Source organism: Centroberyx affinis, unplaced genomic scaffold (assembly GCF_046629955.1).
Source record: "Centroberyx affinis isolate AG114_WGS23_722 - 3 ecotype Tasmania unplaced genomic scaffold, CSIRO-AGI_Caff_v1 ptg002475l_1, whole genome shotgun sequence".
Taxonomy (NCBI): domain Eukaryota; kingdom Metazoa; phylum Chordata; class Actinopteri; order Beryciformes; family Berycidae; genus Centroberyx; species Centroberyx affinis.
This window is the reverse complement of record NW_027280707.1, coordinates 296,380-528,354: the sequence shown is the minus strand read 5'-3', so window position 1 is coordinate 528,354 and position 231,975 is coordinate 296,380. Positions and strand designations below refer to the sequence as shown.

Here is a 231,975-nt window from a genome sequence, read left to right as displayed (position 1 = left end):
CAGAAGAAATGCCATCTCACCTAAGTGATCTTTTTTTTTCTCTATCTCCTTCGGATTGTTTTTTCCTCATAAGCTCGGATCGCCTTGCCTTGTATTCCCTTGAACATTAATTGAATGGCTGTCATGACTTAGGAATATAAACCTGCAAAACCAGGATGCAAATTCCTCGTATGTTGTTTACGCGTCCTTTCAACCTCTGTAATTAGACTCCGTAATTAGGCTGGGATTCTGGTTGAAAATCCATATCGGTAAAACAATGGAAAGACCTTCAAGTGTTCAGGACCTCGGCATAAAGGGTAAGATGATTTTATTCGGTTTTAGTTTTCCCGGCATGCTACAGATCAGTGCAATGACAGACAATAACCATTAATTTGATGAACAAAGCCTAATTAATACCTGCACATACTGTTACCAAACAGCCTGTATAAACTTGAGATTGTGGATGCTAGACTATAGACGATATAGGCTATACACATTTGCTTGAATTTGGTCTTTCATCTACATCCCACTTCATTTGGACTGTTTGCTCTTGAGGGGGTGTATGATGAATGAACGGGGTGATTTGATTGCTACCAAATACTCAAATGCTAATCCCTAGTGGCATTGCATGAATGAAGCAGCTGCAATGCCCTTGCACGCATTTTACTTCTAGACTAAGCAAAAAAATCAACAGTGATTATCATTGATTCCGGTTAATCATGTTAAATTTTATCTGGCATCGGTGCATATCAGATATTGGTGATGCTTCCCTCTTTTTACAAGGGGCATAGACTACCATAGAGTGCACACATTTTAGTTATTGTTAATTTTAAAGAGCAGCATTCCAATTTGATTTTAAACAGTCCTTTCACATCATGTGGGACATTCTTCCAGGTGTCAAAATAAAGACAGCTGTACTGTAAGTGCCACTCAGGTGCCAGCTTCAGCTGCACCGCTCACTGGAATAGAGCCCAGTGTTTTCCACTCCTAAGTTATGTTATCAGATAGGGTATTTATTGTAATGCACACCCACTCCTGACGTGTGTGATGAATGTTCAGGGGTCGAGCTCATTGATGGATTACACAAACTGTCAGGCAGGGCACTTGACTAGCCTCATCAATGATTAGATAGCTGTCCAATGATATTGTAGTGCACAGAACAAGGGAAGTGTAATGAGTTCACTTACCTTGTTTTTTCTCTTTGTGTGCATCTAAAAAAACCTCTCTGTAACAGCTGTTATGTATCGTCTTTTTCAGAGGAAGGTGTTTTCACACCGTGAATCTTGCACTCGATTTAGTTAAACATTGCCATGGGGAATAGTCTCGGCTGAAACACAGGGAGAAAAGATAAAAGAGCGGAAGCGAGAGAGAGAGAGTAGCCTTGAGGTGAAGACATGGTCATCACTGATAGGAACTCCAGCACTCCTGTACCTAAAAAGGAGCCAACGAAGAAGAAGAGGAGGAAGTCTCGCCCTCATGGCCTGCCCTCTCCGGCGCTGTGCTGTGCCTGCGGCCTGTGCATCATGCTGGCTGGGATCAACATCACCCTGGTGGGGGCGTTCGCCTTCAGCACACTGTTGCCTTCTGCCAATCCCCCCATCATCATCGGACCTATCCTGCTGCTGGTGGCCTTTTCCTTTTTCGGGGCCTGTTGCGTGTGCAGCCGCCTTCCCCCTGCCCAGAGCTCACGCAGGTCAAAGGTGGGCGGCAGGGGCACGGGGTTGATGGGACACGGCGGTTTGGCCGGGGGAGCGGCCTTCGAAATAGAGACCAGTGAGCACACGCTGCAGGACACTACAGCTGTGCAGCTCAGCCCCACTCCCTCCCCTGGATCATCCCGGGAATCCAGCCCAGAGAGGGGGGCTCCGGACGCTGCCCCGCCGGGGACATGCAAGCTCTTCACCATGGAGACCAACGGCCCTTCTTCTATTTCTGCCACCGCAATCTACTCAGCCTCCACAGCAGCGGGAGGGGAGGTGAGGCTCAACCTGCCACGTGAAGAAGTGGTCACCTAGCAGGGCTGAGCACGTCACGTCCCTGTACGAGGCTCCAAGGCTGAAAGGAGTGCTAGAAATGTAAATATCATCCTGGGCGGAGGGCTCGCTGAGAGTGATTGTGTCCGCCGGTTTACATAGTGCCATTTTTCTGGTTGTGACAAGTTCTCAACAGTATGCTTTTGATATTGTTGCTGTGCAGCCGACCAGTAATTAGCATGCAATGTTGATGAAACGTCTAAATTATTTGTGGATCATAGTTTTTGGAATTCAAATTCCTACCTCCCTTGTGCTGTTTTCCTACAGGTCTTTCTGTTTAACTTTGGGCATTATGAGCAGTCAAAAGAAGTCAAATGAAGTGTCCGAAACCATAATCTGCCTCTCTCACATTTGCTCTGGCGAAATCCGGAAAATCTAAACAAAGTGTCACCTAACCTCTCAGCAGTGGTCCGAGAGCATTCAGCTGAAAAATGTGGTTGTTGATTTGTTCTGAGAACTCAAAGATTAAATGTAAAAGGGCAATGGTGAAAACCAGAGCTGAAATGTATGTAGTGACATTTGGCATTTTGTGTGCCATTCTCAGTGCTGAACTTGTTTTGGGGGCAGAGAACATAATAGGTCATGGGGGCCCAAAGCAATATTATCTCACCTGGTGTACTACTGAGGTTAAACTCTTGGCATTTACAGTTCTTATGAAGTAATCATAGATGAGTGATGAAACAATGTACTTGGCTTCAGCCGATACATTTGTAATGAATGATGGTATGTATACTGAGTTATATTTACATGTGACTGTGTACAATGTAGGATCCTGGAAGAATCACTGTGGTTTGATAAGCTTAAGCTTTTGCAAACTTATCACACCAACATTAGCACTGTGAATAGTATGTTTTGCCCCCCATGCTAGAAAGCCTTATTTTAATTTTATATGTACATGTTCAATGACAAGGCACTTACAAATCACAGTTTTAAAGGTCACTTTAAGTGTATTTTTTCCTGATGCTATAGATATTTAATAATTCCATTGGATTGTAATGCAGTGTAGCGATTTTTGTTGTAATCCAAGTGGAACAGGGACTTACCTCACTGTAAGGTATTTAATTGTGGGGAATACGTTTTGTTACAGTGTGACTTCACAGAGGAAGAGCATGTTGTACAAACGTGACCATCCGAATTTAACAGTATTCAGCACCACTGTCAGAAGATACATCAAATCTCTGTGTTTGCATGGTGTGTATCTCAATACTACCACGTTGATGTACTGTATTTGAATGACAGACAAAAAACTTCTTTTAAAACTTACTTTTCATGTTTGATATGGCATGGCAAGCCGGAGGATTTTAAGAGGAGAGATTTTGACTTAGTGTGCTGAAGTCCCTAATAAGCAAAAGATATATTCAGCCTCCACTGGAGATTGTAGCATATGGGCCGCCAAGATGTTTGACGTAGTTTATGTGTTCAGATTCTGGCAATGACTGCATATGTAGTATCTGTTCCCCATCACTGTGATGTTTCCTCATCAGTTATGAACTTGATTGGCCAAGAAAAGACATTCAAACCCTGATTTCCTTTGAAAGGAACCGTTGCCTTAGACTGAGATATCAGGATCAAACTAATGAGGGCTATATGAAGTGCACAAGGGCATTTTCTGCAGAAAGCCTTTGTTGGGCTCTGGTTTTCTATTCCATATTGTTAGGGAAGCTCCAACTAGATTTATTTGTGGATACCCATCACAGACTTTGTATAAGAACATACTGCTTGGTGATAAATGCATCATGCAAATGGATTACATTTTCTATCTCACAAACTGGCAGTAGGCAATTTGCTGATCTCCTATTTAGAGTGAATATCTGCCAATACAGATTATCAGCCATTGACTGGAGCATTCCCATATATTATCCTTCATTACTTGAGACACATACAGCTTTTCCTCAAAAGGGCCAGTTTCACTGTCAAACCTCACTCTTAAATGAAAAAAAGACCACGCCAGTTTTTAAGTACTGAGGTTATTTTACATTTTCAGACAACTGTTTTGTCATGGAAATGCAACACCCTGATGTGAACTATTGGCATTACCCATGTATTCTAATTTATAGAGCACTTATAAAGCATCTGAAAAATGGAAAAGGATTGAATATTTTTGTGAAGATTATAATTTGTGTATTTCAAAAGTGACCGCTCCAAATGTGAATATTTCAAAAGAAAAATAAAAAGGCTCTTTCAGTAGCACACAAAGCTGCTCATTATATTTGCATGGCATGACAGCGTGTTCTTGCTACATTGCGTTTTGTGTCATCATGAAATGAATAAAAATGTCCAGCTGGATTTGTCATACATTAAACATTCAAATAAGTTCAGTGTGATCGTGAAGTAGCAATCTTTTGCTCTGGGCATGATCACCTTCAAAAGGACTAGGCCGACATATTACAAGACGGAGTGGATAAAGATTATTTCACAGCAGTTTGTACGAAACAACAAGGCATAACACATACATGTTTTCCCAGATGAGTGACGGAAGGTGTTGGCCTCAGCACATTTGGTGACTCTACTTATGCTCCAGTGATTCTTACCATGCTGAACCAGACTCCTATATGTCTTTTCTCACCTGTGTCACATCAGCTCTGCACCACAACCCTCTGCCCTGATTACGTGCTGCTGCTTTACAGTCACTCTCAGGCAAATCTGTAGAAATGCTCTCCCATCCCTTAACACTTCATGTCAAGGTGCCCTTCTACCCTATGGTCCCTCATGCAGGACCGTCATTACAAACACATGTTTCACGGCCAAGCTTTGTTCAAACCCACAGAACTTTATTTTAAATTCTAGTCAAGATCCTAAGGTTTCCAAAGATACCAAATAGGTCATGATTAATTACAGGGTCATGTGTAGACCTATAAAATGGTGCACAAACATCTAGATTTTTTTTCCTCATTTGATGTAATGATGCAGCCATAAAGAAATGGCATCTTGGATTTGAATATTTCACTCAATATAAGCATGCTATAGCTTCAATGAAGCGTCAGAACAAGCAGGTACAGAATGTGTTTGACATTGTTGTACGGTTTGGTAAAAAAAAACAAAAAAACTTCTAACTTTGAAGCTACTTAAGAGGAAATTTAAGGGGAAACTCGGGGTGCGTGGTCAGTGGTATCATGAGCACCTTCTGATTCTGCTAAATGTGTTGGGTCTAGGTCTAAGGTCAACGTCAGTGCCACTAGAGGACGCTAGTGCCACATGTATGACTTTCAGTGATGTTATGTAAACAGTGGCTGTCATTTTAGATAGAGCCAGTAGATGTCAGCAGATCATAACAAGCTGCTGTTGGCTATTGTCAAGGCTGTCAGAGAACAAACCGTGTGATAGAAAAATAGATCATATTTAAATTAATTCCATAGAATTTGAAAGTGCATATAGCTAAATGTCATTTACAATGATTACAACTTGTTTTCAGTTCTCTGAAAGGCATTTCAAAGGCATTCAATGCATTGTTTTGATTTGTGCACCAGGTAATCTAGCTGTATTTTAACCCACTGGAATAGATTCAGCAGCCTACAACACATGTATATGTATATATGTATATGCAAAATACTGGTCCTATATTACTAGCTGGGAGTGACTATGCCGTAAGTCACAAAATAAATTATATCTTGTCAAACATGTATAATGCCAACATTTATGGAGTGACGGCATGTTTCTAAAAGCATGCTTATAGCTGTGTAAAAACACGATGGACTGTTCTGATTGGCAATCTCAGCTGATAGCACAAATTGCATCAATAATATGAGAGTGTCATTTTGAGATATACGTGATGCTGATAAAGCACCCTTGTGTTTCAGAGATGATGAAGGCTCAGATCTGGAGTGTCCTACTTTCTGTGGCTGCTCACTACTGATAAAGTGGACTGAGGATCTCTTTCTATCAGAGAGGCTTCAAAAACTACTTACTTTCAATTTCACAGTTCAATTTTTGATAAAGGATTATATTTAAAGTTGTACTATGGGTTCTAAAATCAACTGTGACTTGGTGGGTGAGCAATGATCCAAAAAGGGAAAGGCTACCAGGATTGGACATTTCAAACACAGTTCGACCTCAACTATACATTCATTTATAAAGGGCTAGGGACTATAATGAGTAGAGTATCGCTGCCTTGTGAAGATACTCTGATATTATATGTACTGTTTACTTTGTTTTCGTAATCTAATGGCAAACCAACAAGAACAAGATACTGTTTGTGTCAGACCCAGTTCTCTATTCAAACCCTTCATCATGCCAGATTAAATTTTGTTTACAGTAATGATGTGATAGCAAGAGTTTGAAGCACCAGATGGTGGTTTGAGGCTGGTTGCTGTCACTAGGTGAGCCAGGTAGGGAACTCAGCCAAGTCACGGAGGCTGTCACATGTAGTCTGGAGATAATGAGATTTTCAGTGATGCAGATTGAAATACTTTAAGAAAGAACACCACTGCTCACCTGGCCAAAGAATTTCCCTTAGGTGGTTTCACTGGAAGTATTGAGAGTGTCCGTAAAGGGGAAAAAGATATCCGCACACTAAGAGTTCATGCAAACTTCACTTTAATACAACAAGCTTTCAAAAACTAGTTTCGTTGCAGATCTGGCCAAGGTCTTATGACCGATAGCTTGCTATATTAAAGTGAAATTTGCATGAACTCTTTGTGTGCGGATATCTTTCTCCCATTTGTGATTCAGGTTGTGATACCAGAACAGTTAATATTTTGGAAAAAAACATGAGAATTACTGATGATGGAATTTACATTCCACTCACACACTTCCCACCTTCCTGCATTTTCTGCCTGTTGGCCTTGAGTGACGAGGCTCATAAACCACATTAAATGTTCAGCCAGCTGGAGGGTCATATAGCACAGAATTTACAGCCCATTTAGAGGTGAACAGGTTTGTAGGTAAGCTGTGTCCTGAAGAGAATATTTGCATGTTTATGCTCCATTCATGGCTTGGTGAGCAAAGGTCAGGGTGAAGGGTCATTGGTTTACTACTGTAGTTTACCTTACTCATCGTTAAAGAAACACTGACATGTGAATGACAAGGGCCCAAAGTGAACCCGCCCTCTGCCCTTTGGACCTTGGATGCATCTCAGTGTGTCCTCAAAATGTTTTTTTTTACTTTTCATATAAAATTATATAATCGTTTAAATTGAAAAAGGATGCAGTGTCCACAAAAAACAGACATCTAATGCCTTCCATACATTGGAATACCGTCAAAAGATCACTTTCTCTTGGCCTTTCCATGCTTGTAATGCTCCAGAAGCTGTTTTCGCCATCTCACAGTACAAGAATGCAGATTTCCTTATTGATAAAATCAAGTTAGTTTGATACCATCAGAAGTCCTTGGATAGCTCGACGACTGTGCTGGGAAAACTCTGACTGTTTCATGCCAAAGGATGGTCGATGACGAACATATGCTCTGAGCAGACACTGACTAAGCCTTTGCCCTGGATTTATCACAGTAGCCATCAAAATTGCTCTGTGACTGCAAAGAACACGGTACACGGTTGCTACACGGTAAGGACAATGCAGAGCAATACATTTAATGACTGTCAGAAGATCTTAAAGGGAAAAAGTATGTAATTGGGCACAGACACGCCGTAAACTTTGTTTCATAAGAGCAGCAATAAGCATTGACCCCTACCACTGTGTGAGTGTGGGTCTCTTTCATAATATTTGCATGCTGCATCCCAAATTCATTACATGCAGGAGCATCAGCAGGCTTATTTCAGCATCATTGTGTGGTCCTTCAGAACCACAGACAACACTGTTGGTACATCAACAGTATCACAGCATTGTCACATTGTCTGCAACAATGCTTCAGAAAACAAGCATCAATAACGACTGAGACTGATGGGATGTTAGTTATAGGATGATGAATAAGTGCAGAAAAGAGCTCAAAGGTCTGGAAATTGGAGGTGCAAGGATGTTTGACACAAAAAGGAAGGGGAACATGCTCAGCTAAACTCAGATACAACCATCACAAAGCTTCTTGTATGTCACTGTGATATATCGCACTCTGACAAGGCACTGCTGCACCCACACGCACACACACACACACCTGCAATGACAAGCATCCCATCCGCTCTAAACCGGAGCATAGCGGATTCTGATGCTCTGTGCACGCGTGCGTGTGGACGTGCATGTGCATGATTGTGTGTGAGAGCGCTCTCAGTTGAATGAGTCGGGGAGAGGAGGGGGATGGAGAGAGTAATCAAGCTGAAAAGATTAGGGGAAGACGAGCTGCTGAGGATCTATGGGAGCAGACACTGGTTACGTAAACCCTAACCCAGTTCGCTCTGCTTTATAAGACAGACTGGGTGGGAGGAGAGGGATTTACAGGACTGGGATGAATTCTTGAACCAGGCCATTGGTTATCTACCTTCATTGTGTACCATCATGATGTATTGATTCAGTTCAACAATGGGTGTCAAATTATTCATTGGTTGTCTATCACATTGTTTTTCAGCGTCAAGAAGAATGGTACAGATTGTTTTCTCAAAGTAAACTTATCAACTCATTTAGTGTGGGAGACAAATCTATATCATTCTCCTAACCTCTCATAGAAAATGCTAATCATTTTGTTATCAAGTAAGTGGTCATCTTTGGTAATTGCTTCACTGGTGGTATTGTGGTATTGCTGAGTGGAATGACAGACTACATATCATGTATCTGGCCCAGCCCATGCAACCCTGAAAGTGTTTACCTAAGATTGGTTTCCAGGTCTCTTTGAAAACTGTCACACTTTTGATCAGAAAACATCAGATATCAGATATACTGGACTGCATTCAAGTCAAAATACACAGCTTTGATAGGGGTGTTTTGGTTTTCCATGTGCCAGGCATGGGTGAGCCTCGTGACTGCTGCACTGCTTCTGCTGGTCTCTATGACAGGAGCAGTTCGGGGGCGACATGGAGAAGAAAGCTCCTTACAGATCTGGATGCTAAAGATACAGGGGGAGTTTGATCAAAACCAACAAGGGTCCAAATAGTAATGCCACAGTGCTCTGAATACCAATGACCACCGACAATGGTTCCCTCGCCACTCTTAGCCCCTCCATTCACTCCTATTAAATGGCAGTTTATTCAAGTGGCCAGGCTGTTGCATAACCTCCCTTTGCAAGTCTATATGTGGGCCCTGGGAGAAGAAAACATACACAGTTGTGTAGGGGGAGAGCAACGGAGTGGAGTTCCGGAAAAAAAAAAAAAAATCGCCTCCCTCTGACACTGCAAAATAATGGCGTGACCATGGACACTGGGACTTAGTTTGCTGGTCGTATGAATCGCATTAATGCTGTGGCAGTCAGATCAATCAGTCTTTCCTATATCCCACCATTAACAAAGCCGATCAATCTTGCTTTCAGTTGCTTCAGTAACACTCAGCTCCCATGCACCCGGGGAATGGTTATGCATGGTGCTCTCCAAATCAACTTGGTGTCTTTGACCTGTACTCGGTTGTCTGTTATCCTTTCCATGTGGCCCACTGTTTATTCAAACAAATCAATACACACACCAAAAATAGAACAGTATTGTGCTAATTTTAAGAATGACTGCTGTTCAAATACACAACATGGAATTCCAGGAAGAGACTATCACAGTATACATATTCTTACAGGGTGAGTGAGCTGTGTATTGTGAGCCTTGGTGTCGGTGACTTACACATGAACTGTAGAGCCTTGTGAATACTTTATCCTAATGTTATGACGTGATACTGTACAATGCATAACAGGAGATGTGTTACGCATTGTGTTTGATGTGACAACTGCGTGCTACGATGATAGAACAAAATGTGCCAATTGAATATCTTGTATAGGGATGTCCTAGGGTGCACAAGGGTTGGTAAACAACATGCTGTACCGCTTGATTCCAGCAGAGGCCTCCGTCCTTCAGAGAACTTCAGGGACAATGAATGAAAAACATTTTGTCCCCCAAAGCAGACCGCTTCAGACCAGTTTCTGCTTTGTGTTCCACAGAGAAGTAAGGTTGTCATACTCTCTGAAATTCAAGATTAGATTGCTGTCAACTATGTCTGCCGTTGCCGACGCTGACTGGCTGCAACACTCTGATCATGACAAATTAAAATTTCACTTGGCAATAATTTATTGAATGGCAAGTAAATCCATTCTGATTGTTTTATGATTGAGCCGTTTAAACAGCACACACAGGCAACTCCCATAGTGTGTTTTCCCTGTAAAGGCAATCTTCCCTCATTGCAATACAGTAAATAGCTACTTATTGTACCTTTGTCCCTGTACTGCTGTTGCGTCTGCTTTTGTGGCTTTGTAATGCTATGATGATAGGCTGCTATATGGGTCATATCAGTGGAGAAAAGACCAAAGGTAGTTTTGTACTTATCTGTGTACTGTACAATATACCGCTTAAATATATATTGCTTAGAATAATAGCAATATGATCAGTAACAGGAGACTCTTGCGGAATGACCCTTGATTAAATTAAAGACCTCCTCTCAGCATCACTAAGCACCTTGTGTCGTATATCAGGTTCTTCCTAAGTCTCCTTTAAATAAATAATGACAGGCTGATCTTTGGTGGACTCAGTGTGCCATGACAGAATACCCACCACACAACAGACTACCAACTGCCTCACCACCAAACACAACACTGACTGAAAGTCCTTTTCCTGCTGGAAGAAAAGGCCTGATTTAGTAGGTTGCTGGTGGACACTGGCCACCTGTGGAAGAGAGGAAGTCCTTCTCGCTGTGCGTCCGACAGGCCGATTTTTAGTGGAGAAGCGGTTTGCCATGGCAGCGGCGATCGGCACACACGGCACTGTGGGGGTGGCCAGTCTGTGTCAGCACTCATTACCATCCACAACCTCACTGGATCCCTCTTCCAGGAGTCCCTTAGAAAGGAATAAAAGGGAGATGCTTTACACTTTAATGACTTTCCCACAGTGGCTCTCTAAAACAACAGCTCCCCTTAAATTGCTGTGCCCTGGCTGAGGCTGGAGGAGAGTCCCCACTGCTCAACAGAGGAAGGGAAATACAGAGTCCACTGTCTGTCCACTCTGCTAGGCCAGCCAACAGGGGGGAATAATCAGGCCTTTATGTGGCATGGGGCCTGCAGGGGACAGCCTCAGTATTGTCCCCAGAGTCCCCCCTCCCTCACCCTGGCTTGATTGTTCCTCTGTATCCAGCTCATGGTCACGTTGTGACACCCCCACACCCCGACCTAGGGTTTATGCATCTACTTCCCCCCATTCCCCCAAGCCGCTCTGCAAGAGAACAGCTAATGAACCTGAAGTTTAGAGACTGGAGCAAACGGATGAGGCAACCCAGTCTGTTATATCTCATTCTTCAAGGAACATGAGACAGGCTTGTTTAATATCCTTCCTTGGGCAGGTTTAAAAAAGCTCTATTTCCAGAGCTATAATTTCAGTGGCTGACTATAATCACATGGCCACTATCCCACCAAAGAAATTTTATAGTGGGAGTCACAGTTCCATGGAACCAGCTATCATAATTGTACTTTATATCCTGAATAGAAGCTGAAATCTTGCATCATCTTGCATGATGATACAAGTTTATTAATGCAGGACACCGCCAACCTTATGGTGCAAATGGACTGATAGCTGCATTTCTACTATTTCTCTTGGGAATAGGAAAGTAATGTTGATCAAGTCTCGTTAAATCTTAACACAGAAGGCCGGTTTCAAACACACATTCCACATGACAGCTTCAGTGCACAACAAGGCAGTTTTCAGCTTTGAAGATAAATTTTCATCTCAATGCCTGTTACATAATGACCGAGATGTATGTTTTTATAGTAAGTAGCCTACTGTACAAGGCTGGATCCTTTCTCCAACTTTAATCTCCAGGGACTTTCTAAGAATAGATTACCTTTTTGTTAACCTAAACAATTTGTTTAAGGTTGTATAATAAAAAAAATAAAAAATGCAATGAACCTATTGCTATATACATAAGATGCCATATGTTAGGTGGATATTATCATTATTGTGAAATTCTTCAAAAGATTGCCTCTGAAAATGTTACACATGTCAATTTTGAAACAGAATTGTACAAACCATTGTGTAAAAAAAGATTCAGAAACATTCATAAAAACAAAACAGGACAAAAAAAGAAAATTATGAATGATTTATTGCAAACAATTCCACCAAATCCTCTAATCAAATGGGATGAGAGTGGGAAGTCAGTGGGAAAACAGACCTGTTGGAGCACAAAACTGAATTCTGTATTTACCTACACTTTGTTTATCTAGGCTTTGTCGTCAAGTTCTGTCAAGTGTCCTGGTTTAAGATGACGTCTGTTCCTCGCCTTTCCCTGGCAATGAGTCAGCCGTAAAACGTACAATACTGCCACCACTGCATCATCATGGCTGATGCAATGGCCGACTGGTCGCAAGCTAAGCATGCTAATTTTACTGTTGACTTTCAGACTTTAAAGCTTTGAATAATTCTGTGTTTCAGCTGGATGTCATATCTGCAAGATGCTGGCTAACGAGGTCCGGTTAAAATGGATTACAGCTAGTGATGGTGTATGTAATAAAACATAATCCCCTCTGTAGTTGTCAACACTGTAAATCCCTGCTGAGCCAGTTATGCCAGTTGCATGTGTGTATATGTGTGTGTGTGTGTGTGTGTGTGTGTGTGTGCGTGAAGGTGTGTGTGTGTGTGCGTGTGTGGGTGTGTGTGTGTGTGTGTGTGTATTTATGTATGCTATCACCAATCATGGGCGTGTGTGTGCTGTGTGGGTGTCTCCCTTCATACGCTGACCTTTCCTTTGAAACTTTATTGACATACACACTGTTACTGAGAATATTGACAAACTTGACTTAGTTACTTACTTACTTTTTGTTCGGTGTAAATTAGCATTTCCGCTTCATGGCAGGCTAAAGTCACTCTCAGTATGACAGTCACAGTTATCCCAGGACTGTTCTCACCGGCAACAATATGGAGTGCCGCACCAGCAATAGGTACCAATAGACAGAGTGGCTTTGTTAACCCTGTTCCCAGGAGCTCGACCATTGCCTTAGACCGTATGGTGTTACACTGCATACAAAGAATTAAAGCTTACATGGGACTATTCCCTTTCTGTGTAAACCAACTAAAATAGTGCAATCAGTGAGTTGATAGGTTCGCCTCTGAACAATAGGCTGTTGAACTCAAGGCCCTTACAAGACCGGTCACAGCATCGCTCCTGTTGGAATTTGTTTTGAATAGACGTTACCTGGCAGTCGCCCACCTCAAGTTGAACCAACACCAGACCATAATCCTCCTCCCCTCTTTCCGATCTGATTACATTTAGTCACCTCTTGGTGTACAAGCCATAGAAAGAATGAGGGAGTGAAGGAGAGAAAGAAACTCATGAAACTGGACACCAGACATTATGCTATGTAATGGAGATGGTGGAAGAAAACAAGGGTCAAGATCCGGACAGACAACCTAAATAGACCATTGTTATAACACCTGTTCATTCAAAGGTCACAGCAAGTCGTAACTATTTTTTGCGTGTCTGAATGCTTCTTAACGATGTATAGTATGATCTGTGGAAATTAGCTGACGTTTTATTTGCACATACGTACATATCATAGGGATTTCAATATCACCATCACTCACGTTTGGAAACAGGTTTGTGGAAAAGTCTGTGTACTAGTTTCACAACTGGCACCACCAGACAGACTAGACGCCTGCTGCTGGGTGACAAGAAAGGCAAAAGTCAGGCAACACAAGGAAGCAGCTGTTTCCTCTACTTACCCTGATTCATGACATTCCCACAGCTGACTCAGAAGAAAGTCGGCCCTCTTACATCATGCTCACATACTGCTTACATAGTAGTTTGACACAGTTACGTCTTTATTATAGCCAAGATAGTGCTTTTTTCTCTTACTTATTCATAGACATCCGTTGCTTTAAAAAAGTAGGTCTGCAGACAGAGAAGAGATGGGGTTGGGACAGCTTTGAGTTTGGCAATATTGAAAATTGCATGGAAATGTGAATTTTGAATTAGTGACCGCAATGGTCCGATATGATGGTCCAGCAGACTCAATTGGTAGGGACACATTCTGTTATCAAACGAGAGTCAGAAAGCGAAAGAAGGGGATTGAGGAGGAAATAAGGCTAGAGAAATAAAAATGTAAACTGGACCAGGCTGAAACCAGTTTATGCTTGCTGCATAGTTTGGACCTTCAACTCCGATTCATTTTTACATCCGTTTCATTTACAACTCAAACCAGGAAGTCACACAAGAAAAGACAGTTTGATCACGCTGAAGACACCTCATGCAGCTGGCAAGTAACATCTGTTCAAGGCAATTAGTATGTCATTATTTACATAACACATTGATTTAGCTGTATAGAGCATTTTGCAGTTGTGCATAATCTCTTCATTTAACACTGAGCACTTTCCTCTGCAGTAGAGTTCAAAGGCCGTGTTAGATGCCAGGAAAACCGTGCCCAGTGTCAGTGTCGCTGGCCCTGTGATTGGCGTATGGCTCGCCGTGTGACAGCCAGCGTGATAGTGAGGTCAGCGTAATCAAGATGCCATAAAGAGACGCTGCATTCACATAAACAGACAATGGATGGCTCCTCTCCTGAAAACATATTCCCCATGTCAATGATAAGCACATGCTCCAGGCCAATAAAGTCACTTCAAGCTCCAACGATCATGAATTCACCCTGGAACTGCTGATCATATGACTTTGTTGATTATACCTCAAAGTAAATATGATTACAGCCAATATTGTAGCACAGTTTTCATTTTATATCCAAATCAACTGACAGTTTAATTAGTTTTTTCTGCTTTGCTTCAACTGCTTCTCTGGTAACTAATCTGATCTGTCTGATCATGTGAGTGAAAGAAATGTATACAACCAGGACATCATCGCAGAAATGACATTACATAATGTACCGGCAATAAAGACAACTTGATGAGGAGGGTGGATAAAGAGGGATTCACACATCTGCTGCCAGAGCTTTATCTTCTTATTCTCAGCAAGAAAATCAAACAGTTAGAACAAAGAGATTATTGAGCAGATCAGTGTATGAGGATTACGGTCTTTTTTTGCCGTTTGGTTGGCTATAGCGTGAATCTGTGCAAAGACATATCGAGTGGAACCGGCTGTGGAGGAGAGGAGTGTGCAGAAGGAGACGAGAAGAAGAAGAAGAGCAATTATTGTTCTATTTCTGAAATTCCTCTAGGAGCTGGTCAATGAGCTAATCCCTCAGCAGCTTTCATCTCTATCAATGGTGGAAAGGAATTGGCCTCTTCATGCACAGCTTGACAATAAAGCTTATATATTGATCTGGTGTCGGACTATTTTGTGCCACAGATTTCAGTCATATCCAAACAGAATAGTTGGTCCCAAATTCAAAGGGTATTTTTTTCCATAGAGACATGCAGTTTCCTTAAACCGGGATTTAAACATGCATTTTTTTTTTTCTATTTCAACTTCCGGTGCGTGGCCGCTGTGCTCTACCTGGTTTAGTGTCCACTGGTGCAGAGAGCACCGTCAAAGAGGCTTACAGCCATCAGCTCTTAATGAGGCTTTGCACACTCTAGGCCCCCTGTCAGGAACAATGACCCAGCTGTGTGCGGTCCTTTTCTCTGCGCTAACACCTGAGTGAACTTTTGTGTCGTAGAACATACCGGAAACCTCAGCTCTGCTAACAGGTCACTGGAAATGTAATGAGTCCTCAGCCACTTGCCTGTAGCGTTCTGCGGTGTTATGGCCACAGATGAATCACAGCTGCTGCAGCCCTTATTTACTGCATGGGCTGCACCAGGAACATAAGAGAACTCAGGTGTTTCCCAGATTGTTCATCAGAAGCGAATGAGAACGCAGGTTGTCGGGACCCAGTAGTACAGAATCGGCCTCATACACTTCAATATACTGCATATTTTCTCACTCTGCAGCACATTTTCGCACATACAGAGTGATTGAATTTCACAATTTTTTGCAGACCACCAGGCCAGTGTGCCCGAACAGGCGAGGCTTCTTATGTTTGAAGTTTGAAAGAGGCTTTAACCAGTTGCCTAATAATGAAGCCATTGAGCTGCGATGGGGCTTTTGCACAAACTGAAAACACTGTGAATAAACAAGCCCCTCTTACATAAACAGCTAGCAAGGCCGGTTCTAATTATCATACAGCTATTAACAATGGGCTTCCGACTTGCATTTCATGGTGTCAGAATTGGTTTGGATTTTTTCTTATGATGGCTTTGGCTATTTAGTGTCATATCCCCGTCACCCTACCTTTCACAGCGGCATATTACAGTCATTAAATCACAGGATATCTCCCTGCTAGGACGTTAATTCACTCCACGCTTAACTTGCAATGTTAAAAAGCATTAACGGGATTAAGGAGTCTTAATCTGATAGGGATTTCAAGGCACAAAATAGCACTGCTTTGTTGCAAATCATCATTACAAGGACCACTAGGTCATTCATTATTTGTCCTGAGTCCAGGTCCAGGTCATCCATCATTCTTTCCTTCAGCAGGAAACCCTGGGTAACGTCCTAAAGCGGGGTTATTGATTAGGTTTCCTATACCACTATCACCTCTTTATCGCACTGTTTATGTTAACTCCAACCTCTCCTTGACCCTATGACAAGTCAACCATGGTGCACAGTTCGCTTTTGACAAAGATAGATACAGAATGAGGCTCTAGCTGGCTTGATTATTTTACACAGAAATACAACCTAATAGATCAAAATCTATGGAGTTTCCCACTTAACAAATTTGATTGGGAGATATAGTGATCTAGATGAAGCAGATGAAAACTAATTGACTGTGACTGTTGTAACTGGAGTAATTTGGAATCTGTTGTGCCCATCATCGTACATCCTACTATAAAATTAGGAAAACTCTGTCCTGTCTGTCTGTCTGTCTGCATCCATTTTGCTCCTCAATGGGTTGGCCAATCAATCTGAAACTGCACATGGACATTGAGCATTGGCATAGGCAGGGACTGACGATTTTTCCATTTTCCCAAATTTACGCTGTTTATGCGCATTTCTGGCAAGTCTGTGCAGAGTTGTGGCGGGCACATCCCTGAGTATGGACTAGTTTGGTACAGATTTACCTTCTCTTGAAAGAGGCTGCCCAGGTACAATCAAACATTTTGTAACTGATCACAAGGTTGAAAGGTGCAGGTTCAAAGTCATTTTCCATAAAGTTAATCATCATCATCATAATGTGCTGAGTATGGTTAGCTGACAATGGACAAGGAGACAGAGAACAAGACTGGTTTTGCAGACATGAATTAAGCCTTGTCCTCAAAATGCTCCTTTCTGTGGAGATTCCCATCTAAATAAGTGTTCTAGTGTAGGACAAGACTTAATCCATGTTTGTGAAAACACTGGCAGCAGCCCATATCATGCCTTAGTGTCAGTACAGTCAGAGTCACTTTAGCCCTTAACCTGATCATGGCTCCTGTTCAAGAGTTTTTCACTCTCAGCTCTGGGAACATAAAGAGCCCGTTTGTTGGCTTTGTGTTCAACTTTTAATTAAGATGGCTCCGCTAAATGTCTTTGTCAGTGTGTGCGTGCACTGTACTGTAGCTGGGTAGGCTGAATAATAGCGCCTTCAGTCCCTACTCAGCGCTGTACCCCTGAGGGGAACGATTGGAGGCTTCTAGCCTGGCTCGGTTCGGTCAAGCCGGGTGATGTTACACGGAACATGCCGCTGTGTGCCAGCTAAATGAATTGGGTCCGCGATGAAGGACAATTCCTGTTTTATCCTGCTGTCCCTCTTGACAGCTCCTTTACCACAATTCACTGCTCTGAACAGATAGAGTTCCCACGGTGCAGTGGGACACACTGTGTGTTTATTGGTGTAAGAGAGCACCAGTGTGTGCTTACCTGGCTGTCTGTTTAGTAGGGAAGCAAGCAAGGGAACTGACTGAATGACTCCAAGAGAACAGGGATATGGAAGCAACACAATAACAACACAATAACACCTTTTATGAAATGCTACTGTGAGGGTTCAAAGGCTGGTCAAGCTTTTTAGGATAGAAAACAATAACTCTTTTGGTGGGCTGTTGTTATAGTTGTCTTAGGGGAATTCAAATGACAAAGAAGATGTGAAAAAGCCACAGAAGGCAAGGAGAAAGAGGCACAATGTATTGAGGTCAAGGTTTGTGTTTTTCCAGGAAACTGAGACTGGCATATGGTTCCTATGAAGAAAGCGCTTTGGGTTCTGCACACAAAGAATTTCATGTTCCTTAGTCTGGGCAAGTTTATTCTGGCAATATTCATTGACGCTTTAGGCAGAAACTTGAAACAAGTATTATGAAACTGAGACGAATCAACTAACATTTATGAAATCTAATTAAATGCAACCCTAGTTCCCAAAGTCAGATTCCTTTGATTGGGTTCCTGTCTCATTTTTTCATCTTAAAATGAGTTACATAAGAATCTGAAGGGACATTTTGTATCATGCATACTACAGAAATGTTTCAGATGTGTTACAAGTGATACATTAATGGTGTTTTAAATACAAAACAGACAAAGGCTCAGATAATAGCAGGTAGATTATCTATCTTATTTCCCTTGGTCCTTCAGGCTCGCAGTGATATGTGGGTTTAATTTACATCCCAGACTAAGCTACATATCTGGTATTTCAGTGATAATGCCAAACATAACTGCAACATTTCATAAGACGACTTATACCAAACAATGAAATAAGGGTTATGAAATACACTGTGACCATACATTTTCACAAGTTTTCCTTACTATGCTTTTTTGCTGCCTATCCTTTTATCATTTTGTTTCTGTTATTGCGGCCTGGAGGTTGTGCCCCCTTTCTGCAAAATCCTCTTTCCTCTGGCCACTGGAGGGCAATCCCTAGCTTCACAGTTAGGAATGGTTTAACTGGGTTTCAACTTTTGAGACCCTGAAGTTGTGGAGCTCAGAGGACGGTGTTGAACCAGACCAACATCAAGTGTAAGGAGTGGAATGAGTAACTTATTGGAACATTTTGTGCACGTGTTGTTGCAAAGAAATAACTCCTCAGAATAAGAAAGTAGAGCCAGCAAAAGACATTTTTACTTTGCAAGGGATGTTTGTCAGGTGATACAAAACATGTATGCTGGCAGGTGTTTTAAAGGTGTTAAGGATGATTGCCCCACCCCTCAATGTCAACACATCTTGATAATCAGTCAGTCACTGCACGTAAATACGTTTTTTTGTTGCCTAAGGCTGGGAGAACTCTTTGTAACAAATGATTCAGAAGGGTCCCAATCTTCTACCACCACTAATACTAGTTTGAGAAAAATTCAAGGCAAATCCACTTTCATGCCAGCAAAGAACAGGAATTCTTCCAGTGATACATATTGCAGATTGGTAGAGAGAGATGTAAAGGAAAAGGACTTTATAAAGTAATCTACCAAAACCAGAGAGAGGCACTCACAGCCTATACTTCAGTGTTAGTTCACAATGCAGATGAAGGGGGTGCTGTAGTCGTCCAGAACAGGAGTGACTTTAACAAATTAAAGGGAGATCCCACTTCTACATTTCAGAAAGAAATACAGCAGCAAAATCTTCTGTATGATGGCCTGATTGCCAAGAAGGAATGGGAATGTATGAAAGCGGACTGCCAAAGATCCACAAGGAGCCAATTAGACCTAAGGTAGACCCAACGTATCAGCAATTTGGTCACTAACGGAACACTTCTCTGCATTTATTGACTATTCATTGCAACCTATTGTTCAATCCCTCCGTTCTGGACCCAACATCAGTGACCTACCTGATAACTCTGGACATTGAGGCTCTATATACATCGGTGCCACACACACAGGTTCTACTCCTGAGACACACTCTCTCAAACACAAACTCTACTGACACACAACTGCCTTCGGTTTCCTTACCTGAAGTTTACAAACGTTTCAGAGATGATATTCTGATTCTGTGGACCTCTGATGAAACGACCCTGCATGAATTCTACAATTTCCTCATCATCTCTCAAAAGGAGCATCTCGAATTCACTCTAAACTGTGACCAGCAATCAATCAGCTTCCTGGTTATCCTAATAACAAAGGAAAATAAGAGCTTACAAACAGATCTGTATAGAAAATAGCTGCCATAAGATTTCACTACTCAGAGGAGACTGCTTCCATCCCTCCCATCTGAAAAACTTCTTGTTCACAAAGAAATAACTCAATGAATCACCTTATACTAGACCCACAGCAACTAAGGTCTTATAGTTCTGCCAAGTAAATATCATCCAAACCAAACAAGTCAGTCATTGTTTTTGAGATTAAGGTTATCTCTTATAACCCGTGAGAACTCATGAAGAACAAATGTGCACTCCCTCCCTAAAAACAAGCCACAAGTCCCAAAATCAGAGATTCTTTGAAACTAGAGGCCTTTACAAGTTTTCAAGGTCCAGCTAAAAGGATTGTTTCAAACGCAGCACATGAATTGTTATATAACCAGCTGGGAAGCCATAGTGAAAGGATGCAGGCGCCTGTATTGTTGTGGGATTATCAAATTCCAAGTGTCTTTATCATCAAAAGATGTGACAACTCTGACATTTTATGCTCCAGTGCCTAAAATCAGGTTGAACTTGGTTTGTGGAAACTTCACCGGCCTCTGCATAACGGTTCACCTCTACCTCTTTATTAACATCTGCATAACTATGAAAAGTTAAAGTGTTTTAATTTGAATTCTGGAGCATATTTGAGGGAGGAGCTCAGATGTCACTTTAGGTAATCTTTAAGCCGACTCAGTCTACCTCTCCTTTCTATTCTCACCTAAACCAGGTGTTTTTTTCTGGGCTCCAGGTGACATCTAAAAACACTTTGTTTGGTGTAATTCTCCCAAGACCCTAAAATTGAACTCCATGGAGTATAGCACTGTGTCAGGTGCTTTGGGGCCTTGAAGGATGATTTATTGAAAACACCACTCTACTCATAGTGTCTTAAAATAAAATATATTATCACATCTAGAATTATATACTGCTGTACTCCAATTCCTGAATTGGCCTTTAACACGTAATAACTACAAATTATATAATACATAAAACCTTAAGAAACAACCTAAGGATTGTATCGCAAAAACCGATAAGATTTCTTTATCTAAAAGCTGCAGTGCATGTCCACATCTACTTGTTTTAGCTGGTAAAAGTCAAACATCTGTGAGAATGTTTACGGTCCGTCTACCAGCCTGTAATCTCAGTTGTTTCACCTTGTTGCTGACGTAGGTTGTCCAGCAGAGACAGCTGCTCTCTCAGGCTTTTCATGAGAGTGATTATCAATGTGGTATGTACTTTCTTTATTTGCTTTGCAAAGACTCGCTGTCATTCTGTACAGCATGTCCAGAGCGGCTCTCAAGGTTAATGCTTTACTCTGAGAAGTGAAGTGAAGTAGAGACCAACTGGTTCAACCCAAGACACTCTTTGTGGTGTGAAGACAGTCCAAGAGATGAAAGGTCAAAGTCTGCCTCACATGTGTTGTGTATGATGATGATGATGATGATGATAACGGCGATGATGATTCAGATTCAAATTCAGAGAAAGCTTTACTGGCATGAATCCGATAGTACTGAGTGTTGCCAAAGCATATTACAATAGTACAGGATAAAATAAGGTACAACACAGATTACTATTGTACAATAAAGGATATACAAATTCAGTTATTACAGGAGCTCCTTTTTTGTTCATATGATAAATATGGTTATATGCAATGCTATGAACAATACATAGATTCATATGCAATGCATCCTAGACAGTATATTCAGTAATGATCATCCCTGAGATTATAACACAATGAAACATCATTTCATCTGGCAGCAAGATTCTTTACAACTGTTGATGTAATAACTTCAGTTAATGTAGTGAACCATTAACATAATAAAAACTTGCACTTAATAGAGTAATAAACCTGTAAATGTGATACATGTCTCATTAATGTCATAAAATGTGCCTTAACATTAATGCAGTAACTATTTTCCTGTTATCAGAATAATTATTATTGGGTTTTATTACATTACTGAGAAGGCTGAAATTTTCATTTTAATAACAATCAATAATCAAAATTCAATACACAACTGTCCTCCATTAATGAATATGATGAATATGTATGGAAGAGGTCTTTTTTTAATCAGCAAAAATTTCAAACTTCCTGTTAATGTAATAATTATTGGGAAACATTATAACAGTAGGTAACTTTTATTACATTGATGGAGTATTTATTATACTAATTGGATTATTACTCTATTAACTGCAGATTGTTACATTGTTACATTATTGGTTTATTGCATTAATAGGAAGTTATTACATGATATCGACACCAATCTTCACTAGGGGAGTCCTCCCCCGGTGTTCATCCTCTCTACACATGCCTGGACGCATGTTTTCCTTGAGTTTAGCTTCAAAGAGGACTAGACACACATCTGTCCAATCTCTGGTCTGAGAGGGTTTAACAGTCAGAGGCCAGTTCTTCCCCTGCTGCACCCCCACTGTTCCATGACCTCCCTATAAAACCTCTGCCCTGCTCTGCAGTGATCCTATTACTCTGAACAGGCCGCAGACGGTCACCAACAACAGAGCCTTACGGGAAAATGCGTCATTCCCGCCTGGTGTGCATCATTCTATTTTGATTACTAGGCGTGGATTAAAGGAACATTGATTCACAGTGATGAAGTTTTGAGCAGTTTTTCTTCTTTCCCCGCCTCTTCACTACTTCACCCAAGTTGTTGTGCCCCGTTCAGGGTGGCAGTGTGCGTGTTGGACGTAAATCCGACTACTCTGTACTGAGGAAAATAAAGGATTTGGTGGGATTAGGCCCTTGCAACAGACTAATGGCAGTAGTAAACTTGCTGTGGCACCATCAGATACATGATCAGGCCTTAATCTTACTGCAGCTCAAGGGGGTGTGGGGGGTGGAAAGGGGCATTTCTTTCGTGTAATCATTTTTAAATCTCTGGGTTAGTGGGAGGCCTTATGTGTTCAGTCGAGTGATTTATCCATTGTTGGTTGTAATCTTTACATTTTCAGAGAATGTTGACCTATTTCACTGAAATAAATACTGTAACCAAACAGATTTTACGAGCTGAGAAAAGTCTTCAAAATTTGCCCGAATGTATAGGCATGCAGACATGTATGGAAGCGTGTGTGTGCGTGTTTGTCTGTGTGTTTTTGTGTTTGGCTGTTGTCTGTCTAAGATGGCTTACTAATCCTGACACGTTGTTGGCAATTATGCAACAGCAGACCAGTCTGTTTCTGTGATCTGAATCAGCATAATTATATGGTAGAGCAACACAAGTGAACACAAACAATCGGCAGTTGATAGGAACATAGGTTAGCGGCTGTTCCTGGTTTATTTGTGTGAAAACACAGAGTCCATTATTGTAATACAATACAATATCATTTTAAGCAATATCATATTAAGCAGTGTTTATTTTTCTTAGTGTTTTCTATTATTCCCCTTTATTTAATCAGTGAAGACCCACACACGCATACATACATGCTCTGTTATTTGTAACAGTAATATAACAGATTGAATTTGATTTTATTCATAAATGACTTGGGATAACATGAAGTAGATTTGTTCAAGTTCAAGACTTAAATTGGCCCAAACTTGGGGTGCAGCTAGGTATAAAGCACACAACACATATTCACAACAGAAAAAATACAGACAACATATAAGCAAACAAACACAATGAGCAATGAGCAATGAGCAATAGCTGTAAAGAACTAATTGTGAGGGTGTGCACATAAATTGTTTTCAAAATGTAATCATTATGTAATGATCATATTATAATGTCATATGAGCTCCATTTTCACATGTGATCTCAGTCATGAGTAATTGCAGAATGCTTGATGTTTTTGCATTATGTAAAGGTTTAAGGTTTGGGGCACGATTATGCGAATAAATACGAAATCTAACAACTTTACACAAAGGGTCAATGTGTTTTACATATCAAAGCATATGTGGAAAATCTGCTCATGTGCTGGAACACTGTAAAGTTGTAGAAAACACACACACATGCACACACAAACAAACCATACATCAGATTATGTAATCCCGGTGTAGGTCACCATCACTCGTGGAAGATAATACGTGAATGCAGTTGGTGCTTGGGGTATAAACGACCACTTCCTGCCACATTAACCCCGTATCGTTACAGTGACTAAATTTAGTTGGGATCTCTGTGTACCAGTGGTGAAGACTGCAGGTGCAAAGCAGAACAGGATGTCAAATATCAGATTTTCTTTTACTGTTGGGGTAAACATTACTGATCTTTTACTTAACCTTACTGATTCCACTTTATCATCAGGTTATCTCAGGTCCTGATCCTTAGCCCTTTAACTGTATGTTGTCCCCATATGACCTGTGTTGCTCAGCCTTATTTAGTGGTGGTTGACATGACTCAGATACAGGATTGGTTTCTGTTCATGCAAAGCCTAGCCTGGCATGACTAATTGGATAGGGACCTGGGGAGTCTCCAGCCATAGCTTGTGTTCCTTTACTAGTCAACAATGCGTTACCACAGCCTGTATGTTTATCACAACAAGGATTAACTTTTGGGCATCCTGTCTAAATGTTAAGTCTTATGTTCCATACATTGAAAGAAAGGCCTTACCCAATCTCATAAACTGAGGTGTATCTCTCTATCCTCAGAAAAAAACAACAAAAAAACCTTCTCCCTCCACACACACATAACACAAACATACAGAATTTATTGTGTCATTTTGGCGAAGGTGGACTCCCTTTAACAATACAACGCCACGTCACCTGGCACTCCACCTCACCCAGTCACCTGGTCACCCTACTTATGTAACACAACCTGAAATATCTTGAAATATCTATGTTTTCCATCTAACTGATATGCGCCTTATCGTGATTCAGGTTGGGGATATAATGATGATGATAATGTTAAATGATGAAGAAACACTTTGACATTGCGGTTTGTCCCTGGTTTTGAGATAGGGTCCCTTAACGAGCTTACTTTAGTGTGTAGATATCGCTCCAAACTCAGCCTGGTATAGCCAGGCTTTATGTGGCCAGACGTGTGTGCATTGTAGCTTAGAAATACTCATGTATGAGTGTGTGCATGCGTGTGTGTATGCTTTAAGGGAGGTGATACACAGGTGTGTGACACATGACAACATGTATCCTGGAGGAATAAGCATTCCCTTTGTCAGGTGAATGGACAATAGTTGAACGTGCTCAATAGGAAAATGACAAACATGCTTCTCCTGTCTTAGCTGGTCAGGACTAGAAGCATGATGATGATGTTGATGGTTGAACAAAGAAAGACAACACAGCTGCACTTTTACTCTGTGCCGCACTGCCATTGTCTGGGCCTCAGGAGGCGCCTATTCAAAGTAACCAACAAATGATTTTGCCTGGGTTATTTGCCTTAAACAGAATTCAGCCCTGTCTTGATTTCAAGGCTCCAAACAAAACGAGCACCCAGTGGTACAGTGTAAGTGGATGATTAACAAAAATCTGCAAAAGTAAGACTGGAGCTGATGGTGTCTAAAGATACAACAGTAAGAAGTGCAGCGCCCACTCTGGCGGCCGGATGGAAATGGGCTACAGAAGCAGTTCAGCAAACACAAGCAGTACTTAGACAAAGGAATGGAGGGTAAGTGCATCAGTGTCATGGTGGCTTTGGTCTTGACACATGCAAACCTGTATAGAACAAAGCAACGGCCTTAGTTGAAAAGTTTAAATTGCTGGTGGAGCAAATACAGTCGGAAGCAAAGCAGGGTCAATGGATAGAAAGTGTTGAAAGTGCTGGCATCACAAAATATCAACCAGAGGCTAGGTGAAGACTCCATATGTCCTCTGTGTTCAGACACAGCATCACTTTACATTATGTTGTCAGGATGCAAAGTCAGTCTTTCCTAAGATCAGTACACATGGTGCACAAGCAAGTGAGGACCGAATGCATCACATTGGCTTTGAACATGAAGAGGAACAAGGAAAGAACTCCTGCTGATTAGGCACAAGACAGAGCAGCTCAGCAGGTTTGAGGTTGGGAAATATGTACAGACAGATGTCACCAAATTACATTTATGTCACAGATGGTCAAAAAGACCTGATTAGTCAGTAAATGAGAAATATGAAAGTAGTAGAATACCCTGAAGTAGCATCTTAGGCTGAACACTGAACAGTAGAACTGGAAATCCAAGAGCAATTTATATAGGTATAGGTAGGTAGACACACACACAACCAGGTTACTCAGGGTTTAAATCATAACTCATTTTCAACCTGGACCCTATTTTCCATCATTTTCCATCATACCAATCGATTCTGACCAAATTACTACACTACAGTGCCTCTTACCTCTTACTTGCCTGGGTGTGCAGCTCTCCAGTACAGCCCTATAGGACCAGTGTAGGCACAAAAGTCTACCCCAAAAGCACCCAAGTCTTTTTCAACATGTTGATACTCACTGTAAGGAGATGTATACATTTAATTTTCAGTATAGCCATGAACCTGACTACTGTTACTATTTATTTTGCACTTCTTTATACAGTAGCACATGTAGACAGGCAGCCGCAGCCGGCCAGCAAAGAGTGAACAAGGAAGTGCAAAAGCAAAGTCAAGTCAAGTCAAGTTTATCTTTATTATCCCTCAAGAGGGAAATTCATTTGGTCAGTAAAAAAAAAATGACACAAAACATATTAAAACTTTAAGAACAACAACACCAGCCACAACAGCAACAACAAAACAATAACAACACAGTATAAACATTTTCCCTGAGTGCAAGAGCAGGTAAATGAGGTTGGGGTAAAAAGTGCTAGTGCAGGTGTGGAAAACACTAGCTCCTTAGATGTTCATTGTAAAGTCTAATAGCAGCGGGGATAAAGGAACTACTCAAGCACTTTGTGCGTGTGCGGTGCTGCATCAGGCGCCTGCTCCCCCTCCTGCTGTATGTGTTCAGCACCCTGTATAAGGGGTGGCTGTGATTTGACATGATTTGTCTGATTTTGTTTGCCATCAGACCATTGTACAAACCTGCCACAGACTGTTGGCTAATGCCTATGATGTTGCATGCCTGTTTGACTATCCTCTCCAATTTCCGTTGGTCTTGGCTATGCGTGCAGACCAGGCAAAAGGAGAGGACACTCTGCAGAACTGTCTGGTAGAAGAGTGACAGGAAGGATTTGTCAATGTGAAAAAACTTCAATTTCCTTAGGAAATGAAGGTGCTGTTGCAGCTTGCTGTACCTGGCTGTGGTGCATATGTCAAACTTCACCTTATTGTCAATTTCCATCCCAGAAATTGGCCAGGGTAGCATCAAACCTGTATGAGAAAAGCATGACTTTAGAGCAATCTCATTTAGGGTCTTTTAACCATTACATACTCATTACAGAGCGAGCAATCAACATGTTGAAAAAGACATGATTCGGTGCTTTTGGGCTTGATTTTTGGAGTGTCCATTTGGTTTATGGGACTGTAATGGAGAGCCACATGCAAAGGCAAGGCAAGGCAAGGCAGCTTTATTTGTATAGCACATTTCATACACTGGGGCAAATCAAAGTGCTTTACAGAGTGATAAAAATACAGTAAAGGTAAAAAATGTACAATTAAAAAGTGCAAAAGTACAGACAAGAGATACAAAAGATAAAAGACTTAAAAAGTAAACTAGTGCAGTTCAAATCAAATGAGATAGAAAGATGAAAGAACACAACAAATACTCCCACTTTTAGATGCACATTGTGAGTGAACCCATATGTTTTTCTGTAATTTTCTTTTCCCCTGTCCTTCCTGATTCTACTCTTGATCTGATATTTACGTCAGATCTCACTGCCTAAGGCAGACGAGAATCATAGATTCTCCTCTTGGTCAAAAACCTCACCATCCAGAGATGGATGAGAATCATACAGGGTAAAGCTCTGTCCCCCCCACATATAGTGTTCACTCATGCGCAAGTAAGCATTACCTGGACAAGACGAATGAAAATTCGTACTTGCCCGTGTCAGCTCTGTTGGGATCCTGAACAGAAACAGTTAAAACTATTGTTATTTAATAGCTAAGCTGAAAAGATACGTTTTTAGCCATTACAGGGTAGAGTAGGCAGTGTAAAATAAGAAAGTTTTTAGCTTTGACTTAAAGTCGGGGCTTGTCTAATATCATCTGGGAGGTTATTCCAGGTCTGTGTTGCATGATAACAAAACGCTGCTTCACCGTGTTTTGTTCTAACTCTTGGGACAGCCAGTAGGCCGGCCCCAGATGTCCTAAGGGTCCTAGAAGGTTCATATGGCACAAGCATGTCAGAGATGTATTTGGGCCCAGAGCCACAGAGTGATTTGTAGACAAGCAGCAAGATTTTGAAATCAATTCTCTGAGTGACTGGTAGCCAGTGTAAGGATTTTAGAACTGGTGTAATGTGGTCGTATTTCTTAGTTTTTGTCAGGACCCTGGCAGCGGCGTTCTGAATAAGTTGGAGTTGCCGAAGAGCTTTTTTTGAAAGCCCTGTGAACAGACCATTGCAGTAATCCAATCTACTGGAAATAAAGGCGTGGGTAAGCCTTACTAGGTCTTGTTTGGACATTATTCCTCTGACTCTTGCAATATTTTTTAGATGGTAGTAAGCTGACGAAGTTACCGATTTGATGTGGCTATTGAAATTTAAATCTGAGTCCAGGATAACGCCAAGATTTCTGGCTTGACTCTTAGTTATGAGGGACAGGGAGTCAAGGTGAGAGCAGACATTCTGTCTTTCTTTCTGTGCTCCAAAGACAATTATCTCAGTCTTATCTCTGTTTAGTTGGAGAAACTTTTGCCGCATCCAGTCATTGATTTGTTCGATGCAGTGACACAGAGTTTCAACAGGTCCATAGTCAAGTGATATGTAGATTTGCGTGTCATCTGCATAATTATGGTAGGCTACTTTATTATTTTGTAGGATTTGGCCTAACGGAAGCATATAGAGATTGAACAGGAGAGGTCCCAAAATGGACCCCTGTGGAACCCCGCAGGTCATGGCTATCTGCTCAGACACACAGTTTCCAATGGAGACAAAGTACTTTCTGTCATGAAGATATGACTTGAACCACTTAAGGACAGTTCCAGAGAGTCCCACCCAGTTTTCTAATCTTTGTAATAGAATTGTAAGGTCCACAGTGTCAAAGGCAGCACTAAGATCCAACAGTACTAAAACAGAGACTTTGCCAGAGTCATTGTTCAGGCGAATGTCATTAAGTAACTTTATGAGTGCAGTGTCAGTGCTGTAATGGGGCCGAAATCCTGATTGAAAGTTATCGAAGCAATTGTTCAGCATTAAAAAGTTACTAAGTTGTTGGTGAACAACTTTTTCAATAACTTTACCTAAAAACGGTAAGTTTGATATCGGTCGATAGTTATCCAGTACAGTAGCATCAAGACTGCTCTTCTTTAGGAGAGACTTAATGACTGCAGTTTTCAAAGCCTTTGGAAAAATGCCAGATTGGAGAGAATTGTTAACTACAAGTATTAGTTCTTTTGCCAGGCTGCTCAAAGCTAGTGGGTAAAACATCAAGGCAACAGGTGGATGATTTGAGATTGGAGACAGTTTCTTCGAGTGTTTTGTCGTCAATGGGATTAAATTGTGTCATACCTACCAAGTTACTTCTGGAAGACTGCAGTGATGATGCTTTTTTGTTTGGCATTGAGGAGTTAATAGCATGTCTGATGCCTTGAATCTTGTCATTAAAAAAGGATGCAAACTCACTACATTTGCTGGTAGAAACTAGTTCTGGGGATATTGGAACCAGAGGGTTAGTTAACCTGTCAACGGTAGCAAATAAGATGCGTGAATTGTTACTGAAAGAGGGAAAAATAGCATCCAGGTCAAAAATGGCCAGAGTTATGGTTTAAGTCGGGCCATTAAGGCTCCTGAAGTGGCTAAAAAGAGCAACCAGTGGTTGTGGCTGAAAAGAAAGGACACCAATTTGGTTTAAAAGTACAGAAATCCAACTGATGACTAATATAGGAGTGTATTCATCATATGATGGCATAGTTCTGGTAGCAGAAGTGGTTAGTTATTTGCCATCCTCCGTTACTGGTTGTTTCTGCTGAGCAGGCTGTTTCGTGCCAGTAGGGTCAGTGGTCTCATTAGTCTCTAATTGTTGGTACAATGCAGTTTCTGAATTGCTGAGCAGATGGTTTCAAGCCAGAAGTGTCAGTCTTCCCAGCAGCCCATTGTTGTTGAGAATGAGGGCAGAGTTAGAAACTTCAGAAGTGGCACAATGGGTGGAGTGTAGCCTAAGGGCCGGTGCAGTGCCAGTCTAGTGTTGGTTAAGTGTAGGTGTGTACAGATGTGATTAATGACAGTGGGTGTGAAGTAGCGTGCTTCGGGGCCGCCAGAATTTATGGGTGAGTCTCCTTCAGGTGTTGTTGGCCTGAACAAAACAGTTGTCTAGATAATTTCAGTGACGCATGCTCCCTGCTTCCTCTAACATCCGAGCTAAGTTTCTACATAGGCGCTCACCCTACATAGCACAAGGGATTGGGTGGCAGGGTGGCCCAGGGGTTAGACTGGCCCTCCAGTAGACCCAGGTCCAGGCCCCCCATGTTGACAAGCATCCATCCTGCAGAAGTGTTCTTGTTCTTATTCTTATTCTTATTCTTATTCAGGGTGTTTCCCTGCCTTCCGCCCAATGTATGCTGGGATAGGATCCAACCCCATGTGACCCTGAATTAGGACAAGCGGGTAAAGAATGAAAACAATGAATTAATTCTTTTTCTTTTTCTTCTTCTTCTTCTTCTTCTTCTTCTTCTTCTTCTTCTTCTTCGTCTTCTTCTTCTTCTTCTGCCTTGTGAAATAAATAGCACTAAAATAGCACTGTCAGCCATGTCTTCTCTGAATCTTTCCATGATAATAGTCAATAATCCCACATTCAAATTTGACTTCTTGTGTTTAAGAATCTGTGCCTCCAATTCATATGAGTCAGTGCATATTTCAATTCAATTCAATTTCAATTTCACATTTGGCAGACGCTTTTATCCAAAGCGACTTACACATGAGATTTGCATACAACACAAGCAAGTTTCTAGATAGGAGAGAACAACGAGAGTAAGTGCTATAGAGCTAAGTTCTGGTCCAACAGGACAAAGGTGCTACGAGACAGTGCAACAAGCTAAGTTCTGGTCCAACAGGACATAGGTGCTACGAGGGAGTGCTACAAGGCAGTGCTATGAGGTAATGCATAGAGTGCATCAATTTTTTTTTATTTTTTTTTTTTTTATGAAAGGAGGTATTCAAAGAGCTGGGTCTTTAGCCTTTTCTTAAGGATAGAGAGGGATATTTCTGGAAACATTTCTGCATATTTGCTATTTCCAGCTGTAAATGTGTCCTGATAATGGCAACAGATTATGATGCACATGCACCCTTGCAAATTGCCTCTTTATCTATACATGTGCCTTCCGTCTGCTCCTGTACACGTTATCTACATATAGTAGTTTCTATGACTAGTTTTTACCATGGTCTGCAAGCCTGTACATATGTATGGCATTCTGCAGACCTGGTAATGTAAATACGATGCACATCCTGTATATATGCTGTAGATTCACATATTTGTTCATATCACTGATTTTTCTTTCTCTATACCCACATTGTTTTCATTTTCATATCATACATATTTTTCATTCATTTCTTTTTTCTTCGTCTATCTCAGTGTGCTCTACTGCTGCACTGCTGCATGCACACTGTTATTCATTCTTATTCATATATGTCATACTTTTCATTCTTATAGTTCTACTTAATGCGTCCTAGTGTTATGATTGTTACTTGTTAATTTTCTTTGCTGTATCCTATTTACTATCGGCTGCTGCAATGAGCCAGTTTCCCAACAGGGAGCAATAAAGTTTCATCAATTAATAAAAAAAAATGACTGGAAACTTTCACCGGATGGACACAAGAAGACAGTGCTCTAAGCTCTTGTGTGGTTCACAATGTCCAAGACATCAGTTATAATGGCACAAGATCTAAAAACTCCTCGGAGCACATGCATGTTTTGTTGCCTGTCCCTCATGCCTGTCATTAAAGGATGGAAAGTTCCGCTGAACTAGACTTTGGGGGTTGGGAGGTCATTCATTGTTTTGTGTGTGAGCGAAAGCAAACCCCCTGCAGATAAATCAGCAGGACACTGACGGGGGAGGGGAGAACTCCTTCAGAATTTCCAATGCCTTGCAGTACTTCCCAATTGAAACTGGAACTGGGCCATCACCGAGGCATCTGGCAGTTCACTCTGGAAACTCAGTATTCCATCATGGAAGTGCAAACTGTTTGAACTTTGGTGAAATGAGAAGTGAGAAGGACTGTTTGTGACCGGACATGCTCATGCTAGTCAACAACACAGCATGTGCACCACCTGTGTGTTGGCAATATAGGGTCTTAGCAAACTAGAGCACAAATGTCAAAGTTAAGCTTGCTTAATCATAAATTGACTGCTTGTTGTGCTCCTAACAGCACAACAGTAGATAATCAATCCTCTGAACAACAGCAACTTTAGAATAAACAATTATTAACTTGTAGACACATATACCCACACACACACACGCACACAGGATCATTTTAAAGTATTACCCTGCTGGATGCTTGTGGAAAATAAATGTTTACTCAAGTGCAAAGAATTTAGTCTTGAATTCTGCCAGGCAGTCCAAGTAGGTCAAGAGTGACTGGGGCAACACATGGTGGCACCTTCTGCAGCCTTTGGGTTATAAGCCAAAATAAATCTGTTTGTAAATCACTTATAAATAGGCTAACAAGTCAGGTGTTTGTGGTTTATGCCAGCATGTATTCTTATCAGTGAAAGCAGGCAGTAAACACGTTTCAGAGACTGAATCGTTATGTCTTATCAGTGTTATCCCTTTTACTACACCCTTTACTACCCCACTGCACTGTAAAATGCAAGACACTTACAGCTGTTCTGGCGATATTGTGTGCTGTCTGCAAGAAACAAAGGCAGCCTCTCTGTCTGTACTGCAGCAGCACAGTCAAAACTGTGTCACTGTGTCATACATAATGCTGCGACCAATCACGGTGCAGGTAAGCATGAGTGGCTGTAGAGGATCTAGCATCAGTCCAATCACCCCAGACTGCTCAACCAATCAGGCTTCTAGTCAAGGTATAGCCTCAGCCTGTGTGTAAACAGTCAACGTGTGAATGTGTGGCTGCGCTTTGGATGTAAACATGTAGCCTTGTTATTCTTTGCCTCTGTGGGTGTGGGTGTGTTAGCACATGTGTTTCTGAGAGCTAATGTGAGCATGTGCGCCAGCTTTCCCTTTTATGCAAACACACGTGAGTGTGAATATTGTGTTTGTGACTGTGTGTGTGTGTGTGGGAGGGGGTGTGCAAGAAAGGTCAACGCTCCTCTCACGACACAAAACAAGATTCAGGTGTTGGTCAAAACACAGGCACATAGAGAGCAAAATTATTGTCACTGAGGATGTTTAAAAAATTCAAAACTCTACTTCAAATACCCTAAAATTCATCCTGTTTTCTGGGTTTTTTCCTCTAATAGGATTATGGGAACTCCTTGCCAAGATATAAGCCTTGAGACAACTTTTGTCCTCCTCTCACACTTCCTCCTCATCTCCTGCATTTTCTTATGCAGTCGTTTTGTGCATATCAATGTGCTATTCCTATCTAAACTGCTTCACAAATTTGACCCTTTCCTCATCTTTTCTATAATATGGCATTAATGCAGAGTTCCCTTCTTCTGTTGTACATTGTACAGAACGAGAGCCAGTACTGGTTTGAACTGGTATAATGTGAGTTACACAACTACAGAGCCTGAGCGAGGCGTGCACTGGATGGCAAAGTCCCGACGTTCCTGAATGATGGCTGCTTCATGCACATGCTGTTTTTTGTTGCTCTTCCACATGCTGTTTTTACAATTAAATTACACAAATGTCAGTCATTATTCTGTTTTGACAATATGAACATGTAAAATTGTGGGGAGGATTTGAATTGACTGATTTCATAGTGTGAGTGCATGGCTAACCCACTAACATCTTAAAGCTGTGTTTTAGCCAGGGGGTTATTGTGCAGCTCCATTTATAAGACCTGATTTCATGTTTTTTCCCTCCTTACATAACATGGATGTGTCCCCCCCCCCCCCCCCCCCCTCCCCCCACTGTTCTCCCACTCTATACAAGAACCACCTCGGTCGAGCCTGTACATTCCGGTGGTTGTCATAGCAACAGAGCAGCATCCCTCCCCGTCCTTTGTCCAGTGTCTATCCCATCATTTGAGATTCCCAGGCAGACGGTTATTTGGATTCTGCATGCAAGTTTCAGTCCTACAATGAATCGGGAGAAGAAATGGTCTAGATACTGAATAAATGTCATTAAATGCCTTTTATGGATCGTGCCGATGTAGTAAACAGAGTCCCTGCCTCCTCTCTTTTGTTATAAACACATCTTGAACACTCACGCTGTTAAGTAACAGGAAGGGAAAAACAGCTAGATAACACCCAGGCAAGGATTAAATACAATAGATCCTCACCATATAGGTATCAAATATCAACAGTGGAAACCTAGATAGAGGGATTGATTGAGATTAAATGGAACTGACCTAATTCCACATTTCTCCTTTTAAAAAAAGGATAGGCAGAGTAGGAAGGGGTTCTGGGAATTTGGTTCTAGGAATCGCATCCACTGGCATGACAGCACACCGTGGGCCAATGTTTTCCCCTGGAATTGTTTGTAGCAGTGTAGATTGGGATTGTTTTGGTTGTTTTGGTTGTTTTGGTTTCGATCCATGTTTTGGTCTCAGCTTTGGCTCCAGTACCTAAATGCTAAAGTCCATGTGTCTAATTTTGCATTTTCTGTAGCAGTTGTTAATATTTTCTTGCTGCTGTATGAATGTAGGGAGACACTGCTGTAAACCTACAGACCAAGAGCATTTATGCCAGGACAGAAAATCCTCATTGTAATTATTTGCCTTCATTCCACATGCAGCAAAACATTAAGAGAATTCTCACTTCATGAAAACATTTGTGAAGTTGTTTTGTCACCAGTCCTGCATTTTCTGCCCTCAATTTTTAACTTAAAATCCAAAGCAAACACTCAGGCACTTGCAAAGGAACAAAACTAAGTTTAGGGGAGGGGTTATTTTTAGATTTGGGCAAACCCCAACAAGGGAAAGTTAGAGTACATGTCTTGGCTTTATGCCAGCCAGGACAGAACCTGCCCTCCACATTATGATTGGCTAACTTGATCCTCACAAAGCCAATCAGGGTGCAAAGTAACTTTTGTTGTGAAGGCAGCTGGGATGTAGGTAAAAGGTCTCACAGCAAACTTGAAGCCCTTCTCCGTAAGGTACGGGGACACCAAAAGTAAATATTTATGTCCAGTGAAATGTGGCTGTACTGTGCTTCTTATTAAGTGTGGTTGAAATGTCTCTCTGTTCCCTTAGAAGGCAAACAAACAACTCTTTCGCCATGGCCATGTCTGTTAAAATCTGTTGCTAGATAGCTTTGACTAGGATAATGCTGAATTGGCACATTTGGTTCGGAAGAGGCCGCAAAGCTCAGTTACACACACACACACACACACACACACACACACACAATATAGATAAACTGGAGTACAAGGGGATCTTTAGAGCAGCATTTTTAAAGTTGCCATTTGCCTGTTATTGGAGGGGAGGCCTTGCTTTGCTTCAGTGTGTTTGTGTGACACGGCACTTCCTGTAATGTCACCCTCAGGCTAGTGCAGTAAGAGTGTAGCGGTAATCTCGTGAGTACACCGTGTGCAGTCTGCTCTCTAATGACTTCCCTGCTGAAAACAGGAGCCACAACAAAGCCGTCTTTCACCTCATGCCAAGACGTCTGCAACACTGAGACATCAGCTCCACCCTTACTGTTCAGACTAGTTAATTTATCTGTGGGCACATTAGGTATTCCCATGTAACAGTTAAAATGCTATGTAACAGCATTCATCAATCAAAGCTTGTTGATCTGCAGTTTCAGGGTGGATACCGGCCTCAACTGTTTCAGTCACAGGAGCCAACTAGAGCAGTGATTCTCAACCTTTTTCATATCAAGGACCCTTAATTTAGTCCACATTTGGGCCACGGACCCCCATTTCATGAGATTTTGTCTCTCAGACCCAAATCTGAGAATAATTTTATTGTTAGATATGATTTTGTTCAGAATTCCATGACTATCTGTATTGTAGGTAGAGAGATAACAGAGAAACTGATCAAAACAGTCATTCTTCTACATTCTCTAATCGTGTTAACGTCTTGTAAATGAAATAATGTTGAAGTTTAACAATTCATCAATTTGCTGGGGACCCACTGGAACCCCCTCAAGGACCCCTGGTGGTCCCCAGACCCCACGTTGAGAACCACTGAACTAGAGAACTTAATGTTCTATTGATGGATTTAATTATGACACCAACAAGCCAGCTGAGATAGATTAGTGTACTTGTGACCTGCTGCTTCCCACAGTCCTCACATGACTCTGCTGCCAGTTGCATAAAGATAGACCTAGTCTGACTTAAAAGTGACTTTCAAACTTGCTATAGACACTTTATTTACCCGTTCCTACTACTTCTTGATTGTTGTAGATCTCTAATGTGTTGTTTCTGTCTCTAAAGACTCTTCTTCAGGCTCTTTCCAAAAAAACAAAGATTGGCCATCTTGTATGAAATAGCTACAGTATTTAAACTTCCCACTCTGACAGTTAGGCAGATTGCTAAAAAAAAAAAAAAAAAAAAAAAATTCTCAACATTAGCCGGGGGAAGGCGGCCAACTTTCCTACCTCAATGAGTCAGTCATAATATGTAACAGTCTTAATTAGTTTAGTCCAACCTGAGAATCTAAGACCAGTCTAAGGCTTAGACTATTCTTAACTAGCTTTATGCAACTCGCCAGGCTTCCTTTCAGATAGACCAAGTTGTGAAATGGAGTGAAAAAGTGCCAGGGTTGAATGTTGTGTGCTATATAAACTTCTTACTAAATAAAAGTGAAGAATCATAAACAAGTCATGTTGTGGTAAAAATAAAAGTTTTAAATGTTTCAATAAAAAACACCAGGTTCAGTAAACTGATGTTTTACCAAAACAGGTGCATTACAATATAGCAGTTGACAAAAGGATAAAACTCCTTCATGAGTTGTACAGGAACTCTACAAATGGCATATGGACAGATCACCACATTTAGACAACAAAAGTCTGAGTACAGACATCTACAGAGTGTACCATACAACATGACTCAGTGTGTCAAAATCTGAAGACATTAAAACGTTGCCATTTAAAAAATATAGACACTTCTTAATCAAAGAATTAGTAACATTGAAGACTGAAATAGTTGAAAAGGCAGGTCAACATATTAACAGTACACAAACTAGTCAGAGATTTAAGTTACACATGCTGTCCAGCTTTAGCTGCTCTACTCTTCAGTGTCCATGTGCTTTAGTTCATTTTAGTCATCAGACGAAGGGAAGGGTATATCATGAAATGGGCTTTAAAAACAATGTTACAAAAGCCAATCCCTTCTAAACATGAGGGGAAAGACAGACCCTGCCATTACCATGTCTGCAACTACCAAGGATACGACCGCCTTGCCATGGTTAAGTTGACCAGCCAACTTTAAGCTATTTTAAAAATGCAGGTTAAAATCATTTCAGTGGGAAGAAGAAAAACAGTACTAGTTTTGACTTTTCAGCCGTTTAAAGAAAAAAAAAAAAAAAAGGAAAGGAGGGCAGTGGGAACTCAGTCCAGAGAGATGCGGATCTAATAATCCGTTGGTTCATCTCCCTCCTCGCTGAGCAAACAGGTGCGAATCAGGGCCTCGGTCACAGCGTAGGGATCGCAGTTGGCGGACGGGCGGCGGTCCTCAAAGTAGCCCTTCTTCTCCTGGCCGACGTTACGAGGAATGCGGATGCTGGCACCGCGGTTGGCCACGCCCGCGGAGAACTCATGGATGTTGGAGGTTTCGTGGTGGCCGGTGAGACGGCGGGCGTTGTCCAGCCCCCCCTTGGGGTCGTAGGCACGAATGTGGTAATGGTGCCTCTTCCCAAGCTTCTCAATGGACTCCTCAATGGCTCTGCAGGGAAAAATTATAGCATTAGCACATGGAACATTTGAATTATTAAATTGTGTAATAACAAAGCTACATTAGCAAAGTTGCCAACCGAATGCCATAAGTTTTAAACTCACTTTAATCCACCATCTTCCCTCATCTCTTTCGTGCTGAAGTTTGTGTGGCAGCCGGCACCGTTCCAGTTACCAGGGATTGGCTTGGGGTCAAATGAGGCAACCACTCCAAAGTCCTCACAGACTCGGTGCAGGATGAAGCGGGCCACCCAGAGATGGTCACCCATGCTGATGCCCTCACAAGGTCCGACCTGAAACTCCCACTGAACACAAAACCAAGGTTCAAGTCCACAGTCGAGTTGGATCTCTAAATGTTAAAAGCCACAAAAACATATGTACAGGCCAAAACATTCATCTGGTATTTAATTACCTGAGCAGGCATCACTTCCGCATTTGTGCCACAAATCTGCACTCCAGCATACAGGCAGGCTCTGTAATGGGCCTCCACTACATCTCTGCCATAGGCTTTATCTGCTCCCACTCCACAGTAGTATGGACCTGTAAATAAGGAGTCATTAAACAAACTGTCCAGAATTTGATCTAAAATGTTCCCATGCATGGATCACAACACTTATTTGTACTTTACTAGCTCCTTGCCTTGTGGTCCAGGGAAGCCATTAGATGGCCAGCCGAAAGGGTGTCCGTCTGTGCCAAGGATGGTGTACTCCTGCTCCATGCCAAACCACGGCTGCTGATCCTCCACCATCTCCATGATCTTCTTGCATGTGATTCGCAGGTTGGTTTCTGTGTGGGGGAATTTTTCAGATTAGACAAAAACCCAAGATCCATAGCTTTAAAAAAAAAAAGAAAAAAAAAAAAGATTCAGAACTTCCATGTTACCTGCAGGCTTGTGGTTGTACTTCAGCACTTCACACAGGACCAGCTTGTTGGGGTCTTTACGGAATGGATCACGAAACATTGCAGAAGGCACCAGATACATGTCACTGTTGGACCCCTCTGACTGGTAGGTGCTGGAACCATCGAAGTTCCACTCAGGCAGATCTACAGATGGAGGGAGACTGCCATTAATTTTACACATCCCATTTAGGCATCATCTTTAGCAATATGTTAGAACGTGTCTTAGAAAGCATTCAGGAAGGAGAGAGAAGTAAAGGGGATTACAAAACCATTAATTGAAGGATATTTACCCTCGATGCTTTTGGGCTCAGAATCCAGCGTCCTGGTTTTGCACCGGAGTCCCTCTCCGGTTCCGTCGATCCAAATATACATGGCTTGCACTTTCTCCCCCTGAGGCAGCTCCATGTACTGCTGTTTAACAGCTTTACTCAAAGTGGCGCTGGCGGACGTGGCCATCTTATTTCCTACTATAACACACCTGGGGACGAGAAGAGAGCAGGTATGAGCTCGCGCTGTATCCAGCCACAACGAGGCACATGTTGCGTAACCCGGTGCGTGGTGGAAACGGCATCATTGTTCCGTCTTCCAGAAGGAAAAGATGCTATGCAGTGAGGTTATATATCGTACTTCAGCTTCTTTTCTCTCCATTTTGGAAACAAAACAAAAAGAAGCCACTCTCCACCACACATACATCCCACGATAAGCCTAAATTTAGAGAAATTATCATAAAGGCTGGCTTTTTGTGTGGACCACAATATGCCAGCCAGCCCAATTTCCCCGACAAAGAAGAAATAATGTGAAACAACTTCCATGATGCATCTCTATCCGGTTGCGAATCCACCCGTTGTAGCCATGGTTACAATTTACTAGAATGGGGCAATATTACATCATAGGCTTCCTCATTGAAAACCGGCGCCTAATAAATGCAGCTGAAGCCCTCGTGCTCAGGACTACACACAAATACATGCTGAAACGGACTTCACACGTTTTCCAAGCCATTGAAGTAAAACATATGTTTAAGTTAAGTAATTGTTCATTGTCTAAAGTATACTACAATGAAAACTCTGTTACAATGAACGCGGAAGCAGGATGTCACCATTATTACTACAGGCTGTAGGCTATAAGAAGGAAAGAAAAGAAAATTACCTGGAATAACGAGGAAATTGAAATAAAAACTAAAGGACTGGCAGGTCCAGTGTCTTGTTGTGTGAAGTCTCGACAGTAGCTCTCTCATTCTCCGGTACCACGACTCCGGGTCCAGGCAAATTTATAACGACAGGAACTGGGACGTCGCGTCTTTGATTGGCCAGAGAAACCCCGTGTATTTACTCCAAGGTGATTGAAGGCACATGCAGCTCAATCATTGGACGGGCAGAAAGCTGAGGCGCGACGCCCTCTACCAGGGACAGCGCCGCGTGTCGTTTAGCGTGACTCTTATACATCTTCAACCTTCCGTGTCAAAATGTAATGAACAATTACAGCTCTACATATCATACTGTACGATGGATACAGTAGAGTTGTTAGTACCGAGGCTGTGATGGAGGCTCATTTGTTCACTTTTTGATCATTTTGTCTCATTGCAGAATAAAGACACATCCATGCGGAACACACACACACACACACACACACACACACACACATTACCTACTCAGCACAAACTCGAGAGGTAGGCTATAGTTTCCAGTCCAGAACGCCACCATGTGGTAGAAATAAGTCAGTAGGGTGCACTGGTTTTAGTGGGGCAGGTTATGTAATTCTACCAAGAAAATCAGGTTTTGCATAGGATGACCACGTGAGCAATATGTCTTAAATTCATCCATGCAGACGTTATAATCATTGCCACCATGGAAACAACGAATAGCAATGCAGATTTTCGGTGTATAGCAGGGCCTCCCAGTTTTGTTTTCTTTTGGTGATGGTCAAGTTTTTTGTTGTTGTTTGTTTTGCATTTTTCAAAACAGAAAACAGTAAGCTGCAAACAGTCAAACGTGTGGGTAGAAGGAGTGGTGTGACAATATGGGGCGACAGACATTGTGCAGTCAAATATAGCACGGGGATACTGGGCTATTTATAACATAATCACAACACTTAATTGGTCTAATATAACTGCCTTATTGACTTCGTTTTATTTAGCTTTTACGTTATTTATTGACATGCAGAGAAAGGGGCATTCTATTTTCATTTGACAGTTTTAAAACACTGAGAACTAAAGTATGAATTAAGTCACAATGAGTATCCAAGTCAACAAGTGGCAACATTTTGGTTGATGTTTGAAAATCGCTATTAACTGATGGTCCCATAGCATCATGTATTAGGCTCACTGTCCATTAAAATGTTGAGATATGAGTTACATCCCTGAGATGGCTCCCAGATTAGGTGAGTGCATCCGTTTTATCAGGCAGATTTACACCCTTGGTGTTTGAAATGCCTTTTTATTCATCTGGAAAATAACCTGTTTATTTGTTATTTTTATCCTTAGGAGGAAAATGTAATAAAATGCTGGCAGACTTTTTCGCAGATGATGTGTTTGTGGATTTCTTCAACACCTTCATGAATTTACCTGTATGTGTTCATTCAAAATAACAACCTATTCTGTTGACATGAATTATTTAGTATCTCTTTTTATTTGTGTTCTCTGTAACAGTCCTAAATTCACTATCCTAGGTGTTTGGACAAACGCCCCTTTATGTGCAGTTGGAAAACAGGTGGTATCTGTGTCCTGAAATTCCAGGGGGCAAGGTAATCATGATTTCAATTTGTGACATATCACTAGCTACTTATTTCTTTTGTTTTGTTTTGCTCAAAACAAACAAGACATGGAGACCCAAATGCTTACTGGTCTACCACTTTTCATATAGACTGCAAGTGAAACTGGGTTTTATCAGTGGATGAGATACCATCGCTTCCTGTATTTCAAACAAAGTGAGCTTTATAACTGTTACGTCCTCTGCAAAGATTTGCTTGGGTCCTCAACGTGTCAAACAAAAGGTAAACTCTCCAATTATACACTTTCTGGATATGAAAGATACTGTACTTAATGTCACAGGTGAAACGGGTTCACAATGTAGGCAAATGCTGCCAGTGACCATTGAAAAACAACAACACAGCCACTGGTACTGTGTATTACAAAGTAAAATGTTCTCAATAAACATGTTTTCCCATATATCATTGGTGAAATCTTATAGCCGGTCTCTTGACGGTGTTGAGACTGTTGAGAGAGGAATGTTTTTGACCCATGCTTTTATTTTCTTCCCTTGGATATCCTTGATGGTGTGATCAGAGTCGACTTCGGCAGACCAGTGGTTGCTCAAAAGATGTTTGGGCACTGTGCGAGGAATGAGACGCTTCTGCTCTTTTGTCAAGGGCAGTAATGGTGGGTCCTTCTGTCTCTCGGATGTCGCTTTCGATCATACATTAGGCATTAGTAAAATGGCTACATGCTATTTGGTAAAGTCATGGTTTCTCTGTATGTGTGTATGCATGTGAAGGAGAGGAGCTTGTGACATTCTGTGTGAGAGTAGACAGGCTGCTCCATATTGAGTGGAGTAAGAATGTGAGCCAGAAGAAGCGCTACGAGGCGCTGTTCACTGTCATCAGGACCATCCACCTCTCTGACGGCTCCAATATTATGAGAACCTGTCGCCTCACTTCGGGTACATGTGAAACAAAAGCATACATTGTTTTGTTTCTTGTTCTTGTTTGTTTTACAGTACAATGAGCTAACCACAGTCCTTATGTGCATACATTGTTTTGTTCAGGGAGGTTGGTGGAATTAGCTGGTAGCCATCCTGATGAAATGAAGGAGCAGATGTTGGCCCAGATGAGATCTAAAGCTCTAAGCAGGCTCCAGTCCTATTGGCTACCTCAGTACCTCCGTGTCTGCAAAGCAGCAGTCACCAGCCTGGATGAGTGTTCGTCCATTGCCAAAGAGTATGAAGATGTCGCCTCTGGCTTCACTCCTCAACAGACCCACAAACCTTGTGATCCATCAAGCTGGCATTTGAACTTTGAATCATCAAATGGCCGAACAGTTATCCAGACCTACTGCTCCAAAATGAGAAAGAGAGTTCTGTTCAGGTCCCATCAAAGGCCCGGTACTGGAGTAAGGGTGGGTGCTGCAGGGAAACATGATGGCCCTGGTCTGTGGAAATGGTTACCCTTTGAAGAGGAGGGGGGTAAGCGTGGGTGCAACAACATAGTGCACATCAGGAGCAGATGCAAAGAGGAAATCATTGACAGTGGCAACATCAAAGCATCCAGCGAACTAAGCGGTAATAAGAGAATGAAGAGCAACAAGGCCAAAAGAAACACTCCTTTCTTCCCACCCATTATCAAATCCAAAATCCTGCCCAGCCTGGAGGAAGACACAGAGATCACTCCTCACGTCTGCATGCAGACACCCATATGTCATTTTCCATCCATCATCACCACCAATCCCCTGCCTCCTCGTCCTCCTCATCTCAGCCCCAAACCAGCCTCTGTCCCGCCTTACGATGAACACCTCTCCCTAGGTTTGTCTGCCGATGTGCTGGCTGGTGCACCATATGAGGATTTCCTGAGGGCCCAGGGCCAAAACACCATGCTGCACCACCTGGGACTGTGGCAGGAGCTGGACAACTTTTTGAACCTGCTTCTTAAGACAGAGGACGGCCCTTCCAAAGCTCTGCGGCAGGTTCTGGCCAAGAAGATAGTTACACTGTATCTTAGCGAGGTTGTTAGTCATCAGGGGCGAAAGTGCACCGCCATTCTCTGTAAAGACACAACCGCCCATCTTATCAGCCTCCTGCCCTCTGGGAATGTGATGCCCTGGATTCACACTGCTAAGCAGGAACTGTGCCAGGTGAAGATTTGTAGCACAATATTACTAAACTATTAATGAACTCTGAACTATATGAAAGAGTGTTGACATGGAATTTAATTAACATTTACTTTCTTTGGCATCCATTTTGAATACATTCTTTGCTGTGCATTCAAAGCTTTCTTTCCTTATGTCTGAACAGATTCTGGCTCCCACCTACTATGCATTTTTAGATGAAGAAGATAAATGTTTTCTCACATATCTGGTAATTAAACCTGCATTAATATGCTTGATCAGTGATACACTGAAATCGCATATTGCATCCAAAAAAAACCTCCTTTATAACCTCCTGCCTTTGTTTTGCTTTTCAGTTCGGTTTGTCTGAGATGAAAGGGAAAGTCAGCTGTGGGTCTACAGCACCACCCGATGGACCGAGAGCTCCAGAGCAGCAGGTGAAGAGGATGAGGGAGGCTGTGGCTCTGTGTCAGGCCTACTGTGGCTACACTGACGCAGAACCCCTTACCGAGGAGACCTGGGCTTTGTTACCACTGGAGGACGTGAGGAGGGGCGGTTCTGTCCACCTGTACTACAGAAAGACCAGTAAGACTGAAGTTAATTGGAATGCTTCCTTTTTCTGAAATGATGCATGGCGTTTACAGATATAGTGTTTATCCTGCATCTTTTTAGATTTGTGTGACCTTCCCTTTGAAACTCTGGCTCTGAAGTACCCTAAGGTTGCTGTAGAGGAGGTCAGTAAAACACTACAACTGTGCAGTGCCAGCCGTGGCTTGCAACAAGAAGAGCAGGGTAAGACAAGTCTGCCGATCACAGACGTAATTCACACATCTTATCTGGGGGAAAACTTGGTGAAATATGTTACAATGTCTCCAAAATGTAGCGTGACTGTTCACCATGAAGAATAGCTTTTTGACATTAACATGGCATTCTCCTTGTAATGATTCACCAGTGGTTAAGCCTCCAGAAGAAACTCAGATGGAGAAAAAAAGTTTTGTTCCACAGTCATCTGTGAGACCAAGGTACATCCATTGGAGCATATTTTCCTCCCAAGTTGCTGTCATGTCATTGAATGGACTGTAATGAAAGCCAAGTTTGAGATGTATGTGGTTTCATAACAGGAATTTCAAGGATGTCTTGAAGAACACTACCAGCCAGGACTATTTTGCAAGTTACCTGAGGCAGTTCAATGCCCACAGAGCTATGAAATTCTACCAGGTGGTGGAAAAGCTACGCAATGTGAACAATATCGGCCTCCAGTGGGCCAAGATCAACAACATTGTAAATCGGTTCTTCAAACACAGAGATGCTGGTGAAGTCACTGTTTTATCACTGCTTGGGCATTTTCATATGTACACTCTATCTTAATGCTATAATATAGATTGTTTTGGGTAAATATTCCAGATAAATGTGATTTATATTATATATATTTCATGTTGTGCATTTTGGAATGACTCTCTGATTCCATTTATGTAGTGGAGTACCTCCAGTGCAATGCCCCTATCATATCCAAGATCCCCAAAATGACTCATGTTACCACAGATGTGCTCTATTCTGCCCAGGAGATGGTTGCCAAATCTCTGGAGATCAGTTGGTAAGAAATGATGATAAGTGATCACATTATGAACTGATGGTTAGGATTATGTGGTGCTGGTATCCCTCTGTTGGCATCATACTAGATACTAAACACTTCTGATAATCTGCTTCATAGTGTTGTCTCTGTATTGACTTGTGGTTTGGATTAATTTAAACTTGCATCTTTTGACATTGTCCTCAGGGTCTAGGATAGTATGTTGTTCAGTCATAGATTTTACCCATAAAGCATAGTATTTCCTAACAGATGTTTTACAAGATTGCTTCAAAGCATAAGTTTAATCTTCACAGATGTTCCTTTGTTAGGCTGTCTTTCTGGACATTTTGTGCTCAGGAAAAGAGAAAGCTATGCACATTCAATACTTTATAATCATTCACAAGGTTTGGCAATGAATTGTACAAATACCTGTTGTGGGTCTATAGGTTCTCAAGGTATCAGGACACTTTCCCGGTGAATGATGAAGACGCACACCCACTAAAACGACTTGTCGTTCTCAACGAAAAACTGGTGAGTTGTCACCACTTACTTACTGTCACATTTGCCTCGGGCAGCATGCAAGCTGCTTCGCCAATCTGTTGTGAATTTTCTGTGAGCTGGGACCTAATGCTCAGAGACACGAACTCTCTAGTAACCAAAAGGGATATGACTCTCTGTCTGCCATACAGAAACATGCATGGGGCGCCCTCACCGGTTTCATCAGAAGTGTCTGTATGTTCCGTAAGGCCATAAGGGATTCAGACGCAAAGAGAAAATTTGAGGCCTACCTCAAAAACCACTGGACTCATTTCTCCACAAGTATGTTGATGTTTAAGTAATATGTATTGTCTTGTTTGTATTCTGAAGCAGGCGTTGCCATAGTGGTTCTATTGGCACCATTCACATGTGCTAATAGAAGTGGGTTTCCTCAAATCAGGATACATCCCGACACCTGAGAACAAGCAGATGGAAGCTGTTGGCTTGTGTGCAGATGATGGCAACTTCTCCCAGTTGAAAAGACGTGTGGTCAACAACAAAGCGATAACAGTTGACTTCCTAGTCAATGACCTGGCCTTCTATCTCGAAACAGAGAGGTGCGGCCATGCCTAAGCTGATCAATGTGATTTTCTTTCATGAATTTTCGTGGGGTCCGGGGACCACCAGGGGTCCTTGAGGGGCTTCCAGGGGATCCCCAACAAATTGATGAATTGTTAAAATTCACCATTATTTAATTTACAAGAAGTTAACACAATTAGAAAATGTAGAAGAATGACTGTTTTGGTCATATTTTCACTGTTATCTCTCCACCTACAATAGAGATAGCCATGGAATTCTGGACAAAATCATATCTAACAATAAAGATATTCTCAGATTTGGATCTGAGAGACAAAATATCATCAAATGGGGGTCCATGGCTCTAATGTGTACTAAATTAGGGGTCCTTGTTATGACAAGGGTTGAGAATCACTGATTTAGGGGGTCCCTGGATTCAGCCTTTATTAATATCATTGCCCCTCTTGTTGATGATATCACCTCACTTGTGCCAAGTTTGAAGAGAATGTGCCGCAATAGTAAGACAATAACTTAGCATCTGTGTGCTGTGGCTGGTTAGTTACAGGAACATGGCAGACTCAGACAACACCATGGCATCAGCGGGACTGTTTGTTAAGAATAACCAGGTGTTGCTTCATCAGAAAGCTGAGATGATCATCAATCTCTTCTTCAATTCCGAAATAGCTCCCCAACTCCGGGTAATGTAATTTTGCTGTGCTCAAGGCGTTTCAACCAGTATATGTCAGTGCAGAGTGTAGACTTGCTGATACAGTTGGAATCTGATGTAACTGTTGATACGAGCCTTATCAGTCAGTCTGATACGACACACTCATGTCATGATAGAATTGACGTGGATTGAAAGACTTTTCCCAGGTTTACATTTTATGAATTTTGTCCTCACCTCCCCATATCTTTTTGATCATCTCAATACAGATAAACATATCAAAGCGCACCAGTGAATCCATCAGACAGTCTTTCTCAGTGGGCAAAGTGGATGGAGGACTCTTCTCTGATGCCATGGTTGCTGTGATTCCCAATCTCATCTACTGCTGGAAAAGGTGAGCATGCACAGAGTCCCACTTCAGGCCTCTCAATGCCACATTGTGCTGTAATTTAAGGAGGAATCTATGTGACCAGCCTTGACATTCTATTTCTTAACATACACTACCAGTCAAAAGTTTGGACACAACAGATTTTTCTTTATTTTCACTATTTTCCACACTAATGAATAAAATGAAAAAACACAAATGGAACTATGCGGTGACCAAAAAAAGCGTTAAACAAATCAAAACTATGTTATATTTTAGATTCTTTAAAGTAGCCACCCTTTGCCTTGATGGAAAGGCAAAGGCTTTGGAAAGAAATTCATACATAGGCATCAACTTCACTATTTATATTTGTCTAAGAAACTAATTTCAAGCTTTTGAGCATAAGCCTTTAGATCAAAATGGCTTTAAGATAATGAAAAACATTCAATCAGGTGTGTCCAGAGTTTTGACTGGTAGTGTATATTGCTTGATAAAAGCTCTTAAAGATATGCCAGATCCTTACAGTTATATGTTTGTGGCTCAAAAGAAATGTTTGTGAACTTTGTCAAGTGCACTCTCTGATATGCTCTTTTTTTCTCTTTATGGCTTCAGGTTCTGTTACCATAACGTGAGAAAGGATTTGGTCAATGGAGACTCAGAGACTGTGCAGGAGAAGATGGTCCTTCCTGATTACCTCTATCCCTTCAGCTCCGCACCTGAAGGTGACTGGTACAGGAAGGTCCGCACCACAAGGGCGATGACAGGTACTGTACATCCTGTTCTCGCCACGCCTGAAGGATTTGTTATTCTATGTCATCGGCTCACACTCCCACGAGCATTGATCATGTTGTCTTGTTTTCGGAAGGTGAGGATGCCACCCTCCGCTTCAGTTTCCACAACGGTCTCAGGATGGTTCTCCCCAAGACCCAATGGAATAAGAAAGGTGAAACATACTTCTCTCCATATTGTAACAGTTCAGTCAATCACACAACTCCATCAACTCATATCAGTGTGAAAATTACAGGACCTCCCCATGATCTGAATACTAGAGGGTCCAGGACAAGACAGATGCCTGACATCGCGTCTAGCTCTCTCTCTTTCTCATCTAAGTAAGAAGATACCACAGTTTACAGCTTTATACAAGCTTAGTTTACAGCTTATACATATATGTAAGACTGTCTGTAAGAAGATGTGTAAGACTTATTTTTATGTAAAGTTTAATATATTTATACTTTTTTGATATGATTGATTTTCTATGTATTTATTTACTTTACTAACTTTTCTTTTCTACTAACATACTTGATTTTTTTTATTTAAATTGATAGTATTATGATTGTAGTATTACTGTAGCATTTTTGTTGTAAATAGTTTGCATGAAGCATTTTTTTTAAATGTCCTATGAAAATACAGTTTTTACAATTACAATTACAGATATTATTAGTAGTGGTGTTAGTGGTTGTAGTAGTTTCTGTGAACAGTTGGCAGCAGTTGCAATCGTTACCTGCTGCATTAATCATTGCATTGCACAATACTGACACATGTAATGTCTTGTCATGGCAGTTCACCACTGGAGGAAAGCAAGATGGGGAGTGTCTGCCAGGTATGAATGCAGATTGTATCAGTATTAAAGTGTTGTTTGTTGTAAAACATGTTAGGCTTTATCATAATAGATTGTGACTGACTTGTCATTCACTAATGGTATTGATCCGTTTCACAACACAGTTCTGAAGCTTCACCTTGCTCCGACGTGAGACAATTTTCTCTGGGTTCTTCACTATTACCCATCGAGGAGGGAGATCAGCATATAGATTCATAATGCATAAAAAATAAAGACAATGCCATATATTCTGAAAACATTGGTAAAGTGTGCTGAGTAGTGTGTTAAAACAGCTTTCTGTTCTGTGAGAGCAATGCCTCTTATTCCAGCAGAGGGCAGCAGCTACCAGCGCAGGAATTAATTTGGTGTATCTGGGCATCATGGCTTTAATGCTGAGCCAATGAGCACCCAAGGTGACATTTTCCCCTTAACCTGTAGATTTGTCTTTATTGCATGACCCATGCATCCAACGGAGAATATAAGTACTAAACAAATTTTGAAACACAAATCTGTCACAGCGTTGTTCTGTGAATTGATGTCATTATGTAAAGCCTTCATACAGTGTCACCTCGTTCACTTTGACGAAAATTATAACATGTCAAAATTCATTCAAATCTTGTACGATGTAATGTAAACTGGCTTGTCAAAATATAATTACGGACCTCCATACAGAAGATTGAAATGACAGACGAGACGGAGGAGAATGCCGCTATTTTTAGCAGTGTTATCAACATAATTTATCGGAAAGAGTTTTTCAAAATAATAGAGACACAAATTAAGGGTTTTTTTGAGTGACAGGGGAATGTAAATTTATGCTAGGATAAACACAACATAGTTATGTGTAGGTGAGAGTGTCACTCTTTCAGCGGAGCTTTATTGTGTGACAGTGTGCTCAGAGAAAGGGATTGTGACATTAAACGGGTAAAGGGCACAACAAACTTTCACTGCAGAGTTTATAACTCACCTTCTGGTGCCCAGCTCGCTCCTTCAGCACAGAGCGATGGATAGCTCTCCACACAACTTACCCCCTCACCCCACTCAACCTTCCAACAATTAGGGCCTAACCCCTGCTATCCCCTGGTCCTCGTATATCATTGTGTCCTCTGGTCTCAACAATCCACAGGACAGCTGTCTACCTTTAAAATTAATAAGGCTGACAACGTTTCATCACTATGCCAATGACCAGCACGTCCTGTGTGACTCATCTGTCCAGCTGTAAATCAGGCCAGGAGGGGCCTTAAGGGATGCTGTTCCTCTAAAGCTCCTTCAAAACACTTTATTTGGAGCATCAATAACCAAAGGCTTTCCAATTACACTTGTTGAAATGGCAGCATGAAATACTGTTGATTGTTCAAATGAAAATCAGCAGGACCGGCATCCACCTGGGTTGTTGCCTTTTTCTCAGAGTTCATGACTTTTACTTCAGCAAACCTGTTTTCTGTGCCGATTCTGCAGTGTGTGCTGTTGTTGTGCAGGAACCAAAAGAATTTGCCTTTGTGTGATTTTGTGTATACTCGCTTGCCAATATCAGCGGAGGTGATGGCAGTGCAGTGTGAGGCATCATGGGTTATATTTAATCCAGCCTTGCTCTTCTTTGGGATAATAACTTTTTTGCTCCATTCCAGGACTTGTCTGTCATCTTGACATGGCAATATCTCCCAACTCCACTGTTTCATAGTCGGTTTCATTTATTTCCAAATACCATTTCACACCCTGCTGGCTTTAACTAGGTATTATACAGCGTGTGGGGAGTGTGCTGTAGATTGAATCGTGACAGAGACAACAATGTTTCTGGTGAAAAATAAGTGAATATTGTAAATGGCAGACTATATAAAATGATTTTTTGCTCCATTTTCTTGGCATGAATTTTTTTGTGTTTGTCGTCCTGGTCTCTCATATTAATATGGGATGTCTAAACTTGATAAAATCTGCTCCCTCAATTGCTAATACTCAGTTTTTTGTTTTTTTTCAGTTTTTATAGTTATGTTTCAGCAATGCATCAAAACCAGAGAACAGTAAACACAGAGTTTATGCTCCTGTGCGCTGTAATTTTATTGTTCACAAGATTAAAGAGGAAATGGTGATATTATGCTATATTATGATATATAATCAGTTGGTTTATTGCATCTGGTAATTTACATAATTTTTTTGTCCATGACTTTGTCCACTCTCTTTTCAATTTTCTAATATACACTTGCCTTTCAACAGAAACCCATCCACCGCATAAAGTCACATAATATGCTTACGGATTCTGCATTTTCCAGTTTCTCTTCATAATGAGACTAATGTCCCTTAAGCATTGTTTCTATTGGACAATTTTGAGAAAAACACATTGTTTTTTTTATCAGATTTCCTGGAAGAACAGCTGTTGTCTTTTCTGGCACAAAAGAAAACATGTTAGGTTGGATGATATGTGCTGTAATTGTGGAAATGAAACAGTTGAAGCTGTTTGATGCTCACACTTCTTTTCTCAAGAATGATTTGATTGAGATTGATTGAGATGTTTTGCTCGGTTGTCCATTTTCTAGTGTATTCATAAAGTTCAATGTCACAAAATGCTACTTGGTAATATCACACAGATAAACTCAACCACAGCAACACCAGGATAAACTGTGATGTTATTCACGGAGAGTATTGCATCATTTAACCTAAACTGTCATGTGATATTCAATCTTTCTTGTATAACAATTAAATCAGAAGACAGGGATGTTTTTGTCTCTGATTTATTCCTCTCCTGGTACCACCCTGCCAACGCCCAGAGGGGCCTCCATATGGAGAGAGCCCCCAAGTATCCGGGTGCTGTTTTGCCAGTAGGTGGTCCTGCCCGTGGCTTGGTGGGTGAGTCTGGTGTAGTCCCCGCTGCCACTGCTGCTGACATATCAGAGCTGTTTATTAAGAGGATGACAAGTCTATCAAGCCCCATAAGCGGGCCCTCGTGCACAGGAGTTCTTTTGTTACTTTCGGGGAGGGTGTCATCAATCTTGCTGCCATGCTACTCTCTTGAGCTGTTGATGGCAAACACGATTCCTCCCGTTTCTGCCTGGCCTCTCCCGCCTCGCAGTCTGGAATCAGGCGTGGCGAGGGGGATCGGGGAGATAGGAGGACTTTTCTCGAGAGTGCCTTTTCTTGACAAGCGACGGAGCGGACCGTTTGGACACCAGGGGTGAATATATGGGACCATGTAATGAAAAGACGTTGACAGGACCTGCTTGCTCTGTAATGAAGGTCCTCTGGAGCTGTGAATGGACACACACATCTTTCACGCCTTTGTCTCCCTGTCTCTCCCACAGAATCTATCTCATCCATTTTAACCAAAAAAAAAAAAAAAGGTGTAGGAACCATTCCAGCGAACAAGCTCACAGTGTTACGAACACAAGTTTAAAATTTACATGTTGGGATGTGGTGTGAATTTTTAATGAAACAACACCCATGTTGATTTACACCCACAACTTGTAGCTAAATCCCTTCTGCATCAGCCCATGAAGGCGCGGTTGAATGTTCCAGCACTTTCCTCTCTGTCACTGCTGCCCAAGACTCAGTGTAGCTTACAGAGATGGACTATGATGTATGTACTCCACTTTCGCATTGGCTGAGGTCACAGACTCCATAAATGTCTTAGACAAGTCTGATATTTTAATCTCTTTTTAGTGAGGGGATGTTGGGCCTTTGCCCAATCAATACACAGGGCAATAGCCTTGCCAAGATATCTCATGGTAGATTTTCATTGTTCTGTCTGGAAGCTGAAATGTCAAGCAAAGTAGCACTGCTCAAAGTGGAGCTGAAATATGGATGTCTGTAGTCAAAAACAGCATTTTTCACAATTTAGATGCCTGCGAAAATAATGAGCACAGAAACAGCAATCGCATTCTGAAGATGACTCTCGGCTGAGGAAGAGGGAGCAGACTGACACTGGAAATTTCCATTTGATTCTCAAATCAAGTCCAAGCTGTTTAATTCATCAGTCAACAATAGGCCATAACTAGAGAGTGGGGGCTGTGCTGCTGCCTTTGTAAGCACACACAGCCAAAAATATCAAGACGCTCTCTCACATTAACATTGCTAATTTGTTTGCCAATGGTTTCCAAGGCGCTGAATAATTGGCTGTGAGATATTGTTTGTTCAGGTGTTCCGCATAATTGAATTCTGTATTGAAAATATTGTGGATGAATGTTGGAAGAATATTGAAAAGAATCATGTACTTTGTAATACATTTTCTTTGAAATGGACCGATTGCTGTAGATTAATTTTCATCCCCGTAGTGACTGGTGATAATTATTGTACATTAATTATCCGGCTAATGTATAAAGCATACACATTTTGAATTTTAAAACAACTTACTTGTGTCATCCATTTTGAATTAGTCTCCTTTTGTGTGGAGCCTTTTTAGCCGATATGGTTTCCTCATGTTATTTCAGGAGCTATCACATTGCACATGATGCCCTTTTGAAACTCGCAGATTGATTTCATGCATCCATTATTCCGGCGAAACACCGCTTTTGTCAGTTTTCTGCTGTGAGCTGTGTGCTGATATGCACATTTATGCGTGTAGCGGTGCAGCTCTGTCCATACGCACATGTGTTAGTGATATACGTATTGCATCCAGCTGGACAGATGTGTTGACAGAGCCAGATGATATATTTGATCATAGTTGGGGGGGGGAGAGAGCCTTGGCTGAGTTTGATTCAGCTGCCCAGCATTGACCTAATGCCTCTGCTCAATCAGTCACCTTGTCCTCCCTTTGACTCCTCACCCCCTGATCCTTCTCTCCCACCCGAAGGACTCAAGGAAAACAACCCAAGAGCTCGCCTGTGAACCCTCCACTGCCCCCCCCCCCCCCCCCTGACTGCTAAAGCACTCTTGTCCCGCTCAAACCCCTGTCTGGCCGGAAATAAATTAGATATGGAATCAATGTGAAAGTCCTTGGTTGTTTTCTCGGAACGGGAGAAACCGCAGCGCTCTGCATGATGTTTATGAGGTTCAGTGCCTTGATCAAGACAGCCTATTTAATTTCCAAATCTCTGCTATCCAGTACCTTAAATGTTATTAGAGCTCAACTGTTTTGGATCCTCCTATTGTGCTTCTGTCTATCAGGCAGACTGTGTGTGTCTGCGTGTGTGTGTGTGTGTATGACTCTCCGGTCTGATAATCAGTGACAGAGATGTTACAGGACTGTGACAGAGTTCTATTTGCCATAACTGACATCTTCATCCTATCACTTTCCTTGTTTTCGCAACTTACCAAGTGCTGGCATCTGTGGTGTTTCCAGGCGGATACACTGCAGTGGACTGGGAATTCAGAGGATTCAGACAAGGCCACAGCAGCTTAGGCAGGTGGAGAGGAGAGCTGTGCACACGAGCACTACAGAAAGAGAGTCAGAGAGAGAGAGAGGGGGGGAGGGAGGAGGAGAGGGAGGGAGAGAGGGAGAGAAGGAAAAAACTGGCTTGCCTCTTGCCTCTTTTACGTGAACTGTTTGGCAGACATGTTGTCGAACTCAGGGGTCATAGGGGATGATTATATTGATGGTTTTTATTTGCTGTGAGCCATAAGTGAAAAAGAGACAGAAAGCAGATAAAAAATTATTGGAGGGCTAGAATAGCAAAAAGCTCTTGGTGCAGAATAGCATTGTAAATCACCACTGTATCTGCAGAATGAAAACCAAATCAAAGTGGGGGGAAAGCTGTTGAATATGAAAGGCCAGTTTTCAGACTAGCCTCAATAAATTCCAGCATATCTGCACCCTCAGCTAGCATATTCAATTTAATTAGGTCCCCACAGTTTTGAATTTGATTTACACATGGAAATATGATCAACAGGCAAAAACAGCAGCCATAATTTCAAGCATTTGTAAATGCATTTTATGATTGGCATTTCTAGACTGCATGAAGCACTTAACTCTAGCATCCCAGCAAGAAAAATATAATTATTGACTGTACATGAAATCTGACATTTTGAGACACTGCACCTTTCTTAATAATTAAGGCCAACGTCTGTCTGGTCAGCCGTGTTCACGTTGGTGTGTATTATGCACATTGCACTCTAATTGCAATTGCATGATGTTATGCCACTGAATAGACAATGAAACAGTTTTAGTCCTGGGGTTTACTTGGGGTTGTAAAAATGTGGGCTTTCTTAATTTATTGATCTGAATTTACAGTATTCAAATCAACATTCACTGAATGTACTGAGAAAAACACACTAATTCTTCTGTGTGTACACGTACGTGTGTGCACACTTTAACGACCCACTTTCATCTTCTTTCTTCATTAATGCGCTTTTTTTTGTCTACAACATACTGCATGTTATTTTACAAAGGATAGTAGGTAACTCAAATCCTTGGTTAACAAAATGATAACACCACTGACTGGATACTCTGTATTGTACAGATGTTGAATGATGAACTAAGGTCATAACCCCCCCCCAAAATAAAAAAAATAAAAAAATGATATGTTGTGTTTCGTAAATAACTCCTCATTTGTTTTTGTTTTTTTTACCTAATCAGAAACATCACTGATGTCTTTTTAGCTAATTAATTGCAAATGCAAAATGGTTCCTTTGCTGAGTTGTTGGTAATGACAAACCTTACATGTCACTGACTGAATAACTTCAGTATGTTGTGCATGTGACAGAGAGTAAAAAGCATGTTTAGCTTTGCTCTGAGGGCTTCCTCTGGGTAGTTTGTGGAGGCTTTTCAGTTGCCAGTGGCCCGTGGTGCTTGACCCTTCCCTTTCTTTGTCGCCACTGGCACTGTGCTCTGTTTTCTTCCATCTCCGTGGCAACCGGTGTTGCATGCTATTGTGTCGGTGTTTGTCCACAGCTAAGGTGTCGCCTATGTGTTTAATGGACCTCCCAGTCCGCTTCAGTGTCCGCTTCAGAGTCCCCCGGCAAAGCTGAACGGCCGGGCGCTGCCACTGTTTGTCCCTGGGTGTCAGTGAGTTGAGGCAGGGTGGGGAAGAGATAGGGCTGATAATGCCTGCTTTGTTCTTCTGCTCGATGTGTTGAAGCTGTGCTCCTGTGGACCAGGAGACGCCTGGTCAAACAGAGACACACAAAGGCTCTGGAAACGGCCGGCCATGGCCCATTCTCCACAGTCTGCCATGCTGCCAACATACACTACCTTCTGCAGCCCTGCTGAATTACTACCCTCACAACCTTTCACACATATAAAAGCACTCTTTCACTCAGTGGGAACACTGACATTTGCCTTTTGTTGAATACAAAGGATTTGTTAATACTAAGTTTTTTTTAGGTGATTACTCTGAGGTCACTTGCACCGTTAGAATCAGTATGGGGGCTTTCTATTGAAGGGCATTCAATTTATTCACTCATAAAAGCCACACAGGCATTACATGATTCAGTCGAGCTGAAGTCAAGACTGATGCCTTTCCATTGCGTTTGATGTGCCAGTGATGCATTTTGCTTTTAAGATATTATTTTCAATTGATTGATTGACAAAGTAGGTGCAAAGCAGCTGTGTTATTCTCACCACTTTGTTAGAAATTGAGAAGAAATTACTCTCCATTATTGTGCTTTTAACATTTGCAGAAAGGATATATGGCTGCACAGAGAAAAGCCATGTTTTGTACTTCTGGGGAGATAATGGTGAATTTAGCAATCAATAACACTGAGAGCCTTTGGAATGGCAAGAAATAATCTCTGGAGCTAATGTGCCACAAATTCTCATCTACAGCCCGGTGTTTTAACCTCTTTAGCATAGCCCCTTGAGGAAATGGGGGATATGATTAGGAATTCGTTAGCAGGCTTCTATTTTTATGCTGATGACACACTTTCTTCTCCCAGGCTCTCGATGTTGCTGGCTCTTGACTTTCTCACTGTCTTTCTAAACTAGATCAGCTGTTTACCACCATGTAGAAACGTGACATGAAGTTCACTGACTAAAGCACCTCCAAGGAGAGGACTGATATGGCAGGAAAAACTCCCCTGTCATCTGAAATCCAGTCACATGTCTTGACACCATTCACAAGCTTCTTTAAATCCCTTCTGCTTTAAAGAAATTCCTGCAGCTCAGAATGCTTTTTTTTTCACAGCAGCCTCATTTCTGTTTCATCAATTGGACCTGCAGCCCTGCCACCTGCCTCAACTATTGACTGTGTAATACAAAAAGGATACACAAAACCAATAAAGGGTGCTATACAATTTTGTTGAAATCCAGCGTTTTTGTTCATGCCATCATGTTTGGAGTAGATTACAGTGTGTCCGCACATCCTGCCTCCCTGGGGTCCCCTCTCTGTAGTTCAGGTATTGTGGCCAGGCGAGCGGGCTGGCGGCCCTGGGCCCTGGGTGCTGCGGAGAGGAGAGGACAGTGGCTGCATTTGTTTCCCATTGAAAGGGATTACAGGTCCTGACGGCCATGATTAATCACCCAGAGGCAGACATCTGAATACGGCCAGGGAAAGGTTCAACTTTTTAATTCATCCCACACACAATCTATTCAAACCAGCTGTTGGCGCTCCCTTCCCTCATCTCCCCGCTCTTTCTTCTCAGTGACCATTGCCTTCTACTGTCTTTCTCTCCCCATTTATGGCTCACATAATTATCTGGGGAAGCGCAGTTGTTGTAATTGTGGGGGTGTTTGGATGCCGTTTGGCGCTCTATTTTTATTGGAGATGGGCTCCTTTCTTCTTTGTATGAGAATGGTTAATTGACTTTGTTAATGCATTTGGGGATCAGTGATTTCTCCACAACAAATGACCTTTATGGAGCTCAGCATCACATAGTGTTTATCGTGTGTGTGTGTGTGTGCGCGCGCGCATGTTTGCATGTGTGCATTCATGTGTGTGTGTATGTGTGTCTATGCAAGTGTGTGAGCATGTGCTGTGTGTATGCATCAGTACGTGCACACACTTGTGCGTGTGTGCGTGTGTGTGTGTGTGTGTGTGTGTGTGCTGTGGTTGATCCATTGTGACCTTTTCTTGTGTCAGGTGTGTTTGGGAAGAAAAAGAAAAATATTTGCCTCAAAGCTTCTTTCCAAACGCCTGAAATTCATAAACATTTCCAGGCCACCACATTGATGGACAGTTGAATTCCTGTGTTTTGAATGAATTTCACATATCAGCGTGTTCATATCCACTCATATGAGCAGGCCTTCTCATTAAGACTCAGCAGGTTATATGATGGTATTGCTGGAATCCCTGGAGCAAAATGAACAGGGACAGCTACACTGCTTAATGCAAGGTAGCCTAGCAACAGATAGTGGGATGGCGGTGGAAACATACCCTCATATTTATGTTTACATGAGAGAATGATTTGTCTGTCAGGCTGATGGATCCTAATGTTCTCCTCTCCCCAGGGCTTTTCGTGTGCCGCACGCAGGCCTGACACTTACCCTGAAGGACAGGCACCACCTTCACCAATATGCATGAATACTTAATACTCTTAGACTGCATTTATGCAAAGAATAGAAATGGCACTAGAGGAGGAGAGGGGGCTGAAATGCATCAAAACCACAACATAGTATGCATCACGAACATGTGAGGAATGCATAGGAAATGACAGCAGACATGGGGGGGGGGGGGGGGGGGGGGCATGCTGACAAGATCCATGGACAAACTAGTGTGTGGTTTCTACTGTCATCTGGTTTCACAATTATCCTTTATTTCTCACAAGGTGCTAACCTTCGTAACAGCACACAGATAAGCATTTTGTAGTTTCTATAAACCAGTAGTTTTATGTGCATAGCGCATAGCAACCACTGTGACAATATAAAGGCGAGTCATTTCCAGTAACTACAGTATATGAGCTATATGACTTGATAGAGTCTGTCTTTATGTCCAGCTCCTCCAGGGACAGACTACATCAACTCAATTAGCTGGGCACAGCCTGAGTATCAGCACCATAGATTAGATTTCACTCTGCCTTGTTTACCAGAGAGGGGCCCGCAGAATAATATCTATACAATTTGTGCTTTCAGAAAAATGATGATGGTATCATAGTGGGGAACAATAGATATAAGCCGCTCCTGTGCTGTGGTATAGGGTAACTGGCTGGGAGAGATATAAAAAAGCCTTTTGTCAGAAGATAGGCATATCCCTGTTCATCTTGGGAACTTGTTTCCATAGTTACATCAATGTTGTTGAAGTGAGAAGATCAGGTATTCCAGTGAGTGATCCTTTACATGAGCTTTGCCTCCTCGTCTATTGATTTTCATCCCACACTGAAAAAACGCTATTGCAAACTGTCTCAGAGATATTGTGCAAGTAATGAAAGGGCGAAATGTGTCGGAAATGTGTCGGGCGAAAGAATAAGCCTCTGAAGAAGCCTTGAGAGATTTAGAGATGTCATGTGCCACAGCACTGAGGGTCAGGTAATGCTGTCAGTATTGCCACAAGGAAACTGACAGCACCGCAGCGGCTGGGACTAAAAACTAATTGCTGTCTCCGACAGTCGATCATTGCCATGTTGTTAGCCACATGCTAATGTGTTTATATGAATTCTCCTCAACAGCGTGCTGTTAGCTATATGCTAATGGCTTTAAAAGAGAGTTAATCACTGCTGCGCGGTTAGCCACATGCTCTCCTATTGCTACATAGCGGTGTGTTCCAGGGGTTAGCAAAACACTGGCGTAACACATGATCGCTCTTTATGAGGCTGGGGCCTGGAAGAGAGAGAGGGCCCACAGACGATGCTAAAAAGACGGTAATGACAGCCATTCACCGCAATCCAATTATGCAAAAGGGAGTCTAAACAATTCCATCATCCCCTAAATTAGATTGTCCTAACGAGATAAAGGCACCAATTAATCCTGAATTAATTTCTACAGCTCATTTTCCCCAGAAAACACTCTAATATGCAAATGCCAATGAGAGACAGAGAGGCATCCTTCTGCAAGGGGTTTACACCACTTCTGGTTGTTGGGGTTTCTCTCTAAATGAAGTTATAGAATACAAAGATATTGAATATAAATATTCTGAGGATAAAATTTAAAAAGATAATACATATAACAGCTTAGGTGTGGGACTAAACAGAAATTGTTTAAAAGTTAAGGCAAATTTAACCGGATTCAATGCAGAATTCAGTGTTCGCTTCAGTGAACTGCATCGTCTTATTGACATGGGACGATGCAATTCAATACACTCTTTATAGTACTGCAACTAGTGTAATGGAATGCAAACAGAAGCCAAAGCAGAAGTCAATAGAAGTAATTTGGCAGTATTTCTGTCTTGTCTGTCGGCTGATAAACGGGAAGAAACTCAAAAGAATCACAAGATGTCCAACACGACTATTCTTGGTACCTGTGTGAAGATGTGAGTGAATTTTGTCATTTTATGTTTAATTCACTGCGGTCTTTGAGCTGCACATGGTGTTAAATTTACTTCAGTTAAGGGCAGACATTGGGACCAAGACTGAAATTCAATTTAGCCAGGAGCAGTGCAGTCTATGTTGGGCACTAGCCTGTAAATCTGTGCTTGCTTTGAAAACAAAGCAATTAAGAATTTTGTTCATCATAATCATCATTATCATTTTCACAGTCCTAATTGTCTTGCTGCCAGCTGTCGAGACTTGTGATAATTGAGTGATCTGACAGATTTCCTCAATAGTGCCTGAGATACAACCTCCACCTCTAGAGCAAATGTATGTTTACAGAAATGGTTGCACAGAATTAATGTAAAGCAATAACTTTCATTGTTGGATAGGATTCTCTCGTTATTTATCATTCACGACTGAATTGCTTTGATCGTTTGACTGCTGAGGGGAGCAAAAATCTTTCACATCAAAATGATTTTATCATCCATAGCCTAAAAATGTAGAAATACCTCTCTAATACATATTTTATCATGGAAGCCGTCTTCATGATCCTTATGGCTTTTGAAGCACAGTATTGTATAGATTGGGTCTGAGCTAATACCACCTGTGTACCCCCCCCCAAGTGATGACAGAAACAACCAGGCTGTCAGTTGCCAGGCAATATTCACAACCACTGGCCCACATCAGCTAATTACCAGCAGAAATCACGTATTGACAGATGGGCCCATGCATATTGATCGGCCAGCGCTGCCACGTTCTAAATCACCAAACGCTAATGAATCATTTCCCATTTGGGAGAGAGGGGGAAAAAACATTAGTCTTCTGTTTGACATCATACCTGTATTGCACATAGCATATGACGCGAGTACACACAAATCACAGCCACAGCCAACTCTCCCAAGACTTCAGCTGCTCGCATATACAGCAGCAGTCTCTCTCTCTCTCTCTCTCTCACTCTGTGTCTTTCTGTCTGTCTGTCTGTCTTATCTATCTGTCTCTCTCTCTCTCTGGCCGTTGCTCTCCGCGTTGCGTGGCAGTTATTTTTCATTGCGGCGAGCTGGCCTGGGCAGTAAATACCACGCTCCTCAGACTGCGGACCCACAGTGACCCTGCACCCTCCGTGTCTCCGACGCCTCTCCCAAGGTCTCTCATTCCAAGGCCCCTGTGATGCAGCGCTCCGGTTGCGGCGCAGAACCCTGTAATTCACCAGCCTGCTAGATCGCCTGCCAGGAGCTATTGATTTTTGTTTCCCCAATCTCCAGGAGAGAGGGAAAGAAAAGATTAAAAACACTTTGTCAGTTTGGTAGGGAATAAGAATTCTGCGCAGGGGGATACCTAGGAGGGCACAGGGTCAGGGCTGAGGTACTGTATGTCTTTATGGCTTTAACTGTTTCCCCACCACCGACATCTCTCTCTCTCTCTCTCTCTCTCTCTCTCTCTCTCACTCCCTCTCTCTCTCTCTCTCTCTCTCCTTCTCTCTCTTTCTTTCTGTAAAGAGAAAAGGCTGGAGTGTAAGAGAAGGAGAGGTGTTTGAGGCCTTGTTACTCAGGCTTGACCACCCCTGCTCATGGCTCTGTCTATATCAGTGGTTCTCAACCTGGGGGTCGGGACCCCCCGTGGGGGTCGCAAGATAATTTTGTGGGGGTCGCGAGATGATTTATGGGATAGGAGAAATGCATATTTCTACTATACAAATATATTATCGTGTCTATTTTATTTCTGATGTTTCTCTAATTTTTGCTTTTTTTTCTTGTGAAATACTGAATAGATTTCAGCCTCTCAGCCTCTCTGATGATGAATCAAATGAAACCACCTGAAAATGGAAAATCATTCTTTGGTTTTGTTTTGTTTATTTATTTGGATCCCCATCCAAAGAACCACTGGTCTATATGACATTTGCACTTAAGGGAGTCACTGTGTGTGTTCATAAACATAAACAACATTTTTGACTTCTTTTCACCTATTCGAGTGATTCATGAGAAGATCAGTTGAAACACATGTCAACTGAGTCCCACAGCTTCTGATTTTAGTAATTTTGGGGAAAAGGCTATACACACATGCAGTCAAATAAAGTCATCCTAATGTGATGCCAATGCATTACCCCATCAGATTGTGTTACGCTCCGGTGACTCTTATCATTTCGCCGCTAACTTTCAACCAAATGTGGAGCCAAGAATGTTCTTCCCCTGACATTAGGTTTGGTAATGGTGCCTTTCAGGGCCACTCTATTTTCTGAAATGAAATATTCATTCATTGGGGAGGACAGTCTTGGAGGAAGTCTGCCTGAAATGTGAATTCATGGTTCCACCAGACATTTCTTCAATATTTGATGGGTCATCAGAGCCCTGTGTTTAATAACGCACAGTTCTCCCAGATATTAATTCCCTCATTTTTGTTTTGCCTCTCTTTGTTCAGTTTGTTAAATCTTCTCACAGTTAACCAACTCAGACCCAACAAATGTACAAAACTCATTCTACGATAATAGTCGTATGTAAATTGGCAGCCTTTTTTGAAATTTATTTTGCTCTTCTGAAAGTGTGTTTTTTTTCTCAACAGGTTAACGTCCCTTAAGTCTAATCCATTGTGTGAAAGCATCAGCCAGCGCACACTAAATCAGCTTGATTGCGTGCCAACAAGAAGATAAAAGGCTCGGAGGTGGGTACAGTAATCCTAAGAGAGCGGGTGGTCTGCTTGAAGGCATATCGTTTTATTCTCTCATGCATATTCACTTCTAAGCCTCTGAGTATGCAGATTAGTCTTGTCTGAACAGTGGACTCTCCAACCACATCCTACTTTTGCTTTCTCTTTCTTTTTTTTTTTTAACTGCACCCTACTGTGTGCGAGTGCGGGCACAATGAATGTAGTGTGCATGCATGTGTATGTGTGGGGGGATTTTTTTTGCTTGTTTGCTAGTGGGGGGCAGGCGTGTTTGAGCATGCATGCATGAATAAATGTTTGTGTGTGTGTGTGTGTGCGGGTGTATGTGTGTGTGTGTGTGTGTAGGTATGTGTTTGCCAGACACATGGCTTTGTCTTGTCCTGGCACCATGCTCAGCTCACCAGATGTTCTCCTTTTTTTTTTATCATGCTCCTTTTGCACCATGTTCTTTGAGGTTTAGGGACTCTGATATTCAACTTGCACCATGTTTCCATTGTTTTGTGGAAAAATGAACACCTCTTCAAAGTAAAGTTAAGCCCATATAGCTGTTTCCGTGAAGTGATTGCCTCGGGTGTACCAGTGGCAGCACTTTGGCTGTCGAATGGTTTGGTTTTCAGAGGAAATATTACAGGCCGGCTATCAGCGTGACGCGTTGTAAGTGATCCTTATTGTTGTCTGCACTTGAAATTCAGTAACATGTTACATCTGGAACCAACCACACTACTGAGGTTTAATGTTTTATCCTCAGGCAGAGGCTTAAGAAATGATCACAGGTGGATCTTGTGTGTAGGAGTACTGCCATGTTAAAAATGAAGAGGAAACACACACACACACACACACACACACCAAAACACATATGATTGAACCTGGGTTTTCACCTACAGTATTGCTGGTTTTCTATCTGACCAGCTAGTTAATTGCAGTTAACTGTATTCACCTTGTGTCCCAGTTGTAAAACAGTCCCCGATTGGCCAGAATGAAAACCAGCAGGATTCTGGGTAACGAGGACCAGGACTGAAGGCCACTGCGCTACACACCGCCATGATATCCAGGTGGAATTGAATCAAGCTGTCTCCTGGTCAATCCCACCGCCCACACACACACACACACACACACCAACAAACACAGAAAACTGTCAAATAAAGCAACACTTGTTATGGGAGGAGGGGGAAATTCAGATTTATTTATTCCAAAATGAAGCATGCCGATCGACGGAGGGACAGCTCTCCTCCATCTGTCATCGTTGAAGCCGCACGCGTCTGACACAGGGATTCATTCGTCTTGTCGTCTTTGACAGTCGGATTTTCCCGGCGCACTCCCACCAGGAGTCGCACGGGATTTTTGGAGGCAGACTAAAAAAGAAAACACTCTGTGACAAGGAGTAGGCTCTTTATGAATGCAAATGAGTCTGGGAAAATTCACAGAGCAGCTAGCGGGCTCCGAGGCTCCGGCATCCGTCACATCTCCCCCCACCAGGCACATCCCACGCTTTGCCAAGAGGTCTAAGGGCTTACAGGGGCCCTACAGCAAGAACAGACACACTCATGGAAAAGGGCATGGAAATCCTCTGGCTGACACACACTGCGAGTGCCACCGGTGTCTGTTTTTCTCTGCTTTACAGAAATGATAAGCTTACTGTCTTTACATGCCAACAATAGAATGGCTGGTGGGTTTTGGGGGTTTTATTATAAAACATAAGCCTCCCCACCCCTCTGTGTGTGTGTGTGTGTGTGTGTGTTTGTGCGTGTGCGTGCGCGTGCGTGTTTGTATGCGTCAGTTGTATCACTTGACATTTGGCTCCCCTTTTATCCTGTTTCAAGGATAGTAAGTCAAATGCTATGTGACAGGTCAGCCCCTTCATATCACTCATCCTTCACCCCGACGCAGCCCCAGCTGCACTCAGAGGGAACCAGCTATTCTACACTAGATTGGGGAATAAAATGGTCGTTACCTGCATGCTACAGGCGAGTCCTGCTGCTGGGTTAAAGACAGAAGTCTGCTTTATATCTGTAACTCAAGCTAACTAACAAGACAGAAAAGACGAGAGATCATTGCGGGAAATATATTAATGTGATTATGTATATATTGCATAATCGCATTAATGGCAGAGCTGCTGTGCAGGTTTAAAGGCAGTGCGACTTATCTTGTTTGCTGCCTTAGGTTTGTGTCATGCAACTCTTCTGCATACAAGCTAATCTAGAGACTGGAAGGAAGCTGGAACTTCTGGGTGCTGGTCTCCGGTCGTAGTTCAAGAGAGGATGGTCAACGGAGGCAGGGCAAGGGCTTGGAAATGCTGAGTCGACTCCTATCGCTTAATCTACTTGAGGCTTGATTAAAGTTTAATTCGTGCCCATCTCCTAATGCCGGCCAGTGTGTGTGTGTGTGTGTGTGTGTGTGTGTGGCTGTGTGTTCCTCGGCAGCGGTCGGTGAGTAGTTTGAAGCTGAGCCCAGGTCTTTTCTCTCTGTCTGGGCCCCACTTTATTCATGCCTGAGGGACGCTAGGAGCTGCAAACAACTGAATTTTTCATCAAGGTTACTTCCTGGAGAGATGTGCCATGCAGTTGCTGCTTTCTCCCTCTGTGTGTTTCCTAGCTCATACATAACTTACCCTGCCCCGACCCTCAGCGCTCTGTGTAAGGAGTTGTTTGACCCTGGCCCTGTTAGAGGAACATGTGCTGTGGAGTCAGCACACATTCGTTATGGAGCTTGAAATGTTTGTGGTTTGGTTTGCACAGTCTATATCTATATCTACATCTACATTTACATCTACATCTACATCTATGTATATCTATATCTATATCTATGTAGATCTATTTGGTAGACATTCTTATCCAAAACACCTTACATTGCCGTGAGATCCTACATTTTTAATATGGGTGACCCGTGTAGGAAATCAACACCTAAACCTGACAGTGTGAGTGGACAATAATGATTTCCCATCACAAAATCCATTATAATCTATGGTGCATTCTGTCCTCTTCCATATTCATCAGAAAGGCCTCACTGGATGAAGGTAATATTAGGCAACTAGTTCACATCTCTAGAGGAAATATAGAAATGCTCGACATTAACATTTTTAGTCTTAGAAAAACAACTCCCCAATTTATGTAAGAAACCACACAAACATCTACTATTTATAAGAATGTTTTTTTGGTGTTTTTTTTTTTTTTTTTTTTACATCAGATTCATTTGCAATTGTAATCAAATCCCACTTATTCTTTTTTTTTTGCGGCATTATAAATGCTGCAACAACACATTTGGTTTTAATGGAGGCGAATATGCAATGTCAGATGATTTTTTCTTTCATTAAGGCTGAAATGCTGTTTTTCTGAATATTGCAATCAGAGCCACAAACAAGGTCTTATTTATTCTATTCAGATTTACTTTCCCAAAAGCATCCAAGCACTAAGGTCATATCTGTCTACAGGCTTACAATGGCACAGATTTGAATTTAGAACCAAAAGAATAAGCAATTTGGATTTGATTTCATCCAAATCGACCCAGCTTTGATTTTAACATCAGTCTTCAGAAGATATGAGACTTGTGTGGGAAGGCCAGCTGCTAACGAACATTTCAGGAATAAAACCAAACATGATAGTGTTGTATTGTATACTAATTACTTAAAACTTACTTCAGTATGCTGTAAACTGTTGGATAACCATTATGCAATAAGAAAAAAAAAATATAGACAAAAACTTGATATTTGGTTTGCCTGAGACAAAATGTCATGTCTGCCAATCTGATAAACATTTTCCCCCAATAAACAGTGAGCAGGCTTACAATGGGATGACACCAGCACCAACTTCTTTGCAAGATCTACAAGACAAAGATAAGCGTCCATCACAATGCGATTCTTTCAAACAGGAAATAAAAGGAGAATGCCTCCTCAAGTGCAGACTTTCATTTCGGGGCTACTGTGTAGTCCTGCAGTGCCTGATAGTCAGACTGCTATCACCACCCTCACCCTCACCCACAGCCCCAGCCCCAGCCTGCCCCTTGTGACAATTACTGCCTTCCCTATTCATCACCTAATGAGAAAACTGACTGATCGATTTCACACCGGCCATTAAAAGAAGGGAAGGAAGCATTTGGATACGGCACAGATCAAGCTTTGAGGTACCACACACAATTGCAGAATATCTGTATTGTGATTTTTTTTTTAAAGGAGTGTGGATGGGAGGTGATTGGCATCTGATTATAGCAAAAAAGAAAGACCATATCTTTGATGCCATGTGTCCCAGGATGTTAACATGGTGCAGGTTAGATGGGGAATATGAGCTGCCATTCATGGTACACTTGGGGAATCAATACATTGTTATAACAATTGCTCTAGTATATGACATAAACCTAATAAAAATGTTACTCACATCTACCCACGAGATGCTGTACATTATAATATCTTCGTTTTGATTTACTATTTCTTTGATTGGTTATATGGATGTAAATATTAAGCAGGGAAATATATTGTCTCGGTGACAGAGTGTATTTTCCAAGCACCACCGTGCTGTCCTGTTGGGTCAGAGCTTCACTGCCAGTCACAATTATTTATTAGGCTACATATTCACTCTCTATCCATCACTGTATTGCCACCCGGTCCGGTCACATCTCTTTATGTTTATTACAGTGTCCCACCTTCCCGAGGAAGATGATTGACGTTTTCAGAGAGGAGCGAGGTGGGACTTGCGCGCTCCTTCTTCTCCAATCGTCGCTTGAGGGGCGGAGGCTTTTTATCCATACTCTGGTTATGAGTCAGTTACCAGACATAAGCGAAACAATAACAGTTGGTGTTACTTTGTATCCAAACCTTCAAAGGCGAGTGACTCTTAGCGCGTTTGGCGCATCAAGCTTTAAGTACATTGGAGATTTCCTAGCTGGGGCAGAACGCGCTCCACTTTTAATCAGATTAGGACCCTTTAATGTTGAATCCTGTTTTTTTTTCCTCCCTACAGTAGCGGTGCAGGAGTGGCCAAAGCCAAAAGCAGCTATTCAGATCAGATTTCACCTAAACCAGCTGGGAGAGAGAACGAGAGAGAGAGAGAGGGAGAGAGAGAGAGAGAGAGAGAGAGAGAGAGAGAGAGAGGGTTTGTCAGTCGCCCTCCTCCCAAATCCAGAAAAGCTTACCAAGGAAAAAGGAGGAGAGTGTCGGGCGGTGAGAGTGGTGTGAGAGACGCATAGGAATCCAAAGGAATTTCCAAGGATATTCTCTTGTTTTTTTCTATTAAAAATAAAAAAAAGTGTTTGTCAGTTGGAGGCGAGGCAGCAGAGACCGTGGTCAAGGATGGACGAGCAGCCTCGGTTGATGCACTCCCACGGGGTAGGCATGGCCGGACACCCCGGCCTGGCGCAGCATATGCAGGATGGCACGGCGGGGACGGACGGAGAGGGAAGAAAGCAGGACATCGGAGATATATTACAGCAAATAATGACCATCACAGACCAAAGCCTAGACGAAGCACAGGCGAGGTGAGCCTACTAAAGAGTTGTATTAATCAGAGAGCGGAAACATTAGGCAGTGTTGGAGGGGGGGTAAAGGTATAATAACATTGTGGTTTGTATCAAGACTGCCTCTAAATCAAAGCAATTACGCCCACCGAAGTGCCATGACTGCGCGAGGAGGATAAAGACCTTACAAACTTGTCACGATCATATTTCATTTTGTGAAGCAACTTTTGGATTAAGATTGTTATCAAAACAGTGAATTATTGCACTATTATTGGAGATAATAATTGTCTGTTGCAAGGCTTTTTAAACTGTGGAGCAGCTTGCCACTTCAGTTTCTAATAGACTCTTACCTTTGCTTGTTACAAAGGAGCTTACATAGTAATCCTGTGCTATACATGTTGCAGAGCCTCTTCGATAGTTTTGATCTAAGACACTCTTTATGATCATAAAATTAATACCAAAATAGTGCAAAAGACACGTGCCTATTACGCTATAAATCGGTGATTATTCTAAATATAGCCTACTAATTGCTGCATATTTATTATGCTGTAAGTATAACAAACACCGTGGCTATCTTAAGGTTTAAAGACACTATGTAGTTGTGAGGCAAAAATAATTTAATTCAAGAATGTGGACCAAGTCTGAATATTATTAACCTTCTCCTTAGGCTATCAAAGGGGTCCTGAAGTGTTTTATAAATTGCTTCTTACATTAGAAACAGTTTTAATGGCACTGGGTGAGGGAGGATATTTAATCTTGATGATATCTTTTGATTTGAGCTAGCTCTACTCATTTAAGTAGCTTTGCTGCTATTGCCACTTGTTTGAATATTATTGATTTGGATCTTTTTAGGAAACATGCACTGAATTGCCACAGAATGAAACCTGCTCTCTTCAATGTCTTGTGTGAAATAAAGGAGAAAACAGGTAAGATCCCTACTATAGTTCCTTTTGTTTGCAGGAGACTAGCTTGTTTTTATACTTTTGTTGCTTGCACTTTATACTGACTGAAATTGTAAGGAAATTATATCAGTAATGCAATCCAACAATCCTGCCAAATGAGAAATAGCATATTCTTAGTATCTTAGTTTCACTCACTTTTGCATCTTTATTTCATTATTTTAGGATTTTTTACATGTGGATTTATTTGGGCTCAAAAATTCCTTATTTGTGCCATTGTAAATTTATTTGGCATAAAACTGAGTCTCTGTCATTTTGTCTGACAAAGGTCACACACCACACACCACACACCACCCGTTTGAATAGGACTGGCCCCAGATGAGGTGCTGTCATTGGACAGGAGTGTTTTCATGCTGACATTTGGGCCTTTCTGGGTTGGGCTTTCTCACCCCTCTCTCTGTTTTCCTTGGCCAAGTTTGATGGTGTTTGCTAAGTGAGCTGTTTTACATGCAGAGGCAGGTCAGAGGGGTTTTCTGTTTATGTTTGCAACGAGGGTCAAAGTCATGAAAAGGAATGTGTGAATTATTACTCACTTAACAGCAGATTAGAAGAAGAACAGCTCACATGATGAAAGCCTGTGGATATTCTCTGAGGGATACACAAGATCCCTGTTTAGGAGATTGCTTTTCAAGATAAGAAATAAAACAAAATCTCTAATATAACCTTATCTGTGAACACAACTTTGAAGTTGCCTCTTAGATTACTGAGAGAGCCTTGTCACTTTGTCTGCTGGTGTGAAGGTTTTTTTTTTGTTGTTGTTGTTGCTGCATTCCCAGCTATGCTACAATCTACCAGTAGACAGTTGAAAATAAACACACGGCTGCTAAGGAGACAATACCATCTTCCTTAATTTGCCATGAACTGTTATTCGCTGACATTTTATTCCTATGAGTCAGAGTCTGGCACAGCTTTCCCAAAAAGCATAAGGAAGTAGCAGACACTTTGGGTTTTTCACCAGATTTATAAAGGTCCAGCCTGTGAGAAGGAAGCTACAGAAGGTTGGGGCCCTATTCTAAATCTTAGGCTCAGGAAAGTGAGAGAGTAATGCCTGGCTCTTTGTAAACTGTCTGGCGTCTCTCTGGGTTCAAACAGAGTTCGTTTCCAAAAAGAAGAACAAAGTGACTTGGACCTTTTCCTGGCTTTTCCCCCTGCCTCTCCTCTCTTCCCACCGTTCTTGGCAACCAGGAATCGGAGAGCTTCTGACTAGAGAGGCTCCCCTTGGCCTGCAAACACTCTTCCTCTCTGTTTAGGACCAAGTTTGGCAATGAACATCATTTCTACATAGTTTGTATTTTCTTTTATTTTATTTTTTTTTACAAACATAATGAACAAGGTCTTTTTATTCAAAGCTTGGACTATCAACAAATTCCAACCTGTGATTTATGAAGCTGTAAATAATAACATTGTTATAATGAAGACATAATAGTATTTAAATGTTAAGGATGACCGATAATATTTAGTGAGGGAATCAAGACTTAATGGCTATCTGACTGTTTCCCCCGTCTAAATTTGAAGTGTTGAGCTCCGGCTCATCTTCGCCCATAGGAGGTTTGTGCAGACGAAACTGAAAATCCTTTCACTGCAGTGACAGTGAAAATGACTCAAACCTTCACCATGGCATTTACAGCCAAATGTGCTGAGTGCAGTGTATGCGAGCGGAGTACAGCCTGTAATTTGTCAGGTCTTTTTTATATTCTTTATAAAGAGTCAGCTTCTCCCTGCTTTTACATTGTTGCAGCCAGGGTGTCTCTCAGAAGAACTGCAAGCAGGGGAAGACTAGTACAAGAGTTCAGAGATTCACCAGCCCATCTCCTAGACCCCATGCCTTTTGAACTGAACATAGGCAAAGTTATGCTTATAATATAGAATACTACATTGTATATGTGTCTGCATGTCAGTTGTTGTGCAATGTATGTTCCCTGGTTTCTCCTCTTCATGGTATGTTGGTGGTGGGTGTGTGTTGACAGCAGCAATATGGGACGTTGCAGCAATGAGGCTTCCATTGGCAAGCAGCTGACAAACAAGGCAGGAGTGCATGCCAATAGCGGACAGAGCATGCCTTAACTCCTGACCCCACTCCCCCACCCCACCCCATATATTTGTAGCCTACTGGGGTCGGGCCGTGTCATAGGGAGAGTATTTAGCAAGCTTAAACAAGCAGAGGTTTGCACATGGGCTCTGGAAACCCAACGGTGGAGGCTTATGTTACCACTTACAGCCGTTTTTTTTTTTTTGGCCACTCGTGTTATATTTCACAAAAACGCTTGCCGCTTGCCCCGTCTACCGGCCCCACTCGTCTTTTTGTAATTTCGCAGGACTATCATCATTGTTTCTAAAGTTCCTGAGAGCACTTAGAGTTGTGTTTTCCTGTGCTTGCTTCACATCCTGCGAAGAGAGTTGGAGAGCGTCTTTGTTTGTGTGGAACCATTACGGCAAGTGGAGCTGGCACGTACAGGTTGACTGAGTAAGAGAAGCCAGACACCAAGTCAATGTTTCTGGGTGTCAGATTTCAGGCCCAGTCTCTCTCTCTCTCTCTCTCTCTCTCTCTCTCTCTCTCTCTCTCTCTCGCGCGCGCTCTCTGTGGGCCTGGGACTGTTTCGTCAGGCCGGTCTGTGTCAACAGCCTCACATTACTCCCATGCAGGCTTGGGTCAGATGGAGAGCTCCTGCATGACTAATGTGATCAGACGGATAATGTATTACACCGCTTGAACTTATCAAAGCTTCAGACCTACTGAATCTGTTGGTCCCACTAACCCCAACCCTCCGGCCTGCGCTGATAATTTGACATGTACACTGCATTTTAGATATTCAGCAAAATACAGCTGTGCAGATTCTAAGACTGAGGCATGCAGAGAGGAGCAGCCTCCTTTCATTAGCGCAAAGCAATGAAATTTGCTTTGATAACTGTGCTGAAAATGATCTGTTGGTGTACTTGAAGTAAATACTGAGGTGCATGGTGATACAGTGTCAAAATTCTATTTATGGTATTTTCTCTAGCATCAACATCAAACAGTGACGGAGGTAGTTGAGCTCCCACGAAGCAGTGGATAGACCGGCCACTATGGCTCCCAGTGCTGCTGTTTTTCAGTGTTTAATTGACATGGCTGTCCATGATGAGTTCAGGGGTTAGTGTTGCCTCTCTTTGTTACTCTCCTCTCATCTCCAGTGACAGATGGAGGCATTAGTCTCCAATGTGGCGCTGTCCTGAAACTAATGGCTATGTCCTTGGTTTCCCCGCGCTAGCTGGGAGACTGTATATCTGTCCCTGGCTTGGAAGTGCCGAAGCAGCAGTTTATCCCCCCATGTTTTAGTTTCCACGGAAATAAGACTGAACAGGACTCAGTCTGTTCTCTCATAAATAACTTCAAATAAATAACTTCAAAACATGTGTGAAGTTTTCCTGAGAAAACGTTGCTGTGCTTTGATTGCGAGTTCAGAGGAAAGTCTTCCACCACTCACTAAAAATGTTTATCTAGGCGAATTATAATGAACATGTGATATATTTTTATAACTACTATGAGCAGGGGTGTGCTGATTAGAAGTTTATTTTTATATGTAAAGTGAAATCTATACATAAATAGACTGGACTCCCTTTTTTTCCATGTAGGAGATTTTCCTCTTCTCTACTACATTTTTAACACGTCACCACACTGACAGTGCAAACAGACACACTTCAGAAACAACACGATGCAGCTAGTGTTTTCTGTTCCCTGTCCTCTGATATAAACTCACTTGCAATTAGGACAGCTAATATATTATGCAAATGTTGAGTGGCTTAATTGAGACATGTTAATCATGTTTTAAGAGGCTAATTACAGCCCTGTATATCTGAGGTGGGAGTTGTAATTAGCTGTGATAACAGGTCTGGGTGTAGAATGGTCATATTCTGTGTGTATATGTATGATGTGTGTGGGTGTGTGGGTAAGTTGTGTGTGGGTAACTTGCAAACACACACAAACACACACTTGGTGTGTGTTTGTGTGTGCTTGTTTTTATGCATGTTTCTTTTGTACAATTGTAGGAACCATTTATCATCTCTTTTATCATTTGTCTTCAACAGAAACAAAAAGTCAAAGTTTGACGCTTTTATTTCAGGTGGGGTTGGTGTGTTTACATGCATACGTGTGAGTGTGTGTGTGTGTGTGTGTGCGTGCATGCTTGTTTCATTTATCAAACGAAATGTGAACCTTTCACCTCTAAGGAACGACGGAAACAAAAAGTAGGACAGAGACAAAGAGCGATCTTTCAATTCACCTATTCAACAAAAATATGAATGTATTGCGTCTCTATCTATAGTTTGTTTACCGCACTTCTCAATTTGGTTATCTGATGCAGCAGCACTGGCCATTCTGCAAACTGGGCTTTTATAAAAGGCTTTGTTCTTAGTTTTCTGACAGAGATCATATTCAGATCCATTACGCTAAGAATGCCTTCCCACTTATCGAATATAAAATTGCTTTAGAGAGGAAATTTGCTCTACGGCGGAGTGGAGTTTCTTTTTTATCAGATGTTTGTCTCTGGAGCAGCTTTTAGTGTCTACAAAACAGCTCCAGTGACATTATTGCAGTCGCAATTGCCTCAGCCATTGTTTTTCTTATTGGTGCTGTTTGGATTTGATTGGATTTTCCGCAGTCTTGCGGAATTGCCTCACGCTGTAGGACCAGTGGATGCGTATATCCTCATATTGTTGGAGTTGAAACACCTGCAGATCTTATTACTGATATGTTTCATGGGGTACAAACTGTATACAACAACCGTCTCCGAATTGTACACATTCTTTTTCTATTTTTCATGGAATTGAATCTTGGTTGGTTAAATGCTTATGCACACTTTACATCAGCTTTGTCTTTTTTTCCCCGTTTGATTTGAGAGACTCGCTTTTTCTTAAGCATCAAGAACGCAACCTACGCATTCAGATTTCCTTGGACACGTTGATGATGGTGGTTGCCCTGGCAGTTGATAACCTTTAATTCAGGGTGTGGGATCTCATTTCTCTGGCACCCTGCTAGTGCGATGTAAGTGGTGTGTTGGCAGCATGCTGGGGCCGCACAAAGGAACCCCCCCGACTACGATGAACAGTCAAACATAAAATGGCAAGAGCCCTTCCCTGGCTGACTTAGTAAAAATGACATAAATTAATACATGCTGCTTAAACAGGACCAAGATTAATGGTTGCCTTTCGCAGCGGCTTAGATCCACTGTCAGTTGCTGCTCGCTGCCCAGACGGAATCAACACCAATCAATGAGGCTACCCGACTCTCCCTGGATATCTGCTTAGGATGTGGAGAGGAATACACACACACAGACACACACACACAGGCAGACACATACACATTTAGAGACATACATTGTGCAAAAAAAAAAATGCATGAACTGCACAGTCATTGATGCAGTATTCTTGTTTGTCTCCTCAGAATCGGCAGTGTTTCCCCATATAAACTAGAAGGCATATATTGTATTACTTCCATACAGAGGAATGTTCAATCAGGTGCCACAAAGTCAGATGGAGAAGAGCAGTGAGGCTGATGGCTCAGTAGTGATTGGATGTTTCAATTACTGATAGTAATGCCATGGTGTAGTGAGTCATGCAGTGCAGATAGCACCATTTATTTTAATCAGGACAGGGGAGAGATGGGTGTGGATGTGTCTCCCTCATTGCAGAGTAGTTTCACATTTAGATGCAGGGGAGTGTGCTCTCTCTTTCTTTCTCTCTCTCCCTCCCTCCCTCCCTCTCTCTCTCTCTCTCTCTCTCTCACACACACACAGACATACACACACAAAATCACACGTGCACGCAGACACACACATACACACACTCAGGTGGATTGAGAGTGGAGGAGAGGTTGCCGTGGGTAACGCATAGCGACAAGGTACTCTCTCGGTGAGCTATTCTAATTTATGTTAATAAACCTTGCCGTTGCCGTGAGAGACAAAGGGGCCACAGATGAGCCTTGGTAACCCCGGCACCTTCACTGGAAGGAAAGGCTCAGACAAAGAACAATGCAGACACACACACATAGAAAAAGAGAAGAGATATTGAACTGTAGAGAAGGAGACAAACACTGTGGCAGAGAGAGATGATAAATTTAGCCACACAAAGAGTTGTTTTTGTGGCTGCAAAATCAAACAGCCTCATGCTGGCAATCTTCAGTGTGGTGTGTGGTGTCTACTATTTCTGTACGTGTGTCTGTGTGTGTTGGGGGTGCAAAAATAGGCAGGCAGTCTCTCGGGATTGTTGCTACTAATTCCGTGGGGCCCATAGGGACACGGGGTGCTGCGGTTTTGGATCACTTCCCGGGGCAGATGTGACACCACAGGTAGCATTTAGCACAGTGGGGCGAGAGCATGAGCGTTAGCAGAGGTCAGCACTTGGCCTGGCTGCCTGGCAGCAGAAAGACCAGCTCAGGCTGCCAGATAAGGCCCTTAAATCTGCCCTCTGAAGTAATGTCAGCTCTTTCAGGCAGGGGAAACCCATAGCATCTATGAATCAAGGGAATAACCATGAAATACATTACAGTGTATATTAAAACACGTTTTGTGTGTATTGCCTGCTGTGTTACACTAGTGTGCTGCAAAAAATATCCACTTTTACAAGTCAAATCTGCCAATGGGGTGAGATAATTTCACTTGTTTCCAATGTAAATCAACTTGTGTTGAAAAAATTCTTGAATCAATTAAAATCTTGTTACAAGGGGAGTTATCTGCCGTATTTCAAGATATACAGTATGTCACTTGTTTCAAAAATTCTCATAAAAGGTGAAATTGCATCAAAAACAAGAGAGATTTTCTCACCCCAATGGCAGTTTTGACTTATTTGACTTATTTTAAAGAAATTAAGTGAAAATTTAATTTAAGACTCAGTACTAGACTAAATAAGTTGTTAAGACAGAATGTTTTGCACTGTGGAAACTAGCCAAAAGATCAAATTAATAGTCTCATATTTTAATGTTTGATAAGGTAAAATACATACACTATTTTTCAGAGTAATGACAATGAGGATGTAAATTAATACAGTGAGGCCTTGCTGGTTGTCTCTCTGTAGATATCTGTAGCCTAACCCAAAGACTGAAAGCTGTTGGTTTCCTCTGTGCCTTCTGTCTGCCAGCTTGCCTTTGGCAGTGTTAGTTCTGGACAGTTAACTCCCACTGAAATTATGTTAATTGCTGTCATTTTCTTTTTTCTACTTGAGCATAATCAGCAAATTATGTACTTCTGTTCATTTATTACTAGGCCACTTCTAACGGAGTCTTTACCCTTCAAAGATCAAAAGTTAGGAAATAGTCATGTGGTAGTTTTCTGTTAGGGGTTTACATGTGAGTGCATGTGATGTGGACAAATGAGTGAATATGAGGTTTGTAATTATTCGTCATCACACACCACCAATATCGTGCTACAAAAAAGTCTCAGAATTCATTGTTGGGTGGACAGATCTGTCATAATATCAGTTACAGCAGAAATGTGATGACTAAGTACAACTTCATATCATAATTCATGTATCAATATCCTGATTTCATGCCAAAGTGATTGTCTTCCATATTTATTTAAATCACGTACAATATACATTACAGTGTATATCAAAACATGTTGTTGTATTGTCTGCTGTGATACACTAGTAGGCTACACTGTAAAAAACAAAATCCATTTTAAACAAGTCAAATCTGCCAGTGGGGTGAGATCATTTTATTTGTTTCCAATGCAATTCAACTTGTTTTGAAAATTTGCTGGAATCAATTAATATTATCTCCACTGATCTGCCTTATTTCAAGATTAAGGAAGAGGCAGGTAGCCTGTAACCAAAGCTTATTGTGCTAGAGGTAATTGTTGCTTAATTTCATTTTCACCTCTGACGTTATACCATGTTGTATTGTGAAGCCGGTTTAGTTTACTGTATGGAAACCTATTGTGAGCCGATCACATAGATACACCCTGAGTGTGCATGCATACTTGCCTGGGTGTGTGTGTCTGTATGTGTGTGTGTGTGTGTGTGTGTGTGTGTGTGTGTGTGTCAGATAATAGCACAACTTCCTCATTCAAAAAGGAAGAGCGAGAGGTGTGGCTTACATTTTCCATGAGACGTGGAAATAGTACATTTTAAGGTTGACATTTGCTGGAGGTTTTCCATCTCTTTGTAATCTCAACATTTGAACATCTGTGACTCACCAACACACACTTGCACATGCACACACACATACACACACATACACTCACAAACACAAGCATACACACTGTTGCTGTCTCTACTCTGATGGTTGTGTACATGGCTGTTTTATGACGGAGAAACACACATAGGTCAAATTGAGGCCTGTCCAACTACTGCATTTTACTGTAATCACAATAGGAAGGAAAGTGTCTATTTAGACTGAGAGAGAGAGAAGATCACTCTCATTTTAAATGAAGCTACACCATACGATAGTCCATTATTAATTTAAAGGAATTACACATGTAGCCATTACTCCTCAGAAAATAGTAGGATGGATGCAAATTAAATCTGTGGTGACTAATTTACTTTTTTTTTTTAATGAGCTTTGTTTTAAAGATTTTCTTTTTCTGAGTTTTCCTTTTGGTTACATCAGGCTGTATTTTATTACCATTGTGCATTGTACACATGTTTTTATTTATTTATTTATTGCCTTTTTATTTACCTTTATTTATTATTAGTTATACACCAGTCTTCTACTTTTTGCCACTTGCGGTGCCTTGCTCAAGGGCACTTTGACCGTAGTCGTTAAGGGAGAGCCGACGACCCTCTGACCCCGAACATACTTCTCTTGCCTCTAGGCTGCCGCCGGCCAACCGACACTTCACACTTCTTTTATGATATTTTATTTGCACTTGGCTCCCTTGCACCACCTTGTAGCCTATTTTATTTGATGTGTCCTTCGACACCATGTTTAGCAGTCTCCTCCCCTAAACACATAAACTTCCTTTATGCTCCCATTACTTCAGTTTATGGAGAGCGTCTTCACCCCTCCCTGCCGATAAGATCATATTGATAGATTGATATTGGGAGAGCCATAGTGTGATAAAGGCACGGGGGTTAAGAGCTTCTTGGATAGTTTAACCTTGATAAAACAGTTGTTTCAGTGAGGCTGATTTTGCCCCATCCGTCTTCATCCGTCAGGGCCCCGCTGAAGTATGCAAATGAAGGCAGTAGAGGGAAGCGCCGTGTGCGGTTAAATGGGGCGTTGCGAATGTGCGGTGTACCGCGCCGACGGGGTGATACTACTTACTGTCCAAATTTAGTGTGTCTCTTCTGAAACATCCTCCCCCCTCTTCCTTTTTGTCTGCATTTCAAGAATATATACAGCCCGAACGGAGGAGCGGAGGCCTCTCGTAAAATGATTACTGCCGCAGCAGTGGCAGGGCGGTTTACGCTTACATGTCCTTGTATTACAGATTTTAATGTTTTTCAACTGGAATTTAGTGACTGCAGAACAGTGTGTTGTCTATTTATATGTGTGCACTGTTTGTGTCTATGTGTTTTGCATTTACATGTTGCGGTGGATTTTATTGCATGCTTCAGCCATCCATTTTAGAATATGGCTGTTTATTGAGTTAATTGGTGAGTCTGGGGGTGTAAGGGTAATAATCTTTATGTTAATAACTGTTTATGCCTTAACACTGTTCTCCATTCACGTTTTACGTTGCTCGGGTAGCTTCATTTGCCTGATTAGTTTTGTACCTACTCAGCAGCATTAGGGGTGTTTTTGTGTGTGTTTGATTCTCTCATTTATCTCATGTGTCGGCATATTGATTGATTCCCCCGCTCACTCGTTATTTTGTTCTGTTCTTCACAACTCATTTTCAGAAAGGGGGCCAGCACTAAGGCCAGAAACAGAAACCACATCTTCTCTCTACCGTCTGACTAGCCACCACACACATAAAGCTGTCAATCAAAAGCTTTCCTGCCTGCCCTTTGTTATGGAACGCCAGCTCTGTGGGTGGGTCCTCTGGGTGATAGATGGCTCAGAGAGCCTATCGGGCTGCAAGAAGCATCCATCTCTGTCTGGAGCCTGTTAAACAAGCTTGGGAAAGCAGCCATGTAGTCCTAACCACCACTGGCCTCCACTAAAAAACCCCATTAACATTAATGAAGGATAGCTTTAAAAGTTCTTCAGTAATAGGCTTGAATTGGATTTATGAGTCAGATAGTTTGCCAGAGAGTACGTCATGAAAAATGTCACTGGTGGATAAATGGAAATGAGCATTTGAAAGGTCTTGGGACAGTTTTCAGAGGAGGTTTCGGTTCAGCTTGGAAACAGACTTTTTTTCTGCAACATGTCCCTCAATCATTTTCCTTCTACCTCTGAAATCCAGCAGCAACTTCGGAGTGGCTCTGAAGCAAAGTGTTTGATGTTTTAAGTGGCTACTAAAATAAAGCTGCTTGTCTTACACACAGTGCTGCTGCTTCAAGGAAAAAATAATTTCTTAATACTTTTTGTAAAGGCGTTTGTTCCGGGTGGCACTGGTCATTTCAATATCTTGTAACTACCACTTTACCTGTCTGGCAGGTCCCTATAGATAGTTGATGTGGAGCTGCCATTAGCCAGCCAATTCCTCGGCCACAGATTACTGTGCCAGCGTGTGGTAATCACAATGTTCACAATGTTGAAAAAGGTCTGATTGCACACCATCCAACCTACAAAGTGTGGCATAAATGGGTTTTTCAAAGGTCTGCAGTAGGTTGTTGGTATGTCATCACAGTGCATTAGGACTGTCAGAGGCAAAATGGCAGTTTTTGCAAGCTCTTTCAAATCATGTGAATGCTAAGAGGATGCAGAAATACACTTGGACCAAACCAGGCAAACTAGGCCTCGGTGGTCTTGCTCAGTCAAAGCGACTCATATATGAATGCTATTTCTGAGCTGCACCATATCATGTTATCCCCCTTTTGTTAGGTTCCTTTGAAAAGATGAGTTAATTTTCATATTTCTCATTTACTGTGTCTTCCCTCTCTCTCTTGGTTTCTCCTCTCCTCTTTCTTCTTTCCCCTCTCCTCCCATCTCTCGGTTAGTCTGCTCTCTCTTAACCTCTGATGTCATTAGCGTTGGAAGGAGGCTGAGGGCAGAGAGGGGGTGCTATACTTAATGAATTCCGCTGTGTCTTTGCACTCCCCCACCTAGTTAACCCTACCCCCTCCAATGCTGAAGGTGTCAAATTAGAGCAGCTGGAAGAGGAGAGAACAAGGAGATGGGCAAGGTACATCTCACCCCACCTCATTCTTCAGAATCTCCTTCAAATCACCTAATACAACATGATATTCATGAATAGTATCCATGTAGCAGCTATGTAAAAATGGTTGCATGTAATTTATGCCGTGTCATATGCAAACTCTCAACACCCACTCACTTTAATGACTGGGGAACTGGATATGTCTCCTCATACTTGGAAAAAATAATTACCAATTAATAAAATGAATACAGTGGTGTGCAGTGACACTTACAGTTAAAGGATAAATCCACCCTCTTAGATACTCTTACACTGTCAGATCTCATTAATCTGTGATGTTCAATGCATTCCAGGAGTTATTTTGTGATGAAGTGTTGTAATTTACTTTTTTGCTGTACCCACTTTCCCTCAACCTGCCTCCTCTACTTCAGTTAGTGATTTCCTACATTTCCTAGAATTACTTTCAACAACCTCTGGAGAACGGGCTTGAACTTGTTGCATCCAGTATGTGTAAAAGTGGAGAGAGCCACAGAGGTAGTGATAGCGATAGCATAGTACGTTTTTTCCAGTCAAGAAAAAGCGAAAGTTGCACTCCTTACTGAAAACACAACATGTGTTTTGGCTGCATTGCATTCTGGTCTATTGAGGCTAACTGTCTGCAGAGTATTTGGTATTTCTGCTTCTTCTACTGTGGATTTCTCATTGTGTGATTGTTAAACATCAATGTAGAAAGAAGCCCTTGCTCTTTGATTCTGAGGGTTTACACTTGACGTTTATCATTGATAATTTAGATACTGGAAATATGTCGACGTGACATCACATCATCTACGTTTGGCCAGTTATCTACGAGAATAAGAAAAATACACCACCAAACAACAAAATACGTCCAGGAATGCAAGATACATCGCCAGCAGCAGTTTTTAACAGTGTTAAAGTGTTTCAGGGTGGATGTTTGCTTTAAGCCAAGCTGAGTGGTTGTTGTCTACTTCGACCCAGCTTTAACAGCTGATAGTCCTGACTCAACACAGAGCAGGCATTCCCCATGGCTGTGCTTACTCACTCCTGAGCCCAGCGTTTAGTTTTCCTTGGCAGACCCAGGCCACAGCTCATTAGACTAAGAGAATGTGCCTGCCTTAATTAATGATATGTAAATATCCTTGAATTGGCCACATTTGCATATTAAGAGAGATTTGTGGAATCTGTGGAGTAATATATTTTAATTAGGGATTAATTAAAAATAATGGGAATTTCATTTCGCCTGGCAGGTTGTGTTTGGTGTGAAGCGTGCGTCTGGCCCAATCTTTGAACACCGAGGCAGCTACCAAAATGTGAAGAAAGCGCTGCTCTCGCACTCGCTATCTCTGCTGCATACAAACATGCGCGCGTGTGTGCACTCGCACATACACCCACAGAAACACGCACACACACACACTCTCTGGCATCACATTCCTTGAGATGCCAGAGCCTTCCCAGGGGGTCTTCACAACAAAGCATTCTAGCTTTGAAAGGGGGTAGGGGATCCAGCATGAACACCCACAATATGTTTTTGGGGATGGTCCCAGTTTGGCTTAATTTCATCTCTTCTCGTCTCTGTGTTTTTTCCTTGTGGATGGGGAACGGCTCTCAGACACGGAACACTAGTTATGTTGGCAATTATGTTAATGGAATGCCATTAGGCCATGATTCTGTATGAGCGATTGGGGAGAGAGGGCACGTTTTCAGAGACCCAAGTCAATGCAAACGCCGTGTCTGCTTGATCCGTCTCTGAGAGAGTATTTACCTAAGCATTTTCCACTTCCTCCGTCTATTTTTCTCCGGCAGACCTTGCCCATTCATAAGCAGCACGGCAAACGCTTTCACTGTCATGTCAGGGGCTATATCTTTTCAGGCTATTTTTAGGGGGTGATGATGTACTCAATATGCTTTTCTGACAGCTCTGAAAATAAATCTGAATAGAGAGAAGAGAAGAGACCATCCGTCATCACCATCACTAATAACACTGATAGCATGGCTACTATCATGGCATCTTCTAGGTGGAAATCATCCCCATTACCCAGCATCAAGGCTGCTTCCTGCTTCCTGCTGCTCCTCTACTGTAGATAGGCGACATCACACACACAGACGCACACTCAACACATTGCACCATTTCACTGAATCTGCAAAAGATCATTTTTGATGTACCATTTCTGTCTAGTATGTGATCTCCGTTCAAAGAGCTTTTTTTTTTTTTCTTCTGTAATTTACGCTGTTAACATTGTAGAGGAGAAACATGCAGTAAAGGTCTGTTTTTCTTTGGGCTAGACTCAGAGCGGAGAGCTCCTTTGGCATTTGTGATGTGTCGTCAGCGCGCTGATGTTATTGATCCAGGACCTTCCGAATTCATTAGGAGATCCAGCCCAACTGCACCGCATCTTTATTTATGTTGCTGCCCCCTCCCTGGCCTGCCTCTCTCTCTCTCTCTCTCTCTCTCTCTCCCTCTCTCTCTCTCCCTCTCCCTGTCTGCCCTCCTCTTTCATCCTCCATGCATTATTCTTTTATTATTCTTTTACAGCTGCCTTATCGTCCGCATTTTGGTGAGGATAAGACCTGTCATCTTTGGGTCTTGTCTGGGGAGTTGATGGGAGACTTCAAGGGGGAGGAGGAGGTGGGAGGGGAGAGGGAGGGGGGGGTGGGTGTAAAGAATGCCTGCTGTCCCCCTTTTTTTCCTCTCTGAAATGGACCTCTCTTTTCTTTTTTTCCCTTTACCTTGCTCTCTCCCTTTCACTCTCGCTCACTCTCTCTCTCTCTTTGTAATGAGAATCCCTCTCTAATTGAGGGAGCTGCGGTGAGCTGGCCGAGGGCGGCAGGGTTAGATTGTGATACTGGGTACGTGACCGTTATGCTGATGGAGGTGGCAGATCAATAATTTAGGCCCTGACCTTAATGGTGGTGTTAAAACGCTCATTCCTCTGGAGTCTGGAGGCCTTAAAGGTGCAGAGTTGGATAAACCCAAGGAGCTAGCAGGATCCGGAGGTGGAGTGGGGGATGGTGGGAAAGCAGATAAGAGGAGAGGAGAGGTGGAGAGAGAGAGAGTGTATTTGTAGTCAACGCCTCAGTCTGTGAAAGGAGGGATCATGAGTGATGTTTTCTCTGCTTCTACATTCATACACTCACATTGTCACCAGCATTCATCCTCTTAGTATCTATATGAATGCCATAAGCTTTTTCTTGCCTGTATTTGATATCTGGTTGTAATCCGTTTTCATAAGAAATCCTCCACCCATTCTCACTGATGTACAGAATGCATCATGGGCAGCCCAGACACCAGAAGTGAACAAAGACTGTGGTAACGAGTGGGTTTAATCTGGTTCTGGGCTCGTCTTCTGCTCCTAGCTTAAGGCCATGCACATTGAGAATTCGGACAGCCATCGATTTGATTCTGAGGGACATTAACGTCAAGGCCTCATGCGTCTCTCTGGATCCCCGAGCCCGGACGAGCTCTCATTCCCTGCTGGCAGGATGCGACCATCTCAGCTCTCCCTGCTCCTCCCCACCCACCCACCCTTAGGGGATGATATATTAGATATAACCAATTCAATTTTATGCAGCCAGGACAGACGCCCTGGGGACATAAACACACACATTTTTAATACACTCCTCACCAGGAAGCCCAATGCGCCAGAGCCTGCGGCTGCCCCGGGTCTCCTCTCACACTCAATTATTAATGTAACGGCCGTAGTGGCTTAATTAAATAATAAAGACAAGCTCCCTGCGAAGGAATGGGCCAAGGACAAGTCAGAAGGGAAGGTGGCTTCACTAAACGTCTCATTCTGTCATGTGAGAATGCAATGCAGTAAATATGTTGAATTGCAATAACATTTGCTGATGCAAAATATTTTTTTCTTCTTCAAAGATACATTGATGGTTACGTCACTAGGTATTTGTGGCTCTATTTCTAGTTATTGGGTCACCTTCTGTAAAGTGCGTATGTATGTATATGTTATTATAGAGGTTAACTATTAAATGAGGGGTCATATTGCATTCTGGGAATTTATGGGAAAAGAAGAGGGCATATTACACCTAAAATCCTTTTTGACAATGGCCAGTCTCACGATAATTTTTCCAGAAATCCTCTTCTGAAAAATAAATCATTTGGGGGAGAGGTGGAGACTTTTTGGCTTTAAGTCTGAAATCTGCTCATAAATCAGCTGTCTTGAGAGTCGGGTCAGACAGGGGGTTGCGATACCTCAACTACATAAAAAGAATGATTTCCTCAGATTATGGATTCCTGCCACCCCAAGGGCAAGCCAGAGGAAGCACTCTGTCTCCGATGTGATGAAATGTGGCGTTATCTTTTACTTTGTTTCATTAGATTCACTGGAGATTACACACACTATCCTCAAAGACTAGATTTCCTAGCTTGCTAAGATGAGAGATCTTCTGGCCCGGGGGCAAATATATTTCCAGCTCCCATCCCCAGCTCATTTCTTGAGTTCATGTCTGTTTTAACTTGTAATTAATTATTCAAATTCATTTTGAAACGCACGTTACATTTTGAGTGGCTTGTTCAAAGGCGAAAGCAGTTTTTCCACTAATGGCAAGTAAGCCCCACCATTAGATTGAAAAATAGGCCCATTGTGTGTGTTGACTTGGTGGCGTACTGCGATGAAGGATTGCGACAAACTCGAGTGTTTAAATCGGCGAATTGAAATTAATGCCCTCTCAAAGCCAGGCTTGCTGACGATACATTAAAGCTAATACTCCGCCGAGGTCGAACAAATGTTTGTTTATATACATGAAATACACTTGGAGAGAATGAAATGATTGGATTTTGCCCAAGTAAACACTTATATTACAGAGAGAAACAAAAGAAACAAATTGTAATGCAATGAGGTGTGGGTGCTTTCTATATGTATATATATTTTTTTGAGTGGTGTAATCCTTTGTGACATGTTTTATTTATAGGCTTATTATAATGTGCTTTTATTTACTCTCTCTTTTTCTACAATGCAGCACGCACTGGGTCATTTCACATCTTTTTTTTGTCACATATTAAATGTGCGCCCCCCTCTCTTTCGGTGGCGCTACTGACACATTGAGACACTTTCAAAGGTCAGGCCTCAACTCTGTCTTGTCACATCACTTATTCAGGCGAGTTTTATTTATTCATGCCACTTTTTGTTTTTAATAATTTAATGCAGTGAAATATTTCTTTTACACTGCTATAAAGTGCTCACGAGGAGTGTTGACGTCTCAGAAATGTGGTTATATGGCTTCTTTATATGGCCCGGACAATCCTCTATGTAAGTGTGAGCTGTTGCTGTCAGTCGGAGCTGTTATGTGTATCGATTGAAATTATCCCTCATTTCCACTGCAGCCAAGGAGCTCTCAGATGCCAGGCGGAGAGGCAGAGTATATAAGAGGCTCTTTTTGTACTTTTCTTTTTCCTTTAGAATTTACTGCCGACGGCTGAGAGTGGTATTTATTTTCCTCAGACTCTGCTCTGCTATCCCGGAGTTGGCAGAGTGATTTTGTAGAATAGAAACATTATAGACTGTTAGTGTCAAAGTGTTAAATGTGATGTATAGAGCTGGGGGTTTCAGAGGGAGGAGGGTGGACGGGCGGAGGAGGAGGTGGCGAGGAGGTGAGCACCGCCAGCCATGACTGGAGCAAGGTGCTCGCGGGAGAGAGGAGCCATCCACCATGTGAGGGATGGCAGGGTAATGTGGCGGGAGGTAATGGCTTTTCTCAGTCCGCTGAAACAGAGGGGAGATCATTAGGGGCTGCCGCGCCGCACCGCGCCGTCCGTTTACCCCGTCTCTGCCAGCGTCTCCTGTCAGGCCGGGGATGTGGAGACACACATTGTGTTTGTGTACCGGCCTACCATGGCAGAGGAGCGTTGGCAGCGGCGGGCCATACAGGCGAGAGCGATCTATTACGATTTGGGACCTCCCTTGCTGGGATGGATAGACAGGGATTTGGCTTAGCAACACTCAAATGTGTCCTTACCAAAGCTTTTCCAGCTGGTTGTGTGGTGGTTATGTGGAAATCAGAAAGCTAGTCTAGACATGATGACAAGAACAAGACTATGCAATTCTGCCACAGTTGTACCTGACTTCTCCGTCACTGTTATTTGACTGTATATTTCTTTGACTTCCCAGAAGCAATTCAATGACAAACACCGGGCACAAAAGGGTTGTTGTCATTTTGGGAAAAAAAGACCTTCAGATCTCAAAGTGATTGTCTATAGCAAAGTAAATAGACTACTTTTTTATTTTCTTCAAGGTTATCTTTGATGTACTGTGTTCATTTGGTTATTTAAAAAAGATTACAATGGCAGACATAAATTTTATGTCCTGTGAGCTACAATGTAACACATAACTTTATAGTTCAAAAGCTCAAGTCTTAATCAAAAGAGAAATTGACTTCAGACAAAGCATTCTAGCTTGAAAAGCCTGTGGACAAAAGACTTTCAGATCTCAAAGTGATTGTCTACACAAAATAAATAGACTGCTTCTTTATTTTCTTCAGGGTTATCATTGGCTGTATACTGTGTTTAATTGTTTATTAAAACACAGTCAAAACACATAACTTTATATAAAAAAAAATAAAGACTTAATCAAAAGAGAAATTGACTTCAGACAAAACATCCCAGATTTAAAAGCCTGTGTTACGGGCTGCAGACCTTTGTATGGGTGAACACTGGGAATCCGCATTTCTTTTCCTATATAAAAATGGAGGATGAATCTGAAAAACGTTAATTGCGGGGAAAAGAGTGATGGCATGCTTTTTGTGACCTATGTTAGAAATAAAGGTGTGCTGTGTGCATCAGTGAGGAATCCTCAAGACCGGTTAACAGCACTTTGAGCTGTCGGTCGATTTTTGCCCTGGTGAGCCTCCAGCCCTGCGTGACAGAGAAGATTGGACGTCATTAAGGCCTACACTCTTTCCGCTGTCTGGGGGTGTGTGAAATGGGTTCTGCTGCTGCCAAAAGCATGGACTGTTATTGTGTATCTCCATTGTTCATCTGAAACCTCAAAGCAGGGCCAGCACCGCAGACACAGAGACACTGCATATTGTAATGTGTCCTTTCCCTACGTTGCATTGTATTTTTTTTTTTCCCACCTCAGTTTTTTATGTATCCCACCGTGTTAGTTGAAGGTTGGGGAAGTCATATCCCCGCCATGAAGATTCTCCTCGCGCCCCTGTCAAGACTGATTCCCTCTGTATAAAGAAAAGGCTGCGAGAAATATGATCACTCCTATAAAACAGACCAATTACTCCCCATTGACAACCTTCAAAGCCCATTTTTATTGGCCGATTCAGCCAAATAAAACTTTATTGCATGAGTGGAAAGGGACGCTGTCATTTTTGCATAGCTTTTCCAAGCCCAGCGTTTATATGATCCCCGTTATTACACCTCTGTGACATTTTAAACTTTATTGAACAAGACTTTAAAATCTGTAGGCAGTATATAAAGATTGAGGAATTTATTTCTTTCAGATGGGATGAGTGTCACCAACAGTTGAGACCTGACTGGAACAGATTGACTTGGTTTTGTGAGAGCAAATCGTTTTGTTAAAGAAAGTGAGTTATTTGATAGATATCTGTGTTTTTCTCAGTTGTTTGTTTTTCTTTACTTTTTTATTTTAAATGTGAAATATTTCAAATGTGGATATGATACGAGGTCGTCCAGGTTTAGTGTTATGATGCAATGGAAGTAAGCTGTAGATGAGCTTCCTTCTTAAAAAAAAAAAATCTTTCCCAGACAGACAGAGACAGAGAAACCAAAAGAGAAAAAGGGAGAGCACGGAGAGAAAGGTCCTGCCCCCCCTCTCTGTGTAATTAAAAGGGGGTGTCTGTCAGGGGCGGCTGCTGCTTTGTGTGGCCCCATATGTTTGGGCGCTGATACAGGGAGGATTATTCTGTTTGGAAGCCTGATAACAGCCTGTTTATAACCTTGGCACAGACTGCAGCCTAATCTGGCAGCGGCACATCTCTCCCCACCTCCACCCCCAAATTTTCACAGAAAACCATATTGGCTATTTTTTCACAACTGGGGGAATAGTCATGACCCAAAAAGACTGCAGTGTTTCACCTATATCTCTCTCTTCTGGATGTATGCTTCAATACTTTGTGAATGCTGTGCGAAACGTTGACGTTTAACTGTCGCTGTCACATCGGATCGAGGCGCCAGGATGCGATGAGCGTTAACAGGCGGGGAATTTGTCCACCTTGTTTTGCTACTTGGATTGCTGAACTAAGTTATCACCTTACAGTCGATGCTGAGCACTTTTTTTTTTTTTCTCTCTGCTAAATGTATTCCATTTTCCTCTTTCAAGGTTTCATTTTGTCAAGTCGTATGGAATCGGTTATATGTTTACCTTTTCTTTCACCGGACTTCAGTGTTTCTTTTGTTGCAAATTCCATTTCCATTTTTCATTTCGCCGGCTGATTAGTTTAGTCTTTTGTTCTCGGAGCATATTGTCATCATAGTTTCTTTCACATGACTGAGTGAATGATTTAAATTCTGCTACTGCAAACTGCTTTGTGATTTTAAGTCCTTTGTGCTTTTCAAATAAGAGCTCCAAATAGTTTCTTTTGAATATCTAAATTATACCTTTCTTTGACTAATTGCTTCATGATTGATTTTATAAAATTAATTGAACAATAAGGAACTGCAATATTAACAATGGTTCCCCAGGAGGCAAATCATTTTCTTAAGACACGTAAAAAAAAATAAAAAATCCTGCTGCCACATACTGGATCATTCATCAAGTCTAGAAGTTTAAATAGAACTTTTAAATCTAACTTATACTGTATTGTCATACACTTTAACATGACTCTCTAATAACATGACTCAGTATGAACCTTTTTCAGTGTGACAGTGAATGTGAGCACTTTGGTGATATTACAGTCAGAGATGGGTCAGTTCCATTTGGCAAGATATACTGAAATTCAACCTCACAAGTCTATATATCCATACGTTGCTGTGAAAAACCACACAATTCTCTCTACGATTCGTTCACGTTAATGAGAGGGAACCTTTGCTGATTAGTTTCCAGCGCGCTGAATAAAAGTCACTCTCGGTAATGCACTGTTCTATAGCGAGGACCCTTAACCAGCACACTGCGGGGAGAGGGAGCGCTCGGAGTGGCAGGCAAAGAGAACTGTCAACCTGTCACATTTCTCCCTCCTCTTCCCCCTGATAAATTAAAGTTACACAGTGTGCGTGTTGTAGCAGCGGAAGGCTGTGCAGAAAGCCTGGCTCCTCAGGTCTCAGGAGATAGCTGGCAACTAGGTCAGACTGATAATGTAATCCGCTGACTGGATCCTCAACCCACTACATCCAGAGAGAAAAGCATGACAGGAAAAAAACGGAAATGTGGGAGGAAGAAAATAGGAACTTTTATGTGTTGTTGCACTTACTTAGCATTGGAGTCGCTGGTTCTAGTTAAATGGGTTTGGAAAGGTAAAGCGCTAATGTCCATCCAATCTATTTTTTCCATCTATTAATAAATTGACAACGCATCCAGTTAGTGCGTGTGCATGTGTGTGTGTGATTTTTCAAAAAGTGTAATCCATGTCAATCCACCTCACACACCTCACAGGGGAATCGTATTTGCATGGATTCCTTTTTGCGTGTTATCTTTCCACCACATACCGCACTGCACATCCACAACAAAATAGTATCATGCCAGTCCGCGGGGAGAGAGAGTGACTAGAATAAGTTCCTGCATCAGCAAAGTGCATTTTCATTCCCATGCAGTATTCCAGAGAGGGTCCGTGGGCCCACTGTGACAACTCTGCCTCCCTGCAGGTGTGGAAATCAAACAGGGCCTATAAATAGCCCAGGCAGCTGGGAGTAGAGCACTGTAGAGCGAGGGGGAGGGAGAGGAGCGGGGGGGGGCTAGGGGTCCAGCTGGGGAGGCAGGTGTGTAGAGGCTGACCGACAGAATACGACTGCTATCTCACCCAGGGGGCCGGGGGGAGGCGTGTCTTCGAAGCCGGATCTCGATCCAGTGGGGGAATGTTGCAGCAGTGGAGGATTTTGACTTTGATACCATACTAAGTTTAATACCTAAACAAATTGATAATACTACGATATCACAGCAAACAAGAAAAAAAACACCACATTTGACTTGGACAGCTTTGTAGCAACTTTAGCACATTTGATCTGTCGTCTGCGTGTCAACTCAGTACGCAAAATAGTTCCATTAAGGCCGCACATGTAATTGTAGATAATTGTATATTGCGATTTTATGTTCCCATGATTAATAATCATGTAATTTGGAGATATTAAGTGTTTGTTATATTTTCAATTACCCTGAAAGTCCCAGTGTCCCAGTATATCAAGCACTTTCATTGTGCGTGACCAATCACAGTTTTTGAATGCGCAGCATGCACCCATGTGATAAAATGGAGTAAAATGGAGAAGCAGGCAGAGGAACCTTACATACAGTAGACTATCTTTGGAAAGACGTATCGATGAGCCCAATGTTAGAGAGGAAAATCCTCCTCCTGTTTTAGTGCCGCCACATTTGTCGACCAGTTTAGATGAACTGGGATTCAGTTCAAGATGTGTTGGACTGTTTGACGCTGTTGCCATAGTTTCACCTGTTTGACTCTGTTGAATGTTGAGCAGACAGCAACTGTGTCTGTTCCAGTCCTTCTTCTTTTAACTATTCCAATCCACGTGCCATCTGCACAGGTACGCCACCTGCAGGTGACATGGAAATGGAATTACAGCTTGCAGAACACATTTGTTAAAAATATTGAACATTTATAAAATTCAATATTAAATTAAATGTTTTTTGAGCAGATGATAACACACACTGACGGAAATCAAATTCTGGTAAAAGCACAACTTAGTGAGTTAATCAGCTACATATAGACATATGAATAGATATATTTTAGTCTAATTTGGTGATTTAGTGATTTGATCCTATTTGGGGTTTTACATTAAATTGTCTCATTTCAATAATAAAATGGTTCAAAATGGTTATGGCAGTAGATCATAATGCAGTGGTGTGCCAATATATTGGGTCAGGCAAGAGCTGACTATAGGCTGACTATAGGCTTTAGTGTTACATGTCTTCTGAATGGTAGAACTGACCACAGGCTCACGACTTGTAAAATGTCCCTGATGTGGTGGGAACAGGCTCCGGTAGATTGGTGAACATGGAAGAAGTAATGAAACCTGGCTTCAGGTTACGCTTTAAGGGGAAACAACAGAGGCTGCATCTCTGCATTTCTTATATATATCAGTGATCTCACCGCCTCCGAAAGACACCTTGAAAGATAGTCGGAGCTCGGTGTGCTTGATGACCTTGCTCGAGTTGTGGTTGTTGTGGCAGTGTTAGGTTTTGTGTTTTTAAGAGTGCATGCAAGTTTTCTGACTTCTCTTTTTTCAGAGACTTAGTGTGGTAACTGTTGTGATGACAGTTCCATGTGCTGCTGATGCTGTCTGTACAGTATATGTTAACATTGGTTCTCTCTCATACAGGTTTTGAGTTTATTTTTTCAGTTTTATCAGTTTTAGATTTTTTATCATTTTTTTAGCTATTGGTGCAGAAAATGTTGTTTGTTTTCCCAATGGATGAGTTGATATGCTTTTTATGTAAATGATGTCTAGCACTTACATTGGTGTTTGCATTAATGCATTAATTCCACAGTGCTATATGCTCTTTGTAGCCAGAGGCAAAATGACACATTCTCATCAAAAACACACATACCCCCTGTGTACCCACTCCACTTTGCTCACTCAGACACACACACGTTTCACTGCTGATTGACAGCAGGAGCTCCCTCTGACCCAGTATTCTGCTACAGTGGGACGATCCCAGAGGCCTATGATTAATGACTAGGCTTTATCCGCTAGTGGTGTGGTAGGCCTGCCAGCCAGGCCACTTAGACTGCCTGGGCCACTACCTCTGCTGTAAACGCTCTCTCTCTCTCTCTCTCTCTCTCTCTCTCTCACGCTCTCTGCCTGCAGGCATGGCATTGTCATATTCATTGCTACAGCTCTAAACCTTTGTCCTAAGTTGACCCCCCCCCACCCCCGCTCCTTCCCCACCAACACACAAATGCATTCACACACACACACACACACACACACACACACACACATCTATGGATCCATGCAACTAATTACTGTGATTAGACTAATTGCTAATCTGCTATTGAAAGCAATGTCCATGAAGAGGACACATGAGAATGAATTCTTAGAATATGAATCAATAAGGATCGTTCATCCAACTCCAGTATAATTTGCAAAAGTATATATATGTTATAATGTTTCACAAGTTTTCTGTGCTGTAAATGTTGAGAAAGATACTCAGCTGAAATTGAATCAAAAACAATTTCACAGTGAATTGAGCCTGTAGATTATTTGCCCTTGTTGCGGCTGCTCCTCTGAGCAGACATGGGTCAAATAGTATTTGCATCATTGCTGCGTTAAGACAGCTCAGATACTGCAAGTTAAGTTGTCATGCACAGAAAAGTATCTTCATTTGTCTTTTAAATACTCTGTACTACTGTGATTGTGCTACATTTCTGGCACTCACACTCATTTTTTGTCGTATAAATCTCACCCATCTGGTACTCCAAGCAGGTTAAAAGCAAATGTTAAAAGCAAATGTTAAGAATTATTTGCTAACCCAGTACTGTCTCTGAGTGTGTGAAATGGAGCTGGCCTCGCTAATGGACTGTGATCCCTCACGTTGTTTTTCTCCCATGACGGCTCGGGGCAGACTTAGCACCGCTAGTGTTTAGTACACCAGGCCTGGCAAAACAGTAAACCTCACAGGGATTTCTGTAGTTGTGACAGTCTCCAAACAAACTGCACACACTGCAAAAAAAGCCTGTCTGACTTATTCTGCCTTGATGGGAAGCTCCCTGATAAATGCAGAGAGAGACAATATTTCCTGCTGGAGCGACTCGCTCAAGCGTTGCAATATTAATGGCACCTCATACCGTATCAAACATATGGACTGCATCAGTCGACCTGTCAGATTCTAGGCTGCACTTTTAGGCTGAAATCAGAGCTACATGCGACTGGTTTGATGACCAGTAGATGACTAGTGCATTGTCAATTTTCTGCAGTTATAGATTTTAAAAAAAAAATCCAGCAGTGTATGTCTGTGCCTCTTGCATAAGTGGAGGCCAACATATTTCAGTCCTGGGATGTCACCCTCTAGACCTACCACATTGAGAGTATATCGATATTTTTATCTCTGCCGTGGCAGGGCAGTTTGTCACAGGGGAACAAAAATGTCCTCTGAAGTTCTGTGGATATGGGATCCTAACTCTGTGGACAGTCATGTGGGGGGCTCCAGGGCTTCTGCTGTATGACAGCTAAGCAATGGACTAAGCTGGAGAGATTGCCAGTGATCTAACCCATAAAATTGTTCTCTGAGTTGCTCTCCAAATGGAGGAGGCAAAGCCTAAAGCATTACAGCTCAGTCAGAATAGCATCGCTCAGCCAACAAAACTCCTGTACAGCTGAGAAGAGCACAAGATCAACACTTACCACTGCCAACCTTGCCCATCAATTCAGATTGTTTATTTGGATCCTCCATTTACCAATATGTAGGATCTAATGTAACTCTCTCTCTTGACATAAGAAGCATAGATACATAGATGCTCAATTTCATGCTCATATCTATATATAGAGAAGGCACTAGAATCATATCTATTTACAGAGGCATTGGCATATGGCTAACATAATTATCATGCCATTCAAAGCACTCGCTGACCACTTGTGCTTTATGGATAGGAGCATTGTCATCCTGGAAGATATTGTTCCCATTGGAGATGAAATGCATCATGGGATAATGTGGGTGACCACTCAAAAATGTTTTTATAGTCAGGAATAGTGCAGAATTACCAGTGTAACCATGTCAGGAAATACACCAGCCAGTCCCACCAGCACCTCTCCCTGTGAGTGAGGCTTTACTTTGGTTTCTGTTTTTATATTTTACCCTGTAAATAGTGGTGCAATGATGTTCTTCCAGAGAAGCAAACTGTGAGTAATTTTTTCTCTCTAGCGACATTGTGCAACATGCGTGTTCACGTGTTGTCAAGTGAAGCAGTGCACAGCGAAGCAGAACCACAAGCACTATTGTCTATGTTTATGAGTGGCCATATGGTGGGTGTCCTTGCCTTGGTAGCTTGAGGGAGCCTTTCCCCCTGAGATGAAACAGTGTTGTTCACAAATGAACCTCCTTTCTCAGCCCTCCCTGTTCATCAGGCCCTTCTCCATCACCCAGGTCTTCCTCTTAGAGGCACACAGTGCAACACAGGTTCCACCAAACCGCCTGGAGCAGGAATGGCAACCAGGGCATCCCAGGTAGACCCAACCAACTGCTGTCAGATGGGCTCAGCATCTCCCCCTTGTCAAAAAGCCCGCCCCCACTTGTCTAGCCCTGTTCCGTGCCTCCAGATGTGGCTTAATTTACTGCGACTCTGCTAATTGCTGTAATTAAGGATTAATTACTGTTAATTACCTTCGCATAAACTCATCACCAGTCAAAGAGCGGAGCCTTATGAAATGTGCCATGCACAGGAACACACACCACGGAGACCTCAGGAGGAGTGTGTTATTGGACCTCTTGTTTCATGTCTTGTCCTGTTGCATAGGGGGGGCTTGTAGGGCAACAGTTAGGGCAGGGCACTAACTGTCATGGACCATCTCCTCCTGGCTCCGAATGCTCTACGCACACCCTCACCAACTGCTGCCTGGGACAGGATCACTATGCTGGCTGTCATTTGATTCGAAGCTGGCAGTCTAGTGCCCCCAAATAGTCAGGATGGTCCATACTGGCGCTGACATAATCAGGCTAGGTGGAGCAAGAATGGAAGATTACTAGTAGCGGCATCCTTAATGAAGGTAATGAAGACGCCCCCTGTTGTGTCTCATCCGGTGAATGGAGATTAAGGTGCAATGACCCACTTTCTTGGATAAATTAGCACCACACACTCAATTGATTACAAACCCTGATAGGATCATAACAGGTAGGCAAGGTCTATTTAAACTTACTGACATAGCAGAATATAGTGTGGATAGATTACTGTTGGCTTCCTCTGCGGACGATGTAAAAAACATTGACAGTAGTAAACCAAGCTCTATCAAACAGTTAATGTTATCAGTCATTCCTCTGCTTTGTTGTATGTTTTTCTGTGGATGTTCCACCGACAGTGAGCCTTAGGGTGCTCTCCATAGAGACGTCTTTGTTTCTCTGCTAGCAGGCTGACTGTGCTGCTCCCTGCTCCACAGGCTCGTGACTTCTCTTCAGCTATTCAGCCACCGTGGTTTCCAGTGCAGCCTGGAGCTATTAAAACTGCATGGGTTGAGCATGAGTTTGATTCAATCAAGAAGATATATATTTTAAGACACCTTAAGAAAGACTGACAGCCAGGGGGCTAATGTATTGCCTATTTTGAATAATGAATTATTTTAATGAAGGCTTTTAAATGGGAGTGCTGTGCATTGGTGGCAGGGCGGTGCTCTGAATGGTCTTCTCCTCTGGCGCTGGCTGCCTCATTATCAGGCCAGCCCCTCAGGCCTCAGCCTGGCCTGCTTAAGCCTCAGATGATGACGATAATTACCGTTATTAGGAGTAGCTGCAGGGGGAACTTGTTCTGAAAAACACCAAGCTGAGTTCTTGCCTCGCTTGCTGCCGCCACTACTGCCGCATGAGAAACTACCGATCGCCAGTGGAGAAAGCCAGGCGAGGGAGAGAGACAGAGAGAGAGAAAAAAAAAAGGAGGGGATGAGGGGAGCGGCCACCAAATCCGCCTAATGTGACGCCTGTCAGCTCGTCTCCCACCAGCTGTCACCTCCCAAATGCACTGGGGTTCATTTTTTTAATTGACACCTCGCTTTCCTATTCCATTTCTATTTTTCGCCTTTCATTCTCCCTCCATCACTCTCTCCCTCCTTGCCCGTACCATCCACATCTCCTTGTCCCTCCCTGTCCCTCCAGTATTTCTTTGGTGTTTTTCCTTGTCCTTGTTATCCCCCATCCCCCCACCCAGTATCAGATAGAACACTCCAGCTCTGCCCTTCTGCACATGATACTCGAGATGGCTGATAAAACATAAAGCTGTTTTAGAGGTGCTTTATGACTATGCCCTTGTGTACTGAGGCTGTACAGCTTCCCATTATCTGGTGATGGAGCGAACATTTTGGGCCTGAGAAAGTTTCCCATGAGCTCACGAACAGAGCACAAATCTAGCCTTCGAGTTACAGTACAGAGCGTCTTAAGACCATTTGAGTTATAAACATACAAAATTTTTAGAATATAATAATAGTCGGCTCTGCATAGACTTTATTGTGTGCTATAATTAGTAATTTCACAATGATTGTCCTTTCTGTTTTAAAGCCTTGATTCAATTTAGGCAGCAGTGGGAAGCAGAAATTGCTACGTATACAGTAAAGTGGATATAATGTAACATAATGTTCATTTAGTGTTCTCAGTAATGATAATAGCATTGCTTAGCACTGTAGTTTACCTCTACTGTGTGGGTCAATGTGAAAAAATGGAACAGTATTGTGTCCTATGAAGACTGGTTTATTGGACTTCTATCACATGCAGATGAGAGCAGGAGGTTGAACTCCGTCAAGGAATGGGAGGGGAGGATTTGTATTAGTGATACTTGTCATGTCTGCTGTAAATCACACTGCTTTTTTTCAGGTTCCTAGGTTGTTGTTGTTTTGTCCCAGAATGCCGTGTGGCAGGGATGAATGGTGGTGATGTTACATTATCATGTGGCTGTCGCTTTCACTCCTGCTGACTGGTCTGTGACAGGCCCACACACACACACACACACATGTATACACACACACACGGCTGTGTCAGGAGCAGGCCTGATTTATTAACTGCTGAAACCCTAGATGACGTGTGCCCACACAATCAATAGAGAGCACAGCCACTGCCTGGCCTTTTCTGGACCATGTGACGTGGACAAGAGCTAGGCAGGGAAGGACACACACATGCGCACACACACACACACACACACACATATATACACTACAGCGCTGCGGAGTGTATCGCATTACTGTATTGACGGGAAATGGATCCAGTCCAGCATTGGCTGCTAGCTGCCAGTCAGGGGCAAGGAGGGTAAACTTTCATCATGGCTGTCAGGGACATCACTGCCAGCTTGTTTGACCGTACATCTTCCTAATTGTGACAGAATACTTCAACGTCATTAATTAAACATGTTTTCATTTAAAGGCACTCGCAGGGCGCCAGGCTGGGTGCTTGGGGTAGCCTGCCAATATGCGTAGTCGTGTATTTATCCTGTGTATGTGTGTGTAGTTGTGGATGTGTATGTGCATGCATGCGTGAGTGCATGCACTTGTGTATGCGTGCGTGCGCGTGTGTGCACGTGCAGTGTGTGTGCTTGCGTGTGCACCTTGATTCTCCCTGTGTGAGTGGGTGGCTTAATCGTCATGTTTATTTACACTCTCGTTGTCTGCAAACAGCAAGTACGGCAACGATGGGCATGAGCCAGCTCTTAAGTAAGTAAAACAGTAAAATTAATTTTGTCAATAACAAAAACAAAGGCTTAGTCTTAGATTTCCATTCATTATTCAGGAAATGGCTCAAGTAATGCTTATGATACATATTCATTTTTTATGTGTTGCCTTTTTGGGTTTAGTGTCCTACATCTCAGGGAAAGCATTATACAAGAGCACGCACAAAGGGAAGGAGAGAGAGAGGGAAGGAGGGGGGGAGGGGGGAGGAAGTGAGGGAGAGGGGAATTGTGTCCTCTCATTGTTCAATTAAGTCTGTCGGTAATGATCAAGATGAGATGATGGCCATCTTCCTTTTATAGATACCACTCTGCGATTGTCCATGGGATAAGAGAATCGCAGAACAGTATGATCTCCATGCTTTTGTTGCAAGAATAGACCGGAGAGTGTGTATGAAAGGGTTTTGGTGTTATTATGAAAGTGTCGGGAGCACATGATATATTGTAATGGGGGCCACTTCCTACTGTCAGGTGATTATGTTAATGTATAGTCCACAGTGGCAGAGTTCACAATGAGAAGTCTGACTGGCATTGAGGTCTAATCGATTTCATTGCTATTACTGAACAGAAATAAATAAAGCTGATGGCTATGGTTAGGGTAATTATGCCACAGCACAGTGAATTGTTTGATTATCCTTATTAATTGTATTTATTTAATCCATTTCATGCTTTTAGTTGTGCACTCGGGGACTTGGAGGGAATGAATAAATCACTCTTAGGCTCATTAGATTCCCCCTCTGGTTGGGATGTGCCACTATTTTGTCAGAATCAAATTGGCGAGTGTTATAATTTCCCGCTGGTGTGATTCACATGAAAAATATCCACATATTCATCTGGCACACGCCCTACCAACATACTCACACATGCGCATGCGCCCACACACACACACACACACACACACACACAAACACGCCTGCTCCCCATCTGAACTCCTGACCTTTTCCAGCCGTCTGATAGCCATTGACATTTGCCTCTTGAGCTGAGCTTGCTCACGTGTTGGAGCTGATGGGAACTGATGATGTTAGTGCTGGAGGAGGAAAGGAAAGGAAAGGAAAGGAAAGGAAAGGAAATGAAAGGAAAGGAAAGGAAAGGAAAGGGGGTGAAAAGAGAAGAGGATCATGGTAGACAAGCTCCCCACGAGGCACTGGGAATCCATCTGGACCCCGACTCACCAGAAAGGTCACAGGGCGACTCAACCTTACATCCTCATTACAAAAGAGCCGTCCCTATAACCAGTCTCTTCGGGGTACAATATGGCCTCCAGCACTAACACTGACACACAGCCTGCCCAAGCCCCCTCTGCCATTTACCGTCATTGTCTGCAGTCACATACATAGTATTAGACAGTCCTCCCAGAAGCATTTTGATAGCTGCATAGATAAAAGTGTGTATAAAAAAATGTGCTGGCAGCGTGAGCTTGTCTTTGTCCTTGAAGACAGTGGATGGAATGGAGGGCTGCACCTGGTTGGCTGTTTTCAGTATCTCCGAGGAAAGCAGCAGCTCTGCTCCTTTACCTAGGGAGCCTTCTAGTGGCAGACAGAGGAAGGGCAACATGACTGACACTCAGCTTTAATAAATCACCACTCATGGAAAAATGAGTGCATGTTTTATGTACTAGAATATGTTTAGAAAGCTCACTAACGAGTCTGGTCATCACTGAAAGAGTCAGCAGTATAGTTCTTGTGCAAGTCCTTGTCTGTTTTCTCACATACAGTATATTTCTCCATATGTGTGGATGGCAAGCTGATATGGTATGTGCTGTATGTTGCGTGTGCGTGTCCGTCTCTGCATGCCTGTCTTGATTGTGTTTACACCACACCATGGGAGCTGAGGGGAAAGTGGAGAGCTGAGCGCCTGTAGGAGTGTGAAGGCTGAGTCCAGGTTCAAACTGTGGCCACTCTCTCACCCAAACAAGTGTGTGAACACAGCAGAGCTCGTGGTGGTGTTAAAGCAGTCTCGCTAAATGGGGATGACAGCATTGTTAGAACTGCACTAGGGTTTAGGGTTTGGCAGTAGTGCATTTATTTAATAGTCCTTTGTACCATATAAAGTGCTGCTTGTTTGCTGTTTATTTAACAACTTAAAGAGAGACAATTCAAAATACTATATACCCAGTTAGGGAAAATATGTTACCTGATTGCGCAATATTTCAATAATGCAGGTGATTGCATTCTCTCAAATTTCATTGTAAGCAAGCATTTTAAGATTGCTAATGACTTTATGACGGATTTTTTTTTTTTTTTTTTTGCAGCAATATTTTTGAATAAGAATAAGAATAGTCAAAAGTCAAATTTTTCAACTTTTGTATTCTCACTGAGGAATGAAGCTATTTGAATGCTCTTATCTCCTTATACTGGGCGCCATTATTACTTTATCATCTTTATTTCAGCCAGGTGTCTTGACATGAAATGATAATATCTCACTTGCGGTATTATTTTGTTTTGCCTTTAAGATACCATCTGACAAGGTGATATTGTTTTAAGCCAGAGAGTAAACACCATAGCCTGAGCATAAGGAGAGCAATGAAAAATGAACTCTGGTGGAAGGCTGTGTTAATTATTTACATGAAATGATATTCAAAATCGATGAAATGATAGTTTTATTATCTTGCCTAGCTGCCAGACTCAGTGAGGCTGCATGTTTTTATGGCACAGACTTGAGCTATTAAAACGATGGCCATATTTCAGTTCACTTGGTAGACAGGAGCAAGAGCAATAGTTGAGACTCTTTCTTGGTCATATTAAAATACCTCTGCCTCACTATTGCGAACCCTAATTTTTTTAGTTCAACTATTATTTGCTATATTGCAAGATATAACTCTGAGATGTTAGTCACTTGCTTTACCCTAAAAGTGATTTGAACATACATAAGACTGTGTAGTATCATCGTTGTAATGCCTTCCTCTCCTGTCCTCCACAGTGCTCAGTATCCGTGGCGCCCAGGAGGAGGAGCCTCCAGACGCCCAGCTGATGCGATTGGACAACATGCTGCTGGCGGAGGGTGTCTCTGGGCCAGAGAAAGGAGGCGGGTCAGCAGCCGCAGCAGCTGCCGCAGCCGCCGCGGGGGGTGTGGGCCCCGACAACTCAGCAGAACACTCCGACTACCGGGCCAAGCTGTCTCAGATCAGACAAATTTACCACACAGAGCTCGAGAAGTATGAACAGGTAAAGGTAAACTAGTTTTCTATCTCCAAAATACATGCAGCAATTTCTCAGACATTTCCCCTGACTATTAAGCCCAGAATCTGTTGACATTGTGTTTGAAATAATTCTATTTTTTTACTAAATGTACTAGTGCATTGGCGGTTCAGGGGTAGAATTCTCATCTGACACAGTTTTTTTCCTGATTAATGCATGTGAGAATTTTCTGGCAGCAGGTTGGCATTGTGAGCAGGAAGACCAACCTTCAAAAGGAAGGCCTGCGTATAGGCTCCCATGATAGGAAGCATCTGCCCTGTTAATATGTCCATGAGCAAAACACTGAATCCCTATGAATCCCTACTACTTCCACTGTGCTGTTCTGTAGCTGAATCTGACCTCTGACCTCCCTGTGGAGGGCGGCATGTGAAGAGACAATTCTGTCTTCAAAAAATAGATGATTAAATCCAAGAAAAATTAACTACTGAAATGGAAACTTTTCCCAAAGATTTTTTAACGATATATGTATAATGCTGTTGAAGTAAGCTCTCACATGCCAGCTCATGACAAGCCAAGCTTTCTGAGATGTTATCTTCAGCAGGCAAGCAGCCATTATATCAGTCACACACCAGCTCTTTTCCAAAGACTGTAACATCTTGTCATTCCCACTGAAGTCAAAGCATTCTGGGTTTGTCATCTTCTCCAAGCAAGGCTAGTCATCGCTAACTGTCACAGCGAATATACACCTGAGCATTTTTGTGTCACCACGCTACATACACCTTGTGAGTGTATGAGTGAGTGCTGTCTGGCATGTGTGTGCAAGCAGAACGGCTGCTCCGTGCATCACTTTGACTGACGTAACCCTGGTGGTGACAAGCAACAGACACCTTGACTCTGAATGCAGTCATATCCAGTGACTGATTCAGACAGAGAGGGAACGAGGTAGACTGAAAGATGGAGTGAAAAGAGAGCGAGAGAGAGAGACAGTTTAAACCTCTTGAACGTGAACGGGACTGAAAGCCTCCTGTCATTTTAGATTTCTCTTCACTTGTCACATTTTCTCTCCCATTGAAGAAAAGTCTTTTTAATATTCAGAGCACTGAGAGTCTTGCTACCTCCACTGTATGACTCCGCTGCCACTTTGTTTGGCGTGAAACATCGCACTGTCTGCTACTTTAATTCAGACTATTCTTATTACTACTGACACAACTTCTGTAACACTGTCAGCACTACCGCTAAAGGTGCAGCTACTTGAGAATCCAATTTCGCTCTGTTGTTCTTCCCGTAGTGTGGAGTCTGAAGCTGTCGAACCCCTATGATGGTTATTCTTTTTTACGAATCCTGTCTGTCTGTGCATCCAGGCGTGCAATGAGTTCACCACCCATGTGATGAACCTGCTGAGGGAGCAGTCTCGAACACGACCCATCTCGCCCAAAGAGATCGAGCGCATGGTCAGCATCATCCACCGCAAGTTCAGCTCCATCCAGATGCAGCTGAAACAGAGCACCTGCGAGGCCGTCATGATCCTGCGCTCACGCTTTCTTGATGCCAGGTCTGTGTGTGTGTGTGTGTGTGTGTGTGTGTGTGTGTGTTTGTGTGGATGGGGGGGGGGGGGTGAGAGCAGGGTTGTGAAACATGCTCCCCCCTCATCAAGACCAGCTGTCAGTCAGGTAGCTTATAAACACAGCATTAGTTTCCATACAGGTGAAGTGTCTCTCTATTTCTATTCTCTACTCCTTTAAAAAATATATTTTTATTCCCCTGATCCAGCTGAGTCTTTGCCTTTCATGTTGAATTTTTGGTTTCTTTCTTTTGTTTGTTTTGAAGTCTATTTTTTTTTCTTCCCTGCACAAATTAGTAATTTGGATCTCTTCTCTCTGTTTTTTCTAACTGTATTTCATTGTAGTTTTTTAATCATTTTGCTTCCGTGTTTTAGTGCTGTGCAAATAAACTAAACTGAACTCTATCTTGGTGAAATGGAATTGGAACAGAGGACCCTATTCATTTCTTTTTTTCTCTCCTTCTCCCTGCTGCTGTCTGTCCAGACGAAAGAGGAGGAACTTCAACAAACAGGCGACAGAGATCCTAAATGAGTACTTCTACTCCCATCTCAGTAACCCCTACCCCAGTGAGGAGGCCAAAGAAGAGCTGGCCAAGAAGTGCAGCATCACAGTGTCACAGGTACCAGCAAGAACTAATTAGCCTACTTAGACTTTACACTTTTCCACTCTGTGGTAAATCAGTCTGTCAGAAGTGCTCCAAAAATCAGTGGCAATCTGCTCTCTTTGTCTCAAGCAAGGCCTTGTAGAATTGTAATTTTCATTGCATAGATATCAGCTTTAATTAATAAAGGGTCGATATCTGAGCGGCTATCATATGACTGCTGTTTTCGCAGGTATCAAACTGGTTTGGGAACAAGAGAATCCGATACAAGAAAAACATTGGCAAGTTCCAAGAAGAGGCCAACATGTATGCAGCGAAGACCGCAGTCAACGCGACCAGCGTGTCGGCTCACGGCAGCCAGGCAAACTCCCCGTCCACCCCCAACTCAGCAGGTGAGCTTCAGTTGGACGCTGTAGACATTAAAAGAATCAGCAATCCAAGGATGAGGGATTCTTTTAATTCTGGGCAGTGATATACCAGAGCAGAAAGATAGCAGAGAGAAAAAATAGAGCACAACCCCACCTCAAGAATTCAGTCTCTGCTGTTTCATTTGACTAACAGAACACCCCACCCTTCCCTAACTAACCCAGTAATATGGTATGGCTTTCTCTTTTCTTGTTGCTGCCTTTCTTCTCTTTCTCTCTGCCTGTTTGCCTCTCTCTCTGTCGCTCTCACTTGGTTATTCTCTCTCTCTCTCTCTCTCTCTCTCTCTCTCTCTCTCTCGCTCTCTCTCTCTCTCCCCCTCTCTCTCTGGTATTGACCTCTTGGTCTTGTGGACGTTAATTTATCCTGTCTCTTGTCCGGTTGACCTTGTGCATGCCATTAAGCTGTTCAGAGGGCAAGCCGAGTCTTCTGTCATATAGAGACTTCTCAACTGTATTGGATTAGGACCGGGTGTTGAAATCAAGTTACGCGATGGTCTCTTTACATCTGGGGAGTTGGGGTCCATTAAAGGACAAAGAGGATTCTTTGGGTCTTCCTGCGGATCAATTAGTACTTCCTTAATGAAACACCGGCAGCATGGAGCTTTAACAACAAAACAATCCATAAGGCTTATTTTAACTGGATTTTAACAATTTTATGGTGATTATCCATTTCATGGTTCTTATTGGTTGATACTTTTTTTAAATTATGGTTCAGTTATATTTTGATGTGTAACTACTGTATCTGCAGCTTGCAGTTTTGTAGAGAGTGGACACATGTTGCCTGCTGCCCTCCCCAACTAACCCACTTAATGCATTTTTGCTTTTGCATGATCATTTTAACTCCTTTTCCCTTTCTCCTCTCCTTCCCTTTTCCCCTTTTTCTCTCTTCTCTACAATCTTTGTCCTACTCTCTTGCTGTTTTTCTCTCTCTCTCTCTCTCTCCTTGTCTGACTCTGTGTATTCTCAGGTTCTGCTGGCTCTTTTAACATGTCAAACTCCGGAGACTTGTTCATGAGTGTGCAGTCCCTCAATGGGGACTCGTACCAAGGGGGGCAGGTTGGGGCCAACATACAATCCCAGGTAGGCGCCTCTCCAAGCTTAGTGTCTGACATGACCAAAAGATCACAAGCTCTTGCAGATCACTTGTGAAGTTGTCGAGCTGCTGACCAGTCTGGGAGCGTAAATGCATATAATGACGGAGTCTCTTGACCTAGTCGGCGAGACAGAGGTTATACTCAGCCTTAAGCTTTACACTTAATGTAGAAGCCATTGTCAACCCACAAGTGAGTCGACGACTGCAGACAGTTTTGGAAATGGTGCAACACTCATCAGCACTCCTGACAAGGGTTCGCATAGCCACTGGTGCACTCCAGCACTCTGACCTTGCCCCGGTGGACAATGATGACCAACACAGAGTTTCTGAGTGTTACAACTCTCACCATAGATTGGAGAGTCACCACCCGTGGTGATATTCTCATTTGGTTTCAGCGCTTTTGGCATCATTTCTCCATCCCTCCACCCCGCCTTTCTGTTCAAATCAGCTCTCCAAATGCTTTAGGTCATTCATGAATATGCAAAGCGATGACCCCCGCAGGAGATGAAGAGGTCCTGTGGGTCGGTCTTTAATTGAAACTCATGTTCCTCCAAAAGGTCATTTTCCTGAACGTTTCAAAATGGCCTCACTACCGGGGTTGCAAATGAAACCAGAAAAAGAAATCTCAACTTTGACCAAATTGGCCTCCTGAATGAAGTATTCTGACGCTGTGTGAAATCCATATGGCAGGTGCGCCTCCTCGCATAACCTGGCGGGCTGCGCTGCCAAAAATTACAAAGTGGCTTCCAACGAAGCCATGAAGAACATGGGAATGGCAGCATTCCAAAACAAAAAAAAATGTATTCAAAAATAATACGACACTTGACCTCAATTATACCGTGTTTTTATTGATGGCCACATCAGGCTAACACGTTTCGACATAAGCCTTCATCAGAGCATTTGCTGGAGTGCTGTGTGTGAAATCCTTGTTCCATAACTGAAGTTGTTCCTCCCCCCCTTCACCCCCCCCACCCTCCCCACCCCCACTCCTCCATACACACACACACACATACACATGCAAATAGACACCCTTTTTCAAGTGTTGAGAAAGAAATTGATTTGAAAAATAGCCTGCATCTCTACATATACAGGAATTAATATAGCAAATAAAATATTTGTTCTTTGTCAATAGTCTAGATCTATAAAATTAGAAATCATGACTTGAGGATCATTGTATTTTAATGTCTCTGAGTTTATTGTAGCATTTAGCAACAACTAAAAATATATTCCTAATGAGTTGTTCTTTGTCACGGTTCGTGTATTTTTGTCCTTTTGCGATGTCTGTTATCAAGCTTGTAATAGCAGCCAAATCATTCTAATTCACAGTTTGTAACCTTTTCCTGTTTACGGTACCCTTTTACTATCAGACTGACCTTTCCTTGCGCACGGCAGTCTTTGTTATCCGCAGCTTTTGTCTGACCAGGCCTTTTGTCTCTCTGTGTCCTCGCTGTTCCAGGTGGATACCCTTCGCCATGTTATCAGCCAGACCGGAGGATACAGTGACAGCCTCGCAGCCAGCCAGATGTACAGTCCACAGGGCATCAACGTAAGACCTGTAAACAATCTCCTTCTGTCCTTCCCAACGTTTCCCCGCTGTCTTACTTTCTGAAATATTCCCCAGTTACAGGGTGTGTATAATTCAGTGTGTATATTGGGATGCCACTTAGCAGGGTGTGCTGGGGTTGGGCTGTTGTCCAGGCGTTTGCCCCCCTGCTCCAGTCATGCCCTGGGTGGCAGGCAATGAGGCAGCGGCCAGGCTGAGTGGCTGGACACGCTCCTAGTCTGTCGGAGGATATTAGCGTTAGCAAGGCACCTGCAGCCGACAGGAACAAGGACACAGGTGTCATCCTGCCCCCCCGACGCCGCTCTCACATTGGCACCCTAGGACAAGCCATACCTCCCTTCCGTTCCAAGGTTGGCTTCAAGAAAAAAGTTCCCAGTTGCTCCTTCTTAAAATAACTCTAAGTAGCCTGTGAAAGACTGGGCCAGTTTTCTAGGTCTTCGTCTTGCCGGGCTGGGCAGGACAGGCAACACTGGAGGCGGTGTGTTAGCATGTAGATCCATAGCGACAGGCTGCGCGGGACTGAACAGAATCAATACGACAGTCACATAGACAGAACGAGCGGGGCTTTGGGCTAACAGTCCAAGCACATTGGTCAGATCATTCATCCACAGCCACAGTGACACTGACAGCCAAGCCTGCAACACCCCTCATGCTAAAATAAGAACGTGGACGCACCCAAGCCATCAGCTTCCAGTGCGGTCCACGCTGCAACAAAACGCAACAGGCTCCGGTGTAAATAGGTGTCATTCAAAACCCTGTCCCGGTGTGTTAGACAATGGGAATAAGGAACTACGCTCAAAACGGAAATACTTCTACCTTCACAGCAAAGAAAAACTAACCTACAACCCCAAATGTGTCGTGTTATGGTGACATGTTGGGTGATGTAAGAGTTATTTTTCTCTTTATTTGGGATGTGCTAAAAATAATGATAATAACAATAATAATAATAGTGATGATGATTAGGTAGGCAATTCTTCAAAACAAAAATTGCAGAGACATTTATTTTACTAAAAGTATTTCAAAGTGAGTTCTGAATGAGGAGTGGGCGCTTTGTTATTTCGCCAGACAATATCTTCTGGTTCTGAGCTGTGAGTGAACATTCATGTGGCACACCTCTCCTTCTCTATCCTTGAACAGCAATTACACCCCTTAAATTGCTGGTGGGTGTTGCCTCTCCCAAAGATTGGAAATGCTTTTTTTTTTCACTCTTTCTTTTTTTTCTCTTGGTGCTGAATAGGATGACAGATAGTCTTTATGTGAAATAACAGGGTTTGGAAATAAGAGGCTGCCAAAGCACATTTTCAGCATTCACTAATAGCACGGAAATTGCTATTAATGTCCTTAATGGTCTTTAGTCAACCTTTTTTCGTGATTGTAGAAGGCTTCCATTTTACAGAGCCATTTTATTATTTTTTTTCCCCAATAGCTAGTGTGATAATTTGGTATATTTGATTCTTTTATCAACCATCTCAGGGGTATATTGGGAGGCACATGAAAGGTCTGTGTATTCTGTGTAACATCCCCTCTGTTTAGCTCACATTATGTCAGCCATTTTGGAAGGGAAACAGAGGGAAGTGATCCTATCCTTTAATGAAGATTGTGAATCTCTTGTGACCCAGTCAAACCCAGTATTTGTCAGTTTTTTAGTGTCGGTTCTGAGAGTAGCAGTTGGACATACACTCACCGAGCACTTTATTAGGAACACCTTACTACTACTGGGTAGGTATCAGCTTTCAGCTCAGTGTCAACCGGTTACCAAAGTGACATCCACCTCAAGGTTCATCGTGTTGCATTCTGAGGAGCTTTTCTGCTTAGCACAGTTGTAAAGAGGTTATCTGAGTTACTGAAGCCTTTCTGTCAGCTCCAACCAGTCTGGCCATTCTCCTCTGACCTCTCTCATCAACAAGGCATTTCTGTCCGCAGAACCGCCACTCACTGGATGTTTTTTGTTTTTCACACGATTCTGTGTAAACTCTACAGACTGTTGTGCGTGAAAATCCCAGGAGATCAGCATTTTCAGAAATACTCAAACCAGCCCGTCTGGCACCAACAACCATGCCACGGTCAAAGTCACTGACATTACATTTTTTCCCCATTCTGATGCTTGATGTGAACATTAACTGAAGCTGCTGACCTGTATCTGCATGATCTTATGCATTGCACTGCTGCCACATGATTGGCTGAATGGATAATTGCATGAATAAGCAGGTGTACAGGTGTTCCTAATAAAGTTCTCGGTGAGTGTATGTCACTGCTGTTGCAGAAAAACTTTTTAACTCCAATTTTGGTGATTTTCGTATTTTATCATATTTGAACTGGAGATTTACTTTTATAGTTTGAGCAGGTTTCATGACCTTAGGGCCCAGGAAACCCACTCAAAACTAATTGTAAGATTTCAAAAAAGCATCTGAAACTCATCAATCTGAAAATAAGGCAGTTTTGTCTACAGTTGCAATAGCGATATACACAGCAATATATTACAGCAGCAATATATACCTTTTAATTCATTTTAATCAAGATATTAATACACTTAACAAGTTCTTCCCCACGCTCTATCATCATTAGCTAACTTTCTCCGGTCTTATCTCCACAGACAAATGGTGGCTGGCAAGATGCTCCAACTCCTTCATCAGTGACATCACCCACAGAAGGACCCGGAAGTGTTCATTCGGATACCTCCAACTGAATACGTCGATCTCCGCGCCTCGTCCACAAAAACAAACTGACCTTGCTATTCACAGTATTAAAGATATAGGAATTCACTGTCCCGGAGTTTGGAGAGGTACTGTGAAATCCTAACTAGAAAAAAACAAACTTTCCTCTGCTATAATGTTGGACATTTGGGATACAAAGTAAAAATTTCACAATGAAAATCAAAACAATACTGCAATGAATGGAGATGTTTGTACAGATTTCACATTATATTCAGAGGGCTGGGGTTACTTATTCACTTGTGATGTTTTCACTCATAATGATGAAATGATGTGATAAGATAAATAAATCAAACCATTGGTTTTGACTGAAAATACTTCATTCTACCTCTCAGCCACTAAAAAAAGTAGAAAAAAATGTCAGTGACCATTATTTGTTTTGTAAAAATGAAAAATTTTGTCTTTGCAAGCAAGAGGCACATCTTCTTACTTACGTTTTGTTGTCTCTCACCTATTCTATGGTACGCCATTTAGACTTAAATATTGCTCAGTTGTTTACAATGTGTGCTTGATAAAGTATGTTCATCTTCCCCTCTGTCTCCGACAAGTCAAAACAGAGTTCTGTCAGGAGATATTACCTCTAAGGTAACCCTGTGAAGTATGTTATCTGTAAAACAATAAATAAATACTTGTCATCAACTCAGACAAGCTTGATTGACATCATTCATTAAAATGAGGATATATTAACTCAAAACCAAGTCATTTTCCTTCTGTATTCGTTTTGGTACTACAGCACATGGGTAGAGTGACAGTAAAGTCGCAGGCTTCACTGACACAATAAGGAAAAACAGGAATTTTCTCTTCTGTTCTATCCTGGACATTGAGAAAAACCTTTTTAAATTACTGAAATCCTCCATGATATTTTTATTGACCCCACCTTTACATTTGGTGTCCTACAGATGTGAGATAAGTTTTTGATATTGCCAAAATGCTGCTGTTAACCAAAACAATTGTCGAGAAAAGTGTCGCCCATCAAGCCACTGTTAATATATTCTTTCAGCAGACTATGACTATATACATCCATCCTGAAAATGTTGCATCATTTGTTTTCTAACCATTACTTTGAGTCTGTATCTCCTGTCACCTGTTTAACAGTGGTGCTACAATCAAACATGAGGAAAAAGAAAGCCAAGTGAATAATGCTGTCCCAGTGAAAGAGAAAAAAAACTGTTCAAAAGTCCAATAACGATTTCTACAGCAAAAAAAAAAAAAAAAAATCTGTCAAGGATGTCTATAACTGAGTTTGTTTTTGAGTACATTGAATCAGAATCCACTTAAACAGGGAAGTCATTATGTTAATAGAGTTTTACATGCTTGCAGTGGATCCTTGCTCTGGTGGAGCAGGTAACGAAGGGCCTGAATCCACACCACAGCACAGTAGACAAGCACAGGTCAAGAGATGCTTGTACCATGGAGCAACTGGACATGAAACAAGCATCCGGACACACCTGAACTGTCGCTCAGTCCCATCTTTTACATGCTGCTGAGGACGTTTTTTGATATAGAACTAATACTTTCCACACCTTGTTGAATAGTCTCCTCTTCCAGGCGTTTATTTAGATCTATAAAGCATTTTCAATATGCAGTCGATATATTATTCTGCTGTTACTGCTTTAGTAACCCTAGAATTGACACCAAAACAAATGTAGACATTTGAGTTTATGCTTGTCAATACTATCAAACTGATTTGTTTCAGTGTTAAAAGTTCACGGACATTGTAAATGTTAACCATTAATATCTAAAGAAGGGACAACTCATTATGTCAAATAATGTGTTTTCTGAGCATTCTAACCTTGTTTATATACATTTTTATGTTGTGTGGGCTATATGTTTGCTCTTTTGTATTTTGTTCATTTTTATGGTATGCTTAATGTAGGCTATTACTTTTTTGCTTTCCTACTCTCGTGAATTAGCTCATGAACTTTCAACATGTGTTTATGTGCACCATTGTGCTTGACTTGCTTTGTTGAAAAGGGTTTTCAACACATTAAAATGATATGTAATACAGCAAGATCATACATCAGCATTTTTATTATGGAGTTTATGAGAGAGCAAATAATTTTCATTTTGCTCACCATCATTTGAAGGCATCAGTGGCACAATGGTAATCGCAGTCACTCTTGCGATAACTGAAAGTCAACCAAGGTTAGTAATTGCCAGCAGACATCTCCCTTTTTATGGCCTCCCATCTCCCTGCCTTCCATAATGGCTCCTATCCAATGTATTAGTGTACAGGCACTCAGTGGCATACAAACACACATACACACACACTATACCACTATCAGATGTAGCTAACAGTGGAGGGACATGTCTTTTTCACCACCAATATGGTGATGTTCTCTATTTGGAGTCAGTGTGGGACCCCAACGACTAAAAGTGTTAAAGATGAGATTTGGACTGCGGCGTCTCACAAGTCATATCTTGTGTGAGACAGATTAATCAGAAATGCTGGATGAGAAAGACACATGACAAATGGCCACAGATCCAATATAGGGTTGACTGCGCTGTATGTGTATGTGTGGATGTTTGTGTGAGTGTGTATGCGTGTACGTGCATTAAAGAAAGAAAGAAAGCAAGAAAGAAAGCAAGAAAGGAGAGAAAGAAAGAAAGAAAGAAAAAAGAAAGAAAGTCAGTACTACTTATTTAGGTCATCTTGAGGATTGACTGTGCTCTGTTTGTGTAAGTTTATGTGAGTGTGTATGTGCATTAGAGAAAGAAAGAGGGAAAGAAAGCAAGAAAGAAGGACAGAAAGAAAGAAAGACGGGAAGGGAAGAAAGCAAGCAAGAAGGAAAGAAAGAAAAAAATAAAGATAGAAAGCAAGCAAGAAAGAAGGGAAGAAAGAAAGAAAGCAAGCAAGAAAGAAGGGAAGAAAGAAAGAAAGAAAGAAAGAATTAAAGAAAGAAAAGAAAGAGGGAAAGAAAGAAAGAAAGAAAGAAAGAAAGAAAGAAAGAAAAATAAAGAGTCGGTGCTGCTTATTATTTAGGTCATCTTGAGGATGGCCAGTCATTCCTTTTCGTTGTCACACATATCAGAATCTGATTGGAAGGGAGAGGAATGGCCGCGTCCTTGTGAGATTCTCCCCTCAAATGCTACAAACAACAACACTGACATTATCTGGCCGGACAGTTGCATGTCTGACAGAATTACTTTCATAGCGAGCTGAATATTCATAATTGGCCGAGCACAGGGGGCGAGGGTAAGGGAACAGTTGGCGGTAAAGTCTGTGGACGGTCACAGGTCTTGACTGCTGAGTGAGTGTGAAATGCCGGAGCCAGACTGCTCTCTGGCCCCGGGGCGGAGGAGGACCAGGCCCGCTCGCACGAACAGCGCGGGCATCAAAACAATTTGACGAGACTTGATCAATGGCCCAAACCTTCATCTGGCTTGTGCAAACATTGAGGACGGCGTCACACAATGCAACATGCATCATGAGCTCGGGTTTCACATGCACGGGCTATTTGTGATCGCTTGGTAATTTGCCAGTGTCACCGCATCGCGCCTGGCTCTATTGCCGAGACTCAGATTTGATAAAGACTTGGAAAGACATATTTTCATTTGAAGTAAAATGAGTTCGGCAGACCATCTTACTCGTCTGAACTCTTCCTGACCAACGCTTTTCAATCATTTTGAGAGATTCTGCAACGCAGTGTCGTGGTTATACACCCCTCCGTTATTCCTCAGCGGTGGCACTCTGCTGGCTGATTGAAATCTAATGTTCCTGTTGACATCTGGCTCCCCAGCTGTCAATGTACCACTGTTTAATTACAGCTGCTGTGGATGTGCATGGGTGGGTAGCCCAGACACCTTGTCTCACCCTCTTAACGGACCCCCAGCAGACAGCTCTAATGTGGAATGACACAGCCGTCCAGTCTTAACAGCCCAAACCCTGCTGCTGCCGAAGAAGCTGACCAGAGGAATCCCAGGGTTCACGGCTTGCAAAAAGCTCAAAATTTGGACTATTGTTCTCAATGGCATAGGTGAGAGCGTTTGGCCTCTTGTTCTTCTTGTGAAAGTTTTTCCTTACAGTACGTTCACTTCTACTTAAGTAAAATATCAGCAACATAACAATATTTCTATTTGAGTAGGATGTTTTAGTACTCCCTCCACCACTGAGTCCACTCTGCCCAGTCCAGTCTGTTGTAGTTATGCACCCATGGTACTTTAAATAAAGGTAAGGTAAATTAAGTAAACAAGACACATTAGGTAGAAAGGTAAATTGAAATACAGAGGAATTTTACAAAGTGAGTCTTAGGATATTTATTTGGATTTTTATGAAGGCAAAGAAGGAGAGATTTGAGTCTCATCACCACAAGAGCAGCCTCTGGTCTGACTGCGGCACTGTTTCAGCATTTTCATTCCCTTACCACAAGATGGCGGTGTTAACACATTTGCACATACAGTACATTCAAATCATTGGTATTTGAATATTATAATAGATCTGTTCGTCTTAAATACGTTATTCAAATAATAAGAGTGTTGTTTTTTCTAACTGAAAGGTACACTATAGCCTACTGGCAATTCTATGTTTACAATAAGCAAGAAACTTATGTGAAACTGCACACTTATCTTTATTTTAATATTCAAAATCTGTTACAATACATTCAAGATGTCACATGCATCTGTCTTTTGTTTGTTTTCTTGTTTTCTAAAGTCATATTCCTCTGAAGGCTCAATCACAAGTAATTTGGGCTTCTATGATAACCAGCCAGCCCCCCAAGTGTCACTCAACAAGAGTCACATCCCGACACGAATTATCAAACAACACGGCACGCTAACTTTGTGTGCAAATCGGGCAATTTGCAGCTGTTTCATCCACCTATTAACCTGGTTACCAGTGTGTGAGTGCTTGTGTCTGTGCGCCTTTGGCTGTGTTGAACCCAAGTCCTGATCTGCTCTTCCCCCATCCGCCCAGTGAGCAGATGAGAGGGGGTCAGTGCTGCCGAAGGGCCTCTGGGCCAGACATAAACTAAAAGTACGGGGCGCCTGAGTCCAATCATCCAAGTCATGGGGGGAACCGTCCCATGTCGCCCCCTGGTGTCTGTGGTCTGTCCCACCGCCCGCCACAACAAGTGTGCAAACATTAGTGGTTGGATGTGAACTGGGAACATTCTTTCACACCGATGCTCCTCCTCTCTCCTCAGTGACAACCCCCGATAGCTGCTATAGTGCCACTTTATTAACGACAAACCAGCGCACTTAAGAACCTTTGTATCGTGAAAAAACAACATGGCAGACGGCGCCGTCCAAACTGAGGGAAGAAGCGGCGGAATTGTGGTAATTAAATAAGAAAACTAGACCGGGATACGGACGAGTGTGCTAGTGTCCAACATGCAGGGGAACTTTACTCATTCATGGATGCACATGCTTGCCACGGCGCAGATCGCAAAAGTTTGCGCACGTTGTAGATCAGAGTTTTTATTTACTTCTATGCAACATTCAGTCTCTCTCTGGCTGGCTTGACGCAGTTTATACTGATAATAAGTATGCAACTTTGTAACATGAGTCCGATCGTTTCCCTCTGTTTTTACTACACTATGCAATCAATAGTGCTGCACACAGTGTAATGTTTGCGTTTACATCAGTGTATCTTTTCCCTCCCAGATCAAAGATGATTGGCCAGGCTACAGTTTAGACCTCTTCAGCTATCCAGCTCACTATGCAGGGGATTTAGACTGTGTCTACATCCCACATGGCGTGATCATGGACAGGTACAACACTAAAAAAGATGGTTCTTTGGAGGTTCTCTGTGGACATAATAGTGCCATGTATAACCATTAGGCTAGTTTTTAAAGAGCTTCTTATTAGGAGTTTATTCAAATACCAGAGATTATACGGCTACAGAACCATTAAAAAGTTGCAAAACCATAAGGGGACACCATTTTTTACTCTATGGTTCTGTATAAAACTGTCAGTGTTTCTTCATGATATCTTATATTAAATGATGATCTTGAAAATAAAAAAAACAAAAACAAATCAAGAATGACTATCATATTTTGGCCTAAGTATTGTTATAATGACGGATTAGGAGCTCTCTTGTGATTCTCACCCAACCGGATCCCCAGCAGTTGGTGCTGGAGGGCAACTTTGCATTGAGTGTAATGATCATCTATTACACTGGCATTAGTTCCAGCATGCTCATGTCTTTATGTGAAGCAAACATGCTGAGCTATGAAAGATAAAGTTCACTTTTCATGTTGTTGTCTAACCCTACAGGACAGAGCGTCTTGCTCGAAACATCATGGACGACCTGGGGGACCATGCCATCGTGGTGCTGTGTGTGCTGAAGGGAGGCTACCAGTTCTCCGCCGACCTGGTGGATCGGATCAAAGCTCTCAGCCGCAACTCCAACCACACAATCCCCATGAGGGTTCACTTCATACGTCTGAAGAGCTACCTGGTGAGACTCTGCCCGCTTTAATACAGAACGCACACAGACATTGGCACTAGGATAAGTGGCGTGTGAAAAAAATGGATACTCCCTTTATGCTTAAGATGATCAGCCATGATGGTTGAGTCTCATGACTTAGTCAGAAGATGTATGAGTTATGTTTTAGATAATGTTATGACAGTCGTATCTTTGTGTAACTTGGCCTTGGATGTGCTGTATCATGTGGCCTCCATAGCCCATGCAAAGGAGAAAAATACAGCAGATTTGCATGCAGATGATGCTATATGCTTATTTTGTAAAATACATATTTACCTGAAGTGTTTCCAGTATAGAGATGATTTCCTTCCATACAATGTAGCCATTTTATGAAGGGAAAATACTGTAACAGTATCAAATAATGTGCTTTACTTCCATGCCAGGAATTATTTTATTAGAGTAGGAATCACTTTTTTTTTAAATGGTGAATGTGTTGATATTTGTTTAATAGGTTATACCAGAGCAATTTCTAACACATCTGAACAACAGTAAGAGAAAACTATGTTGCTCTCGTTTCTGTTTATTGTAGAATGACCAGTCGACAGAGGATCTCCACATTCTGGGAGCTGAGGACCTTTCTTTTTTATCCGGAAAGGTAATTATTATCAACATCAAGCAAAGTAGCATCATAAAGAAGGAGAGTGCATCTGACTCCCATGAAACTCTGATATTGTTATGAGCCCCACACAGTGAAATGAACTGGGATGGCAGGTAATGTTTGACAGCAGCCTCAAGAGGGCAGCCTGTCCTATAATCTGCTATCTCCCCCCATCACTGAGGAAATGGTTCAGTGCTTCCGCAAAGGAGATCAAAGATGGCAGTTAACTGACAAACCAACGATGACCAAAAGGCATCATTTTTCCTCTGGGAATCACACATGATTGTTTAAAGCATCCTATAATTTAATCCCATCAGAACCAAAATATAAAATCCACTACCAGAGGTGTGTGTGTGTGTGTGTGTGTGTGTGTGTGTGTGTGTGTGTGTGTATCTGTAGTTTAATTCTAAAAGCCAGCAGACTTAAATACTATAACTATTTACTTTAGCGTTGGCTTCTAATAAGTCTCCTAATTAAATACTCCTCATAATTAAAATACCAAACAATTGTTGCAAGGTGTCTTGCCAGCTGCTTTGTCCTTACCAAGCCCTGAAGACTGTATACTATTTACTATAGGGTCTTGTCGAGACAATATAGGCAATTCATACCTCTACATTGCTGCCTACAGCAGTTCATAATCACCTTGAACACTGAAAGTGTCAAAACAAAAATCTCCATTTTCAGGACCTTATAGTAAATATTATTATATGGTCTATCTGGGTGAGGTCTGCAGAAGACAAGGGCCAAGCAGCTGGCAAGATACTGTTCAGTGTTGGCTGCTATTGGTAGAAAAACAATGTAGAGAAGGCATTGCATTTGTATCCTTGCATTTAATTGTTTTGTATGAACACACTGTGGCTACAAATTGAGCATATATGAAACTGCCATGGCTTGCACAATAGCTAATTCTATCTTTGTTGTTTCTGTCCCTGTATTTCTTGAATTGAGGTAGACATGAAAAAATTATGTAAAAGTGTGTGTCTTGTGTGTGTGTGTGTGTGTGTGAGTGTGTGTGTGAGTGTGTGTGTGTGTGTGTGTGTGTGTGTGTGTGTGTGTGCGTGTGAAGGGCTTGTTTGTTTGTGTGTTTGTGTGCTCAACCACTACTAATGGACTCATAGGTCAACAAGAGGTAGTTTTTTACATAATATAAATCAGCTGATCTGAAACTCACGCTCACATACACTCATAAACGTCACACACACACACACACCCCCACACACACACACATTGATACACTCTGTAGTCAGGCGTGGCATAGCTGCCTGAAACATGAATGAGATATGAGGTGGTGAGCTTGACTCATTGCCTGTTGCTTTGCTCACGCAGTATTTTAAGGCTGCTTGTGAAATCCCTGAGCTCTCCGTGATGTACAACTCAATTTAGTCACCCCATTGGTAACTGAATGCTGCTGTGTTTTGCTGGAAGAAGTGATCTAATTGCTGTGTGACACGGAGCACATAACACAGTTTATGTTAGGCCTACGCCCAATGCAGTTTTTCGCATACTGTAGTTTGCCCTTTCTGTGTGGAGTTTAATAATATAGTTTATTCTTTTATATTTCTGCCGGGCCACTGTACTCTAATTCAATCTCAGTATGGATAATGAGGCAGAGACAAAGCATGACTACGTGGTTGGATGAATCCTTTGTTTGAAAAGAAGTGGCAGCGTACGGCTACATCTATTTGGCAGTTTACGAGAAGATAAGTTTGTGAAACTTATCCAATCTAAAAACTACCCAATTGTCTCCAATTGAGTAGACAAACATTTGCAGAATCTCAGCTATTTCAGTGTGACATGAAAAAAAGGAATGAGCATAGATTTCCTATCTGGATGAGGTTGGCATTTTTCAGGTGCCCTCATTTCCTTGAGTAATCACTGGTGTCATAACATGTAATAAAACTTTATTGCTACACCGCTTGCTTTAATCATTGTGATTGGATATGACACAGCTGACAGACCTTGTCTCAACACTTTCCTCATCTCTAAATTAAGATGTGGAGAGATTATAATTTTCTCTTTCTGTGGCTTTCTGTTGCTGTGTGGGACAAAACACTGATAGAGGGAGAGGCAGCTCTGATTGACACGGCTTGTCTTAAAAAAGCATTTGTCATTTGTCAGAGTTTCCTGTTTGACCGTATAATTTGTTGCTGTATATATTTCAGATCATAAGAATGCACAACTGTTTAGTGTAGTTATGAAATCGCTGTAGTACAGTACATAGCGTTTGCACACCAGCCTTTGTGAGTGTTATCTTGGAATGTGTGTGTGGTTGATCAGAGATAGCTTGTTACCTATTCCTAACCATATATAATTGTTTTCTCTCCTCCCTCTCTTCTCTCTCTTTCTAGAATGTACTCATTGTGGAGGTGAGTCAACCATGTTTATACTTCTCTATTTTTCCCCTGACTTCATGAAATGGACCCATTGTGTTCCTCGCTCCAGATGTTTATCCAGGTCAAGAGAAGACATCTTAAAGTTGTTTTTTTTCTACAGGACCTGAGTTCAACATGAGCAAACTTTTTAATTAGCTGCCCTATATCTGGGAAATTCGAGAGCTGTTTTTCCAAGATGACCCAAGAAACTTTCTTGTTAGCACAATAATTGTGTTCTGCAAGGGGAATTAGTGCACTGGGAAGGAACGTCATTTACAAGAAAGAAATCAATTCTTGTCATACAGTGGGGGGTTACTTGAGTAGATATCGCATGAAAGGGCATATTGATACTGCAATCATTAGCCAGTGCTCAAACATCAGTGAATAGGCCCTTACCAATAGTGGTTTCAATGACTTCTATTTCAGAGGGATATATTGCGAAGTATAAGAATTTCTGTCTTGCGATCTTTTGAAATGAACCCTCTCCAAAGGTTATTCTGTGATTCTTTATTCAGTGTTGCATGTGTTTTTTATATATTGCAAATTTTACTCTTACTTACTATTAAAGTATATGCTCACATGCAGTCAGTCTGGAAAAAAATGATTTTATGTGTAATATATAATATAATCCATTCCTATATTAAGCTGTGTTGACATTTATACATTTCGAACAATGAGCAATGATGATGGGTAGCTCTGTGTTACATATTAATGAGGGCTGAGAAACACACACACACACACACACACACACACACACAAACACACAATAGATGCATAATCAGCCAGCAGAAGAACTGAAGCAGCAAAACATACTGCTATGGCTTAAGTTCCACTGCTACTTCTCCCTCTTCCTGAGGCTGACGACACTTCTCAATGTGTGGAGTCAGATGTGTTTTTGCGTGAAACACCACATGCTGGTCAGACCTTCCCTTTTTCAGTGGAAACCAAGTCATTTCAGAGAAAATGCACATAAAGAGTTTGCGGAATTGGAGTACAGTGTGACCAAGTTCTCCCTTTCACTTTTGCTCCAATATTTTACAACAATTTTTTTTAGCTTGTTTTACATTTGGGGTGTTGGCAATTTCCTCCTGTCTCAACTCATCTTTCTGTCCCTCGCAGGCTATTGTAGACACAGGGAAGACAATGAAGACTCTCCTGAAGCATGTTGGCGCCTTCAGGCCCAAAATGATCAAAGTAGCAGGGTAAGTCTTGGCTGAAAAGTCTTCAAAACACAACCAGCCTAGCTGACCTGCTCCCCGAGACACTCAATTTCCTCTTTCTAGTCTATACAGACAGAGAGGGAGAGAGAGAGAGAGAGAGAGAGAATGAGGGACACAAGTTTCAGATACTACTATTAAAAGGAACACTGTTACCATGACGTCCTATGCGACAGGTGGGGATATCATATTATACCGTCTGCTTTTATCTTCCTCAGATTGCTGGTGAAGAGAGGGCCACATAGCTCAGCATGTCTCCCTGACTGTATGTACCTGACCAACCCTTTTCATGTTTTTATGACTCATTTTTTCATTGCCGTTGAAACAATGGTTGCTGCTCATTAGTCGTCAGTGAGTCAGCGGACTATGGAACTGCTTCCAAATTACTTTCCTCCCGTCTTTGGTTTCAGATGTTGGCTTTGAGATACCCAATCGTTTTGTGGTTGGATATGCCTTAGACTACAATGAGTATTTTAGAGACCTCAATGTAAGTCACTTTAATTTGTCTTTTCTGACTTGAGTCACAATGATTCTGCTTCAGAGGAATGGCTCCTGATGTTAATAACACTGAATGTCATGGCAGGCATCATATCACAAAAATATACAGGAATTGCTGTAATGAATTTTGTTGAACTCACTTTTCTTCTCCATTTTGACTTTTCTCTTCTTCTTTTTTTTGTAGCATATCTGTGTGATCAGTGAAAGCGGGAAGATGAAATATAAGATTTAAACGGAGGACTGCAAAAGAGGTTACTGTCATAGAGATGCCTGAACATTTTCCATGAGAGCGCATTCACTTCCAACTGCTATCAAGACATTTAATCTCAAGCATCCCTGTTCCTTCATGACATTCCTTCTAATTCCTTCTGTCAGACGTGTCTCTCCTTTAGCAATAAACACAGACATTTAAAGGTAGTTTTAGCAAAGCATTTACATATTTGACCATGTTTTAATATTGCAACTACATTCTTTATGTTTACAAAGTCGAATTAGCTGAAAGTTAGCTGCTAGGGTGGTTCTGTCTTGCTTTATGTAGTTTTATTCTAATGCAAAAGTCATCTCAATTTTACTGCTTATTATATGCAATGTAAAGGACTTGATAATCATGACCTGTATGAATGTGATAGATTTTGTCAGATTGGTGAATGATACAATAACTGAGAGTAAACTCAATGTGAGCTGCTTTTAAGACAAAAAAGGGAGTTGCTCTGTTGTATTAGGAAATTACTGCGCTTTTGGTAATAGAATGATAGATCTTCACCTCTACTTTGCCTTTTTAATGTTCCATTAGTCATTTGTCTTGCTGTCATCTTTGCTGCTCAGGGGCAAACAAAAGGGTTTTGTAAAAACACTAAGTACACTAACTACCTCTTTTTGGTCTTTCAATATTTGAGATGTAGTGGGGTACTTTTGTCATTCCTGTATTTTCTTTTTTGTATTTAACACACAGTAAAGTATTTGATTTTGAACATTTCTGAGTTCTAATTATGTGTCACTTGTCTGCACTATTCATAATATCCAATGACATTAGAAGCACATTTTCTAATGTTGATAATATTTAGTTTAAACTGGTGTCCTGGTGGAGCTCACATGATAGAGAAACCCAGTGTGCCTCACATGTTTTTCTTAGGCTGATGGTATACAAAGGAGGTTTCTGCCTCTCCAAACAGTATGTTGAATATTTAGTTTTGATCGTTTTATTATATAATCCTTACCTGCCTTATGGTATTAAGATGCTGGGATTTTGTATTTGTGATTGTCCTGTAAGAGGAAAGTAATCCAAAATCAAGGACTCTTTCATTCATTAATTTCCCCTCCAAACACCTGATCTGTCTTTTTGTTAACTGGTGCGAGATTCACATCTATTCAATAGTGAGACTGGCCAAAATGGCATACGGTTGGAAACCTGAAACACTTTAACCTTGTAAACATTCTCGGGTGAAAAAATAGGTTAGCTGCCAATGAACTACAGATAGTAAATGGAACAAAAGAGCGTCCGTTGTGAGAGCTGCTGGGCTCTTTGTGTACACCTGACATACGACTCCTAGTGTTGGAGCAGGGGACAAGAAGTGCTATAAAAACAAAACCGTTTTTCCTTAGTAGTGAGGTCTGTTGGGGATTACAGTGAATTGACATTGTGACCTTTCAATAGAAATTAGCACTGCGGATAAAGTCTTGTGACCAAGAAATCCAAGAGTATAACAGTAACCTTCCTATTCCAGATACTGTATACTTTGGGGGGGGGGGGGGGGGTAGTTCAGCAAGATATGTTGCATCTGAAGTACCACTGAAATTGGTTTAACACTGAAAGGTTATTTTCAAGGCTTACTACACCCAATAGCCACAGCAGAGCCACTGGAAGTAGAACTGGCTGGACAGGACAGCTTTGTGAAAGTTTCCCTCCTAGATTGACCTCTGCAACAAAAGCCGCCAATCCCAGGAACAGGTGGTCCCTTATGTTGGAGAGGAATAAAAGGGACATTTGTCAAGGCCCTGAGGATCAGAGCACTTTTAGTCTCCAATTCCAATCTCAGATTTTGTGTGTGGGGTGGGTCAGTGTTGTTAAAAATTGCATTTGAAATCTGTGCTTTGGTGATGATATAACAGCTACATGATGAGACTGATTGGGAACTCTGGTGTGCTCTCTGAAACGCCCAGTGGGAATTCACATTCCACATCCACTGCCATGCACATGCCAGCCCTCCTCGACCCCACTTTGAACCAGGACATGTGACTCTTGTTGCCTTGTTGTGTATAGGTAACGAAAGCGGACAGACTTACAATTGTAAAACTTGGATTGAAAAGTTAAACTTGAGACAATGCACAAGTTCTCTGGGTTCGTTATTATTTTTTTCCCCCACTGATTGCTGTCGAACGATTGAACTCAATTTGAAATAGTAAAAAACACCACCTTTGAGCAGGGCAGCGGCCAGGTTTTGTAAAGTCGCACTGGATTGGTCGAGTCAAATACAACGCCTGTTGTGATTGGCTGAGAGTGTCCTGTGGCCAGAAGGTGGGCTCCCAGAGAGTCGGGAACGCTGGAAGCAAATTCCAGCTACAAACTGCACCATGCGCCTCCCCGGAGTGGGTTTGGAGTAACCATTGAGAAGCCGCTTGTACTCCAAATATATGAAATTATGACAACGTTTGACCATTTTGGAACTTTCGAGCTAGGATTTTACTGTATCTACTCGCTTTTATGGACAATTACTGCCGCTGCACCCCGCCTGTACCGACACTTCTGAACTACACAGGTAACTTTGTTTAAACTCCAGCCGTTAGCTTGTATGCTAACACCAGCGTTAGCAGCAGCCTGTTGCTACTACAGTTGACTTGGCTGTTGCTCTTTACTAGCAAGTCTCAAAGATAGCGTTCACAAAGTACTAACGTGGAAAATAGCTACAGTTTATGTTATTGTCCCTACTTCGTCTACTTTCTCGTATTATTTTTTAATATCCCCCCGAAAGTAACAAAGGAAAAGGTATTTACTAATGCCTTACTACTTTGACCATTGTCGATCGGCTGAGAACAACAGCTCGACACGCTCTGTTCGTGGTTCAGATGCATCGAAAACATTGTTTCATCCCCTCTCGATATCAGTCACGAAATCGGTGTTTTCATTTTTCAGGTACTAAAAGAATGAAAAAGTAACATGACTTATAATTTATAACACAGGTTTCATAGATTTGATGTGATTTCATTTCCCAGTCTGACGGACATTTATTATGCCCTCCCTCCCCAGTACTCCACTTGTTGCAGGCCATTCATTACGGTGTTGACCGTTCACGTTGTTGTGCTTAAACTCAATGACATCCAATCTGTCTTGTGTTGCTTGAATAATCTGGTGATGATGATGTGGACTACCACATCATCGCCCTCAGTTTCCACACACAGCTTTAGGTGCTATTCACAATCCTGGATTTTTCTTTTACTGGTTAGCAAATTTGTAAATTGAATTGTAGTCACATTTGTATTTACAGTGTTCCATATCACTTCAGGTCATTCTGTTTCACAGTATTATCAGAATTTAAGGCGCTGCAAAGTTAAAGCACAAAAACAACATAGGTTACTGCACATAATGGAGTTAAGTTAGAAATGTGACACAAAACTGATTGCCCAAAAAGTAACGAAGCATTGTCTACCATCATGTGCACTTAACAATTAAGTTATAGGTTCATGTTATTTTGACAGACACTCAACAGGTGGGAGATGCCATATTTGAGCAGGTCACTCAAAAAGCTGTCATGATTTCAATAACATATCAAGCTCAATTATAACATAATTCTCTCTCTCTCTGTAAAACAGCTGGACAAAGAACACAAGCAAGAATGGAGTGGTGAAGTGGATAGAGCACTTGAAGTGTTTTCTTGCCTCCTGCTGGAGCTAACTTTTCGATGTGGGCGTTCACGGATAACAGCATTTTAAGTGAAGTTGAATGATGGCATCACGTTGGGTTCATTCTTGTGGTGACGATGATGAGAGACAACCAACAAGATCTTCTTTCTGTGAGGTAAACACCACTCAAACCTCAGACTCTGTATCCCAGGCTGTGCTATTTATGAAGTGGCGATCATCATGATTTTGGGGCAACTAGTGTCATGGTTTCACTGCCTTACCTCTTTCAGTATGGTTGTGGGGGAAGTAACTGGTTTGACACTTTGGCCCAGCTGTTAGTGCATGTAACAACCCTCCTCTGTTTGTTTTGCTCTGTTTCTCCCACCAGTGCTTCACTGTTTTTTTGTTTTGTTTTTTGATAATTACAGCCATAGGGTTGGTGTCAAAAGTTTTTTGTCTTGTAGCAGCTAGAGTTGATCATTGTAGATGAAAAGAGCCACAGAAAGGTTTGAGTTACTCAACAGTGTTTTAATTGCATTTGGAAATTTAATTAAAACTTATCATTGATGTTAGAAGTGGGAGGAGACAATGGGATGGAGGCCATTATTCAAACCCCCTCTTTAAGATTTTTAAGCTGTAACCCCTGTAATACCAGACAGGACACCATCTGCTCCTCTGGAGGCTTGTCGTCTGAAAGAAGACCTTTGTGGTAAACTAGGTAGCCCATACTCCTTTTGAAAGGAAGGTCACCTATTTATAGAATCTGCAGGTTTTTTTTTTTCATTTCTTCCATCCCCTTTAATCTAATATTCAGCTCTTCCCTGCTTCTGTGTGAATAGAGCCTGAATGAGGGATGTAAAGCTCCTTGTGTTTTCACTGCTGACAGTCTAGAAGTGCTGAATATAATTTTAGATCATTGCGCACAACACAGGGAAGAGAAGGATCACTTGACATTAAACAAGACATTAGGTAAATTAGCCAGTGGTAGGGCCATTGTTTTTATTTGGCCAATTAAGTACTGATTATATTTCATGGATTGATAGCCATTGGTTTCTTTTCTAGGCCGTTGAGAATGATATTTTGAGAAGACTATTTAAGAGCGTAAAACACCTTCTTAATAAAACAAGCACAATAATATTTGAACACCGCAGTTAACCCTGTGCAAACAACACACACTGCTAGAGGTCATTCAGAAGCCATACGCAAGGAACATTTATATTGCATCCCAGTTTTCCTAACTACTACTGCAAAAAAACAACTAAAAATCACGTATCTATGTTGTTATCAAGCAAGACTATCTGGAAATACCCCATTGGCAATCTTTGCTCATAGAAACTGACATATCTGGAGTCATATATTGTATTTTAACGTCGAAATGAGGTTAATGTAATAGTACCACAAACAGTTCTGAAGCTGAAACTTTTCCCATATCCCCAGAAAATAACCACTGGCATTGTACTGGTGTCATTCATTTCTTAAGTGTCGCTTGATGACTTGACATATCACCACAATGACATTAGTCTTGGTTCTCTTGCTCTGTTGTCCAAAATCTTTGGAAAAATACATGGGAAATCTATTTCAGGGTGTATTTTTGCTTCTAGCTTTAGTACGGTGTGAGGCCAACCACTGCTTCAATCCCTCTCTTAGCAGTTTGTATCCTTCTAATCAGCCTACCACACACACTAATTCATGTGCTAATTTTGAGCTGGAAACCCCCTGGAGTTTCTGGTGCTGGGATTTTCTGGAAATGATGGCACTGAGGATTTGATGACTTAAGAGGTTTTTGGGAGGTTGTTTTTTCAAGTTGGGCACAGTTCACTCTGAAGGTCTTTTGGTGCATTTATAACAAATCACAGAGTCTCAGTTGAAGGAGACAGGTCACTGAAAGATTTTTCATGACATTGGGTGTGTCTTTGTTTTTATTCAGAAAGCCTGACTCTGATAATGATGTAAGCATGCAGTCTTTCCCTCCCTCTGGCCACTTCACAATCATCATGAACCTTTGGCCAGCTAGATCGTCATTTTATATGATAACTGAAATTGGGGACGGAAATTGATCCATCAATATGGCAAATTGAGTTAGAAAAATGATTTGTCATCTGATCCAAGATATTGTCTTTGGCTTTTGCAAGTTGTTTGATTTTTCTTCCCTTTTACATTGGAGGGTTTGTCTACTAGCATCAGCTGAAAATTACATGGAATCCGAACACTGCAGCTGAATACTGAATCCCAATGGCAGACAGTTAGACAGTGTTGGCTTCATGTCCGCTCCCTCTGGCTGGATTCCTCTGTTAGGAGTTTGAGTTTGCAACACCCACTGTGTGCTACTCAGTATGCTCTTGTCTATTATGTTTGTATTTTTTATTTTGGCGTAAGCTCATTTTTTAATAGTGAGAAATCATGTCATATGATTAATTCAGACTTTCTGTGTGATAGGTAGACTTGTGTGTTTTTTTTCGTTTTTCATATTGCCTGCTTTTCAACTTGTTTTTGCTCCAGTAATACAATAGACATAAGAGCAGGGTGAAATGGATTATTATTTTGGATGATGAAGCACGAGCCATATTTAGTACTATCAGGAGCTATAGACAAACAGATCCCCCTTTCCCCACAATCTTGCACTCATTAAAGCTCAGTGTTTAACTCACTTAGGCTGGCTGCCATTTACAGAACCCTCTGCACAAGCATCACATGGCTAACTGATGGAAATCGGAAGGGAAAATTGATCTTCAATTGGATAGAAGATGGCTGTTACTTCCTGTTGCCTTATGGTTGTGTCTGCGATGTCTCAGGGGAAATACAGAAATGTGATTCTGTTTTTCCTCATTGCACAATTTTGTGCAGCACTTGCTGTAAAGATCCTTGCCATCATACACAGAAAGGCCTTGACATGTTGTCTATGTCCCTGTTTAAATGTTTCGCCTATCTTTTTTACCTTCAACCCTGAATTATTGGAGCTGCAAAAAACAGGAGGTGATATTCTAGAGAGCTAACAACTGTTTTCCTTTTTGTCAGGACAACTGCTCACTAAATCCATTCCTTACTAGTAAGACAACAGGGTAGAGCTGAGTGTTATTAGCAAAACAATAACCCCAATGTTTTTGGCCAAATATCTGTCAGTATTAACAATATTTTTTTTTACAGGCAAACAAAAACACCGTACTAAAATATTAATACAGGCTAATACAGCTTTGGCAAAGATTTGTGAAAGAAATAGGCCGTTTTTATCATCAATTGCACTCACTGTGTTTTTGAAACCCCATTCACATGCAAAGGCATCAGTGACTTCATCCCACAGGCGAGAGTGGGTGCATGAGGAGTAAATGCTGCTGTGGACAGTTGCCTTGTCACTACATCACTGATGCTCTTTGAAAAGGCATGGTTGTTGGCCTCTGCCTGTTTTTCTGGTCTCGGGCTCCTCATATTCTCTAAACTGTTGGTTTCACAGGTGGCTAAACAAATTGCTGGTGTTTACCTTCCAAGTAACTTTGTGATAATGCTTACAGATAGTGTGCTGTAACTGGGTATGGCCAGACAACTGACACAGCATCTGTTTTTGGCTATTAAGTAGCCTCCTCACAAAACAATGTGAAAATTTCAAAACAAGTCTTGTAAGCAAATGCTTGGTTTACAATGCAAAGTAGACTGATGAGCAACTGATTCTTGCCAGTTGACAAAGGCACAGTGAAACACATCTGCCTTGATTTATCTGCTATCCACCGGAACCTCATTTTGACTTGTGGCGTTGTGAATTTGGAATATATTTACCCAGACCCTTTTTATTTATTTTTACATCACCCAACCCCACAATCTTTAACATTAGAAGTGCAATCCAGCCTCCTATGTGTTCTTATAGGCTACTTGACTTTTTTTTTCAGAGAAGCTTTTAAATTTAAATGGAAATGCCACTTCAGGAGGCCGTTAATAGTTTGGTTTTGTTTTTGCTCATACTGATTGCTTATTTTCTTTTCTGAAGCCAGTTGTCTGCTCAAAGTAAAGCAGCATCCTTCAGTGGGTAGTAGTGGCTATTAATGGGACAAGACGTATAGGGCTAGCTATTATTTAGTCTACCGAAAGAACCAACATTTATGAAATGCATATGATGAATGAAAATGTCAGTTTTGGTATGAAATTCGGTTATTACCCAGCTCTAGAAGACATGTCAGGTTCTCAGCTGTGATGGAACCACAAAATGTGGTTCTGTGCAATTCCTGTTTTCTTTTTTAAAATTTGCTTGGTAATGATATTGTCGGATAAAGTCGCCAGATGGAAAAAGTGGCAGCATTTTAGAATGGCATCTTGCATTCAACAATAGCCGGCAGGACTATTGTGTGTTATAACATTTGTGCGTTACAACTAGATGTGTAGCGTGCACAAAACGGAGCACATGTGTACGTAGCCTGACTAATGATACTTTTACCTTCTCCCGCACTACAAGGCTGAAACGCCCAAGGCTCACCACTGGCCGTCTGTATCATTATCTTAGGCCTTTCACAGATAAGTGCTTGGTTTGGACTGGATGTGGTGTAGAATTTAGCGGCCCACAGAGAACTAGGTTTTTTCACAGTTTAAGAAGGCTGTGTACATGTCTGATTTTAGGGCTGATGTCATGTGGTGCATGTAATGTGTCATTTGGTGATGTCAGCAGAGGTTTTTAAACACAAAAAGAACATAATGGAAATTCCTTCAGTTTCTTATGCAGTTTGTAGCTAGGCTCCAGATATCAACCTTTTGTGGTATGTGTTTGTGTAAGCAGTTGCGTACGTAGTCATGCTGCAGCCCTTCTGAAAATGACCACATGTACCCTGTCTTTAGCATGCTGCCTTTAATACACTGGCACAAACAATACAGTGTGCGTTAAACCAGAATGTGTTTCGAAGAACATTCCACACTTACCTTATTTTAACAGTCATAACATGTTGGCTTGCATAACTTTGGAAATTTTTCAGACCAAATACAACATGTTGGCTGGAACCCCATGGAGGGCAACAGTCTGAGCTTAAAAGGCTGAGAATGGGTCTGGCTGGGAGCCATGGCTCAGTGAATGTTGCTGTACTATGAAATAGGGCTGCAACTAACGATTATTTTCGTTATCGATTTAATCTATTGATTTTTTTTCCGGAATAATAGATTGATCATTTTGTATATAAAATGTAAAAAATAATGACAAATGCCCGTTACAAGTTACCAGAGCTCAAAGTGATTCTTAAAATGGCTTACTTAGTCTAACCAGCAGCCTAAAAAACCCAAATTAGATTAATCTTATAATGATATGTAACAGAGAAAAGCAGCAAGTCTTAGCATTTGTGAAGCTGTATTTTTACTTGATTAATTGACTAAAACGATGAATCGATTATCAAAATTATAATCGATTAATTTTCTGTCGACCGACTAATCAATTAATCGACTAATCTTTAAGCACTACTATGAAACAGTAGTAATAAAACGTCTTCCATAGTTTTGCAAGGTTCTTCATACCCTCTTGTATAGTAGCCATGCGTTTAGGACAGCAGAAATTGTAAGAAAATATCAGCCTTGGATAATGTTTCAATACTGCAGCTACTCCATGCTGAACATTTGTTCAATATTTCAGGCCATATTCAACAGAGATCTGGTGGTTGTGATCACTGTTCCTGCTCTGAGAGGCCTGGTGCCGCTGTTCTACTCCCAGTGATCCACCCGAACAAATGCTTATTGAAAACACACTCCTGGGTGCCTCACCCAGTGCAAATATCAGTCTGGCATTCTGGTGATTCATAAATGGCTGAGAGGCATTCATTTGTAAGCTGGGGAGGATAGGTGTGTATTTTGGGGTGGGCGTGTCTTTCATATGCTTTTCTTTATAGACTTATTTTCCATAGATTTTTTTTTTCAAAAGAAGGGGCTGCTTTTTCTTTGTATGGGCAATCTCATCATTTTCTCTTTTTTCTGGATTACCCCTCACTACAGTTATCTATTATTGATCTGCCCTATCAGGTTTACATTGGAGTCTGTTCTACATTTGGTCCCTTCTCTTTAATAATAGCGTTTCATAGTGTAATATAGTAGTAATAGTGTTTCATTTGACGGGCCGTTCCTCTGCCGTTGATGGTCTGGTCATGCAGTTCTTGACATGCCTATGACTGGCACAGTGGCTCAGCAATGTCTGGGATTTATAAAGGAAGGGAAAGGGGAGGGCCGTCGGGGGAATGCCGGTCTGGAATTTATTGGTCCGGTATGTCACCGCAGTATTAACTATGCAAGTGGCAATGATAACCCTGCTTGGCATGTATCTGTCTGGAGCGGCCCACACCCCCTTCTGTCGTCCACATATAAAGATCAGAGGGTTGCAAATAGCCCTGTGGACTGGCTGCTAAATCAGATCCAGTGGACTGGGATTGGCTTGCCCTGGGGACCCGAGGGAAGCCAGGCAGGCATTTGAAACATCCATTTGATCTATTGTCATTTCACCACAAGCGCTTCTCCGGTTATGGATTTAAATATTTTCGAATGGAGCGAGGGCACTCAGGGCTCAGACACAGACTTCAACATGGAAGCGCCGGTGCCGTGGAAGAAGCCAAAGCTGGGTTAGACAGAGAGAAACCTGTTTTGCTAGTTCCATCAAAATACATGGGTGTCAGCTGCACCTGCAGCTCTGTTTCCCAGAGAGCTACACTAATGCTGTTGGTCCTTATTCTCTATGCAAATTTGAACTCCTCATATCCCCCCCAGCAGCTCTGGTTAACACACTAAATACATTTTGATGCCAGTGGTTTATGTTGATGGCACTGTGAGAAAGTTTAGAAATAGTAAAACATTCTACAGAGATGATAGTGAAACATGCTTTAACTTGGTGCACACCTCTAGGCACACAACATATTTCTAATGAGCCATTGAGTGTGACGCCAAGTACTGAAGATTTTTCCTATGACATACTAAGAGCAATTGATGGGCTGTTGGTGGTTATAAGTTAGTGTGAACAAACTGTTGCTCATGTTTGTTTTTAAAATGTGGTTTGGCTTTTCCCTACTCTCTCCAGCAGCTGTATTGAGTGGGAGTGCGACCAAGTGTCTTTGTCTTTTGACCAGAACAGTTATTACTCAGAGGTGCACATTTTTATTTTTAGCTTTGAAATTGCACCAGTCATATGTAGACAAACCTCTTTTCACAGTCTGTTAATTTAGTCTTGTATTTGTTATGAAGTTGTGCACCGTAAATTCTGTGTGTTTATCTCAGTTTAGCCCACTGGTTGTGTTAGCATGCAGGTAACTCATTCCGATTTTCTGACATTTTACTCAACACATCTCCCCAGGCAGGGATAGTGTGAATGCAAGCTCATCAAATTCCTCACATTGTGGGTGAAACTCTGGACTGGGGGTGGGAGAGGGGGAGGAGTGTTTGGCTGAGAAGGGGTGAGGAAAATACTTTTATCACTCATGTGGAAGTACAAGACTATTTGAACAGAGACTTTACTGAAAGTGGTACTGGAACCAGGAATATGAGATGGGGAGAATGAGTAATCGGGGGATGTTGCTGCACACACGATACCACAAAGGTGTGAGGCTATAAATAGCCAGTAAACAGAGGGGTGGGTGTCAAAAGCCCAGAGGCCTGCCATGCTCTACTCTCAAACTGTGGAAATGGGACACCATGGCTTGACTGTTAACACTGGAGCCATTAATGTTTTTTAAGAACCCATTCTCTTCTAGAGCAGGCCCAACATTTATGAATGGCTCAGTGTTAATGTCGCTCCACTGAATAATATTTTGTTGAAACATGCAAATTAGAGATTGAGTAAGGGTTTTTACATATGGTGTAATTTTTGGATCATTGTTTTTGGATTCAGGCCCAGTAGCTTTCCAACTTTTCGTAATAGTTTGCGCTTTCAGTTTCAACATTTCATAGCTACATTCTTCAGCAGATATGTATTGGATCACTTTCTGAGTGTAAAAGTAAGAATACAGCACTAAACATTTGGTCATTGCTCATGTTTATATTATTATTATTTTTAATTCTCCCTCTACCACTCTCTGTCTCTCTCTCCATCTGTAGAATGACTCTCCAGACTGGGACGACATGGCTGATTCTCCCACAGGGTTGTACCCGGGAGAGGAGGAGTCCTTCTCATGGCCGGGACCTAAAACTGTGCTTTTGCGCCGCACCTCCCAAGGCTTTGGCTTCACCTTGCGCCACTTCATTGTGTACCCACCGGAGTCGACCGTGCACTTCCCCTTCCCGGTAATTTTTATGATCATTATCACATGAGGAAACATTTCAGGAACAGAAACTCTTTCATTATTTTCATTCACCTAAATATTGTTCAGTCAACAAAAGCATGATACCCAAGTGTTAAATTCCATGATCCTGGGCAACAAAGTCACTTGAGCATCTCTGTCTTTTTACAGGAGGAAGATCATGGCCGCAGAGGTAAGCAAAATAACTCAGCTGTGCCTCTTCATGCCTGCCCTTCAGCACTGCTGAGTCAGTGCAGTGCCTCTGACTTATAATGACTCTTAATCCATCCGCTCTTTGGTTCTTTTTACTTCCTTACGCGGGGGGAACAATGTACCTCCTGTGTGTCGATGACCTTTGTGGAGGCATGAAAGGTTTGGTCAGTGCCACCTGTTTCTGTCCTGCACTGACCTACCTCTTCATATTGTTTCACTTTGTTTTGTTGCTGCTTTTCTCCATGACCATAGAAAGGTTGTCAGAAAGAGATGGTTTCAGTTTTTACTGGGTTGTGTGTGTGTGTGTGTGTGTGTGTGTGTGTGTGTGTGTGTGTTTGAGCCTCTCCCCCCATGTTAGTCCCGATATACACAGTTATGTTTTTCTCTCGTTGTAAGGCACAGAACCTCACATCAACCTTGTGCCATAAGTTTGCAGTTTAATGTTTTTGTTTATCCACTTGAATACCTTGTAAAACATGACTTAAAGACTTGTCCCAAATCATTAGGGTCCACATTACAATTTGGCATACGTCTCATCCACCAAGCAACACTTATTTCAATTAAATTTTGTTTATGTTGCCTGTTCTTGAGCTGGCTATACACATACTACTGTGGTACTGTGGTTGAACAAGTGATTTTCCTGTAGCGTGTAGAGTCGAAAATATCAAGTTTGGAATTAAGTAAAGGTATGGAAATATGAAACTTTGATCAAGATATCAAATTACACTCGTAGGGACACCACCTTCATAGATGAAGGAAAAACAGAGCTTTACTTGGGTATACTAATGAGTCATCAGTCTGAAGATCATGAGATCTTTTCAGTTCTGGGATTACTTTTCTCTGCAGAGAAGGAAATACAGAACAACCAACTTTATAGTGAATGAATATATTTATTAACTACCTACTAGACAAACAAACAAACCATGTAATACATGAAACGGGTGAAATGTGTGACAAATGGACAGATGATAAACCGGAATAAAACACTAAAATATAGGTTGAATGATGAAATGAGAATGAAATACAATAAAATGAGAATTAAATGAAAATAAAATGAGAAGGAAAGGAATATTGGAATGAAAATGAAAAGAGAATTAGGGATAATTATAGGCAACAGTAAATAGTGTTATCTCAATTTAGATCAATAAACCGAAGAAACGAGGTGGGTCGCTCTAAGGGATCAATCCGACTATACTAACTTTCTTGATTGGATTAAGTGATAATTTTAGTAAAGCTTTTGCATCAACTCTCAGCAGAAAGACATGGGAAATGTTTCAGCCTACTTGCCGGGTCCATCAGGAGGTTTTGACCGTGTAGAAGCTGGTTTCCCGAAGATCAGGGAGTCTGGTAAGATCAGCAATAGTCGGGTCGCCTGGCAACGGCAAACGATGGATTTGGAACAGGTCTTTTGCAAAAGACGCTCTTTCAGGTGGATGTCCTTGCGACTGGCTTTCCGCTGTCGACCGGACTCCAGGCAGGATGGAGCAGGAGGCTTTGGCAGGCTGGTCGGTGGTCAGCTGAGAGAGTTGACTGGAGCTTCAGGCTTCTCTAACTTTTACTAATTAACGGATTAACAACTCCTTCTTAAAATAACTTTGTAACAGTCTTTGCGGTTCTGGTGATGATATCTATTAAAAAGTGAGGCTCAACTTCATAGTATGAACGGCTTGTAAAAAGGCAGGATCACATTAGTGACAAAGAGTAGCTACATGGCAGCGAGATCTGAGTCTTGCTTGCTGGTCTTGGAGTTGGTGTCGGCGTTCGTGGCCTCCGGCATAGAGCTCAGGGCGTGAAGCACTTAGTTCTCTAAGTTTGGATCGGCATCGTAGCTTCTGGCATCAAGCTCAGGGCATTAAGCGCACAAGGTGACAAAGAACACAGAGTTTTATCGTTTTTCCAAATTCCAAGGTGGGGTTTTGCAGTGTAGAAAGATACTTTGAGCCGTTTTGGAGATTGCGCCTACATTTCTTTGTTCTGGAGACAGGCAACGCCCGTGATAAGACAGAGAGACACATGAGGATATCTCTCTCAACTACTTTAGTAACTAGCCTATGTAATGATAAAGTTTTAGAATAAGGAGTTTGGATTTTTCATACTCAACCAATTACTGTTGTCAATCGGTGAACATTATGAAACCTGTAAACAAACACTTTTGCATAAAACCATTACATGAAACATGATTAGACAATACAACTTTCACTGTTCAAACTTTGCTGTGAACTGAGTTGTTTTATTTATATATATATATATATATATATATATATATATATATATATATATATAGAATAGCCTAGATACATACTTTATAATAATGGAACATAATTATCGATGTGGGGGCCAAGAATGGGTAAATATAGTCTGACCTTAGGTAGCAGTGTGGTCCCAGGGGAATAACTGGGTCCAACTATAGGGAGGATAATTAAAACACTTAAGCATATATGATTAACCAATTCAGTATATAATTCACACTATTCTATAAACTCATTGGAGACATTAGGAAATACAAAGTAGAGAAGAGGACTAAACCAAGAATGAAAAGAATTTATGGATTTACGACTTTTATGGCTCTAGAAAGAAAGGTGGGGGTTTCCTACAGAACTAAAAAGAGAAGGGAGAAAGCAATTCCTGATCCTTTTGGTAACATGATACAAAATGTATTTAATTATCTAATGTGACTAATTGTCCAACATCAATAGAACTCAGTCTTCTGGTCCAGATAAAAAAGAAATCTTATTTTAATTTGTGTGAGTCTGTGTGTGTGAGGGAGATCCTGGGGCCCGTATCACAAAGCAAGTTCAACAAAGTCAGGGTATCTTTGAGTTAGCCGGCTTCACTAAACCTAACATTGGTGATCCTGGATAACCGGTCTCACGTAGCTGGTTATCAACTGGCTCTGTCAACCCAGGATTTACCTATCCATGAGCGCGTTCACATGAAAGAGGCGGGGTTTGTAACAAATAGCCAATCACATGCAACATGGACAGATCCAGATCAGACAATTCGGATAAGATGAAACTATTGATCCCTGTGGGGAAATTAGATTGTTGTGCAGCAAAAGTAATATGATTCAGTGGGGTAAAGCGCAAAACTATAAAAATAAGTAATAGCCTAAAAATAGGCGAAAATAATAGAATAGGCTAATCAAACAAAAGCCATAGACAATAGACCTGATTATAGGATGATATAAGCCCTAATATTTCCTGCTGACATTTTCAACACATGGGTATTGAAAAGAAAGTTGTTTCTGTTTTCAGTTTTTTATTGTGATTCCCATTTGTATATTTGTCCATATCGGGATCCTGTAGGAATGGTGACTCCTTGTTTCCAGAGCGCTGATTGGTCAGAAGGCGGGCCTTTCATACGTTTTGATCCGATACCCTGAACTGAACCTGCTCCGGAGCAGGTTAGCCGTGCAACATAAGTTAACATGGTGATCTACCCTGGTTAAAAGTAACCCTAACCCAAAGTTAGCTCATGATACGGGCCTCTGGTCTGCAGTCTGATGTGGCTTGTAGATAAAACTTGTACATTTCAGAAGAGTTGTCTGATTGGTGACACTTAAGTAACTTTAAAGGTGAAGGGTAATTTTTGTTCCTGGGAAAGAATGTTACTCAGAATGTTGTTAAAGGCGAAATGTGTGTCAAAATACCATTTTAAATTAAATATCGTCGTGCTGCAGAGATGTCCTGGCCTACACATCGTATTCTACAGACTTAAGAAAACATCTTTGTTTGGTACAGATCCCTGCAAAAATCACACCATAATCATTTTAATACGTTTTTCAATGAAAATGAGAATAATGATGTAAAAATGATCATTCCTTCTAATATTGCAAACGTATCGCAGTTGCAATATATATATATATCAGTCAAAATAATCTCAATTAGATATTTTTTCAAAATCGTTTAGCCCTAGTAGCTACTAGCTCTGTGCTCCGTGACAACCCTAGTACCCTGCATGTCTGTTTGAATTAAGAAATGTTATCTTACTGTATCACAGTTATTTCAAGCCTTCACTCTTGGGGAATCTGTAAAATGCTGTATAATTGATTACAGTTCGGTGAACCGTTTTTATCACGGAGAGCCAGCCAGTGGATCGAAAACGGCACTGTGGCGTAAAGCACTGTGGAAATTGTAGTCCTTTACCGAGCTAAGGCTGTTATGTACATAGTCTTGTAACTATGTTTTTCCTTGTTTTTCTCAAATTTTAAGATGCAAATCCAATTTAGTCACTACAATTACTCGTTTGAATGAGTGGGACTTATTGAACCCAGCTATTTTGAAATCTGGGTACTGTAAATGAATGACCAAAAAGCTTCCAGAACCCTAATGACGTTGGGATACCACATGACTAACCAGCTCTATTCCTTATTCGTCGTCTTCTTATTCCACCAAAAGCACAGGTGGAGGCAGTAGTGAGCAGTGTATGTCTTTTTTTTTTTTTTAAAAGCTGACATTTTATTGAAACGAGCACTGTTGGCCGTATTGGAAGTATGCTGAACTGAAGACGTGGGAACTACCGGTCCCAAGTCATGTTCCACAAGATATGTATGTTTGCCAATCGGTAAGACAACATTAAACAAATTTTGTTAGTTTGATGTGAAATTCTTTCCCATGCAAGGAAAGATTGGGCACATATTGTGGCGATCCCCAGGTAAGACAGCTGTTGCAGTCATTATCTACTGATGGATGTTTCATTTAGATTTCTCGGATAGGAATTCTCTTTAAGTGGGTTAGCCCTGCTACAGCCTGCCCCGTCCTAATGTGAACACAGTGAGGCGATCTCCCTGTGGCTTGTTTGTGGGCTTAACTGTTTGTTTGGTCTGAGCTGCCTTTTGTTGACTGTAGGGGGGATGCTGTCACTGGAACTCTTCCAGCTGGATGCAAGTAATTCTCCCAGACATTTATTTTCCTGGGAGAGGAAAACTGTTGTACAGGAAAGAGGCAGTGCAACTGAACTCGCTCTGTACATGTTGGGGAAGTAAATAATTTGTGTGAACAAATAATCTTTTTGTTTTTACTACGGAAGGGGGAACTCCGTAAGTCATTGATCTTGGAAGACTTAGAGGCACACGTGGTAGATGTAATAATTGACTCTTTCAAGATGTGGGGGTGTGTGTGTCTGTGTCTCCACAGTCCACTGGTCCTTCCCAAATTTTGTTTCTCGTTTTAATATTTTGTTTATAGTTTGTTCCCAGATTCTGGATTTGACATTATTAAATGTCTTTACACTCAGTGCTGTCTGTAATCCCGATATTCTTGTCCTAGTCAAAATACCTATGCTACAGTGATCATTGTGCACACTGCCATTGCGTGACTAATAGTGATTTAAATTATTTTTGGTTAATCTAAACCTAGGTCAAAACATGGACATGCATAACTATGATTAGAGGCATCATTAGTCTTTACCCCGAAGGTGACGGTTGATGAAGGTGCTGTTGATGACCTGGTCTCGGAGTCGGACAGTTATGAAAGTACACTCTGAAGTATTTTGGAATAATATATGTGCAGATGATTGTTGCCCAGATTTCAATGGTTTGTGCTATCGTAGATTACTGAAGTGTATGACATGTGAAACGGATTATGTGAGCTATTGTGGAGGGTGGAGTGGAGACACCACCCCTCCATGTGAAAGCAGAACGTAAGTAGTCACATGCTTATCTGCACATACTCGCTGACATGTGCTTGAATTCGCTTACAGGCCTATACTGACGGTAATTGTTGCTCTCATCCCATTACAAACCCCTGTGGATTTTCTGATGTGCACATACAGTTCCATTTTTAAACTCACATTCTGTGATTCTGTCTGTTATTTCTGCAACAAAAGGGAAATGCTGGGCACCAAGTACAGAGCTTGCATTTGGTCGTTGACTAAACTAAAACTTCATGTAATAGTACAGAAGAGTCTGTTCCCATTATAGCAGTCATGATTTATGGTTCACCCAAAAACTAAAACGCTGCAGAAGACAATAAGACATCGACTTTTTGGCCTGGAGCTGCACCGCCTGGGCCTGAGTAAGGCAGGGAATATTAAAGAATCCTGATGGTTGCATAATGCTGGACAGAGGGACTTGTTGGCAGCAAGCCAAGCAAGAGTTGAGGAAAAAAACAACCTGAGATGGTCCCAGTCCAAACTGGCCTGGCCTGGTCACAGCGCAGCACTGCCATAAATTATCTTATTGCATTAGAGTCTGCAGCTTCCTAAGACAAAGCTCTTTTATCACAACTCTTGGGTGAAGTGTGGATGCACTTGTGATTTAGTTTGCTGTTGTCACCTCTTCACTTTTTCCCTTTTCATCCTTAAAGGCTCACATTTACCACGTACCTGAATCACAGCTATCATTTGATATAGTCTTTGGCGTAAGCGTTCATTGTGTGCATGAGTTGTTGGTCCATTTTTATAAGTTTGCTGACATGAGCGACTCCCTCAACAACATGGATGGAAGGGAGTCTCTTTGTTTATCATGTGGGGGTTGTGGTGGTTTTCACACCTAGCCAATATTTTATGAAGGCTTTGTACTGTGTTGGCTGATGTAACTTGAAGATTAGATTTAGTTTTCACCCACAAATCATTCTGTGATGATTTCGGTGAAGTAGTCTGCAAGAGGTTTTCAGTGAATGAGCATAAACATGAGCCAGTGTAGATGTAGACGTCAGACATCTTTCCCATCTTTCTTTCTCCCTCTAGTGGCTGCTACAAAGGCAGGACAGTAAAAACAGTGCAAATGAACCCTACCTTTGTTTAAGCTACACCGTTATCCTCAGACCTCTCTTACTGTTCAGAAATTGGCTACTTTTTCATTAATTTGGACAGGAGTTTCCCTGGCTTTTAAAAAGGGTTAGGTGCCAGCAACAATAGTGGGGTGGGTTGTACATGAGAATGTGAGGACTCAAGACAGAACAACCTGTCGAGCAGCACTCCCGGCAAACTGGAGGTACATAAAGCTCTACAGTGAAGTAGGTGACAAAATTTTGAACACAGTCAATCGTCATGATGGCAAAAACTAGGAAAATAAGGTTGCCAATAGCCACAATTATCCTTAAATACGTGGGAAGAATACAAAACATTTTTCTACAAAAGCTGGTAGACAAAAACATAAAGTGAGTTAAATAGGCAGGGGGTCAGCTAAAAGTTCACAGTACATTTAAATGTTGATGGTGCCTCATGCAATATCAATTCATGAAACAACAGCTGCATTGTGGCGATGCAGTTCAACAATGTGCCACCAGAGGGAGCATGGCACAATGCTGTGGTTGTATGAGACTCCTGTTGCAGTATTACATAATGTCAATCCCCAGGATGTGATTGTGCGTGTGTAATGCCATGTGTGTAAGAAAGGAAAAATGGATGTGTGTGTGCGGTCACATGTGTGTGTGTGCACATGAATATTGCTTACGTTTATTTAGCTCTATAGAGGATTGTTGCAAACGTTTATAGATAATTGCTGCAAGAGATCCATTGACCAATGAGTAATATTCAGCCACCTGTTACCCGTGTCCCTTTCCCAATCCCTCAAACACAAAATGCTCAAAAATAGCTGGGAACTCGGGGGGGGTCTGTCACAGGTCCACAGGTCCACAGGTCAGGTTTCTCATTAATTCACCCTCTCCTGCTCATTTGCCTGTTCACACCAGTTTTTACCAGTACTAATAAATTCAAGCCTTTTTCCTATCTTGCCTATTCCTGTAGTTGTTTCTAATTCACTGTAATTTGTACACAATCATGCACTAACCTACCAGGACGTTAACTACTGGGAAAGGATTTTATCCTTACTCTTGCATTGTGCCCCCAAAGCTTTTTTCTCTTTCTCAGTTTATAAGGAAAGAGTGGGAGTTGTGCAGCTGAGCACACTGACACTCTACCTTCACTTGGTCTTTCTCTTTCTCACACACACGCGTGCACACTCTCACTCTCTCTCACCCCCTCTCTCTTTCTTTCTTTATTTTCTTCCTTTTTCTGCAGCCATGCAGCTGCTAGGAGACAGGAGCAGCATGAGCAAACAGGTTTTCCTCTCTTCAGTTGCATTCATCCACTTCCCTAAATCCACACAATCTCCCCCTATTGGGATTTTTTTCCTGGCCAATTAACTATCATTTACATTCAAAACTGTTGTAATGTGGGCAGGCATCGGCCAAAACACAGTCTGTTCTGCTGTCAAGATGTTGATTCACATGCCTCCAAACCTTGTGACAAACCTCCCAGTTTCTCTGTCTCACTTTCATACACACTCTCCCCCCCCTAAACGTCATGAAACAATTTACTGCCCAGTCTGGTAGCCATTAATAGGCTTTGTTGTTGTTGTTTGCCTTCCAGGTTCAACCTCGGTGAGAGTGAGGTGTTTTTAAATGAACCTATGTAGCTGTTTGTATCGGAATAGGAAATTGACTTCTTGCTTGGGGTCTTTATTTGCTTGCCTTGCTGTTGCTTCTGTTAAGAAATCCCCCAAAACCCAGAGAAATTCTTAGGTCTACTTATTAGGCACACCTGGACTAAGAAAAGGAAACCTCTAGAAACTTAAAAACATGTCTAAAATTATACTGGTTGCTGCTGGTGACCGGGGTATTTTATAAATATTCAAGGGCCCTTTGCCCTGAGCACCCTTTTTCCCCCAAAAAGGCCCCTTCTCAATGGCAGGATGAAGCAAACTCATGAACATTCCATTTTAACTATCTGCTTTTACATGTGTTTGCACTGTATACTGTAGGCTATGTATAATGTATACTGACTGCTATCTTTTTTTTTTTATTAGGGAGACAGCGGAATAGGCTAGAGCCAATGGACACCATCTTTGTGAAGCAAGTGAAGGAAGGTGGCCCTGCCCATGGAGCTGGACTCTGCACAGGTAATGATCTTCATCAATCTCCAACCGAAGTTTACTGGAGCACAGCGGTCAAGTCATGTGTGCACTGGGAAGTCATGAATTTGCAGCATCCTAACTATGACCCTCTAAATGGTGTCATACAGAGGAAAAAAAACGTCCTGTAAGCTATTATGTTGATGTTTTAGGCATTTTCCGTTTGCATTATTCAGAGCGACTTACAGCAAGTATGATAGTAGAATAAACTTCACTTCCTCAGTCAATGTTACAAGCAAAAAATAGTTCAAGAGTGCAAGTTTTACTGCTGATGCCCTGACAATATTCCTGCTGTGAAACAAAACATTAGCAAACATTGTAGTTGTAGTGTTCTTTTTCGTTCTCCTGTGTTTGGTAGTGATTTTAGTGATTTTAATGCGTTGGTGGATACAGAGAGCCCCCAGGCACAGCTACTGTAAACCCTGGTCAGGTGACTGATCCTATTTGCTCTCCTCCTTTTCACCCTCTGGCTGCTGAAGGCATGCTTCCTCTTTATACAATCAGCACTGGGTTCCACTCTGTAGAGAGACATAAACAGCTTACAAACCTTCATGACTTCTCTCTGTTACTGATGCCCTTGCTGCTCCTGTTTTTTTACTGCCCACAGGTGACCGAATAGTGAAGGTGAACGGAGCAAGTATCATCGGGAAAACCTATTCTGATGTTATAGCCTTGATCCAAGATAGGTGAGAGTTTATGTGAAATCTTTTAAATGATTCTTGGTCTTTTGGTGCATTCTGTCTGTTTTTAAATACTTTTTGTTCCCTTACAGTGACGCCTTGCTTGAACTCTGTGTGATGCCAAAAGATGAGGATATACTGCAGCTGGTGAGTTTCTTTTTGTAATCCTGTCGTCTGATTGGCGCTCATTCATACTTTGCCCCCCTCCTGTTCCTTTGTGTATCAAGAGAAGCTCTGTGTTTCTCCAGTTCCACAATGATTGCCACCATGTATGTGATTGGATGTCAGAGAGCTGCTCTACTTTAAGGTGTGCTTGTTGGGACAGCAGGCAGTTCTCCCATCCCATCAGAGTTCTCTATCTGGGCCTCCTAACCAGGCCAGAACAACTTGTCCTCCATAGTTGCTGCTGACACTAGTGCAGAAATGGCCTCATTGGAGGGGTTGAGCAGGGCCTCGCTGAAATACATCATACAAAGTTGTTGGCGTGCATAGATATACACAACCTCCTCCACACAGATGAACTGTTTTGGCTTCCCAAAGGAGCAGAGGGAAGAGTCTGTATTTTGTTAATGAGGACAAATGTCCCTTCGAACTTAGGCCTACATTAAGCAGCTGAGTCCTAGAAAAGGTTTAAATTCTGCTTCATAACCCTGGTTGCCCCCCCCCCCCCACTTGCCCACTATGTACTTATGCAATATGGATCATTGCCCGACATGCTTAATTGCATGTGACAGCCTCACAGGTTTGTTACCTGAGGCAGTCAACCACTATTAGAAGAGCCAACAGGATCTGAAGGGCGTCAAATTATATTGGCTGTAACACTGAATGGAGAATAGAGGTTACGACTCAGACTAAATGGCATTAGTTTTCTGCAATCACACACTCATTCTTTTCAGTGAGATGATAAATCAGTCAACAAGGGATCAGCCTATGGCAACGGCCTGAAATAGACCTCTTTGAAGCAAAGATTTTTCCAAAATAAAGATAGTTCCCCTCAGCCTAATTTCCTTGTAATCAATGTTTCTCATCAGCTGAGTGTGTAGCCAGGCGTTATTTCCATTATAACTGAGGTGGCCGTGATAAAGTTGTCAGCCAATCCAATTCCCTGTGATAGATCAGAATAGAGAGGTTAAGAGAAGTCATGAAGGCAGTGACACTGAAAATCTATGTCAGTTATAAATAGTCAGAGCTCAAACCTTGCTAGGACTGAACTCTGAGAGGTTTATCGTGTGCTTGCTTAAATTTTGAATTAGCTGAGAGACATGCACATGGAAGATTGAAGACATGAGCCTAAATCACATGGGCTATCTTATGTATCAGGAAATGACAACTGATATTTTATTTTTAAATAAAATATAATTTTAGGTGCAAGCTACTCTCATTAACTGAAAAGTGAGTCTCAATAAAATGGGCTGGGTTCCCAAGTAGGGACGTGCAAAAGTCAGTTTTCAGTACATTAGATATTTGAATCACTCTGATCACTTCAGCTCTCTACGGTACTGATCAGTTGCATATCTTTAGCAATCATGTTGGAAATGAGGGCAGAGATTTTTCCGAGGAGCAGACACAAATGTTGTCTTGCTAGTTTGGCTAGTCTATCTTCATGATCTGTAGAAATAGCTGGTTGCTTTTTGAGACTGTTCAGGTTTGGTGTGGTGGAGCCATGGTACGACAACTCTGTCCCAAATAGTTTACACTGAACAAGATCGCCCTGTACTTTCTTGAAGTTTGCTCTCACTAGGATTTTGTGTGGCTTTGATAATGACATAATTGTTTTCAAAAGCAACAATGGCCAAATTATAAAAGATGATGTTTATCCCTGGGAGTTAATTTTTGAATATTTGTTTTTTATGACCCATCCCTAATCCAAATAGGCTACATAGATAAGCTTTGTTTTTCTTCATCTTAACCTCGCTCCCCACTGAATTCCTGTACGAATTCCTCTACAGATTGTCCCCGCAGACGAGGTGTTTAGATGTATACCTCCCAAAACTATTTTAAAGTGCAGAGATGAAACCTCTATTACCTGTGTGCACTTCAGATCTCATCATTAAGTTTTTATGCATGCTGCTGGCAGCTGTTGGCAGCTAGTAAGCATTCTGCAGGTTCAGGGCAAAGTGAAGGTGCACTCATCTGTTCCATATCCATAACAAATCACACTGAGTGCGCTGTCAGTGTGCTGAGGAATCCTTTCCCAAGAGCTTTTCGTTATCCGACAGCCTATTTATAATGAGTAATATTATGAAAGACCTGGGCTATTTGCTTTGCCAGAAATTTTCCCTTGTGGACCCTTTAGGGCCTTACTGAATCCTCATAACTGACTTGATAGATAATTGAGTTAATCATTTGGGAGCATGTTATGCATGCAGTTTGTTTGAATGATACTTGCTCAGAATGGCAAATCAATATGTCATGTAATTATAACCAATATCCTTCCCCCTCAAGCACCATTCCCCAGAATAAATTAGCCAGGAGTCATTTATCTAAGAAATTTAAAATTTGATGTCAGTGCGCTACTAAACTGCATTTCATAGATGTAACATTGTATCCTGAGTAAATTAATTTTAGACTTGTAATATTAGAGAAAATCAAAACCTGTACACATCCACTTATCCCTCTGCCTCCTTTTACCTTCCCTCCCTTTTCTCCTCTGATATCCAATTGGCTGTCACTGCCCCCCACCCGCTCCCCCCTCCCCTGTTAGTTCTTCCCTCTCTTTTTTTGCCTCTCCTCCCTCCTTCCCATTTCCAAAGTCGACTGTGTTACACATGTGTTGCGCTAGCTGCCACTGGCCTCTGCTAGGAGAGCATCAGTAATGGGCCAGCCGCCACAAAAACGGTGTAACTATTGATGTAGGCAGGCAGACAGACGAGGGCTGTCCATAAGAACAGGAGGATTATCAGAGATGCTAACAGGATGACATTATATTGTAGGAGGCGGAGGCGGCACACACTGACTGCCTAGAGACAGGCAGCAGTTGCTTAGCAAAGAGACGGAGAGTGAACACTTCAGGAGGAGAAATGGGGGGAGCCTGTAAGCCAGGGAAGCAGAGGAAATACTGAGCAAGGAAAAGGGAGAGAGGGAATAGCATGAACGATGAGATGAAACCAATAGATGAAGTCAGCTGACTGCCCTGTGTTTTGAACAGGTTGATGCTAACGGAGAGGGAGAGAGGAGGAAGGAGTGGGAGGGGGAGCTGTACCATCTGAGCTGAATGTATAATCAGCAGCTGCTGCTTCTGTCATGTGAGCAATAGCAGAGGGAGAGAGAGAGAGACAGAGACTGGAGGCACCTTGTTCAGTGAGCGTAATATTCTGGCTGCAGATGGAGAGAACCATGGAGACTTAACAGCAGTATGAGAGGCAGGCTTATGCTCCTGCCACCTCACCCAGGACTGACTGGCACAAGCAGGTGGTACCGCTAACGTGGCAACCCCTACCACATCTCTCCGCTTCTCCTTCGCCATCCTTCTGTACTGCTGCTGCAGCTCCGGTATATTTTTAGCATGCCGAGCCCAGGCACCGCTGTGCCTGTTTCACTTTCTCTCCTCTTTCAATCTGTTCTCTTTTTTACAATGTGTGTGTTTTGCTCTGCTGGCCTTTTCCCTCTCTTCTGCCCTTTTTCCCCTGGTGTCTTGACGCTCTCGTTTTCACATGCTGTAACGGCAGCCTTTTTCTCTGGAAACCTCTAATCTGGTAAGCAAGCGGCAGGCTTGGTAGCCACTTCATCTTGACATGTTGTGCTTGCTGTCTCATTTTGCATCTGTCATGCATGTTGCCATTGTCTTTTTATAGGATGTAGTCTTCTGGTTTTACATCAGGGCTTTGCTAACTAGTGGTGTCAAACCAGTGTTGATTCTTTAATCCAGCTCTGTGCCAAGGATTCTAATATGTAGCCTGTGGCGATGGCTGATGCACTGTGCCCGCAGTACCTGTTTGATTAGGCACTAGAGCTGGCATCCAGCTGGCATCTCAGTGGAGCCTCGCCCCTTTTTCATCCTTCATGCCAGATGTCATTAGTCTGATAAAGGCCAGTGACCTCTGAACTCTTCAGTACACTCATGCTTACAAAGGGAGGGACAGAGGCTGGCACTGATTGCTGTGGCACACACAGCTTTATATAAGATTGTAATTTGACACCAGGTAGCACGGTCAAAGTCCACTTACCTTGACTTGTCTCTTTTTATGTTGCCTGTAAGGTGCAAGCAAAGCAGTATGTTGAGCCTTACCAGCCCATAGTTTTGATACTGTAAGAATCTCTATTTTATATTTATTTAAAGGGTGTATAGTACTATCTGTAGTAAAATAGTATAGACTGCTAAACCTTGGAGGATAATCACGGAGGTTAAATATAGCACATTCGCTATGAGGGATGGGCGACCTCCTGTCTGTCTGTCAGTCTGTCAATCTAAGGTGGGTAAACAGAGACATTGGCTACCTGTCCACATTTATATCCAGTCAGTCATGCATTTATTTTATGACAACCTGTGTGTGTTCAGCATGTCAAATGTTAGCCAAGACATGGGCTACATCGTCTTGCAACCATGTTATCGTAATGTTTGTGTGGTAATTGTCTCAAATGTTAGCCAGTTGATTGCATTATTTAACCTATGTATTGACGGTTACCTGATCTTGGCTGATATAGTCAAAGGCCAAGTATTTGGTCCAGTAAATGTCCAGGAATTAACACTGTGTCATATTTGTTTTTCCTGTGGTGTTTGTAGTAGTGGTAGGTGTGCAGTTGTCTGTTCTGTCCATAAAGGAATGTTTTCTCTTAATATTGAAAATCACAGTTTTGAGATAACAGCAAAATGTTTTTTTGTTCTTTTTTTAAAATTTGTTTTATTTTGGATATCATTGATATTGATTATTGATTGATATTGATTCAGTATAATTTTGGACAAACACCCCTGTATCATTTAAAAACCTTGTTTGAAGTGCCTTCATGCAACTCTGACAGAGGAAAATTTTCTCCTTCAGTTGATATAGTACGCAGTCTTCTGTCATGGTGCACAGTGTTCTGTCATGGCACAGTGAACATTCCCATGAGAACGCTAAATAAGGAGCAGATGAACACCACTGACACTCCTGAACTGCTAACGCCTCCACTCACTCATACTGAAACATGCACTGCCCACACACATGCACACAGTAGCATTTGTAATCTCAGGCTTGACTTCCCTGCAAGCATCTAGTAGTGCACTGTTGAATATAACACACACTTGCAAATGCAGCTTGTACTATGCCTAATGTAGCACTGCTTTCTCGCTCTGTCCCTAGGCCTACTCCCAGGATGCCTACCTCCGTGGTCACAGCTCCTACAGTGGAAACGCCTGTCACATTCCTAATCCACCCCCTGTATGCTACCCCAGAGTAGACTGTAAGCCTGCGGGCATGGCCCAGGCGACAGACACTTCCTCCCCAGCAGGGCAGGTCTGCCGGGGGCCAGCGGCACCTCCTGACCTCGGGTACCGCAAGGAGATCACTGTGCCCCCATCCCCGCATCCCCAGTCATACCCGAAAAGCCAGACGGCAGTGTGTATGCGCAACGACAGTGTGAGGACTGTGGTGGTTCCCCCTGATACAGCCCATATGGGGCGCATGGGTCCAGCGCATAGAATAGATTACATGGACCCTGTCTTTGTCAGGGGGAGGCCCGGGTCAGTAGCCCAATATCCTGTCCCACGGAAGGCTGATGTCTACCCCGCTGGTCCAGGGATGGTACCTTATGGAGCTCCGACACCTCACTACCCAGGCAACCATCAAAACATTGACTGGCGTACCTACCAAACCTATAGGGAGTACATTGACAACAAAGGAATCCATTCCCATGGTAGCCGGACTATCCAGGAGAGGCTGGACAGCCTGCGAGCTTCCAGTCAGAACGCCTTCAGCACCACTCACCACATTCCCCGGGGAGGCTGGGGCTCTAAGGGGATCCGACGCAGGAGCACCTCCCACGACCGCTCCTACCATGGACCTCCACCCCACTTTCAGGTCGCCCCACGCAGCGCATCACAGGACCGCATGAGCGGGTCAGAGAGGATGGGCCATGCCAGGAACTGCCCCCCTCGCAGCGTGTCTCAAGAGGGCTTTACGCACAAAGCCCGGGCACGCTCCACAGACTATGTTGACCCTGCAGAGCTGGTACGACCCACAGACAGGAGAGGAGGGTACGGGAGGGCAGACCAAGGTACTAGGCCCAGCAGACAGTCTATCCCTAGACAGGCCATTCTCTACAGGCCTTCTGCTGCATACGGCAGCAGCATGAGGGGGGTACCTAACCCTGCTCTCTACACTAAAGGACTAGAGTCTCTCCAGTCCCGCTCCTCACCCCTGCTCTCAGACAGACCCTCTCATTTGGGGAAGAGCATGAGTGCTGAACCTTCCCTTGCTGACCAAAGAGCTGTAGTCAAAGGTAACCATGCAGGCCACACTACCCAACAAGGCCAGAACAGAGGGTGGGCTGAAACCATGCAGCTTGCTGAGGCAGGCAGAGAGGTAGCATTGGTTGGGCACAGGTCCTCTTCCTGCTCCGCCCCCCAACAGAGACCCCAGAGGCCTGGTATCCTCAAACCCCCCCAGCTAGAACCTCAGAGCCAGGTGAATGGACGGAGCCCGACAGAGGCCGGGGTAATTCTGAGGGAGAAGCCTCCCTCTGGGAAGAACCCCAGCCCCCTGCGGCATCCCTCCTACATCCTGGCTGTGAACGACGACGGACCAGATTCCACGGCGGATGTGGCAGCATGCTGGCTTCCCAATGATGCACGTCGGGAGATGCACATGCGCCGCCTTGGGGAACAACGTCAGACCTCCTGCTCCAGCAACCTGGATGAGTCTCTGGACTCCATTCCATTCATTGGTAAGAGAATAGTCAGTAGTAAGCCCTGCCGTCCTGGGTTGTCATGACAACCGCAGCAGGCAGTACTAACATGAGGCAGACTGGCAGAGCTGATAGCCAGTTAACAGGCCTCCACTGTAGATGGCGATAGAAATCGGTTCAGACCAGATGGGGAAGGGAAAATTGCTAACCGTAGAGCCTATAGATTAACAGACCACTCTGGTTTATATTTTTCATCTGAAATTCATCTTGATTTAGCATGTGTTATGAGTATATATACAATGCTGGGTGGATGTTTACAAGTAAATCAATCTTCCTGGGTAGATGTTATTAATTAGCTTTGGTGGTAATCAGAGAAGGTTTCTTGGATGTTGGTTTTATCTGGGGTGGAGTGAGGGATAGCTTAAACCGCTTGGAATGGAATATGATGCCATCTCTCCTTTACACATTTATTTTCTTGGTTCTGTTTTCAGCATGCACTGGCCAGTAGTCCCATAATGCATCTACTGGAGATTAAATAGAACTGTTTAGCCGTGCACACATTGACATTTTGCAATGTTGTGAAAACTTTTTTAGATCCCAAAAATAGTCTAATCCATATGTTTTGACAGATTACAAAAAATATACTTTTAGCCCCTTTGGACCAGGTTTTTGTAGTGGCACAAAAAACAGTGGTAACTCTGGTGGGTTTGAATTATATAGCCAAGACTTTAGTACATTTAGTACATCAATTTAGTACATCAATTCAGTAGTGAGGAAATATTCATAATTAATAGCAACTCTCACCTTGTGAGTTTGTTTGTGTGCCTTGTTGAGAAGAAGGCACACAAAGTAGTTCCATTGCCAAAGGCAACACTGAACAATCAGATAAGGGGCTTACTTTGGTTTTGGCACCTTTTGAATTTGTAGTCATTGAGAAGTTTCAAAAACATTGTATTTGCATTTTCAAAATGACCACTTATATACCACTTATATATACAAGTGAAATATACAAGTGTGTATGAAGCCTTGGTGTCAGGTCCTTCACAGTCAGAGTGTAAATTGATTAAATATTTATTGTTGCTGTGTGTACTATTTATTTTGGGTACCACAGAATGTTCAGTAATGATTTTGTTAGAATGTGACAGTCATTCACTCACTGTCATGGTTTCAGTTGTATAGTTTTGTTTATTAGGCTAAGTGGTTCTTCTTTGTGATTAAGTCGGATTACTAGTGAAATGGTCAGTCTCTGAGGCTAATTGTGAGATAATTTAGACATATTTGCTTATAAATGGATAGGCTGAAGTCAACATTTTGTTTAAGATTCAAAGCTCAGTAAAGTGGCCTATCTCTGATGGCTGATCTACTTACTCTTTTTGGAAGGACATAAAGGAACATTTTGTACTCTGCAGGTAGACTGTATGGAGGAACTAGGTCACAGGCAGCGACAGCACTGGAGAGTTTTAGTTTGGCCCATGGGAGAGAAGTTAGTTTCAGAGTTAAATTTGGGTCTGTTTTGAAGTAGCTGCAACCCTCCTTCATGTTGTGGGGTGTAACATGCCAGCTACCTAATCTATGCTGCACACTAGATTTCACTTGAAATTTGTTTCTCGTTCACACATATCAAAGGGAAATATTCAGAGACCTGCTTGCCTTTATTAAATGTTTAGACCTGTATATTTATATATTTACTGTATAGGATGTGGTTCCACATGTTACCAATTCACCAGCCTTTTTTTGTTGGCCAGTGGTTTGTTTTAGTAGGAGGCCTGTGCCGGTCATGAGGCTGGATGTATGTATTCAGTTTTGGGCCAGTGCGGGTGTGTGCAAACTTGTGGATGATGTAAGCTGAAGCCTGTCAGAATTCATCTGATCAATTGTTAAACATTTTGAAGTTCTGCTTAATGCAGTTTTTTATACTAGACATTTGGCCCTCTCTCTAAACAGTGCTCAATTCCAAGGACTTGATTTCTGGGAATACGTGACAGTTTCCAGTTAAAGTGATCTCCTGTCACAGTAAATTTAAAAGCCCCTACACTTCCCATGTCCTGGTGTGTCAGGTGGCCTTACCAATGCCTGTCGTGGTCCATGCAACTTTGGTTGGTGAGGAGGCCTGGCAGGCCAGGTGCAGACAAAGCCGGCAGTGACAGTGATGATGCGGCAACACCACCATTCTGGGCTCGGTGCCCAGGCCCAGGAGAACAGAGCCCTGATTGACCGGGCTTCTGGGCCCCCATCAATGACCCGTTTGAAAGGCCACTGGTCTTGGCCCTCGTCATGTGAGGTCAGCCTGCGTTCCCATGGCCCGAATGGCAGTGCAGAATGGTCAGTGTTTTTTAGCCGAGACTACAGACAGGTCGCATTCTTTTCTCTTCAGATGGTGATAGCTGGTACTTTCAAACTATTTTGCCGTGTAGCTGGAATATGGCCTTTGCTTGCCATATGGAATTAACTTCAAAGAGCTCAGAAGATCTGACCTCATGGCTACACCATCTCATTTCAAATACTCTGCGAGATTGTTAAATCGATGTTCAGTGGACGTATTTTGTATTGTGTATTTGTCAGAACCTCTTTCAGAAACTTTATGTGAGAGTAGGTACATCCTTTGGAGTAATATCAGAAGTTGTACAGACAGAGCGAGAATGGACATGCCTGGTGTAGTTGCACCTGGGACAAGAGAGTGAGCCTGTCTTGGCCTCTTCACTATGCTTCTGGTGGGCAGGTTGGGCCTGGGGCAGAACCCCTTGGTCTGGCTAGACCAGGTTGCCTGGTGTAAGGCCTGTCAGGAGTGTGAACGTCGGTACCTGCAGCTGGAGGAACCTGGTATGTTCCATTCCTTTGATGTGTTTATGCCTCATATGCAGTGCACCGTTTACATTTGGTGTTTTGTGCCATTTGGCCGTTGTTATAGTCAATGTGCTTTGATGTGTGCAACTTAAACTAGAAGGGATTTAGTGATCGTCTGGTACTTTGGAGAGTAAATAAAGATGAAATACTTTGAAGTTGTTACTGTTGAATGATGATGGGTGGAATCTGAATAGGGTAGCCTAGTAGGCCTTCACTGGGAAACACTCACACCCTTTTTCCTTTGCCCCGTTTGAAAGTTGGGCACAGGCTGGAACTAGGGCACTTGCCTTTAAATTTAGCTCCAAAAGCCCCTCGGCTGCAGAGAGCAGCTTTATACTCTGAGCGGTTTCAGGCTTGGAGTGCCAAGAGTGGGCGGTACTCAAGAGTTAAGAACTTCCTCCTCTCTCAAAAACATGTCAAAAGATGATCCATTCTCTTTGTCAACTGTGAAGAGCCATAGAAGGACTGTTTTCTTTTTTTTCCTAAATGCTACAGCTGACAGTAACCCAAGTTGTTGATATGCAAATAAAGTTGTAACAAAATTCAATAAGTTCTAGCACAGCAGGCCTAGTATTTTCATTGTTGTAATCAGATGTAGAATATGGTGATATGTCGATAATGTGACAGAAGCTGCATCTTTCTGTGCACAAACTAAATGTGTTGTTGTGATTGCAGATGAGCCAGCCAGCCCCAGCGTTGACCGCGAGGCCACTCCTATTCCAGCCTCCGCTGTGATATCTGTTGCTCCCTCCATAACTACAGTTCCTCCAAGTCCAGCCTCCCCATGCCCTCCCATTCGTCGTCAGCTGTCACATGACCAAGGTAAGAGGCACTGTTGGGTGATGGGGTGTCTCATCCCAGTGTGGTGCAGAAACGGTCCAGTGGAGCCTTGCTTATCAGGAATCCCTTCGGAAAGGAAACCATACAAACAAGTGAAATATTTGGTTGACTGAAACACAATCGCAAACTTATCTCAAATTATCAAATGTGCATGCATAGACTGATTTATATTGAAATGGCTTAAATTGCATTTACCAATAAAGAAACAAAAATTTTTTACAAAATATGCAGTCTTGTTTGGTAGACCAGGTAGTTCCAAAGTCTGTAGTCACTGATACTTGTCATTCCTGTGTTGATTGACCCAAAATGTGGCCTAGGAACCTATACTGGTTCTTGAGGGTCTCCGAGAGTCCTTCAGCAAAGTAGGGAATATTATAATTTCACTATGGTTTCATTTGAAGATAGGACAGTTAGGGAATGTCCTAGGAATGACTGTTCTGAGGCTTCACTTTCCACACTGCTATCTCCCCAGCTGCTGAATGCTGTTCAGTTCTTTACCAAACCAGATCCAACAGCAAAATCTTCTCAGATTAATATCTTATCAAATAGGGTTCTGTCACCCAATGTGCGTGCACGATTTTCACTTTTATTTTAAATTTGTACTCACGGAAATGAAACGCTAGAAAACAAAAATAAATGTAATGACATTCTAATTTTAAAAATTAACTAATAACAGATTACAAAACTTGAAGAACCATACTAAACGTTAAGTAAGTAGTTACCACAAAAAAATTAACGTCAGAGGACGTATATTGACCTGTTTTCCTTTTTTAAATACTAGCATTAAGGGACTCCCACCTCCACATGCTCAATTAGTGCAGCTGAATCACCGCACAAAAGTGCATGGTGTCATTACTGAAATATCCCATTTTCGCTGGTCTACTTAATACTTGTTAAGCCCAGAGTTGAAGACCCAAGCCACCTCTGGGAGCGCCATCCCTGACCCTCATTATCCGTCCATGTCTTGCATTATGATTTATAAACCTTTCATACTGTGTCTGTTTTTCACTCTTTAAGAGTCACTCAGAAATGCTTTGCTGGAGTCTGAGAACGCCACCAAAGCAGAGCGGTCAAAATCCTACGACGAGGGTCTGGACAACTACCAGGAGGAGGGGAGAGGGTGAGTGCATGCCAAGATCAGTTCATTGCCCTCATTTGTATTCATCAGGTCATGGATCTGTCTGACCTCATCTCTCGTCTTAATATCTGCCCTTTTCTTCCCCCACCCCTTCTTCCTTCTTGTCATCAGGCGGTCTTCCAGTAAGCACATGCCTGGTCTGAGGGGCCTCAGAAAGGTGAGTAACTACAAAGTGTTCATGCTGGATTTGCTGTTATTGAACACAGAGGAAACACTTTTTCTTTGTTTAGATTTACATTTTTAAGGAACTAGACCGCATGAAATGAGCCACAGTCCTATTTTGTGACAACATAGAACTTACCACTTAATGCAGTTAGATGCTTTGAAACACCCAACATGTGTTTTTTTTAATCCTGTTGACATGGCGTGTTTCCATGTGTTTCTTGGCTCTGTTTGATTTCACAACCCATAATGAACTGACCTGTTCACATGATTTTGCGGTGTTAGGCAGACAGGCTTTGATGCTCCCTTAGTATAAGTTCAGTGGCTTCCTTAGGATGCGTTTTTACTCTTATGAACATATAGCTTATCCTGTTGTCATTAATTGTTTCATGTATTCACATTTGCAGGCTCTGGACGGACATAGATCTTCTGACGATTCTGGATCTAGAAGGGATTCCTCTTCAGATATCTTCGCTGATTCTTCCAAAGAAGGCTGGCTCACCTTTCGACAGCTTAGCACGGATAAAAATAAGGTATGCCCATACACCCATGCTTTCACTTAACGGTCATAAATATCACTCAAATGTTTTGAGTTCAAGGTGTAAACCTCTTTCATCCTGTATTTCTGTAGCGTGTTGGTGGAGGAATGCGGTCATGGAAGCAGATGTACGCTGTTTTACGAGGCCCCTCCCTCACCCTCTTCAAAGACAAGAAGGATGGGGTGTCCCATGCCTCCTCGCACTCTGACGAGGACCCCCAGCCAATCAGTGTCAAGGCCTGTCTGATTGACATCTCCTACAGCGACACAAAACGCAAGAATGTGCTGCGGCTAACCACATCAGACTGCGAGTACTTGTTCCAGGCAGAAGGGAGGGATGACATGCTGTCCTGGATCAGAGTCATTCAGGAGAACAGCAACCTGGATGAGGAGGTGCGTTCTAGCAAGACTCATGTACCATACTTGGCCACATGGCCTAGCCAAAGCATCCCTCTCACTCTTTATGATCACTACCAGGTGTTGGATTAGGGTCTCCCCCCCAAGGGTTGGGAATGTCTTGAAAATGTATGGGAAATTAATTTGATAATTTACAGGTCTTTGGGAATTACACAAAAAGTTTGGGGAAGTACACAAAAATACTGCTGTTCATTTAATGTGGGTGTAGATCCACTGTCATTTAACATATTGTGATATTTGTTGCAGTGAAGAATAATCTTAAGATATAGAGTGATTGCCAAGCCACTGTCGGTATACTATATCATATTTACCATTGAACAAAACTTTCAAGTCCAGTCAAGAAATTAAGGGAGAGAAATAGATTGGAATGTTCAAATGGAGTTTTCCCAGTTGCTGTGGTGTTTTTCTTCCGATTTAACTTTGTGTGTCCTTTTTAACATTTGATTTTCTCATGTTTAGAGTTTTGGGCTACATAAACATTACAAAGTAGTGGCTTGTCTTCTCTGGGCATAATAGTAAAGTTAGTATTGTTTTATGTCCTCCCTGTGGCTTCAGAAGACAGCTGGCCCAGGAAATGAGTTAACAGTGGCATCGTTTGTTCAGCTGTTTGCCTGGCTGCAATTTGCCTTCAGGTTTTTGTCTGTGGTCTGAATCCTAAAGAGAGAGCCTCACAATTCAAACTAACTGCTGACTTCCTCAATGCCACATAATATAGGTTTCAGAGAATTAGATGTGCACATTTTGTTTGTCCTCATTGACTTATCAGTTATATCAGATGATATTTGATGAATTTAAACATATCAAAAATAAATCTTTAAGGGTTATATAACATTCAACAGCACCTCCCAAAAGAAGGAACAGTTTTTTCCAAAATGTTTTATACTGTCCTAGCTTTGTTTCTACTTTGCAAATGCATAGAAAGGACATTTGAACATATATATACAGTACTGTGCAAAGGTCTTAGGCACATATAAAAGAAAAAAAGTAAAGCAAAGATTCTTTCAAAAATAATTAAATGAATCAAAAAATGTACTGTAAAGAGCAGTCTACTGACACACTAATGCAGAAAAAAAAGAATAAACATTTAGACAAAGACACAATTTATATAAAAACTCTTGGGTGCCTAAGACTTTTGCACAGTACTGTAGATATATATATGTATAAAATGATGGATTTATCATTTGTTGTTTCAGAATGCTGCTGTAACAAGTCAGGATTTGATCAGTAGAAAGATCAAAGAATACAACACCATGATGAGGTATGCAGCACTCGACATTGCCCCCTGTGGCTCAACTACAGTACTGCAGCACTATATCTACCCATTTGAATTGTATGTCAATTTAATCTAGTTATTTGTGTATTTATTTAATCATTTATTTATTTATTTGTTTGTTTGTTTGTTTGTTTTGTTACTTTTTGTCTGGTCCAGTGCACCCAGCAGCAGGTCTGAACCTTCCCCCAAAACCTCCCGCCAGTCTCTCAGTATCAAGCAAGCCTTCCTGGGAGGTAAAGGAGAGAGCAAGATATATAGCCCGCATTCACCCAAAACAGGAGATGAGCGTAGGGCCCTGAAAGGTAAGGGCACTGGTAGAATTGTTAGAAATGTGGAGCTATCTCAATTTGTGTGGTTTGGGGAGCATGTCAGAGCTCAGACGACTGTTTTGCGTGTGTGTGTGCCATATCAGATGACTCCAGCCCGCCACGGGACAGAGCTGCTTGGAAAAGAAGCATTCCAGGAATCATGAGGAAGCCCTTTGAGAAGAAGCCTCCTGCTGGGGTCACATTCGGGGTGCGGCTGGACGACTGTCCACCTGCACAGACCAATAGGGTAAGGCTGAATGTCTGTCTGTTAGGGATGGGACAATATACCAAAATTCAATATATCGCAATACAAAAATACGTATCATGGGGCAGAAAACTGAATTGCAATATTAGCTCAGTTTTATTCTGCTGTAGTAATCACAAACAAGACGGCTTGCCCATCACAATTTCACAAGCTCTCCCTCCAAATGATATTATTTGCACTTTGTAATGACATTTTTAAATTGTTTACATTCTAGCAGGCCAGTGCCATTGCTAGAAAGATTTGTGGCTCAGAAATAATCATAATTCTGCACAGTCAGACTTTGTTGTCATTGAACTTTTATTTATTACATTGTATCGTGGTTGTATTGAATTGTTAACCCCACATTGCGTATCAAATCGTATCGTGAGATAAGCATATCGTCCCATCCCTACAGTCTGTGTTTGAGAGAAGATGTTGTGTATTTTGGCATTTAGGTTATGTAAATGTTGCTTGAATGTGTGTGTGTGTGTGTGTGTGTACATCTGTCAGTGCTCATTCAAACTGTATTCAGGTTTGTGTGAAATTGTGATATTTTACATGATCAGCTGTGGTTTTTCATTTTCACTAATGCTTTCCTGATGTGTGTTGTGCAGTTTGTTCCTCTGATCGTGGAGGTGTGCTGTAAGGTGGTGGAGGAGAGAGGTCTGGAGTACACAGGGATCTACAGGGTCCCAGGGAACAACGCCGCCATCTCCAGCATGCAGGAGGAGCTTAACAGCAAAGGGATGAATGACATCGACATCCAGGAAGACGTGAGTGACACACACACGCTGGTCATCCACTCAGCAGTGTCACATTACTTCAAGAATATTCTAACAGTAATTGCTTTGTAGTCAGAGCACTATTTTAACATAATGTTGTCTTACTCTCTTGTATTTCACTGCAGAAATGGCGGGATCTCAATGTCATCAGTAGTTTACTGAAATCCTTTTTCCGGAAACTTCCAGAACCTCTTTTTACAAATGGTGAGACCTTGTGAATTCACTGAAAATGAGGACAAAGAAGACCACCCAAGTAGCTTTGGCTGTTCGGTGTGGTTTTATTTGGTTATGTGAATAATAATTTGAGTCCTCTGTTCAACAGAAAAGTATGCAGATTTCATCGAAGCCAACAGAACAGAAGACTCAGTGGAGAGATTAAAGGAGCTCAAGAGACTAGTGAGTGAAATCTGATATTTGGTGCAGAATGTTTCTCAAACCGTAAAGATATTTGTTTAAATAGCATTAAAATAGATATATCATGAACCCTAAAATTCTGTCACTTGTTGTTTTTGCAGATCCTTGAATTGCCTGATCATCACTATGAAACTCTGAAATTCCTTTCTGCTCACCTCAAGAGGGTTTCTGAAAACTGTGAAAAGAACAAGGTATGACAGTTGAGTGAGAGTTAACAGGATCTGTTGGTGTTAATGTCATTAGGTAACTCCCTCACTGCTCCTATCCTCTCTCTGTCCCTGTCTGCTGGCTCTCAGATCCCATGCTCAGCGTGTCAATCCAGTGTCCCCTTGGGGGTTTATTTAAGTAAATCTAATTTAGCTTAACCTTATCTGCTCAGATGGAGCCTCGAAACCTGGCCATCGTGTTTGGTCCTACCCTGGTCCGAACCTCTGAGGACAACATGACCAACATGGTCAACCACATGCCGGACCAGTGCAAGATAGTTGAGAACCTCATCCAGCAGTACGACTGGTTCTTCACCGAGGAGGGTGATGAGGACCCTGTCGTATGTGGCAATTCACTTTTTTTCCCTATTTTTCTTCATTATTCTGTTTTTCTCCCAAGCATAAACAAACACAAACTTGAGCTGCTTATTTAATGCACATGCTAATACAAATGTGGGATTTTTTTCTGGTTGACAAGTGAATTTGAGGTTGCATCCTCGTTTCCTTATCTTCTCCCCTGTACTCTTCTCTCTCCCTCTTCTCTCTCCTCTTTTCTTGTCCTACCTGACCATGTTGTTCTCTCCACCTGTCGCTCCAGACTACAGTTGAGCAGGAAAGCACAGTGCAGTCTCAGCCTGTGCCAAACATCGACCACCTGCTTTCCAACATTGGACGGACCGCATCCTCGCCAGGTGAAGTCTCAGGTAACTCACCAGGAGTTCTCTCTCAGGAGCAACACTCCTGCATTACCACAGCAAATATATTACCATAGCAATGATATTAGCCTAGACAAGACAATAAATCTCAGTGAAATAGACTTGCGGCATGGAAGAAGAATTTTAGATTAAGAATTTGTTGTTGTTAAAGTTAAAGACAAAGGACATCATGTTTGTTTTCCATGATCAGTTTCAAATGCTTTGGGGCTAAGCAAGTCTACCAAATATTATTTGTGCTTCTGTTAAAGCAAGCTTTTTCAATAATTTTTCAATGAATACATTTTGGGACTTGGCCATTGGAAAATTGCTGAAAAATACTTTGCAATATGTCAAGCTTTTTTTTTTTTTTTTTTTTTTTTTGATAAAGGTCTGTTTTGTTTTGTGTTGATCTTTTTTTGCCCAAAGACACAAAATTGTCCTCAAGTTATTTTTTCTGTTCACTTCTTTGCTTTGTAATCTTTATTTTCCCTTGCTCAAGTCATTTTTTCCCTGTGCTTTACCTATGTTGAGATGACGACTCCTTTTCTTTCAGTTCTTTTCTTCCCCTCCTCCTCGTCTCACATAAACCCGGCATGTTCTTTCCCAAAGAAAAACTAACAAACAAAAAGAAAACAGTGGAAGTTTTAACCCTTCTGACCTCTGCCCTTCTGTGTGTAGTGTGTTGTTTTTCTCCCTTGTCCCTGTCCAGCACTCACACATTACCCAATCTTGACACAGGCCAAGTGGGCGGCGTCTATCACTCGGTGATGTCACTGATGGACTCTGTTTTGTCAGTGATGGACAGCTGGGACTGTAGGAAGAAGGACGAGTGTTGTGCCCAGTGTAGCTGCCTAGTCTGCAGAAACCCGCAGCTCTTGTAAATTGGGGGCGAAAGGAGGAAAAAAAGATAAAAAAGAAAGAAAGAGAAGTCGATGTTTGTCATTTTTCCTGTGGTGTGCACGTCTCATATTTAAACGAATACCCTAAACTGAGGGGATACAGAGCGATGCTGCTGTACTTTCTCTGAAAGCCCTTCTGCTGTCTCTTGTTGTCTCTTAAGCTGATCGCAAGGACAAGTAGCATGGTACGGTCAACCTCAGGTTCTCTCCCGGTCATGTGGCATAATCTGTCATGGTGTCTGAGGGGGGGGTCGTAGTGGCGGGACTGAGCTGGCTGTTCTCCAGTACACATGCGTTTACACACACACACACAAAAAAAACTCACACACAAACACACAACCACATGCCAGACCGATTAGTATTTAGTGGATTAGTGCAGAAGAAGCACATGCGCAGCCAAATAGCTCAACACTGGAGGGGGCTCTAAGCATATAGATTCCCTAGAGCATTTGTTGCCATTAGCAGCCACAGGTAGTCTGTCTGTTTTAGCTGCCTCCTTTTGTGTCCATTTGTTTGATTTGGTGTTTGTCGCGTCCTAGTATCAAAATCTCTGTGTCCATTCAGCATTAAAACATCATAGCGTCAACCACAGCCAAACACTGCCACTTACCTCCTCCTCTCCCACTGTTACATAACGCACAACACCTCACATCAGTCATTCACATGTCAGTCACCCTGCCTCCCTATCGAAACCCTGCACTTTACACTGACGCACACACATTTTGAAACTAAATTAGATCATACAGTCTACTCATCCTTTTTAGCTGCAGTATGTGTGTGTTATCTCCTTTTGGACGTTGAGATAGGGAAGTTTTGTGAAGTCTTTGCTTTGCCTTTTCTGTTGGTACGTATTTTCGGTTGATTTTTGATGTAGAGGAGATTTAGTTATAACAGGCTACAAGTTAAAGAGCACCACAGCTGTACTCCTACAGCTTGGAGTAACACCATTACACTATGGCTTGCCTGCACCAGTGGCATTGACCACCACACACACTCAGCCGATCTGTTCAGCTCAGGCCCCTTAAGTCTGTTAGTTAGAGAAAACTCATCACCCCCTCTCCTATGTGATGTCTTTGAGTTGGGAAAGAATGCCTATAGCTGGTTGGTGGCTATGTGTGATGCTCTGTGACTGGCGTGTTTGTCCGTGATGTGCCGTCGATCCATTGATACATGAGCATGAGCCGCTTTGTGTCTTGGTTTACTGCCGGGTTTCACGTCCTCTCATCTCTCATCTCTGGCCTTGTCTGCCGCTTCTCTCCACTTCTATGTACACTGCCTACTGTGTTTACTCCTCTTGTCTCTCTATGAGCTGAAAATGTGTCAACTGCTTTCATTCAGCTGCTCTCATTATACATGCCATGTCTGTCAGTTTCACTCTCAACAAACTTTCCATCTGCCTTTTCTCTATCCTTTTCTCCTTCTCTTAATTGATGACTGTTTTCAGCAAGTAACTGAGGTAGTAGACTATTATTAATGACCCTCTTCTCTTTCGTACAGATTCAGCATGTAGTGACTCCTCCAAATCAAAGGTAACTCTCCTCTTATTCAATTCTTGTTTCATTTTGTTTCACATAAATCCTTCTCTCCTCTCTGTCTGACTGTTTTTGGTCTTGCATTTGTGTGTGTATGCTCAATGTATAATACTGTTTTGATTCTGTATCAGCAGGGCTTGTGGGGGTCTGGGAAGGACCAGTGTAGCAAAGAGATGCTGCGCTCCTCCTTCTTCGTCAGCCGCAAGCGTAAGAAGCCCAAGGACAAGGCTCATCCCAGCAGCTCGGATGACGACCTGGACGCTGTGTTCCCAAAGAAGGAGCTCCCGGAGGAGAGCCAGCAGCAGCCTCCCTGGTCCCCAGACAGTCAGACCGAGGAGGAGAGGGAGACAGACGAAACCTATGAGAAAGAGAAGCATAGGAACAGCTCCGAGGAACAGCTTGACAAAACCAATGGCAAAGAGTCTCTCTCTAGCAGCCTGTCGCAGTCCTCTCCCTCCCTGCCTCCCAAACACACTTCCCCCACCCTCCACACTGCCTCCCCTTATGCCTCGCCCTCCCACTCTCCAAGCCTCAATTACCGCATGCCAATGGCACACCAGTCCTCTCTGTCCGACCAACCCTCCAACTACGATGATACAGTGTCGGACCTCGGCACGATGAACAGCACCAGCTCTCAGGCTTCAGTGCCCAGAGTAAGGCATGGCAGGACGGTGGCTCTGGGACCAGAAGCCGGCCCCAGTGGGCTGGGAGCAGAGGTTTGCTCCATCACTTCCGACTACTCCACCACATCCTCCATGACTTTCCTGACTGGAGCTGAGCTGAGCACGCTCAGTCCGGAAGTGCAATCTGTGGCTGAAAGCAGGGGTGGAGACGATGCAGATGACGAGCGGAGTGAGCTCATCAGTGAAGGAAGGCCGATGGAGACGGACAGTGAGAGTGACCTGTCGGTGTTTGTTGTAGGAAAAGACGCAGGAGCAGTGGAGCAGTGCTGCCAGCCAGAACTGCAGGAGGCTCTCCGACCCCTCCCCTCCCACAGACTCATTGAATGTGACACCCTCTCCAGAAAGAAAGCTGCGCGACAGAAGAGAGACAGTGAGTCCTCACTGGATGGAGCGCGCAGTGACAAAGATTCCAATAGGCTGTCGCGTGCATTGGGGTCGGTCAAGGGCCGTTCCACCGGTAGCCTCAGCTCCTCGTCCCGCAGCGAGTCGGAGAAGGCGGAGCCCGCGTGGAGGCTGAAGATCACAGACCGACTGAAGTTCCGTCTGCGGACGTCGGTGGATGACATGTTCGGCGTGGGCACCCAGAGGAGCCGGTCCCCAGAGGGCCGTAGTAAGAAGAAGAATATCCGGCGCAGACACACTATGGGCGGTCAGAGGGACTTTGCTGAGCTGTCTGTTCTGGGAGACTGGCAGCAGCAGGGCGGCATTGGCTCGCGGACGGAGCTGTCAGCTGTGGACCGGCTGAAGCCCAAGTGCAGCTCTCAGGACTTCTCCATTGGGGACTGGATCGCCCGTGAGCGCCACCGCACCAGCAACCCCGAGGTCAGTCTGGACTTCTCTGAACACCAGGGGGCGCTGTGCAGCGCAGACCGCCAGAACCTCGGGGCGTCTTCCTCTTCGGAGCTCCTCCCACAACGTCCAGCTGAGCTGTTGAACGGGGACGTCCCCCAGAGTAAAAACCTGAGCCTTTCGGCCACCGCTCACCCGCATAAACTCTCCGGTGCCCAGGTGGTCCACTCGCGCTTCTATCAGTACCTGTGAGAAGTGTTGGAAGTGAGAGAGTGTGTATGTGTTTGGGTTCTCTGTCTGTGAGATGTGTACTTATTTGGGAGTCTGTCAGTAAGATGTCTGTCCTAGATGTGACCAATGTTAGTGAATGAGCATGTTGTACAGAAACTGTTAGCTGATGTCTGGAGTGTGTCTGTGAACAGTGTGTGTGCTTGTGAAATGAGGATTACTGCACACAGGGATTGTTGATCTCGCTCACGTGTAAGGCATGGAACAAAATTTCATTTTTACATTTTCTTTCGTTTTTTTTAAATGACAAATGACTTTGGGATGGCTTAGCAGGAGCAAATCCTCACTGCTAATTCAAATCCCTGTTATGCTGAAGATTGAGAGGACCTATTGCTCATGGTACAGTGAGCCAGTGAAGTATGTGCAAGAAAGTGTGAACAATGACACTCAAGTTAAGACTGTGTAAAGGTTAGCTAAGTGGCTTTAAGGATAAACTGACTTGTAGAATGAATAGGAAGTAGTAAAAAAAAAGGACAGATTTTTAGTATTGCAGAGGAACTATTTTTGTGTAAAGAAAGTTGCGATGTTTAAAGTCAGTGAGTCTTTCAGTAACCAAATGAAGAATGTACAGACATGCTTGCTGTAATACTGACTAAAAGCTTTAGTTGCTTGTGTTTCATTCTAAAGTGTACATATCCCTATTTTTCTCTGTACTTGAATTGTGTTTTTGGTACAGCCTGTGTTTGGACTGCCTACAAACTCTGTGCTGTCAAGGGGCCTTTTCTAAGGTACATTGTGACAAGGAGACACTGGACTTATGCAAATGGAAATACTGTTTTTATTCATCCCTTTTTAAGTGGTTTAAAGAGCAGTGAACAACATCCCTCTGATGCAACATGTTATGCTGTGTATTAGTTGATGTGCTCGTGGTTTCATGCATCTGTCAGTGATGGGCGAAGATTGCAAAAAAAAAAAAAAAAGAAAGCTAAAGAGGAAGAAGAATATGACTAATCAAATCAGAAATCATGTTTCTTCGCAATAGGAAGTGCCTCACAATGAAATGTAAGGGTGCCATATCGTCTTTGTTGAGATACATGAAGATGTTACTGTGAATGACATTTTTATTATTGTTGACTCACACAGTCATTCTACAGGTTTATCTAACAAATGCCGAGCTTCCATTCCTTAGGCATTCCACTCTGGTCTTAACATGTTTTATACTTTTGTTTTTCGTTTTTTTTTTTTTCCTTTTTCATTTTGGATTTTAACAGAACTTGAATTTTAAATATTCCTTGTAAAATAAGTAACTTAAATGTGTATATAATTGCCATGTTTTAGCTGCTTTTCTTTTTCATTTCCATCAGATTGCGGGGTTAAGTACAGTATTGTGAGATGTCGCTCATGGGGCCTGCGTGGGTGTTGTGGGCACTTGGTAGGTACTAGTTCTCTATGGAGAGGTCCCTGCATGTGAAAACACTTCATTGAGCTGGACCATTTGTACCAATGCTGTGTGCCCTCCGAGAGAGAAGGGGGCACACACACTCCTAAAACACTGGAAATAAATCTTGTCAATGGCAAAGGTTCATGTTTGTTTTTTTACTTGCATTGTACCAAAGCATCTCTATAGTGTTGCAAACTTCACAGGAATAACCTGAGAGAGTTAAAATGCTTTGTCTCGTTCCTTAATGGCACTGTAATGCTTGTACTGTACACAAGAGGGCACACTGGCTTTAATAAAATGGATATAATGATTTGGAGTAAGAGGTTGAGGTAGCGGACATAGGTTTGGACACTGATATGTTGGAAAATATAAATAAAGCAAGCAAAACCTCTTGGGATACATTTCAAAATGCTTTATGTACAAGTTGCACAGACAACATAAAGACTTAAACAATGTAAGATTTATACATTTTGTACATCAGCTGACTAGAAACCTTCACTGACAATACTAACATAACTGACGTGGGGACAGTCAAGCCATTTAACACACAATTCAAATAAACAAATTCACAAAATAATGAAACAAAATTCAACATAGTTAAATCACCAATATGCCAGTTTGGAAAGAAATTCTCAAGAGTCTTGATAGCAACCAAAATATTCTTTAGGTTTTTCTTCATCGGTACAATGTCATCCTTCAAGCATACACACAAGCTCATATTCAATTTTCATTCCAAATTTCTGAGATAAAATGTGTCATAACTTTGTGTTTGGAAAGTTTTCTCATGAATAACTGACTCGCTATCCACTGAGAATGTGAGGAAAATCAAATCATGATCTGGCTTTGACTCATCAAAGAAATGCACAGCTCATGTAAGTCCTGTCCATGTTTACTCATTTTCAGTGTCACGTGGGTCGCTAACATGAATATTTTACCCACAGTAAGGCACAGTGACTAAAAGAACATCAAGAGTTCAATTCCAAAATGTGAGGAGAGAAAATAATATTTCATAATGTTTTTTTATTTTATATTTTTTTCTTTCTTTTTTTTTGGAACAACACAAGTTAACATTGTGCCCTCATTTTGGAAGGCAACTAAGGATTGATGTAGCCATACATCCATTCATAGCCACAGTACTACTGTAAGACATACTGAACATCGGAGGAATTCAGAGAAACGAGTAGCGGTAATCATAATCATGGACACAATAATCAGAAGGTTGGTTGGTAAGTTATCAGAAACTGGCAGCCTCTCAAAACTTCACTCTAAACATAATGAACTGGATGACAATCTTCACAGGGGATATTTTGTGCTGCAAAGCGCTCTATCAATGTGCGTAGTTGGGAATGGAGATGCATTCCTCAATGAACATTGTGTTGATCCTCTGTTCGTCCACCAGAGGGAGTAGCAGAGGTGGCTCCTTCAACACCAAGTTCATTTAGTCCCAATAGCGGAGAAAGATATGACTCGTTCACATCTGAGATTTATTTGCTGTCAGCAATGTGACAAAAGAGCCGTTCCGACTGGTCCCCTTGTCAGCCAGCGGGTGAGGAGAGGGATGTAGGGTGAGGCCCTTTGCACATGCAGGTACTGCACTCCGGAATAGAGCTGAAATCATATACGGCAGCAGGTGGGTGATGGGTCGAGAAAGATCTGTTGCATATTGTGCTGTTAAGTAGCTGGCCGGGGGCTGCTGAGAAGAGCGGGTTTAACCGTCGTCCTCCTCTTCCTCCTGCTGCTCTTCTATCAGTATATCCGGCACCCGGAAACACTCCTCGAAGAAGTTGACCAGGGATTGGCTCAGGTGCTGCTGCGTCCCGTCGTTGTGTAGGAAGTGTCCCTCGTCTGGGTAGATCTACAGACACATGGATTTATCACCTCTTATGAAATGAGACGCTTCATAATATTGTAATACCAATAAACATCACAGTTATAGGGATCATTTTCAGATCCACCAGTGATCTTGGCAGCCGAAGCTCACCTGTAGAGTATAATTGGCCTTCTCGCCGATTAAATGATTGATAAATTTGGCCGTGTGCTGGAAGTGAACCTTTTCTGTAGTGGGAGAGAAGACACCGTTGGAGAGGTACATTAAATTAAAGCAGTTGAAGTTAGTATTTCACCCACTGCAGTGCTGAGAAATGATGAATCAGACATTATGGATGTTACCGTCAGCAGTTGGGTGAATTATCAAGTACTGCTTATCCAGAAGCTGGCCCGCTCTGTGTGCTAAATTTGCCATCTGAAGAGAAAGAGAAAGAGCAAGACCAGCTGTTCAACAAAAACCCTCTCAGTGATGAGTGCTTCTTTTTCCAGGATTCACTGGGGAGGGATATTTTAACTAACTTTTCCTCTAAAATCTATAGCTAACAAAGAGGAGTGACCCCCTCAACCCCACCCCTTCACGTAAAATCAAACCCATTCATTGAGTAAATACAGCAAAGTGTTGAAAATACCTGATACACTCGAGAGTCTGTCTTTGGTGAGCCGAGGTATCGTTCCGAAAACGCAGAGGCTGAGAAGAGAGAGAAAAATAAGGGTTGGACTTCCTTAGACACTGTCCGGAGAGCATGAAATCTTTAAGACATCCACAGATGAACAATATCAAACTGAAGACAAGAAAGTTATACCGTATAGCTCAAAATCTGTGATGGGGGAGACTGCCGTTCCACATTTAAGTTCGGTAAACTCCTCAGAGCTCAGAAGCATGGTGGCTAAATATCCTCCATAGACCTAAAGAAAGGTATGTATCACAGCAAGAAGGAAGGATACAGGAAAACATGGAGTCTAATCAATTACACTTTGTGACTACAATTTCTACATAAGACAGTTTCTATATCTCCATGAAGGCAGTTGACAAAAGAAAAATAACAGCACATCTCAATTCATCCTCCTTACCTTCCCATATACTCCCATTCGATTCTTATCAATGTAAGGCTCTTTGGATATGAGTCTGTAATGAAAGAAAGAACATAAAGCTTATAGTGTTTTTGGGGTCTGCAAAACTATTTGTGCCTCAGCTATCGTCACATTTCCCCGTTATCCTGTGCAGTGCTGAAGTCTGACCTGAGCGCCTCCAGCTGGTCCCTCTCCTCCAGCTTCCCCAGCTTCCTTCGGACCCGGTGGAGCAGGTTGGTGCCCTGGAAGCCGCTGCCGTGGCCGTCGAAGCGGATGACGATGGTGCTGAAGCTGCTGACCAGCACCGTGGCCCAGTCCACCTGGAACTGCTCCGTCACCATCTGTCCGCCCGGCGTGCCGTCCCTGAAGAAACACAGAGCGAATCACGGCCATATTAGTCAATACAACAAATGACTAATTTAGCAAAGTTGAGTATTGCATTGACATGTTCTTAACAGCAACACACACACATTTTATTTTCAATATAACTGTGTTGGGACAAATTAAGAGTTTCATTCGAAAATGAGATATTCACCATTAGAAAAAATGGTGCCTGCTCTTACAAAATGATTGCTGGCATGAAAGAAAAGCACATTGTGAGTTACATTTGAGGACAGAATCATCTGTGTTTTTTAAATATTGACAGATGAATTCCAGGTAACAGAAAATTTTACAAAATAGAGCTTTCTGCAATGAAATCATTCAGATGTTTCAATACTTACACTAGCAGCAGTAAGGGGTAATGGGCTGTATCTACGAATCCAGCTGGCTTCAGAATCTGCATTGTCAGAGCTACAACAGATAGCATAGGGTTAATGATACATACATTTTTAATACAAAATGGTTGGTTATAATGTCATCAAGATGACGTTTGTGTATGTATGGTAAACATGCTAGTTTTACATGAACGTGGATACATACTGTAGTCGTCTATGGTGATGGTCTCATATTCCACTTTGGGCATCTGCATGTTGTGGTACGTGTTGTTCACCCGCTCATTTGTCTCCACGTCAAACACCTCTGCAGTTGAAGAGAGAAAACAGGTCCGTCGTTGCGGTTTTCCCGATGCAAAATCAACCTTTCTATGAATCCATCTTTCTACTCATGTTCCGTGAATTTACTACTGCTTATTGTACACAGTAAGGTAGAAGGACAACACTGGATTTAGTGTATAATATTGTTTGTTGTCATGACACTCACTCTGTTTGTCCTTGGTGCTATACACAGCCACACTGGGTACATCTGGGCCTACACAGAGTAATCCAGGGAAAAGGAGGTAAATAGAGGTAATAGGACAATAATAAATGACAATATAGCCATGCAGTGATAAACCTTTTCAAAGAAAGGCCTCCAATATACCAGTAAACAAGACACTGAAAGCTCCTGCTGACGTCATGACCCTTCTCCCGTAAATAAACCTGCAACCGAATCATCTCTCTCTGTCCTCTCTTCAACGGAGTTCAGAAATAGCCCTCTCACCCAGCTCTGTAGCTAATAATCCACTTCCGTCCCATGGGAAGCAGATGAATGCCGGCTTATTATTCCACGATGGAACTACTCTCCAAAGATCCAATTAATGAAGACAGCCAGTGACCGCTTCCCTCTCTGGAGCGCGGCCTCTAAACAAATCAACTCCCATGGCAACCGTGCTGCAGTGCCCCGGTGTTATGAGCCACAAGGGCACAATAACGATGATGGACTGTCTCAGAGGAAACACAAAGATACACGTCTAGTAAACAACAACACAACGCCGCACCTACTCCCCTTTCTTATATTCCAAATGCTGAATGCAGAGGAAGGTTATAAAAATCGCCATGGGACTCTCTGCCAGCTGTTCAGCAGGAGTACACACTTGGCTGTTGGCATGTGGTCAGACAAGACCTTTATTGCTATGGCTGATTAGAGGGAGCCAACAGTGGTTTGAGGTTAACTGCTACTGTCCAATTCAATATAAGCTCTCCCCCTGACATGGAGCACTAATTCAATTACACCTTCTGACTGAACACCGCTCTCTGCCCCTAAAAATATAATCTAAGACTTTCATTGTCAGACTACTGGAATCTAAAACTACTGACATACTGTATGTGCTGCACACAGACAGACAGCGGACGGTTTTTGAGAGAGATATTAAGAGTCTTGACTCAAGGGATTCAAGGTTGAGGATGCTCACCTTTACAGTTGAGTAAGAAGTACTGCATGCTGTCGCTGAAGGAGCCGTCTACGTAGCCACACTTGAACTCACAAGACAGGCAGCGGCGGTTGAACGGAGGAATGGTGTCGGCACTGTAAGATGACATTGATATAGCTGCCATTAAGGTCTGCCGGCATTTCAAGAGAATAAAGCATAGCATAGTTTACCTACTTGCGCTTGAATGCGCTCATAGAAAACTTTGAGAAAGAAGTCATCAGCTCATGAGTCCTACCTGTACAAGTGTCGTCGCTTAGGGTCGTCCTCTGTGCTCAGGAAGTATCTGGAAAACATCCAACCAGCGCCATCAAACAAATGATGCTTCAGCGTAGGCAGCCATGGCTGGAGGTTAAACGTGTGCATGCAAACGTCTAAGTGGATTCACAAATGTACAGTCAGTGTGGCGTTGTCGCAGCTTACATGAGGTTCCTGTCATGATTGTAGGCCAAGATGCTGGTGACGTCCCAGTCTCCAGAGGTCAGGGACTGAAGGATATCTACACTTGTGTTGGGCTGGAAGAGAAAAATATAACAACAGTCACTTTTCTGGGACCCAAACCTCCCAAGGCCAATATCATGATGTTATACTGCAAAAAGTTGTCAAGTGATTTTAACTTGTTTCCAGACCTATCAAGCTTATTTAATTATATTTTTAGTCAGATTATCTCACTATGCTGTCAAATAATCTTGCTGGATTCATGAAATTTCTCTTGATACATGCCATTTATCATGAAATCATCATAAAACAATGAAGAAACCTTCTCCAAGACATTTTCACTTTTACCAAATAAATGAAACAAGTTACATTATCCTGAAAAAAAAGTCACTTTGCTGAAACTGGTAAAATTAAGATGATTTCACACAAAAGAACACGTACAAGATGAAATAACTTATTCTGTTACTACGTACCTTAGAGGTGGACATGGAGATGTGAAAAAACTTCCCTCTCCCACCCTGCGGGATGGCTCTGGTCAGGAAGAACTTGTGTCCGTCTTGGGAAAAGAGCGGTGCTTCATTCTGCATAGAGGAGAGAACAAAGACCTGTGTGTGTATATCTGTGTGTGTGTGTGTGTCTGTATATGAGTATGTGTCCTAAAATGTGCCGGCAGGGCTTTTTTACCCCTTGCTGTTTACTCTTTCATGCTCTTACACACACAGCAAACCCAGTCTGCTTTTTCAACTTTTCCTGCTGTTTTCCTGCTACACAACAACAGAAGATAAAGGGCCACAGTGTTTTCATCACTTACCTGTCTATGCAACCAGCTCTCACTCTCATCCTCGTGTTTCTGAAAATATAGGGAGTTTGTGTTGAAAGTCGAATCAGAATCAGAGTCAGTTTAATTGCCAGGTACGTTTATATCTATACTTCCAGTCAAAAGTTTGGACACACACTTTTTTCTTTATTTTTACTATTTTTCACATTTTAGAATAATAGTAAAGACATCAAAACAGAAACGAAATAAGACAAATGGAATTATGTGGTGACCAAAACAGTGTTAAACAAATCAAAACCATCTTATATTTTAGATTATTTAAAGTAGCCGCCCTTTGCCTTGATGGAAAGGCAAAGACTTTGGAAAGAAATTAATACATAGGATCAACTTCACTATTTATATTTGTCAAAGAGACAAATTTCAAGCATTTAAGCATAAGCCTTTAGATCAAAATGGCTTTGAGATCATGAAAAACAGTACATTCAATCAGGTGTGTCCAAACTTTTGACTGGTAGTGTACTAATATAGCCTTGCTGAGTCATTAACAAAAATATTGTGCTTAGAGACAAGAGATTTCAGTATTTTGTCAAAGAAAATGTGTCAATAGAGAAAGAGGATTCACAGGTATTTATGTTTTAATATTGCTAAATATTTCACCTTAATGCAGACTCCAGTTGTGGCCTCACACAATGTCAAGATAGAGTTGTTCTGCGCTCTGTTCAGCCAGTTGACAGCCAGCTTGGTGCTGGTGGCCCATCTCACCATGGTAATATAGTATTCCCTCCTGGAAACCAGAAGGCAGACTACATGACACCCACTGACAACCTCGGTCTTGACTGACTTAAGGAAACGCCGCGGGGCTATTCCTGTACTTGTTAATTCATACACGGTGAGCTACCTGCGGCCTGTCACTCACCCTATTCGGGGGTCATCAGGTTTCTTCATCACCACAGTGTGCAGGGGACCATTGAGACTCACCACTGACAGATGCACTATGGGGTTCTCCTCTCCGGCCTGCAGGGGCCAACAGGAAATTAGATAGGTCAGATCGGGTGCCAGCAAGGAGGTGTCAGTCGTTTGTCTTCAAAGTGAAACAAGCTATGTCAAAGTCCTCTATGCATAACAAATAGAATATGTTGAGTTTACTGAATTGAACAATAGGTGGAAGACTTGCCTTGGGGTAGTGATACTCCAAGCCGCTGGGGTAGGGCGAGCCGGTGAAGATCGGGACTTCCATCTTGGGCACCAGGGTGTCATTGATGGTGGCGTAGGCCAGCCACAGACCGTCTGGAGACCACCAGTGGGCTATGTGGGTCTGTAGGATCTCCTCTGTAACACAAAGCAGCTAGATCACACACTGCCAAGAATTCATGATGCTGAAATCCAGGCGTAGAAACACATTTCCAAGAGGATTTATTGATAGTGCGTAAAGAAAGTAAGGGTATTAGTATTTACATTATGTTTACATTATGATCTATCTACTGCATTGTGTTTTCCAAAGACTTGGTTGACAGCCACAGTAAGCTTGCAGGGACAGGCTCCAAAATTATTCTGGAAAGACGAAAAAAAAAAAAAAAGACATATTTATTCTAGCAGTTATGATGCCATAGCACACCCAAGTCCCTGCAATGCAAGACAAGCTGAATAAACAATATATAATCAAGAAAAGAAGGGGTAGATCTTGCTAGATGAAGCTCTACAATTGTGGAGCAGAACAATTTGAGTCGTGAGAAAAAAATAATTTGGAGATTTTGTGTCCCTCCAGAGAAAAAGCTTAAAAGCCAGTGTTCTGCTCTATCTACTGTTTACCTGATTAGAGAGTATTTATGTACCTAATATACCAACACAGATAAAGACATTTCCCATATGACACCATTTAAAAAGTCACAGGTTTAGCAGGTATAGCACGTCTGATTTATGGCTCCCATTTACTGTACTGTCACTGAGGAAATAGAGATCCATTACTCATATTTAACTCTGACAGTATGAAATATGCTGGCGGGATGCAGAAGCAGGTAGAAGACAGTTATTCGTCTCTCTAGGTCAAAACCACTTTTTATCATTCAGCGGTTACACAGAACAGAGGTTACTGAAACAGTTTAGAAGAAGTAAATAAAAGGCTCGCTTGGTAGTAAACAGACCGGGTCGATGTCGTTGTTCATTTAATGTCGATGAAGCAAACTGAAGTGGAGAGGAACATGACAAATAATGAAATGTAAGTCGTCACAGATATATGGATATAATAGCTATTATCATTGCTATTGCCCTCTGCATTAGTCAAGCATTCTTCCACAAGGCATATCTCCACTCAGAAACTGCCGACATAAAGAAGAAAAAAACAAAATAGGGTGTCTGTTGTTGGTCTGTATACTGTCACAACATCCTAATTCCATCATTTAATGTTTTCGGACATGATGGTGGGAAACGCTGCCTCAAAATAATCCCCCTTAAGTGCATAATTGGTCTGAGATCTGGTGACAGAGACTGCTATGGCATATTGTTGACATGGTTTTCACGCTCATCAAATCCTTCAGCATCCACTTGTGTGCTGTGATTGAGGGAGCTGTCATTCTGGAAGAGGCCACTCCCATCAGAATATGTGAGTCTCTATTTATCATTTCGAATAGCTTTGCATTTATTGACCTCTGCTTTGCTAACTCTAAGATCCTGAGAAAGGATATGAGAACCATGTGAGGAAACCTACTTTCGATATACTTTCCCTCATTCATTAATTTGTGTTTCCTTTATTTTAGCAGTTGCCTGTAGTTGGTGATGAGCAACTTTTATCCAGCAGGGGGCAGAAGAGATCTACGGAAAGCAACTATATAATCTACTGTGCCTACTTGTACAAGTGGAGACCCAAACAACAGTCTTTTCTAAACTAATAGGATTCAGTCCTTCCAACCTTGGTGGGGTCTTCATGATTCCATTAGCACTGATGTCACTGAATTATAAATATTTTTCCAATAAGGGTGAATGGAGAGGGTGAAGCCTTTGTAAATAGGTTCAGAGCAGGCAGAGGAGACTGTTCAATGTTGTTGGTCCTCAATATCTAATTGAGTTCTCTCTCTCTCTCTCTAAGGCCAGCTAGTTTTCAGCAGTGCAGTGGGATTTTCAAGGCCTGAACCCCGAGAACATCAGCCGACGCAATTAATTCTACAAAACGAGAACGGGCAAAACATAAAATTGGGTTGAATAATTATTTTATGAAGGCCAGAACACATAATAATGTGTTGATGTTCAGCAATTATCAAACTACCTTTGGTATCATAGGGCACATATCTGCGATTTATACGATTTATATGAATACTGCTAATCCAAAATGGAGCTGCATGACTTCTGACTGGGATTAGGAAAACCTCATGGCTTCCAGTGAAGGCTAATACTGATTTTAAGGTTTCTTAATGGTTTATAAAGCACTTAATGGTCATTGCACCAAAGTACATTTTAGGCTTGCTTCCAACACTTAATCGTTTTAAATCAAAAGTGAAAACTTATTTTTAATGACGCCTTTGACAAGGTTTTAATCAATGCTGCTCTGGGGGGTGTATAGTTTTTATCTTATCATTTTTACTTCATTTTATTTCTGTCATATTTTATCTTTTCTCTAATTTTATTTTTCTCTACTGTGTACCTTACACTGTATTTTATTTTATTTTATTTTTTGTTTTTTTTATGTATTAGTTTATTTGGTAGGGACAATGCAAATTAACATAGTGCCACTTTAACTGGTTACAAACACATTGCAACATGCAACTCATGTTCTGAATACAGAGATTATAAACTCCTGCTATGCCTCTGTCAAGCACATCATGATACCTTGTTGCATGAAATGTGCTATAGAAATAAAGTTTGATTGATTGATTGATATTTAATAACTCCCCAGAAAGATTGGATGGCTTTGTGTTTCTTGCCTTCTCACATCCACTGTGCTCTCACATCCACAAGTTGCTGCACTCTGGGCTTGGTGTGACACTCTCTCTGCTCTGCATGACAATCACTGCTGTCAGAGGCAAAGATAAAACTGTCTAACAAATCATCTCCCAGAAGAGAGACCCGTCCATGAGGAGGGGAAAGGGCACACACACACACACACACACACACACACACACACACACACTGAAACCCCCGGACCTTCCTATGTAGCTACAGACAAACATACATATAAGCACCTTCACCTGCACTTGTAGATACAGACAGATAGAAGTGCACCTGCCAATTGTGGACTAAATAATGGCTTCACTATCCTTAAGAACTTTATTGATCCCATATGGGAAATTGGGGCATTGCAGCAGCAAAGAGCAAAACAGAGATAAAAAAAAAAAAAAATACTATAAAAAAGAAGATTAAAGACAACTGTTGCTGATGAGTGAGTGCGTAAACCAGATTCCGTAAGTTACCTGGGATCTTCTTTTTACCTCTTAAAAGACAGACCACTTGCAATACGGTGGTGGGAACATTTGATGCTCATATAATCCTTTCAAAAAAGTTGAAAGCCTCTCACAAAAGGATTAGGATGCCTGACTGCACAACAGTAAATACCTGACAGAGACGAGGCAGCCTCACCTTGAACCACATTCCGCATTTTAGTCAAAACTATCTCACCTCAACAATACAGTACACACTGCTGTACTGTAAGGAATATACATAAAGGAGTATATCTCTGGTTCTGATAAACTGTCTATTATCCAATTATGAAGCCATACAACAATAGAGGGAAGAGATAGCGAGGCAAATCTTTCTTTTGAATTGCAACTGAATTACTTCTTTTATGTCATGTACCCTGTCTACAACAAAGAAATAATCCCACTAATGAAAAAGAGATTAGAGCTGGCCCTGAAGCAGAGTTCACACAGCAGTGTTTCCTTTCTCTAATAATAACTGGCATATTGTAATTACATTATACAATTACGTTATAATCGCAAACCCAAAACCCCTCCTCTGAGGAAATCCAAAATAGATAATAATAATAACAATGCCAAAACCACAATAAGTCTTCATTGCTAAACAAGAACTCTTTAAACTTTATTATTGTAACTGAATACACAGTGGCAATACCAGTCTCAAACATGGCAGCACACTCACAAACAAAGGCATATTCAAGTGCTATGTAATTGGACTGTCTGTCTCACATGCAGTAATCAGAAAATGTTTCATATTAAATTACAAGTATGCTGGCTGGTGAACAGCTGCTGAGTGAGATTGCAGTGGTGCAGACATGAATTAATTAAAATTGCCTGAACACAAAGAGAAGCTATGGGAAGTCTAGGCGAGGAGGGGCACTGAAACGTAGCCAGCTGTGCTCTTTCAAACGGAATCATGCACACAAACACCCGCCACGCCTGGGGGCCCAGGACGGGATTAACTCAGCCTTCCCATCAACTCAGTGAAACATTTTCAGACTACTCTTCCAATTGAATCTTTTTTTTTTATTGCATTTATTACCAATGTTTAAACAATTTAGTCTAATTTCAGTTACTTCTGTCAATTGTATCAACTCATTATCATGGAAGTTAGTCTCAAACAACATTATGTGAGATAGAGAAGAATATGTTGCTGCACAAACTTGCTGAACTTTGTCTGGAGTTCACCATTTCCAGCATGGAAAATGAATCATGAGACTGAGGCTCCCGTGTAAAAAGGGTGGTATTATGATATTATTATATATTGCAGTTCTCCTTGAGTAGGCATGTGATTGTGAAACTGTAGCGGTCTTACCCTCATAGAGCCAGTCAGCAAGGCCATTGAAGATGACTCCCTCTTTACCGGTAGACACCAGGCGAATCGTACGGCTCTCTACTGTCGCTCGGTAGTAGATGTTGTTTTCAAATATGAAGATCTGGACAGAGAAAGAGAGAACAATGGCCATCATCAGTTTCTCAATCAGTGCAGGTAGACAATGATTGTTCTGTGTATCCCAGTGATATCGCTAAAATAAGAGCGGCCTTACACTTTAACCTCAATTTCCTGCAGTGCAAAACTGGGGCCACGATTTCCTCAAACACTCCATCTCATATCTTGATTGTACATTTCCCTCTACAGTTGCAGCCCCTATACCAAAAACACTTGTGGCCCTTTTATCGCAATGTGACTTCTCCCTCGATCCAAAGCACTCGACGGTAAGCGGCTAGACACACAGCCCACCCACACGCTGACACTTCTCCAGCTAATACAGACTCAGTCAACACCTGCCTTAAGCACAGTATTAAAGGATATTTGTTTCATTACGATTCATGCTGTATTCCTCTCCAAAGCGGTACGGAAACCATACTGTTACTAATCAAGGCACTTGAGCCGGCTGGGGGCCTGCAGGCACACATACGTACACACACACACACACACACACACACACATCCATGAACACACATGTGCACACAGGCACAAACAAACCATTTCCCCCTGTGCATATTGAGACATTAGGCTGTCCACTGGGGGTGGGCAATAGTTGCACTAAGCTGGGGTAAGACTGCTGATTTAAGCCCCCTCCACCCATGATGGCATTGCCTGAAGGGATTAAGACGCACCACTGGCAGGAGTGTGTGCCACTTAAAATCCTCTATTGTGCCGCTTTGCCCAGTGCCTGTATGAAAAAGGTGAATGCAGAACGGCTGGTATTTGAAGCGAGGCTGTGTTGCTCAGACCGAGCTGTCAGCCGAAACACTTCAGTTGCATGTAAGCTTCAAGTAGCCGGCGCAAGAATCAGAAAGGAACAGAGACATGACTCACTCTCTGATCTACGGCTTCTATTGAGAAAAATCAAAGTTTTATATTGTGGGATCAACATCTGAAGAAATCAGATCAATGGAGAGCTGTGTAAAGTAAAGCGGGCTGGCGGTTGGTGGATGTTGTAAACAGCCACAGGACATAACAAAATCATAGGCAAGTCTCCTATTAATTAGAGCAAAGATTTCTCAAAAAATGAGATTCCCCAGCATTGAAATGTATCTGATTAGAATACACATGCAGAATGAATTACAACTTGGCCACAGTTGCCTAAAAAACTGAAATTCCAATTATTCAGCCTCACAATGTTAACATCTAAATGATGGGGTGATTAAAAGAGATAAGTCTGGAGGCTCAGGGGATTCGCTGTTCGTAGAAAAAAAAAAACATTATACCATTTGATTATAAATGAGGCTGTATGGCCTTTGAAAAGATGAATCATTAGCGAGGCAGGTGGTAATCTCTTGACTTATGTTACTTATGTTCACTCGCTCAGTTAACTTTTCAGTTTTTGAGGGATTACATGAGAGAAAACAGAGGATGAGTGAAAGGCAAGAAAGGAGTCATTTCAAAAGGGAGGAGAGATGAAAGTGGCTACATCAAAGATACCTGTGGTGCACGGCAGGGTTTCTTTTTTTTGTGAAATATTGTCCAACTTTGTCGAACTATATTCATTTATTTAGTCCCATTTTTCTCCTAAATCCATCTCTCTCTCTTTGGCATGCCCTTTCCCTTCTATCCCCTCTCTCCTCTTTTCTGTCAATATAACCTCTCTTTCAGGTGTGTGTGTGTGTGTGTGTGTGTGCGCGTGTGTGTGTGTGTGTGTTGACCCAGCCTCACTGATTGCTCTGTCATGGTAGAGTAATTGCTTGTGGTTTAATGAGTTGAGCGTAGCAGGATTCATCTCCCTCTCCCTGCTCCCCACATCATACACCTGATGCTTCACTGCACACAGCCATGCTGCTATGCCAAAAATACTCACACACACCAGTCATCTTTATGTGTTGATGAAACACTTTATGATAAATGGCTCCAGTTCTGATGAACTTAATGGGAAATCATTATTTTCAGAAAAAATAACCGGCATCTTCGGGTGAGACAGAGACAAAAGACAAGAGCTCATCTCATTCTTCTCACATAACCGTTGCTATTCATTAAATCAAACGCGAAGCTACAGTAACAACACAGCAAAAGAAACAATCAGGTACACTATTACCATATGCAAATTAGACTGCTCTCCCCTTGGCGGGCAAAATCTCACAACACACTTGAAATGTTAATATTTTCTCACAGTAAATCTGTCTGTAATTTAAGCAAATGATACAATAAGAGCAATTATGAAAAACAAACAGCTTTGTGGTAATAGGTGATGAAACACAAGAGTGTCTGTTATCTGAGCATCACAATCCAAAAAAAGCTATTATGAAGTCAACAAGAAAAAAATCATGTGCATGTTCCCCCATTTCCTCTTATTTGACAGGCGCTTGTGTCTCCCTATAATGCTGATGGCAACATTAAACTCATAAATAATGAACACTAAGTAAATAAGCCCATAAACACAACACACCATAAATCTGAAATTTGGCTTTACTAGACAGTAGATAGTTGACCTTTACTGAATTTTTTGAAAATGCTAATTTTACCATAAATAATTAACTGTACTGCTACAGTCAAATTCAGAGGTTGAGGATTTGATTCCCCAAAAATAATGAAAAAGGATATTCTATATTATACTCAAAGGCATTTTGAATAAGAGAAACTACTAAATGTAATTTGCTAAGATAAGTTTTTAGCACTTTAAACAGTGCTTAAACCAAGGAGTGCAGGAAACTAGCTTTTCATAGGATATATTATATGATTATTTCTGCACTCTTTAAACCTTTCAAAGCTATAAAAACAATATAACTATAACAAATATAACTTCCTTGTCATTCTATAGACATCAAGCAGATGAAAATGAAACAAGGTCACAGCCATTTACCTTTTGGATGTTCTCCACAGCTAGGTAACACATTCTTTACAAAATATATTGAGGTCCATGGTATAATACTGCTCTAGTGCTTTGATTAAGTGTTATTTTTGACCCAATTTCTGCCCTCAGTACCAGCTCACAAATGTCAGACACATTTATAATGACACAGCTGCTGATTCATATGTATAATAAATTGTAATTAGCATAATGACCAAATACACAACGAATCACGCAGTTCATTGTCAAATTATTCAAACCTTAAAACAACAATTGAAAATTCACTCTCACCCTCATGTCAGTCAAAACGCCGTGAAGTTTGTATGTCAATATAACACACAGTGAGTTAGCTAGCGCAGCTCCATGTCAGCCTTCTCCAAAACAACAGCAGTGGCCGGGAACCGGTTCCAAAAAAGTTCCAAAAAGAGCAAAAACAATGACCATAAAACTACTCATAAAATGACCATAAAATTAATGAATTTGTACAGAATAATAGCCAAACCATTGCACTGTGGGTCCAAAAGTCCAATATTTACCTTATTATCTCCTTCCTTAGTGACAATGATTTCTTTGGAGTAATTTTATGGTAATTTTTTTGTGTCTTTGGAACTTTAATGAACCAGTCAGACATGAGGATTAGGAGTAGATAATGGCATTCATTTTTGAGTAAACTATTCCTTTAAGCAAATTCAAGTAATGTTATTTGAGAACTGAATTGATACTTTGTTTCAATTGCTTGAATTTAATATTATTTAACTTTTTATAAGACAACAGGTTGCTTTTATCTTTTTGAGTACATTGTACCTATCTGGGTTACGTTGCACATAAAAACACACTCATGCACATACCATACATGCACACACATACATGCACACACACACACACATACATGCACACACACACACAAACATCAGTCGATGCCATGTGACTGCTTCTCCGGCAACCCCAGATTGTCCAAGTCGTTGGTTGTGCCACCGAGATGCCATCTGCCACTGTGACTCTCACCAACTCGTCTGTCCTCTCGAATTTGAGAAAATAAAAATAATTTTGGCTTCACGGTCCACGGACCAGGCCGTTACAGTTCACTCTGTAAACACCTCTTATCACCAAAGCATTTGCTCGTCCCACTATGACAAACCATAAGTCATTAGTATCCTTGCTGTGAAATGCTAGGATGATTTTGGCAGATCTCTACCAGTGTGTTAGTATTCAGTGAGCGTATTCTCCTCACCAGCTGCTGGCCTTGAGGTCCCCATCCAGCAAACTGCAGGGCAGCATTCCTCACCTCAGGGGGGTTCAGACTCCATGTTTCCCTGCGGAGACCACACATCCTTTGTTTGACACAAATTAGGGATATGTGTGTGCTTGTGTGTGTGCGTGCATGTGCACACGCACTCTTACATTGCATATTATATTACACATTGCACATTGTATACGGTTACAAATGCCCAGTCAGACCAAGGAACTCGTGCTGTTTGGTTTGCTACCTGAGTATAGGCTTCATCAGTCATCCACAGCCTATTTTAGCACAAGCTGACTCAGCTCAGTACAAATATGGAACAGAAGGGAAATGAGTAGACATAGATGGATGTAAAGCTTAAAACAGGCCAGACCGAACGGAGCACATAAAAAATAATTGATAATGTCCCACAAGGTGGCAGCACAAGCAGGTAGATGGAGGTGACATCAGTGAACTGTCACATGAAGTCAGGCTGAATACATTTACAAACTATTTGTCCATTCAAAGCTCTGTAAGAGATAAAGGGCAGGTGGAAAAGGATAAAGGACATTGAAAATAAGACATAAAGACACCACAAAGGAGAGTCTTACGGTGTAACAAGGCTGCAAATGATATAGCTGGCCACATAGGAGTGCTGGTAGACCTGTGGAGACAAACAGAGCGTCATACAGTCAGAGGAGGGACAGCTTCTGGAAAAATGTGATGCAAGGTAACACAGAGGGTCACTCACAGGGGTCACACCAAAGGCCAACAGCACATGTTGCATGTCTGGAGATAGTTGATATTTGGTTGCTTTGTATGTTTCCTGGATGGGGTAAAAACATGTTGAACACAAGTTAAGCAGTACATTCTTGAAGTAAAATACTAGAAAATACTGCTAGAGCAAAATGATACTCACAAACATCTTGTTCTCCACGAGAACAATTCTTTCCTTTGTGTCAATGTTAAGTCTGACAACATCCCCTTCCCTTGTACGATACAGCAGTTCATTCCCTGTAAAAGACAAATCAGAGGGGGTGAAGAGAGACTAACATTAAAATACAGTTTATACTCCCAGTTTCATTTTTATGGTATGTTTCCCTCCCTATTCACCTGTATCAATTATCTTGGATGAGCCCCAATTTGTTATGCTACATAATGCATAGCATTAGAAACAGCTATCGACCAATCTCAGACTGTCCCTGCAGTACTGCTGGACAATTGACCATATTCCCACAGCAGCCATTTTAAACTTACATCAACACTTGGGGCGGGAAACTCTACCTGGACGAGCAAGTATATGAAGGCAAATAAGAGCCATAAAAAATTGAATTTTAGCAGCCACTGAATAATTAATATTGAAAATTAATCACAGCTGAATTCATAACATTGAAATATTTTACTTTGAAAACCATGCATCTGAATTAATTGGTTCTGAATTCACCTCTTTGAACTTAAAATATTACATTTCTTGATAATTGATTCATAAGCCTGCGTTGAACACTTATATTCTAATTGAAGTGGGGCTGCGGCCAACGAACCATGGCAGAGCTGACTTCTTCTTGACCCATGTGGCTTGCCGTACACGCACTCCCCCACACGCTCGATTGCATTCAGACTTGATTGCTTTAGCCTGCCCTTGGTAGCCCAGATGTTGCAAACTGAATTTTTTTGACTTGAATTTCTGGAACCGAATTTGACTAATTGAATGTGAGAAACCTGAATATGTTTTTTTGAAATTCTGAAACTTGAATTTTTTGATCTGAATTTATGAACAATGACAAAAATATATTTCAATTTCAGCTTTTGAAATTGCAAATCAAGAAATGTAATATTTAATATAATATTATATATAAAAGTAAAATATTTCAATGTTATGAATTCAGCTGTGATTAATTTTCAATATTAATTATTCATTGGCTGCTAAAACTCAAATATTTATGGCCCTTATTTGCCTTCATACAAGTAGGCTTACAGCCCAACTATGTCCTGCTGTTGTGTACCAGGATGCAAATCATACAAATGTTGGGAATCAGACAAACATTTATCATTTCACAGATTTCCCACTGAAAAAGCATGAGAAACAAATGTATCTCAATAGGTTTCAATATAGGTTCACATTTTAGCCTACGTTGCTAGCTAGTAGCTAACTAGCTAGTAAGCTAGCTAATTCCCTGCTAAGTTCAAGCAGTCATTGCAATTGATGTCCCAAGATTGCAAGTTATTTTGATAACTTTTAGGTCTATCTGAAGATTCCCACCCCGAAACTGATGCTAGTTCAAAGTGGCTGCCGTGGGAGGATGGTCTATGGAAGCGGCTGTGAGTGTGTGCTGTCCAGGCTGGCTCTCTACACAGTGTTTCTGCCTATTGCTATAATGCCGTTGTCCCTGTCACCCTGTGTTCTGTACAGAGAGCCTCTTCTGTTAAGAGAAGCTCCCAATAAACCATGACAGAATAGCTTTCTCTGGTTACTATAGCAATAAGAGCAATGTGCTGAAACTCGAGGTGCAGGATTTAATACTGTTGGACATGTTTTGCTATGCTTTGAGGCTTCTGTTTTGAGGTAAATTCTCTCCAGAGCATAAAAACAAGCCTTCCAAGTGTGTTTTTCTCATCACATTGAACTTTATGACCCATTTCCACAGCAGTGTCTCAAAAAACAAGTTATTCTTTTTTCACTGAATGCAAGAATACTAAGAAATGCTTTGTGATCAACCATGGAGATTCTAAATGAAAAATGGTATTACAAATGCAAGGACAGAAACAAATGAGACTGTGTAAGTGCCTGGCTCAGGCCAAGCCAACTTGGCCAAATGAATTTCGTGACACCTGTTTGTGACAATGGAATTTTCCAGCTTGCAGAGCAGCACAATCCAATCCATTCCACTTTTATTGCCAATTTTGAGTGATGAGGGACACTAACAAGAGTTGACATTGCTAGCGCAGGCTCAGTCCAGGATATTGTGATCAAACCAAATCAATCTCATGAGAAGATCTGAGCTGGGAATATGTTCTGTCACAAGGAGTCACATGCCGAGGTTGGTCCTTTTGTGTCCTATATAGCCAAAGTAGATTTTTATAAGCAGGTTTAGCCTCAGATATGCCTTATTGATAACTTGTTTTCACAGTTGAATAATGTTATATGCTATACATTATTCTGGAAAAAAAATAAAAAATCATAAATATAAATAATAAAAAGCTATGTGTCAGACAGACACCAGTAGTTCTTTTTTTAGAGATCAGTGTGAAGGTCGATTGTCTTTCCTTTGGATCTGAGTGAGAGACGCAGAGGTGAGTCCAAAGACTGCCGAGGCAAGCGGTGATCAAAGAGTAACAGGGATCAATTACACACTGCTGTGAATGAAGCCCACAAAATATTGATGAGGACTACTGAAGTGTAAGGTTGTCCCATTGGACTCCTTATCAGAAGGTCATTAGCACCAAATGGGAGTTGATTGCATTAACTTAACTCTGACAAGATGCAATGTCACACAATTGATAGCCGGGGTTTCGTCAAGCGCCGAGGACATTCTCATCACGGTTGTGGATGAAGGACGCAGCAGCACAGGAATTTAACTAATTATATGTTAATAAGCTGGTAATGTAAATCAGCAAGAGAACAGTAGAACGAAAGGACAGATGTAAGGTCATAATATGAGGCACACAAATAGGAAGTGTGAGCTTGTGTACGTGACAGTGACAGCGAGCGAATGTACATATGTATGTACGCATGTCATGTGTGCATACGTGCATGTCAACACGTGTGCGTGTGTTTTCTGTGTATTTGTGAATGTGTAAGTCTGCCTATGGTGAGGGGCAATAAATAACAATCTTGTACTCATGAGGTTAATTATGCTGAACCATCTGGTTTTGGGAATGCCCTTTGGCCTTTTGTTCAAGTTTGCCAGCATTTCTTTGCAGAAATATTCGGCTGTCTTTAAACCCAAGCAATAGTAAAAACTCTTCACAATTGACAATCATAATTGATAATCGTAATAATAAGTATATATGTATAGCACTTTTCATAAAAGAGTTACAAAGTGCTGTAAAATACAGTAACAAGAATAAAACAAACATATCAACAGTCGTCAGTTTTATCTTAAAGAATCAGAGTTAGCTGATATTGTAATAGACACATTGTTCCAAAGTTTAGGGACCTGATCACAAATTATTGATCACCTCTAAGTCTTCGATCTAGACTTTGGAACAGTCAAAACAGATCTTTTTGCAGATCTAAGACTACAGCTGGGACCAAAGTGTTTATTGCTTCAAAAGTAATAATTAAAACTATTAAAAATGAAAACGGAAGCTAATGTAAGGTAGCTGAAATGGGAGTTATATGATCTCTCCTCTTAGTTACAGTTAAAAGCCTAGTTGATAAGTTTGAAACTAATTGCAGACAAGATATAGCCTTAAAATTGAGTCAAGAATACAGAGAATTACAAAATTGCCAATCCAAGATAAAGCATGAATGACCTTCTTCCAGTCCCAGAAGACAGAAATTACTCACTTTACAAACTATACTGAACTCTTAAGATTTGATTCCCACGATTCAGACCAGAATAAAATTTCTGGCATCCTGTTCGATATTAGTTGCCAGGTTGGCAAGATTATCATGAATTTTGAAAGATGCATTTGTTGGGCTAAATATAACAACCACACATTTTTCATCATTAAGCTGAAGAGAGTTTGAAACATCCAACATTTAATGTCTGCTGGATAATCTTTAGTATAATATATTTTCTACTTTCAGATGAGCAGCTGTGTATCATCAGAATACCAATGACAAGAAATATTGTTTACAAATGTTTACAAATTATATGACAGAGTAGGAACATGTTACTGGAAAAAACTCAGCACCACTAAAACAGTATGCTGTGGGTGTTATACAAACTATTGTATTGGTCACCACAATTTCAGTTGTTGTACCACACAATAAAGGCCTACTATCATCGAATCAGGTAGCACTGATTCAGTTATTCATGCAGAGTCTGAAAAACTTTTCAAGTAGTTTTCCTGTCTAACACCAGAGGGCACTGAGTCGGCTGATCCAACATTCATGAGCCCTGCCTGCAGCTTTCTACTTGTTACCTTGTCAAGGTTATAGAGGCCACAGAAAACCAGTTGTACATCTGCTCAATCTGGACCACCTCACCATATGCTTAGCATACAATATAATGAATTTGCAGAGTGCACTACATTAAATGCAAGATACAAGCTGGAAACTTGGTGCATATTTCATCTTGTTTTGCTGTAGAGACAGGAACAATTCATGCTAAGACTGGATTAGAGTTGAGTTTGTGTGCATCTACATATTGCTGCATACTGTCTGTCTCTCGTTTGTGAAACAGTAATGGTGGCTCTAGCATATTAATCCCAATAGAACCATGATAAAGATTATGTGCAATCCAAGCAAACCACCATAGTATGTCTTGTAACTGTGATGGCATATTCCAAGGAATGGACAATGATGGTGCCTGTCGTTATGTGTCTAGATGTTTTTTGTGGTTTGACATGAGAGACAGATGCTAAATGCCAAAGGCAGACTGTTCACTTACCACTGAGCCATTTGGCATCTGGGTCATGGATGCGAAGGTCTGGACCCACGACATCCTCTACAGTCACTTTCTTCTTGAGGGCAAGACTATCATCTTCACCTGTCAAGCACATCACCAGAAGAAAATTACATAAATATGACATATAATGGTCCATTATAAACTTTAAATGTCAGGGTAATCTAGTCAAATAAATTTGGAGAGGTTCAAGGTAACAGTTATGATTCTTGTGAGATTTAATGTCATTTCAAGCAAGTGAGTTTTCTAGTTTCGGAGAGAAAATAAATGGAAAAAATCTTTAGACTTTTTTTTTTTTCAGCATGTTGCTTTGCTCAGAGTGCGACAGCCTTGTACCAGAGACTGTCACCATCTCACTATAATGTGCTCTTTCCTTTCCCCGGAGATAGAACTTCCAAGAACTATTCCCCACTCATAGGTACAGCAATTTAGAACGGGGTACAAACGAGGAACGGACCCACGGTGGTGCTCTATTGATCTGAGAGCATCAGTTCACATCTGCCTGCTTCGTTTTTCAGCAGCGGGGGAGAATTCCCTCTCTCCCCAAACTCAAAATGAGATCTGAAGGTGACAGCTGAACTGCAGGTGGAGCAGACAACAGGGGAACAGACTTGAGCTCGTGTGGATGTGAGGAAAGAGACAGAGCTGGTGTGTGCGCCCTTTAACTGTCTGCCACCGTACACCTTTACTCAGGAAACAACTGTTAGACACAGGTTGTCAGGATGGTTGACAGCACAGTCTTACTGTACGTGTCAGTAAGTTGACAGATTCTTCAGCGGGCTTCAATGTGACTGAGCAGGAGAGATCTGGGTGCGTAAATACCATGTTTGAGATATTGTTCAAGTGTTTATAGACTTAAAAACGCGCCTGTGAAATTCCTGTGTGGTAAGAATCTGCAGAGCGAGGGGAGAAAGCTAATTTCCAACGCTAGGCAAATGGTATCTCTGATGCTGTGCCAATTTGACAAATGGCTGCAGCTATTACTGCATAATCATCTCCATTAAACAGGCCTGAATGGCATTACACATTAAAAGGCCTATTACCTAGTGAGAGGATGACCTCGGCTCTGTGAAAAACCAATATGCAATCTCCAACCAGAAAAACCATGGCATCTGTAAAACCTTGACCCCCGTGAAAAAAGGTTATCAAATCAAAACACTTGACTGTGCCACGGGAAAAGTGGAACCCCACTACAAAAAGGACAAAAAAGATGCTTTCATTTGAGGTGTGTAAAATGATTTGTTAAACCACAACTTAAAGTCCAGTCCGTCTGTGAAAGGGGTTTAAAAAACAGCCAAACAGGTGTGTGTGTGTGTGTGTGTGTGTGTGTGCGTGTGTGTGTGTGTTCTGTACGTACGAGGGGTCAGCAGGATGACGGAGGTGACAATCAGGGAGCAGATGACGAGGATGACCAGCAGGGCGATGGCGATTCCCTTCCAATTCCTCTGGGACGGGATGCTGCCCACCAGGTCCTGACAACAACAGTTGCAGTTGTGTTACACTGATGCACAAACACACTGACACACAGGCGTGCACACACACACACCCACACATGTTGTGGCAAAATAAAATAAAATGCCACACAATCAACCAAATGATAACACAAAATGAAAACAAATCACGGAACCTTTTAAAGGGTAAAAGGTAAGTGACAAAATGACATCGCTCTTGCAGACTGGCTCCAGTATATTTTTAGTGATGTTGAATGATGACCTTCAGGCAATGATTGCTACTCCCAAATGGATAAGCAGCGTTTTAGAAATGAACTCTTCATATATCAGACAGATGTATTTTGTACTGTCACAGTCGGAGCGTTGACAGAGAGAAATTGGCCAGAGGACAGCTCATTCTCTGTCAGACAGATGCAGACAACTACCCAGTCGCTTGCGCAATAACACTGCATCCTCCAGCTGCTCCCCACTGTTCACATACTAAGAGTCCCTGCAGCTCCGCCTGATAGCTAGAGTGGAGGGATGGCTTCCACGCAGAGACAACAGGCACAGAGCGGGCAGAATAATGAGCTGCTCCACTCGCACAGCCCAGCAGATGGTAGATGGCTAATCAGCGCTATTCGAAACACATATACTGCAAAATCCACAGGCAATACAAAACATTCAACTATGGAAGTGCAGCAGGCGGCAAGCAGGTAACCTCCAAGGACTGCAAGGCACGCAAAGCTGAGTTGGATATTAAACTGTTTTGATCTAGAAGTGGGGAAATTTTCACTGATGGGTCTGGCACGCACGCGCACACACACACACTGTCCATGTCATACTGTCAAGGCTTTGGAAGCAGACAAAGGTTAAAAATTAAAATTCAAAGAGAAAATTCTGTCAGTTGTCACTGGTGTCTGATTAATGGCCTTCGCCAACACACACACACACACACACACACACACACACACACACACACACACACACACACACACACACACACACACTCACCTCATTAACTCCTGGACACTCCTCTGAGCTTTGGCTGTATACAACAAGCCACTGTAAGCAGATAGAGAGCCGGTCTAATTGGTAACAAGGTAATCAACGGCTCTGTACTGATACGGGTGGCTGGAGCTGTTCACCTTCCTGACTGACTGTGACTTATGTCCTGTGTGTGTGCATGTGTGTGTGTGTGTGTGTGTGTGTGTGTGTGTGTGACTGAGTGAAATAGATAGCTGGACTGTGTGGCAGAGACAATGCCTTTTGTATCATTAAGTACTTTAAATCCTTAAATTACAAGTTATTTCACTTTTTATTTAGGTGTTTAAAATGTGCCTGCGCGTGTGTGTTTGCGTTTGTGTGTGTATGTCTGTGTGTGTGTGTGTGTGTGTATGTACACTGGAAGTGCACCCACTGTATCTGCGCACTTTGTCTCACAGCTAAGCAAATCAATACTGAAGCCAGTGAGTACACATAGAAAAACAGCAGCCACATCAATAAGCTGATTTATTGCTGCGGAGCTATCCCCTTCATATAAACAGGATTTTGGAGATAAGTTGTATACTGTATGCATGGGATATTAATCTCCCTGTGTTATCTCATCCTAATAGTAAAGACATGCTGTTGAGGTTCTGTCTTTGATATCAACTATCACTGCAGACCTCTGACCAAGCCAGGAATAGAACAATGCATTGCTATGACAGACATGTAGATAAAAGCCTTATATCTGCATGTACTTGTCTGCTTACACGTTTTATATCCGCATTGAAAATAGCAAGTCATTTAGTAAGGGCAATAACAGCAAAGTGACAGCAAAAAAGGCATTGTTTCCTTACACTGCACCTTGTAAGATGGTCTTTAATATTACATGGGGGATTTAAATGCAGCCTCCAATAAAGGTATCCAGTTCAGTGCGGCTTGAACCTGACTAAGAGGTAATGATCTATAAATGTGACAGCTGGCTCTATGCCACATAACACAAGAAAGCATCTCTCAGCAGAATATTGCTGGCCATTTGATGCCAGTCTAGGAAGCACATGCGTAGATATTCGGTTCCAGTCATCTCTCCTCCCATGACATATTGGATGTACTCATTGTACTGCTCAACTAAGCTGAAGTCTGGAGTACAAGACGCAGAAAGTAAAAATGATTTCAGAAACAGCCTACTTTTTGAATTTTAAATACATGTCCCATAGGCCCTGTGGGCTAATTCAGGCTGTGGAAATGTAGGATGACGACAAGCACCAATAGCTTCGCTCCCATGCTTGGCATTTCTGTAAATAGACACCCAGTTATTCAATCAGAGGTCAGGGAGCCTTCCACAAATCAAATCAAACGGACAAAATCAAATACTGCTGGACACTGGTCTTTTCACTGTAAAATCATTAAAGGAGGAGGTGCCGTCCAATTAAAATGGATAATCATGAGCATCCACTGTCAGTACATCTAGATACACAAAATACCGACTTGATAAAGAGCTGATTTCTGCAGAGTTGTTTGTCGTAGTTCCTGTTAGTGGTGGGTGAGCGGTGGTCGACTCTGTCACCTGCCAGCTGTCACTGCTATTTGAACCACCCACTCAATTACCACCTCTCTGCTCCATCTATTGGAGTACAACAATGCAACGCCCCAGCAGCAACAAAGATCAAATTCAAGCCTATTGTCAGTGCACAGACCACATCAGGAGGTTTGTTTACTGTATGTAGAGCCTTAAAACTACTGGTCTTTATGGTTTTTATGTAAAAATAAACTCAGTTTAAATCTCAAACTTAGGCTGCAATAGAAGAGCATCCCATCCTAATTATTTGCACAAATTAAATTCTGATGTCGGGTAGGGACACTTCTCCACCCACAGGAATTGACAAATCGAACCTTAAGAGTGAAATACAAACTGTCTCCTAAACAGTAGTGAGCAGAGAGCTGGACTCACCAATGTTACATCATTTGCCTCCCTCCTCCCTTTGGTATCCTTTGATACAGAGTGATTAGAGACAGGCTGGGCTGGTAAACATGAGCGTGTTGTGGGCCATTTCCTAACATCACGTCACATGATTTATGGGTATTGTAGCTCAGTTTTTTTGGAGCTGCTAAAGTGCAAAGTTGTCTAGGTAAGTATTGAGCTTGAAAACAAAGCTGCCATGTTGATGCTCTTAGGAAGCGGGGAATGATTAATCTTTTAAAGAAGAAACACCCCATCCATGTCACTCAATACATCCAATGCAGTGTACTACTGGTTACTTTATACGACTGCTGGTTACATGACACAACTACTGGTTACGTTATACAACTACAGGTGTTAAAAAAACGAATAGCTTTTGCCAAATACCTGAATGCTGTCCCTATCGATGTGCACTACAATCAGCATAATATACCAAATAGTTATGTAGAAGCTTTTTTCTTTTTATCTATTTATCTATTTCATTATTTCATTACTGTCTCTCTTATTAAAGCCCACATGTTGTATCAAGGAATTCTAAATTATACAGAAAAGTTGAGAAAAACTTCCAGGGACGAAAATACAGAGGTGGAACCGTATATTTAAAAATAGCAATGTTCTCTCATATAATCCTCTGTTATTAAAGTGTCTTTCTTCTGATTGCCTTATCCCTGCAGTCATGGACCTGCGTGAATTGTGATTCCTCTCACCCACCTACTCCACCAGAAATGAATAGGGAGCTCCAAACTTGGGCTGTATTCACTCACATAAAATAAATGAAAATGACCAACTCCTCCCTAGTTAGCAATACTCAAATGAAACCCGAAAGAGCCAGACCGAATCCTGCTTCTGACGGACCGGTTGATTTCCCTGACGTTTTGCTTGTCAAACTATATTGCAAACTCTATGCAGCCTTAGCTGATCTTTCCAAAGAGCTCTCAACAAGGCAAAAGTGTCTCTGTGCAAAAGGAAATCTCGACCTTTGACAGCATTTCCTGACAAGGCGAGATATTGCTGGCTGTCTGCATTAAGCCATCTCTTTGTGTTAGTCTGTGTGAAGAGCAGGCATGCATGCCTTACGGCTGATAACAATAAAAGCTGCATCAATAAATGAGGACTGCAGCCATTTTCACCCTGTTCTCCTCAGACACCACATCAAAACAAACCCTGTGCATTTCCCTATTGCTCTATACCAGTCTACTGACTACACTAAAGGCTAGAAATACCCATGGGAGACAACAACATTTTTTTTTCAATCCATTTGTTGCTATTTTCATTCTATTTCGAGACAAAGGGGCTATAAGAATGAGGCATCTTTTAAGGTCAAGCCTCCTTTATCTCCTCTCTCTCCTTTCCCCCCTCTCTCTCTCTTCTCTCTCTCTCTCTCGCTTTCTAATTCTCTCTCTCCCTCCCACTTTCTCTTTGTCTAACCATCTCTTTGTCTCTCTGCTCGCTGCTGAAGTGTGAAATGGATCTTTCCTGATCTCTGAGCACCTGGTTTCCAAGGGAACCAAGAGAGTCATTTGAGTCAGATTTGCAGTGAAGATGGGGGTGGCGTACATTGGGATGGGGGCTAATATTACTGCTGACTGCCGTGTGGGAAACAAATAATATGCCTGGGGTTTACGAAATTAACTCGGGACTGAGAACACAAGGCTCTCTTAAATTTGACACAACGGAACATAGACGTTTGAAATGACTGCAAACTTCACCCGCTGCAGTCTAGCCTAAAAGACACCGGACACTCGACACATGATCTATCGCCCGAATGTAATGTAGTCGCTGTCTGAGAAGGGTCAAACTTGAGAGTGAAGCACTAGCCTTTGGACATGAGGGTAAACTTTTCCCCTGGAACACCATCAATAAATCATGGGCATTCATGAGTGAGATTAAGAATTCATGCCAGCTGGGTTTTGGTTCATGGATAGTAGGGCATCTTGTCTGTCTCTGTCTGTCCAGGTTGTCTTTGTCCGGTTTGGAAAACAAAAAGACTAAAGACTAAAGATTAGTCCAGCGCGAAAAGACCAAAAAGAAAACAAAATGTGCTTTAAATAAGATATCGTCGCTGTGGACACTGATAAGAGGTCAGCTCCGATAGGAATTGTGAATTAAAGATGGGTACAAATCAAGCGTCCTCTCACATTAAGTTATAGCCTGTGGAGCCTGTTATAGAGCAGCTCAAACAGTTCAACACATTTTACTAAATCACTGAGGAAAAGTGCCATCGCTGACTAACAAGTAGCCAAGCACTCATGAAATCCTCCCACAGAGTTCCCATCTGATTATGAGCAACTCAGGACAGAAAACAGGACAGAAAACAGAACGACGATTGTGCTTCAGCATCTCTCATTCTTCCCTGGACCAGCGGAGTTTATGGTGTTGGGAGATGGAAAGTCCAACTCCAGACACACTGTGACTAATTAGGAGACCAAATTCCTACATCTATTTTGAATTCAATGTCTAAACTTTATAACAAGCTGCCGGAGGAAATCAAAGTAGCAAACACATCGTTTAAGACTTTGTATGAACCTGAATTTAACTGATATTTAACTTAAATTGAACTGATAACTTCTTGCTCTTGTTTTCTATAGTCATACTGTTATTCTTATTTTTTACAGATCATTATAGTTAAGTAGTGAGCTGGCAGAATCAGTTGTCCTTTTGCCTTCAATTTGATGGTGTACTTAGCAGTGGATGAGTCCACTGTTGAGTCAACTTTTAAGCCTATACTGTACTTTTGATGCATGTATTTTGAATGTGTTTGCATTGTCCAGCCATTCTGCTGAGTGGGCCTTAATGGAGAACTAAGTGGAGTATTGATCATTTAGCAACTGATTATTTGTTAATGTATTTCTTTTGCTCATAGGACATTTGTAACTTTCTTAAGAGAAGTGCTATGTTGTTATTCTTCTTCTCCTTATTATTAGCAGTATAGTTGTAGTTGTCATCGTTGTAGTATCATTAGTATTATTGTGATCCACTGGTAAGCTATGTGAGAAGAGGACAAGTGCAGAGAGTTGTTCCTCCTTCACAACAAGTCAAAACTCTAGTAAATGATTTAGACCGCTGCCTTTTATGCCATTCCCTGATTTCACTTTGGAATCAATTATTCAATATCCAATGTTTTTCCTCCCATGGGCCAGACACCTAGAGTCTTCCATTCAGCTACAGGATTTAGTGTGTTCTTCTTCTTCTTGTCTTTCATTCTGACAGGGTTAAATTAGATAATGCCCAGTCAGCGTGTCTCAATTAAAAAAACATAGGCCTACCACAGGTGCCACACCATGGTAAATCACTATTCACCTGTCTGTCTTCTTATCAAAATTGGAGCGGGACGAGCTCATGAGGGATATATCTGCTCTGTGTGTGTGTGTGTGTGTGTGTGTGTGTGTGTGTGTAGTCTTTATTTGACTTTATTATGAGTTACTAAGAAACAGCACTTAATGGAATAAACTGCACACATAAACATAAAAATTACCCAAATGTACATATGTACACACATAAACACAGATAAACAACACACACACACACACACTGGCAAGTATAGCAGGTTTAACAGTATAAAAGATGCTAAAACAGAGAAGCAACAAGTCACACTCTTCATTGGGCAATACAATAGAATAAAAAGAGACATTTAAAGAGGCATGAAGTAATGATTTTTAACAACCTCTATCAGCGGCCAAGGAACTGCAAAAACGGCAACAGCTCACTGGCACAACTTGCGGTCTCCTGTACTTGACATAAACAATAAAGTCACATATTCACAATAGAGACGAGTAAGCTAGCAGAGATCCAACAGAAACGACTAGTGAAGAGGTAACAGAGCACGATGAAAAATACTGTAATGATAATACCATTTTGTCATTTGCTTTTTTGGGCTTTTGCTTGAGAACAAAATGTTTTGCAACGCTGCATGTTCAGTAGCTTTGTCCCACGTCATTGAGCAGTAGGTGGGAGGGGGAGGAGGGGGGGAGTTTTTGTTCCTAAATGGAGTACAGATGGAAAGTAACCGTTGAGTCACTGGTATTGATCAAAACCCTCAAAACCCTATCAAACCCCCACAGATATATTATGGTCATTTTTTGCTATAGGACAGTAAAAATCTGACCTTATCTGATTGCACATTTAAATGCTAGTATTTTTTAAAGCTATTACATAGCTTTAAACATACATAGTTAACAAATGCCACGGCTATGCTCACTATTGATATCTTTTTAAAACATTTTAGCTTCAGTGGTCACACACACATGCACAAACAAACACACAGACACATCACCACACATAAGTCAATCTGGCAACACAGAAGATATATTAATGCATTCTGAGCTGCTGTTTGCATTCCTAAATTTTCATCTGTGACGCTATCTCAACAGAGGAAACCGCAGTGAAATTAGATAGCTTAGTATATTTGCTAAAGATTGCCTATGCAGCAGCTGAAGAGTTTGACCATAATTTAAAGTTTATCGATTTCCTGGGTGACCTTTCCTCAAGCTAATTGTTTGAAGGACCGCACAAAACAGATGGGAAGGAAATCCAGCACAATCTGTGTAGAATACATAAATATTTGAGCATATGCTTCAGAGATTAGAAGCGAGAAACTAAGGGGAAGAGATCCATACAAAGACAAATGGGGAATATGAGCCATTCTGACAAACAGACAGCATAAAACATTGTGCAGAGTGTTGAGATATCAGTAATCTTGGTTTTCCGTGGCTTTTCATGGCTATTTGTAAGAATTAATGGCATGCCATAGTGAGTGTGGCACTGGGAAAGGGATGAGAAAAGGTAGAAATGTGAGGTGTGAACTCCTGCCGACTCAATCAACAAAAAAGGCTGAGAAAGGGAAGTCTCACATCATATAAGCAGTTTCTTATGAAATATGAATTGGAGCTTTGCCTCTGGACTGAACTGGCACAGTATCTTTTAATCATAAGGAGAACAGCAGTACACAAAAAAGTGACTGGCAGACCGACCTCTCAGACTCAAAAAACGACAGCAGAAAGACACTGATGGTTCCATTTAAGAGCCGAAATGATGAGAATGAATCATTTGGAAGTAACCTTCATTTTTTTTTTTTTTGCAGAATGTTCTATTCAGAATTTCGATGAAAATTAAATCCATTTTGATTAAAGTTCAAAATAGGAAGCCTATTATCCTGTCAAAATAACATTTTCCAGACCAAATACATCGAGCGTGATGAAAGTTAAAACTAGAATCTAGGGAAAAACATTTAGTATTCAATCACAGCAGTTTTAGAAATTTGAAAAGGATTGTCCATCTTGTCCGTTCAAAAAGCCTGAGGTCTTTTTTTCATCACTTTTTTTTGCTTCACGAGTCACCTTTAACCCCCTCAGTCTGGATGGGCACTTCTGTTTTAAATGACACTATTGTAACCATAACACTATTACGCTGCTGGATGGGATGAATGGATGCTACCTTGAACATGACAATGTCTGTAAGTTGAAAAGCAGCGGGTACAGTAATGAGAGAAATGGTAGATTTGATCATAAACAGCAAACTGAGTAGGGCATGCGGAAAAAAACATTGTATGGTGGTAATTATGCCTTCAAAACATGATAATCAACAACAATGCAAAATCTGTTTGGTCCTCGACAAAAGAGGGTGACTATACTATTTCAGATACACTCCCCAAAATCACTAAGATGCATTTGCTGAGCTTGTATTGACTTCCCATATGAAGAAAGCAGCATTTTTAATGGGGGGAACATCACCATTCATTTATTTATTTATATCTCAGTATTTCAGATTGAAGCTGGGTATGGAGGCCGACTGCATTAAAACTGTAATGTCAGCAGGAGTGCTGGGGCAGTCCGTAGGGCTGGAGTTCAACTTTCAGCTACACTCCTAAGCTTTACATAGTCCTTCCTGTACTATGATATCTCTATATCTCTGTCTCCATCTCTGCTTCTAAGTAAATACACAAGCTGGCATTCACATTTCAAAGCGACATCACCAGCGAGCAAGGTCACCAATGAAACTAGGATGTAAACAATGGGACAGTACCATATTTTCCCAACCCTCCATCCAATAAATGGTGTTCTGTGCACAAAATAGACGTATTAAAAAGTCAAGGCAGGCAGTGAAGGAAAACCAGTGGGAGTGAATAAAGATATACCCTGCCTTTTCATTTGTAGATGTAAAGTGATTGCTGCATGCACATAATGATGGCAACTGTGTGTTGTCTTGTGTTGCACTGCATTGATCAGTGCAGTTGGACTCATGTGTGCGTCTCACTGTCTGTGGGCTTTCCTTTCAAGTTCTGACATCTGATTTCCTCTCAACCTTCAGAAGCGCTCATGCTCTCATTTGATTAGAATATGATAAAAGATCTTCCCCTGTCGTCTCCCTACTCCTCCTACTTTCAAGATGCCGCTTGCTTTCATAAATGTATGAATATGCCAGAAAAATAAACACTTTACACTTAAAATATTCAAAGGTGCTGACTGCAGTCAAGACCCAAGGAAGAGATCTTGAAGCAGTTGAGAGAGAAATAAAAATGGTAAAAAATTCAGCTAGTCATGCGAGGTTATTATAATTTTGCAGTAACTTTTCTCAGCTTGTCAAATATTATTATATTCTGGTCAGACAAAGATATTATGTGTACAGTGGAAAGCTGTCACCCCAACAAATGAGATTGACCTTTTTCTTTATTCTCATATGTTCTGCAGGCGTTGGACACAAGCTTTGAAGATTAACTGAACAGCCAAAGACTTTTATGGCGGGGCATCGTTCAACAATCCTATGCAAATAGATTTACTATCGCCAAGATGTTCTGACTCCCATTTGCATATCTCTGGGCAAACATGAGTTTATTTTTTGAAGCACTTTTCAACATAAATTAGGCTATATTATCACTGCCAAGGTACTCTGTTATACATATATATATATCTTAAAAGTGGATCATGTGTCTGTACACAACAGCACATCACTCCACTGTGTTCTCTATGCAAAACACAATTCAACCATTAACCAAACAATTAAGAGCCAATTGTAAATATCAAAGAAGATTTTCAGCATGCAGCAAATAACCATTTGAATGAAAGCATCGTAAGTGCATGTTGATGCTTTTCATGTATTGTAAAATGCATAATTGGAGCTCTTTAGATGACTAAAAGAATGGAAATGCTGTCTTTTCTGCCATTGAACTCCTGTTACACACACACACACACACACACACACACACACACTCCGAGAGAAAGGGGGGGAGGGGGAGCATCACACCCACACACACAGCCCTTGCCCAATTGTTTCTACATGTCGCAACTACAAGCCGTATGCTTTCATTATGGGTCTGAACTTTTTGGGGGGTTTTCGGAACCCAAAAGGAGATTTTGTTTTTCCTGAAAACCAAATCTGGTGACAATATATTGCTGCTTTTGTGACCAGAATCGGTTGTTACACACCGATGATATGCAGTATGATATACACCTGTCGGCTGACGTTACAATAAAAGTTCATCAGTTTAACATTAAGGCAGAAGCTCAGAAGTTGTGCCTTGTTGACTCATGACTGTTGTTCAAACTGCAACACGTAACCAGTAAATTGAAAAAAAAAAAAAAAAAAAAAAAAAAAGATTAAAAATGGTAGGCTGTTAAAAAACGCAACATCAAGTGGAAACCAATTCTAATATCAAGCTGTGGGGATTATTTATTATCATTATTTTGGTGATTTTTTTTTTTAAGTCAAATGTTTTCCCCTACTGTTACATCTTGGTAAGATAATGCTCATATATTATTTCCTACAGAACCTGTTGTGCCAAATAAAACCAGAAATCGTTGGATCGGAGAAGATGAGCAAACGCGCACTCTGATCGCACCTGCCGAACGCGCAGGAAAACCGCACGAAATATACCGGCACCGGCGGCGTCTGGGGTCCTACCTGCTCCTGCTGCTGAGCCGCTTTCACCGGTCCGCCTGTCTCTTTCGCAGAAGTCATGACGGTAAATAAAGAGGAGAGTGTCCGCAAGCAACCGCTGACAGGTGCAGAATAATGAAAACTACTCGACGCAGATCGAGAGAGAGAGAGAGAGAGAGAGAGAGAGAGAGAGAGACGGAGAGAGAGAGAGAGAGAGAGACGGAGAGAGGGGGGGGGGGGGAGCCAACTATTCTAGGATATCCAGTGATTTGCTAAAATAAAGAAGACCGTGGATGCAGACAGCGCGAGGTTCAGCCGATCTACAGGAAACTGTGGTGTTGCGAGGTGGGTGGTTCAGTTTTCAATTTACCTTTCAGACTGACAATGTCATCGCCCACAGATGAAATTCCACATGGTTTCCCTTCAGACCATAACTGGCTTCTTGGGTTCTGTATATGCTTTGTTTAAGACTGAGAACCTCTTGCATGATAAGTCTTACTTAAGGATTACACACCATTTCAGCAGTTAAACAACAGGCAACAAATCAGTTAATTGATAGCCTAACTAAATGTTAGCAAACTGCATTACAATTCAGTAGCCTATTAATGCAGTGTCAAATGTTTTGCCATCATTGTTTTCATTTACTATTTTTATGCATTGGTTCCATTTTCACAGAAAAGTAAAATGACAGAAATCAGGCCCACATAGAAAAATAAAGTCAATATGATGCCAAAAAATCCATTCCATTTACAAAACTTGGCAACTTTATGCAAAAGTACTGATGGTTTGAAATATTCACATCTACAGTTATTTACACTCCCCTGGAAGCCCTGTATCCATCTGCGAGGTTCTGCCACTTTTGCTTTGCTTGTTTTTTTTGGGTTTTTTTGCACAATGCAAAGGAGAGCTCAAGGTTTGTCCTTCCACCTGCACCTATATTTAGCTGTAGCAGTCTCCCCTTCCCACCGCTCAGCTCACAGCTCTGAGCTACTGATAATATGGAGACGTGTCGCTTTGGATCAGATCACTGTGGGCGCTCCTATCATCATTACTGGCAATTCCATTACACGGGAAATGGAAACAGGAATCAATACATGATCGAAATACTGATAAGCTCTTTTTAGATGATGTTTACTCGTCGTCTTTGCATGCTGAAATTACAATACGTCCAGAATTGACAAATGTATACTTTGCAGTTTAGGAAACAGAAGGAGGGTTGCATGCTGTGTCTTCAAAGCACCCACAAGAAACACATTCATTCCAGTGTGCTCATGCTACTGTGTTGTCTGCCTCAAACAGAAAGGTTTGCTGCTGGCCTGGCTCTTGAGAAGCAGTGCTACAGTCCTCCCACGTAGAGCAGAAATAGTTCCAATTCCTAACAAAACATTGTTTGCGCGGTATCTGCCTCCAACTCTCTCACCGTGTGTCACATCTCTGTGCACACACCATCCACATCCTTGTTAGCACAGCTTGTCTGCCTATTTGTGTTGCACACACGGCTCCACTATTGGAGAGAGTGTTCCTTCAAAAGTCAGGCACAGTCTCTGCAGAGCTCCTGGCCTTTTGAACCAGTCATCTGTTGGAGGGAAAGGAACTGAACGCTCTCGGATCTGTGTGAAAAAAAAAGTGTTAAAAACGCAATCCCATGAATGGAGACGCTCGCACAGGGGAGGATCTATTTAGGTATCAATTACAGACTGTTTCATTAGAGGTGCAGATTCACCTGTTACAATCTGTCTTCAGTATCATGCATATCAATATCTTTATTATCTTGAAGGATAAATAGGGCCCCTAGTGCTTTTTCATGTTATATTCAACTTAGCATGAGGTAGAGAACAAGGAAGAAACGGGAATACATGGTTTCATTCTCTTGTAATAGTAATACAAACATCAAAAAAATTCAGTCAAAGGAGCGAATACTTAAAATTTTGGTAAACAATCTTTTTTTCATAAAAATAAAGTGCTGCTGTTCATATCGATTCAAAGAGACCAATAATAAGGATAAAGAATTTCACTAATTTCACTCTTTTCATTTCTAGTTTCTAGTTTGTTCAGATTCAATACTTTTCTTAGGAAATCATGCATGGAACACACACACACACACACACACACACACACGCACACACACACACACACACACACACACACACACACACGCACACACACACTACAGGAATTCTATAGGAATTGTCCTGTAATATTATTTGGCCTTTTAAATGGCATTATATTGGCAAACAGTGAAAAAAAAGTTCTAAATTGATTCATAATGAGCAAACATTATAAATTGCCATCATCATCATCATCATCATCATCATCATCACCACCGTCATCATTGTTGTTGTCATCAAACATGCTTGGCCCCTTGGCTCAGTGAACTAGATCAGGCTTCTTCCAGTATTAGAGGAACTCTAACTGAATCCCCCTGCAGTCTCAGAAAACACATGACCTCTTCTCCAGCACAGCCTCAAAAGCTTTGCATTCAACAAGTGAAAAATGCCTGGTACCAAAACTTTCCTGTATGCCAAATATCTAGGAGACTCAGACACTTTGAGATAGATGATATTTCGTGATTTTGCAGATGGAATATCCTCCATTTGACATTTAAAAATTTACATGGCAGGACCGTTTTGACTGTCAGCTTCTATGCATCATCCCTCCAAGACCGTAAACCCTGCCAATCACAGATACAGTTTGGCACTGCTGTGACTGAACAGCTCCGTACATGGCTGCATGACCATCTCTCTAGAAAGACTAATTTCAGCACCACTGCTGCGGACAGCTCCACTAATGCATGTGAGCAAAAACAAGCTTGTTCACCTTTCACTAGTACAGTGAAATTAATCTAAAGATCATGAGAAAAATCAAATTCAGAAAAATACGCTAATTTAGGCTATTTGTATAGAATGAGAAAGGATTCTTTAATGAGTGACGTGAGAATCTTCTTCCCCTCCCAATTATCTGTTTTCACTTGTACTAATATGCTTCCCACAGTCGCTCAGCGAATGGTTAAACCCACCGCGCGGCCGCTGGATGCAAGTAGTTCCTGACTATTAGTTGCACCACATTTTGACACAAAGCTTTAAGAGAAGTGAAAGCCAACAGGATACCATTTACAAGATAAATGCTGCATTAAAGAAAAAAAACATCAACAATAACATGGGGAGCGCTTAAGAGACCAGCCAAGCAAACACAAATAAACGAGAGAAGGAACCCAAACACAGTGTGGGGTACGAGGATAGATCATCACAACACATTGCACGTAGGTGCCTGGCAACATCTATCTTCCAACTTCAGCAGGCAGAAGGAAACAACAGACATTCAGGCTTAATTGGAGACGGAAAAGAAAATCCAGCCATGTGGGGTCAGAGCGTGCCAGCAGAAGCTTTTTTTTAATAGAACTTGCTTTCCATTATACCGCAATTTATCAGCTAATTGACATTATTTTCTTTTATATTCTGTTTTTTTTAAATCATTTTCTGACTAAATTAAGTGGCACAGCGCTGACCAAAACAGCATCTCCAGGCAGCTCTTTTGGACTCCTGACTTCCTAAATCCTTAAACAAGAACTCTGCACCAGGCACTGAATGCACATTGTTGTTGAGGTATTTTCCGGAAAGTTACTGGCAGTCTCTTTCTCTTTCTGGTAGACTAACAAACAACCATTTATTTAACCGTCAATAAACAGTGGAAAATGTCTTCAACTGCATGCTAGCTCCCCCCAGTGATCACCAGTTGTCTGACACCTTTCTGTTGGTCAAAACAAAAAGCAGAGGATGCAATAACAGCAGGTAAATTTCTTGCTAGAAAATGGGTCTTGTGATCACTTTATTACAAAACAGCAGATACGAATCAGTCTTTATCGTGAATACATTAACTTGTCGGTTGAGGGGACCATGCAGTTATTAAAAATGTGTGGGCGGATCATCATAGTTCATCACAGATCATTTGTATACTTAAAGGTCATCAATTCAGTCCTGAGAACATGCCTCCATATGTCATGGAATAATGAAAAGCAGAGTTTTCAGACTGCGGGCAAAGGCTGTTTCTTCACTGTCCGGACGTTACAGAGGGGTAATTAACAAGTCTACAAGTCTTTAATCAGACTCATTATTGCTCTTTTACCAAGAGAGGACTTTCAGCGGGAAATAATTAATCTACCATTGTCTAGTCTGGATTGTTTGCACACACAGACACACACACACAGACACACAGAGACACACACGCACACACCACACGCACGTACACTGACCTTTCATTAAGTTTTTATCATTCCCAAGCCCCTCAACCGAAATCTTTGACCCTCATAAATACATAACCTTGACCCACCACTCCTTACAGGAATACACTGAGATTTTGGATTGGCCCGTTAGACATTACACTTAGGCATATACACTATGTTGAGTGATAGTAGGCAAACAGCATTATCCAAAGTACCTTTTAGCAATAAAAAGTTGTTAAGTGTTTTTTATAATATGGCCTATAGGTTAATACATTTATAAAATGAAAAATCATTACCTCAACACAGCTAATGTACGTGGGTTTATTTTTGGAACTATTTCAGGTGAACACCCTTGTATTCATCCACTGCATGACAAAGTAGTCCCTGGTACTTCAAAACATCATGATTTTTGTTTTTTTATTTAAGCATGTTGTCAGTCTGCACTGTCCAATTTAACATAAATGCAGTAACACTGATCACTGATTAATTGTTTTAATCACTTTTTGAATGGCATTTTTTAAATTAATTATGTAGTATATTGAGGCAAGTGAAAAAAAAAAGATTGGAGAGGGAAAGTTAATTGCAACATAGATTGACTCAAGCTCATGACAGCACTTTGTATCACTGTGCGCTGCAGTATGCCCCATGGAAATAATTTCAAATTTTTCTTCCTATCCTTTTCTCCAACAATCTCCAACAAGTTTTCTTACTGTGACCCAAAACAAGGTTCTGCTCCTGTGAACCTAAACAACTAACATCCCACCTGCTCTCCGCTGCCTTCACTCAGCCAAGGCTGCTGCCACAGCGGAGCCCACATTTCACTGAATGCCTCCAAACACTGTCTAAATTCTCTGCAATCAAACTTACGCAAGATCCCCACAGCTCCCTCACTGACAAAAAATGACAGCCTGGGGGACCACAGAGTGACTCTTGCAAGGGAAGGCCATACATTTGGAGAAAATAGCTGTGAGGATGAGAGCAGTGATGTGGCGTGTCATGTCTTGGACGCCCACCATGGGGTCCATAGCCTTCACAAAGGCTGCTGTACATTTCAGCAGTCCATTTACAGGAAATCCAAAGCCTCCTCCTCATTTTCTCAGGACGGCGCACCAGGGAGCCAGTCGCACCCCGAGGAGCAGCAGCTACTGCAGTCGGGAACCCGACTGCAAAGCTGCTTACAAACAGTCAAAACAAATAGTCCACAACCTCCCTTCCCCCAAACCTGAGGCCGCATCTTCAGGTCAGAGAGGTGATCGTGGTAACAGGAATGCCGAGAGGCAGTTTGAATAAAATAATGATGAAGAGGCGAAGGCGATGGTGACTCTCATGACAAGATGCGAGGAGGCCCAAAGTCGCTAGCAAAACACAAGGGGAAAACACACACAGATGACAACTATTTTGCAATCGTAAATCAGAATTTAACAAAAAAAAGCTGTACAACACCCGACGTTTGAAGCATTAGTTGTAAGCTTTCCCCTGGTGTTGTGCTAGTTTTATAGTGGGTTTCCTTGGGATTTCAGCACTGTGAACCCATGTGCATTCAGATCCAAACAGTGAAGACTATACTATACTTGTGAACCCTAAAGGCCTGGCATCTTCCAACCTCATCTGAAGGCTGCTAGAACCTGCATTTCCTCAAAGGCCCCTAGAACCAGCAAACCAGCCACAAAACCCAGATACTTGATGTAGACCTTAATGTCTTAGAAACACACCTGCAAAAGATCAAAGACTGAAAAGACAGATGATGGCTGTAAGAATCTGAATGCTGGGAAGGAACGGACTGAAGGGGGCGCTAGAGAAAGTTCCCCCAGTTTTGCCTAGAGCCATGAGTGCAACTGAGCGATGTGAAATGGCTCAGAGACTCCAGAGGAAAGAGGGGAAGAGAGGAATCTCCTCCAGCACTGCAAGTCTGTGAGGGCTCTTGAGACCTAAGTACATACAGTACATTTTTGCACAGTAATGAGCGGGGGAAATGTATGTCTAGCTTACATATGAGGTGTCTCAAGATTTAGGAAAATACACTTTTATTGAACATAATAAAAGTATAATATTTAAAACAATTATTGACATTTATTGTCAATTATTAATTCTTTCTTCTCTTGATCAGCCAGTCTTTTAAACTCATCTGAAAATTCAAACATGTGATTTGACAAATAAGCTATTAGTTTATGTGTGACCCATATCACCCACTGGGTGACCGTTTACATCCACTGGGTGTTAGCTAGCGGCTAGCTAGCTGTCATTCTTCTAATTATTCATTCTTAACTGTCCTTTTTTCCAGAATTAACTTGCATCACCACACTGTTGTATTATCAAACAGTGTTAATTTACTTTAATGTAATGCCATTTTCAATGATAAAATAACTTACATTTATGACGTTTCTTTAAGGGAATCCTATCCAAATAATATGTAGGCTAACGTTAATATCTCTGTGAGGGAATCTGTCAGTTGTCTTTGAGATTGACAGCTTTCCGCGTCACGGTGGCCCTCGCGCATAGTAAGGCCCGCAGAAAACAATCGGTACATGTGGAATACCTACTGTCTTTGTATCAAGATGGATCTTCCAAATGTTGTTTATTTCACAGATATGTGTTTCCTTGCGTATTCCTATCAAATGATTGCGTTTGCTGTAACGTTACTGTGCGATATGTGAAGTTGCAGGCGACTGGTAATCCTGAATCCGTGATCAGCATTGCTTGCTTCAATTAGATGCGTTTACATGGAGCCTTTTAATTAGAATAGTAGCCCAATCAGAATAAAAATGCCTCATATAAACTCAATCAGAATAAACTGCCGATCCGAATGAAATTCCATTCCGTTTGAGAGGGGTGGTATAATCCTTTCATAATCCGGTCAATGGATAAAATTTCGTCATGTAAACACTCATTCCGATCACTTTCTTTATCTCGCCTCTTTCTGCACATGCTCGCGCATTTAACGTAAGTAACGTCAATAACGTTACTCTTTTTTCCGGGAGGATTCGAATGGATGTGCTTGTTATTAAACCTGGGGCGCTCAGGCATGATGTAGGCGGTGCAGCCCGTTTTTATATCAAGTCCTGACTCCGCCTCTCCGGGCCAGCATGTAAACGCACATCTTAATGCGATCGTTATATTTAGCGCTCAGGTAAACACTTGTGTGGCAATCTTCCTTCGGAATGATTTCATTCAGAATGAAAAAAAATGTCTCATGTAACCGTAGCTTGACATCTACCCGGTGCTTGTTGTTATAATCGTTGTGCTGACATTATCAGGTAATTATCAGGTTTATATGCTTTACTCACAAGTGTGTGAATTGACCTGGATATGAAGCATCCGTAGCGCAAAATAATATAACAAAGAGATAAGAAGGACCCCTCTCCTCTCCTCTCCTCTCCTCTCTAATTCCTCTCTAATTCATGCATATAGGGGAAACACTGGATACAATAAACAATGAAGAAAGATCTATAGCTTCATTATTCAGAATCTGTTATTATTATTGGTGGCTTATAGCCGCTGCTGTTGAGTTGTAAAACTGTTTGACAATCAAAGAAATTGATCACAAGCAATTTCACTGTTTTCTAATGATCTGATTATTGGAATGTTGGAAGGTCGTCCAGTGGTAAAGGCACGCGCGACACACACACACACACACACACACACACACACACAGAACACACAGAACCATAACCTAACCATAACCATAACCATAACCACTACTTGCCTAAACCTAACCCTAACCCTAACCTTAACCACTGACCAAAAAATCAGCTTTTTACCAATTGGGGACACGGCTTTTGTCCCCAATTGCACAAGCTGTCCCCAATCAACTGGTTTGTGTCCCTGAGGTGACTTAAGTCATACCCACACACACACACACAGCCACACACACATGCGCACACACACGCACACACACACTCTGCCATTAGGATAAATTGTCAACATTAAGAAAGCAACTCCTACTCAATGTCTGGCGCTTCAAGATTATATTATTATCATTAGTTTTTGTTCATTATTATTATTGTATTGCAGCAGCTATAGTGCTTTTCTGCAGTCGCTGATAAAATGAAAAGTGTCTGATGACAGCAGACGTCTTCAGTAAACAGAAGGCCCGTGTTCGACGTACTGTGATCCCACTGACATTGCCTTCCTAACCCAGTGTGTGGAAAGCCATTATCAGTCAAAGAAAAAGAAATATTCCATCTCAATGTCTCATCTCTCATGGGAACATTTCATCGAAGTGTCTTTTGAAGATTAGTCAAATCATTTACAAAAACACCCAAAGGCACCTTTCTGCAAACTTAGATCAATGTGAAATTAAGAAAACAGAAGTTTAGTGTGATCTACTAATTGGATATTAGTCAGATAATGAAAAACAGCGATGATAAAATTATGTCAACACGTAAACAGTAAAGTTCACAATAAAGTGAAGCGTACGGGCAGCTGGACTATATACAAAAAGAGACAAGCAGGGTGAGTCAGCATTCATTTACAGAGCATTAACCCATCTGCTGATCCAGTCCTCATAAAACAGACTTACGAGCCTCATGAACTTTACGTGTCCTCATCAATGGCTTACAAGAGGGCCGTAAAATGAAAAGAAGAAAAAAAAGTTTAAAATTAACGCCGCATTTTGGCAAGTCGTTACCATGGCAATCTGTTGGAGAAAAAGCACAACCTCAATAACAATAAAGGAGGAATTAGTAGCAATGTGCACTGTATATTCAAATCAGACCGTCAAACTAAAACAATGAGAAAAGGCTGAACAGGTGAGAAAACTGTAGATTCAGTGATCCAAAAGAAAAAGAATAATTCATCACAGGCAAGGACATAATAATGAATATATCTGCACTATTCTATTCTAATTCGGTATGAAGTAGCGGAGTTACCAGGGATAGTGATTAAAAGCAAATTAGAAACATCAGAGTGAATAGTGCTGACTTTAACCATTCACTGTGGATTTTAAAAGATTTTCATCATCTGGCCACACCAAGTCCCCAAGGACGCCCAACTTAACAAAAAGTTTCCAAGTTTATTTTTATAAGAAGTTACTCTTTATCAGTACCAAATGAGGCATTTTACACGCACGCAGACACACACACACACACACACACACACACACAAGCACACGCACACGCACACAAGCACACGCACACACAAAGGCAGAGATCTAAAAGTGTTGGCCTAAGCAGACAATCCTATCCTAGTGTTACTATCATTTACAAGCATCATAAACCATTATATAAAGATGTGTAAAATTATGTTTGTGTATCTAATCTCAAAATCTGCTTTAATTTGATTGTGAAAGCACTTGTTTTCAACTGCTTAAAAAAAGGTATGCAAATTAAGTTTATTATTAGTGGTAGTACTAGTATCATTATTAGTAGTTATTATTATCCATGAAACACAGAGAATATGAAATCACTTTGACAGCTTGTAGTCACATTGCTGTGTGCCAAAGCCTGATCTCTCAGGGTGTTTGGATACAGTTTTGAAACACTTGTGTCATTCTCATATAATTTCATATCAAATGCATATTGCAGGCTTCAAGGACAAGGACAAAACTCCAGGCTGCTCCTCTGGATCAGTATCAGGCGCTAAGCCACAGCCCGGGTCTATCAAAGCCAGACAGAGTCTCATTGTTGCCTACCGCTCACTGATAGCATCAAGTGAAACAACTTGCCCCGCTGAGCCCCAAATGTATCTACCTTATGCCAACCACCAGGCCATCATGGAATATACATTATCAACTCCCTACTGAAATATTACAACTGGGCTCACGCCAAATGCATAAATATAATTTTTAATAGGCTGTATGGCTGAACAACACAAAATCTCCATCTGAACAAGTCATTTAGTCTCATGCTCTGCCAGTGCGGTGAGATAATTCCACTTGTTCCCAGTGGAGTTTCACTGGTTCCAAGGATTTTCCAGAAACAAGTGCCAACAAGGCACTAGAGTCTAGAAAATCACACTTACAGATTCAAGAAAACAAGTTGTTTTGTGTTAGAAACAAAATAGAAATATAATTATTTCATCCCATTGGCATTTTTTGTTTGCTTGTTTAAAGCAAAATAAGAATTTAAGACTCAGTAACTGATTACTTTTTTCAGTGAACAACATAACAACGTAATGCATTTAACTCCATCAGTTTAAATGCATGGAGGAAATGCACTGAATATTCTTCATACAAAAATAGGTACAAAGTGTTTGTGCTATCAACAGAGGAAGGATGTCCAATTTTGTCTACCTGGATGTATATTAAATATGTAGCTCAGTTAATAAGCTGACAAAGCATGATGGGAGCGGGGAAGCACTCTCCGCATTATAGTGCAGCCTTTGCTTAACCACAACTAATGTCCATGAAGAAAGTCCATTAAGTTATTTCTGCTTTGGATCCTCTGTGTCTGGTTTTAAGAGTTGTTCATGATACAGCTCACTGGGCTTGTCAAGCAAGATGTTCAGTGAAACTTTTTCCCTTTTAAATCCCATTTATTGGCACAAAGATGCATTAAAGAGGAAGAGGTGCGATACTCTCTCAGAAGATAATCAAATATTTATTAGTGGTAAACATGATGTTTCAGACTTGCAGCTTCATTATATGTCATGTTTAATGCATGCTTATGTTTTTAGAATACAAATTGCCCTTCCACGTGTCCACAAAGACAGCCAAGTGTTTAAATTTGGTAGCTGACAAAAAACACAACATCCTCTGACAACAAACAACTTTCAATCATTTGAAGCACCCATTATTCCATCCGTCTGTTTTCGAGTTTCAAAAAATAAAAGAGCGCTTACACTTCATAAATTATAGCAACAATTTGAAAATTATTTTGAAAATGTCCTTCGAGCGCTCATTAACAGATTCATTAAAGGAATAATAACGGTAGGGAAAAAATCAAACAAGTTCTCAAGCGAGGACAACACTAAAATTCTTCACATAGCAAACTTAACACAAAAGCAGACACGAGTTACAAGTGTGCCAGAAACGATTCAATCCATTCTCAAGTGTAACACCACTCACCTTCCACAGCTTCTCCACTCGGGACAACTTGCGTGTTTTCATTCTGACGGAGTGGCAGCATATGGAGTGTTAGCATTAGGAAGGGGAGAGAGAGAGGAGTGACGTGGATGCAGAGCGGCTGAATAACGACCCGGTCATAAACAAGACACACCTTAGCTCTCAGTGAGAATAATTCCATACTCAGCATCTCAGCACTAAGTTCCACACATCTCACAATAAATTAAAGTGTGCGTGCGTGTGTGTGTGTGTGTGTGTGTGTGTGTGTGTGTGCACTGACAGCTTGTGTGTGTGTGTGTGTGTGTGTGTGAGACTCCACCTGAGACACTAGCCTCCTTTCTCAAGTGTAGACGCGTCATCGAGGAGACCCCATCTAAAGCTGCCAACGAGAATCTGACACCGGCCATCAGGCCAAAGCGGGTCAGGTCAGAACATTGAAGGTGCCTCTACTGTATCAGGCGGGGCCGGGTGTCCGACAGCCACGGATGACCGCACTCATCCCAACCGAAACACAACCCCGCAGGAGAGTGTGGGATAAAGCCAAAGCGCTCAGGCCCTTCACAACATTCAGCACTGAGCCACTTACCAGGGCCATTAGCTCCATCTTGCTGTTCAGCACAGATCAGCATTACACACCACACGCAGCGCTGGGCCACTTTATGGCATTTTTTACCCAGGGTTGTTTATCCTCTCTCTCTCTCTCCCCTCTGCCCTGCTCTGCCCTGCTCTCAGGAGCAATTCACCCGTTCTCTACCTTTCTGGGCTGATAAAAGTGCCGTCCTTAGAGCTATAGGCTCGTTGACTGATACAGTCTAGAATGTCCTAAAGGATTAGGAGGTCAAATGGAACGAGACTGTGACACAGTGCAGCTAATAACACCTTTAATGTCTCAGCACATAAACACATACCGTCTGCGACCTCAAGGTTTCAATCAACACTCTCAACAGTGCTGCCTTTTGTCAGTGGCTCGAGTTTGACAGCACAGACACCTTCTCTCCTGTTGCTTCTTTGTTTGTGAATGATTCACAGACAGAATACAAAACGTGGTGAGCAACCCAGGTAGAAAAATGCTGGCTTCTATAAATAAACTAAAAGGCACTCAGAGAGAGCAAACCTCCACAAAGGCTGAGCAATTCTCCAACTCGCTGTCACACCCAAAGACTTTCCTATCACTTCAATTTTAAGTTCAATTAATTTCTCAACCCTGCAAACATACCATTAGGATATGGAATCAAGTTTTTACCTCCATTAGTTTCATAGACATGGCTAAAAAACGGTAATCATCTAATGCTGGAAATCCCAACAATCAATTGTTCCTTGGTCTAAGAACTATCTGTCAACCAAATTTAATGGAAATCAGTCCATAAGTTTTAGAGATATCCTGCTGACCGTCAGACAAACAAACAGGGGCGATAACATAACTTCCTTGGCGGAGGTAATAAGCTCAACACATCCCATAATGTCATCCAAACAGGTTGTCTTCCTACACATTGGCACATCCAGCAATAAAGTCGCTGTATTCCCATGATGCAACAGCCAATCTGGGGTTGGGGAGAAACATCAATCATTGCGGCTCAGCTTCCTGACTTTGGTAGGGTGCAATTTGACAGGCTGCCAGCTCCAGAATAGTGAATCACTCAATAGCGCTCCCCCTCTTCTCCACCCCCACTACAGTAGACAATCATTACCTAGCCCCATCTCTGCTCAGCGCCATGTGGGCACGAGACAGAGCGCCATCACAGAAGCCGGCGCTCGGCTCGCAGCGGAGGGGAAAAGCAATCTTCTCCTCCGTCCCCGGAGTTCTGGGTCTCATTCAGACTCATGACTCCTTGCATCTCCTGGCTTAGAGGAACAGGAGAAATATTGACTGGAGATAATGTTGTACATGCAGCCACAAAACTGCCTGACAGAATGGGATATTGGTACACAGGGAGGAAAAACTCCATCCACAGTGACAATGACCTGACACAAGCAGCAGGTGAACAGATATTCGCTCAGGCACAAACACCCACACCATACTATCCATCCAGAGCTCAGATGCAATGAGATCACTGAACAACTTGCTACTCCATGCTGAATCTGACCAACCAACCTTCCTCTCTATTTACTAGCAGAAGTATTAAGGTACAAACCCACCTTCATGGCCGGAGGTGCAATAGTTTTGTTGGCGCTCCTCCGTTGCTCCTTCCAAGGCTTGAATGCACACAGAAACCCGGCCAGGATACGACATGAAAGCCTATCTCATGCCTTATTTATCAGAAGGCTTGACCAGACTCTGTGGGCAGGAGAGGGCCCTCTTGTGTGTACTCAAACACATCGGCCTTGGCATCCATCTGTGGGTGCACCGCTGATCCAGTGAGGCTGATGCTGCCGCCACACTGACAGAGAAGAAGAATAACGGCGCCAAGTAAACATCTCAGGCTCAAGAACGAGCACAGCCACGGCATCGGGATGGACTTCTAAACGGTAACAGGAGCTGTTTGAATGTCGCTTCTTCTCTGCTGTCAATGTGTGACACTGTTGCTACAAATATATTGCTCTGAGCGGCACTTGTTGCTTCTCTTTGCTAGTATCTGCTGCGCCGTATTTTGACCCTGTTGACTTTGCAGCACTGCCATTCTATTGCCATTCTGTGTGTGTTTATGTGCCTGGGAAACGATGTGTGTAGAGTGTGTGTGTGTGTTTGTGTGTGTGTGTCCCAGGGGTGTGGCGCTGCTGTATCATGGCAGGGTCGATAAGAGAATCTGCCTGTGTGACACAATGGATTACTGCTGCCTGGTCTCAGCCCAGAAAAAGACTTTGAGAGGACTCTGGAGGAATGGCAGCTCCGCTCTGCTGTTCTAATTCTAGCTGACAGAGATTTCGTTTGGAGGGTTTTTCTCGCTTGCTTTAAAATTCTTCCTTAATAATTCACTATTTACTTCTGATTGATTAAAAAACTGCATTTTTAGACTAAATGGACTGCATTTATATAGCGCTTTTCTAGTCTACCGACCACTGGGGTTGAGCATCTTGCCCAAGGACACTTCGACATGTGGACTGGAGGAGCCGGGGATCAAACCACCGACCTTCTGATTAGTGGATGACCCGCTCTACCTCCTGAGCCACAGCCGCCCCACATGGCTGCTAGTCATGTTTGATGATTACCTGGAGCATTGCTTTATTATATCATCTTCCAGTGTTAGCTGCAGGTGTAGCAGGTGTGTATAGATCACCTTGCATTGACAGCACAGGTCGGCATCTGGCAGTGATTGAACCTGTGACCTTCTGGTTACAAAACAGGTTCCCAACTACTAAAGGAACCCCTTGATAATTCGACCATTCCCCCTCTTGAATGAAATGTTATAATTAAGCGACTGCCACTGACCATTCTTTGCCCTATGTGCTTCCTTGCCTTTCTCTGCCAGAAAATGACTGTGTGTCTGCAGGTCAGTGCAACCCTCAGTGTCGTTGATGTAGCTGTCAAAGAGAGTTTGTACTCTTGGTGACCACATGACCTTTCCACCCCCCGATGAGATGTGACATTATCAATCTCCTCTCATGTTCTGGTTGTGGCGTCATAGGTTGGGTCTGCTGGTTGGCTTTAGTTAGGCAGGCCCTGCAGAAAAGAAATGGCAGGGAAAGCATAGCATCTGGTCTCCTTTTTGTCTGAGGATTGTTGGAGTGATCAATGTTGACAGTACATGCCTAATCCAACATGGGAGTGGCTGACCAAATCCCTGCCTGCGTCTGTGTATCTGTTCACCAGAACCGATGCCTTGGCTCATCTGTGTTGATGTCTGTGTGTTCTTCAAGTCTGCTCAATAGTCTGCCTGCAGTATATGAGCTGGCGCATGATAGCCTCTAGTGGCAAAAGAGACACAATGCATGAAAAAGTGATTTAAAAAATGGTTTTCCTGCAATTACATTGTATCTCAAACCCCAATGAAATGATACTGCTGGCTTGCATACACTGTATATTGTACCTAAATAAAACCCTGTAATTTATACAAATGGCCAACCATCTGTAGAATTATTGCTAGAACTAGCAAGCTTTTAAAAAATGTGTCTGCTCTTTCTTCCTGTCTCAAAATAACTGCACTATTGATCATCAGCCATCCTTATAATAAAGCTAATCCTTCATAGGAAAACATTGAACAGATAGTCTGAAGTTATAAATAAAAAACAGAGACATGAGCACAGGGAGAATACGAAATAGGAACGAGCTGGGTTAAGACTGTTATATTTAGCTACTGAGACACAGACGTAAAGTTCTAAAAAGCAACAGAAAGGTTTAAGATCCGCAGTGAAGTTAGATCTGTGGAGTGAGCTAATCTCCTGTGGAAAGCAGGGAAGGGATGTGAACCTCATTGCCACCAGGAAAGGAGAAAACCGAAGACGCAGGCTGACAAAAGGAGTGATTTTTCATAGCATGAATATTTAATCAGCTAAATTTCAACCATACAGATTTTGGTTACTGTCAGAATGAAAATAAGAGCGGAAAGTGAAGGGGATTTCAAGTGCAAATAAGAGGAAGATTATGTGAGATAGGAACAAAATAGAAATCAAATGACAGGGTAAAGGGTAGATAATCAAAAACACAATGCAGGTGTCTAACGAAAGGAGTGCAGAAATGGTTCTTCTGGTCTGAAAGGTTCTTTGTGGAATCAGAAATGGTTCCTCTATGGCATCACTCCGAGGAACCATTTTTGACACCTTTATTTTTCTGTCTGATATAGAAGCTTATGGACAGCTGTCTATATGTTACTGTACAGGATCCTCAGAGCAGGGACTAACCCAAGGTGCCAGCAGAGACCAAGGCTCAACACTAACCGATAAGCTGAATCCTTTCTCGTCAAGTAATGGATGATTTCTGTATTTAAACACTGACTAATACCACCTGTCAGCTCCAGTAATAATACAGTAAATCACTGAAAGAAAGAGGGATAGTCTCAGAGCGAGGCAGAGGCAGGGGTACATGCTGACGTGCTGTTGACAGGTGTGTGTGTGTAGTGTGTGTGTGTGTGTGTGTGGGTGGGGGGTGGGGGGTCACAGGGGATGATCGATGGTGTGTCAGCAGAGTGTTGAGGTGCTGGGTGGGGGATGGATGACCTGTTGCGACACCCCCTCCCCTCCGGGAATAGACCAGCACAAAACAGGTCGATACTAAATGACAGTCCGTCCACAGCAACCAGCCATATGTGGATGTTTATATTCATAAGGGTCTGAGGGGGGCTGACTGTTTTCAGCACATCTTTAGAGTGGAGGAAAACGACATGGCAGGCCCGTGACGGTGGATTCAGGACGCAGCGGAGGGCTCTCAATGAGGGATGTGAGCACTGCTGCGTCATCTCCAGATGGCAGTCAGAGCCATCAGCAAGCAACAGTGTGTGTTCCCAGAGCTTACAGCCTCACCCTCTCCACCTTTGCAACCATGGCAACGCAGAGCAGGAGGTCCTGCTGAGGATGCTGTGCTGTCCTGAGGGGAGGAGCTGTGCTTGGCGACAGCCTGGTCGCTCTGTGCTGCATGCAGCGCGCAGGTTGAGTGGTCAGCAACCTCGCATCTTGCATTTTAGTTCAAATTTGATATTGTGCCATAAGATTTTTCCAAAAGCAATTGTGTGTTAGCTTCATGATCCAGATGAAACATTAGGACTTAACCGCTGTGCAGCATGATTGTGCATTATTTCATGCACAAAATTAGTCAGGAGGACATGCTAAATAAGAAAATGCCAAAAATGGCCGCTACAAAAAAGTCACATGTGAAAACCCACATGTGAATTCAAAGCACATGCTGGTTTTCATATGTGAACATGTGAAATTGATGTGAAATGACATTTTCACCTCTGAACTGTCTCTTTGCTCGTGAAATTAAGTTTTCACATGTGAAAAGAATATTGCCAGATGTAACGGCAGGTGAAAGCATGAACATTTTTTTATCACCACTGATTACAGTGGAGTAAAAACGGTCATATGTGATGTCAGAAGACAATGTGAAAAATATTGTGCAACCAACATGCGTCCAAAGCACACATGCTTTGAATTCACTCTCTTTTGTAGGGGGGAGGGGAATCTCAGCACATCCTCATCTTGGATGAGAGCAGCAGGTAATGAGGCAGGTGGCAGGCTTCAATACGCACCTGAGGCACACAGTTTGCCTGGACACCTAGATAATGAGGACAGACTATCACATCTCACTGCTCTCATTCTTTTATCTTGCTGCTCTTCTGAAGCTCAGTCTGGTTGGTTTAGCTCTGGACCCCAAAGGAAGTGCAGCACTAGACTAATGCTTGGGAACTGGGCCAGGCTCGCTTGCTCATATCTGGAATATTTTTCAATAGATAATACAGTAAAGTGCATATGAGGACAGGCCTTGTGTGTGTGTGTGTGTGTGTGTGTTTGTGTGTGTGTGTGTGTGTGTGTCTTCAGTCCACACACATCACACACTGCCTGTGAGAAGAGCATGAAGCCAAAAATATTGTGCTTGTGTGCTGTGCTCTCTCTCTCTCTCTCTCTCTCTCTGTCCCTCTCTCTGTGTGTGTGTGTGCGTGTGCGAGCGTGTGTGTGTGTGTGTGTGTGCTTGTGTGTGTGTGTTTCTGAAGACAGATGGAGTCGCCCTGGGCATCAGTATCCAATGTGAATTAAATTTCACACTTCAATCATACAGCCAGGGTGATTTTTCATCTCCTTTTGAACTCCAACTTCCTATGATCCACAACACGATAACAAAATGATGTAGAAAAAGGATTAACATTTGATACAGTTCAATTTCACCTTAACTAAAGTGTGAACCTTTATCAAAATAATTAAAAAATGTAATCAATCAAATCAAATCTTTATAAATCACCTGCTCGTAGCACTTTTAGAAGAAGGGACAGCCAAGTACAAGGGTTCTGTGGTTCAAAGCCAGAAAGCTTGCAATATTCAGCTAAGAATACATCTTAAAATGCAATGGTTGCATTAAAAAAGCACTCAAATAATCTTCAAAGAGAAATCTGAGAACCCATAGCTTTTTATGTTAGTCCCCAGGGAAATGAGGGCCTGTGTAACCTTGCTGTCTCAAAACCGCATCTTTGCCACCAGCCTCCCCAGAGAGAATACTGCACTGCCTCTGTCTCTGTTATGAGGCCACTAGTGCAGGCAAAGTAAGTTTCAAGTAAGAGCTGCCCCACTTCAATGTATTTAAACAAAAATAATATTAAAACACGGTGACATTTCCAGCATACTTTTAATCAAAAGTCTGAGAGGAAAAAAAATGACTAACGCATTACTAAGCAGCGTGTCAGATTAGGGCAGCCTGGTGGGAAATGAGCTTTCTACTGATGGATAGTCCTCATCGTTAAGCATGACTTCACAGTTGCCATTACAAAAGTCACAATTAACAAAAAGCAGCAAGGTTCAGCTTCAGCCGGTGTGAGTAACAATGTTACATCACTAGCAGAACTAGAGGTGTTCATGATGATGATGTGATTAAATACAATCTCATCTATGTAATCGTAAGACAAGCCGATAGCAGAATTCAGTGAAAAGGGAAGGTGTTAAAAAGTCTGCGATGTAGCTTGAAGCAGGATCATGGTGTAAGTAATATCTTAAAATTAATTCAACTCTAAAAATGGAACCATACAGTCTCATCCTTTAGCAGCAGTCAAAAAGCCCTGCTGTTACATTTTGTCCAAGCTGGAGACATGAAAGCAACCTTTGGGTGAGGCAGAGTTGAAGCAGGCTGAGACTAAATGTGGTAAAGCCATGGATGAGATTGTCGGGGCCACCAATTATAAATATGGCTTCATCTTGGAACTATTTACCATAAAAAAACAAACATGTGTTGCTTTAAACTTAGTTTGCCATTTAAGATGACTCATAAATTGGGAAATTTGGAAATGGCTTGACATTTGCAGAATTCAATGCTAACTATAGATTGTTGTAAATGGTTGTTGGAGCTGGGAGGACCAAATAAAACAATATAGACTGTTTTCAAATTTGGATTTTGGGCAATATCATAGTATCAGAAGATATTATTATTGAATTTTTTAACATGTAATGTGGAAAAGAAGGAACTTGTATAGAGAGAAGAGCATGGGGTCTAAAATTGAGCCCTGCAGGACGGTGTTTAAAGAGATAATGAGGAACTGCCCTTTGTGATGGAGAAAGTTTTATTGAAAAGGAAGAAGCCAAACCATTTAAGTGAGGCAAAGCTTCTCAAGGAGAGGTTAAACCTCCATGTTTGAGTCTAACAAGGACATTGGCAGAGGCCAAAAGCTATTGATGTTGAATTGATTATTTTGAGGGATTTTAAGGAGATAGAGTCATATGAAAAGCCCAATGTCAGTTAACCTGCATGAATTATTCCTTTGTCATTCAATATCTCCTCGCTGTGTCCCCTGCTGAGCCATGTGTCACCTTTCATTATCACACTGCGAGACAAACAATGGGAATGTTTAGATTTCCCCTCTGTTGGCTGTGCAGCCAGGCAAAGTCAATACCGACCAGGTCATGAAAGGATCCCTAGGCACCAGTCTCTGCGTTTGAAATGTCACCCTATTTCATGCATCCATACAGCAACGATTAATTAAGGACGTTTTATGGGCTTCTGAGCTTTGCCATTAGCGGTAAATGATAGTGAGGAAGAGAAAGAACTACGGCTGATAACTCCCCAGGTGACACGAGCTTGCCAGGTGACACAAGAAAAATACTGATGCTTACACACAGCGCGCACACCAACAATTAATCAACTGCACCCACCCTGAGCACACACACACACACACACACACACACACACACACACACATACACACCTCCAAAAACAAAGATGCAATGCCTGCATTTTGTGTTCTCAAGAACTCAGTAGAATGCTGCAGTAAAACAAATTAACAAGCAATTGTTTTTGCAAAAAAAAGCCTATTCTTTCCCTCTTTTGCCAGCTAGGAATAAACTGCTGCCTCCAACAGTATCAACAGCACTACTTGCATCTGGAGCTGTGGGATTGTAGAAATAAACTGAACAATCTGAAAGATTAGTGATTCTAATGATCCAGATAAGGAAAATTAATCTCACATCGTTTCCAGGTAAATTTTGCCCTTTCCTTTGGCAAAATAAATGGAAACAAAAGGTCATTCAAACTTTTACTGGGGGGTTAAAGGAATTCACTCTTTGAAGTGGTCTCCCATTCTCCTGAGGCAAAAGGCAATTTCATGCTCCAGCACTACTCAGGGGGGCATCATGACTAAAGGTGACCTCAAGGTGAATGGTGCACCTAATATATACACTACAGGAAGCCCAGCAATCCAGCAGCGGCTGCCATTCACACTCAGACATAATAAATCTTTAAAACCACATTCCTAAGGTTAAGTCGTTCTAATTAAAGGAATACCACTCTTTCCAATTTACCAGCAAAGAAAACAACTCATACAACGAACACAGAGGCTCTGGAAAGAAATAGTAGAGTGTGGCACACACTGAGGATCTGCCTCTGCCCTGTGACTAACGCTGGTGTTGTTGTTGTGCCCAAGCAGTATCGGTGTCCAGCCTGTTGCCGGCCTTATCACTTGATTCTCAACGTGGCAAACATCAATAATTCAGAGCAACATCCCAGCGCTGGCAGCATATAGACTTGTCACCAGTTAAAGATAAAAGGCCAAGAGAAGTGTGCTGTGGCTCTGTGTAGGCTTGAATTAGTGTCATCTGCAAACAAGTAACACCCTCATTAACACCATGCCTCATCAGGCTGCACACTGGAGCCTCTACTGTACTGTCAGTCCACCTGTACAAAAGCAAAGCCTTACCTAGTGTGCAGAAGTATCACCTATCCTAGTACTATTGTATGCAAACATCTAATTACAGCTATGATGGGAGGGAAATCGTATAATTTGCCTCACAGAAGGGGCTTAGCTCTGTTTGTCAGACCCAGTTGGACCTTGGACACAATGCCCAGAGGGTTAGGGTCATTCTTGCAATGGCCACGGTGTAGGCTACCTACAACAGAAACTATAAACATCTTGCATTGTGGACTGAAACCCGCTGGTGATGTTCACTGCAATTTCAGCACCACGGACAGCGTCAGCGGAAAGCTCAAGGGTTTTACTGCACGGAGACAGAAACTATTGTGAAGAATAGGCAGAAGGAGAGAAGGCTATGGACAAAAATTAAACCCTACTCATCAAAACAAATAAATTATATTTTAGTCCCCTGCCCTTGAGGTGGATGCTTCAGAAGAAAAAAAAAAGAAAAAAGAAAAGAAAAGCAGAGTTAGCGTATAACCCAGATGGCATTGACTGCCTTTGGTTACGTAGGCATATTGGACAAAAGACAAACCACAGACAGTGACTACGCCAGCTTTCAGCCGGCCTCTCAGATGTTTTGCAGCAGAATTTGAAGACTGCTGGAAAAATCCTACACGACGGCAATGCAACTAAACACTTTATAACGACATATTCAAGCAAGAAAGCAGCAGTGATAAAATATAAAGCAACATTTTCAAACTTTCTCGGGCAGCATGTCAAAGGGAAAGCTGTGAGAGGGCTTCTATCAGTGCATCCATCTATGATATATTACAATATTTACGTATATATGCGTGTGTGTGTCTCTTTGAAGGGAAATAATCTAATGTAGGTGGAGAGTTTATGAGGGACGTGAGATTATTTTGGCAAATAAAGGATAAGTGTCTTACATCCTCATCCTCCCGCACGTTTTTCTTGCGGAACTGGACGTGCGGCCGGCCATCGGCGAGGGGCTGGGGGGTCTTGCCTGCGTTTTCCTCCTCTGCAACCTGTCCACCGAGAAGGTGGCTGGCCTCAGGTGGATGCGGGAAGGAATTGTTCGTATTGATCTTCCCGGTGAATCTCTGATACAGCGAAGCCATAATAGGTCCAATCCAGACAAAACAACTTACAGCATGTCAAAGGCACAGACGGGTCTCGCCTGATGTGGGTTTGGGCAGATCTGCTGGTTTTCCTGTGCGCTTCGAGGAGAACCGATGGCGGACGGCCAGTTATTCCCTCCGGGATGGAGCAAAGAGAAGGTGAAGATACTTAGTAAATAAGCATGTATGGGCAGAAAATGTCTCACAGCCTGAAGTGGAAGACCGATATAGAGCTGATCCTTGACAGCGCTGTGCCTTTAGCTTTGTCCAGGCGCACAACAGAGTGGTGGGCTGTAGGTGTCAATAGTTGCTCTGCTCTGTATTCACAGCACGTTGTCCCCCCTCTCCAGTTTCCTGATGCCTCCTCACAGCGAGATAGCAGGCAGATGCTCTGAGTTTCCAACCAGATACTGGATCCTCCAGACTCCCGATAATTGTCCACAGAACAAAAGAGCAAAAGATAAGCTTTCGACAGTGTCAGCTGTGTTTTTGGCGGACTGTCCTGGTGTGTGAAGAGTGTGAAGGACACAGAGAGCCTCCGGTACTCTCCGCAGACGCGCTCTGCATGAGAAGTGACCAGGACTGAGAACAGCTATACTGTAGTCCCGCTGCCATAACACTTCTCCAGCTGCCGTGCACACAAACACAACAGCACAGCACAACTTTCACATGCTTTTATCTTCATTCAAATCCTTTGATAAACACCGGTCACTCACAATTATGATTACATGAACGGGGTCATGTAATTTTCGTCCAAATAATTGCTCATCGTCCCAGGACGGAGCTCGAGTGCCTCTCCGTGGCACTTTGGGTTAGAGCAGGTTGACCACCATAGACCTCTGAGCAACTGTAACCCAAGTGTAAAACGGTTGTTATTTTTCTTTTATTCTGGTAGAAATTCATCCCAGAGGAAATTTATAATCGTGTGACCTTAAGAGCTTCATATTCTGCTCCCTTCTCTAAGATAATCAGAAAAATTTAATTCACCAACAAACTGTTGCAAATGAATAATGTGAGACAATCTATTCTCAAGGTTTATCCAAACTGATTGACTTGCAGAACCTTCAAGCCATTTGAATGCTTTTCTTCAAATCCCATCTTATTAATTCAAATCATAAACATCTGCCTTCCCTTCCTTAATTTATGCAGTTTTCTTCCTTCCATCATATACTTTCATTGCCATTCCACATCCAGCAAAGTAATTCAACTCATACAGTGTATTGCAAGTGATTTCATACTTAAAATGCTCACAGAAGCCAAAGCAATGCAGGTCTGTGATACATGCAGAATATTGGCTTATATCTGGTGGTGGTGGTGGTGGTGGTGGGGGGGGGGCTCTTGAGGAAAGTGTTAGCATCTCCTCCATCACTGTCATGGAGCCGCAGGAGAAAACCCCTTGGCCCCTCACTGTGACAGCTCAAACTGCTCCACCAGGGCCATGCTGTATTTCTGGGAAATGGGTCATCGTCACAGGGGTTCAACTTCAAAGTGGCACTAACTATGGTTAAACACAAACACACACACATGCTGTTGAATATCACTACTTGTGTGGCTGTGGATACAAGGATGCATCCATTCACAATATTATTTGCAAATGCAAGCTCATTTTGCAATCACTCTGTTTGTAAAATGCGATCAAGGTATGCTAACTACAGCAGCAGAAATGAAAGTATTTTATATTCAACTATGAACAATGAGTGGGTTTCAATTAATTTCCTCACAAATGGTAAGTCATCTCTAGCTCCAAAAGAACTGCTGGAGGCTCATTAATTCATGACTTGAATTATAAATGTAACCTCTATAATAGGATATGTATCTGGAATACAGAACATCGATTTCAAAGGTTTGGACAGCCATTCAAAACAAGGACATAGGACTTTATTGCCTTTGCTTAGAAGAGGTTAGTCTAGACTCCTCTCTTTCTCTTCAATTTTAATCTACTTTGGCTTTGAGTATGATCCATAAATTATGAACAGCATTGTTTGATGCTTTTGCATGCAACTTAATTGTAGATTCAGCAGAAATTTATGTTATTGCAGACTGAACATCTCTGGGATTCCAGCTCCTGAAAGCGACCTGTTTTTCCACAGTGGCTTGCCCTGGTCCCTGTCATCATTTGTTTCTCTTGTTCATAAATGCCGCTCCTTTGTACCCCTGGGAAATAGGTTCGGGTCACTTGACACCCATCCCGGTCTTTCTGATGGATGTCTTCCAATCTCCCTCACCTTGTTGGGGAGCTATTGTGAACCGGCTGGCTGCTTTAACACTCCCTCCAGGACTGTGCTGGGGAGGCTGGGCTCAACTTAGCTCCCCTATCGCCTGCTCACAGATACCCAAGCTGACTGGAGCTGCACCTTATCCTGTTCTCACAACGTCACTGCAGGCATGAGACAAAATGTCTTTGCTATTTAGAGAGGTGTATAATAACATCAGCAATGACTTAGTAGCAACATACATAATACCTTTGCATTTACCTAATGCTGTAGTTGTAGCCAATACAGGTAAAAGCTCACACCAGTGTAGAAAAACGTTCCCCTTATTGTTATTCAGCTGCTGGTTCAGTAGCACTTACTTGAGGTGCACTATGGGGCATCATAATTATATTATAAGCACCTAACAAATGCATTTTAATCAGAACATGACATGATGCACTTCATTACGCTTTATGATTCTATGAGTGATGGCGTTATGAGGCTCGACTATACAACTACATTTCTCCTGGGTGAGTTAACTAAGAATTTCAATGGGGAAATTTACTAGAGAAATGAACTGACAGTGCACCAATCTTATCCTATCGGGGCCAAGAGGGAAGTCATTTGCTTTTCCCTCAGTGCTGAAACTAGTGCTGAAATATAAGTGATCATGTATTCCACACTGCGCTGCAATACTCTGAGGCAGCCTGCAGGTAAAATCCCACTGCGGTGTAAGATCCTGTGACGTTATATCAGCTTTGTTAGCAGGAGAGCAAACCATTGCTACAACCCTATTGTAACAAATAAGGGGAAGGTTTCTTCAGTTCATTTTTCAAATCATTCCTGTATTTGTAGATTTTCTTTTAATCTTTGTGAAAATAACATAGATACATCTCTTTTTTGTTGATAAATAAATGTGTAAAAATGTGAATGAATGAATGAATAGCCAACTTTCTGAATGGCATGGCTCACTACAGTGTCATTATACAGTCATACAAGATTCATAGTATACGACCGTGTATTATGTAATGCTCAGATGAATTTATAATGCACAACTTAATGTGTTTGCATTAAGTGAAATGCTACTACTGGCCTTCTTGTTTCTGTCAGTAATCTATGCACTGCAACAAAATGACTCACAAATTAATTGGATGGAAGAACAAACAGATCAATCGCTCAATGCGTGGTGAGAGTGCAGTAATATCTCATTTCCTCTGAACATCACTCAGCTGTTGCTGGATATGGAAAGCATTCTGTCCCTCTACATGCATGTAATTGAATGGATTTAGTTACAGCCCATGATAATCACATTTTTGCACCATTTTCCATTTGGTATTAACTGGACACTAATGATTTCCCTTGATGCTGAGCTGAGCCAACCAAGGCAACAAGTTTCTTTATCTCCCTGGTAGCTGTATTGGATTACATGCTGTGGCTTTTGGTAAGGCAAGGCCCAATACATATTATTATAAAGATATCCCCAAGACTGTCCTCTACCAGGCCATCATTTGGTTACTCTCACATTGATTGAAATGATCATAAATCCATGCAGTGAATTGTGGGTTGCATCAAATTTGTCAAATTGTTCTTCAAAGAGGAACTACACACTCTAAACCATTTTTAATATATCTATATAGATGTAAAAATAGATGTAAATGTATGTGATGTAAAGATAGATAGATATAGATAGACAGATAGATAGATAGATAGATAGATAGATAGATAGATAGATCTAAAATCAACACTACTCTCCACTCACCATGTTCAACCCTTCAACTTCCATTCGCTCCTATTCTGTTACTATACTGAAAGAGATCTCTCAACAGAAAAAAGTTTTGGGGAAAAAGTGCTTGTATTACATGACTTCTTTCCCATCAGGATTACAATGTTATATTGGACACTTCTAGATATAAAACCCATTGCTCCCAGGGTAGAAACATCTTCCTCTGTCAGTGTGTTTATCAAAATTTAATTATACCTCACTGAAGGCCAAAGTTAATAGGATTGTGCAGAGGAATACATTCCTTATCATTGAATTACACCCTAACACTACATTACAACACTTGGCTCATTTCAGGCCATGTAACGATGGTGAATTCAATTACAATGTGCTGCAAGTCAAAGCACTTTATTACTGTTGTGGCCCGGCGCACAAAAGCAGACAGTCTCTACAAATCACTGAAGTAGTTGCGGTTTTCAGGTCAGCTCAAATTCAACAGATAATATGCTCACACAACCAACCTAAAACCGTGCTATAACCCATTTTCTATGAAAGTGACAAAGCATTACAAATGTCTAGCATAGGTTCTAGCATTAATGCATCATTTTTTATGAATACCTTGAAAATCTTATATTCACATTTATGTAAATATTCCAGTAAGAAGTCATTTTTTAACTTCTGCTCAGCTAAACCCAGTGTGTAAATACAACTTTGAGAACTGCTTTCAAGGATAGAGCAGGTTGCAATAGCCTGTTGGAGCTAGCATGATATCGTGTACAGAGTATAAGTGCTGAACCATCCAGTACATTACAGATGAGGGAAAGCTATGTAGTGAGCCCAAATTGAAATGGCAGCAGATAAGTCACTGAGGAAATGGAGTTTAATGCCTTCTGATGTGGGAGAATAGACTGTGGCTGGGTTCGAGGGAAGCGGCACACTACAGTTGCCTTGGGATTGTGACAACAGATGATGAGGAGGAGGAAGAGGGGAGATATAGGGAAGAGAGGAACGGGAAAGGAGAAACGGAACAAACTGGATGAAATGACTGAAATTTCTCATCACATATTGTGTGTGTGTGTGTGGGTGGACATTGTGTTTGTGTGTGTAAATGCAGCAAAACATCCATTGAAGAAGACATTGCGATGAACAAAATGAAGTACTTCATCACGTGAGAATTCATACTCTGAGTGTGAGGCACAAGCCAAATCACCCTGCCTGTCATTTTTGTTCAACTACTGGTTTCAGCCTGAGGTGATTTTGCTGGTGTTCCACAATATAACACCCCTTTATCATTTATACTTCCATATGGCTCTGCATCTGCGTGTTCTTGTAATCTGGAAAGCTGGGTATACCATATTAACCCCTGAGAAATGTCACACTATTGGTGCCAGTATACACTTGCGTTGTTCTGCTGGTGATGGATTATGAGCCATAGATACAAGCCATTCTATGTCTAATAAAAGTGAGGGACGTCCAGATAATTCCAGTAGTCACTCGGATGGTCCAACTTATCCCGCATTAAACGTAACCTCAATAGCTGCAGCACAACATAAGTTATCCCTCTACTCTTCATCAATTTCCCTCACATCCCATTTGCATGCGTACATGAAAGCGGCGGTATGACCACTCTAAAGTCAGCGCTTAGTCACCACAGCTGAGTGTTTGCAATTAGTTGATCTCTAGCAAAGCTGGCTGTTTCCCATCGCTGAATGACTATCACCTACACAGAGAGTAAATGAAATGTTTAAAGGCTGAACATGTCAACAATTAATGCAAATCATTCATCTGATTAATAACATTCTCCTCTAAGTCCGAATACCTCGCACACCGATACGTACGTATAGTTCTATCCAGGTAACTTTTCTCCATGGTGGCCGGTTCCATTCGCAGTCATTAGATGGCAACACATCACAAAGAATAACAACAGCAAGGCAGTAACCATTATCCACAGCACATGCAACCAATCATCAGAATGCAACACCTGAAAGAAAATTAAATGGGAAGCATATGTCCATCAAGATCCTCAGAAGGAAAAAGGAAAACCGGACCTGTTCTCCCTTGCTGGCTGTCCAGTTGCTATCAAAAGAGAGCCAGCAGTGTGTTCTGTCAGGAGCAGGAGACTCACCCATAAACACAGACATTCCCCCACACCGTGCCATGCATGCTAAAAGGGCCCTTACCCTTCTGGAAGGAGTGCTGGTGTCTATCTTCAGCTGGGTGGCTATGAGAACAGACATGGTGAAAAAGTGCCACTGCCTTCCCTCTCCCTTTGCTCCCAATCAACAACCAGTGCTGCGCTCACACCTTGTGCTGTGAAGTTGGGGTGCTGGAGGCGTCTGAGGAGTGTACCACAGCAGGGGAGAGTATGACCCGGGGTCCAGGAGCCTGACCACAACGTCTCTCTCCTCGCTGGGCGAATCAATCACACAGACACTGGCATCGCCTCCACAGGGGGGGGGAGCGAGGGAGGCAGGGAGGGAGAGAGGGAGAGATGGGGGGGGTGCAACTCCTCCGCTCAGGCTGCTCCAAACGCTACTTATCTCTCCCGTCCTTGCTCCCTCCCTCCCTCCCTCCCTCTCTAGCTGCCTCCCTCCCTCGCTCACTCACTCTCTCACACACACTCAAACTCTCTCAGCAGGACCTTTCTCAGAAAAAGGTGAAAAAGGAGTTCAATAGAGTAAGTAAATTAGAGGCTGGAAGCTAGCAAACACACACACACACACACACACACACACACACACACACACACACACACACACACACACTGTACATATACAGCAGCCTGCCTCTCTCTCCCTCTACCTCTCTCTCTCTCTCTCTCTCTCTTACACACATACACACATACACACAGACACAAACAAACAAAGTGGATAAGTTCTTTACCACGTCAGTAGCATTACTGAATGCTATGCGCTTTGCCTTACAGCATGTGTGTGTAAACGTGAGCGTCCGTTACGTAAGTTGTGCACATATTACCAAGAAATGGATCAATTCAATCAGCTTCCCGGTTAGGCTGTGATTAAGCACAAGTAATATTTATGCTGCCTGTCTTCCACATCGTAAAATACAGCCCCTCCGCCCATCTAGCCATGCTAAGGGGACAGAAGCCTGGCACGATCCTTTATTTATGTAGCATTTGTGCCTTGTGTATTGAATCCCAGAGCTGACACTGAATAACCAGTTTATTCAACCAAACCAAAGCATGACGATCCACAGGAGAGAGGTAATTACATGACTTTCATAAAACTAGGACTAAGAAAGAGATTTTTTTTCAATGACAAGCCAAACGGTCCTCTCTCTCTCTCTCTGTGTCCAGTACTAATCTAATCTGCTCAGCTGAATAAAACAAAGGGCAGAGGCAAGAAGCGCAATAGACCGCACCTATAGCAAAGCATTCATAACTCATTAATGAAGAATGGTGCTTGCACGCTCCAACAGCAGTGAATCACAAGGCTACCCACAGTCAATCCCCAGTCAGATATGGGCTGAATCATGGTTGGTATTGATGCTGCCGTCCAGCATTTCGCTTGTGTGTGAGATCAAGATGCTGAGCTGTGAATATTCAAGGCACGTGAACATCAAATGTCAATTGTACTGCACGTAGTGCTGGGTCAATAAGGTACCATCACATTGCAGAACAGTGCCTCAAGTCTTGCACTTCAAATCTACAGAGGCCGGTTTCCAATCTAACATCCATAAACAAAACGTACATCATTTTACATAAACTGACCTTGCCAAATATTCAGTGGAAAAGTGAATGAAATGAGGACGAGAGGCCATGTTCTCATTTCATGGACGGGAGTTTATTTTGTACCCTGAGGTAGTAACTGGTTTGAGCTTCTACGGCGCTTCATGAATACTGATATTTAAATTCAGCTAAATTTCTTTTCCACCGTGACTCATGGACCCGTTTAAAGAGGGAGTTTTTCCACTGTAGCTGCAGCAGTTTATCACTAATGGCTGCTGGGTATCACACCATATTTCACGTCTTTGATTTGCACACAGGCAACAAATCCAGAATGACAGATGTTGATAAGACGTGCCGTTACTCAAAGGTTTACAATATCGCCACCGAATGTGAGACAATGAAGTCGGTTGGTCAAATGAACAACTCAAGAACAGAAGAATGGCTACTGATAAAAGGAGGTTTCTTCTTTCTTCTTTCTTCACATCGACACCATAGGAGATAAGGTTTCATCTGAAAGAATAATTGCTCCCGTGTCTGTACTGGGGAATAATAAAGTCCTTTGAGTTAATATGAGACATGGTGGTGGTAGTTATAGCCGTTCCTGTTAACAAGCTGATTTTCTACCATGACATTTCCCTCGGGTCCTTTAAACACGCCCCTGATTGGTCATCCTCTGCATTCGTTTTTGGCACATTTACAGCCATGACATATACTTCTGTGATTATGAACATTGCTGGCTCACAGTAAGTCACTGTAATTGCAATTAGTGTAAAAGGTCACTGCCGTTATTGCTGTAGAGCACGGGGGTGATGTGGTGTTTTGTCATACTGACAGAAGATTAACAATGTGTGGGTTGCATTTCTTTACTTATTTACGTTCCTATACGGCACAGCCTGCATTTGTTTCCCAATTTCCTCTCTCTGTCACTTCTTGCTGATCTTGCAGAATGCAGTGAGCTGCCATTAAACCATTTTAAGAGCTGTTGTCCAAACAAAATTATTAATAATAGGTATGATCGATGTAAAAATTTAAGGACACATGATTTCATATCAGAACGGCAACTTAAAGGCAGCTAACGACTGTATGCGCGCTTGTCTTTTTATGTCACTCAGCGGCATGTTCAAGGGAACTGACTGAAACAAATATGGGCATCAAGCACCACAGAGAAAGGTTTATTATTGGCTAGGGCTGGGATAATTAAGTCATCAGTTTTATTTGTGGCTTATCCAAGAACGTTTTACCTAACTGATATCTACAACTGATACATTAAAATGATGAAATGATGAGCTGATCATTAAAAACTGCTGGTAAATACCAAGCAGGTGTATGAGGATTGCAAGGAGCAAATTATCCCTAATAGCATGTTCCTGCTGCGAGTATCTCATTAATATTTCCCATATTTAACACTGCTATAAAGCTTAGGCTAAGGTCTATGTGAAATATCCATGCTCTACTTAAGAAAACAGAGAGAAAATGGAGACATCTAGGGGATTTTGCGTGACTGTGTGCAAGTGTGCAACATGAATGCATAATCTAAAGTCAACCCACAACCTTGTGTCCCATGACACCCTCACATCTTTGAGTCCTCGCCGAGCCTGATCTTGACCTTCAGCCGGACCACCGCTCCTGTCCCTGGCTAATCGACTCAAAGCCCAAGCACCATCTCCTCCACCTGCACACCTCCCTGTGGATACTGAGGATTCATACCGCTGTAGTTGGTATGCTTCTCAGACCGGCTCTCCTCTGAGCTCAGGGAAGGGCAGTGGTGCAAAGATATGAATAGGACAGGCAACATTGTTTTAAGGAATCGGAGTCCAGAATGTCTGAGACTCTAACACGTCTCTATCAGTAACTTACAGGTAGACTATACAGGCTCTATCTGGTCATCTGTCACAGGTGACAGGTGTAGATGTGCCCTGCACCCCAGGGGGAGGAGCATGGGGGTGATTAAGGCCCAGGATGAAGAGCTTTAGGTGCCCATGGGTTGCCAGGAGCGGCCGAACCTGGACAGCTTTCATAAACATGGTTCTCATCTACAGCAAACCCTCCCTGGAGCCCCAAACCCTCAGCGCAGCAGTTAGTGGTGACAAATGACTGCTGCTGAATGGTGTTGTCCCTGCTGGATGTCCCTGGTTGTTTCTCTGTCTCCGATTTCATTACATTGAACAATGTGCTATTGTTCACCGCTGTATTATCGCACTCAATATGGTCATTGGATGAAATAAACAGATGGTATCAAAATGGGCACAGTTTGTGTGTGTGTGTTTGCACGTGAGCAAAATGAAAGTCATTTTGTAGTGGCTAATAGCGGCTGTGGGTTGGCAATACAAACATTTTAAGCAGCCAATTCAAAGTACAAAGGTTGAATGCAGAAATACGGAAAGCTTTTGAAAGGCATTTCATCTGTACATATTCGTGCTGCATACAAATGATTTCAATAGCAGTCTGTACAAATCCACTCCTGGGAATCTTAAAATTCAGCTCAGGGTGTCGTAAATCCTTGACACACACTTTCAAAAAGCTGTGATACTGGTTGACTGACAAATAACCTGATCAAATGGATTAATATTATGATAATGTTATTGGCCTATTAAAACAAATTACTTGAATTATCACTTTAATAAAATACAACATAACCACACGGACAAATTAAAGACCAATTTCACAAATCACTGTGCCTGAACATTTGAGACAATACTGCAGCTTGAATGTTTTCCAGAAGGCGAAACAATACCATTCCTATCTTAGAAACAGACAGCACTCTCAGACTCTCTGTAAATGTAAATGATGGAAGTCTAGACTCTGACTGGAGAAAGGTATTGGCCTCTCAAGTGTCAAACAACAAGCAACACCAGAGGCAGCCAACACAATATATCAGACAAGACACCATAAAGCAACATATGAATTATATTTTCTGCTCCGTGGTGTGAGAGGTACCAATGAATACCAATGATTCAATCAGGGCAATGTCTGAATATACTTAAATGATGCCGAATAACATTTCCAACTTATGTAAATTACCTTTAAAAGTGATGAATCTAAGATTGATTTGGAGTTCGTAAATGAGGAACGAAAGCTTGTTGGACTCTAAGACATTAACATACTGTAACAGATGCTGACAATTCAGCAGCTCCTGTGTGCTTAAGTATAAACCAATAGAAACTGTGTATCTTTTAGGGTGACATTTTATCATGAAGAGGGTTGCAACTGTCATGGACATGAACTCTACAGAGAACATAAAAGCCTTTACTTCAGCACACAAACAGTGTCTTACAAACTGACAACAAACATTGCAAAAAGCAGGTTCAAATGTCTAAAAGTTCAACTTACATGGAATACGGTGAATATTAGTCAAATTAAAATATTACATTAAACTATTACATGTTAAGCTCTGGCAAGAGCCACAAAACACAGGCTCAAATGTCTTATGTAACAGACATGACTGGACCATTAATTTTCTGTTCTGCTTAGTCAATCTCCCCCAAAAGCTACATGCTCTTTCTTCCAGAAACTACCACAGTGAATAGAGCAACACTATATATCAACTCCTGAATGAATACATGATTCTTATTGTATGATCCTTATTGAAACAGTATGGTTACAAGTGATGTAACATGGAATGGAGTAAGTTGAGTTGAGAGTTGAGATTGAAAGGGAGTTGATTGAAAGCCTGAAATACCATAATTGCCATTACCGATAACCTCTGATTTTGACACTCGTATGTGAATAACAGGTTTATTCCTGGCTGTGTCTTTGTCAATGTTAAAAGCCTAAGGAAGTGTAATATCGGTGATTGCTGTAATGATTCACCACATTCACAAAGTGACAAAAGGGAAGAGGAGGAGGAAGAGAAGAAGAAGAAGAAGAAGAAGAAGAAGAAGAAGAAGAAGATAATGATGATCATGAATGTATCCATGTAGACTCAGCTGGTAAGTCTTTAACAGTAATCTCTCTTTCTCACGGCAGGATCATAACAACCACATCAGGCATAATGAGCCTTATAGAAGAGAACTCTGCATTTACTCCAAATTACACATTCTATCCTCTGAGGAGGGTGGGTGGCTCTGGTATCCACAGACAGACTTAATGA

General features: G+C 41.9%; 7 protein-coding genes across 14 annotated transcripts; 5 read left to right on the top strand and 2 right to left on the bottom strand.

The window, feature by feature from the left end:
- The first annotated feature begins 1,373 nt into the window (after positions 1-1,373).
- On the top strand, positions 1,374-1,994 carry tmem275a (transmembrane protein 275a). The gene has a single exon (XM_071533973.1). It carries the CDS (start codon positions 1,374-1,376, stop codon positions 1,992-1,994), a length of 621 nt encoding a protein of 206 aa, XP_071390074.1.
- Positions 1,995-36,908: 34,914 nt separating this feature from the next.
- On the bottom strand, positions 36,909-40,170 carry LOC139656414 (glutamine synthetase). Its single transcript, XM_071533978.1, has 7 exons — positions 40,020-40,170; positions 39,164-39,351; positions 38,856-39,017; positions 38,613-38,759; positions 38,386-38,513; positions 38,079-38,278; positions 36,909-37,965 (listed from the first exon to the last, which is right to left on the bottom strand). Exons 2-7 carry the CDS (start codon positions 39,327-39,329, stop codon positions 37,653-37,655), a joined length of 1,116 nt encoding a protein of 371 aa, XP_071390079.1. The 5' UTR covers positions 39,330-39,351; positions 40,020-40,170; the 3' UTR covers positions 36,909-37,652.
- Positions 40,171-42,209: 2,039 nt separating this feature from the next.
- On the top strand, positions 42,210-55,825 carry LOC139656423 (regulator of G-protein signaling protein-like). The gene is made up of 17 exons (XM_071533998.1): positions 42,210-42,246; positions 42,362-42,526; positions 42,632-43,713; positions 43,874-43,936; positions 44,043-44,271; positions 44,359-44,478; positions 44,639-44,708; positions 44,808-44,998; positions 45,163-45,280; positions 45,712-45,787; positions 45,892-46,075; positions 46,194-46,350; positions 46,869-47,007; positions 47,243-47,367; positions 47,950-48,101; positions 48,203-48,280; positions 55,749-55,825. The coding sequence occupies exons 1-17, from the start codon at positions 42,210-42,212 to the stop codon at positions 55,823-55,825; spliced, it is 3,063 nt and encodes a 1,020-aa protein (XP_071390099.1).
- An 11,888-nt stretch (positions 55,826-67,713) lies between these two features.
- pbx1a (pre-B-cell leukemia homeobox 1a) lies at positions 67,714-110,606 on the top strand. Of its 7 annotated transcripts, XM_071533988.1 has the most exons (10): positions 67,714-68,317; positions 69,149-69,222; positions 100,866-101,110; positions 102,445-102,635; positions 103,129-103,280; positions 103,465-103,673; positions 104,138-104,153; positions 104,639-104,751; positions 106,221-106,310; positions 108,922-110,606. In XM_071533988.1, exons 1-10 carry the CDS (start codon positions 68,133-68,135, stop codon positions 109,012-109,014), a joined length of 1,368 nt encoding a protein of 455 aa, XP_071390089.1. In that variant the 5' UTR covers positions 67,714-68,132; the 3' UTR covers positions 109,015-110,606. The 7 variants fall into 7 exon arrangements, with proteins under 7 accessions (XP_071390089.1, XP_071390094.1, XP_071390091.1 ...); XM_071533993.1 differs by lacking the exon at positions 104,138-104,153 and having other exon boundaries at positions 103,129-103,264; positions 103,479-103,638; positions 104,639-104,727; XM_071533990.1 differs by lacking the exon at positions 104,138-104,153 and having other exon boundaries at positions 103,129-103,264; positions 103,479-103,638.
- Positions 110,607-114,194: 3,588 nt separating this feature from the next.
- Positions 114,195-121,093, top strand: prtfdc1b (phosphoribosyl transferase domain containing 1b). Its single transcript, XM_071533996.1, has 9 exons — positions 114,195-114,313; positions 114,641-114,747; positions 115,253-115,436; positions 115,993-116,058; positions 118,410-118,427; positions 119,553-119,635; positions 119,869-119,915; positions 120,061-120,137; positions 120,333-121,093. Exons 1-9 carry the CDS (start codon positions 114,266-114,268, stop codon positions 120,378-120,380), a joined length of 678 nt encoding a protein of 225 aa, XP_071390097.1. The 5' UTR covers positions 114,195-114,265; the 3' UTR covers positions 120,381-121,093.
- A 1,687-nt stretch (positions 121,094-122,780) lies between these two features.
- arhgap21b (Rho GTPase activating protein 21b) lies at positions 122,781-164,532 on the top strand. 2 transcript variants are annotated; one of them, XM_071534007.1, is made up of 24 exons: positions 122,781-122,904; positions 123,956-124,160; positions 132,017-132,202; positions 132,370-132,391; positions 141,161-141,253; positions 141,873-141,951; positions 142,038-142,092; positions 147,225-148,806; positions 152,287-152,433; positions 153,469-153,571; positions 153,701-153,746; positions 154,159-154,284; positions 154,383-154,682; positions 155,900-155,964; positions 156,136-156,281; positions 156,392-156,534; positions 157,146-157,304; positions 157,439-157,517; positions 157,636-157,709; positions 157,829-157,918; positions 158,107-158,274; positions 158,532-158,637; positions 161,025-161,056; positions 161,194-164,532. In XM_071534007.1, the coding sequence occupies exons 2-24, from the start codon at positions 124,086-124,088 to the stop codon at positions 162,781-162,783; spliced, it is 5,466 nt and encodes a 1,821-aa protein (XP_071390108.1). In that variant the 5' UTR covers positions 122,781-122,904; positions 123,956-124,085; the 3' UTR covers positions 162,784-164,532. The 2 variants fall into 2 exon arrangements, with proteins under 2 accessions (XP_071390108.1, XP_071390107.1); XM_071534006.1 differs by having other exon boundaries at positions 161,191-164,532.
- A 1,376-nt stretch (positions 164,533-165,908) lies between these two features.
- On the bottom strand, positions 165,909-220,285 carry LOC139656420 (A-type potassium channel modulatory protein DPP6-like). Its single transcript, XM_071533995.1, has 26 exons — positions 220,094-220,285; positions 187,341-187,455; positions 185,969-186,067; positions 181,330-181,424; positions 181,162-181,236; positions 181,022-181,074; positions 180,423-180,504; positions 176,218-176,338; positions 171,674-171,828; positions 171,416-171,513; positions 171,157-171,280; positions 170,533-170,571; positions 170,195-170,302; positions 169,707-169,798; positions 169,522-169,569; positions 169,269-169,381; positions 168,299-168,346; positions 168,020-168,118; positions 167,821-167,890; positions 167,267-167,461; positions 167,099-167,153; positions 166,831-166,933; positions 166,657-166,715; positions 166,370-166,442; positions 166,182-166,255; positions 165,909-166,055 (listed from the first exon to the last, which is right to left on the bottom strand). Exons 1-26 carry the CDS (start codon positions 220,283-220,285, stop codon positions 165,909-165,911), a joined length of 2,532 nt encoding a protein of 843 aa, XP_071390096.1.
- Positions 220,286-231,975: the final 11,690 nt, after the last annotated feature.

What these genes read in the sequence shown, in the direction of transcription:
- prtfdc1b (XM_071533996.1), top strand. Translation starts at nt 114,266, where the DNA reads ATGGCAGACGGCGCCGTCCAAACTGAGGGAAGAAGCGGCGGAATTGTG. An exon ending in GAAGAAGCGGCGGAATTGTG is followed by an intron (nt 114,314 to 114,640) that starts GTAATTAAATAA and finishes TTTCCCTCCCAG; the next exon opens with ATCAAAGATGATTGGCCAGG. An exon ending in CATGGCGTGATCATGGACAG is followed by an intron (nt 114,748 to 115,252) that starts GTACAACACTAA and finishes CTAACCCTACAG; the next exon opens with GACAGAGCGTCTTGCTCGAA.
- LOC139656423 (XM_071533998.1), top strand. Translation starts at nt 42,210, where the DNA reads ATGAGACGCTTCTGCTCTTTTGTCAAGGGCAGTAATG. An exon ending in CTGGACTCATTTCTCCACAA is followed by an intron (nt 46,076 to 46,193) that starts GTATGTTGATGT and finishes TCCTCAAATCAG; the next exon opens with GATACATCCCGACACCTGAG. An exon ending in AAATAGCTCCCCAACTCCGG is followed by an intron (nt 47,008 to 47,242) that starts GTAATGTAATTT and finishes ATCTCAATACAG; the next exon opens with ATAAACATATCAAAGCGCAC.
- arhgap21b (XM_071534006.1), top strand. Translation starts at nt 124,086, where the DNA reads ATGATGGCATCACGTTGGGTTCATTCTTGTGGTGACGATGATGAGAGA. An exon ending in TGGAGCTGGACTCTGCACAG is followed by an intron (nt 141,254 to 141,872) that starts GTAATGATCTTC and finishes TACTGCCCACAG; the next exon opens with GTGACCGAATAGTGAAGGTG. An exon ending in GGACTCCATTCCATTCATTG is followed by an intron (nt 148,807 to 152,286) that starts GTAAGAGAATAG and finishes TTGTGATTGCAG; the next exon opens with ATGAGCCAGCCAGCCCCAGC.
- LOC139656420 (XM_071533995.1), bottom strand. Translation starts at nt 220,285, where the DNA reads ATGGCTTCGCTGTATCAGAGATTCACCGGGAAGATCAATACGAACAAT. An exon ending in CGTCATCCTGCTGACCCCTC is followed by an intron (nt 186,068 to 187,340) that starts GTACGTACAGAA and finishes TGTGCTTGACAG; the next exon opens with GTGAAGATGATAGTCTTGCC. An exon ending in CATCACCATAGACGACTACA is followed by an intron (nt 167,891 to 168,019) that starts GTATGTATCCAC and finishes TATCTGTTGTAG; the next exon opens with CTCTGACAATGCAGATTCTG.
- LOC139656414 (XM_071533978.1), bottom strand. Translation starts at nt 39,329, where the DNA reads ATGGCCACGTCCGCCAGCGCCACTTTGAGTAAAGCTGTTAAACAGCAG. An exon ending in TGAGCCCAAAAGCATCGAGG is followed by an intron (nt 39,018 to 39,163) that starts GTAAATATCCTT and finishes CTCCATCTGTAG; the next exon opens with ATCTGCCTGAGTGGAACTTC. An exon ending in GTACAACCACAAGCCTGCAG is followed by an intron (nt 38,760 to 38,855) that starts GTAACATGGAAG and finishes TCCCCCACACAG; the next exon opens with AAACCAACCTGCGAATCACA.
- tmem275a (XM_071533973.1), top strand. Translation starts at nt 1,374, where the DNA reads ATGGTCATCACTGATAGGAACTCCAGCACTCCTGTACCTAAAAAGGAG.
- pbx1a (XM_071533987.1), top strand. Translation starts at nt 68,133, where the DNA reads ATGGACGAGCAGCCTCGGTTGATGCACTCCCACGGGGTAGGCATGGCC. An exon ending in CTAGACGAAGCACAGGCGAG is followed by an intron (nt 68,318 to 69,148) that starts GTGAGCCTACTA and finishes GGATCTTTTTAG; the next exon opens with GAAACATGCACTGAATTGCC. An exon ending in TCACGCTTTCTTGATGCCAG is followed by an intron (nt 102,636 to 103,128) that starts GTCTGTGTGTGT and finishes CTGTCTGTCCAG; the next exon opens with ACGAAAGAGGAGGAACTTCA.